Below are 288,358 nucleotides of genomic sequence, written 5' to 3'. Positions count from 1 at the left end.
TGACACAGAATTTACCTCAGAATAAAAGCGCTGTTTTCCTTTAGCAGATGCACTGAGCTGGGCGTAGTAAAGAGGAAATATGCCTCAGCGCTGTAACATGTTAAACAGGGTCTTAAGGAATCCATAAAGGGCACTTAATTAAAGGTCCTACACCACTTAAAATCAATGATCAATGCCACTGAAATATACAGTCCTCCAGTTAATGATCTCGTACTTCCAGCCCCTCAGTGCACCAGAAGCTAAAGGTTGTGCACACACACAGAAGAAAAGGGTTTTATTCACAGGTAAGTGATGGGGGCATGAAATACAGATGGGAAAAGCCTGTTTAATGTGGTCCAGCTTCAGTGTCTGATCCACATGACTCCAGGATGCCTCTCTATTGGGGTTTCCTTGGTTTTTCCAAGAAGTCGGAGACACAAGACTCAACCGACTGACAGTCTGTGGCAACAAGAAGAAGCTCAGGAGATTAAAAGAGAGTGGGCTGGTGTCATCTGGTGCAAACTGATGGATGGATGAAGAGGTGGATCTGTAAATGGATGGGTGCAAAGAGGGACCAAAGGATGAATGGATCAGTGAATGAAGAGTAGGGTTGGGTACCTTTCACATTTGAAATGATACGGTACCAATGGCCAGCACCAGGCAATCAGTATCGGTACTTAACGGTACCACTTTTCAGTACTTTTGTGTGTTAATGTGGTAATAAACGTAGATTTGATTAGTGATTAATTCTCAAAATTTTTCAATTTAACATATTTATTCTTCAATACATAAAATTGCAATGCTGTGTTCATGTTCAGCATGGAAAATCTCCTACTCTTCCACTCCCTCACAGTCACAAGGGTGTGTTTAGGTACCTAAACATGGAACCTTTAGATTTTACATGAATCAGTACCTGGTACTTTAAATAGAATTCGGTGTACCTAATTTGGTACCCATCCCTAAATTGACGCTTGGAGGGACTAAATGATGGGTGGACTAATGGATGAATCAAAGGTTGAATGGAGGGACCAATGGTTGAACGCACTGAACAAGGTTGATGGGTAGATTTATAGAGGGGATCAGTGGATGGGTGTATAGAGGAACCAAATGACGGGACAGATGGATGGAAATCAAAAAAAAAGGGATGGATTGGTTGATTTTTCTATAGATAGACTAAGGATAGGATGAATGAACAAAAAGGTGGATAAATTAATGTTTTACAGCAGGAAAGATCTAAAAAAAAAAAAACAATCTTAAACTGCATCATTATAAGAAAGCTCACAGTTTTTCAATTACTCCAGATCTCACAGGAGTCTGATTGACAGTAAATGTACCAAACCAACAATGGTATTGATGATTTTTATGCAAGTCTTTCCTCTTGACAGCTCATGTATTGACCGCCCATCATCACGTCAAGCTGAAGCCTTAAAAAGCTCAAAGTCCCCCAAAGCAGAGCAAACATGGGATGAATGCTCATTAACGACTCCTCCCCCGTTGAACATGAAACCTATCCTGAGGTTTAGGATTAAGCTCATCTTGAGAGGCTCATAAACAAAACCATATAGGGTTTCTGACTCTCAGCTAATTACGGGGCTGCTGGAGAATAACTGCAGAGGAGCAGTCAGCTGCTCACACACGCACTGCAAACACCTCATTATCCTACAGAGCCCCACCCAACCGTATCAAACGCCTCTTCATGAGCTGCCAGCGATGACTAGAGAAAACTAATTCATAATTTCCAATAGTTCTGATTGAGCAATTAGTGTCACAGTCCCTTTCATCCTCAAGAGATGAATCAATAATGGATTCCATCACACAAAGCTCTGCGTCACCTTGTGGACGCCCTTCGACATCTCCATCAGGTGTGAGGCTGTGCCGTCAAACTCAGTCTTTATGTTCTCCAGTAGCGTGTGTGAGGAGAAGCAGCATGTTCACAGCATACCAAAGCATTGTTTGTGATATGTGGACGATAAAGATGTCTCAGTGCTTTCTCACCAAACAGGAAGAAGGCGTTAAACACAGACACAAGGTTACGTATGTGAAGGGCTGCACTTCACGATATCCAACATTAGAGCTGTAAATCTTTATAATATCTGAGACCGGTCTGGACAAGGTTACAACACAAATCAAAGAGCAGTTCAGTATCACAGAATTTTATGTTTTATTGCTGCTTTTTCCAAAACAAAGGTTATAGATAAGACACTGTGTACATAAATACAAGGAAACTCTTTATTTAGATTCACTTTATCAGTTCTCTTAACCCTCAGGGGTAATCAGAGACATTGTTGTCTTTCAGGTCATTTTTTGCTTAATGTTTGGCCGTAACTGAGAGTGTGTTTTTCCACATAGAATGAGATTTTGTACGTTTTTTTTTTTTTCATGAAAAATCCTAAAATTCAATTCTAAGAAATTTCAATGTCCAAAAAGAGCAATAAAAAAAACTGATTAAATTTTTCTTTCTACTTCTTTTGCTCAAATTTTTCAGGCATTGAATAAACACAAAATTATTTTTATAATTTTAACCCTTTTAACGCCAATTTCATTATATGATGTCACTGTTATTTTTTAAAAAAAGACACATAGTATAACCTTTTTTATATACATATAAATGTTGGAGTGCTGAAAATTTTTCTTTGAGATGAGGCTTAAATATTTATTAGATGAGTAACAAAATTGATTTTGGTGCATTTTTTCAAATTATTATTATACAATAATGCATTTTTTTATTTAATTCAAATAAATCAATTTAAATATTTCTTTCTACTTTTTTTGCTCAAATTTTTTAGGCAACTTCAGTCCTAATTAAATAAACCCAATATTTGATTTTTTTTATTTTTTCAACCCTTTTAAAACCCATTTCATTACATGATGTCACTGTTATTTATTTTTTTTAAAAAACACATAAAAAGTTTTTATTTATTTATTTATTTATTTTTTTTCAATAAACGTACGAGGTCTGAAGATTTTTCTTTGAGGTTAGACTAAAATATACATAATAAATACCCATTTTGTTGCATTTTTCAAAATTAAACAATTTTTATTTTATTTTATTTTTTTATTTAATTTACCAGACAAAGAATATATATATATATATATATATATATATATATATATATATATATATATATATATATATATATATATATATAAACTTTATGATTATTATTTTATCTATTTATTTTTGATTATTTGTATATCTTGTTTTTTTTTTGTTTTTTTTTTACAATATATTTCCATTTTCATTATTTTCTTGTTCATTGTTAGCACCAACACACCAAGTCAAATTCCTTGTATGTGCAACAATAAAACCTGATTCCGATTCAGATTTTGAAAAACCCTCCTTGAGATTAAAAATCTCTTTTCCAAGAGTGTCCTGGCATAAATACACAATTTACACCCAACACAACTTGCAGACATGACAAAAATCTCCAAGAATAATAAAATATTAAGAAGTTGAGTGATTAAAGCTCCTGTGAGGCAGCTTTAACTCCAAATAAATCTGATAGGAATAAACGCTAAGGCTTCTTTATGACCTTTATAACACACAAGGCTAGATTGAGCAATATGTTTTTTTTAGGGCTGATACCAATGCCAATTATCAGTTGTTAAGGAGGTTAATAACATACATATTTGGCCGATATTCCTTTTTCAGTTAAAGTGAAAATGTTGACTTCAAAATTTGGGAAAATACTTAAATTTACTTTTAACACCTTTAAGCATTTGTTTGTCAAACAGCTCCCAGGGTCAGCAGCTGTCGTATAAAGTTAAATGAAAACTTAAAAAAATAAATAGCTCCCTAAAGTTTTCCACAGTGAGTCAAGTTTCCCAATAAATGGCTCTGTGTGTCACCAATCAGATGGCACTCTTCTTATCAGCTGCCAGATTACCAAAAAGGTTGATATTGATATGCCTAAAAATGAAGCCAAAACAACACTTCAGTTTACTGCTTTGTCCACATGGGGCGCCAAATCCACACTAAGTCGCTCACAGAAGCTTTAACGTCTTCCAGATTTGTCTGAGCTCTGTTTTGAAACCCACTTTCCCCCCAAATAACAAATCTGACCGCTGATTCTCGTAGTGGAGAGCCTGAACCAGCTGCTATGAAGGAGTCAAATGATAATCTTTAATAGCAGTTTCTGGAAGCCAAAGTGAGTTTCAGCGAGGATTAGCTGCAAATATCTGAAGCCGTTCCCTTGAAGTGGGATGACCAAGGTTATAGAGATCCTCTCTGTGCTGAAAATCCAACACACTCAGCAGAAGGTTGCAGTTCCTTCATAAACAAGACAGCAAAGGTTAAGAAACTGATCATTTAATTTCAGCAAAATAGAAAGAAGAAGTTGGAGTAGAAGCCTAGAAAGCAAACCCTTAAATCCTCACAAATTGCTTCGCCTTCGAACGCCGTACCTGCCGTGCAGCTTTGGTCGATAAAAAAGTAAAGTAAGCGGATTATCTGCAGCACATCATGGGTTCAGATCCAACAAAGAAAGAAGGCAGCACAAATGAAAAGGACACACAGTATATCCTTAACCATGTCCTCTCTACGCCGGGTCAATTCATAGCAATGATGATCCAATCTTTGGGAATCGTAGTTCAATGAATATCAATTACTCCACATTCTGCTTGTAGCAAACTGCTGTTCTGCTCCGTCAAACACAGAGTCCCCTTTTCTGCTCTATACAATACATCCCTGATCCTCATCTCCTGCATGTCGCTTCCCCATGTCGGCCCATGATTGCCACTCAATGAACATTAATATATAGAGCAGGGGACATGTGGGAGAGTAAATCTACAAAGGGAACAAAATCCAATTACCTCCCGCTGGGGGGAGTATCAGTGGAGGATCTTGAACTCACGCAGCCAGGTAATTGTCGGGGGACATTGAACCCTGCTGCATGGAAGCATGAAGTAATTCCCCAACAATGGGTGCCGTGTGTACGCGCTACTACCTCACTGCTTTCGATTTATTTAAGTTGGCTGATGTCCATTAAGAGGGAAGGTGAGTCTTGGCTCCGTCTAGAACAACCTCTCCTCCCTGGAGGGAGCCGGCGTCTGGCCTCCCGCCTCCCCGATTGATGATGCCGCCACATACGCTGCCGCAACCGAGGCTCGTAATGAAATCTAGACGTGTCACTGCTGATATCTGATCAGGCATGCAAAGAGCAAAATCTCACTTTATGAATGGTGTCTGGAATGGGTGTCATAGCAACACCACAGCCAGACAAAAACAGCAAGTTTGGGTCAGATTACATAAATGTTGAGCAGACTCCAGACCCTGGACGAGACGCTGAAGTCCTTTCGCTGCTCGGCGCGTCACTTAGCATCCAGAGAGGGAGAAGCTGTGGCCTGGAAAATTGGAAAACAGCAGCTGGGACTTTGGTGGCACCAATTAATATTCATGTACTACATAATCCCAAGTGACTAATTTAACACACCTGATCAAATCAATAATTCACAGGGGGGCTGGAAAGAAAAGACTGAGGAGAAAGAAATAAACCTACTTACAGTATCTGATCCCTGGCACACCTTCGACTTTAAAGCCAATAAATCTCTGTGATATTTGGAGCAGAACCAGCATAAATAACCAAACACTGGCATGCAGCTGTGACTTCCTCAGCCTCATTATCTGTGCTACCCAAATAGCAACCTCTGGAAAACTCTGCTTCAGGAACAGATGGGTGATGTCACAGAGACTACAGCCATGTGTTTTATGGTCTATGATCCGGCTTCCAGCTGCACCAAGTGATGGGGTTACCCACCTGGATTCAGAGACAGATTTGGAAATCCTCATCCTAACACATTACCAGCTGTACGTAGACCTGACAGACAGTTGAGGCCAAAATTATAAGCTCCTCTTATAAAATCAGACAGAACTCCTGATTTCTCCATGGAGACGACCATTAAAAGCAAGTGTTACAGTGTATCTTTCCAAAACAGCAAAGACATAATTTCCACTAGGTTTGATTTGGATATTTTATTGATGAGTTGAAACAAAAAATGGTTCACTTTCTTGTCTGGACTTCGCGCGAGATCTTTAGTCCTCTAATGTTTATTATTTTTAATAAGGTTACTTTTTTCTTTTCTTGAATTATTCTTACAATAGGATAGGGTTGTCAAAAGTATCGATACTTAAAAAAGTATCGATACTAAAATGTTGTATCCGGATACAATACTCACTTTCAAAAGTATCGATACTACTACTTTTCTAAATGATAAATTCATCCTGAGGTTCCCTGGGTCACATATTGTTCATGATGTGAGCAATCTTTTAAGGATCAAGCTTCAAATACAATCTACTAGTGCAGTGGTTCTCAACCTGTGGCTGGAGGCCCATAAGTGGGTCTCAGGGCTGTTTTTAGTGGACAGTGCATAAATGAGGCAAAATTTTGTAAAAATGTCTTTATTTTATTTATTTTTTGCACTACCTCAGGCCTGAAACTTTCTTTTTACACAACTGTTTGTTTTGTGTGTGGTACTGTTAATTGTTACATGTTGCAACAGAGGTTATATTTTTTTGTTAATAAAAATGTTTCTTTTAAATATTAGGTTCTTTCTTTTTCATCCTTGTGGTATCGAAAATAGTATCAAGTATCGAATATTTTCCTGAGTATCGGTATCGAGTTGAAAATTTTAGTATCGTGACAACCCTACAATAGGATGGGATGTGTCATATAAAATGGGATGACTTTGCACTTCAAGGATGAGTCTCTCGTCGTCCTTTGTTGTCGTCAAAATGAATGAGGAGATGCTGTGCTGCTCACTTTTGCAACCTCCTGTCACCGGGTGTGATGTAATGTTTACATTTACTACTAGCGCGACTGTGCTGTCAAAGAAGAGTCAAGTTACAACAGATCTTCATACCACCCAGCAATTCACTTCCTGTATAGCTTGTCATATTTCATTCAGCTTGACGCGTCCGGGAAAGACTTCTTGCGGATTCTTTCCGTTGTGCCGTACGGCTCCAGCAACCAGACTCGCACCGCGCGGGGCTAATGTGAGCCTACAACAGTGATTTTAATGATACGGATTATATACAATAGCCGCACCGGATTCAGTGTGAGACTGGGGCTAGAGTAGTTCTTTACTAGGTTGGCATCATAGACTGTAAAAAAAAAAATGGACGTCATCCTGCTCGGCTGACAGACATCATCATAATTTTTTTTCTTTTGAGAGTCTTATCACTTCTTGACTCTACATCAAAGAAATACACAAGAACGGCAGCTGTCAATCACTGTTTAACATGACGTAAAGCCTCATTTTCAACCTCTTATAACTAATGAAAACTAAACTTTTCAGAAAAAAGAGGATTTGAATACAAGACAGCCAAATGATATCTTCAAATCCCCACAACAATTGGATGTGAGAAACATTTCTACCAGATGTATTAATTTTTCAAAGTTTGACCACAGCCCATCTGGAATGACTGGGGAGTCTGACTTTTTGACCTATACTGCAGCCAGCCACCAGGGGGAGCAGTGTTTGTGGCGACCTTACTTCCAGCCGAGCAAAATAACGTCCATTTTTTTACAGTCTATGGTCAAATACTGATACCTTCATCTGAGAGTCACCAGTTAGCATGGTCGCTATTAACTCGTCGCTATTAACTCCAAAACACTGGTTGCTCTGTGAAACCTGGACAGAAGTTTCCTCTGTCGTATAGTAACATTTCCAAAACTGACCACAGAACAACCGCACATTTTCTTTGTGATGACGTTTCCAGGCTCTGTGCGGGCCACTCTTTTTCTTCGCCAAACATGGGCGACATCCTTGTGCCCAAACAATTCCAGTTCAGTCTCATCAGCATCAAACTACTAAATAGCACTGGTGAATGTTTGATTATATCAAGTTTTATCAATGCTGCAAATACTGGGCTGCATTTTAAGAAAATGTTCCAGAATTCCTGTGGGGCTAATAATTTTAGCATTAACTGAACGTTTGGCTAAGAAAAGGAGAGGCCTTCAAGAACACAGTTCCCACAACATGGTGATGGGAGCATCATGCTGGGTCTTCCAAAAAGAAAACAACCCAGAGCTTACATCAAAATTGGTCCAACAGTTCCTAAAGGACACCAGAAAACAAAAGGCATTGAGCCGCATCTTGGATTGGCCCCTTCCCACTGATAGCGATCCAGCTTTGAGGGGCACCAATACACCAATACCGCAATTGGTATCGGTGCATCCCTGGTCATTATATCGCTCATTGCCTGCAGAGCATTCTCTGACTTCATGGTTTCCATTACTTTTAGCACTTTCTGCACATACAGCATTGTATCACATTAATAGAGATGGTTAACAATGAGTCAAAATGTTTAAATTAGTTAAATTCATGTATCCCATGTACAGAGGCTCCAGCCCTCAAAGCAGGCAGCCAAGGTTTCATTCTGACCTGCAGCCCTGCAGCGCTCCTCATCGCCCACGCTCTCTCAGTAAAGATATCTACGCTGGGAATAACAACCTTCTTCCACCTTCCTGCACAATCAGCATGAAATAAATAGTTGCATTCATTATGTCAACGTAATGATTTTGACAATCTCCCATAATCCCCATCAGGCTCTTGAGTAAACAGATCTTTGAATGCGACATGAGAGCTGCAGGTCAGCTGATTCAGTTTTTATTGCAGGAGAGCAGATGAAATCCAGTCCGCCTCCACGTTAAATGAAGAATAATGTGCTCTGCATCAACTCAGACATCTATTTAGCATGCACTGTCGGCCTGCGCCTCCATCCCAGTCTGTCACAACTGTCAGAGCGAAGGGAAAAACCTTTACCTGCTCCAAATGTCAGCTCATCCAAAACTTCTGTCACACGCTGACATTTCAGAACAGCCTCAAAACGCTTCATATCACCACGAGTCTGACTCTGTCCTGACTTATACGCATGTATGTCTTCACCTTGAAGTGGAGCTGTGAGGTTTGCACATCAACATCATGTGGAAAATGCAGAGCGAAGCTGAAACAGGGAAAATGAGTCACAGTATCAAGTGCTCCATCAATCTTAATGCAGACTGCTGGGGTAATTCTACACAACCACCACGCATCAAAGCAGACAGCACAGACGCCTTGATGACGCTTTGAATCAATCCAGTTATGCTTTCTTTGACGCCAAGGTTGGTTTTCCTGATGAAGGTCAGGCTGCATCAACATGCAAAGAGAGAAGAGCTTTAAATCCTCTGCATGAGGATGTAAAAGCATGTTCACATTCAACTTTTTCTAGCCATTCAAAGTCACATCTTTCCACTTTTACGCTCCTGTGCATCCACTCAGCCTCCCTGTGCTCTCAAGTCTTCACACAACCCAGCGCAGACAGCTCGATAAAAAGAGGATTACTCCTTTACTCACCCTTTTCTGGTCCTCCAGGCAGTGCAGCACAGTTTTCCTCCTGGAGTGCTGTTGTGGACTAGCCTCTGCTCCTCCCTCCATCTTCCCATAAGTGAGGCACTCCCGCAGATTAATATATCCAACTTTCACAACAGGCTTCCAGGGAATGAAGGGAAATACCTGCTCAAAGTATCGAAGTCCCCTTCTTCACTCAGCTCCAAACCAATGTGCATGAACGTCTCTCCAGGAACAGGAAAAACTCTCTTTCCATCAACTCTGCTCCATGAGAAAGATGATCCCAAATCTCTGAGAGGACCCAACCTCAACCACAAGCCTCGTCTCAGTCATATCGTTACTCTGTGGTTTCTCTTTCCCGCCTTCAATCCTGAGAGGCTGAGCATCAAGGCTGAGAGCAGGAACCCGAGACATCCAGGAAGGCGCTCACTTCCAAAACCCTCATCCCCGCCATGGAGGTGATCTTCATGATCCTCTCAGCTGGAGGAGGAAGACTGGATCCGGTGTGCTGCTGGAAAATAAATGCAGGCAGATTTCACAGTGAAAGCAAAAACTGTAGTTGTCAGTTTTCCAGGGAGAATCCACCAGAGTACAAGAAAGGCAAAAAACAACAAGTCCAGAAAAATTGATGAGTAAGAGCTGGTGTCACTCACAGCTCAAAGGTCAAGAGGCATCCTCACAAGAACAAGTGCTTGTGTTGAGAAAGGAGACAGAGTTAGATTGAAGCATTGCAGCAGGCTGTAGTATCACATCACATAGTCAAGCTACATTTTTAGCATCCCACTGTAGTTATTAAAACATGCAAAGTGTTAAAACCCAATAATTTATACAATTCTTGTCTCTTAAATCTGTGTAGATCCTAATTTGGGGAAGTAATATCTCAGCAAACCTCTTGATTACTGCTGCAGGAGTCTCAAAACACTTAAAACTCAAACACCAAAACTTACTATCACTCCACTCTGACCAGTCCCTACAAGTTGTTGCACACACAGCTTTTCAGCATGCACCCTGCATCACACCAACATTAACTCAGGAGTTACAATCTGGAACAAATTGCAGCTTGCTGAAGGTTTGAGCTACTGCAGCATCCCTACAGCAAGAACCTGCGAGAGCTCCGAGGCTGGCTGACAGACCGGCTGCTGCTCCCAGCTCTCTGCAAACTGTCTGTAATTGCCTGAATTTAACGACCATGAATGAAAAGCGAGGAGGAATAAACGCTAAGGAGCTGAATGAGTGGTAGGAGAGGATGCTCACCTCGCACTTGTCTGTTTCTGTCGCTCCCGGTGAAGAAGGTCCCTGCCTCGTGCGCAACGCTGTCCGTTCCTGTGGCTGCGAGCGGAGCAGCCAGCTGCTGCGTTCAGGGACCGTCAGGACAATCCTATTTCAACACCGATCTCTGAGAAAAAGGACAGATTCCTCGGGGTTATTTTTCAAGATTTTATGGTAGAATTCTAAGGAAGAGGATTAGGGCCACTGAAAAATAAATATGTCCAATTTTTTTTCAATCACTATTTTTTTTCCCTGTGAGAAAAAGTCAGAATTCTTTAAAAAAAAAAAAAAAAAAAAAAAAAAAAAAAAAAGCAGGATTCTGAGATTTAAGCCGAAATTCTGACTTTTTTTCTCAAAAAAATAAAATAAAATAAAATAATAATAATATTTTTTTTTTGTGGTCCTAACCCTATTTCCCAGAATTAACTCATCCTGAAACATAATAAATAACCTCCAAAGACTTAAAACTTGAGGTTTTTCTTTATAGCAGCAATACTAGTACTTATCAATACAGTTGGGGAAAAAAAAATCATACTGCTCAAAAGAAAAAAAAACGTCTTTTTTTAAGCAATTAAAACAAATAAATGGAAATGTATAAACATTTTTATACTGATGATTTTTTTCCCCTTCTTTGATTATTTTCCCCACTTAGTGTCATTAAGCAGCGAAAAACTTTTTTAAATGTCTAACTCTTGCAGTTAAACCTAAGTTATGTTCTCGTTTTGACTTAGAATGTATCCTTAAACTTCTTATTATCTTTATTTAAGCAAAACCAAATTCCATTTGTCCTCAACAGGCCTAAACATTTTACCAAAAAAAATGAAATTACTTTTCCTACTTATATTTGTTTTAACTGTTGTTTTAGCTTTTTATAATGCTAACGACAAGAAAAAAGGCAAAAAGATGCCTCAAGTTAAAAATCCCACATAAAACTATTGCACTGGCTCAAAGATGATATTTCCACTATGATAACACATTGTCTTAGTGATTTCACAAACATTCTTTTGAAATGAATCCATATTTCATACTAAAATCTAAGCTAATTAGAAGGTTCGTGTGGGTGGTCAATTTTACGAGCAGCACCTGAAGGCAGCATGAGGGTCCCACTCGCTCTCTCTCGCAGCCGTATCATTACGTCACTGATTGCTGAAGCTCCGCTCTTCTCTCTGCATCCTTGAAGGCGCCTGTTGGTTTCCATGACGACTCTTGCTCTGGGGGGGTCTACTGCCATCTAGCGGCCAAAGAGGAGCATGACACAGACAAATGCAGAAATGCTTAAGTTATTACACCAGAGTCTAACGTGCAGCAGTTAATTAAAATGATTAAACATAAGATTAAAATACCCATGTCCGTATTATACCTCAGTGATTGCAGTTAGCTCTTAACGTGCCTGAATTTATCTTTAATATTTGCATTTGACTGACTTGATTAAGAGGCTATGAACTCATTAGCTTAACAAGGAACATACTGAGACATGCTATCTTTTCTTTTCTTTTCTTTTCTTTTCTTTTCTTTTCTTTTCTTTTCTTTTCTTTTCTTTTTGTCTTTATCCAAGTCTTTAAAAAAGGATTTGAGTGACAAATTGTTGTTCCAAAAAAAAGATAAAGAAAGAAAAGCCAAAGAAGGGAAATATTTGAATAGATCTCCTTCATACATTAAATCAGTGCAATACAAAAGAAAAAAGAAAAAAACAGGAGCTGTAAATAATTTATAGTATATATAGACTCCATTTTTACCATTGTTGCTCTTATCTATATTGTTTTACATTGATTAAATCTTATTGTATTCCATTTTATCTCATTATTTTCATTTCATTATCATTTACTTTTACTTTTTATTAGACTTTTTCTCATCTATTGCTATTATCTATTGTCTCGCTGTTCTCATGTAAGGCATTTTAGGCTGTATATTACAGGATATGAGTTGTTCAGCTGCATGCTTCAAAATCTTTCTTTCTTTAAAACTTAATCAGTGGATTGACTTTTTAAGTACATTTTTATCTTTTGTTCAAAAACTTTTTTTTTTTTACTTTGGTTTTTATGCTGGATTTCTTAAAAAAAAAAAATCTTTTTAAAATATTAAATGACCTTTTACATGTCCTTTTGGTGTCATGCTCATTTATAAAAGAGCATACTTACAGGTTGGTATCACACTAGTGCCATTTTTCATTCTTTTGTTCTTTTTTAATCCATTGTGTAATAAATGCAAATGTTATACAAAAAAAATGTGGTTGTTTAATTATTCACCCACAGACTCAGGAGCCAAAGTGCAAACTGAGCTGACAGCCTATCTCCTCTTTGTCTTGTCCACAAGAGTTTGACTCATTTTTCCTCCAAACAAGCATATAACACATGAACCACTTGTTTTGACACACTAAGGAATATTAAAGACAATCAAGCTTTAACTAAGACTGAAAGAGTTAGAAATATACACTTCATTTCTGACACTCTGGTCCTTTTGGTTTTCTGTAACATCTGTTCAATGTTCCAACTTTGAAAAATCTCCCTCCATTTATTTTCTTTTTTCTATCTACAACTGAACCGTTACAAAGTGTTTGGTAACCATTCTGAATAACGTCCCAAAACCAGCCAATGACACAATCATGCAAACTGGAGTAGAATGTAATTGTTCAGTTGCTCTAATTTGATCATTTGTTATCTGTTAGAAGTATTCATATATGTAAACATGACGCAAGATCCTCAACCTTCCACAGACATAGAGCTTTGTTTCCAGCACACACCGTATGTTGGCTGAATATAAACCTTATCGCTCTGAAAATTGGAACATGAACTTAAGAAAATGCACTGAACTGTCGTCCTCGAGCCAGTTTCATGGAAGAGTACTTCAGTACTTTTAAAAATATTCAAAAATAGGTCTATGTTTTTTACATATTCTTTCAAACCAACGGGGTTGATCATTTTAGGTTTTCTGTAAGCTCTTCAGAGTTTCAGTTACAAACATACATTAAACGGAAAGAAGTAAGCTAGGATATAGTTTCTCAGAATATGCCAATGTTTTAGTTTGGGTTTCTGAGAGCTGGATGGCCTGCTACGCTGCATTTTGAGTTGAAGCATCATTGGTTCACTTTTATTCAAAGTATGCTAAGCTGTAAGTATACTAGAGCAAATGTTACTGAACTTTTCACTAGTATAACTTGTTTTATATCAAGTCTAATCCAATCATTTGTTGGTATTTTTACAATAATGGTTGAAATAGAGAACTGTTTAAAGTTTTAGACACATAATTCAAGGAGTGGTGTGCACAGCACTATATACAGTGATCAGGACACACAGCATTTTGTTTGCCTGTTGAGGCTGATCAGAATTGGCGGCATGTGGGGAAGTGTGACTGAGTGCAGTGTGACTGGGAAGGTGGTCAGTGTTGCTCAACAGGGGCTAGGCAGTTCAGCCTTACCCTGGGCCTGTGAACCAAAGGTATGACAAAAGCAGCTACATTTAAAACGTTGAAGTATTAAATGGTTAAAAATGTGCTGTCATATATGTTTCACATTTTAATAACATAATAAAACCTGTATTTTCAAACTTGGGACATTTGTTGGAGTGAGCCTTGCTATAGGGAGGAAGTGAGGGGTGTTACTGTTAAGCTGACGTCAGCGCGCATGCTCGAACTGGGCGGGACAAATGGTAGTGGTGGTCACCACAACTGGGGCAACTTTTCACAACTGGAGTAAAGTTGACCAACAGGACCCTGTCCCTCCGGCCAGTAAAGAGAAGAATAAACTAAAAGCCTCCAGTTAACACTATTTAACTCCCGGTTTCCGACACTTCTACGTGGAAACGTGTGTCTAACGTCCACACTCATCTGTTGGGAATTACCTTACAGGAGTTCATTACAGATAACCGGGATTATGAGGAGTTTCTTATGAGCGACGCAGATTTGGCGGATTTGGGTAAGTCAACAACTATCGTTGTAATTTAAAACGACTGCGTTTTTATGGTTTTATTCTCGGGGTGAATTTTAATGGTGAAGCTATGGTTTCAGAGCTGCTATGTTACCGCCTCCTCTTACTAGACCGCTTTTCTTTCTTAAAACAAGAAAAAATGAATGAATGTAGCTGCAGTTTACCTCAGAACAACCCTATTTATGAATAAAACCTGATAATCGCCTATTATCTTGTATCGTTGTGAAATAAACGTTGATTAAACCTCACCAGACGACGCGCGCTAACTGCCGACGACGTGAAAACTTACATAAAACCTAGAACAGTGTGTGTTTTGTGAACTTTTTACAGTATAGTAGTGTGATACTTATTAAATTAGTGGCTTCTGACTGTCGTTAGTGTTTAAAGTATTAAGAAAGCTGCCGCCGGTGTGTTGAAAATGTTCCGCGCCAAGGATTTCAAAAACTGTTTACATGCGCGGGATACTCTTTCCACTTCCGCTTCACTGCATCGCGCGCCGCCTCCATTGGCTGCTTTCCACAGAAAGGGCGGGACCTCCGCGTCGGTTGGGCCCTGCGATTCGATAGGTAGAACGTCAGTTACCGCCAATATGAATCTGCTGTTTTGATTAGATTAAAACTGAATTTCTTATTAGTTTACCAAAAAATTAACCATTGTTTGGTGTTTTGACGCAGTTTTTTTCACTGCATGCTTAAAACGAAGGTACCCCGACAGATACTGAGCTCTCAAAAGGCGGTAAGATTGATTTGTAATGACTGCAATGACCTGAAAAAAGCCTAATTAAGGGAATAACGTTAGTAAATATTAAGATTCGGGTTGATAATGATCATGGAGTCAATGTTTTTTTTTTGTGTGTGTTTGTTTGTTTGAATAAACTAGGACTGATTACAGTGGACGAAGGCCAAACTAAGGGAATTGCCTTTTTTTGTGACTCATAGTAAAAGCTTTTCTCAACACCTTAAGATGCAGTTATTATATCCACAGTCCTGTTAGAAATAGTTCTGTAATTTGCAAGTCCATCTTTTTCTTAAACAAAGTAACCTCAAAGACTCTGGTTTGATTGTTAAGGCTGATAAAGTAATTAATATCCCTGTTTTTTGTCTTTGCCGATCAGGATGACGGCTTTGTAGCACCTCAGGTACCAGTAACTACAAACAATTAATCTCATCATCGGGCATTATCACTGGAGATCCATCCAATCATGGGTCCCCTCACCACCCCTAAAAAAGGAAGGGAACCCGGCTCTGTTGACCCCTGGACGCCAACTTCAAACCTCAAAATGCTCATCAGCGCAGCTAGTCCTGACATCAGGAACCGAGAGAAAGAGCTGTGCATGGACAATGAAGGACAGGATGGTCTGGAATCCACACAGGTATGATTTTTCAAAGCATTAACCACTTTCAGACCTGTTATGATAAGCTCAGGAGTTTCAAGAATAACATTTGTATCTGTTTTTTTGTTATTTCACCCCATAGGAAACTGAAAATGGAGAAGAGTCTGAGAAATTGATCAGCAGGAAAGAGAAGAGTCTGGGTTTGCTCTGTCATAAATTTCTTGCTCGGTATCCAGATTATCCAAACCCTGCCCTCAACAACGACATCTGCCTGGATGATGTGGCCACTGAGCTCAGTATGTGGTCTTTATCACCTCTTTCTTGTCTTTTTTGTGGATTCAGTCTAAGCTCAATGTGGTGTCTGCAAGTATTTTCATCTGCAGCGACAATAAGAAACTTTGCATCTGCACTTTATTTATTGCCGCATTTTGTTTCCCTTCCAGATGTCGAGCGCAGGAGGATCTACGACATCATGAACGTGCTGGAGAGCCTGCACATGGTGAGCCGCTCGGCCAAGAACCGCTACACGTGGCACGGCCGCACCAAGCTGGCCCAGACTCTGGCCATCCTGAAGCAGGTGGGCGAGGAACATAAGTACGGCCAGCAGATGCAGCAGATCAAGCAGCGTCTCCTGGAGCGGGAGTTTGACTTTGAGGGGGAGGAGAAGGAGAACGAGGAGGTGGTGGACCTGGAGAACGGTGAACAGGGACAGAAGGAGCTCTTCTTTGTGGAGCTTCCCGGAGTGGAGTTCAAAGCAGGTGAGAAGAGATACAGTTTGAGCTAACGTGTGTTACGTTTCCCTGAGTGACTGGATGGAGACTAAATAAATTATTATACATATGATCTAAATAAGACTAAAAAGCTGCAGTTCTTTGTATAAAAACCCATTCTTCATGTTTTTCTGGTGTATTAATCGTGTTTCTTATCCTTTGTATTTTCTGTGCAGCCTCCGTTAACAGCCGGAAAGACAAGTCTCTGAGAGTGATGAGCCAGAAGTTTGTTATGCTCTTCCTGGTCTCTAATCCTCGAGTGGTCAGTCTGGATGTTGCCGCCAAAATCCTGATCGGGGAGGACCAGGTTGCTGATCAGGACAAGAATAAGTTCAAGAGTGAGTGATCCCTACTGCTAACTGCATCAGCTTTGGCGTCAAATGACACTGCTGTGGGGCTTTGAGGCGGCTTGAAGACATTTTAATTGACATTTTATTGCAGATACAAGTTAAAAATGTTAGAAATCATTTGCACAGATGTCATAAAAGGCTTAAGTATATGTGTTAGACTTGAAACTAAGATGTTTTTAATTTTGTGTAAGGCTGAAGGCAAGATAAAGCATTTATTGGTTTGTCAATAACTGATCGCTCATCACCTGCATCAGAAAAGAACAAAAGGGGATTAGGCCACTGAAAAAAATATATCCAGTATCCTGGGATTAAAATGAGAATACTGAGATTTGAATCAGAATTATGAGATTTGACTCTAAATTCTGCTCTTTTCTCAGTATTCTGATCTTAGAGTTCTGCAAGTTTAGTCTGAAACCTGACTATTTTTCTCAGTATTACCCATTACTTTAATCTCAGAATTATGACATTTATCTAAGAATTCTGACTGTATTTTTTTTTTTTTTAAAGATACCAGTAGGAATGAATGTTGCTATGTGTATATTAAAGATAGAAAAATAGATAACGAAATACAAAATAAATAAAACATACATAAATAATAATTATAGATAAACTAATAAAAAATTATAGAAGTTAAAAAATAAATATTAAAGATAGATAAATAAATAACAAAATAAGAAAGAAAGAAATCCTACATAAATAAATACTGAAGATAAATTAAGAAAATAAAAAATAAATATTAAAGATAGATAAATAAATAACAAAATAAGAAATAAATAAATCCTACATAAATAAATACTGAAGATAAATTAAGAAAATAAAAAATAAATATTAAAGATAGATAAATAAAGAATAAAATATAAAATAAATATAACCTTAAAAAAAATGAATAAATAAAAATTAAATAAAATACAAAGTAAGAATTAAAGATAAATGAATAGATAAAAAAATGAAATAAAAAAATAGAGATTAAAGTCAAATTCTGAGGAAAAAGTTAGACTTTTGAGATAAAAGTCAGAAATTGAGATTTAAGTCTGAATTCTGACTTTTTTCTCAGAAACAAATAACAATTTAAATAAAAACGGGTGTTTTTTTCAGTGGCCCTTATCCTCTTCCGTGGAAAAGCCCCTGAGGAATGTATTACCTGCACTTTTTAGCTGTAAAATCTTTAGAAATACAAAAATCACTCCAATGATGTTAGATGTACAGGCTCATTTATTGAGAACTGCTCAGAGAGTATGTGCCTCTTAAAGGGGACAAAAGTACACAATACAGAGGCACAGATAAGCTCTAAATGCCTGTAAAATACAAAAAAGGATGTGTTTCCTCTGTCTCTAGGTTTTCAGTCAATGATGTAACTCTGTGTCTGTGTGTTTTCAGCTAAGGTACGACGGCTGTACGATATCGCTAATGTGCTGAGGAGCCTGAAGCTCATCGAGAAAGTCCACGTGACCGAAGAGAGAGGCAGGAAACCGGCCTTTGAATGGGTCGGTCCTGACGAATTCCCACAAGTCAAAGGTAGGGTAACGTCTGTATTTTGTTAATTCATGCTAAAGTGTTGTTTTGGTTTGGTTTATTTAGTTTGATTCTTCTTCCAGATGTGAAGAGCGTCTCATCAGAAAGCCAACCCAAGAAGAAAACAGTCCTGGGAGCCTCTGTGGACAACTGTGCCAAAAACCTGTTTTCATCACCCGGGGCTAAACGCGGCTTCACCCGGCACCCCTCCCTCATTAAACTAGCCAAGAGCATTCAGGATGACCGCCGCAAGATCAGCTCTGCCCCCACCAGCCCCGTGAAGAGTGGCCTTTGTGAGTAAAAACAGGTCCCAGCAGAGGCCTATTGTTGTGGCACGTGTGTGTCTGTGGGTCATAAAACCTTTTCTCCTCCTCTCTGAAGGTGATTCATCAAGCGCTGACTTCCCAAACAAAATGGCCCAGCTTGCTGCTATCTGTATGATTGAGCTCGATCAGAAGTCAGCGTAAGTTTTGAAATAAAATCTTTAGAAGAAATCTGCTGTGATTGAATGAAAGTTTGAGTGTTAAAGAGAGTCCTGCTCCTTCTTCAGGCCTAAAGCTGCAGATCCAAAACCTGCTGCTGTTGTGAGACCAGAGCCCACCTCCTCCAGTCCAATGAAACCCCCTCAGGCTCCGTTACTAACTCCAACCCACGAGCCTGGAGCCAACACTACTGTCCACCTCACCCCCAACACCCCGTTAGGAGCCCTCCCCGCCGGCTCTGTGGCGTACATCCCTGCTCAGTCCATGATCCCCGTCCTGTTACCTCAGCAGCGTGGGAGCGGGCCCTTCGCTGTGTATCTGCAAGCTCCTTCCCCAAGACCAAATCCCCTAGCTCGGCCACAGCCAACCAGTCTAGCTGTGCGCTCTATGACCTTTGAGGACAGAATCGGGCAGAGTCCTACGGGTCAGTGTGCAGGGAAGAGCCAACTAGCCTCGGGTAAAGCGGCGGATGTGAGCCCAATGGCGCTGAAACGGGCACGTTCTGATTCAGGTTTGGAGAACAGCCCGTCCAAAGCCAAGAGGACGGACCCCAACTTTAAGGTACAACTCAAAAAAATGACATTTACATCTGGTAGATTTTGACACAAGCTGAGATTCTAACGTAAAGTTTTTTCTTCTCTCTTGTTCCTCCACCCTCCCCCTTTTAGGACACCACTCCCAAGCTGTGTGAGATCCTGCAGGCTCGCCTGAAGGCTCACCGTGGCTCTCAGGTCTCAAGCCGACCCTCGCCCCGAGCCCTTCATCTAGATCCTGAGTTTGTCAACACCCCCGGTGCCCCTGCAGCCAGCCAGGCACTCGAGCAGAGCTTGGAAACTTTCCTGGACAGAGAGGACAAGACTGCTAACTCCGACAGCGAGGCGGGATTAACACCGGTCAGAGCTGTCCCCCTCACACCGGGACAACTTCACACTGAGGTAAATAAACACGCCACACCTTAGCTAAAGAGAGTTAATCAACAACAGGTCATCTGACGTTTGTTCTCCCCCCCTTTCCATCCAGACACTGGTACCAGCTGGATACCTGATCCCAATCTCCCAGCAGTCCCTCATCGGCTACAAAGAAATGCAGAGTTCAGGGAAAGAGGGCAACAAGGCTCAGACTCCAACGTACAACATCTTCCAAACTCCTACAGCAGGTAATAACCAAAATTCTTCCTGTGTCCAAAAGAGAAAACATTTTTTTATCTTTGGCTTTATTGAAGTCAAATTATTTGTGCATTCAGACATGCAAACACAAAAATATTCATTTTCTTTTTTTACATATTTTTATTAAAGCACATTTACAATATACAGTACTTTTGAAATACAGTCAACATTTTTTACCCAGAAGCATTTACAAACAGTACAGCCATAAATACACATTCATTTTATAAACAATCTTCCCAAATTAACAGACCTCTGAATTAAAAAATGTTTACAAAGATTAAAAAAAAAAAAAGAAAAACAATTACTTAAAAAAAAAAGAAATTAGAAATAATGGATGTTATGTGTTAACAATATGAATGCATTTAAAAAAAAGAGATTAATGAAAAAAATAAAAAATAAATAAATATTAAAGATAAATATGTAAAAAATGATTATCAAAGATAGAAGACAAATAAAATACAAAATAAAAAATAAAACCTAACTTAACAAAAATATTAGATAAACAAACAAAAATTAATTAAAATGGATTTTTTTAAGATGGATAAATAATAATAATTAATAATTTTAAGATGGATAAAATAAATAAGAAAATTAAAAAATAAGTAAAACCTTAATGAATAAATAAATATCAGAGATAGATAAAAAAATCGGAAAAAAATATTTTTGATAGATAAAAAAATAAATAAACCTTAATAAATATTGAAGATAAATAAAAAATTAAGAAAATGAATATTAAGAATAAATACATAAAAAATAAATAGTTAAGATAGATGAATAGATTACAAAATTAAAAAATAAATAAAACCTTAATGAATAAAAATAAATATTCAAGATAAAAAAATAAAAACAAAATAAATAGAAATAAATATTTATGATAGATAAATAAATAATTAAAAAAAATCTAAATGACTCTCCATAAAAATAAGAGCTCTTTCATTTTTCCCTCTCCAGGATCCAGACCCACTCTAGCCCAGGAGATGACCCCCACAAACCTCCGCCTCCACAAACCCGCTCCTGTTGCCTCACCTCAGGCCACCCAGCAGGCCCGCCGCCTCCAGAGCCCCAGCCCCGCCATCCTCAACTTCACCCTGCAGAACCTGGGTCTGATCTCAGGCTCCAGCCCGGGAAACATCTTAACTGACCCCCAGACTCCAGAGGGCGCCAACGGTCTGACCAGCCCGCTGAGTCTGCAGCAGAGAGGGATGGTTTTCATCAAACCGGTGTCGCCGGTGCCCGTTCAGCAGACGGTGTCAGGGCAGCCGCTGGCGCTGATCAGTCTGCAGCAGGTAAAAAAAATAACTCACACCAACAGTTTTAAATTGAAATGAGAAAAAAAAACTTTATTTTCAATCTCATACTAAAGTCTGAAAATGAAGACGTTCTGATTATCAATAACTTCTAACCGTCTGTTTCCTGTCGTCCAGCCTCTGATGACCACCCCTAAAGGCACCGGCCTCCCCCAGCCAAGCTTCTTCCACACCCCTGTCTCCCTCTCCCCCCTGGCTGCCATGGTAACCACTGGTGGACACCTGGCCGCCAAAACTGTTTACATCCCTCAGAGGAAGCTGGAGGTCACACCTGAGGACTCCTGTAACCCCTGACGGACCCTCGCTGACGTCTGAAGTGTGTGTGTGGGTGGTGTGTTTGTTCTGTGGGTGGGTGGCTCTGGTTTCCTGTTTAGTTTTTTTACAGTTACCTCTCAGAGTTTCACAGCAGGGGGCTTCACTGTCAGTCCTTTAATAGCTGCCATGCAGACTTTGACTGTGCCCAGTGGACACACGGAGATGAGATTTCAAACCAGACAAAATCTGCATAACCTCATTTACTTCATGAAATTACTTTCCTTTTCTTATTTTTACCATTTTTAGTCCCTTTTGTTAATTTGGGTGAGGTGAACACACATTTAGCTTCTTCAAAACGAAAACAAAAAGTCACGTCAGTGCTCTAAAGACGGGCGGAGCTGACTGAAAGACAAGCTGATTGGAAACATGGTGATTTGATCATTTTGTCTCTAAGTTAGAGACGACTTTTGCACAAATGTAAATGATTAACTGTTACCCATGAAAATGTTAAAAACATGTGGATATTTGTAACTCATTTTAAAAATAATCAGACGTATTTTCGTGTTAATTTATAAGAAAATTCATCGCTGATGTCCTGCTTAATGTAAAATGCTTCTTGAATTTTAATACATGTTTTTTAAGAACATTGAACTGACGTCTGTGTTTTGTTTCTTGTTTTCACATCCGTTAGACTGGGATTATTTTATCTCAGGGTCATGTGTTCATTACTTTAAATACTAACTGTGAAAGATTGTCTGCTCAAAATGTTGAATATGTTCACATGTAGATGGAAAGGTATATGCAGTGAATGTAAATTGCTGCTGATTTGTGACAAAGTTCTCAACTTTGAAAATTTCTGCAACTTCCTAAACGAATATGTTCCCATGGATCTGAAGAAGAAGAGCAAGAAAGTCTTTGACTGTCCAAAACCCCCAGATTCAGTCAGATATTATCTTCACAGGAAGTTTCATCTCATCTCCTCACAGCTTAGTGTTTACTATCAATCAATCAATCAGACTTTATTTAAAAAGCCCTTTTCATACACAGGAGTGAAAACAATAAAAGTGTGACAAAAAGAAAATAAGAAGTAATAAAAATCATAATAATAATCATGGAAATGAAACAAGTGGCCCGACAACCCCGCATAAACGCACATATTAACACACAACCCTCCATCTTTCACCCCCCAACACACCAACCCACTCCCCCTAATGCACATGATGAACACAACAACTCAGTTAAAATCTGTGCAGACGAACTGAGGAACTGTGGAAATGATATCTGTGGACCAGGGATCACCACGTTGTGCCCATGGGCACCTGGGTGCCCTCAAGAACCACTTAAGATGCCAACGAGGCATGTTCCAAAAGAGCACTGGTCACAATGGAGCTACTTCCTACCATCATTGTTCTGCAAATCATTAATAATAACTGTGAATTTTTTAACACTGACTTGTGAGCAGTCTCTTCACATAGTATTACCACTCATACAATGATTAATGTTATCAAAATGTGATGCAATTTTGTTGAGAAAGTTTTTATCAGACAAGTAGCCCTTTGTGCCACTCATTTGTCGTGAGGTAGCCCTCGGTCTCAAAAAGGTTGGTGACCCCTTCTGTAGACATCAATGAGGAAACGCTGAAGGTAAAATAAGATGTTAGACTCAAGATAAGAAAATAAAACAACCAAGTAAAAGAAAAAGACAAGATTAAAAAAAAGACTAAAAGAGAAAATGATGTAAGACTAAAAGTGCAAAAGTAAAAAGCTGATAGAAGCAGTGAATTAAATATCTTCACCTGTGTATTTATCCTTAGATCAGTTCCCTTCTTTACAAATTGCTTGCAACTTTTTTGCAAATTATTCTCTTAAACTTTTCCAAATGAGAACTCTTTTCTTACGTCTTGTAACTCTAAGAGCTTATGTCTGTAAATTTAGGTAACACTTTACTTTACTTTAGAGGTCCACAAATTTCATTGCACTTAGATAATAATTAGACAAAGTTTTTTCTTATTTCTTTGAAATTACCCCTGATATTTCCAGAGAATTTGGTGAAAATTGGCACACTTAGCACACTTCTGTCCAGATAGTGTTTTGCAGTGCGCCTGTACTCGCAGTTACTATCACAATCAGGTAAGGTCAGTTTCCAACCCCACTCTTCATGAATATCACATCTGAAGCCTTCAGTTGTATCATGTCAAACATTATAGACCTAATCATAAAGGTTTACCATTTTGCATGTGATCCCAATTATCCATATCATAAAACTTGGTACAAAAGAACTTGGGGAAATTAAATTATTATTATCTATCACCTGCTTCTCTGGAAATAGCAGAAACTTTGGGAAACTTCTAAAAACATTTTCTGATGGGTTGTGATTTAATTTCAAATCAATTATTTGCTAATCATCACCTTCTTACCTTGAAATTTGGAGTAAATTTCAAAGAAACTGGAAAAAAACAGTAGCCTACCAATTGTGACTTGCAACAATGAATCTGGAAATTATTTTAAAGAAGAATAAGAAAAAAAATTGTCTTATTATTACCTAAGTGTGATGAAATTTGCATACCTCTAAAGCAAAGTGTTACTTAAATTTCTGACTTCATTTTTTTCAAAATCTTGTTTTTTTCCCTCAGTATGAAGTGTTTATCCTTTGTAAAATTTTGTGCTAAAAATTTGTTTGAATTTTTTTCCTTGACAAATGAAAAACCCCCAAACACTTTTGAGACTTTTGTTTCAAAATAATACTGGACTGATTTAAACTCTCTTAAACTCAATCAGTGCTGGTGTTCCTCTGAGTTAAATCCTTTATGTGATGAGATATACTTAAAAATCTTAAAATATGGCATGAATTATCTGACAGCAGTTTTAAAACCTATCATCAGATTGTTGTTACCAGACTCTCATCAGGCTGGTTCCCCTCCTCCTGCTGTGGGGGGTGTTTTCCTCATGGTGGTTTGGTGCATTAACATTCAGCTCTGCAGTTGTCTGTGACATGCTTTGAGTTCCCATCATTTACAAACATAATCCAGAAACATACCCGGTCCATGCCTGTGTGTCTGCAGCTGCCTGATGGAGGAGTCAGTGATGGTTAGAGTTCCCTGAGTCCGTCTGTGAGGCCGCAGCACATGTGTGAGCGTCTGATGCTCAGGCCTCTTTGAGCCGGTGATGAAGGGTCAGAGGGCTCCGCGCCGTCACAAGTTATTTTAGGAGGATGGTTTCACTGAGGCGTCACTGATGGACCGCCGTGATGCAGGGATGGAGGGTATTTAAGCGGGCTGGGAGCGTCCAGAGCCACGTTTCATAACGGAGCTCAGAGGCCTGGGTTCAAGGTAAGAAGACACTCACTTTGTTTGAAAACTTCCTTTTAGTTTGTCAGGGAAATAACAGATTCAAGGTGTCATGTCATTGATTTTCACATATCTTAGTTTATCCACATTGAATTTATGAGACTGACAGAAGGAGTGAGTTCAACATCCATGTGAGGTTTCTGGTTTGTGTGGATGTAACTCAGACGTTCCCCTGTTGTCTGATGGATCAGCAGCTCAGCTTTTGTCCGTCTGATGTCCTGGTAAAGCCTCTATTCTTGGATCCATCACATGCCAGTCCTGTGAGGTGGCGTGCAGACTGATATGACAGGAAACAGGAATGTCAGGCAGAGCAGCTCAGTCACACATTCAGGCTTTTGGTGAAGCTGGCAGACGACGTGAGGACATCTGAGTCAAAGTCAGATGAAGAGGCTCTGAAAATCAACCTGTATGAGGTTTTATAGTCAGTTTTTAACTCTCCCCACCAGATTATACCACATATCCAATTTCAGAAATCTTCGGATAAACTTTTTTTTTTTCCAGTTTCTGAAGAAAAGCAGTTTGCTACTTGAATGACAGTGGCAAAAATACAAATAAGTGTTGCTGCAGATTTTTTTTGTTAATTGATGACCCCAATTCAACAAAAATGGGTATTTTTAGTGTAGTTAAAATCTTTTTTTAATGTATTTTTACACTGGATGTCAAATATTTTTTTTATTTTGACTCTGTTGAGACAAAAAAAGCCACAATCTCTGAATTTGGCTCATTGGTGCTGTAAAATCAGCGAGCTGTGTTCAGGGGAAAAAAATATTGATAAAGAAAGTAAAAATGTCTGCAACTGTGAATTATGTAAACAGTTTTGAGGTTAAAATGTATTTACATACACTGTTAAAGTAATAAATAAATAAAAAAAACCTAAAATAAATAAATTTTAAAAATAAATAAATAAAAATAACAACAATAAATAAATAAAAACGAATAAATGAAAATAATAATAAAATATACTTATTAATAAAAATGAATAAATAAAAATAAAAAATAAAATAAAATAAAAGAATAAATAAAATACAAAAATAACAAAAACAAATAAAAGTAGATAATCCAAAATGAAATTAAATAAAGAAAAAATTAAGAAAAAAAAAGAAATGGGCACTGGCAGCAAAGTTTACAGATGGATATCAAAAAATACAGTCAACCACTGCAATTCAAAACTACATGAAATGATTGTTAAAATACAGGATTAGATTTTGCAATCAAAATAAATTCAAATACAGTATTTTTCAGTTGATCAACATCCATAAATTTTTAAAATAACATCTCAATCCAGTCAAAACAGATTCATTTCACATTAATCTCTGTAATTACATGGTATACATTATTTATTTTAGGAAACAGTCATATGGATGTACAGTAATTTCCTGTTAAAATACTATTTTTTCCCATGTACAATAAACTTCCAATGTATAAAGACAAGCTCCTTACCTAAAACATAAAAAAATGTCTGCAAATTTACAGTATTAATAAGTTATTATTGGCATGGTACTTAAAAATCCAGCATTGCAGATATTTTCTGTAATTTTACAGTGTTATACACTGTTATTTGAAAAAAAAAATACTTAAAAAAATGGGGTCAATAACCATAAAATTTGGATTTTTTTTACAGTGCAAAATTACTGAAAAATCTGTTTAAAAATGGCAGAAAATTTCCTGTTAAATTGCATTTTCTTTCACAGTTGAAACATTTAAGTTTGTCTTTTTGTGTCCCACAGATGCCGAACTGGGGAGGAGGTGCGAAGTGTGCGGCCTGTGAGAAGACGGTGTATCACGCCGAGGAGATCCAGTGTAACGGGAGGAGCTTCCATAAGCCCTGTTTCATCTGCAGTGAGCTGCTTCCTGTTGCTTTAGTTCATCTACACTTTCATTTAGTCAGTTTTTTTTGTCATTTTCCACAGTTTTTAGTCTTTCTCCCATTTTTCCTTTTTTTTGTGCATATTCCTTTTCTTTTTTCCACTTTTTGCTTTTTAATATTTTCTGTCTCTCATCCTAAACTCTCCATTTTTTGTCATTTCATCATTATCTCTCTATGTATTCAACCCTCCTAGTATCACTTATATTTCTCCAGCTTTTTGTTGCCCCCTTTTTTTCCCTCTTCACTTTTCTTTCCACACTCAGCATAATTTAACCAAAAACAGTTTCCTCACTCCATAAAACTCTCCCCTCACCTTCTCTTTCCTGAGTGGCTCCTCTCTGCGTGCACCGCTCTGTCTTACTCCTCTCCTCTCCTCCTCTGTTTGCTCCTGCTGTCCTGACCTGAATGTGGGTTGTGGTCTTGTTGACAAACAGCCAGGGTTCATCAGGCCGTACCCGGCTCTCAGTGCCCCCTCCCTGGTCCAGGGACCCAGAGAGCGGACACCTCACACAGGCTGAATGTCCTCTGCACAAACACAAACACTTTCCAGCTGGATGAGCCGCTGATTGTTCCAGCGGGAGCTGTGAAAGGCCTCTGCGATAAGCTCATCCATCTGTAACTGCTCGTCTTTTCTCGAACGTTCAGCTCGCCCTCTCCTCTTTCCCTTAAATAGAAACACAAGACACAACACGGGACATCTGGCTGAGTGTAATGTCACTGCTGACTGATAAAACCAGCTAGTGGGAGCTGAAATTAACCTCCATTAGTCCAGTGTGGTGCTGCCAGTGCAAACCAGTGCAACCAGCGTCATGGTCTAACAAGTAGATCCAGAGTTCGGGGTTCAGCTTGAGCGCAAAAGTGACGTGGGCCTGTTTCTGTTACGTCATGACCAAAATGTTTCAGAGTTTATTCAGATTTAAACATTTAAAGATTGTTTAGGCATGTTGAACCAAGATAAACAGGGCACTTTTTCTGTTTCTGCCCGACAGTGACCTGCAGAAAAGCTCTGGACAGCACCACAGTTGCAGCACATGAGTCAGAGATTTACTGCAAGTCCTGCTACGGCAAGAAATATGGGCCAAAAGGCTACGGCTACGGGCAGGGAGCTGGAGCGCTGAGCTCTGATCCTCCAGGACACAATGTGGTCCAGCAGCAGCACCATGAGTACGTATCGTTCTGTGAGCTGATGTAAGGTCATTTAACAACCGCTAAGAAAGTCAAAAAGATGTTCTGAGCTGGATTTTTCTTTGTCTTGTTCCCAGATCCAAACCCCGTCAGGCGTCTTCAGGCTCTGGCAGCAGTAAGGTCTCGCAGAAGTTTGGGACTTCTGACCGCTGCCCTCGCTGCTCCAAAGCCGTGTATGCAGCAGAGAAGGTGATGGGAGCAGGAAAGGTGAGGACTGACCCACTTAGAAAAAATACTACTATTACCGCTGTTAATCTCTCTTCACTGGCTTCCAGTGGCAGCTCCAATCAAATTCAAAGCTCTTCTTCTGGATTAAAAAACACTGACACGATCATTACTCCTTCCCGCCCTCTACGCTCTGCTTGTGAAAGACGCCTGGTGCTCCCAGCCCAGTGTGGCTCCAAATCTCTAGCCAGACTCTTCTCCTCTGTTGTTCCCAAATAGTGCAATGAATTACCTAACTCTATACGATCTACAGAGTCCCTTTCTACTTTAAGAGATGTCTGAAGACTCATCTGTTCAGGGCCTCCTCCTTTTTGTCCTCAGGGGGAGAATGAGTCAGAAGGTCTCAGACCAAGCCCTTAAGGACTTTGCACACTGAGGGACCGTCAACACGACAATGGTTTCAGGGTGAAATACAAGTTTTGTTGCGTTTCAACTTTTAAAAACAGCCTCCAGAGTGGGATTTTTCTTCAACGCTGCCGACACTGTTGCCGTGCAAACAGTAAGCCGGTGTTTTCAGTGGAAACGCCGCACTACAATTCGCACGAGCACATGCAACAGGACAACAGTAACTACCGTGTTGCTCAATCTGCTGAATCTGTGACTGTCTTTAACAAAATATGCATCTGTTGCTCCACTTCTGCTCTTAACATTCACCAATACACCAACTCTACTTCAGTGGAGATCTACCAAAAGCGGCTTCTGAACAAGAAAGTTATAGCGCCAACTACAGGCCTGGCATGCTTACTACACCGTTTTCAGTCCCTTGTTGTTTCCGTGTAAACTCAGATTTTTTTTCACTGCATTTTAGCATTTTCAGGCGAAACATTGTCGTGTAAACGGGCCCTGAGTCTGTTTTTTTTGTCTGAAAAAAAAAAAAAAAAATTCGATCCCATTTTATGTCAATCACGTTTGTACACTCCTCCCGAAACTTTTGTGCATCGTTATTTCTTTCAGAAAAAGGTTTGATTTTTTAAAGTTTTTTTGCATCCGCCCTCCTCATTTCTTGGGTAGTTTGACTATTCAGAGACACCGTAGGCTACCTGCAACATCACATTTTCACATTTTCCGACTTACTTTCTCTACACATTTAAAGCGATGTTTAGATGATGAATGAAGACTTGTGAATACGTACCTCAAACATACTGACAGCAGCTGTTCAGGATCAATCGCTTGATGACTGCATTTTTTTTTGTACTGCGAATTTTTGAATTTATAAGAAATAAACACATCAGATTCAGTGTGCAAGGTGTGTATGCGTGGCTTTTTTTTTTTTTCTCGGACTGCAGATCCAAAAAAAAGCGTCCAAAAAAATGACTCAGTGTGCAAAGACCTTTATTCAGTATTTAGCACAGATTATTCAATGTTGTTGAAGGTTGAACTATATTGTTGCAGCAATTAACTGTAGTAAGTTTTAGACCCATTTTTCAAGCTGAAAAAAATGCATTTAATGGCAGCACCTGCAGCCAAATAACTTGTTGCATTGTGTCACACTAAGGGTTTTCCTGCTAAATGAAACTGTTGAGCTGTAGAACTAGGAGATCATGACTTTATCCATGTGTTTGATTATGTGTGTGTGTGTGTTTAGCCATGGCATAAGACCTGTTTCCGCTGCCTCCTGTGTGGTAAAGGCCTCGAGTCGACAACAGTGACAGACAAGGATGGAGAGCTTTACTGCAAAGGTGCGAACATGAACACACTCATCCCACAAAAACACAATTTCTTCTTAAAGCTACAGTACACCTTATTCTAACAGGAGTCTTTCAATCAAAGCCCAACGCCTCAAGTAAGAGACTGAGGAGTGACCAAAAACTTTTAAACAAGACTTTAATTCGTCCTGAGATAAGCATCCGTAGAAAGTCATAGATCAGAAACACACAGATCAGATTCAGATCCCTGTTTATCATCTTCTCAGCTCTGTTTCTACATTTCTCTCCAGTCTGCTACGCCAAGAACTTTGGGCCAAAAGGATTCGGGCTGGGAAACGAGGCCATGTTGGAGTAACCGCTGAAGCTGACTCAGCATTTTCTCTTAACACTGATGATGTTTGTTTCTTATGTAAATCCACATAAGGACGAACACCTTAACATTACTGCTTTGTTAGAAACTGGATGAAACGTCTCATGTTACAAAATAAAAGTATTTTATTATCCTAAAAGCTGTCTGGGCTGTGTTTATAATCCCATAATGAATGTATTCCCCTCTTCCTGTGGAGAGACTCAAGCTGTGACTCATCCCGTTAAAGCCAATTATAACTAAACCCCTATTTGCATTCATAAATAATTCATTGTTAATTAGTCTAATCAAGGTAACAGGTGATTAACAAACACAATGTGCTAATTCATCCCTAACAATTATGTGTGAGCTTTCATGCAGAGCGGGGCTGGATTAGATGTTTTTGTACGACTGAAGCTGGAGCTGTTATCTCACATTATTAAATTAGACAGAGATAAACACAGAGGGAGGAGAAGTCGCTGCAGAAGACGAGAGGTTGGACTTTTAATGCACCAATAACTATGTCTGCAGACTCTTTAATTAAGTGTTGAAGGATTTTTGTCGTTAGTTTTTGTCGAGGACAAACAGTATTTTATAACATTAAGTGTGCAGCGCAAGCAAAGACACTGAATCAACTTTGAGGTGACTGTTTTAACTTTTATTGATGAATTTCAGCTTTTGTAATGACATTAAATGATGCCAGTCTTTGCCACCTTTTCTTGGTGGCTTATATTTCTTGAGATGATTAGTTACAGTTGTCTAAAGCAGTTCTTCAAAGATGCTTTAGGGAGGATCTGTTTTGATTGAACTGCAGTGCCACCTTTTGGCCCGGAGTCTCTCATACACTGTCATGAAGACGTCACTTTGAACAAGGCGTGTTTGTTTAGTAGGGATGGGTATTAATAAGATTTTGTTCATACCAATGCCCTTTTCAATTATGCTCATTGATCCTACTCTTTATCAGTTCCTTTATCAATTCCTGTGTATTTTCTTTTGTAAAGAAAGTAGCTTTACAGGTTTTCTGGGTCAACAATATTAAATTGAATTTATAAGTAAGAGTTTTGATCTTTGGTTCATGTTTTCACCTTTTCCTCAAGTTTTAGCCTTATGCATGTGTTTTGGCTTTTGGCTTGTGTTTTAGCCTAAAGTCCGTGTTTTAGCTCCTAGCCTGTATTTTAACCTTTAGCTTGTGTTTTAGCCTTTTAGCTCATGTTTTAGCTTTTAACTTGTGTTTTAACTTTAAGCCTGACTTTTAGCCTTTGGCATGTGATTTAACCTCTGGTTCATGGTTTAGCCTTTAGCCTGTGTTTAAGTCTTTTGCCTGTGTTTTTGCCTTTTGCCTGTGTGTTAGCCTACGGTTCATGTTTTAGCTTCTAGTCTGTGTTTTAGCCTGTATTTTAGCCTTAAGCCTGTGTTTTAACCTATGATTCGTGTTTTTGCCTTTAGCCTGTGTGTTATCCTTTGGGTTATGATTTAGCCTTTAGCCTGTTTTTTAGCCTTTAGCTCATGTTTTAACCTTAAGCATGTTTTTTGCCTCTTGCCTGTGTTTTAGCCTACGGTTCATGTTTTAGCCTTCAGTCTGTGTTTTAGCCTGTATTTTAGCCTTTAGCCTGTGTTTTAACCTATGGTTCATGTTTTAGCCTTTAGCCCGTATTTTAGTCTTTTGCCTGTGTTTTAGCCTTTAGTCTGTGTTTTAGCCTGTGTTTTAGCCTCTGACTGGGGATTTAGCCTTTAGCCTGTTTTTTTTTTAGCCTTAAGCACATGCTTTAGCCTTTGGTATGTGCACTATTTCTCTTCTTTTTAGCTCATTTCGGCTCTTCTGTCCTTATTTCTGTTCTCTTACTCCTAAACATCATCAGCTGGCGTGATAGCTACAGTCACAATGACTTACATGTGTCATAAATCTATCTGGTCCTGCTCAACTTGATCAAGAAGCTAAGAGTTAGCGTTTAGGAATAACCTATATTGGCGCTGATAATCTCATTTTAAATTGTGGACTACGATCAGGGATATATCTAGAAGGGAGATCACCTAGAAACTCCACACAGCCCCTTACAAGAAACATTTCAACTTAACTTTAGAAGCTTCAGCTTTCTAACTTAAAACAATAGTAATATTTTTTTTACTAGTATTCATATTGTTTTCAGCCTTAAGATGACGGAAGTGTTGGTTTGACAAATATTTCTGAGTTTTAAACATCGTACAGTTTTCATAGCTCACAAAACTAAAATATGTTGTTTTTTTATGTAAAATTTATTATATAAAATCTGTTGAGCACCTCCAGTTCTCCCTCCATCATGTTCCTCGAGTTGTATATAAGTGATTAACATATTTGCTCCTGTGTAACTCAGAAGATTTGGTCGATGACGTAAATAATAAGTCTTCTTTCTAAGTGTTTTTCAGACTGGAAAGTATCAAGCTGCCACCTCTTTCCTTTTCTCTATGTCTTTGGGAAATCCAGCTCAGCTTTGCAGGAGGTGGAAGAAAGGAAGTGTCACTCCAGCACAGATTCACCCACATTTCACCCTGAAACCCGTCAGCCTCCAGCAGCTGAATGAGCAAAGATCCCAAGAGTACAGATGTCAAAACTGTGAACAGACATCTGCAGGCGTCCCTTTTAAGGAAACTAAAAAAGATCGTGCTTGTTTCATTTTGCGTCCAAGCTGCGAACCTGAATTGTTGTTCGATTGTGGGCAAGAGAAAGCTGAAAATCTGAGATGTTTGTGTTGCTGTGTTTTTATTTTCTGATGCGTCTGCCACATACGTCAGAAAACTGATGGCATCTGTGAATCCAGCCATGCAATAAACGGTCTTAATGATAAAAACAGAATATCAAATACACTTGTCTGTTTTTATCCTGCTCCCTGGGTGTAGTACCTCATGTGTCCACACAGAGTCCCCACAAAGACAGGCACAACATTGCTTTATTGACACATTATAGTGGTCATTCGTTATTAAACACATGCAGCTCTTACAAAAGTGGTAAACCAAGTGTGTACACATACAAAGACTTTTCCCAGAACAGATGATAAAAAATAGGCTTGTTGTGTTCATATAAAACATCTCAAAACTTCAGTTACAATTCAGGCCTTTCTGGGTTTATGAACCTCACCCAAATTAAAACATTTGTGATTTTTCATTCACTGACATTGGTCAAGTATAAGGCAGCAGCAGTCTGTACAAAGAGCAACCCATTCGAAGGATATCTACACATTCCTCTTTGTGTTTCCCTTTACTCTGACACCTCTCCTCACAAGAAGCCGTCCCTTTAAAAAAATAAATAAATACACTTTGTGCTTTTGGTCCAGAACACTATGAGAGTCCGACCTTTGACCCTGAGCGAGGGGTGGAGGGGAGGTCAAACCATGTCGGTGTGTCCAAACATGCTCTGGTCGCGGCCGGGTGGGAACTGCTGCGTCCAGTCGATGATGGCTGGTTTGAAGAGGCCGCAGCAACGCAGCTGGAAGAAGGAGACCAGGTTCCTCACCACGCCCAGACTGCACAGAGAGGATCAGAGGCAGGTCAGAGATCAGGTCTTTTAATGTAATAAAGTAATAACACAACTCTTGAGACGACTTGCATTGTTTCCCCAAATGTTTCCTCCAAAGAGAAAAAATCTGATCAAATTAGCTAAAATTTGAAAGACATATAAAGACTTGGACTCAGCAAAAGGAAAATGTTGCTTCAACACTTGTAAGTATTGAAGTAGACCAGAAATCTGCAACCTTTACTTTGAAAGCCATTTTGCCTCAGCTCACCTGAGGAAATTTAAGTCATTCAGGAGCCACAAAATCTACTTTATCTTCACAATAAAGACAAAAAAGTGTATAAAACTTTAAACAAAATTAAAATCTAGTGAATAATTACCCAAAAGATAAGTTTTTTTGTGTTTATAAAGGTGAACATATGGTGTCTCAGTTTTTTTATCTTTAAATTTTCCAAATATTTAAAAAACAATTTAAAAAATGTGCAATATAATACATTTTCAAAATTATATGATTTCAATAAAATGCCCATTCAAAAAATACTTTTTTTTAGACATTTTCAAAATTTTACAAAAAATGAAATTTAAAGAATGTGCCAAAAATTGCAAAAATGTCATAAAATGACATAAAAATTTTGTAAATTGTCAAAATGATGCTTAATTTTCAAAAGAAATGTAAATATTTCAAAAAATTTGCAAAAATAAAAAAAATATACTTAGCAAAAATAACATTAATTTTTAATTATTATTATTTTTTTAATTTGACAAAATTCATAAAATTAAAAAAAAAAAAAAGTATATACCTGCTCACATATCTGGGGGAAAAAACAACAACTGAAGCTAATGACACTTAAGTTGTTTAGAAGAAAAAGGAAATGTAAACAAACAGTTCCTTAATTAAAAAGTCATACTCTGGATTGATGAAAACTCACTTGTATGGATTTTGTCTTAAGGAGACGGATTTCCCGAGTTTCATCTGGTGGAGTGTCAGGTTGGTTCGCTCTGCTGTGGTCAGTCCCAGGAAGGCAATCTGCTCCGACACAAAGGAAAACCATCAGTCCCAAAAATCATAGAGGAAACACACTGAATAAATAAGGATAAACACCTCAGATCTAAAGAGCTCAGTGTAGGATCCTTCACCCCCCAAAGTCCTCCAAACTTTTTGAGCCCAGACCAGAATTCCTTTTTATTCCAGAGTCCAAACCCTGTCAATATGAAGAGTTAGAGACTGAGAAAGAAGTGCTCCACTGACCTGGTAGAGCTGCAGCACCAGGATCAATCCAGAGGAGCAGGTGTGATAGAAGGCCAGCACGAAGACACTGAGCACCCACGGGGAGCAGCCCACCAGGGCAGAGACCACCCCCCACAGACCCTGCTCCTCGTAATGAAGCACGCAGTGGGTGGACCAGTCTGAGAAACACACAGCACACATGTCTCATACCTATAACAGAGTTAATCTGTGTCAGATACTTTATTAAACTGTTTGTGGAGTCACTCACATCTGAGACAACCATAGAACATCCAGGCTCCCATCAGGAGGAGGGAGAACAGGAAGAGGATGAAGTAGTGATGGTTCCTCGCCCCTGAAGGAGAACACATGGATCTGATCAGAGTGTATCTTCTGATAAAGACTTAAAGGCAGATGTTCAGTTAGCTTATTTTCTCCTCAGAAATAAAAACGAGCGTGAAAAGTGTGGTACCGATGCAGCAGTTCGTCCAGACTGAGTGGTGATCCTGCTTGGCCACGCAGGCGTCGCAGGCGAAGCAGTGGTTCGTCCTCATCGGTTTCTTTGTCTGTGAACGAATTAAAAAAAAACAAAATAAGGTTTTCAGTGTGTGTTGATGGAACAATGTTTTTTTTTTTAACTATTTGGTTTTGTTTTTAAAATCTCACCATGCAGGATGTGCAGAATATTCTGGGCCCCAGACATCCAGCTTCAGCCAACACCAACACATTCTGAACACACAGGGAACAAAACTCAGATTACTTATAAAGAAAAATCATTAACATCACTCACTGGGTGTGTTTTCAGCCTCTCTTACCATTTTCTTCTCCTCCTCGGTGGCTCTGACGAAGCCGGGGTCGGTCCTGCAGGTGCGGAGGTAGTAGTAGAGCAGAGCAGTGGCATTCAGAGTGAATAAGACCTGAACTGTGGCGCTGGGGCCATGTGAGGTCAAAGGTCAGGAAAAACACATTCGTAAGCTTCTTACAGACACATTTATACAGAAGAGGATTAGGGCTAATGAAAAAAATAAGCTCCAATTTTTTTTAATATTTTTTTTTTTTTCAGAGAAAAAAAGTCAGAATTCTGAGATTAAAGTGAAAATTCTGAAATAAAAGTCATAATGTTTACATGAGGTCAGAATTCTGAGAAAAAAATAGAATTCTTAGATTAAAACAGAATTCTGAGTGCTAAGTCAACATTCTAAAATAAAAGTCAGAAATCTGAGATTAAGGTCATAATTCTCAGATTAGGTCAGATTTCAGAGATTAAAGACAGAGTTTTGAGAGCAGAATCAAAGTTTTGAGATGAAAGTCAGAATTCTAAGATTAAAATTAAAAATTCTGAGGTTAAAGACATAATTCCAGGAGTAAAGTCAGAAATTTGGGATTATAGTCAAAATTCTGATATATAAGTGAAAATTCTGAAACAAAAGTCAGAAATCTAAGATTCAAGACATAATGCTTAGATAAGGTCAGAATTTTGGGATTAAGGTCCTAGTTTTTAGATTCAGAAAAAGTCAGAATTCAGAATTTAATCTCAGAGTCTTATAAAGATTGTGAGTATTCTGAGAAAAAAAGTCAGAAAATCGCAGATTAAAAGTCAGAACTATGACTTAAATCTCAGAATTTTAGAAAAATAAAGTCAGAATTCTGCAATTATTTTCAAAATTTGACTTTTGTCTCAGAAAAAAATAAGTAATTTGAAAAAAAATTCTGGCATCTTTTTTTCATTGGTCCTAATCCTCTTCCATAACTTTCTTTGTTCTTTGAGTAATGCAAAACAAATTAAATGTTGGGGAACTTATCACACTATATTTCTGTGAAAAGAAATTTAAGCAACCAAACAGCAGATTACCAGGACAGAAAAATAAACCCAGATGTGAGCAGAACATCTCTAACAGCTCTTGTATAATAACTGCAGATATTTCCTCTGTGAAAGGATATCTGGGAGGAACCAGAGGCACCAGGTGACAATCATCCAGAAAACCGAGGCCATGAGAGCTGAAGCAGGAAGGAGCGACTGAAACTCCAGACCAGGAAAGTTCCTGTTCACACACAAACATTAATTATTAAATTACAATTTTTGGACAGAAAATGCAGGAAGTGGAGTGAAACAGCTCAGTAGAAACATGTCCTCACCTCAAAATCAGATTAACCACACCAATCACACAGGCCAGCAGGATCCCTTTGAGCAGCCAGGACTCGGAGTTCATGTCGATGATGGCGCCCACACATCCGAAAAAGGCAGTGCAGAGCAAAAACTGTATAAAAACCTGAGACACAGACACAGGACGGCGTCAGAGAGATTACATAATCCTTCAGTTGTGTTTGTAATCTGAGAGGTGCGTGGTCGTGGCTATGTGTTTACCCTGTATCTGTTGAGGATTCGGAGGCAGCGTGCGTTGGAGCGGATCCTCTCCTGCTTGACGTGGTTGAGCATGTGGATGAGCAGCGGGCTGTGCACCTGGTGGGCCAAGTCGATGGGAGTGTGACCCTGAGGAGCAGCATTGAAAACTACATTAAGACATGAGGCATCGTTCTCTGAACAGAGGGTCAAAATCTCTCCTGGAATGAGCGGGTGAAGATTTTCAACAACAGAAGTAAAACAGCTTTATTCCTGAGCCACGAACTGTCTGCAAAGTATGTGTGATGTTTGTTTAACCAAGGTGTGAACACAGAGCCTCAGTGAGGTGTGAGAACTCAAACTTTGCATAGAAAGGAGAATCCTCCTGAGTTCAACACTTTGCAATAACAACAGATTGAAAAAAGGATGTAAGCTTGATGAATGGAGGTCACACAAGACTGGCAACATCAGGTTTTCATCGATCATGCAGCCCAGAGAACAAACTTTCAGGTCGGCTTACGTTGATGTTTTCTGCGTCTACGCTGGCCCCGGCCTCCAGCAGGATGTGGGCAGCGTCTACGTTTCCTGCCAGCACGGCACAATGCAGCGGAGTGTTCCTGTTCACTTTGTCCACAGCACTCACAGAGGCGTTGTTCTTGATTAGGAAGTTTGTGGGTTCAGGCCTGAGACAAGACAACAACACGTACAGCTGCATTTAGCCGGGTCAGACTCTTCTTTCAAATCGAGCTGAAAATCCATCCTCCAAAGTATTAAATATTGATAATATCTTATCTTCAACCCATTTAGAGTTATTCAACATTTCTATGTCAGACTACGCTCCCTTTATAGCATCTATAGTAAGAAGAGCAGAAAATGTTGGTAACACAGCTGATGAACAGTTAATGTGCCCCATGTACAGACAATCATTCTGATGAAGTATTGATGAGGAGGAGCTGAAACATGACACACTTTCTTCAAGGTTCCCACCAGGATGGGACCTCAGCTGATTTGGGTCAGGTGACTTTGGAGCAAACCATTGCTGATTTATAGGGTTTTTTTCCAATGGGTAACACAGTTGATGCAGATTTCAGACTCACACAAAGTAAGTTTGTCTGTTGGTTTTGTCTATCTTTGTTGTGAGGATCTTTTCAATTATGTTTCTATTATCTATAAAGTTTTCTTTTTGTTTTAGAAGGCATTTTAAATAAAACACTATTTTTATTATTATTATTGTCATTATTATTATTATTATTATTATTATTATTTTTATTATTATTATTGTCATTATTATTATTATTATTATTATTATTATTATTATTAATTATTATTATTATTATTAATTATTATTATTATTATTGTTGTTATTATTATTATTATTAATAATATTATTATTATCATTATTATGTTATATTTTATTTTTATTATTCTTATTGTTATTATTACCATTATTTTTTAATAATATTGATAATTTTTTTTTTATTATTCTTATTGTTAGTTATAATAATAATTATTATTATTATCATCATTTCATCCATGAAAATTATTTAGTTTTTTAAACAACTTTGTCACATTTTAGTGATTATTTGGAACAAATAATGCTGAAAATAATAAACACAAACATGTATTCTAGCGTTAATTTTGAAGAGCAAACTTGATAATTGAAATCTCAGACAGCACAAAAACTGCAAATTCCAACACATGATTGTCCTTTTTTCTCTAAATAAATGATGAAACCTGTGAAATTTCTGTATTAAATGAAAGTGAAATTTCAGCCAAATGACCCACTGTAAAATTAATATTCAGTAAAATAGATTTGTTAATCCCATGGACATGAAATGTACGCCTATTTACAGAATCACTGATGAACTCTTACCCAATAATCTTCTGAGCAGCTAACATTAGTGGCGTCTGTCCGTTGCAGTCTGGACCATCAACTTCCTGCAACACAGAGAAAAATAAGTTAATAACTGCCAGGATATTTAAAACCAGTGATTGAAGATGATTCTGGTCTGAAAGAGTGAAATACAGCGTGTAAGCTGGGTCTGACCTGTCCCTTTGCCATCAGGTAAGCAGCTACAGCCATGTGCTGGAAGAGGACGGCGAGGTGCAGGGCTCGGTAACCTTCACCGTCCGCGATGGAGGGGTCTGCTCCGTATCTCATCAGCTGGATCACCATGGGGAGGTGGCCCTGCCTCATCATCGACAAGAAGCCACAGACAGCTTTCAGGAGGAGTGGTCAGGTGTGTTTCAGAGCCAGACAAAATAAAACGCTACAGAGAGTGCGCAGACAAAGCGCAGCTTTTCTGGTTCTGAGAAATCAGCAGGTTGAGTTTCAAGACCTTCTGTGAATTACGGGTGAAATTAGTGAGAGCAAGAATCCATTTGAGGTTTAGAGAATAGTTTACACATGCACTGCTGTCTACATCACTTTTAAAACATGGATCAGTTGTAAAAATAAAACCATCATGGATAAATATTTTTCTTTAACTAAGCTTACAACCACAGCATGTCATAACACACCTCTGAGGCTGAATATGAAATGATTTATGTGACTGATATTCAAACAACATGCAACCAAATCTGCAACAGAGAGCAGACCAGACCCGGTCCAGAAACCCTGTAATGTTAATCCAGTCACCTTATAGCCCAGTGAAGAGGAGTCGAGTTCAGGTCTCCTCCGAGCTGGTCAACGATCGCTCCCTTAGAAATGTAATACCTGTCAGAGGACAGGAAGGGAGATGCAGAGATAAAACTTCAGTGTGAGCTGCTCAGAACATCTGAAGTTGATGTTTGTTTCAGTTCTTCTCTAGAAGTTTTCTTTGAATCTGTAAAATCAATGAACTTGGTCTAAGACTCTTCTCAAACACATAAATACCCCAAGGGAAGACTTCACAGCACCAGACATGATGTTCAACCCTTGTTTGTTTTGTTTAATGAAGAGTAGAGATGTTAAAATTTCTATTAATCTATCAGAATGATGTTGTAAGTCAAGAATGTTTCAGAGCGAGCCAAATATTTTTTCCCCATCATTGGATACAAAGCTGTCAGGCTTCCAGAGAGATTTTCCTGTTTGTTTTCTACCCTCAGACAGATTCTGACCTGACTGACAAAGTTCAAAGACAGACTAAAGAATACACAATGCTTGCTCGTGGGGTGTGTGTTCTGCTGAATTTCTTGCAGTGAAACGTTTGTATGTTTACACAGAGATTCCTCTGCTGTGAGTCATTGGTAATGAGGTAAAGACCGTGTTTGCAGGTCTTACTTGACCAGCTCTGAGCGGTTGTTGATGGCCGCCCAGTGCAGCAGGGTGACGTTCTCTTTGTCCGGCTGTCTGACGTCATATCCTGCTTCGACCAGCTCTTTGCAGCGCTCCAGGATGCCAAACCTGGAAGAAGCACACAGGAAAGAGATTTTTTAAAAAGACACCAAAAATAAGAAAGATTTTAAAACAGAAAACCTTATGCAGTCAGTGAATCTGTGATGATAGAGAAGCGACAAACAATGGTAGACCTTTTCCCTGGATATCTTTTTAAATAATCATAATTAAATTACGATGGGCAGGAACTGGTACCAGTATTGGGTCAATACCAGCCTTTTTCAAGGTATCAGTACTTGTGACGGCTGAAAGTCGCTATTTCTCGAGAATCTGCTTAAGACCGAAGTCATGTACACACCCAGCCATAAAAACAGACTTTTACGGCATTAAAAACATATTTACAGCCTGGTTCAAAAAAACTTAGACTTTTCAGCAACAAATATCTCACAGCTACCTGTGAGCGTCTGTGTAACCTGCAGTCAGAGAGGATCTCATGTACCGTCTTTGGATCAAACCAACTCCAAGGAGAAGGGTGGATGCTTTTCCAGGTTTGAATGAACGGCACGAGTAGCTGACTTTAAAAAATATCAGAGATGACAGGACCAGGCTTCAAAATAAGGAGTTAATCTGGGGAAATTACAAATCGGCAGTGGAGGAGAGAGACAGGGTTAAAAAGCGGGAGAATCCCTCCTAAATCAGGAGAGTTGGCAGGTCTATCTGACCTGGATCACTCAGACAGAGACAGGACAGGAGCTGCAGATTTAATGTGAGCGAGTGCCGAGCGGTCTCTAGGGTTAAAACTGGCATCTTCAGGGTGGGAATAAACAGACACCACTTCAACGTCAGAGATGGAAAAGGCAAAAACAGACGTGAACAGAGGAAAACCTGCTCAAGAACTGAATTATTTTGCAAAATTAAAGGTTTTTCAAAAAAGTAACTTGATAATTATTTTTCCTGCTAACTTATTACATTATTAAAGGAGTAATTCAGTTACTTATTAAATTACTTTTTGGAGAAATGAACAGGTAACTATAACTAATTACTTTTTTATGTACTTTTCACTGAAATTAGTCTGAAAACTATTGGTATTGAATGTCCCTATAATTAAACAATAGTCTCAGGCTTTTGTTCACAGTGACAGATGCTGAGATAAAGAGCTGGGGAGAAGAGGAGTGGCTCTACAAATTCTTCACTTTTCCCCCAGTCGTACAAGAAAAGCGACCTTTGCTCTGCTGCACCTACACTCACTGATCAGGCAGTAAAAACAAGAAGAAGCAGTCAGCCACCGTGCACTGATCTCACATTGTTTCAAAGTGAACAGAAACAAATGAAATACAACTGACAGCTGATGAAACACAGAGCTCTGCATTCCTCAAGCTTTTTTGCGCAACTTTGTGTAATCACATCAACCGAGCGCTCGTCAATGCCAGAAAATTCTCCTGGGAGAAACAACTGTTTTAGTATCTTATAACTGTGCAACACTGGATGTCGCTCAATTGAGAAGCGTTAACTTGATGACATGAGGGCTCTTTCCCCTGAAAGGAAAAGTGAAACCCACAGAGAAGAATCAAGTTACAGCATGTTTAACAGAGAAGCTGACTGGAGTCAAAACTGCAGGCTTGTAAAGTCTGGAGTATGAAAATGAAATCTTTCTTCTTTCTGTTTAGAATTGAAGGAAAATCTTGATGCATTTGGGGAAATCAACTAATTCTTAAACAAATCAAACCATTAACTTTTTCCTAGGTTGGGTCATTGTTTCAATAAGCTTTACTACTGTACTTTAAATCTAACAGAGTGGTTAATGATAAAACTACTCCTGACGTTCTCTGTCGTAAACATCTGTTAGAGTTCAATTCAGTCCCACAGACCTAAGCTGACCTTTCACGTTCTCTGTGGTTCAACAGTTTATCCGTGCAATAAGGGATTGTTATTATTACACACAAACACACTCTAAAAAAAAAGAGAGAGCTCAGCGGCCTGTTTCCTGCCTGTATTCCTGCCTCACTGCTTGGTTTGCACACTTTAAGACATGGAGGTTGTGGTTTACCAGACATACAACCACGCCACAAAAAGCAGAACGCCACATTCAATGTTTTATCACTTACTGCGACGCCTTCACGATGTCCCAGGTGCTGCTGTCGTCCATGTGCGAGCGTTTCTTCGGCTGCTGGCTGAGGTTCAGCGTCTGCTCCGAGCTTTTGCCGAACTGCCCGTGAAAACCTGCCATGTAAGGGTGAGCAGCCCTCGGTCCGTGACTGTGAGAGTGACCTCCGTGTCCATGCTGACAGCTGTCATGCATGTGGCTGTGACCCTGCATCACACATACACACACAGAAAACACACAGATTTGATGAGAGCTTATATTGGGGGTGCGGTAGATTTTACTGACTGTACTCACGTCAGACAATCAGACTTCTGGGGATTTAAGGGATGAAAGCTGTTTTTATGTTTTGTGAGACTGATGAATTTCTTTGGGGGAGGAATTTTTATTTTCAGAGGCAGAGAGCTGAGGATAGCAATGCACCAAACGCAGCGACTTGTGACCTAAATCCCCCCATGACATTATGAAACTGTGCAACAGATCCACATGCATTTAAGCCTTAAAAGAGCCAAGATTTTGTTAATAAATATCCTGATTTATTCTCATAACTTAGCTGCTACCTGCAGTATTGCTGAGTTAGAGGTTGAATGTCACACTTTAGGGCTCTAATTTCGTAGACCAGTCGCAAGCGCAGGCGCAGGCGCATCTGCCCTGCGCCGGCCTTTGCCAAGCGGACAGTGCGTGACCAGCGCACTTCGCAAGTTTCCTGCAGTGCCAAGAGAGGCGCAGTCAAGGCGCAGAGGTGTGCGTCCATGCCTCCCTCCGTGCAAAAGGCAGAGAGGGAGGAGAAAAGCTGTGAGTGGGTTTAACACAGCCGAGCGCTGTCTTCACCAATCAAATGAGCGCCTCTCCTCACCTTTAAATGCCCTGCAACCGAGGCGCAGCGTCTGATTGGTCAAAATGATCCCCAGCAGCGCGGAAACAGTGTGCTGGAAAGACCCGGTAGCGGAGACGGTCAGAGCCGCTGTCCCTGCAGCAGCAGAATGGACAGCGGGGCGCATCGGAGGACACGAAGCGTGTCACCGTGTGGGCCAGCTCCCAGGACAGATTTAATCTGTTCCTTTGTCATTAACAGGAGTACAAAATGAAGAGACAGTTACACAGCTAGCTTATCCATTCAGAATACTTTTGATCCACCTGCACTCCTGGTTTGTCATCGCCAAATAGCAGAGCCTTTGGTGATATACTGTATACTCTCCCAGTGTCTCCACCTCATCCTCCTTACGATAATGTACTCCATCTTTTTAGATCACGTTAAAAATAAAGACTAAAACAGAGAAATATGGGAAATCACAGGTAAATCCTGAGTGACATACATTTATTTTGTCTCTTTTTTCTTCATCTTTTCTCTCCCTCTTTTCTTTGAATTAAATGAAATGAGAGAAGCCAGATATATACTCAGTATCAGATGTTAAGGCTGTTTATTGTTTAATTGTAAGATGTGCATCAAACTTCCAGCTGCCGTCAGGTTAACTTTCCATTACGACAAACGGCTTTAATCTGACATCAGATGTGACGGGACAGTTAATATAGATACAAATGTATATGCTGGTTCAGACAGTTACATTAAATAGTGATTACTGTGATTGTTTATTGCATTAAAATGTGCCTGACACTCTGGAAACCTGCCTCTGAGGCTTTGATGACATGTGGGCACATGTGCGCCTGTCACCAAATTACAGCTGCGGAGGGTGCGCTCCGCTTTGCACCGAGAATAGACCAGGTTGGAGCTGGCGAGCTTTCAGCGCACTTTTTTTGGCACGAAATTGTCACTGCGCCAACATGAATCTGCTGACACCTCCCCCTGGTGCGCCATCAACTCCCCCTGGCGCGCAGTCACACCCATCTCTGCGCAGACGGTCTACCAAATTGTCAAATTGGCAGCGCACGGTGGTGCGCCGCATGAAATTAGCACAGCGCAGGGTGCGCCACGCTTGCACCCCCTATGCTGCATCACGACCTTAGTCCTTCTGGGTGCTTGTATAGCCACTGTGTCCACATCAAGTGCATATTTTCATCATTACCTCCCGCACTAAAGTTGTCCAGCTGCTCAAATGAGAAATATTATACCTTTTATTTTTTTATTTTAAAACATCAATATTTTTATGAAGGAACATTTATCTAGTGTACAATAGATGCTAATGAGGAAAATAGTTAATATTCAAAACAGTACAGTCCTTCGAACCATTCAGATTTATATTTGCTGTAACATGTGAAACACCGATGCCAGAATTTGGTGTTGTTATTGCTTTGTTAGCAACACTAGCACTGTAATATTTGATTACAGAAAAAAATCACTGTATTATAAAAAAATAATATTAACACTGTGCCTCAGATTTATATAATGAAATATGCTGACTGTCAGAAAACTCATTGAGAACAAATTTGGTTAAGCCTTTAAGAAGTTTAAAGCGCAGGGAAGCAATGGCTCAGTTTGATCAGCCACAAATTAATAAATAACTTAAAACTGCTGATTTCTAAAACATTTCAAAGCTAATCCACACATCAAAATTAAAAGATCCTCCTGATATACTTTGTTTATTTCATCGGGGTTTGTGCTGTAAATGCTGGATTAGCATTATGATACGGGATGAGTTGCACCTTTAGCTGATCTCCACCCTCTGGGATGAATCTGCTGGATGCTATCACTGTCAGTAGATGTAACAATCTGAGCATGACAGACTGCTGGCATGACCCTGACAGATGGCTAACATTAAGCATATGGTACAAAGCTAACCGCTGCCTGGCTCTCTGTGAGTAACCAGCACATGTGGATACGACCTGTTATCAGGAAAAGGAACAGGGCAGTGACTCCGCTTGCGTTTTAAACATCAGGAAAAGAAATGTGTCCCCGCAGTGAAACGGTTAAACGCGTTGGCTGTCAATGCACCGTCGTGTCAATCACTTATCACTTTCCTGTAAGGTGGACGTCACAGAAGAAAACCTGATAAATCTGACCACGCTGGTTAAAACGAGATTAGCAGGTAGCAAGCAGTATGCTACCAACGCCCACTGGAGCTAACAGACTAACTGACAGATGATCCGTCTGTGTCGATCAGTGAGGACAGGTTAGTACCGACGACCTAACATTAAGCAGCAGAGCTAGCTACTAATGCTAACAGTGGGCTCAATTATGAGTATTATGTGTCAAACTAAGCCAGTAACGTCTCTTAGAGAAGAAACAGAAACACAACACTCCAGCTAATGGGAAATTAATGTGTATTAATGCGTCTTACGCTGTCGTCTTCAGTCCAGTCCATCTTGTTGTGAAGGAACGAAGAGAAAGTTCCTCCAACGGCTGCACGAGCCAGATTCGACGTAAAGCTTCCGCTGTTTCTCTTTCAAAATAAAAGCCCCAAGAAAAAAAAAAGGAAAAATAAAGAAAAAAAGAAAAGAAAATAGTTACACATTTTGAAGATTAATAAGAGGTGATTTTAAAACCCGCTGACCCATCCCTGTCCACACATGACATATAATATTAATAATACATTTCATTTATACAGTGCTTTTCAAAAACTCAAAGACGCTTTACAAGGTTGACAAAGATATGGTACAAGATTTCAAAAAATGGATACAAATACACAAAATTGTAGAATAAGAGTAAAATATATGCATAGAAAAAAAGACAAAACATTTATAAAGTGCATGGATACTATCAGGTGCATGTTTAACAAACTTACTCTCTACTGTAAATGAATAAATCAATAAATGAACTGATACAAAAAAAAAACATAAATAAAGTGGTGCAACAAAAAATATCAAATCAAAAATAAATTAAATACAGCATAGTCAGATTGTAAAACCAAAGTATGTTCAAGTTCTTTGAAAACAAATACATAACACAGAGACTCAAGTGGACAAGACATTTAACATAATAGAAATTGTATAAAAGTTCCAATATTTGTAATAATAATAACAACAAAGAACAGGGAAAATAAGTAATAGAAAATAAAAGTTTACATTTTCTAAGTGTCTAATCAAGAGGCTTTGTTTGCTTATAGATTTATATATAGTGTTATTTCTGTAGTGTTATTTATCTTCAAAAATGGAAAAGAAAATAGATATAAATATAGGAAATAAATGGAAAAAATAGTTTAATATTTCAAAAATAGAAAAAGCTTCCCAATCTACAAAATCAGACTTTAGTCAGGCTTTAGACTGGTGTGCCTGAATCTAACGCTGACAGATGCTTTTTTTTTTATTGTATTAGTTTATTTGACAAGGACCATGCAAAACAGAAAAAAACTGTCAAGCCAGAGTTAGCTTAAGAGCTAATTATCATCTTTTTGCATGACATTTTTTTACAATCATTTTAATTGCACAGAGAACAGGTGATGTTTTATTTTGAAGTCAGTTTTAAACCGGAAATTCACAATCTGCTCATTTTTGTTCTCCAGATCCATTTTATTTCACTCTTCCCCTCTTCCTGATAATTCGAAAGTGATTTCCATCAAAGGTTGCATCACTTCCTCCTACAGTCTTTTTTTCCCTCTGAGTTTACAGTAAAATAAATAACATAAATAATGCTTTAAAGGGCCCAGGGTCCTGATTGATATTTACAGGAAACAAGGGCCTCATCTCAAAGGGATTAAATAACACGTGAATTTTCAATAAAGAAAACTGATTCTCACATTGTTGCATTACTAGAGATGTTTGATCTAAAGCAAATAAAGAAATAAAATAAAAAGAAAATATTAAAAATGGAGGAACTGGCTATATACTGTTATTGATGCTTGAGTAAATTTGTGTGTATTCCTTTTATCTGTAAAAAAAAAATATATATATATATAATAATAATCATTTATTAAGAGCTTGATTAAAAAATGCTCTCAACCTGAGTTAATGTAAAAGAAATTGAAAAGCCTTAAAAAAAATGAGAAGAATGTTGAAAAACAAGATACACACAGGAGCAATGTGTGAAATGTATCCATAAGGACAGGAAGGAAACAGGTTTAGGCAGCTGTCTTTAGAGCCAATGAAACCAAAACATTGAGACAGAAACTGACATTTGCATTTCAATAGTAGAAAAAGTTTGCATGGTGGAGCAGTGGAGCAGGCGCTTTAAATGGACACAAGATACTATACTCACCAGTCACTCTATGTCAGTCAAATTTTGACTTTTTTCCCCAAGTGGATTAACATTCATAGTTTCATAGTTGCAGAAATCTCTGGCTGAATTGTAAAGGTAGGTTTCAGTGGTGTAAAACAGATCTTCCTAACCTGGTCTCCAGAGCAGAGTTGATCGTGGACCACAGCCTCAGAAATAATGCAGCTTAAGTGACTGTAGCCATGGAGCTGTTTGTGCGGAGACAGTGACCTGTAGATGAACTCAAGCATTAACATGGAAACATGAGAGGAGAGCAGGATGAGACAACACAGCAAATCTGCTTTGACTCAAGCTTACACAGTGTACAAACATTAGATCTTGCAGGAAGTGGATTTCATCTCAAAATGAAATCTTAAGTCCCAACACTACAAAAATAAACACAGATACTTTTAGGTGAAGATACATTGTGTTTTCAAAATTACTGAAGTAATATGATGTGGAGGTAGCGCCAAGGGTTTACTCAGAAAGGTCTTGCACTTCTACAGAAGCAGCAGCAGATGGCGCCACCATTCAAGGCATGAAGGTGACTTAATCCATTTAGGTGTCCTTGCACTGGGTTTCTCTTTGCACTATCTCTGTGTGTATGGGTTAGTTTAAATATTATTCAAGAGACCATTTATCTCCTTTGGCTCTCTGGGGTGAGAAAAAAATACAACACATTGTTCATCTGATCAAAAGTGAAGCTCAATGCATGTATTTCTCAGGCTGTAATTAACCTTAAACAACTGGTGGAAACTGCGTCTGCCTGGACTAATCTCTCCATGGTCTTGCCGTTGAACGAACAAGAACTACCCAACCCTTACTGCACCACCAGACCCCTCAGATCCTCCCTGTAAAGTTCACTGGCTTTGCCCAGGCAGAAACTTTCCTGCTGTAGGTCACACCTTGAGACTCACCTTTGCACCCTGGCTAGTATTCTTGTTGTGTCTCCATCATATTCCCACAGGTAAATATATTATTTTTTTGTGCTTGCTTGAGTGCATGTCTGTCCTTATGAAGAGAAAAGAAGATTTTTCCTTTTTTTCCTTATGTTATGTGGCAAAAACCACAGATGCCATAGTCCAAGAGTCTGCAACTTGCAGCTTTTTGACTTCTTTGCAGTGGCTCCTTGTAGCTTTAAAAAAATGTATTGTAATAAAGAATTTTATTTTTCTTACAAAGGGTATTGATGATTTTAATTCTGTGTGGATGGATTCATTTAACTCCCAACATGCCAGCTTTATATACATGCTAGATATGTAGCAAGACATTAGCAAACAACTGAAAACGATGAGTTAAGTGATAAAATCAACATATGTAATCAACTCAACTCAACTTTATTTATAGAGCACTTTAAAACAAATTCAAGTTCAAATCAAATTCAAGTATCCATTCAAAGATTTTGATTTTTTTTTTTGGAATTTGTTAAATTTCACTTGTCAAAATTCTGAATTTTTTGCAGATTTTTTAATTTTTTTAATTTTGTATTTTTTTTTTTAATTTTTTGCAGATTTTTGAATTTTTAAATTTTGCATTTTTTTTTAATTTTGCAGATTTTTGAATTTTGTAAATTTTCCAAATTTCAAGTATTTTTGAAACTTCTGCAAATTTTTGCAAATTTTACAATTTTTAAAAAACTTTTTTTTTTTTTTTTTTTTTTTTTTTTGAAAATTAAAGATAATAATAATAGAAACCCAAGAAATCACATGTACAGTGTCATAGATTCAAAAAACTTCTTGTTGAGATAACCATTCCCTGGATCTTAAATACTTACATAATTTCACACACTGTTTAGACTTTATTGTGAAGATTAAGTAGCTTTTGTGGCTCCTGAATGACTTCAATCCAGGTGAGCTGAGGAAAATGACTCCTATGAAAGTGAAGGTTTCAGACCCCTGCAGTAGTCCTTGAGCAGCTGGCCTCTTGGTCTCCTTATCACTCCACACTCTCTGACTCAGTGCTCAAACTTTTCACCATCTTGTCTTTTCCATATGAGAATCACAGCCCATGAATGCACTGAGGAGGATTAAGATTGAAAGTCTACATAACTATCCAGAACTTAACAGAAAACTGTCACATTCTGTTACCTCTTATGAAATCATTAGTTTTGGTTGTTGGATGATCTTGCTGCAAGGAGTGATGCCCTCTTGTTTCTAGGAGCATGCACCCAAACTCCTCTCTGCTGGTGCAGTCTGAGTTCAGGCCTTTGCTCGAGGATCCTCCAGGTTGAGGTCCCTCATCTGTATCTGGATTCAGTTTGCAGTAAGATGATAACATCCAGTTCGACATCAAATTACCAAAACAACTTCTCTCTGCTTCTGCTTGATGACTAATGCATCAAAACCGACAAGCTTTCACCAAAAATACATGAAATGAAGACATGATGTTTAAGCGACTCCAAGCATCAGAAGACTTCAGAGAAATATCCAAACATGAAACTTTATTCTTTTCTGGTGAGTTCAGAAGACTCACAAGTTTGTGTTAAGCTTTCTGCTATTTGTCTTCATTTTGTCATCATTTAATTATTCATCAGAGCCTGTCACACTGACTGCTGATATCTTACTTATTTCAAGTCTTCTGAGACTCATTCTTGAAGTGACGTCAGCTAAATTTTTAATAACTCAACTCAATGATGCTTGAATAACACACAGCTTATCTGTCAACACTGAGTTCTCATATCATTTATTTCAGATTTAGGAGATAAAACACAGATTGTGACACTAACGTCTATTTTTTCTCTTCACAGAGTGGGTATTTTGTATCCCAAGAGTGGATGCCAAGCAGAAGTAATAGAGCTGTCAGGAGGAAGTCATCAGAGTGAAGAGGACTAAGGGTCAACATGACCGTAATCTGCATGAAACAAAGACGGTAAACGCAGAATCAAGAGGTATCAAAGTGTTTCAAAGTAAGGAAGCGCTAAACTGTAAATCACTGTCGACAGGTTCAGGCTTTGTCTTGAGTTTGAGTCTGTTTCCTTCAAAAAGCAGACGCTGGGGTCGCTGCAGATGGAGTGATTCAGGAAGCTGGTCGCTCCAGTAAAAACATGTTCAGGATGTGTGTTTCACAGCTGATAGGGCCGCAGGGTGAGAGTGTGTGAGCCGAGGTAACTGCTCCTCTGCTTCGATGCTTCACTGCTTTCTCTGAGGATATTAAAACCACTGCCAGGTCTGATAACTACACACAGTGTGTGTTGTTTTTGGCAGATTTTAAACAGATTTTAATTTATCATTTGTAACATAAACAGAAATACAAATATCAGAGAAAAATGGAAAAGTTAAAAACCTGAAGAGCATCAGCTTTCACATTCACACCTCTGGAGGAGAAATAGACTGAAACAATCTGTTTCACAAATTTCAAAATTTACTACAAACTTTGCAGTTTCAATGGTGCGTGATGATTTAAATCCTCAGTTTTACTTCATGACATTTCTGTCACGTGTTGGTTTATAATAATGTTCCCACATTTTACGCTGTTCTTAGAAAATGTATGTATAAATCAATAGGTCGATTGATTTATTCAGAAAATAAAATAATGATGTGACTTACTCAGCTCAGAATGAGCGACACAAGGTTTACATCCCGTTACTGGAAACACTGGTGCTTTAATCGCTGTCAATATATGAACTGTGTTTTTCCTTTTTAATATCTTTTTATCCATTATTTGTTGTTTTGCTATGAATATATTTATGTAAACCTTAGGGTCTGAAATCAAGTCTAAAGTAAAGTTAAGTATGTTTTAAATAATGATATACTTATTTGCACTTTTAATGGCTCTTTGTGTGAAGAATGCCCTCATCAGCATCACTTGTCTTCAACAACCAATCAAAATTAAGAGGAGGCGGAGCCTCTAATGGGAGATCTGTTTACAGCAAAATCAGACATGTTTGGGTATTTTCTTATTTTTAGATACAGTAAAATCTACTGATCTGCATTCCAAAAAACAAAAATCTTATTAAGTGTTTTTGTCTTATTTTTAGTAGAAAATGTCTTTTTAGACTTAATATGAGCCCCATTCACCTGACCAGTCCAGAAAAATGTCTTATTTCAAGTTATTTAAAGACAAAATGAGGTCTGAATTGTTTGTAACAAGTTTTATAAAAATCTGCCAATGGAGCAAGAGAAAAGTTACTTGTATTACAGTTTTTCTCAGTCGCTTTGGTACAATTCTCAAATCATCCGCACCATTTACACAACAGTAAGTGCATTTCTCATAACAGTTCGTACAAATTGCAAAACACCATGGATCATTTGTAAAAGCCATTCTCTTTCTCAAAATCTTTAGTTCATCCCTCAAAAGTAAATTTCTGTCAGTACATCAGAATGACGAGTTCCTGTGTCAGTAGCCCCGTTTACATGGGTGGTTTTCCTTAATCTGATTGAAATCGATCAGATTAAGTGAATCTGATTTGATCTGTTTACATAAATCTTTGGTAAAGAGATCCACGTTCAATCCACGTGTACATGGCCGTAGCTGAATCTGTGTGTATTGGGTTTTTTTTTACCTGCACATTACGTCACTCTGCCACTACCTGTAAATGTGTAAGAGAAGAAGAGGTGCACTTCCTGCCTCCTGTTTTCGCTTGGCTGCATGTTACTCTTCATACGTCATTTATGTGCTTACGTGCTTCACTTACTTCACATTTTTATTTCAACTTGTAACAGCAATTCAGACCTCATTTTTGTCTTTACATAACTTCAAACAAGACATTTTTCTAGACTGATAAGTTGAATGTGGATCAAAGCAAGTATAATAAGACACTTGTTACTTAAAATAAGACAGAAACACTTGATAAGATTTCAGTTTTTTGCAGCTTAGAGCTGCTGCAGCATTTCAAACATGAGAAATGTAATTTGACTCCATCATGTTGTCCCCATATACTTCAGATTGGGGCAAATACCTCTAAATTAAGAGGTATAGTAATCGCAAGTAGTGGCATTCTCACCAAGAAATATATTTCAAGTCCTCAGAGTCCCAGCAGAGGGCGCTACAACATCACCACAGTGGGAATCTTCTAATCAAACCTTGAAACAAAAATGAGGCCCTCAGTGAAATGACTTCAGATTAAATCTACATCAGAAACACACCATGGAAATATAAAAAGTGTGTCTCTTTGAAATATATGTTTACTGCATATGAAACTGTTAATAGAGCCCATCTCATCCTAAACCCGACACCAAGACTGCTGAATTATTTAATAAACACACACGGCAGCAGCTTCCTGTGTTTGTAGCCAGATCTGCTCAGACTCTCCAGAGATCGTCTCAGAAATGAAAGTGAGAAGACCTCTGCTGATGGAAGTTAATTATGCTAATAAAGCGTGAGGTGACCAGAGGGACCCAGTGATTGATTCAGCTCTGTCTGTTGTGTCTGCTGCTTTTAGACGTAAGGGATGGAGATGTGTTGTTTGAGATTCTGAAGAAACTTTGCTTCTTGTTCTTAGATTTAACTAATGGGGGCAAATTTTTCATTCCTTACATGAAAATCTGATTCCAGGTTGTAAGAAACGACTACCATCGTGGATGAGGTGTGATATTTGAAGCATCCTTGATGAGGATTTAAAGGAGAAAGTTAAAAACAAAACGAGAAGCAGGAGACACAGCTACACCCACCCCCTCCTGCTCGCTATCCCCTCCTTTTCTAGTTCAACGGCTGGGTCACGGTCTGCGTTTGAACCCAGGGACCACTGGTATTCAGGGTCAGAGGTCGGCCCTGAACACTGCCGGCTCTAAGTGCGAGGGTCACCGACTAAAACCCAGCTTGACCTCTTTAGCACCCAGCGTGGTAACACACATAGAGCCGGGGTGTAGCGTCTGAAATGACTCTGTTTTAACGGACGCTTACAGACACACGCTGGAGTAAATCAGGGCGAATGTGGGCAGTTTATGTCTGCGAGGATCAGATGATTTACGAGGCGGGAGAGGATAAATGAAGCTGGAAAATCAACTGACACTGAGAGGAGGAGTGTGGGTCGTGACGGTCAGAGTTCAGGGCAGACGACAGCTTTGTTTTGCTGTTTTGTGCCACGAGTTCAGGGACAGAGTCAAGCTGCAGCGTGGCACGATGGATGTGATGGGATAGAGGAGGTCAGGGAGCAATATTCTGCAGAAATTCAGGCTGCGCCTTATTCAACAGCCACAGAGGATGATTGAGTGAAATGAAATACATTTCAACACATATGCAAAGATGCATTATGATGTCCGGTTAAATGGGATGCCGTCCTATGGTTCCCTGGTTGAATACAGCAAAGCCATGCTTCATAATGAGTGAGTTCAAGGTCACTCTATGAGTGAACAGATGCCAAAACATGCAGACTTAATGAAACACACACATACCTCAAGAAAAAAAGAGAAAGAAAGAAAAAGATCTCAACCTGTATCTTCTTTAGCTCAAAATGACCTGAAACAGAAAAAAGGTTCAGGTAGGAATGTTTTCTTCAGTCATTCTGAAGCCAGTTTGGAAAAACAAATTCCTGCACTAACTCTGATGGCCAGCAGGGAGCAAGTTGGTTATATGCTTGGATCGTCATCAGATAAAATAACCTGACAACTGAGTAAAGGTTAAGGTTAGATTAATTTCTTACATTTGTGTTGAAGCCAGTACAGAAAAAAATACTACCTGCATTCTCACTGATGACCAGCAGGGGGCCAGTCCATTGTATGCTCAAAGTAGAAGTCTAATTGTACAAAATTTAGCCAGATGGGAAATATACACACTTCTCACACGTTTGTTAAGCATGTTGAATGTTTGATTAGTACATCCATGACCTCAAAAGCTGAATTCTGGCTGTTTTAAACAAAATGTGACACTAATTTTACAAATAATGGTCCCTTTTCAATACATAATCAACAGCAAGAGTTTAGTTTTAGTACTGGTAACCAATGATTGGCAATAAGTTAATAACACCAAGAAATAACTTTAAGTGCTACAGAAAAAAATGTGAAAACTGCAGTTCCTTGAATGTCCACTAGAGGCTGGCCCCAAAAGCCAAGAAAACCCAATTGCAGCCCATAGTAAGGAGTCAGTCTTTGTGGCAGGATAAAACATGTTTACTGCCTGGTTTGGTCTGTTTTTTATTTATTTATTTATTTATTTATTTATTTATTTATTTATTTATTTATTTATTTTTAATTAATTAATTAATTATTTTTTTATTTATACTATTTATTTAATTATATTTTGTATTTATTTGTTTATTTTTTTATGTATTTATTTTTATTTATGTATTTATTTATGTATTTATTTATTTTTTTCATTCATTCATTCATTTATGTATTTGTTTTGTAGGACAGTTGCTATGAGTTGCTTATTGAAAGTTTTGTGTTTCCTTAGTGTTGTTATTTATATGAGTAAGTTACTTTATTTATAACAGTAAAATTACTTTTTTTCTGTAGCACTTTTTTTTTTATTTCATGGCTGTTGTCAAAGCACTTTGTAAACTTCTGTTTTAAAAAGTGCTACAGAAATACAATTATTTTACTGTTATAAATAACGTTACTTACTAATCTAGTAAGTAACTTTATTTATAACTTATTAAATAAAGTTATTCATAACTTTTTAACTTGATTTCTTAAAACAGAAGTTTACAGAGTGCTTTGACAACAGCTATGACATCAAAACAAGGAACAAAAGCTTCAACCTTTATGAACCCAGGCAATACAACAACCATGCAGTATAAAATGAAAGCATTAGGAACAAAATAAAAGCTAAAAACACAAGTCAGGAAGAAAAAGAAAAAAAAAAGATTATAAAAATGGGATGCGGGAGCAGAGAACAGGACAGCAGGTATAAAAAGACAACATTAAAAGTGTCAATAAAATGATAGAATAATAACAATAAAAGCTATGATAAAGTAATGAGCAATAGATACAAAAGCTAACAAGACAGTAAAATCAAAGTATGAATGGAATAAAAGAGAGGAAAGATAAAAAACAAAAAGACGGTATCACATAAAAGAAAGTTATCATTGTTTATCATTAATTTCCTATTTTATTTTGTAGTCCTTCACCCTGTGTGTCTGATTTAACTTCACTTCCTGTTTGCGTGTGAGTGTGTTTCCTTCCCCTCTGATTACCCTCATTAGTTCCACCTGTGTCCACACCTGCTGCTCGTTACCTGGTGTGTGTGTGTAGTCTCTGTGTTATGTGTCTGTTCCTGCATCTTCCTCATATCATTCTCTGTGCTCCATGTTTGGTTTTCATGGTTTAGATTGGTCCTTTTCGGATTTTTTTAATAGACATTTTTGGTAAGTTTTGTTTCATCTCCTCTTTTTTGTCACTTAGTCAAACCTCTTTTTCTCACTCTATCCACTCCTCTGTTTCTAGGATGAGATCAACTCATTGCTCTTTTTTTTTTGCTTATGTTTGATCCCGACCTAAAGCTGATGATTTAAGATGTTTCTCTTGCACCTCCATCTGGATTTTAAAGGTTCCCAGGCCAGTTAAGATACATGACCTCTCCACCATGACCTGGGTTATCGTGCAAAGGAAGCCAAAGTGCTTCCTGTGAACATATCTGAACCAGCTTAACTCACTCTTTTCGTGCCAAGGCGTCTCCACTCTTAGCTCTCTCCGGACGTCTGAGCTCCTTAACCTCCTTCTAAAGGTTAACCAAGACACCCTGCTGAGAAAAGTCCAGTTTATCTGCTTGTATCAGGGGTGATTTCAGTCCGAGTTCATACTAGGTGAGTTTAGAAACGATGTTCGACTTGTACCATCCAACATGAGTGCAACATGTTCACATCATGTAAAATGCAGCTGTATTCAGCAGCTCTCCAGCAGCTCTCTCATCATAAAGTTTCTGTTTCTCAGAGTTTAAAATGTCTGCATTTCTTTTCTACATCTGCATTTTAAGGCTTTTCTCCCCAATTTGAAGTGAGAGGACTCCATCTGCTGAGGAATATGCTGCGATATGACGACGACAGCTGCTAAACAGACCCAGTGGTGAGATATTTTGCTCATTCCCCAAAAATATTTGCATTCTGAGAGATATTTAGTGATAGTCCTACCATCTGTGAGCAGTCTGGGAAAAGAAAATATAAGAAAGCAGAATCTGCACTTCTCACTTCGCTAACAAGGTTATGTTCAGACTGTTTTTGTCTGTCGTCTAGTGGGAGGTTTTCTCAAACATCTGAAATTTCCTGAATGTTTGTAAGGCACGGTTGGCTCCTTCCGATAAACAACAGATTTCATATCTGTAGCTTTAGAAGAAGAAGAAGAAACATGAATGCTAATCCTCTGAGGAAATCTGCAGGTCTGAGGTATTAACTGTTTCTTATCGAAGAGAAAGGATTAACGTGTTGGTGCGTCACAGGATGAAACAGCATCAATTTATCATCACATCATCCATCATTAGCGAAGTGAGGAAAGATGCCTTCAGGAGAAACTTCTCAGTAATTTCAGGATTGAAGCATTTTTAGCCAAGTTGACAAACATGGCTTCCTGATAAGACTCAGTTCAGTGGTAAACAGGAAGTTAGTCAGAGGCCTCACGCTAACTTCAGCAGCAAGAAAGTGAAGGTTCCTATTAACTCTCAATTAACTGATGTTAAAAATGCTCAATCAACATAATTTGAAGCTTTAAGAAGGAAAAGTAAATCTAGGTCAGGTCTGTCTGAAAAGATTAAATGTTAAATGAAGGCCAAATTGATTTTTTCTGATGCATTCAAAGACCTCAGGAATTCTGAACACTCATTGGCTTTTTGACATTGTGTCAGGCTGATTTCTCATCTGACTAAGTTTGCATGCAAACGCCAGGTTAGAGATCGTGAGGATTTCTTAGGTTACTGTTCTGTTACCCACCTGCTTTTGCTCTCCATACAAACAGGTCGGTCTTTTCCTGATGTCTAATTGGCGGCTATCTGGACCACAAACCAGAACACTTCCTGCTGGAAGTCCAGGTTCCTGAGGCCTCCTCTGAGTACAGAACAAAGGTAACGTCAACATTTGTTGAGGTTTGTGGTTTTTACTTTGGCTGTATCCCTGTTATCATAACAAATCAAATGACCTTCAAAAGCACAAAAAAAAAAAAAAACATGGCGAGGAAGGCAAGTCTTCCACTGACACTTCCTTATAAGCTCAGGATCATGCATTTAAAGAAACAGTGTCATATTTTTCAGCTGATAAACTTTGGGGCCACTTTACATGGCGCCAAAACAGTCAAATTGGATAACATTTCGTTACGTTTTGTCGGAAAAACGGAAACTTTTGAAAACGCTCTCCAGAGTGGAGAGTTTTCAAAACGCTCCTCCATCCAGCCTCGTATAAACACAGAGCAGAGCGTTTTAGGGTGAAACGCTGACGTCACCGCATGCTCACTTGCAGTTTCCGGTGACGGTTCCGCGCGCAGCCACAACTTCCAGTTAAGCTATTCAGGTCCAGTTGGTGGCAGTAATGCGCCTCAAGGTTGGATTGCCAACCGTCTCACACAATAAAACGCAGCAAAAGAAAGAACAACCACAACAACGATGGCTGATTTCCGAGTAGCATATATCCACATCACCACCTACTGGCCTGGCATGGCCACTACATCGTTGTGACTTGTCCTCCTGGAGCATTGCTTTCACGCCGTCCTCATGTAAACGCGGGTGGCTTTTGGAAATGCAAAGGAAGAATCTTTGTGGAAGTCTCAGTGTAAACGTGGCCTGAGTGTGCTAGTTTGGTGGTGACACAAGTTCCTTGAAGTAGGTGCGTCCTCAAGGTCAACCTTAAGGTCAAGGTAACTTCACTTGTACCTGCAGGTAGATTTGGTTTCCAGTGAATGAATCAGCCTTTTAGCCCGATAACAAAGAACATACCATATTTGTTACACAAGTTTCAAAGACCTCTGTCTGATCAACGTGATAAATAATTTCCTTTAAAACCTGCCAAAGAAAAAAATAATAAAAGATGTCTCTGCCCCCTTGAGGGTTATCATAACACATCATAACATTATTTTAAGTGTTATTAAAAATCATTGCTAACTTACTCATTTTCAGTTACTCTTTTCTTTTTTTTAAAGAACTACCTCCCGCATTGAAAGAATGTATATTTACCACAGACTGTAAAAAAAAAATGGATGTCATCTTGCTTGGCTCGAAGTGAGGTTGCCACAAAAACTACTCCCCCTGGTGGCTGGCTGCAGTATAGGTCAAAAAATCCATCTATCCAGCCATTCCAGATGGGCTGTGGTCAAATTTTTAAAAATTAATAAACCTGGTAGAAATGTTTCCTACGTCTGATTGTTGTGGTGATTTGAAGATATCATTTGGCTGTTTTGTATAAAAGTCCTCTTTTTTTCAGAAAATTTTTGTTTTCATTAGTTATAAGAGGTTGAAAATGAGTTGTTACGTAACGTTTAAAGATGATTGACAGCTGCCTTGTGTATTTTTTAGGGGACGGTAAAACATGTCGGGAGGTAGAGTCAAGAAGTGATTAGACTCTTGAAAGAAAAACAAAATATGTTATTTTTGTCACTCGGCTCCACTCAAATTCTCCCAGAATCCCTCACAGTCTCTACTGCGCAGACTCTGGCTGCACAACTGTTACCAATGGCTGCGCCTCTGACGGGGGAATTTTAGCTTCAAAACTGTCCAATGGTAAACTAAAAAAAAACAGTGCCAACACTGCCCAGTTTATCATATGTGACACAAAAAATACATCATAAAAAATGCTACAGCAATACTTTTGGAGTGGATTTTGTCAAAAGGGTTAAACGTCTCACTTAAGTGAATAAATAAAATTTTTCTGGCTTTTTTTGTAATAATTTTGGGTTTACAGTGTTAAAAAAACAATTAACAATAAACACAGTTAACAAAAGTGACTAAGGGCTCAGAACTTGAAAGTGAACAATCATTAAAAACCAAGAAATACGCAATCAGTAAAGTAAATTAAACAAGGTGTTAAAGGATAAGGTTGACTGTTAGTTATTTAAAAAAGAAAAAGGATGGATATAAACTCAGTCATTGGTCAGTCATGGTGCCGTCAAGGAAAATGAGATAAAAAGATCCATAAGTTGATTATAAGTAAAACGGCTAAATGGCTAAATTTTACATAAGCTAATGCTAATGCCCTTGCATGGTTCATTCATGCCTCACAATTTCCAGTACAACCAGAGCCCAGCAGGGTGGTAGATGACTGACACTGGGAGGAGCTTCAGAAGCTGGAGGTGCTGTAGTTGAGTTTGTTGAGAGTTAAACGTCTGCAACTAGAAGGAGAGCTTTGATGTTTTTCCATCGAGTGAGCCAAAAACAATGGGTTTTGTTTTATGCGTGATGAATTACTTACTCTTAGATTGGTTTAGTTATATCAAACACTAAATTAATGGTAGTATTAATTGTGAAACTTGTCCTACTGACTTGTATTTTACATTCACTTGTCCAGCCGACTTAAAGATGCTGTGAGGAGGATTTGATTGCACTCTCTCGCTACCTTGTGGCCCGGAGTCTCCGCACACTGTCATAATTTACTTTTAGTGAGGTGTGTGTTTGTTTTGGAATTAAAAAGAGATCATATCAAAACAAATTTTCTTTGTTCAAGATTACTTTTTACTGGATACAACGCGCCGAGGGAAGGTATTTATCAGTTCAGTTGCGTAGCGCTGCAGTTTGAAACGTGACATCAAGCAAATGGAGCAGCTGGCTATTTGTAGTGCTATCGGCAGCTCGGTGCTCCAATGTATTTGTAGGCTAATGTGAAAACAAGTAAACACACAAGTCTCCTTTCTGTATCTAGAAGGGAGACTTTTCAAGATCACTCAGAAACTCCTCACAGCCCCTTCAACTCCCAGAGAAAACAGCCCTTCCAAAAAAACTGCTCGGAAAATACAACAGATGTAATACCTACTGCGCATGAAGTAGTGTTTTTATCAGTTTAGCTTTATCAGACTGAAACAGTACATGGTTGTTTTTTTGTTGACAATGCAGTGATCACAGTATACGCTGATGATGTTTTTCTCTCAAGAAACTTTGAAGCCGGTGCAGGTCTGCCAGTGTCAAACTGTATCTTTAAGGTTTTACTTCGATATATTCTCTTAATTTTGAATATATATCTGTACAGTTTGAGGTAAAACTTCTCTTGAACTATGAGGAACCTGCCTTTTTGAACCAGAACTCATCCACACCAACACCAGAAGCCTGAACGTGTCCGTCTGCACGGAGCATGAAAAATCTCCTCTCCCTCCATTTCTGAACATTTCATCTCGGTGATTACATTTTCGATTTAATAAAGGAAATCAATGAGCGATAATGGCTTTAACCTGGATTCACCTCATCATGTCCTTCATTAAAGGGAGAAAGCAGCCCCATTATCTGCTACAGTCCGTGTCTTGTTGGGTTTAATTTGCGTGAGAGTGTGTTTGCGTGTGGCTGTGAGACGGGGGCTTGCCAGTGGACGGCCTCTCTGTAGCTGTGCCAGGGCCGGACAGGCGGGTGAGGGGAGGGAGGGGATGCAGAGGGGGAGGGGCTGCTGGTTGTGTTGGCGAGGGAACGGCATTGGAACAACAAAGGGCAGCGGGGGCGATAATCCCACCTAATGCCCCCTGTCTGCCCTGTGTCTGCAGCCGCGCTCCGCTGAGTGGCAGATTGAGTGCACTCTTGCGAAAGGTTACTTGGGTGATCAAGTGCTCTCCTCAGGGGTGGGTTTTTGGAGGGGTGGGGGGGACAGGATGCCTGTCTTCGCTGGCCGCCGTGGGCCTGGGTTGGCTCGGAGCAGCAGTGGACAGCGGCGGTGCTCTGTCGCTGATTCAGCAGAGCCCTCTGTGCTGGCGGTAGGGTAGTCATGCATTATGTAACAGACTCTGTGATGTCTGGACAGCGAGCGCTCACAGACACGACACCGGGGTCAGTTAGGGATGAGGCTGGAGTCCAGTTCACAGGATTATCGATCCCTTTACTTAAGCGTTTAGCATCTCTGTGCTCGTCTTCGTTCCAGCTCTCATATAACGCTTAACATCCTCTCCTCCACGCGCTGGTGTCCTGTTTAACGCTCGGTACGGACTCATGAAGAGACGGCTCCTCAGGCCAAGTACAACACACCTCCCTGATGAAGCTGTACTTACAGAAATCTAAAATAAGAGAATTGGATTTCAGTGATTGGAGTTTGATAACAGTTTGATTGTAAGAGGTTTTACAGACGATTAGAGCGCTCCTGGTTCGATTTGACCCCAAACAAACAAACTGTTTAATCAGTTGTTTGTGACGGATTCTTCAGCAAACAAAGAAAGTATGTCTTACTGCAAGGTTCGTTTAAAACTGAAAGGTTTTTTTTAAAAGAATTTTTACAAAATAAAATTTCTGGATGTTTAAACCAGAAATGTACAGATTTATGAAACCTTCACATAATCAAACTTTCTGAAATTACAGAAAACTTATCTTCACATAAAGACCTCAGGTTTGTGACATGTTGGAAGGGTGGGCCCACCTCCAGAAGGCCGGCCAATCAGAGGGAAGAGGGTTTGTGGAGTAGGGTGTCTTAAAGAGACAGCAGCTAAAATTAAGTGTTTCAGACGGAGGTTAAAGGTCCCATATTCTGCTCCTTTTCTGCAGTTTAATCTGGATCATTGATGTCTTCATGAAATGGTAGTAACATGTTTTGGTCCGAAAAGCCAATAAATCAAGCACAGCAGCATTATTTCCAGGCTCTCATAGCCCCTCTGTTCAGAATGCTCTGATTTAGTGGGCGTGGCCTTCATATGTAAATGAGCCACCGCTGATACCGCCCCACTCTTCCACGTCACTGAGAGCGGCGCCACGAGCTCCGAGTGCACAATGTTTAGAAAACAGAGAAGCTCGTTTACCATAACATTACAGGCTAAAACAACAGGCTAACCGCAGCTAAAGTTAGCATCCTGAAGCTACCACAGAGACAGGGGGGACACTGAGGAAAAGCTCTTCCATCTGCTCCACAGCACACAGCATTTAAAATACTCACATTTCCAGGGTCCCAGGTTTGTTGGAGGATGGTTGGTAATGCGCCTGGATTCAGGACCAGTCTATTGGCTAGCCCTCTGTTGGACTGTCCAAAGTTGGAAAAGCAGTCGGCCGTGAAGTGACTAGCACACACATGCACAGTTTTACTGAGTGTAGCTGGAACATTTCCTTGATAAATGAACTCTTGGTTTAGTGTTGTCTTCTTCTGAGATAAGAAGCTTGTGCATGGAACTATGTGGCTGTTTACAGCCAAAAACAAAGCAGTGATGGCCCTACTTGGGTGGGGAGGGGGTGCGGGGGTATCTGCTCTGGTGGACCAATCAGGTCAGACTTGCTCCTGATTGGTCAAAAAAGGGAATCGCTGACGTCGGCAAATCCTCAAAACCCAAACAGCTCGTTTTAGGTCAGGATTTTACATTCACAAGCTCTACTAAGAACAGGTTTTATCATTAAATATCACATTTTGTGGGAGGAAAGCCAAAGACCCACAGATTTCATTAAAATACTTAAAGTGATTTTTGCATAATATGGGACCTTAAGGGAAAGGGCACTGAAAAACCAATAATAAATGTTAAAATAGTTATGATTCATATGACGTTATGTGCAGGAGGCCTGGGGTACATTGACAGAGACATCAGGAAATGCTCCGTTGACCAGACTGTCTCAATTCAGCTCGGTTCAGATCAGCCTTTGTGGTCTACACGGCCTTCGTGGGCTGCAGCCCCTGACTGGGACACATCGTCTTCTGCTAAAAAATTCTGAATCTCTTCGTGACTTTGCAATCCCATGCAACTGCTTCAAACATCAGCGTAGGCATGACACCACAAAGCTCCTTCCCTCCATGTTTGTTGCACTGCACACAATTTTAAATCAGTCGATTCTGCACAAAAAAGACAAAAGTAGACTCTGTATAGATTGTATAGGTTATTAGATGTCGACATGTTGGTTATGTTGTTAAATATCCAGTTGCAGTCTTTTTCATTCATTTCATTTGTCACAGGAGGTATCAAACGGGTTAACAGTCACGTAAGAAGGTCGTATTCCAACAAAAGCTCCAAAAACTTTTCATTTACAAAAATGAAAAAGCAACAATCTGACAGCTTGAGTCCTCACTGGCTTCGATTTCAGAAACTCATCCAACTGGTTTGTAGCAGGTGTTGAGGTCGCCATCGTCTCCTGTGCCCTCACATGTACACGGCAGGGTAAACAATGCTGCTGAGCTAAAATTTGGCCTGACTTCAAAATCAGTCGTTGTACTCAAAAACGAGGCCAGGACTGTCTTCAGCTCCCAGGGTGGGTGTGTGTGAGTGTGTGTGTGTGTCAGTGCTCAGAGAGCTCTGAACTGACTGCTGATGTAATTCTCCTTTAAAGCAGGAGATGAACCCTCTCGTAGCGTTGGTTCGTCAGCACAGCTGCATTAATAAAAACTCTGTTTGTGGATTAGTGAACTCTCTGTAGCACAGCTGACTGCGGCCGGCACATGAGGTGAGCTTAACTCCAACGCCTTCAGCCATTTGAAGGAATTTTTAGCTGCAGGATGTGAGTGAAGTGCTGGCAGTGGTCTCCACTGGACGGCATTCAAATGTTGTTTAAGCTGCTTGTGTGAACTCCGTCTCCGCGGCCATCTGCTCACAGCCACAAAAGCAGCGCACCAGTGCAGCTCGGTGAATTAATTCAATTTTTCACATCAATACCGGTTATTTCACTGAATGCTGGTGGATGTTTTCTGGCTTTGAGGGACTCCCTCGCCTACATGAACATGAAGGTTTTCTTTAAACATCTGAAGGAGCCAGAAAATGTATTTCTTTAATTAAACATAACCCTGAGATCCTGATGCTGAGAAACAAGTGGAGGAGACTTTTCATCTTCAGTTTCAGCAGGATTCATGTTGAATAATTAATTTGATATAATTAAGAAAAACTTTTGTGAAGCTTGAACTTTAAAAGGTTGTTATTATTTACACTGTTCTTTTAACTTATGCATCAAGTCCTGAGGGTTTCCTCTGAAAGTTTATATAAATTAATACCAAATAAGTTTCCATTAAACAACTTAAAGTCATGGACAAGGGTCTTCAACCTGTGGCTCTGGAGTCTCATGCGGCTCATTGACTCCTTTGCAGTTGCTCCTCAGAGCTTTACAAAAAAAAAAAAAAAAAAAATAGAATAAAGAAATTCCATTTTTCTTACAAAGGGAATTAATGATAAAGGACATAGACCCTAAACAAAATCTTGTGCAAACATTTCGCGAAACTAAATATGCATCAGCTCTTGCAATAAACTATCAAAAAGTTTTGATGTTTTTACAATTTTTTTTTAACTTTGTGATTTTTTTGGAATTGATTTTTATTTATTTATTTGTCACATTTTTTCAAATTAAGAAAAAAAATCAAATTGTTTCAAAATGTTCCAATTTCTAAAATTTTAGCAAATTTCAAAATTTTTTGAATTGCTGCAAATATTTGCAAAATATTTAAATTTCTTTTTTTTTTTAAGTTTTACATTTTTTTCTAAACTTTACAAATGTTTGAAATGGTGATTTTTTTTCTTTACATTTTTCTTGGAAATTTATTAAACACTTGGGAAATTTTTGAAATTACAAAAGTTGGGTAGTTTTTGCTAATTTTTGCAAACTTGTGAAATTCCATTTTGGGGATTTTTTTTGAAAGTGTCATTTCCAATTTTTCATTTTTTGAAATTGCAAACTTTTGAAATTGTGATTTTGATTTATTTATTTATTTATTTATTAATTTTTTTTTTTTTTTTTTTTGGGGGGGGGGGGGGGGGTATTTAACTTTGGGAAATTTTTGAAATTACAAAATTGTGGGAATTTTTGCACATTTTTTCAGATTTGTGAAATTCATTTCTCGAAATTTTTTGAAAGTTATGACATAATTTTTTTCATTTTCTCGAAAAAATATTCGCAAATATTTTGAAAATTCAAGAAAAAAAATGCATGCGGGCCAGATGGTGGCGAGGCAGTCCAATTAAACAGATCCTCCTCATTGCGTGTTTAAGCATATTGAAATTAGAAAAATCATCAATAAGGATAACTTCACGTCAAAATGTTCATACCCCATTGGCATATTTCTTTTTACACTCCTCAAGGAGCTCAGGTTTTTTAATTGTCTCTTTATATGCTTAAATAAGAATTTTTCTGGATTTGTCAGATTAATTTGAATTTTTTCAACCAAATTAGCAAAGACAAGGAGTATTGTTGTGAAAATTACATCAAATAAAGGCTAAGAGTGTCTGATTTAAATCAACGTATTATGGTAAATGATCTTGACCTTGTCAATTGTCTTTTTAGGACTGGTCCTCAATATTACAACCCATATGAGACATGCAAGATAAAAAAAAATGGGACTGTGTGGTAAGAAATGACTCGTAGATGATCAAAAGTAAACTGTGTTGTTATTGTAGCTTTCAGCAGCACATTTGTAGCTCTCTGGAATTAATCCACTAACAAAGAAAGAAAAAGGGCCTTTAACTCTAACATTAATGAAAGGTCCTCTGGTGCAGAAGCCTTCACAGCCTCTTTGAGCTCTCGTATCGTTCAGTGCAGGCTGCAGGCCGGCCGTCTTCCTCCAGAGCAGCAGTCAGCGACCTGGGGTGATAGGTTGGGACAGGGGAGCAGTAGATCCTCGCTCCGGCCACGACTCTGTGACTTTTGGGTCGTAACTCCAGAAAACGAAGCAGCCAGAACATTTCTGCCGTGTCCTTGATCGGTAGCTCATCTTCACCCAGCGAGCCGCACGCTGTGGCACTTTATGGCGGATCGAAGCTGCTGGAGTTTAATGTGTTTGTGGCTGTCGCTGCTCTGATAAAGGGTGCCATACATAACACAGGAGTAATAGAGGAGGACAAGCCAATCAATAGCCAGAGAGGCCGTTTGACCCAAGCTTTAAAATGACAAATCCAAAGCTCTGCATCATCCAGAGGCTCTGCAGCAGAAAAAAAAGGTAAACAGAAAGTCTGCCAAGCCTCTTTCACACATGGAGACCACACATTCAGAGAACATCAACACATTCAGGTCCTCAAACTTTCCACACTCACCTTTCACAAATGTTACTCACCAGCGTGGGGGGCAGAGTGTTTCCAGAGTCCTCGAAACCAAGGCTGGGCTGACTGCTCATGGAAAGAAAACATTTTCTTTTTCATTTGGTAAAGTTTAATAATATCCAAACTGGCACAAAAAATAACCCAACTGAAACAGGAGGAGGTTGTGATGAAGTGGAAATCATCTCCGGTTTTCAAGTGTGGTGAAAATATCACATTTTTTCAGGTAAGAAGGCTGAGAGACTAAAAAAAACAGCTGATGCTGAGCTTGTTTATATGTTCTGAATGTTAGAAACGATCCGCTGCATGAGTTTGTGCAGAAAAAAAGAGGCTACCAGCACAAAACGCTGTCAGTGGACACAGGCCCTAAGAGTTTGGGGCCAAGAGGAAACATTTACTGCTTTTGGGGGATTGCGAAGACTCTAAAGAGAATCGCTCTTTTCATCGCCCGGATGTTGATGGTGGATTAGAGTCACAGGACTCAATGTTTTTTGTTTTAAAGAGAGTAAAGCAGCTCAAATATCCTCATTGACGGAAGTCTGCAAACTTTATTTACATAAAAGCCATTTTGCCTCAGCTCATCTGGATTAAAGTCAATTGGGAGCCACAAAATCTACTTTATCATCATTAATCATCACGAAAAGAGGAAAAAAAGTGAATTAAACTCTAAAGATAGGTAAAAATGTAGTAAATGATTCTCTCACAGTTTTTTTGGTGTTTATAAAATTGTACATGTAATTCTTGGTTTTTAATTTTGAATAAATTGGAAATATTTTTTGTAAAGGTGAAAACTTTGAAATGTCATAAGTTTCATAAATTTGCTAAATTTAGAAAAAATTAAATACATTGCAAAATTAATAAAATTTGAAGTTCCAAAAATTTGCAAAAACAAATATCCCCAATATTTGAAATTTTAAAAATTTACCAAAATTCATAAATTTACATTTCAAAAATTTTTCAAATTTCAAATTTCAATAATTTGCAAAACTTTTTTCCAAAAAAATTAACAAGTGAGCCAATGATTTGCAAAAAAATCCCCAAATTTTGAAATTTTAAAAATTTGCCAAAATTCCTAAATTTTGCAAAAAATAAATTTTAAAAGTAATATAATTGAAAATTTTAAAATTTTCCATGTGTTTTCCAAGAGAGAAATTTTACAAATGTGCCAAAGATTTACAGAAAAAATCACCTAATTTTTAAATTTTTAAAATATGACCAAAGTCATAATTTTGCAAAAATTGAAATTTCAAAAATTTTCTAAATCTATCAAAAATTTGTAAAAAACAAAATGAAAAATAAAAAGGCAAAAGTTTTTAAAGAAATTGAGTTTAAATTATTTGCTAAAATTTTAAAGAATTTTTAAAAAAAAAAAATTTTTTTTTTCTTCTTAATCAAGAAAAAGTCAAAAATTTGAAATTCAACAAATTGCGCAAAGTTTAAGAAATTTACACAAGCCAAAAAATGGCAAAAATCTCAAAAAAGAAGAAGAAAAAATTAAAGTTTATTGCAACATGTGATGCATACTCAGTTCAACAAAATGATTTCATTTTTTGTCAATGTCTTAAATCATCAAAATTCTTTATTTCTATAATATTTTTTCAAGCTACAAGGAGCCACTGCAAAGGAGTCAAAGAGCCCCATGAGGCTTCAGAGCCACAGGTTGAAGACCCTTGCTCATTGAGGACCTGGTTTTCACCCTGACCCTCTTGATCCAGGTGAACCTTGCAGACTGCTTTCAAACCTCATCCCAATCCGACTTTACGCAGACTTTCTGCTCCGAGGCAGGTCGGAAAACTCAGCTTAAAGTTGGAGTAAGTTGAGGATTTGGACATTTGCATTTTCACATCCTTGTACAGACACAGAGTTGGGAAATTTTCAGCAGTGCAGAGGATGTATGAGCAGAGATTCAGTGAGAGGAGAGGGCTCTCTGTCTCTTTCTATATGTGTGTGTGTGAGTATGTGTGTGTGTGTGCACAAAATCTCCATTTCAGGTTCAATCTGAAAAAGTCCAAACTGGCAGTAAGAGTGTTGTAAGTAAAGACCGGGGCTTCACCTGTGAAAGGAGGCTTTTGTGGAAGCGGCCTCCTGTTTCGTGGCAGATAAAGCACATCTGCTCTAACAGGAGATAACAGCACGCACACTCTCACAGCCCCGCTCGCGCTCACATTCACCTTTTCTTTACCTCTCCCTGCCTCCCCGCCTCTCCTCTTCACTCATATCTATTTCTGTAATTCCCTCTCGATAAAATGCTCCCCTCCATCCCCGCTGCATAATTTTTCTCTCCCTCTTTCTCTCCACGTCTTCAGTCTTTTTTGGTATCTGCCAGAGAACCAGCTGCTCCAAGCTGACGCTGTCTACTCCGTCTACTCTGTCTACTCTGTCTACTCTGTAATGTGTGTGTGTTGTGTCTCCTGAAGTGGCCTAGAGATTACCCTGCCCTCTGTCTGGTTGCAGCCTCTGGGATTAGACTGCCAGCTCTGATAGTTGTTTGTGTGTGTGTGTGTGTGTGTGTGTGTTTGCCTGGGAGCATACGGAGCTACCTGCTGTTGTTTGCCTCGCTGAGTGAAAGGAGAGTATTTCCAGAGACGCCTTTTTCAATCTGTGATTAACGACTTTGGAGAAATTCATGTTCCTGTGGCTTCTTAACATTTTAAAAACAGATTTTTCACGCCCTACTCTCTGTAGGAAATATGTAAAAATCACAACCTAAACCTGACTTTGAGGATAAAACTTGAGGCGGCTCTGGATGCCTTGTTCAAAGTCGCACTTAAGCCAAACAAGATGTGCCTGAATCATGAAAGCAGTTGATGGATCTTCTAAAAAGTGTACATTTGTCATTTTAAGAAGAGGAACACAATTTTGTGTTATGGCAACAGTGAAGGAGGCTTCTAGAATGCATGGTTCTGGTAGGCACATGTCCTTGCTAAATCTTGTGATTTTTGCATTTTTGCTTGTTTTCAAATTTGTGTATCAGGTATATGTGACCAACAATTGAAGGAATGACAACAACACAAAATGCAAAAAAAAAAAATATATATATATATATTTCTGGGGAGTCCCAAAAAATGCCATGTTCAAAATCATTCATACCCTTATCCATTGTCTTTATTTAATAGTCAATAGCATAGCCTTTATTCTTTATGACTGCTTCCAGACAATTCTTGTACGTGTCCACAAGCTTCCTGTACGTCTCCTGTGGGATGTTGGTCCACTCTTCCTTGGCGAATGCCTCAAGCTGGGTCAGATTGGTTGGTTTCCTCGCCATCACTCTGGTCTTCAAGTAATGCCACAAGTTTCCAATGGGGTAATTTCTTGGTTTTTGGACATATTAAAAAATGAGAATGTTGTAATGTCTTTGGTTTCATAAATTTGCAAAATTTGACAAATTTCAATTAGATGCATAATTAATAAAATTTGAAATTTGAAAAAATTCGCAAAACGTTCCCAAGAGAAGAAATTTAACAAATGTTCCAAAAAATTGGCAAAAAAATCTCAAAATTTTAAAATTAAAAAAAATTACCAAAATTCATAAATTTGCAAAAAAAAGTAAGTTTCCAAAAATTAAAAAAATTGAAATTCAAAAATTCAGAAAATGTTTGCAAAAAATAAATTTAACAAACATTCCAAAAATATGCAAAAAAAAAAAAAAAAAATCCCCAATTTTTAAAATTTTAAAATTTGCTTAAATGTATAAATTTGCAAAAAGTTGAATTTCAATTTTTTTTTAAATCAATCAAAAATTGTAAAAATAAAAACAATTAAAAATTGCAATATTTATTTAAAATATATATATTGTGTAGGGTGGGAGGCCAGCTTTATGCAGGCGTCGATGTTGTGGTTCACGGCACAGTTTTATCTAGAGATGACTCAGAGTTGCATGTACCTTATGAAGACAGTTTGACCATTTTTAAACCCACAAAATTCCTAAAACTGAGCAAAAAAACGGATATCCTGCAAAACAATTTGAGGAACATCCACGCACAGAAGGTCCAAGTGTATGGGAATGGCTATATGCACCGTGATTGGCTCGTTGTTTTAGAGGGCGGGACTTTCCTACACAGAGACAACTAGGTGCAAAACTGTTGTAAAGCTGCACAGAGCTGCAGAACTAAATGAGCATTTTTGAACTAGAATATCAGTAGAGCAGTTTTGTAAGGAATCAGGCCTTAAGACGGAGCTCACAGCCAGATAAATGCAAACCTTGTTGCGTGAGTCTGTTACAGTGATCGGTGAGAGGAGCAGGTACCGAGTGTTTCACCAACACATGCTGACGTGACTCATCCAAACAGGCGGAAACTCCTTAAAGTCATCACGGAGAGATCTCACAGGCTGTGTTGAGTTTTATCATCAAGATATCAGAGAAGTGAATTCCTCTCTGCTCTCTGTGTAACTTCAGAGAAAGCTGAGTAAACAAGAAGAACATGATAATAAATCCTCCTGAGCTGCTCGTCTCTGAAAGACACTGAGTGCTTTTACCAAAACACATCCTCAGGTGTTATGATCTACCTTCAGCAGCGATATACGTCCTCTGTTTCCTGCTCCTCCTCTGGCTTTGTGCTCTGTTTGAATTGGAGAAGAGAAATCAATGAGCTTTTACCTGGATTCACAGATTTTGTATGTTTTCAACAAAAGCTTCAGGGTTTTATCCTCTTTCGTGGAACGCTGGGCCGACGAGCAGGAAAAGGTGCAGATTAATCAGAGAGCAGAGATTTTGGTTTGGTTTTGACAGTAAAAAGAGGCTGTTGTAGAGCTCTGTGGTGGGCAGAAGGCTTCACAGATTGCTCTTTCTAAATTCAGAAGACGAGGTGACACCACAGTATGTCTGCTCTCAGCGCACAGCCGGCGTCAACAAACTGATTTCAGAAGTGTTTTGAAATATAAGCTGACCTTTTCTGCTAATGCTGTAACTTCAGTGTGTGCCATGTTTTTCTGATTTTCTTGTTTCTTCAACTGTAAAACGAGTTTTAGCATGTTTGGAGTGAAGCTCCCTCCGGGTTGGATTAATAATGTTTTGGTGGTGAATTTTTTCAGAGCATGTTTACACAGAAAGGCACAGAAGCTCCCGCTAACAAGTGCTTTTACACCCAGCACAGTTGTTGGGTAAAAAGAATGTGCTAATATAGATTCTCTGATCTTTTATCTTGAGGTTACAGAAAGTATTTGTGACCATAGACCAAGGGTCTTCAACCTGCAGCTCTTTGACTCTTTTGCTGTAGCTTTAAAAAATATTATTGACATAAAGATTTTTTATTTTTCTTACAGAGGGTATTGATGATTAAAGACACTGACACTAAATAAAATCCTGTGTTAACATTTTTTGAACCAAATCTTCATCCCATCTGTCAATAAAGCCTGCCACCGCTCTACTTCACCTCCTACAACATCAACAGCCCACCAACTTTCCATGCACCTGTGGCTAACCTCAAGTTTTACAGCCCTGGGAAGATAACTACATCTACAAAAAGACTAATCTGGAAGAAAATACTGGTTTTAATTCTGTGTGGATGGATTCATTTAACTGACAGCGTGCCAGATTAATATACATGGTAGCAAAACATTAGCAAACAACAAACAGTAATGGGTTGAGCTATATTATCAATATACGTTATCAAATTTGAGTATTCTTTTTGAAAAAAACAAAAAACAAATAGATAAATAAATTGAAAAATAATAATAATAATATTTTTTATAAATTAAATAAAAAAAAACATTTGCAATTTTTTTAAATGTCAAATAAATTTCATAATTTTTTAATTTAATTTTAAAATAAAAAAAAACTTTTTTTTTAATTTTCGCAAATTTTTCTTACATTAAAAAAAAAGTCTTGGCAGCAGATTTTGTACAATTAAATTTCTCTATTTATTTCATTTTTTTTTGCCAAATTTATGAAATGTGTGCAGGTGGTTGCTGGGCTAGTGAGTGTGTTCACGTAGCTTCAGCTAGAGGTAGTGGGTGTGTGCTGCTGCTGGCCCTGATCCAAGGAGGAGGAGCCCAATTTGAATGTTGCATTTATGAACAAGTAACTGAAATTCCTGCAGACCCTACCTTTAAGATAGTTTACATAGTTTGTTTCATACACTGCAAAAAGCTGAAATCATGCAAAGTGTTTTTGTCTTATTTTCAGTAGAAAATGTCTTTTTAGACTTAACATGAGCCACATTCAACTGACCAGTCCAGAAAAAAAGTCTTGTTTCAAGCTATTAAAAGCAAAAATGAGGTCTGAATTGCTTGTAACAAGTTACAAAACAATTGCCAATGAAACAAGAAAGAAGTTATTTGTATAAAGACATTATTTTAGCAAGCAATTCAGACCTCATTTTGTCTTTAGACAACTTGAAACAAGACATTTTTCTGGACTGATGAGTTAAATGTGGCTCATATAAAGCATAATGAGGCAACTTTAACTTGAAATAAGACAAAAACACTTGGTAAGATTTCAGTTTTTTGCAGTGTTTATTCTTATTTCTGCACGGACTTTGAGAAGCACGTTCCCTTTGTTAGTCTGGAGCTAACAGTAGAGCAGGGACACGAGGGGACATGTCAGATAAAATAAAAGCAGCATTAGAGCAAAACATTGATTTGACAAACAAGACAGAGCCACAGCCATTGATCAGAAAATCCACTATTAATGACTTTGTGGTGCAGAGTCAGGAGAGGAGCCACGTCAGACAGAAGCTAGCACGGCTCAGCTTGTGTGTGTGTGTGTTTTAGGATGTAAAGAGTGTGAATGTAGATGGTATGGAGGATGGAGACGGGGTGTGTGTGTGTGAGGGTGGCATATGGATGAGGGTGAGGAGGGTGAGGAGGGTGAGGGGGCTGGTTAGAGAAGCTCATTCATCAAGTCATTACGGGAGGTGGCTTCTGTGGTATTTCAGCCTGTCCATCAGCGAGGAGGACGAGGAGGAGGACGGGGAGTGAATCCCAGAGGAGCGCCGCTGCTTCCTCTATCTTCCTGACCCCCCTCTTCCTCCTGCGTCGTCTCTGCCCTGCGTCTCCTCTGACAGCTCACCTCCTGACTGCTATTACTCCCCCTTCTCCCTCTCCTCCATCACACCGTTTTCCACTTTACCCCCCCTCCCCCTCACACACTCATCGTCCTCGCCGCTCTCAGTACTTCCCCTGCTCTCTTCCTTTTCTACATTTCTCCCGGGAGGCAGCCCTTGACTCTCAGATGTCCCTGGCATGCCAAAAATTACTATTGACATTTCAATTCAGCGCGGTTTTTCTCTGGCTGCTCTCTGCTGATGCCTTATAGCAGGAGGACATTTACATGTCAATGGGCCAGACAAAAGAGAGGCAGAGTGTGCCCGCTCCTGTGTCCTTAACACACTCAAACTGTGGCCACAGAGAAGCTTTGAGCTGGATCTCTGCGTAAGTAACTGGAATATAAATCCAGTACCACGGTGCTGGATTAGGATTGGAGAAGAACAGCGACTCTCTGCTCTTCCTGATGCAGAATTTACACTTTCTCTGGGTTTATATTTCTGCAGACTTTTCTGTGGGACTCGCTACGACTCGTTAACTTCAAACTCAGTGATTGGACAACGTAGGAAACAATCACATCCTGTTTTTAGGCAGCCTCTGATGTCACTTCTACACCTTTGAATCATTGCCGAGCAGATTAAAGTGATACTCCGGGATTGAACAAATTGGGTCCTATCACAAGGTTTAGGGCAGAAATTACCCCTACAGCAGTGTTTTTGTGCAGCAGAAGCCCAGGGTGCTCGCACTAAACACCCCCTCCCTGCTCCTCTGCCTGTTTCCTCTGCACTCAGACGGGGCCATATTTTACTTGACCAAAAACACAAATACTCCCACTGGAAAAATCCAATATCAGTCTGCATTCAAGCTTTTTTTAGAGAATTTTCAGCGCGTTACTTTCACACAAAAACACCGCTAAATAAGGCTCTAGTTCTCATCGTGTTGTAAAATGGCGCTACCTTTCTCCTTTCCTTTCGTAAAGGATGGTCCAGTGTTTCCTAAGCTAAAGGAGCTAATAAAGGAAGCAACGACCTTCCATTCTATAACGTTTAGAGAATTCGAACAGCCTCTATTATGGCTGATGCTGAAATACTTCCGGGTCATTCCTTCAGTAAGGAAGGTTCCTTACCAAAAAGGAGTTTTGAACGCACCTCTTGTGGGAAGACATCTGGCCTAGCACCAGTTAGCATTGACATGCTACAGGCTGCTAACAGCTGAGTTCACGTGTAAACAATGCAGCCATGGTTACATGTAGGATCTCCAGACAAACACAGGAGAAAAAGTAGTAAACATATCACTGAAGACACAAAAAGTTTGGTGTCTATTACCAACACATGATCCACTCCAAATACAAAGATTACGAAAAAGAGACGAAAAAATTACAAGAAACGGAGAAAGAAGAGAGAGCTGTTGCAAAAGGCAGCCTTAGCCAACAGGGCGGCGCCTAGCAATTTGTTGAATGTTGAATTTAATGCAAAGTTTCATCACTTTGGGATAACTCCTTCCTGGTCAGGCTATAAACTTTTCAGCTCTCCCTCGTACTGTGTCTGTGTGTTTGTATCAATCTGCAGTACCCCTCCGAAACACAGGAGGGCATCGTCATCTGAATGATTGTTAGATTATCTGTTTCTAGCTGCACTGTGTCCTACACTTGCTTATTTACATCATTTTAACTGTTTTATGATATATTGAAACACAAGATAAGTATTTGAGAATCTGAGCTGAAAATGAGTTGGGGATTTTTTTCAGTCACATTGAGAACTACCCATCATGCCTTTCTGCTGGAAGGTAAACAAAGGTATCTGAAGACTCTGTGTGTACAAAGGTTGTTTATGGCTGCGTCCTGTCTCCTCTGAGGTTACAGCTCAGGGTGATTAATACCAAATAATTCCACAAACGGAGAAAATGAAAAAAGCAGCATAAACCCACCTCACCCACAGCTTTCTGTGTGTTATGTAGGCCAAGACGGGGATTAAAAATATTGATTGTTGAAGAGGAGTGGGGGGAGGGGAGCTGTGCTCCTGCACCTTAAACATGAGAGGGGCTGTAGTGTTTCTGGCCTCATGACGTGTGACTTCAATTGGCTCCGTTGCGTCTCTTTACCATAGAAATAGCCTGAAATGAGCTCTGCTCATGCATGCAGGAGCGTCTATTTGCATGTTTCTGCGTTTGCATACATGCTCCAGTATATTCCGCTCACAAGAGGCTTTTTCAGACATGCATCTTCATTTCTGAAACCCTGTAAGGTATCGCCACCTGACGGGTCCCGAGGCGGCGCGGCCCCCGCCTGCCTCTGATTATCTTAAAGGAGATGCATTGCATATGTAAATGTCGTGTTTGGAGAGAGCTGACTGCCGCTCAAGAGAAAGAAAAAACCCCTCAGCATCGATCTGCCCCGCTGCATTTAGTCTGGGTTAAGTGTTCGGCTTCCATTAGGACAAAATTCATGCAGGGGTTTGTATAATTACGCCAGAGTCAATCCCCATTACTCCTTAGCGCTATCGAGCAGCTGCTTGCTTTAATAAAAACACATGTCAAATCCGGGGAGAAGAGCCGCGTCCTCATGTGTGTGTGTGTGCATATTCCTGTGTTTGCACATAATTTGAATCAATACTCGGAGGACGGAGGCATTAGACGCTGCGAGCAGAGGAGGGAAACAGAAATATTCTGTCAACTCCACAATCCTTTCAATCAGAGCAACAAACAACTCTTTCAACATTTGTCTCTTTCTCCCCCAGGACATGCTTCCTCTTCTGCGGCGGCTTACTGGAGACCATCAATCTGCAGCTTCTCCCTGTTGCCCTTCTTTCATCATTCCACTTTTTTTCTCTTCCAATGAGAGCTTTCAAGCCTGACCTTTGTGCACTCGGAAAAGGACCGCTGCGGGTAACAAAGAGCGTCCACCAATCAGAGAGGGGTCTGAGTGGCCTTGGGTATGTGAGGCTCATTCTTGATGCCACTAGAAAGCCTGAAATGGATTTCTTTGGATTTTATCTGAGGACTCTGCACAAATGTACTCCAGCGTGCTTGAATGCAGCTGGTGTTGTTCTTTATTTTCTCATTTCATGCACACATTTTGCTTTTTAGTGCAGCCTGCGGTGTTTGGGTAAAACTCTCCCGCAGATGTGAATGCGAAACAGGCCGGAGAGTGAAAACAGGTTTGCAGGTGAAGTGAATGCAGAGTAGGAGGTGTTCGCTGAAGCGCCGGCGTGTCAGACCGAGCTGTGATGACTTCCCGCCCGTCTGCCACCAGAGACAGGAGTGAAACTGATCGCATTAGAAGAGAGGAGCCGAGCTGTCCCGCTCGTCTGTCTGTCTGTCGCAGGTTTTCATCCCGCCGCTCCTCCTCCTCCTCCTCCCGTCCCTCTCGACACTTTTCCTTCATCGCAGGTTTGAAGCCGCCGCGGGCCGTCTCCGGTGATGATTCTGTTTCCTCTGACGCTCCTGAGAGGTTTAACTGCAGATTATGCAGGATGAAGATAAATGGAGCCAGAGTCTTGGAGGTGAACAGTGTTTATCCTGATGAAGTTAATGCAATAAATCTGAAGTATTTGTCATCTTCAGGTTGGAGCTACCGCAGGATTACTGCCAAACATTTCAACATCTTTAAGTTCTTATTTCAATCAGAGGATGTAAGTTTGTCAGGAGTCATTCATGATCTCTTTAATCGGTGTTATAAGAATTCTTTATAGCAGACAGAAGCAGAAAACAACCTCATTAAGTTTCTATCAGTGAGTGTTTACACTGAAACGGCTCAGGGCTGATAGAAAAAAGTAGAAACTATGAACAGGAACTCACAGGACAGAACAACAAGGATGGGGACCTCAATCACTAAGGCAGGAAACACATCAAGTCAGGGTTATTAGTTTTCTGGAACAAGAGGAGCGACAATACTACAAAATCAAACAAAAGACAAAACTGAATTAAAAATCGAACTAACAAAATCAGCCACTTTCAACTTATCAATCCAGAAAAATGTCTTGTTTTAAGTTATCAGAGTACAAAAATGAGGTTTGAATCGCTTGTAACCAGTAAAAAAATCTGCCAATGGAACAAAAAAAAATGCTTGAAAATTTCCTTCAGACTGGAACAATGTCTTAATACAAGTAACTTTTCTCTTGTTCCATTGGCAGATTTTTTTTACTGGTTACAAGCAATTCAGACCTCATTGTTGTCTTTAAATAACTTTAAACGAGACATTTTTCTGGATTGGTCAGGTGAATTTGGCTCATATTGAGTCTAAAAAGGAATTTTCTACTGAAAATAAGACAAAAACACTTGATAAGGTTTCAGTTTTTGCAGTGTAGGCTTCCGACTGTGTCTCCCTGGGTATCTTGTAGGGGTTGCTCCGATGGCTCGTTGTTTCAAGCTGTTCAGTCTCTGTATTTCCGGAGTTTTCTGGTATTTCCTCTGCTTTTTACGGATGATGTGGTCCTGTTGGCCCCATTGAACACCGACCTCCAGCTCACACTGGGGCAGTTTGCAGCCCGGTGTGAAGATCAGCACCTCTAAGGATGGGTACCTTTCACATTTGAAATGATACAGTACCGACGCCCGGTACCGATACTCAACGGTACCAATTTTCGGTACTTTTTTGTGTTTATGTGGTACAAAATATTACTTTGTTTAATAATTTAATATTTTTTTCCATTTAACATATTTATTCCTTGATATATAACCTTGCAATGCTGTGTTCATGTCCAGCATAGAAAATTGCCTACTCACAGTCTCAAGGATGCATTTAGGTACCTAAACATGGTATCTTTTGATTTTACATGAGTCTGTACCCGGTACTTTTGACAGAATTCGGTCGGTACCTATAAAAGTACCTAGTTCAGTACCCATCCCTACCTCTAATGCTGCAGCCATACCAAACGCAAACTCACAAATTTATTCGCGCGAATAGCCTGCAACACGCTGTGAATGCCCGAGTCTGCGCATGTGGAGTAGAAAGCCCGTTCATTTAAAGACTGAAAGCCCAAAAGAGCATCTGAAAAACAATGAGCTGTGATTTCCAAAGCATGACAGGAGAGTGTGTGAAACTTTGGAGATCACAACCAAGGCCTGCTGCCTCTCCCTGGTAATCCACCTCCACTGGCCCTGCCTGGCTGTTCCCTGCGATCTCATCCTCGACCACCCAAACCTCCGACCCCCCGACCCATGTTCCTGGAGGTCTCCCTGGGGATAATGAAGGGGTCAAGGAAGAGAGGAGCACAGAGAACTTCTATCTTTTCCCTGGCTCTGCCCCTGCCCCGCTCCTCCCTCCTCTCTATCAGGCTCAAAACTCCGCTGAGGAAAACACAGTCAGACTCAGTGATGACCCGTGCAGGCAAATCCAGCTGGAAACGAATATTTACAGAACTTACCTTCAAAACCTGTCTCCTCAGAGACTTTCACCCAAGCCAGCTCCTGTTTTTTCCGGTCTCTGTAGAGTACACACGTCGTATGGTATAACTCTGGATGATGACACACCGCACAGATTGTTTTCTCCTCCAACCCCCCCCCCCCCCCCCCCCCCCAACGTCATCAAATCAAAGACGTCGTGGGGGAATGTCATTGCTGATTGGCTGCCGCAATATTTTCAACTCGAGCGAATTCGCGTTTGCTGCCCAAACGCTAAACGCTCCAAATGCTCTAAAAGTGCAAACACGCCGTCCGAGGCGAATAGGCGTCTAAACGCGTCTTTGCATTGACTTTGTATCTAACCGCGCCGCAAATTTGCATTTGGTGTTGCCGCACCATTAGTCTGAGGCCATGGTTCTCAGTTGGAAAAAGAGTGGACCACCCACTCCAAGTTGGGAGAGAGTCTTTGCCCCAGGTGGAGGACTTCAAGTATCTCAAGGTTTTGCTCACGAGTGAGGGGAAAATGGAGGAAGAGACTGATAGATGGATCGGGGCGGCGTCGGCAGTGATGCGGACAATATACCAGTCTGTTGTGGTTAAACGAGAGCTGAGCCAGAAGGCAAGGCTCTAAATTTACCGGTCAATCTACGTTCCAACTCTCACCTATGGCCACGAACTGTAGGTAGCGACCGAAAGAACAAGATCACGAATACAAGCAGATGAAATGAGCTTTCTCAGCAGGGTGTCTGGGCTCGGAGTAGAGCCGCTGCTCCTCCGATGAGGTGGTTTGTGCATCTGGTGAGTATGCCTCCTGGACACCTCTCTCGGGGAGGTGTTTCGGGCATGTCCTGCTAGAAGGAGACCCCGGGGTAGACCCAGGACACATGGTGGACAGATTTTGTCTCTTAACTGGCCTGGTAACACCTTGGTATCCCCTCAGAGGAGATGGTGGAAGTGAACGGTTACAGAGGTAATTGGTCTTCGCTGATGGCACTGCTGCCCTCGTGACCTGGACCCAGATAAGCGGTGTAAAATTAAAATCTCAATATTTTTTAAATTTTTCTATTTTAAGGAATTAAAACAAACCAAGAGTGAGTTGAGAAACTGGATCTGGGCTGAGTTTGAGAACATGATAATCTGATCTGTTAACAAACTCAGGTTAAAGAGAAAATCTAACAAATTACTAACTCTGACGTTTGATTTGTCCTTAAGCAGTCGAGGAACTTCTCACCGTGCTCGAGAGCAAGAGGAGCGATGACTTCTCCACCTCTCCTCCACTCCTACTCCCAACAACCTGCTCCCCTTTGTTTCTCAGGTTAGCTAGCTGGGGCTAATTAGCGAGTCGCATAGCAACAGGAACAGTGATGAACGCTCCTCTAGCCCTCTGAGCCCCTTCTCTCTGTCTGTTGCTATGAACCTCAGCGAGGTCGGTCGGTCGGTCGGTCGAACCGTGGCCGTCGTGACGGTCATTACATCGTCTGGCGGTAACCCTGCCCCTCTGTGAAGTGTGTGATGAATGCCGTCTGCACTCACATGAATCCATCGCGCTCCTCATCCTGAATCATCCGTTCTCCTGACGTCTCTGCCGCGCTGTAATTACTGCAGATTTAATTAGTCAGAGAACAAAGGCAGTTTGACCTTCTCTGCAGGATCAGGCGGCGAGCAGATGCTCCGTATTTTTCTGTTTTTTTTTCCAACTCGGCTCATAATTCAACACAGTGCGTAATCCAGAGCACACGTACGGATTAGGAACCTTCACATAAACTCTCTGTGGGGGGAAAAAAATCTGGATCTGTGTTTCTGAGAATCACAGGTGTGCTCACCTCCGCAGAAAAGGCAGCAGGGGTCTCCTCGCTATCTCCCTCCTGCTCACAAAGACAGTAATTACCCAGAAGGCCATTCAATTAAAGAAGGCCATGCACCTACATGGCTTGTCACACACACAAAAAAAAGGATTGTGGCTAATTAAATGATTCAACCCTGGCCTCGAGGCTGCAGCGCGGGGAAGCAGACGTACACAGAGGAGGAGGAGGAGGAGGAGGAGGAGGAGGAGGGAGGCTGAGATGCTGCAGGTGAGAGCAGACCTTCAGTCACACTGTTCACAGAAAGCGAGGAAAAACAGCCAAAATACTCCAGACGTTTGCTCCAGCTCCAGTTAAAGCACAGATCAGATAGGTTTCCATTCAAAGCGATGTGTCAACTCACACTGGATCCACGGCGTGGCGTCTAGCTGCTTCCCTGCTCCGACAGGTTGCAGCAGATACTCAGCCTTAAAATCAAAATCTACTCGGAAAAAATCAAATTAACCGCAAAATACAAACTATCTTGAGTTTTGTTGAAATGTTTAAGTGATTTATAAAGAGAAAAATCTTTTTCTCTACCAGTTAAAGGGACTGTGAGGAGGATGCGTTTACATTGCTTTGTGGCGCCACCTTTTGGCCAGGAGTCCCAAGCACACTGTCGTGAAGACGTACGTTTGTAAGATCAGGTCTTCTTTTTAATTCTATTTTTCTTTATTCAAGACAACTTCATACTGTTCACCACATTTTGCCATTGTACAGTTTTTAAGCCAAAAATACCCCACTGGAGGCGATGAGGTACTTTCTTAGTTTCTTTCTTTCATTTTTCCTCTCTACTTTCTTTCTTTCTATCTGTCTTTCTTTTTTTCTTTCTTTCTTTCTTTCTTTCTTTCTTTCTTTCTTTCTTTCTTTCTTTCGTTCTTTCTTTCTTAATTTTTATTCTTTCTTTCTTTCTTTCTTTCTTTCTTTCTTTCTTCTTTTTTGTTCCCTTTTTTTCTTTCTGTCTTTAATTTATTTCTTTGTTTTTTCTTTCTTTCTTTCTTTTTTCTTTATTTTCTTTCTGTTTTTCTTCTTTTTTCGTTCTTTTTTCTTTATTTTTTCTAGGTTTTTTCTTTAACTTTTTTCTTTCTTTTTTGTTTTCTTATGTCCTTTCTTTGCTTTCTTTCTTTCATTCCATCTTTTTTTCTTTTTCTGTCTTTTTTTTTATTTAATTTTTTTGTTTTTGCTGTCTTTACTTTTTTCTTTTTTCTTTCTCTACTTTCTGTCTTTCTTTCTTTCTTTCTTTACTTTTTTCTTTCTTTACCTTTTTCTTATTGTCTGTCTTTCTTTTTTCTTTCTTTTTTCTTCTTTTTTGTTCTTCTTTTTTTCTTTCTTTACTTTTTCTTTTCTTTTCTTTCTGTCTTTCTTTCTTTCTGTTTTTCTTTCTGTCTTTTTTCTTTCTTTCTTTCTTTCTTTCTTTCTTTCTTTCTTTCTTTCTTTCTTTCTTATATAGATATTTAAATAACCATTGAATCGAATAGTATATGTGAATTATATTTCTTCTTGAATTTCTTGTTTTATTGTTATTATTTTTGAAGCGCCCCTTGATATACCGTATTTTTTCCAAGTGTCCAACACGGATATGTGACAAACAACAAGGCAGTCCAGTTCATTGATGAAGACAGAAAAGAATAAATAAATAAATAAATAAATAAGTAAATAAATAATGCCAACCAAACAAACAAACACAAGGAAGAAGGGAGGACGACCTAATGATGTGGTAAAGGAAGATCACTTTACAAACACAATGGACAAACCACACAAACAACTTTCTCTTCCTAATACTCCCCACTTCACTAAACATAATTCAATGAACAGATTTGACTTTATATTCAAGGTATTTGTGAGACTGACATAATTCTTTTTTTGTTTCTTTTTCTTGACTTTTTTTATTCACTCTATCATGTTTGATTGATTTTTTTGGTTCAATCACATTTTGAAACGTCTACACAGAAGTGTTTTTTTATAAGAAATACATTCAGAAATGTTTGAGTTTTCGGAGTGCACTGACCTCACAGGCCTCTGAGACCAGGTTTTACTATTTAATGTTGAATCTTTGAACAGAATTAAGTCCGTATTGAAATGCTTGTTTGTTTGTTATCGTGGTGACTGACTCCAGGTTTCAGACTTGGTGAAAGACGTTAAAAAGAAATGAGTGATCAGAGCGTTTCTCACTCCTCTCTCTGCTCTGGAGTCAAGTTTCTCATTTAATCAATACCGTGAGCGTGAGCTGTGGACGCCGCGCTCATCTTTCATATCCTGCTTTTTGTGTGTTTATAATTTAATGCACCGAGCGCCGAGCGGCCTCATTCACTCCATCCTGACTTCAGATACTTCCCCGTCCTCTGCTCAGATGTTTTCAAATTCAGCGTGCGCGCTGGAAGAAGGAGAGCGGCTGGATAAACAACCGTGACACCGAGGTTATCATACTCAATTAAGCCGCCATCGCAGAGATAGAAACCGATCCTTTGTCATGTGAGGCAGCGGGGCCGAGGGCAAGCGGCGTCTCATGTCGAGTGGCTGCTGTTAACTCTCAGGGCAAACACAATCAACACGGCGTGCCAGCTACAACAGCTGTAGCCTGTCAGAGTGAGTGTGTGTGTGTGTGTTTGTGTGTGTGCCAGGGGTTTGCGTCATGGGGTAAAGGAAGAAACGCCGGCGCCAGCTGACTGTTTGATGAAACAGAGGGAGAAATTCTTCAGGGTTAAAGGCAGAGTATCTGAACACGGCTTTAGGCCGGTGTGTGTGGAGTGTGTGGAGCCAGAAGTGTGTTTTTCTGTTTCACAGCAGCTGCTGAGCTGCAGCAGATCGAACGTGTGGGCAGAGGTTTTAATACTTTAGAGGATCCTAGGTTTGTTTCCTTTTCTTAGTTAACATGGATGTGTTAGGATCTGGTTTTGGCCTAGTGATGAGGTATTACACACCATGTCCCTGTCTTTTGGGGTTTCCTCTTTCTTCCTGTTTCCTGCTCTGTCCGTCCAAACAGGTAAATGACTCAACTTTACTAAAACCTCCAAGGAAGTCCTCAGTTCCTCTGGTTTCAGATTCTGGCTGTCATTTTTGAAAGCAGACTTCAGGAAACTTTGGGTCAATCCAGAAACCAGCAAAGTGAAGGAGTTGGTCAGGTTAGTCATTGTCCTTCCTCAGCCTGATACCGATAACTGTCCCTAAAGTTGGCATCAGGTTTCTATCTCAAAAGCCTTGTTTCCACTAGTTTGGTTTACCTTGGTACAGCACGCATTTTATGGTGTTTCCACAGATTAATCCAGGGACAGATCCCCAAAAAAACCAAGACCAGCCATCCCACTTTTTGGGACCCTTTTTTGGGAGTGCCAGACCAAATGGATCCATTCCAAGAAGGTGGAGCTTAGGGATCGGTACTGAATTAGGTACTTTTATAGGTACCAACCAAATTCTGTCAAAAGTAAAATCTAGTACCTAAAATCTAAAGGTAGAAGAATAGATATGTTTGTTTAAAAAAAAAAAAAAAGTTTTATCATTCAGCGAATTGATATTTTTTACCGCACAAACACAAAAAAGTACTAAAATTTGGTATGGTTGAGTACCAGTACCGATTGCCAGGTACCAGGCATTGGTATCATATCATTTAAAATGTGAAAGGTTGATAGGTTGAAAGATCGTCATTTACCGTGCGATAATGAAACAAAGCTTGTACGTTCTTTGTAACAATCACAAAGAAGACAAATTGATGGATGTCTTTCATCGTTGTTCTTTGTTTACTGAGTCGCATTTTTCTTCTTCGTTGGATTTATTAGCGGGGTAGACTGTATCGTGCTGCTACGGCATCACGCTATCGTGAAACTGATGCAGCTATCAGCAAGGGCTGCACGATATGGCCAAAATCCAATATCTCGATATTTGGAGGCTATATCTCGATACACGATATATATCTCGACATCCTGATTTCAGAGTGCGCAGAAAAGTGAAAGTTAAAAACATGTCACGATTGTTTCTCGTTGTGGAGAGTTGGTTGGAGCCAGAGTCTGCTCAGGAAAGACTGTGAGGGATTCTGGGAGAATCTGAGTGGAGTAGGGTGACAAAATAATAATTATTTTTCCTTTTGAGAGTCTAAACACTTCTTGACTCTACCTCCCAACATATTTTACAATCCCTAAAGGAAATGCCCAAGAACGGCAGCTGTCAATCAGCATTAAACGTGACATAAAACCTCGTTTTTGACCTATTATAACCAACGAAAACAAAACCTTTCTGAATAAAAAGGACTTGAATACAAAGCAGCCAAATGATATCTTCAAATCACCACAACAATCAGACGTGAGAAACATTTCTACCAGGTGTATTAATTTTTTAAAGTTTGACCACAGCCCATCTGGAATGACTGGGGAGATGGATGTTTTGACCTTTACTGCAGCCAGCCACCAGGGGGAGCAGTTTTTGTGGCGACATCACTTCAAGCTGAGTGAGATGACATCCTCTTTTTTTTTTTTTTACAGTCTATGGTGGAAGTCCAGTCCAGTATGTTTTCCCCCGAATGGATTCCAGGGACCTTCTCAGACCACAGACCAAGTGACAGGGTTCAGGTTTTACCCCGTGATGTCAGACGTATTGGTACAAGGTACTTTTTCCTTCTTCCATCACTTCTCTTTGGTGTTAAACCTTACAACACCACCTTCAGATCCCACAGGAAACCTTTGGTGAAACACTTTTTTAAGAGTCTTAAGGTGCCATCCCAGAATGAGTTTGGTTGCCCAGCAGTGCACTTACACTTCCACTTAAATTCCCTCCATACATTTGAATTGTGGCTTATTTCCTGTCCTTCCTTAAGTTAAATTGCTATGCTAACTGCGCCCTCAGTGGAAAAACAGTGTGAAGCAAGATGTTTTCCATGCATCGCTGTTTTGATCAGGACACCATGTAAATAGAAAATACTCTGTATGCTCAGGTATGCAAACGAGTTATTTTGAATGTCTCAGAAACCAAAACAAAGACTGCATGTAAACAAAGCCAGAGTCACTTTTCTGACTGACCAATCAGAACCAAGAAAAGGCGGGACTTCTAACCTCAACCTTGTCAACAACAACAATCGCAGAAGTCAGAAAAACTTAGAAGAAAGAAAAACTAACAAGATTTGTTTTTAGTGATCAGTAGACCATTAAAGTTTGGGAAATTTTTTACTTCTTCTTTCTTAAACTTCCTCTGATAACAGGCCGACATGAAGCATTCAGTGCGTTTTATAAAGACTGAACAGATGCTGCTAGAGGAAGCAGCAGGGCTGAAATTCTGCTCATGGCTGCTGCACCGTCAGTGGAAACAGGCCCTTATTTCCTAGCATCTGGACGTTGGACCAGCAACCAGCCGGCTCTCTGTGACAGATCCATGATGCAGCCTGGCAGATCTTTGTTTCCAGAAACCAAGTCCTCTGCCAAAGCGCGGTCCCTCCAGCGCGCCCCCTGACCCTCCCTGGCTGTGGTTTCTGGCTGCTCCCTCCCTCTAAACGCAGCCGTGATGCTCCCCCATATGGCAGCATCATCTCCTGCTGAGGGACTCCGTCCCCTCCATTAACACACACGGAGTAATAAAGGGCTCAATTGAATTAATCAGCTTGAAGACATTAATCAGACATTAATGAAGTATTGACCTCTGCTCTGCGCTGCTGTCCGCCGTGTCTGACGGCCTGTTTACGTCTGCACGCGTATCGACCTGCTGCTCGGCTTCCTCAGAGGTTTTTCTCTGATTGTTGAACTTCTTCTTTTTTCTCTTTAAGCTGAGCTGAAGCTGGAGCTGTGGCAGATTTCTCTGTTTGATGACAGTAAGAAAACAAAGGCTTTCAGAGGAGAGTCCAATCAGAAAATAGAGATTTTAAACACAAATAGAGACCGTTATCAGGCTGCGTTCACACTGACGTCCAAATCCCTTTTAAACTGTATTTTTGTTGGTAGATGCAGGCTGGTTTATGTTTTTCTGGAGAACAAAAAGTCATTTAAAATGAGTCTTTTTTTTTCTTAGAATAGCTGTGATGGTTAGAAAAAGCCAATCAGAGCAAACTTCTGGGAATAAGACAGGGGCTGCTCTACAGGGGGGCAAAGGGGGAAAATAAGTATTGAACGCGTCAACTTTTCTTATCACATTTATTTCCAAAGATGCAATTCAAACAAAGTTTCTCCCAGACATTGGTTTTAACTCAAATAATCCACACATGAAAAGAAATCACAACGTTCAGGTCCATAAATAATGATTATGGTGAATTAAGTACGATAACACAGGAAAAAAGTATTGAACACGCTAACTGAGACTCATCTAATACTTAGTGGAGAAGCCTTTGTTTGCAATGACAGCTTCCAGAAGCTTCTTGTATGTTTGAACTAATGGCCCACACTGCTCAGGTGTGATTTTGGCCCATTCCTCTGCACAGATTGTCTTTAAATCTGGAATATTCTTTGGTGCCCTCTGGTGAACCCTTTTCTTTACTTCTTTCCACAAATGTTCAATTGAAGTCAGGTGATTGACTAGGCCGGTCTAACAGATTGATTTTCTTTTTTTAAAACCATTTGAGGGTCAACTTTGCCGTGTGCTTTGGATGGTTGTCCTGCTGGAAGGTCCAGCCATGTCTCATCTTCATCATCCTGGTGGATGGCAGCAGATTCAGATCAAGAATTTCCCCATACATGGCTCCATTCATTGCTCCGTCAGTTATATGAAGTTTGCCAACACCATGAGATGAGAAACAACCCCATGCCATGATGCTTCCACCTCCAAACTTCACTGTTGGTGTAGTGTTTTTTGGCTGATGTGCAGAGCCATTTCTCCTCCAAACATGGTCTGTAGTATCACAGCCCAAAAGTTCAGTTTTGGTCTCATCTGACCAGACAACATTCTCCCAGTATTCTACAGGCTTGTCAAGATGCTGTTTAGCAAACTTTAAACCAGCTTCAACATGCCTTTTTCTTGAGAAATGGAGTCTTGCAGGCTGAGCATCCATAGAGGCCATGGCGGTGGAGTGCATTGCCTATTGTTTTCTCTGTAACAATTGTACCTGCTGCCTCCAAGTCTTTCTGGAGCACTTTCAGGGTGGTCCTTGGCTGGTTGAGTACTCTTCTGATGATCTTTCTGACTCCCTGGTCAGAAATCTTCAAGGAGCTCCTGTGCGTGGCCTGTTGATGGTAAGGTGGTGCTTCTTCCACTTGTGAATAATGGCCCCAACGGTGCTGACTGGAATATTCAGGTGCTTTGATATAAGTCTGTAACCAGTTCCATTCTGATGCTGAGCAACAATCAGGTTGTGAATGTCTTCAGAGAGCTCTTTGCCTTTACCCATCATGAGGTGTGTGGTATTTAACTGCTTGGTGAAAAAACAACCTTTTTTATAGGACCATCAATTTGCTCTAGATTAGCTGATGTTGGTTTTCACTAATTGGAAGTTCAAGTAATAATTACTGACAGATTTCAGGTGGTATGGTGCATTTCCTTGCCAAAGTATACAGCCTTTCCATGGTGTGTTCAATACTTTTTTCTTTTTTTCTTACAGTCTATTGTTCTGATTCATTTGAAATTCCAGTGTTTGAAGATGATCCTCAATAAAATAATGTGGTTTAAGAAAGATCCTGTTTTGAGGTTGGATGTGTAAATCTTAACAACTGATCTCATTTTATCACTTTAATTAAAACGAACCTCATCCTGTTGTAGAGAAACAGCATACAGCTGCATCTGCTGAATTAATTGTTTTAAAAAAATAAAAGTGTTTTCGTTTAAAGCAGATTTGCACAGAAACAATTCTTCGTATAAACCTGGTTCAGCTCCGTCAGCTCAAGCCACAGGTTGTTTTACAGGTTTCTCTTTGTTGACGTGAACGTTTTGTGACAAATCTGCTTATTGAGGTTTTTAATCCAGTTGTTTTCGAATCAATGAATAATGGCACAATGTGGCCCAGTCGCTGCAATTACAGTCATTTTCTAAAGCGATCAATGAGGCGTTTAACAAAAGGAGAGCAAGAAAAGAGCCGCGGCGCTGAGCGAGAATCAGGAAGGAGGTAAATTACATACGATTAGACCAACGCGGCTTCGTCCGCGCCGATGTAAAGAAACAGCCGAGGTACTAATCTTCTCCCGCCGTTCAGCGGATCCACTTGTGATAATCACGTATTGTTAGCGAGGTCTGAGGGTCAAACTCTGGGTTCAGTCAGAGTCTCTCTGTGAGATCCTGACGGCGCCTTTCAAACCTGTGGGGAAAACTTCATAAATAATCAGGAAAGCTCTGCAAACCTTTCATTTAATCAAGTTTAACATTAACATCTCAGTAGATTAAAATCACATCAGTGACTTTCTCTGAGAAAATGCTCAGATTTAATGTTTATTTCCACTTCTCTGGAGATCTCAGGAGCTTTTATCTCCACTTTACAAATATTTCCCTCGAAGAAACTTATAAAAAAAGCTTTTTTAAATCAAATATTTAGTCTAAAAAGATGTTAAATGAGGTCACATGGGAGAGATGAGTGCATGGAAAGCTCGACTCTGATCCGCTGAATAATTTCACTCCAACTCCTCCGCTGCCAAACGAGCTCCAGATTACAATAATACCACCGATGGGCAATTAAGTCCATATAAACAGAGCATGCAGAGCGCTGGCACCAGAGTAAGCCACACACACACACACACACACACACACACACACACACACACACACACACACACACACACACTCACAGGTTCTGTCAGCCTTCACCGCGTCTCGCCCCGTATCCATCACCAGCAGACGAAGGCTGACCTGACAAACACCCAACACCACCCGCAGCTGCCTGAGACCAGAATGGATGCAGCCGCTGATGCGACGGAGCTAAAACTGTCCTAACACACAGGACGGGAGGTGGAGAGAGCATCACAGACACAGGGTGTGTGTGTGTGTGTGTGTGTGTGTGTGTGTGTGTGTAGTAAATCAATCACAGAAACTGAAACATGTTGTTGTTGTTTTGGATAATCTTAAAGCTCCTGTGAGGAGTTCTTCAGCTTAAACCAGAACGTACCGTACACCTGAATGAGCTACCAAAGTAAAAACAAGGTCATCACCAACAGCACGGATCAGATTCTGTCACGTTAATCTAAAGGCCTGTTCTCCATCGTCACAGGGTCGGCACCAGATGAAGAGGTTTTCCAGCAGAAACTCTCAGCTTTCACATTTTCTCTGCAAAAATTCACAACATATTTGGGACAGATTTAAAGGATAAGTTTGGTTAATACAGCTTTTACATTGTTTATAGCATGAAGTAGAACAAAATACTCACCCAGAAGACTTTCCTGATCCAAGCAGTGCTTCGGGAGATATTTAGATCCAAAATCGTGCAGCGGACGTCCGTATAATGGGATCCATTGGGGCGTAGACAGCGCCGCTCCTAAAACTGCATTAATCGTCCAAAAACTCGTGTTTTTCACCAATATTCCATCATGGTCCGCTCCGGGTTAGTCCTCTTGTAGTCTGTGTCACTCCAGACAGCGCTGTGTGGCTGTACTGACCTCTGAACTGACGAAGACTTTGTTTACGTTTGCCCCTCCGCGCATGTGCAGTACTCTCTGGAGAGCTGACTCCACTTCCTCCTTTCTTTGAGCTGTTCATTTGTTAACTCTGGCTCAAAACTGTAATGACACCCATCATATTTAAAGTTCTCCTCCACAACATCTTCATCTGATAGATATTCGTCCACATTACACAAAACTGGAAGAAGAAAGTCGTCATGTAGCCTGCTGTCTTCTCCTGAAGCAATGAGCCGCACTGCGCATGCGCGGAGAGGCAAAGGTAACATAGTCTTCGTCAGTTCAGAGGTCAGTACAGCCACACAGTGCTGTCTGGAGTGACACAGACTGCAGCAGAGGACTAACCTGGAGCGGACCATGATGGAATATTGGTGAAAAACACGAGTTTTTGGACGATTAATGCAGTTTTAGGAGCGGCGCTGTCTATGCCCCGATGGATCCCATAATACGGACGTCCGCTGCAAGATTTTGGATCTAAATATCTCCCGAAGCACTGCTTGGATCAGGAAGGCCTTCTGGGTGAGTATTTTCTTCTACTTCATTCTATACACAATGCAAAAGCTGTATAAACCGAACTTATCCTTTAAAGTGGGTTGGAATCAACATTATCACAAACAGTTTAGCCCTTTTAGCCTTTAGCTTGTGCTCTATCTCTCTCCTGTTTCTCTTTTCTGCTCTTCTGTCCTTTTTCTGTCTGACAGTTAGGCTCCAGTGTCCACCATCACTACAAAATTAATCACAGAAATCATTTTCAGCAGAGAAAAACACAGATCTCTCTTCTCACTACTAAACTTTGTCAGCAAATTTATGAAATTTACAACTTTTTCTTTGTTTTTCAATTGTTTGCAAATTTATTTGAAAATGTAAAAGCAAGAAATCACATCACATGAAATCACAAAGCTTGCCCTGTTTGCTGCATGGCTTCCAACGACGACTTGCTTCAAAACTCTGATTCAGAAACAGATGGGTGATGTCACAGAGTCTACTCCCATTTTTTTCTGCAGTGGCTTCATTTAGCAGCAGTAGAGGATGATTGATTTCAATTTTTCTTTTAAATCCTGATGATGCAGCATCACGCCTTTTCTTCTTGTTGCCTTTGTGAAGAATGGATTTTTAGGAATGGTTAAAGATGAAGATATCGATGTTTTCTCTTTGTGTCGCTGCTGCTGAGCCATCAGTCAATGATCAGATTTATTGATCATCATTGATGTTTCTCCACACTCTGAACAGAAAGGTGATTAGCATTCAGTTTTAGCGTGTTAGCTGCTGTGTTAGAGCACTGATGACTGCAGAGACACAACATGTGCAGCAGCATCGAAGCGCCGCTCACATTCACACCCACACTAAGAGGTGGATGAACGCAGCGGAGCAGCCGTGTCTCCTCCTGCTCATCTGCGGCCCGTGTTAATATGATTAGACTGGATTATGGTAATGTGCGGGGGGATCTGGTGGGTGTGGGGCGATGCTTTGCCGCTCTCGTTTCGGGGAATACTTAATTGGTTGGGTTGCTTTGATGTCGTGGTGATGAGAAGAGGGGGTTGGTGGGAACGGCTGGCGAAGGCGCCCGACAACTCAAGCCCATTTTATTTTTGGCCTGGGAGGGATCTGAGCTGGCGAGAGTGAAAAGGAAGGAAACCTGATGAAACCAAAGAGAAAGGACGCAGATCTGGAGCTGCAGAGGTGTTTGGATGCTCAGATTCAGGAGGCATCAGCTGTTACTCTCTGAGTTTTGTTTATTTGTTTGCTCTGTTCCCAACTTTTAAATCCTCTCAGCTGTTTGAGATGTTTCTCAAACATTAATTTACGAACCAGCCTTTATCTGTTTTCCTCTCTGTGGTCACTCAGGTCAGAGCTGCTTCTCTACTGGAGCCGTGACGTCTGAGCGCGTTGATTGTGTGACCTGACCACAATCTGAGCCAGCAGGTGTTCTGCCTTTAGAAGTAAAACACCTGCTGTGATATAGGGCTTTACATGAAGGGCTACATGTATTGACTTGGTAAATAAGCAAGTAGGCCAACACTGTTAGCAGCTGTGTCCGAACAATAACTCCTTTATGTTCCTTTTGCTGCACGTAAAAAGAGATATTTGTATGTAAAAAAGGTAAAACTTGAAAAGTCTCACTCTGATATTTTTATCTGTTCATAATCTACGATTTAAAACGAGATTATTAGTAACAAAAACGGATAAGATCTGGAGCTGGACTGTCAAAATGAAAAAGGAGGTCAGAGCAGAAGAAAGGTAAACAGGAGAGAGATAGAGCTCGAGCTAAAGGCTAACACACGGGTCAAGCTGTTTGTGATAATGTTCATTCCCATCCACATGCAGCAGGTCGACCACGCGCCAACACCACGCCAGCTGATGAAGTTTAGTAGAGAGGAGAAAGATCTGTGTTTTTCTCTGCTGAAAATGATTTCTGTGATTAATTTTGTAGTGATAGTGGACACTAGAGCCAAAATACCTCCATCACAGACGCCGCCATTAGTTGCCAGAGTCTGCGCAGTAGAGGCTACGAGGGATTCTGGGAGAATCTGAGTGGAGCCAGGCGACAAAAATAATAACTATTGTCTTTCACGAGTCTTATCTCTTCTTGACCATCTCCCGACATATTTTACAGTCCTCGGAAACAACAGGCTAACTGCAGCTAAAGTTAGCATCCTGAAGCTAACACAGAGACAGGGGGGACACTGAGGAAAAGCTCTTCCATCTGCTCCACAGCACACAGCATTTAAAATACTCACATTTCCAGGGTCCCAGGTTTGTTGGAGGATGGTTGGTAATGCGCCTGGATTCAGGACCAGTCTATTGGCTAGCCCTCTGTTGGACTGTCCAAAGTTGGAAAAGCAGTCGGCCGTGAAGTGACTAGCACACACATGCACAGTTTTACTGAGTGTAGCTGGAACTTTTCCTGATAAATGAACTCTAGACACTTAGTCTGTCTTCTTCTGAGATGGGAAGCTTGTGCATGGAACTATGTGGCTGTTTGCAGCCAAAAACAGAGCAGTGATGGCTCTTCAACTTTGGCATTCTCTTCCCAGGGAGAGGAGTGGGCGGGGAGGAAGTTGGGGGTATCTGCTCCGGTGGACCAATCAGGTCAGACTTGCTCCTGATTGGTCTAAAAAGGGAATCGCTGACGTCGGCAAATCCCCAAAATCCAAACAGCTCGTTTTAGGTCAGGATTTTACATTCACAAGCTCTACTAAGAACAGGTTTAGTCATTTAATATCACATTTTGTGGGCTGGGAGGAAAGACAAAGACCCACAAATTTCACTAAAAGATTTAAGAAAGGGATTTTTGCACAATATGGGACCTTTAAAGTTTGACCACAGCCCATCTGGAATGACTGGGGAGATGGATTTTTTTTTTTTTTTTTAAGAACTAATTTACTCATAAAAAGCTTAATGGGAAGGGATGAAGTGTGAACTTAAAGTGGAAGAGATGATTTAAAACATCTATTAGGGATATGTTACAAAGTTTTTCATTAAATGTTGAATTCCAAATGTAAGCTGACACATAAAACAACAGGACAAAGTTACAAAACATAACTTTTCATCACTTGTCTGCCGAAAACACATCATTTATTTTCATTTCATCCTAGAACCGTTTGCGTGTGACTGCTCTCTTTGTGGGTGATGGTGGTCATGGGAAATTGAGTTTTCATCCCATGACAAAACAAGAGACAGAGCCGGAGCTCGATAAGTAAAAATCTTGCAATTTTATTTGCATATAAAGGCAGCTAAATATATCACAATGAACTGAAAGAGAGAACTAACATTTCCATGAAGAGGGTACAATCAGAGAAAGAGCGCGAGAGAGGAACAGAGCACAGAAAGAGCATTTACAGCGGCAGAGTTCAGACGACTATTGGCAACATTTTTTTTGTGCTAGCAAGATTGCATTTACACACAGTGCAAAATTAGAAAAGAAAAGCAACAAAACACAAATACTATCAGAGTTACACTTCAAAGGACAACTTATCCATGTTTAGGCAGGCGTGTTGTTGGGAACAAGCAGCACCTGTTGGATTGTGACTCTGACTAAATTTCCTCTCTCTTCAAAAATGAACGTTTACCCAAAAAACATGAAAGAAGCGCCTGGTGGAGAAAGATGTCCATCGTACAGACAGAAAGAAACGCACCAGACTTTGAGTACAGATGTTTTACAACATGAATATATAATATATATTTATATATTTTATACATACATTTTCCAAATTAGATCAGAGATCAGTATTGAGATGTCAGAGTGAATTTCGGGGCTGTAATTTAATCGCTTCCTGTCCCGGCGTCAGTCAGGTGTTGATCTGCGGGGATGATGGGTAATAAATAAGGACTTTTCTCTGAGCTCGCAGAGAGTGGGGGCTCTAGCTGAGAACATTAAAGCTAGTTTAAGGCAGCGTCCCTGTCAGCCAATAAGAAAAGAGGAACTGACGAGAAAAACAAAACAAAAAATAAAGAGCTAAACACAAAATATCAGATGATACAACATAAACAATGGCAACCATTGTCCGGCCAATGCAAAAAAAACAAACATAAAGAAATTGTACAAATTCACAAAGCATCATTTATCTTACAGATCTGACCAATATTTATCAAGAGCAAGATTGTTTAACCACAAAATCCCTCAGAAAGAAAGGAGAACACCGGTGTCACTCATAGCTCGTTTTCACAGTCTACCCAGAATTCCTTTTTTCATCACACAGGATGCAGACGGAAACTTTTAATTATGCATTCACATAAAAAACTGCTAAAAATACGACTAACACTATTTTTGAGATATTTATTCTGAAAACTTGGGTTTATTATATTTTAATTCTATCTTTAATAAATAATTGTTTAACTTTAAAGCTCCTGTGAGGACTTTCCAGATGGTCGTCTAATAGGCTGAAGTTTATACAGGTGCCTCTAAATGAGCGACTAAAGCAAACTGGACCTACTACCTGGATGTAAACAAGCACAGATAACTGACACTATCTTGCAGCACAGCCTATTTTATCAGTTTTTGTGATGTAAAAAAACAGAGATAAAGTTTTTTGCAGGCTGTCAGGTTAAGTTAAAGGCTGCTAATGCTAGCATGCTAACACTAGCCACCAAGGACAACCAGTTTAATATCATTCATAGTGTTTCTGAGTGTTTCCTTCTGTTAGACGAGTCAGCTAATTTAACGTTATTTGTTTGGGAAGATTTCAGCTGCTTTGTTTATGTTTTTCATGGCACAGATTGTCAGAGAGTTGTGAATTTAAGTTTTTTTGTTGATTTAGGTAATAAGTTGAACCGCTTCGTCCAGAGGGGGCGCCAGAATCAAGACCAACTGAAACCTCCTCACAGGAGCTTTAACTTCTGCAGTTCCTGTTTTGTATTCTAATGACAGTTATGACACAACTTAAAGTCGAAACAAGTTTTTTGAGCCATTGTTGAAAAACCTTCCTTCTGCGACGTCATTTACAGACTTAGTCGAACTCTGGGTGAAGAACCTGTTGGCACAAAAAGGACAAATAAAACACCGGTATTCTCCTTTAACCCTCCCAGACAAACTCCCCCCCCCCACCCCAAAAGTCTCCAAATCTTCTCCACCTCAACGACAGCTTAGAGAAGATCAAAAGTTTGCAAAGAAACACTTAGAATTTTTTTTTTTAACTTGACATATTTATAGAAAAAATGTAGTTTATTCTGCTCCCTGTGACCCCGCCCTCCCCTCCCGGTCCCTCTGCCCCCCCCTCTTCTGGTCTCAGGAGCTGGAAGGGTTCGGCAGGTCGAACACGATGGGGGGGTTTGTGGGCTGGAAGCTGACGGTGCAGGTCGACGCGTTGATGAACGTCGTGTAGCCGTCAGTCATGATCCCGTAACCTGAGGACGAGAAGGGAAATTAAGAAACTTTGTTTTTCTCTTACCGAGACAAAATTCAACACTTAACGCATCTTTTGATTACGTAAAACTTCACCCTAATCATCTGCAGTTGTCAACAGAAACCTGGAAAGTGTGTTGATTAAATTCATCACTGTTTGTGAGGGTAAACTATACACATTTTATTGGTTTTTATCACTTTCACACAATCTTAAATGATTTTTCACCATCATTTCAAGTGTTTATGGCTAAAACAGACTGTTTTAAGGAGATATTATGATGTTAATTCACAAAAGTTTTCATAAAGTCGCTCTTTTGGGAGAGGAAACTACATTTCTTTCCAAATTAAGAGCTAAGGTTATGCCAAAATATTTAAAATTTTCATAATGCAAGAAAATTTCACTGAGCTGGAAAAATGTTTTATTAAAGATTTAATGACACACAAAAAAAGCCCTTCCCACAAAAAAATTTACAAAATAAATACAAAAAAAGATTTTAAAAGCACAAAATATTCAACAAAACTCTACTTTGAATTTTCTTTTTAATGTTATTGAGGCTCACGTGCTCTTTTTGCATTTTATGATTTCATATTTTGGTATTTTCCAGAGTGTTTTAAGAGTTTAGTGAAATAGTCTGCAGTTAACTCCTCAGGGTTCCCGTAACTTAATTTTCACTCTCTAATCAAAAAGCTGAAAAATGTTCCTTTAAAACTTCAGTCCCAACTTAAACTGATTTTCTTTGCTGAATCAGAGAGTTGAGGTAAGTCTTACCTTCATGAATTCCTCCAAAGGCGTGAAGTTTGGGTCTCACTCTCTTCTGCACCGTGTTGAGCAGCTCGACGCAGCCGACCCGCTGCAGCTCCTTCGGGACCCAGTCTCTGAAACCTGCAGACGTAAAACACCGACTTAGAAATGTCAGATTTAACCCTCTTCTTGCAAAATCTCACATTTTATTGGACCCTACCGAATCTGCAGAGTTGGCTGGCTCAGAAAAAGTGACTGACCAACACCTGCCACAGCGTTTAATGTAACGAAAGGCTCCAAAACGAAACACATCTCCTGGTTTATTATTCATAATCCAGAGGAAGCAGTCATTGTGCTGCAAAGCGCCCAGCAGGTCAGACAAACAGAGAGCCAAACGGGACAAGGTGACACTCCCGTCTCACACTCTCCTCTGCATCAGACGTAAATGTTACATAAACGTGTTCACTGAATGCCAACAGTACCAGACTGACCTGGGCCCTGTTCTACGAAGCAGGATTACTGCCTAGCGAGGTAGCTTTGAGGGTAGGTTCCAGATGCCCTGTTCTACAACACGGGATCACTCCTCAGCGAGGTGAGTCTCCATGGCAACGTACGCTGAACGGCTAACCTGCTCCGGGGCAGGTTAGGTTCCAGATTGAACTCACGGACTATAAAAACCCCGCCCACTGACCAATGAGCCCTCACGAAAAAATGGCTTGTCCGTTCTTAGAGGATCCCGTGGACATCGGCGCCCGACCCACTCACTTTTTCTGATGACCACCTTTATGAAAGTTACTGGTTTTCCAGGGAGGGGTTGGTAGTACATGACACTTTCTACAGGTAGTTAAAGGGAATGAAGAACTCGCATTGCCGTAATAAGATCTTCAATGCCAACACTTCTGTTCCATGACAATATTTTATTGCCCGTCTTAAAATTGTGACAGGAATTCATGTAGGGCTCATGTGGGCTACATATCACACAAAAAATGTAAACACGATAGAAATGAACAAATGAATAAATTCATCTAAGAAATAAATTAGGTATGTTGCATGTTACAGTAAAAGTGCTATTTCAGGATGATAATGGCACAAAAGATTTTTTTTTGCACTACACTTACGCATTTAGACTGTCAGCAATTTTCTGCCAGCACTCCTTCCGTGCTTTAGCAGCGGCGACGGTGTTGCTTTTAAAGTTAATTACATGTTTCAGCTCGTCATACTTCCTCATGATCACCTCCTGCTCCTCCTGTGTGAAGAATGCGGTCCTTCTCTCTCCAGCCTGCTCTGACGCTCCAGACTGCTCCATGTTCACAATTGGTCAGATGCAGCGGGCTCCGCCTTATATGTGTGCACGCGCTCATTGCCTAGCTGGATCCACTTATGAGGTTGATAACCAGCGTCGTAAAACCGTGTAGCGAGACCCCCGGCTACCGCGCTCAGTTCAGCGTAGTAGCTCCAAGGCTATCTCGCTAGGCTGAACTTGCTTCATAGAACAGGGCCCTGGTAAACCAGGTAGCGATTATCCTGCTTGTTCTCAAGCAGCACATGGCTTATTGAATATTTATGAGATAAACATAAAGTAGTAGCTGGTCAGCATGTGCAGGCTCACAGCACTGAGGACATAACTTCACCTGACGGAGGGATAAACAACCAAAGGACAGCAGGTAACTATCGGCAAATGGAGGTCAGCGTTTAACTTTTCCTGAACCAGATGACCTTATTTTCTTTCGGTGGCGAGGAAACCGTGATGGCTGGATGTTAAAGTTTAAGGTGAACAGCGGTTACAGCTGGATTCATCTGCTCATGAGGACTTAAGTCGTCAATGGGTGAGCAACATAGCTCATTTAAAAAGCAGCTACTAAAACGTTATGATGTTTTCTATCCAACCTGTAAGCTAACAGGTGGAGTTATGACTTTTTTCAGTCATTTTTAAGATCCAGTTATGTAATCTGTGTTAAAGACAGGCTGTAATGACAGGATCATCAGCTCAGGCTGAGGTTGGGTTCAGGTTTTTATTGTCTTTAATAGGGATGCACCATTTATCGGTATCAATTTCGGTATCGGCTGATGTTGGTCTTTTTTTTTTAACATCGGCCGATATGAACTCATTAGCTGCCAGCTATTTTCAGAACGATCTTTCAAAATTGTTTTCTCTGACTAGGTTAACACCAAAACTACCTCAGAAGAGTGGACTCTCTTCTTTTATGTCTCTCTTTCTGTTTTTGATTCAAAAACCAGACAAAACGAACGTTTTCTGATCCTTTTCATCTGGGTCATCTCTTCTCATGATTGCGTCGCTCTTTCTCTCTGAACTACCGTGACTCATCAGCTCAGATTGTTTTTATTTTTATTTTTCAACCAATATCAAATATCGGCCAAAATTTTCACATTGGTGCATCCCTCGTCTTAAACCTCTTAAGACCCAAGCTTTTGTCTGGTTTGCAATTTTTAATTCACCTTGCTATTTGGGATAAGTAAGACCTAATAAGTATAATAACTGAACTTGGTCATTGTACCCGACTTTTGATTATTTGTGCTCTGAGTTCTCTGTTAGTTGTTTAATAGTGGTGTTATTGTACTTATTTACGTTGTTTTTTTTTCACCAAAATGTTGTGGTCACCAAAAGATGATGTTAGCAGTGTCCCTCAATGTAGCTAATAAGTCAAAGTTTAAAAAAATAAAGTGTCATGGGTCTGAGAAGCAGAAATGTAACGTCCCCATATGTGGATGCTGGGTCTTAAGAGGTTAACTCAGGCGAAGTTTTGTACTGAAATATGTGACTCCAGCCTTGCACTTGTGAGACATGGTACTGGATCAGTATTTGTGTTTTTGGCTGTTTTGTTGCTGTTAAATGCTCATTATAACCATACATGGTATATACGGATGGGACAAAAAAAAAAAAAAATCAACGTATCCCAATTTGTATTTGTTTGAAAATATCAAAATCAGGATTCAAAAAATAGTTTTTTTTCTATTTGAAATTTCAGTCTTTGTTTATAGACCAGCAGAGGGTGAAATGTTTATTTTCATTTCACAGGAAAATATGGCTCTCGATATAGTCATGTAGATATCATCATCATTTAACTTTTTCCCATGTCAAAAAAGCAAACTAAAAGTCGCAAAAATTGTAAATACGGAAGAATAGTAATTTAAATCGATAATACATTTTTTTTTTGAATAGATATTTGACATGGGTAATATCCTTCATCTTTGAAATGGAAGCCTTAGAGCCCTTTGATTTCATTACGAACATCGCTCTCACAGCCAGCAGGGGGTAGTAGACACTGCTGTTCCACTGCAGTAATGGCGGCCAGTCACGATGGTAGTGCCCACAAATCAGCCGTAGGATTAGTCTTAAATGGTGGGGAAATTCTTTCACTCTTGTCACTACACGAAATTTGTATTTGTACAAACAAAGGTGAGGTTTTGGTGCACTTTGAGGCAGGTCGACGTGAAAATTAGAGTATAATTCAATGTAGTTTTGGCTACTTTATAACAAAATCTGAATTCAGAAAACCTCATCCCCTCTTTGACCACATCTTCAGTCTCTTATTGTCATGATTTCGTCTCTTCCGGTTCAGGAGACGCTTCAGAGCCCCCCCTCTCCACTCCTCTGCTCTCTTTCCAATCGTTTGCAGCGTCTGTCACACTGGAGCAAAATCGAGTTTCCATGCAATCAAACAGCCACAGCGCCTGCCGCCACAGCAACAGCAGCAACCCTCCGTAGGCGAGAGGGAGGAAATCACTCAATAAAGCCAGATGGAGAGCGGGGATGAGGAAAAAAAACACGCTGGGAAAAACAAGCGAGGCTCAAACAACTGGAGGGAAAACTGAATCAGACTGGAATAAAACAAACAATACACATTTCTTTTTCATGAAGTCAAACACAAATATTGAATCACAGAGTGTGTTCTGGTGTTCCTTTAAGATAAAAACAGTGTGCACACACACCTGCACACACTGCCTGCTGCGACGCCTCCAGTGGTTTCTTACAGATTCGGTTTAATGAGGAACAAGCTCATTAGCTATGGTGATGAGGGCGCTGTGATTGGTTAATTGGACTCACCGAGTGGAGGTCCGTGGGTCATCAGGATGTCGATGCCTTCAGGGACCAGGTTCCACTTATCCAGCAGAGACTGACCCCGGGGCAGGTTGAACCCCCAGCCGTTGAACCACGGAGTCCTGCAGAGACAGAGATGACATAAAGCTCAGGGGACGAGTTTCAACACGATGTCGGTTTAAAGGATCGATGTCAGGAGACTAAACGCCTCCTTTAATTGCTTTCAACGCAGGGTCTCTAATTATAACAAGAGTTTCAACTGTTTAAACTGAAAGAATGTGGGAAAACTAGTTTCTTTAACACCAAGAGTCTCATGTTTGGGAAAGAAAAGGATTCAACAATTTAAGGTGAATGTAGACCGCACGAGAAAATTTCAAGGTTATGCATCGCTCAAAAATAACACTTCAAATTATCAGAAAGCTGCATGTTTAAAATACCAACACTTCTTCATTTCTGAGCCAGTTATTCCACTTCTTTGTCAGTTTGAGTGTAAAAGCTACAAAAGCAAAAAAAATGGGCTGAATCAAAGAAAGTTGTGATCATAAAGTTTCCTGATTTTGTGACCTCAAGGAAAGTTATGGAGCGTTTTTATTTAGAGGATCTCTCCAGAAATTGGATGCTTGTGCCAAGTTTTTAATAAAAACCTGAATGAATGACATTATTAAAGGGATAGATCATTGTTTGCTTTGATTTCATCTTTTTTTTCCCCAGCCCAGACAGAAAATCATTTCAGCGAGTCCAAAATGCAGCAGCGAGAATTTCAGTAAGCGCTTAACAAAAACATGATTTCACTCCTGGTTCAGTTTACCTGCTCAGGTTACCTGCAAGTTTCAGGGTATATTTTTAGATTTTACTGATTGTTTTTAAGGTTTAAAGGCATTAAACCAGTCAGAGACCAAGAGACATGAGTGGTCTTACAAACACTTCCTCTCACACATAAACGAAATGACAAAAGATAAAAAACAATACATTTCCAATTTCAAAGCAAGATTTAGGCCCCATTTGCACGACAACGTTCCATCTAAAAACGCAGTGAAATAATCTGTGTTTACATGGAGACACTGAGGGACTGAAAGCATTGTAGTAAGCACGCCAGGCCTGTAGGTGGTGCTACAACTGTCTTGTCCAGAAGCTGCTTTTGTTAGATCTCCACTGAAGTAGAGTTGGGCTGATCATCTGGTGTGTTGGTGAATGCTAAGAGCAGAAGTGGAGCAACAGATGCACATTTTGTTAAAGACAGTCACAGATTCAGCAGATTGAGCAGCACAAGCACAACACAGAAGTTTGCGACGATCGTAACAACAGGACTGTAGTCCGTTACAGAAATATCCCACTCTGGAGGCCGTTTTCAAAAGTCTGCATTTTAGGTCGGCTGAAATGCAGTTTCGGTGTAAACGGGAGGTTGAAACACAACAAAACTTTTGTGTTTCACCCTAAAACTGTTGTCGCATAAATGGCCCCTTAGTGTGTTTAAATTCGTACTTGAAGCCCTGTCAAATATAAATTTCTTTTTTTTTTGTTTTTACTGAAGAAGAGGCAAATTTCCATCTATCTATCTATCTATCTATCTATCTATCTATCTATCTATCTATCTATCTATCTATCTATCTATCTATCTATCTATCTATCTATCTAGATAGATAGTTAGATAGTTAAGAGCACATGAGCGATTGAAAGGAGCACATGTAGAGAAAAGAAACTGAAACTTAAGTATCAATCTCATCACCCAAGTATTGATCAATACTGATCTTAACATTGGCATCAATATATCAATGTTTTAGATTTTATATACATATTTATATCTAAAAGGTGTCCCAGTCCGATATTGATATCGGATATCGGTCCGATATCAAAAAAAAAACAAGTATCGGTATCGTATTAGAATGGATCTAAAATCTCTGATATAAGCAGTTTCTTTTACCCCATACCTACTGTTGCTGACTACTGTTCTTTGTTTGAATAATATCACTTAATCAAGCCTTTTCTAACATGACAGACATACTACAAAATAAGTGATAAAAGAATGAATGTTTAATGCTGATATCGTATCAAATTAATATTGGTATCGACCAATACTCAATGCTGCAGTATCGGTATCGTATCGGAAGTGAAAATGTAATATCAGGACATCCCTAGCTTATATCTATATATGAATGGATCAAAGAGATGCACACTAAAAGGCAAAGAGCCACAAGCCGCGGGTTAACCACCCCTGTATTAAGGTAGACCAGCCAACATTAGACTCTGACAAAGCAGGAGAAACAGGTTGTGTTGCCAGGTCTGACGACACGTTTCCTGCGTGAGCCTTCAAATGAAATCAATGTGGAAAAACTGGGGGGAACTCTGGAGCAATTACAAATTCGGGGTTCAGCAGGAGAAAAAAAAGATGACTTAAAAGTGGGAGACTCCAGCAGAGATTGGGAGTGTTGGCTGGTATGTTTGGTTGGGCTGAACAAATAGTTAAATTTAGACTGAATGCAATTTTCAAATTGCACAGGCTGCAATTAAAAAAAACAACAAAAAGTTTTATGTACACAAACCTGGAGGTAATATAGTAACTTGTACCTGTTCTTCCTTAAAACCAGCAAAAGTCAATATGCTGGCTTTTCTGTCAGGAATATTACGTGTCTACACGCCTTCGAGGCTTGAGGTTCAATCAATCAGTCATCATTCTGCTGTGATTATACCAGTTATATAAAGATATGTTGTTTGCATCAATTCATGCATTAATCTCATTTCATCTTGTAGGTCTGGCCTACAGGATAGATTTGTTTATATGTTGATGGTATCTTTTGCCATGTTGGTCTGTACTGTAGAATGATTTATTGGTGTGTTAAGAGAATAATGCAGAAGACAAAAGTCCCCCACAAAAAAAAAAATTGCAGTTAGATTATTTTCCAAAACTGTTCAGCCCTCATGTTAGGGGGGACCAGGATTGGATCGGTGCCTGGGGATGCACCGATCCAATCCTGGTATCAGTCCGATACAGACTCACAAAGTTAGATCAGATATCCTTGACAAAGAGGTGATCCATAGTTCTGATCTATTTTACTCAGATCTGTGCTCTTCTGTGACAAGCAGCTCAGAGGAGGTAAAACCATCGATGGCGTTGGAGGGCGTTTGATTTTAGCTTCAAAAAGCATCCTCCTCCAAAGAACAGAAGGTCTGTTATTTTTTTTTTTTTAATTCTATTAAACCTTTATTTAACCCGATAAAACTAATTGATACCTGAATCTTTTTTAAAGGGGTGACCTGGCCAAAAAGTCTACAGCACATGTCATAAAAAGGTACAATGCGGTCATTAAAAGAACGATTAAAACAATATTTTAAAAATAAATTAAAGAAAATAAATTACGCTAAGGTAAGGTATGGAAGTCTCACACTCACACACACTGATTCGTGAGGTATAATAAGAAACCTGTGTCACAGCCACACAGGAAACAATCTCCTCTTTGTGTGACCACCGTGTCATTAATCTCTGCAGAGGTTAACAAATGCACTTGCATGGAAGGTATATTTCATAGGCAGACAGCCGACAATGGGGCCATTGTGGCACCGAGTCTCGGCGCTGGCGCTCTGCGTTCAGTCAGGACCTTTACGGCTGGCTCTGGATCCGTGCTGCATGTCCGGGGTCATGTTTCATCTGCGTGGACAAATGTGTTTATACGGGAGGAAACATGTGAAACACAGAGCTGAATCAACGCTCCGGCTGTTTATTTATTTCTGCTGCGAGAAAGCGCCATTTGTTTTTCTGAATGGGGAGAAATAAATGCATTCAGCCATTTTTCAAAAGTTGGCCTCTTGCTATTAGTCAAAACTAGAACTAGACAAATAACCTGCTGGTGTTTTTCATGTGCAGGCGGCTGACCGGAGCAGCTCGGCTCTGATTCACTGCTCTCCACGTTTCTCCAGCAGCACTGAGGCCATTTCCATCCGAGGAGTCTTCCCAGTAATCCATTAGACTTCCATTAGCTCCGATTTGTGTGATTAGTTCTAATTAATCAGTTCAGTCTGTGGCCTTCACTCCCCCGCACGCTCCTCACATTTCATTTTTAACCTCATTTCTCAGCTCTCCACCGAGCGAGAGCACGAGGCAACGACTCAGCGAGCAAATCAAAGAGCGCGCTCCAGGTCTGTCGAGTTCTCATCCAAACGCAGAAACACTCGATACGGCTCGGGCACAGCGCACCCAAACAGACTCTGGATGCTCAGATATGATTCCTGGTGTCTGCGCAGCGGCGGCGGCGGCTTTGGAGCGAACCAGGAGGGATTGGGATCTCATGTTTTACACATCCTGAGTTAGCCCCTCTTGGCCCTGCTGTCGAACAGGAAGTATCGATCAGCGCAGGAGCATCCATCCCTCACTGTAACAAAGCTTATTGATGCGTGTGGAGCCCCAAAACGCCAAACGCTGCAGCATCAGGAAACGACCGCTGCTGCTCCAAACTGAGCGAGGAGCGAAGAATCCTCTTTTCATTTCCCCGCTGCTAAAGTCTGAATTAAAAGCTTATTTTCTGTCTTGTTGCAGCAGGTCGGCTTATATACCGAGGTATTATGTGGTGATAATCTGTCTTCTTTCCCCTGTTGTCAGCCTTCTTCTGCCATTACCACTATTGTGATAAATGAAGGCTCAATTTATCAACCGGCCTCGACTCGATTTCGTTTTCTCCCCTCGGTTTCCCCCGCCCCCGCTCCTACGTCTAACCTCTGTATGCTTTGCTTTACTTCTCCATCTGTTTTCATCCGTCCGTCCATCCATCCATCCCTCGTTCCCACTTCCTTTGTGTCTGCAGGAGAAGGCTGAGACGCTGCCTGTCACCCCGGAGCTGCAGACTCCCATCCAGGCTGCCGGAGGTGGCCCGTCTGCTGTCAATCAATCAGGAGCGGGTGTAGCAGAGGGGGCGGGGGGGTTGACACATGATGTGGCCCCCCTGCTGTTAGAAATTCACTTTTTATTTTCGCAGACCTGCACAGTCAGTGGGAGAGTTTCTGGCTCCCGAAGTTAAATGTGGCTCTGAGTGCGTGTGCACGTTTATCAACCGTTGCGGGGGAGTTAACCACCAAAATCCCATTTTTTAGACTTATACTATCACTTTGACGGATGGTAAAGAGCTCCCAGGTTTGTGAAAAAGCAGGGAGTGGATAGAAGAGACCAAGTGGACAGATACAAGTGAGCATGACATATATCCAGTTAAAAATGCGGTGGCCTGTAAACTTCCTGTAAGCGTAGAGCACCATGCTACCGAATGATAAAACTAAATGTTTGTTGTTGAATCATCCAAAACGGTGCATTAACGTCGTTACTGTATGGTTAATATTAATAGTTAGGAGGAGTTATGTCCATTTGTTGGTGTGTTCAGAGGTTAAAGCTGATATTCTGCTGGAAAAAGTTTTATTGATGTATGCTAACTGCGAGTATATTAATGGAATTCGATGTATGTTAGCATCAAGCTAACGCCATGTGCTCTATATCATTTTTGGTAGATTTAGAGCTATATAACATGTTGAATGGATTATAAATGAATCTCTTTTGAAAGACCATTACACTTTTTTTTGTGTTCATTGATAAAAGTTGCTATTTTGCTGGAAAAACGAATTAGCATATATCTTGTCTGAGAGTTGTGTATCAGTGGCTCTCAAGGAGATCTCTTTGCCCCGTTTTTACCTTATGCTTTCATAAAAGTACAAACACATGAAGTAAGAGGTAGATATACATGATTAAACTTGCTTTAAAGTGATTAACTCAAAGCTCTCAACTTTAAACATGAAAGCAAGTCTTCTAGCTCAGGCTAGCTGGTGTTAGCAAATTACCTTCAAAGCTCCAAACAAAAACACATACACTTTAAAGCCTTTATACGACTTGTTACATGGTGTCATACTAAATACCCGCACAAATCTCTATATATCATTGACAGACACTTTACTCTAGCAAACACTGTATTTATTTAACAGCTGCCATCATAACATCCTCTACTGTCACTTTCTACTGCTTCTTTCGGTAACTGGAAATGCCGAAGCCACCGCACACCGACTGTCACTCGATGCTCATGACTGCATTATCCGTGGACACTCACCAGAATGTGACAGACCAGGACGTAAACATGAGTCAATAAATCAGAAACCCTCCCAGAACAAAAAAGCACACAGACTGCTGAGTCTGAGACCAGGTTCATGATAAAAGAACCAGAAAACTGCACCAAATCAGAATATTAATGGTTGAGTATTTCAGGGTTAATAGACTGGCACGTTTAATCACAGACCCACAGTCGATGTGGTGTTTCAATGTAAAGCGTGACCCTGCTAACTGGAGACTCTTGGACGTTAATCACTGATACCTTAAGCTGAGAATCACCAGTTAGCATGGTCGCTATAAACTCTAAAACACTGTTTGCTCCGTAACCTTCCACCGCTCCAACTTTTCGGATCCTAATACCGAAACCTGGGCTTTGGGTATCAACCGATATCAATATCAATAATGATACTAGGATTGGATAGGTGTATTCTAGGGGTGTAACGGTACATGTATCTGTGCCGAACCGCTCCATAAGGCCGTTCAGTTCGGTACAGTGCTGTATTCGATTGAGTACGGTAAGTTTACGTCAGCCGCTGCACATGGCTCTTTAATATTCACATGAGAACTCGTCTATGATTGGCTGAGCAGGGAAGGCGTTTTAATATTCATGAGGAAAGTGGTCTGTGACTCGTGCTTTGCGATCATGAGCATATCATGTGGACGTGACGTCTCACGGTGAGCCAATCAGAAGATGAATATCAAAGAGCTTCCGTAGCCACACGAGCTTGTGTCTGAATTGTGCATCATGGCTGCTGCTAACGACCAACCGGGGCTTGAAGAGCCGCCCGACTCGCTGTATAATGGCAAGTTTTTGGTTTAAGAAAAATGCTAAACAAGCTAATGGTTTTCCTAGTGTATTCCTTGTCCAAATTTGATAGACGTTGCCTCTGTTGTTTAGTATTGGTTCTGACAACTGACCACAGAACAACCGTACATTTTGATGCTGCTAACAGGTTGAATTTAGTGTTTAAAAAATGCTAACTTGTCTGAATGAACGTAGCTTAACGCTGCTTCTGCAGTCAAAATGCGCGTGTATCTTTATGATGATGTAGAATGATAACCCCTCTTTCAATGAGGCGTTAAAGCTGACCCTGTATGCAGCAGCTGACAGCGCATGTGTGACCGAGAGCAGAGCAGACACACACACACACAGCGTGTAGCATGAAAAGCAAACACACAATCCTGCAGCTTTTTCTGCAGATTTGTGCAGAAGTGTTGTTCTTAGTCTGATACTTAGAGTTTTACAGCTTTGGAACAATCTGAAAATAACAAATTACTTTGTTTCACTGCTTTGGTTTCATTAGCTGAGCTCGCTCGCTTCACTTGCTCCCTGTGCATTTAATTAAAGCTGCTCTTTTTTGGCGATTTCTGGCAACGTTAGGGCGGAAAATGTGAGTTTAGATCTGTTATAGCTCCACATTCCTATATTATTAAACATATTAACAGATATTGTGTGGTTTAAAACAAAGTCAGGTCTGTGTTGGTGTGTGTGTACGGTTTGCATGTGTGTGTTTAGGACAAAGTGTACGTCCTGCAGCGCCTGAGTAGGATGTGAGAGTTGAACAGAATGTACGCTGCCAGTCTGTTCTCAATGTGTATATGTATGTAAACCTATTGTGTGTGTGTGTGTATGTGTGTGAGTGTGAGCCCAGTCTTTGCCATGACATTCGCCATCTGGAAGGCGTCGCTGTGGCAACAAAGGAGAGCGTCTGGAGGCAGGCACAGTGGGAAGTAAAGCGCAGTCACAGAAATAGAAGCAGGAGGAAAAAAAGGAGGAAGGAGGTGACGTTTGGAGAGAAGAAAGAAAAGAAGTACGACGTTTTTTTTTTTTTTTGAAGGAGGAGGAGGAAGACGATGAACAAGGTAAGACGAAGAAAATGCTTGAATTTGCCAACCTGATTTTACGCATCGATACACGAGGAGGAGACTTCGAGGAGCGCAGGAGAACGCTACCGAACCCACCTTTGGCTCGACATTTTCACACAAACTAAACAAAAAGCTGCACCAAAGAGGCAGCAGCCATGGTAACAGGAAGCTTTAATGATCCTCCTCCTCCTCCTTGGGGAATCAAACAGAGACAGGTTAAAAAATCTGCAGCTCAGGCCGCCGGAGGAGGTGAAGCAGACAGAAGCCATTTAGCCCTCGTGTGCAGAACGTCAATATTCAATTAGGCTGGTGGACATCATTAGGACGATGGTGCAGCGTCTCTCAGTGCCTCTTAACCCCCTTTGCTCCGGTGAATGGCGGTGTCTGGGTCCCTGAGTGGGCTATGATACCCTGACACCCCCCAAAAACTCTGGCTTTGTTGTGTGTTTGGAGAAGGAGAGAAAAAGATGCAATGTGAGGGGAATCGATAGCAAACATGAGATTCATTTCACGGCGTAGAAATCATCTTTCTTCAGTCTCTCTTCAGTCCCCGTCTGCTCCACAGCCTGAACCTCTCTGTTGTCTGTTTCTGACCTCCCTGCAGAAACACAGGTACCTCTATTTACCCTGTCCAGAGCAGACTGTTTACCAAACACACAGCAGACCTTCAGTCACCTCTGGTTGTGTCTCCCTCAACATACAGCAGAGACACGGCCGCTCTGACCTCACTGCAAACAATCAGCCCGGAGAGAAACGCTCCTTTTCAACTCAACTTTTTTTTACTCAGACTCCTCCTTTAAACAACCACAGACAAGCTGCAGAATAAAGCCACTTAGAGTCATGCATGATAACACTCCTGTTTGTCTTCAATCTATTTTATGCTAATGCCACTGAGAGTCAAGCTGTTTTTTTTTGATGCAGCTTCAAGTTTGATTAAATTTCAGGATGTTATTTGTGTCCTAATAGTTATTTTTTCTCTACCAAACATTTTTAAATAGTTTTGTTTTTTCTTAAAGAGCCTATTTTAACATCTAGCCAGGTACAAAACATGAAAAATAACCTGTAGATTAATATTATTATTTTTGTTTTTCATACTATATGAGCTCTATTTTCTCTACTTTTGTAATACTAAGTGTTTTTTATTCACAATAATTGTACTGAGAGTGTGGTTTAAACTGGAGTCAAGTTCCTTATATTCTTGAAGATATGTAGCAAATAATGGCTATTCTGATCTTGATACTGCTTATAATGCAAATCACAAAAATAGAAAATAGACAAACCTAGCTTCTTCCTAAGGGTCAGAGGTTTGCAGCCCCAAGTTGTAGAAGAAAGATGGATAAAAACAGCTCTTTTCCTGCTTCAAAAGATTAATATAATATAGTATACCACTAGCTTTCAAGGTTCAAGCTAATCTTTGTTTTCCCCAACTTTGGTTTGAGTTGCGGCGAGCACCAACACACACAAAAGAGTTAAAACAACATATCACACCTTACAGTCTGATAAAAATGTGTTGTTATGCAGTGTTTCCACCAGGGGGCAATGTTTGTAAGTAGCGATGCACCAATCCTGATTCTGATCCAGGTATCATTCAAATCCAGTTCCCCAAAGCTGGATCAGGTATCAGCAGGAAGGGGCCAGTCCATGGTGCTGATCTAGACAACCAGCTCTATGACGTTTTTTACTGAAAACTCTCAGCTGCTTGGTTTAAAATGTTTCCTCTGAAGCACTTTGTTTTTTTGCTGCATCACCAGTCTACAGGAAATAAAATTTACAATTAAATGTTAACTTCTTTAAGTTCTGAAGCTTTGTTATTACCAAACTGCTGGTAAATACAGTTTATTAATCTCTTATTTATTGTCTATCTGTTAGGGGTGCATTGATCATAATTCTCTGGCTGATGACCAATCTTTGAAAAGCCTGACCTGCCGATACCAATTTTTCATTTTTTACTGTTTATAACTGACAGCATATACCTTCAATGTTCCAACCTTATTTCATTGAAAATCATTCAACAATACCTGTGAAACACTAAAATCTTTGTGTTTTAACTCAAATAACTAATTAAGTGTCCTGAGTTTTAAGTCTCAGAGCAAAAAGCAATAATGTCTGGCTGTCAGACCTTCCAGGAGGTATAAAAGATCAGTTTCATATGTAAGGATGGGCCGATCACTGGTCACCAATTATCGATCCCCCAAAATTAAGGAAATAGGCACAGATCGATCAGTGCATGTCTAGTATCTATCAATTATTTTCTTTCACGACCCTTTAACATCATCATTTCCCAACTGCTGTACTATGGGAAGAGCAATGGTAACACCAATTTTTTAAAGAAGTATTTCTGATTCTTAATATTTGAGTATTTTATAGTTTGAATAAATATCAACGTCATTGATTTCATACACTCATTGTTTTCCTTTCACCCAAAACCCAAAACCCGGTCGATACCCAAAGCCCAGGTTTCGGTAACGTACTGGGACCTGTAAAGTTGGATCAGTGAATCCCTGATTTTAAAGTGTAAAATGCTTCAATTATTTTGAACCATCTATTAAAAATGAGAATAACCTGTTTGAAAAAAGCCACCAATGGAGACGTGCTGTAAATGTGTATTCTTTGAAATTGCCAGCAGGGGGCGACTCCACTGGAGGCTTTTTATCTTGGTTTTATTTCTTTATTTATTTATTGGAGCTGTTTATATTCATTTATAAATGGGCATTTTTGTGGCTGTAACACTTTAATTTAATGCTCAAGTGTTTGTTCAAGGGTCTCACGTCAGCATTGTTTCATATTCTGATTTCAAACTTGACGTTATCATCTTACTGCAAATCAAATCTACTGACAGGTGAAAATGGAGTTAGCGAGACATGGACCTGATCTGATAAAGTGATTTTATATTTAGTCATGATTAATCACAGTCAGTAACAACAGCCTGGTTAGAAATGAGTGCTTCTTAGCGTAAGACAGTCTGAGGTCGGACTCTGTCTTTAAAGACGACAAACATTATTATATGAGGTTTATAGCTAAGAAGTGTTCTTCACTTTACCGCTAAGTTAGGGGCCATATCGTCCGTGTGTGCGCTAAAGAGCTGGAGCGTTTTCTCTTACAGCTCAGTGTTTTTCTGTGTCAAGATCTATCTTTAAAAACTAAACTCCAGAATACAGAATAAAGTCAGATTTGGAGTAACTTCCTCTCCTCTATGAGCAGATTCACAGACAGAGACGTCCCTGCTGGGAGAAACAGAGCTCTGTGTGTGTGTTTGTGCAAGTGTGTGTGTGTGTGTTTTGGTTGTGTTAAGAGCTGAGATAAGATCGAAACATGTCTCAGGTAAAGTATGATCCTGCACCTAAAAGCCTGAGAACAAGTGCACCCTGGGATATCAGCCTGCTGCTGAACACACGGCGGGGAGAACAAGCTGCACCGTGACCAGCACAGAGATAACACTCCAAGACAGAGAGTGTGTGTGTGTGTGTGAGTGTGTGTGTGTAAGTCCAGCGATCCATCGTGTCTGACCTCTGAGTCAGAGCGGCCCCGGGGTCAGTGGGGGGAGGGGCCTCATTGATCAACCTGTCAGAACCAATGAGGAGGGCCATGTTAATGGGACTTTTATAAGCCCCGCGGGACACACCACCTGACACTCAGGGCTGTATGAGTATGTGCAAAGCAGAGAGCATACCCTGACTCTCTCTCTATGTGTGTGTGTATGTGTGTGTGTGTGTGTGTGTGTGTAATCCCAGGGCCCAGGTAGCCTTATTAAAAGGAGCCAAGTGGAGACTCTGGCTGGGTTTTGACAAATGGCCTCTCAACACCAAGGCCACCTTTGCAAACTTTGGGGACGAGGTAGAAGGCGAAGTCATGAGGGTGAAGGGGCCGTGTGTGTGCGTTTGTGTGTGTGTGTGTGTGTGTGTGTGTGTGTGTGCTCTACTCTGGCCCAGCACTAATAACCTGTGCCTAGTGACTGATGGAGTGTGGAATGGATTAATCTCGCTGCCGTCATGTTGCCAAGCTCAGAGGCGCTAAGGGTTAGCCACCAGACTTAGCCCGCTTAGGAAAGGCTACTACCATGGGGACAGGGTCGGTTCACACACAAACACATAAATACACACACTCACATACTGTATACACACACACACACACTCCCCAGGGTTTGTCTCCACGCTAAGATGCAGCCAGCTGCAGTTTGACCTGCCGGCTGCTAATGTAAAACAACCGCTGCATCAGCCAGAAGACACCTCGCAGCAAACACAGCTGCTCGCAGAGACGGGGCAGCTTCCAACCGTCCACACACACACACACACACACACTCTCACACACACTGGAAGACAGAGAGGAATGAGAGAAAGAGGAAGGAGAACAAAGAAAAAGAGGTCAAGTGACCTAATGTGGTGGCAGGAAATCAAATGAGAGGAGGAGAGGTTTGGAGAGTATCACTGCTACACTCGGACTCTCACACAGACTCGACAGCTGCAGATACACTGGATTAGCGAGGGCATCAAAGGCTACACAAACTCAAACTGTCAGTCTAGAGGAGTCGGACTTCATGAGTTTCTGCAGAGATGGAAATTAATGTATAAGGAGTGAAAACTTAAAAACGTCTGACGCTGAGAAAGAGCGTACCATAAGGATCACATTATTAACCTCTCTATTTACAACCCTCCGTCATCAGAAGGATGCACACACATCTCGACAACAGAGGCTAGGTTTAGCTTCATTCATTCAAATGAGTTAACGTTCTTTAAACTCTGAATTAAAACTGTAAACAAATAGCTCCATTATTCGACTAACATTTTGTTATTCACGCACCTGTGCAAGTGCTGCTTTGGGTGACATAAGAGTTGTTAACAGGATGGAAACTTACGACTTCATCCCACCGAGCCAGATTTCAGCAGAAACAATTGTTTTCCGGCAGCTACGGCAACCCCCTAGGAACATGTTATTACACCAAAAGCAAAAGCATAACACACGCAGAACTGTGTGCTACAGCTGAGACATATGTCAGTCAAGAAAAGTGACGTCAGGAAGTGCTTCGACAAAAACGATGAAGTTAATGTGCAGTGACAGATATCAGGTAAGCGCTCAAAGTACAAGGAGGAAACAGCCGAGACAGGAAGTCTCACATCACGTCAATTGCTAGCCCTGTTAGCATGTCGTCAGAGAGCTGATGGCGTTTGTATAAGCCACAGCCACGGGGAACAACATCTACAAGAGTGAAAAAGATGTTCGAAAAGATTTTAATTACGGTCCGGGAGGTCCGTGTCCAATGGATCCTTACTTACTTAAATAAGTATAAAAATAATCTGCGAGTATTTGAAAATTTGTTTTTAATAGATATTTAGAATGTCCACATACAGGAATTACTGTAAATTTCCATCCCTAACGAGGACTGATTTAAAGCAACCAGTGTTGTGGAGTTAAAAGTGACCGTGTTAACTGGAGACATTCAGCTGAAAGTGTCAATCATTATCAACAGTCTGGGCTCTTGCTCCTGTTTCTAGTCGCTCCTTCATTTTTAAATACTTGTCCCATTTTCAGCATCTTATTAGCTGTTAAGCTGTTTGCTTTGATGATGTCATTTAATGCATTTTTTATCATAAACTCTTTTGTAGCCAATGCAAACTGAGCATGTGCGAATGTACTGTCAACTGTAAATGGACTCTTCAGGGTTCCTGAAGAGTCAAGAGGCAAGTTAAATTCAAAGCGTTTTAAGACTTTTTAGTGACACTTGAAATTAAATTTGAGACCAACTTCACAATAAACACAAATGGAAAAAAACACATCATCAATTACGTAGTGTTAGGACAATATATATATAAACTTGTAGTCAAGACTGCCTCAGATGAGACCAAGACACTACCAAGGCCAGAGAGGACCAAGACCAAGACAAGACCAAGACTTACGCCACGGCCACACCGGACGTGAATTCGCAAAGACGCAGGTCGAGATTACATACAAAGTCAATGCAAAGATGTGTTTGGACGCAGATTCGCCCCAGGCGGCGCATTGGACGCATTTGGCGTGGTGTGTATGGAGCGTCTGGCATGTTTGGGGGGTCAAACGCCTCTACGCCACCTCTGCTAGTCGCTGAGGAGACAGGTTTTGAAGGTAAGTTCTGTAAATATTCGTTTCCAGCTGGATTTGCCTGCACAGGTCATCACTGAGTCTGACTGTGTTTTCCTTAGTGGAGTTTTGTTGTAAAAGATGAAAGAGCCTCAGGGTCACCTACCAGAAAGAGAGGAGGAAGGAGCAGGAAAAAAGGAGCGGGGCAGTGGAAAGTACTCTGTGGTCCTATCTTTCCTCGACCCCTTCATTATCCCCAGGGAGACCTCTGGGAACATGGGTCGCCCCTCAGCTTGTCAAAATAGTCCAGCATCCAGCCTCGGGCGTGATGCGCGTTTAAATTTGCCAATTTGCGTCTGGTGTGGACGTGGCATAAGACAGAGACAGGCCAAGTCAAGACCAAGACCTAGTCAAAACAGTACGTAATAACAATGATGTGGTGTTTGCTCCTGCAATGCCAGCAGTGTCCAGGGGATATCTTAGGCTTCAAATCCCTCCGAGACTGATCTGTCAGTTCGAGACCCATCAAGACCAAGATAAGACCCAGAACAAAGACTATCGAAGCTGTGACAAGTCCGAAACCATGTAAAAGTAGTCTCAAGACCGGTCTTGAGAACTATAAGTTGATTGATAGAGTCCCAGCTGCAACCACATCAATGTTTGTTGGTTCTGCTATCGTGATTGCGTCATGTTACCACGAGAGATTTGGGACTATTTAACATCATACTGACGTGTTAACATTTTTTTAAGACTTTTAAAAATTATTTAAGACATTTTAAGGCCATCTAAGGCCCTAATTTTAGATTTGTGAATTCAATGCCTTTTAAGACTTTTCAAGGATCTGTGGGAACGCTGCTCTTTCACTCAGCGATCAGTCAGGAAAACGAGATAAAGCAACAAACCAGCACTGATGTGTGATTTTTTTGTTTGAAACCAGAATAATCAACATGTAGAGGTTTCTTTAAGGCTCACATTTCTAATCTGTATTATTCAAGCAGCAGATTTACAAGTTTTCTCCCGTACGCGATCAAACAAAAAGCAGGAGCTGATTTATGAGTCTGGGTGTCTTCAAACTGCAGGTCTGGATGAATAACCGTCTTTGGAGCGAGCGCTCTGCTGCCTGCGGCTCTAACAGGTGGGGTTTGGGAGGAGCAGCGCTGCGTTGTGGGAACACGGATGTGTCTACATGTGAACATGGAGTCCAAACACTTTGAAATATGGATCTGGAAGCTGTGAGGGAAACTGGAGCTCAGACCCATAATGAGCCGGGGAATCAGGGTCCTATTCAGAGAGCCTGTAAGGGGGATGGGGGCAGGGGCCGAGACCCATTCAACCCACCCCGAGACACAGGGACAAGGGTCTCATTACCCTCCTCCAGCCCCGACCTCGCTGAACTTGATCCTGGAGAACAATGTAAGAGGGGGGAGGGCAGCGGGAGGAGGGGGGAGGATAACATCTCTGGGAAAAAAGGTGAGCTTTCCTCTCTGACAATAACTGACAGGCAGGGTTTCATTTCCCAGCTCTGCTCCAAGGACCAGAGCAGCTGCCTTTTCTCTTCTCCTCTGGGTTTCAGACGGGACAAGGTGATCTGAAAATCCAATGATCACAAACGGTTGCACAGGTGTGTCTTTCAAAGCTGGACCGCTTTAATATCCCGGCACAAAGGCCACAGCTCCCGGTCTGCAAGTTAATTAAAAAATATTTGAAAAAGCAGTTTGACAATCTCAAACTTTCATTTATGACACACAATACCAGACACAGCAGAGCAGAAAAGAGATGAAAGGAAATTATTTTAAAAAAAGAGGCTATTGTGTGTCGCAGTCTCTGCTCGTCTTTGTGGGAGCTCGGGCTCAGCGCTGAAGGTCTGCTCCTCTTCACACTCAAACACAACTTTTAGAGAAAGAAAGCAAAACTCAAAACAAATTGAGGTGGTTTGAGATAAATTAGCCCGGAGCTGTGACATTAAAAGTTTTCAAACTTCAAATATTTGTGGCTTGAATAAAAAGTCTGACAGGGAGCAGAGTCCAATCTATTTCACAACGCTGAGTCCACATTTCTCCGTCTCTAACTGCAGAAAAAGAAACTTCACGGTTAAGAAAACCCTCATGCAACAAAGGACACTTCACTGATTCTTTAATGTTGTAGATTGAAGGTTTAAACACTTAGAAAAATAAATGAAACCCAAGCTGAGATATTTCTGTCCTTTTCTTGAAAACCTGTAGCTTGTTCTGAGATCACTCATATTGTTGTTGAGTGGTCTTTCTTAAAACATCGAGTGCTACCAAAGTTTTGGAAGAGTTACAAATTCAGAACCTGAAGTAGCTCAGTGCAGGTTGTAGATACTTAAACCTCCAACCTTTTCCTGTGTAGGAAGGAGAATAACAGGGTGTGGAGGACGTCTTTAAGGATGTCTCCCTTTATTGCCTCTCTTATTTCCTGGGCTACTTGAGAGATATTACAGCGAGCGCTAAAAGAGGGAGATGCTGGTGATGCAGCCTGTTGCTTTAATGTGGAGGGAAAAAAATGCATCTTTCATTAAGCTAAATGTAACAAAAAGTTTCATTAATATCAGTATTTTTTGAGATGCATAACTTATGATTCACACCAAGGCTTCATCTATCTGGAATCAAGATTTTAGAGCTGGGACAATATGCTATTCTCATTACTTTGTATGGCTCATTTGTTGGTCATGGACACCAAACTGGTTTTGTCTCCAGTGATATTTGTACTATTTTTTCTCCTGTGTTTGTCTGGAGATCCCACATGCAACCATGGCTGCATTTTTTACATGTGAAATCAGCTGTTAGCAGCCTGTAGCATGTCAGCGCTAGCTGGTGCTAGGCCAGATGTTTCCTACAAAGTGAGGAGAAGGAGGTGAGACATCCACCTGGCCTTCCATCCATCGGTATTGGGAATGTAAGATCTATCTCCAATAAGGTGGACAAGCTAGCTGTGCTAACACCAGACACCAACGCCACATTGGAAAAGCTTCACCTGCTGTGAGCAGACAGGATCCAGGAGACAGAGACTGAACAGACTGCTAAAGAAGCTCAGTCCTGGACCCTGTGGAGGTGGAGGCTGGCTGACTGGACAATGATGGACAAGCTGTCAGCATCTATTTTCTTATGGAGCTTTTTGCACTTTCTATACACTTTCTTACTTTTGTTTTCTTGTTTGCTGCTGTGACTCCTCCTGCATTTCCCCTCAGGGAAATACAGACTATATCAGGAGCAATATTTTTTCCCATAAAATGCACATCACATGGGTCATAGAGAAACATTTCACCCCCTTCTGGAGAAAAGTGGAAACTTTTTTCCAATCCAGTTTACAAAACAAAGACTGAAATGAAGAGTTGGACAAAGAATCCTGTTTGGACATTGCCAAAGAAGAAAATCTGGGTAAATTGTTTAACCATTTTTTCTCCCACCGCTACAAGATATTTTTCCATGTAGCTGCATTCACACATGCACCGTTCTCCTGAAAATGTCATTAAATTATAGAGGACTTTGGCTGCATGTGTGAACACAAAGAGCATGAATTTTCACCGTGTCGTGAGCATAATCTTTCCCGCCAGCCATGAAGAAAAATGTCTGTGAAATATGAGCATAAGATGTAAAAAATGCAGTAGGGGAGATCCAAAAATTGTCTAACTAGAGTCATGAAAGGCTGATGTTTGCATCGTACAATCAGTGAAAAACTGACCCATTTGGGCTTCTTGAGAAAAAATTACACGCCTAAAACCCTAATAGAGTGGCTTTTACGCTATGAGGACATGCAACTTTAATAAATTTCTATTGAAAAGCTTCTGGAAATTTCTAGAAACTTAAAAAGTACATATATGGGAAATATAAACTGCTGCAGAAAGATTTCTTGATATCATTTTTTTGCATATCTTGCAGCTCGTGCTGTGTCTTGGTTGCATTCTGAGGCAAAATATTTCTTATTAGGCTCTTATTTAAAAAAAAATCTAACATAGCTAAAACTAAAACCAAATATGGGTGAGAAATGTGGCTACTGCAAATGAAAACTCTTTTTAAGACAAATTATGTGTTAACTCCTCAGACAGCAAAGAGTAAATTACTTTCAAGCTTTTTTGAAAAAATCTTTAATTTGAAATCTTTTTATTTTTTAATTCAGGAAAAAAACGAAACAATGGCTGGCATCTTTTCCCGATATAAGAGTTTCCTGACATCCTTTTTCACAGCTTTGAGCCAGTTTCCTTTCCTCTTTGTTTGAGGAAACTCACATCATTAATAAATCTCACTACAAGCTGTTAAATGACACCCCAGCTTTGATCATATTCCTGTTTGTCTGCTCGGCGGGCTGGAGAAAACTCCTCCAGAGGATTATTAGAAAGAAAGCAGCAGGCGCTCACACTCTCCTGTCAAAAGACCTGCAGCACTCCCTGCCTTGTTCCTGCATGACAGCCCATCCAGTCTTTACTGCAGGGGTCGAAGGTCAGGGGGGAGGACGAGGAGGGGGTGTGAAAGGCAACAGGAAGGGCTGCAGGGTCAAGCCGGAGCAGATACATGGCACTCTACCCGTGGTCATTGTCTCGACCTTACAACGAGTGGATGCTGGCGGGGGCAGAGAGACGCAGCAGCAACAATAGGCACAGGAAAACACACAAGCTGGCTTTGTTAGTTTCATGGGTTTGTATACAAAGAGCCGGAACAGGGACCAAACAAAAAACACAGAGCTGAAGAGGGCGGTGCGTTCGGAGGAGCTCGGGAGACGTTTGGACACAAACCACAACGAAGACAAACAACAGATCCAGAAATTTAATAATTCACCAGAAACCTGATCAACTTTGCTGATCCTGAAACTGGACTGTAATCCTGAATTTTGAATCCTGATTCACTACTGTCGAAAAATAAACTCCTGGGCACCCATAGTTGGGTAGCTTTCTGAGACAGTGAACAGCGTGGCTCCACCTTTTACCATTGTACGGTTTTAAAGCCAAAATTGTAGAGCAGGATGACAAAAGTATGTATTTTTTTTGTCTTTGGAGAGTCTAATCTCTTCTTGACTCTACTTCCTGACATATTTTGCAATCCCTGAAAAAATACACAAGAAGGCAAACGTCGATCATCGTTAAACGGGACTTAAAGCCCTGTGTTGAATAACAGATAAAAACGAAACTTTTCAGATAAAGAGGACTTCAATTTCTAAAAACCTTCTTAAGACTTTTTTAAAAACCTTTCAAAAAGTCTCAAGACTTTATCGCGACTTTAAGCTGTTGTTAGCAACCGATCTTTGACAGGTGTAGTTTGCAGTTTAACATAAATGAGGTAAATTGAGAAGGAATAAAGCTTGAAAGAATAAATGAAACTAAAGTAGGTTAATTGACATTACCATTCCCACAAAAAGTAGCAGCAGTTATTTAAGGCCAACTTGCAGAAAAAGAACAAGAATTTTTTTTCATCACTGTCAAAATTAAGGACATGTACTTGAGATTGTGATATTTGCTTTCTATCAGCATTACATATGGACGGCCTCACAAAATTACAACTTTGCTTATTGTAACGTCTCAAACAAAAGCACAACATAACTGTATTGATAAATACCTTGTCTCATGTTGTATCTAGTAAAAAGGTGATTTATACAAAGAAAATTTGTTCCAGACAAATGAGATCAGAAGAAGCTTTCTCTAAATCGTAAGAATCGAAGATCTCAGGTCATCATAAGTCCAAGAAATTTTCTCAGGAGGCTTGAGAAACATGATCTAGACTGTAGGTTCAGACCCCGAAAACATTTTTGAATCAGATGGACTGTTGCCGTGTCGTATATAACTGTCTGTCTGGCGAGTCAGGTTAGTTTGTAACAGTCGCAAGGAGGAAAATAAAAATCCATGGATACGTTTGGAGCATAGACTGTATAAAACATGGATGTCGTCTCGCCGACGTCACCTGTCTGTTTCTGAAACGGAAAATGAAGCAGATCAGCTATAGCGGCCATATTGGTAGTGGCAAGGGCTTCGCCTACAGCCATAGGGCGCCTGTCGGTCACATGACCCTCAGCTGTGCCTTTCATTGGGGGAGCTCGCAATCTTAATATCCTCTGAACGGCCGCGTTAGAAAAAAATTCAACCCCCCGTACAGTGTGTGCTGGTAGTAAAATTAGCGATTCAGACAGGAGACATTTTTTGAACCAGGCTGTAAATAGGTTAATTTCTGCTTTGGAAACAGCTTTTTTTGGCTTGGTGTGTTTGTGACTTCCTGTACTTCTAGAGACAGCCTCAAGCGAACACTTGAGAAACAGCAGATTTTAGCACTTCAGCATTGTCTCATATTACTAGACCAGGTTGCCACTTGGTTTATAGTCAAAGCTTGAATACTAATAAAATTGAATACCTCATAACATTAAGATTAAGACTGTTTAATACTTTTTAAGGGCCTTAATTTTCCCAAAACTGATTTATCAACTTTTAATACTTTTTAATACTTTTTAAGACCCTGCGGACACCCTGATTATTTTTTAAAAGTTCGACCACAGCCCATCTGGAATGACTGGGGAGTTGGATTTATTGACCTATACTGCAGCCAGCCACCAGGGGGAGCAGTTTACTTTAAGCTAAGCAAGATGACGTCAATTTGTTTAAACAGTCTGTAGTCAACAGTTGAGAGTGCAGGGCTAAAAAAAATCGTAGATGTCAGTGACTTTGCTACTTTCTACACTTGTCTTTGTCTTTTTGCAACATTCGTAAATATTTGCTTCTTTAGGATCCTTGACAAAATGTTGGTACGAGCAAAAGTGTGCTGTGTAGATATTACATGAGTTACTGTGTGACAGAGAGCAGAGCAGAGTGTGGAGACACACACAACCTGAGGATGATGAGTGCAAAAAAATCATTCACATTATGAGTTTTTTGGGCTGAAAAAACCTTTAAACAATCAAAAACTATCCGCTTAATTTCCCTTTCCTTTTGCTTTAACTAAAAACCTTTGCTCTCAATACTTAATGGTAGTTTGTGCTCATTTCAAGGCAGCTGGTACTGAAGATTTTCACAACTTCAAAACTGAATTTTCAGCAACAAAGCTCAGCCGTGCTTAGAGCGGATTTGTTATTTATCAAACCAGAAAAATGTCTGAATTTTACAGCATTAAGACCTGAGAAATGAATAATTTTAGTTGCTGAATTACAATGTATAGATTTGTTTATCAAACTGGAATAAGATCTGTGCTCTAAATAAGCCAATAAATAATTTTAGGCGACAGATTCTGAATCAGGAGAGGAAGATTTTTGGGAATACCAATGGAGGATCAGCGGGTTCAGTTTAAGAAAATGAGAAAATGTGCCACACAGTTTCACGATTTTAGACAGTTTTTGATCTGTATATATATATATATATATGCACAAGAGCTTCCAGTTTGCCATAAATTGAGGACATCTCTTAGAAAAACGCTCTCCCATATAAACCTGAGTTTGACTCCATTGTTTACGACTTGACTGACACTGATCACCGAAAAGGTCACGGTTTTCCCACCTTTTTATTTACGACACTACATCCCCGCTGACACCTGGGTGTTTCTACCCCCCACACTGGGTGTCTAAATCCAGCCTGCAGAGATAAGCAGAGTCCCGTCCTTGCTACTGAAGCTGTGCAGAGGTCAGCAGGAAGGAAGGGGAGCACCACGGGGCGATGTGAATGCTATCACCGCCGAGCAGAAACGAATAGGTAGGCTGCCCTTCTGTTTATGAAGCTGTCGCTGCCGCGGTGATTGATAGCTCGCTACAGACACTTCACGTCTCCCTCAACGTGTGGAGAGAACAGACGAGAGAGGTAAAATAAGAGAGTGTTTCTGTAAGGAGTGTTGCGCAGAATAACAACAACTTAAGCTGCTTTCTCATACCATCCTGATATGATCTCAGGACTCTGCTGAGTTGCTGTTTCACACACACAAAAGGAGATTTCCTGTGTCAGAAATATTCAGGTGAAAGTTACAGCATGCAGGGGACGGTTTCTTCATGATGTTGGCTGTATGAGCAGAGATAAAAACAAAGGTTGTATTAACTTAACCAGCCAGCATTGTTTGCTAACGGTTAGACCATTGGCTACTTCCCCTGAAAACTTAGAGGTTTTCCAGATTTCCAGGGACTCTGTCTGTGTTAGAAATGATTTTCTTTGAGCCTGATAGTGTGAACGTGTCTCTGTCTGCTCCTAGTGTTCCAGTTTAAAGGTAGAGTCTGCAGGATTTTCCTAAAAATAAAACTTTACAGGAATAATCCTGCTCTGTCTTGTGTGTCAGTGTCTGTGTCTGCCTCAACCCCCTCCTTAACTGGTTGTGATATTTTGGTTATATTGGGACATTTCTTGGTCCAGAGTAAGCATGGTTACCTCAGTCAATCATAGAGCGCCCAGTGCACAAGTCACTTTGCGTGTTTATGATCATTAGTGGAAGCTAATCAAAGTAGCTACGATAGCAGACGTAGCGCGGAGGTAAAAAACACCCAAGGTAAAACGAAACACTAAACAGATAAAGGTTTTTCCTAAATGAGGGTGAAGCTTGGCTCGACTTTTGCTTGCTTTCATGAAGTTGGAGAGCAGCATGGGACAAAGAGCAATGCTAGTTAGCTTTCTGCTAACCACGTATGTGTCAAATACCTGTGATTAGCTTGTGCTAACATGCTAAGTCAAGTGCACGGCTCTTAAGTCTCTACCACATAGAAACATGATGCTACAGGTGTTTTCTGCGCTAATGAGTGTGTTCAAGTAGTCACAGTCTGAGGTTATGGGTGTGTGCTGCTGCTGGCACTGAGCCAAGGAGGAGGAGCCTAGTTTGAATATTGTGTTTGCTAACAAGTAGAGATGCACCAATATGAAAATTCTGGCCGATACCGATATTAATATTGTTGTTATGGCTGATAACTGATAATTACTGATATCAATATTGATATCGAGAAAGTTAGGGGTAGAAAGAGTGAAGCAATAGATGAACACAATCAAAAAAAAGTAAATTTTGTCTGTTTTGTGGATCAAAAACAGGAATAGAGACATAAAAGAAGACAGTCCACTCTTCTTAGGTAGTTTTGGTAAGATTATTTGGGTCTTGAAAGATCGTTCAAGATGCTCTGAAGTTGCCGGCACAAATTACTCAATACCAGCCGATACTGATTTGTAAAAAAAAAATGACCAACATCAGCCAATACCGGTATTGATACCAATATATCGTGCATCCCTACTAACCAGTAACAAAAATCCTGTAGACCCTACAAACTCAAGACCTTCAGCTCTCAGTGGATATCCAGTTTACAACAGCTGATGAAACAGAAGAAGTCTTCAGGAATGCATCCCAGTTTTGTTTGATATAAGCTTGAAAATGTTCTCAACATTTAGTGCTAACCAAAAACTGTTGAGAAGACTGCATCTCACTGAAAGACGCCAGTCAACTGGCTAATTTTGTAAAGTGAAACATAGGTCAATTTCAAGCCTGTAAAAACTGTTTCCTGATATTTAAAGAAGCTTTTTGACTGGTGACAGCCATAGACTGTACATAAAGTGGACAGCATGGCTCCACCGTTTACCATTGTACGGTTTTGAAGCCAAATTCCCCCATCACAGGCAGGGATTCTGGCAAAATCTGAGTGAATGGCAGCTGTCAATTCACTACATGTAATAAACGACACAAAGTCTTGTTTTTAACCTCTTATAACTAATGAAAATGAATCTTTTCAGAAAAAAAGGACTTGAATACAAGGCAGCTAAATGATATCTTCAAATCACCACAGCAATCAGACGTGAAAAACATTTCTACCAGGTGGGTTCATTTTATGAAGTTTGACCACAGCCCATCTGGAACGACTGGATTGACAGATTTTTTGACCTACATTGCAGCCAGCCACAAGGGGGAGCAGTTTTGTGGAGACCTCACTTTGTGCAGAGCAAGATGACATCCATTTTTTTTACAGTCTATGGTGACAGCTTTGTCTTTCTTTGTCTTTGTCTTACTGCCCTCTACTGGTCTGGAGTTGTGCTGCAATTCTTTTTTTCTCTCTCTTCATCCGTCATTGGTCTGATTTAGATAAACCACTCGGGTCATCGGCTCGTGGTGGAAATGTGGACAAAGAATGACCCACAGGAAACGTTTAGCTCCTGGGACCTAAAAGTTCCTGGACTGTATGATCAAAAAAAACGCCTTACATCTTGGTACCTCCCTTCAAAAACAAGAAACAATAGGTTTGGTTGGGTTGGGCTGCTAAAACCTTTCTTTACTGAGCTGATTTTTTGTTTTGGGGCATTGTGATGATGAAGCAGGAAGGGGCCTTACCCAAACTGGTGCCACAGAGTCAGAAAAACACTATTGTCTAAAATACTGAGTCTCCCTGAGAGGCACCAACCATAAAAGTGGCGTCCACACATAACAAATTCATGGAGAACACAACGATGTCATCTTCACCGCTCTGAAATATACAGTAAACAGAGCAGCAGGCTTTAAGTGTGGGCTGCTTTTAGAGGATCCAAGCCATCTGCAGAAAAATAACACCTTGAACAGTCTGATTGAGCTTTTAGCTCCTCGTTTTCCATTTCTCTCCTTTATCTTAAATCATTAATGTTTCTTCTTGTGAAAACTTGTGAGAAAATCCAAAGCGCTCGCACCTCTTTTCTCTCTATCAAAGACCTTCCGGCACTTAGCATCTCTACAGTCGTCTGCAGACGTGTTGTCATTGATGGCATTACTAATTCATCTGAGCTTCAGCTGTGCCAGCACTTAGGTTGGTGACCTTTCACACCGAGCTCTGTAGAGAATAATGGCAAGGACAGCAAGGTAGGCTTTGAGCTGGAATCTATGTTTAGGCAGAGAAAAAAGAGTCACTTGTGGTAAAAGGTGCTGCTAAAGTAGGGCTGCTACACCTCAGGCCACAGCAGCTGGGGACACAGGGCTTCCTCTGCCTTTCAAATATTTATCCCCTCGTAGCGTGGGACTCAGCATGGGACGGAAAACAAGATGAAGTCCTGCTGGGCTCGGGATCTGCCAGTTTACACACCAGCACAAACAGAGAAGAGTCAAAACAAACAGATTGGCAGATTCAGATGTCAGGGCGAACGTGCAGCTCCCAGGACCGCAGTGTGAAAGGGAAGGAAACCTGCAGTTTAAAGCGTCGTTTCTGTTGAGTGAGCAGGTAGCCTCAGGTCGGGTTCAGGGGAGCGAAGGGGACCGTCTGCTGACAGCTCGCCTTTACTCCCCGGCTGGTAGCTGAGCCGTCGCGGGCTCCCTTCCAGGGGATTGTGATTGCATTTTATAGCCTTGAGCAGCCTCCTCATGTCATGTATCCCTCCTCGTGTCGCAGACATCTGGTTAGCTCTGGGCTCTTCTGGACTCCCCTGTGCCCCCCGCTGTGCTGGATCGTTTGATTAAGCTTGCATCGCTCGCAATCAGACTCAAAGCTCCTTCCTTCCTTCCCACATTTCTGCAGACCTGCTTTCCAATTGCCACAGTTCATACAGTTTGGCGAGGATGCAACAGCAGAGTTGCAGCAAGAGGGAAGAGCGTTTTTTATGGAGAAAACTTGATCGTTTTTCTATCTAAGGTAACTTTTAGTAGCAGATTCTGCTTTCCAAGGAACCTCAGCGTCATCTTGACGTTTATTTCCAGTGTTTTAAGCAATCTTAGCTCTTCAAACATCCAAAAAGACTAGAGGAATCAGTCTCCTGCTCCATTTTCAAACAACATTTTAGCATGCTACAACACTTCCTGACTTTGTTTTCAGCTCATCAGTTAAAAATCATCCCTACTTCTGCTTTTTTCAATTTTTAAAACCAATAACAGAAAAATAAATGCAAGAATTTGTCCAATCAGCAATATTAAGCATTGCAACCCACACCCCAAATCTACTTAACATCTGCAAATGCCTGACTCCTAATTATAAATATTTGAAATGATAAAAAATATCACTCACTTTTCAAAATGAAATGTAGAAAAAAGCCTTTTTGGAGACCACATCTTATTGAATCAATCAAATCAATCATCAAAGACAGTAATTAAACAAGGTAAGTTTGTTAATATCTTTATTATCTAGAAGCTTTTTTTTAGTTTTCTAATTACCTGTTGTAATATTTTATCCTAATATATTCGTATTGTAATTTTGTTTGCACTATAAGCAGTTTTTTGCTACTTGTTTCAAGTAAAGTCCCCCATTTTGGCACGAATTGGAGGATTATCTTGTCTGATTTGATCTGATCTTTAAATAAAAACATACTTTTAATAGCATTTTTAATTTAGCTGGGCACATTTGAAAACAATAAGACTGAAATAAATAGTGTGTGTGTTTTAAAGAAGAACTGATGGTATTTAAGTGACAAAAGACTTTAAAATAATCCCTTTTTCAGTAATGTACTTATGCAAGTTCCATAATAGTCTTTACATGGTCATCACATTCAAACGTTACTGATTTCTTGTATGTTTTCTAGTTATTTAATTTCTCTTCCGTAGTTTCTTTAAATCTGCAACATAACTGTCTCAGTTGTCGGTCAACTAAGCCAAAATTTCAGCACTTTGTTCCGGACGATCACTGTGTCTCTCCAGCTTTCATCCCTCTGGGGCAGAATGATGATCAGTGTTCAGTGCATAGACTCTATAAAACATAGACGTAGTCTCTCCCCGACGTCACCGTCTGTTCCTGAAACGGAAAGTGAAGCAGATTGGCTATAGCGGCCATATTGGTAATGGCAAGGGCTTCCCATACAGCTATAGGGCGCCTGTCGGTCACGTGACCCTGAGCTGAGCCTGTACTTTATATCCTCTGAACGGCTGAGTTAGAGAAAAAAATTCACCCCCCGTACAGTGGGAGCTGATAGTAAAATTAGCAACTCAGACAGGAAACGTTTCTTGAACCAGGCTGTAAATAGGTTCATTTCTGCTTTGTAAACTGCTTTTTTTGGCTTGGTGTGTATGTGACTTCAGCAGCAGATTTTAGCCACTTGGTTCAGTGCCCAAAAGTTCATCTCAATTTTTGGGATGCATTCAAGTAATATAGAAAAAAAACAAAGGACCAATTTGTTGTTTTTCCTTTTCCTTTTATTACCCCAAAATACAAAATAATAAATCTGATTAAAAAAAAAAAGATATTAAAGAGATAGGGGAGAGTGGGGCCCCAGTAAAACTATCTCATGCCCAAACGCTAAAAAGATGGCATTAAAGTATGTTTCCAGTGACATGCCTAGGGATGGGTCCCAAAGTAGGTACAAATTCCATCTTTAGTAAAATCAAATCGAGTTGTAAAATCAAAAGGTATCATTAGGTACCTAAACACATCCTTGTGACTGTGAGGGAGTGGAAGAATAGGCGGTTTTCCATGCTGGACATGAACACATCATTACAAGTGTATCTATTGAAAATAAATGTGCCAAATTGAAAAACTTTGAGATTTTATTATTAAAGAAATTAATAAGGGTCTGACGAGATCTTGTGCCACGAGATCTTGCGAGATTAAACCATGGCAATATTTTTCGTATGAGTAAAACCTGTGGGGGGCAGTTATGCATCTTTGCAACCGTTAGTCTGCCAGAAACTGAGAAGAAGAAGAAGAAGAAGAAGGAGCAGCACATCAAGCTCAGCAGGACTGATGTCTGAGTCTTAAAATATCCTCATTGAAGACGCCCCCGCCACTTTTAAATCTTTTGTGTGGCAGCATTTTAGTTATCCTGTGGAAATAATAAACGGCAACCGAGTGACGGACAAGACCAGGACAATATGTAAGCAGTGTAAAAGAGGAGTGCCATACACTGAGGCTAATACGAGCATAGCTTAGGCTGACAGAGTAGAACTTTGGTTATAGTTTTGCACATATTGCTTGCACTTAAAAAAGAATATTTATTTCATTTTTGGAAAGAAGGTTAAGTTAAGTTAAAAGCTCATCCTTGGGTCATGCATGGGTGTAAGTTATAAAAGAAAATCAAAATGCAAATGCAACGTTTTGTGACTGTGCTCGATAAAAAAAAAACGTTTGTCCAGTCATAGATATTTTCATTTTTGTATCCTAAAAGTAGTGTGAAAATATCGTCTTGTCTCGTCTTCTGAGCCAAGTGTATCGTGACATCCCTAGAAATTAATATATATTTCCTCATAAACACACAAAAGTAGCAAGAATTGGTACTGTTGAGTACTGATATAGATTGCCAGGTGCCGGGAATCGATACAGTACCGTTTCAAATGTGAAAGGTACCCATCCCAAGACGTACCTTTGGGTTTCTGCAGCAGTTTCTGGAAATTGGTGGAAAATCCTGTTGTTGAAATTTAATGATTTGAGACGAGTAAAATTCCTAAAGGCTGGATGATTTCCACACAAATTTTATTGCTATGGAGAGTTAATGTTAGAGTGATTTTCAACTAATTTGTGCAGAAGTGAAAAAACAAATGTCCGTTCCTGTGCCTCATGCATAAATTGACGGCATGTCACCGAACAGTCTGAGCAGCATGAACCTACTTATTACCTCTGCTCACCTGCCCCATCGCTAAGCTATTCATTATCAAGGTGACCAACCTGCACAGCCATTAGCTACAATGCTATTCATACCCTGTTAGTTAGCGCTGGTATGCCGTTAACGGGCAACGTGCCATTAATTCTGCAGGTACAAAGAAAGACGTGACCCCGTTTCAGAGAGCCGTGCCGAGGCGGTGCACCCCCAACACACAGCCGGCGGTGTTTAACGGGCCTCATAGGGGAAAGAGACTTACAGTGTGTTTACACAGAGGCATCTCTGAGCTGGTATTAATAATAGAGCCACTTAGCATTCAGAGGCACCGGTCTCAGCCACGCTGTTTGTTTCACAGGTCATTAAATTTATGCCGCAGCCCTAATGTTCATTACAGCAGCAAACTGGCCAGGGGTCTGTAACAGTCGCTCACTGTCTTTAATCCCCCGCTGTATTCTTCACACCGGCTCTCTTTTCATCCCGCGCTCTCACATCTCAGTCCATTTGCTCCACAACAATCTTTTCCTGCTTTAATTAAAAGGATTGCAGCAGTGTGTCCAGGTTTCTTCTTTTCCCCTGTCGTTGAGACTTTTCAACATCGGCCCACGGGCGAGGAGCATCATTTTAAATGCACGCTTGGATAAACATTTAGCGGCGGTGGAAACGCTTTCGAAAAAAAAGAGCATCACCCTTCAAAGGTGAAGCCGGCTGCTCGAAGCCGCCGCTGCTGCGAGGGAAGTTTGGCCAGTTTCACCTTCGTAGAGCGGGGCTGGAAAGAGAAAGCTGATCTCTGCTCAGGCTTAGCAGCTGGTAATTCCTCTTCCACACTGTGAACAAACCAAAGTCACTGTGCTGCAAGCTAACAGAGGCTGGAGGTCAAAATGATAGACAAAAGACACACAATGTGAAAACTCATTACAGGGTTTTAGAAAAGGCGAGCAGGGGTTTTATGTAAGCTACAAGGAAGCATACAGAAATAAATGTATGATGCTTCTAAAATCCTTTTTTATTTCTCTACATCTTCTTTTCGAGTTCCTTGATTTTGCTTCAGCCGAAAAAAACTCACAAATGAAAGCGCTGCAAACTGCAAAACAAGCGGCTCATATTGGGGAGCAAATTTAATACAGGGACGAGGTAGGGGGCACGTTTAACATGCAAACACACAGTAAATCAACACCGCACTGATTCACAGTGCAGCCACAAACAGCAGCTCGGTCCCACGGGCTCCAGCCGCCCACCAATCCCTTCATTATTCCTTAATGCGACTGATTATTCTCTTTAGAAAGAAAAAAGAAAACACTGCTGCGCAGTCCTGCAGGAGGAAACACAAACACTTTGAGGAGCGAGCAAACACTCTGTTTAATCTAATTAATCCTCTCGGAAATGTAGCACACTTTGAAGGCCGACTGTACGGCCGCTGGAGGGAACAAACAGCAATTGGACTGCGGAGGAAGACTAAAACAGTTCTTTAGAGGAAGAAGTTTTACGGGTCAGATAATAACACGTCCTCTCTGTAGCTTCAGACCCACAGGAGCAAGGTTTCCAAACTAACTTTATATCAAGACGGCCGTTTACATCAAGGCACAAACTCCTATCAGTGATGCTCAATCTAACTCATTCTGAGGAGAGAAAATAACAAATAATTTAAGCAAACCGAGCAGAAACCCTTTCTGAAATAGCTACTCAGACATGCCTTTACTTGGTGCCTCCAAAGCAAGGACTCTACCATCTCTCTCCATGAATATAAGACCAAAGCTTTAAATCAGAATTACAGAAAGAAAATCTGACCTGCTTATAATCTCACTACCAAAAAACCTTGAAGCAACAAACAGCAATAAATCAACTCACAAGTTCGTCTGAGGTGAAAAAGACGTCGCACAGTGAAGAAGAATCATCTCTGTTTTAATTACCTTGCAATTGTAAATCTCAAGGACTCTTCATTATCTTTGTTTATCCTCAAAATTTTTGTCTGACAATCAAAAACAGGTTCGCTGAAATGCAACAAGCTGCATCATCCAAACAGGAAACATCCAGATTATTTCAAAAGCAACAATACTTGGAGCTTATTTAGTTATGATTACATGGCGTGCACTGGCAGCCTGGTCCTTAAAAGCTGCCTCATACTTATAATACAACAACTTTCTAATAAAACTATTGGGCTTTTCTTGCCTTTCTGAAGACAACAGCACAGTAGATTAGTGATGGGTATTGACACGACTTCAGTGATTCCCTTTTCAGTTCGTCCTGTGAATTTTCTCTGTATGAAAAGTAGCTTTACAGGTTTTCTGGGTTGACAACATTAAATTGAGTTTATAAGTGAATAAATATGTGATTGGTCACTGAATCTGAGATGTCTCTGGGTGTTAATATACAGAAATAAGTAAAAATTGCATGTGATATCGTGTAATGTTGATGTACTGTTTTGTAATATATTATTGACTCAATCAGGCCATCTAGTGTCTTTAAGTGGTTGTAGCAGTATTTTAAGTTGTTTGGAACCTTGCAGTAGTTATGAAGCAGAGCCATGAGCCTGCACCTAGCTTTTCTTTTATTTAGACATTAGGGGTGGGTACCAAGTTCCGTAATTTTATAGGTACCAACTAAATTCAGTCAAAAGTTCCAGGAACTGATTAATGTAAAATCCAAAGGTACCATGTTTAGGTACCTAAACACATCCTTGTGACTGTGAGGGAGTGGAAGAGTAGGAGATTTTCCATGCTGGACACGAACACAGCATTGCACGGTTATATATTGAAGAATAATTATGTTAAATTGAAAATACTGAGATTTTATTATTTACCAAATTTCTATATTTTTTAACACATTAACACAAAAAAGTTCCCAAAATTGGTTCCGTTGAGTGAAAGGTACCCATCTCTATTAGACATTTTGGAGTTGTCAGTATTTTTTAACAAAGACTAACTTTGAAATGTTTCTGTGATAAGAGTTAAAATTATATTCTGAAGCCAAAGTTATACCAATGTATGCTAACTGCCACCATATCAATGCAATTTCCCATATATGTTAGCATCAAGCTAGCGCTATTCTATTTACATGGTTTTTTGGTAAATGAGGAGATTAATAACGAACCTCTTCTGAGAGAGTGATGTACATTTCTTTGTGAGTTCAGTTATTCAGTAAAACTTTAAGCTGAAAATCCTGAATCAGAGTTTTTTTGGAAAACGTTATCTCGCTGCTAAGCTAAGATAGCTGAGGCAGACTAGTGACGTAAGCTCCAGGAGCTATGGCACAATGTGAAGAATTGATAAGGGAATCATTAAGCACATAGGCTAACGATATCGATGGATTGAAACACTCTTTATCCAGTCTCAACAGGAACTGGTTTTGGATTCCCATCCCTCCAGGTGAATAGCCAGAAACAGGCGTAAGATAGCATTGAGTTAGCATATGTGAGCCATCAGCTTCCAAAGAGCGGTTATGAAGCTCAAAGATCGGGGTAATTACGCCAAGACAGTTTTTTAATTAGGCAGCCAACACTTTATTCCTGTTGTCAAATTGGAAGGATAATCTGGCAAAAATGGCAGTTTTGCAGCCAGCCTCAAGTGGACAATCAAGGAACTGCAATTACCCATTGGCTTCACTGGAATTTGACCCAGGGGATTAGCCACTACAAATTTTACACAATCCCTGGCAAAATGCATCCAAGTCTGATAAGTTAGCAATTTTTAAATGCGTAAGAAACTCCTTTCTAGCATACCAAGCTGTTGATCTCCTAGAAATCACATTATGCCATGTCCTCCGAATATTTTCAGCCTCTAAATCATTTTCTAATAAGAGCTAAAAATTATGAAAAGAGCCTGTGTAAAACAAAAAAACTTCAAAGCATAAATAAAATCTTTCTCATGGTTTTCCATTTTATCAAAATCACCAAACATTTTGTGCATTTTTTAGTCAACTTTTGGTTTCCATGAGCTTCAAAAACACAGGAAGACTTTAAAACACAATAAAAAAAAAAGTGTGGATGACGCCCCGTCCCTCTCTGGAAAGGAGCTGTCCTCCCTGCTCCTGAGTGTGTGTGCTCGTGTGTTTCTGTCATCACATACATCTGTCGTCCCTTCTGCCGGTCCGGCCTGATTCGGAGTGTTTTCAGTGAAGGATCAGAGGCTCTGCAGAGCGTCCAGTCGTGTGGCTCTCTAATTAAAGCTGACGCTGCCACTGAAGCCCGCCAGCCCCGGGGTTAAAGGTCACCGCACAGCCACTGACACAAGCAGGTAGCCAGCCACTGTGAAATAAGCTGAAAGGCAAACCGCCACCACCTCCAGCCTTCCTCTGCCTACTTAACCGGCTCCTGCCTCCCTCCCCTCGTCCTCCAACTCCCTCTTCTCTCCAAGTTCTGCCCTGGCGGGGAAAAAAAGCCCGCCTCGGCGCATTTATCCACTCAATGGCGTGGAGGTAAGAATAGAGACGGAGAAGAAAAGAAGAATAGAGGGAAGGGAGGAAGAGGAAAGGCTTTCAAACACAAGCAGCAGCAGAACATCTATAGGAAACTCGCACTTCAGAGTCCTTTTCAGCGTGATGAAAGAGCGGGAGCGCCGTAGCGAAGGCCGAGGCCGTCATCGAGGGCCCGGCATGTCACTGGAGAAAAGAAATACAGTTGGTGGAGAAATTAACTTCCTTGTATGCCTCTCTTATGAATGATTCTTTCTGTACAAAAGCGCACTGTTGACCTTTGCATGTCCATCCTTTAAGACCAAAGTGGAGCCGGACCTTGGTGGTTTTTTCTCCGAGATAAAGGGGAAGAAAAAAGGGTCTTTGAGGACGCTGGTGTTGAGGTAGCGAGAGAAACGGTGCTGAAGAAAACCATTTATCATGATCACAAGAAAAAGAGAGAAAAGAGAAAAAAGAAAGGTCTCAACCCGAGTGAAAAAGAGTCCCTCGATGTATCTCGGTCAAGTGCGAGTGAACCAGAGCTTGTAAACAGACGTCATATGGAGGCTGAGGTCTCTTGTTTACAGGTCAGAGCTGTAGCAGCACGTCGACCTCGAGGTCAGGCTGTGAAGGCTGCAGAGGAGGCGAATCAACAGCACACACTGCAACTGCTTCTGTAGTGTTTTCCTCCTCGGTCTGGGGCTGCTGAGACTTCTGCACACGAAGAGGAGCTGGCTGTCAGACGTCAAACATCCTCTTCCTCCTCCTGCCCAAACGCCCCAACATTGGGTTCGCTTCCTTCAGCTCATAGCAGAAATAACTCCTTCCTAAAAACACTCCTGCTGTTTGTTTTCAGGGTTTTTTGACATGAACATGCACAAACAGGAGTCTCTTTTGGACAGAGCTGCACGTATGAACGCAAACAATCAGATCTTTACCCGGACTTCATCGAGATGCTCTCCTGCCAACCCTACGGTAGAGTTTCTGCGAGGACTTGGTGAGCTGATGTGTACCTTGGCTGCAGTGCAAGCACGTCAGTAATGCACAGATGAGATGGGATTATTTCCCATGCTGCCCCTGGTAGAAATGTACAAGTCCAAAACAAATACACGCAAACAGAATCAGGTCATGGACGTACAGGACGAATGTGTGCTAAACCTGGGGCTGATGCATCAAGGGGTTTGTCTCTGCAAATGGGGCTCAATCCTGAGATTAACCAGTGAGATATTCTGTGTTTCCTGACAGGATTAAGCTCCAAGTGTTTGTTTGGTTAGTTTTACAGCCAAGAAACTCATTTCAAGGCATGTCCTCAGCTTTAATCATAACTTTCTGTAGTTCAAGGAAAAACAGACAAACCATCAGCTAAGACCCAATAATGTTTTTACGTAATAAAGACTCAGTTTCCCATGAGCACCATCACCCACTGTTGTAAAGATGTGACTCTTGTCAGGATTAGAAAACAGCTTTTTAACTCTACTTTTCATTATTTGAGACAAATTTTTCCAGAGTGCAAAGCGAAGAGGTAATGTATTTACTTATAGTTGTGTAGTGCTATCGTTTAAAACATGACAACAATCAAACTTTGTAAACTAGAGAAGATGGATTGATTTACGTCACGTCCAAGTCTATGACAACCACACGCCAGCTGACGAAGTTTAGTAGAGAGAAGAGAGATCTGTGTTTTTCTCTGCTTAAAATGATTTCTGTGATTAAGCAGAAGAAAGAGAAACAGGAGAGAGATAGAGCACGAGCTAAAGGCTAAAAGGGCTAATCTGTTTGTGCTAATGTTGACTCCAACCCAAAGTCAGCAGTTATTCTGCAGTGGTCTGTTCAAACTTGAGAGTCTATCAATAAAATGAAGAGTGAGGTTACGTTAGCTCTGATTGGTAGATGACTGGCTGGACAGAACCAGGATTCACTAACGTTACACATTACAGACACATCCCAGAGGATCAGGCTGCCCTGCCCTGATAACACTACATACAGCCGGCTACTACAATTTTTGCTTGTTGACATGTTTAAAACCGTATCGCTACGTAACTGTACTGATTAAAACCTTGCCTCGTTGCGTTGCATCCAGTTAAACGTTGACTTGAACAAAGACTATCTGTTCCAAAACAAACACTTCTAGCCTGGCTAAAAGTCACATTTTTATGACAATGTGAGTGCGAATGTGGAAAGGCAGTCTGATTAAATCCGATCCTCCTGAAAGCATCTTTGAACAGGGTCTGGTCTGGACACAGTTTGTTTTATTTTTTTATTTATTTTTTGTTAAATTGTCATTAATCAATTTATAAATTTATTTATTTTGATCAAATTTGTATTTATTTTTTTAATCAAATTTTTATTCATTTATTTATTTTTTAATCAAATTTCTATTTATGTATTTATTTTTAATCAACATTTTATGTATTTACTTTTTTTTATCACATTTTTATTTTTTTACTTATTTATTTTTTTTTTTATCAAATTTTTATTTATTTATTTCTGTATCAAAATTTGTATTTATTTATTTATTCATTGTTTATCAATTTTTTTTCCTCTCAACAGGTGCAATAAAAAAGATAGATTTGCAACATTTTAAAGTCATTTTATCATAATTTTAAACTTTTTTTTGAAGTCAATGATGATTTGAATATTCAAAAATCATTACCCGTCCTAGTGTCTGTAACCTGTCACGTCAGTGAATCCTGGTCATGTCCTGCCAGTCATCTACCAATCAGAGCTAACGTAACCTCACTCTTCATTTTATTGATAGACTCTCAAGTTTGAACAAACTTACTGATTTGGTGCTTTTGATCTCATTTCGAGAAAGCTCTGCAGGAGAAGTTTTGCTTTCTTCTGCAGAAACTCTCGTAATGATAGTCTGATCTTAGAAAATTATCTGCAAGACTTGAACGTCATCAAAGTGTTTTGGCGTCTGTCCAGCATTAGCGCCTACACATCCTGTTATCTTTAGACGTCTGGAGAAACATTAAGAGTTCTTATGCAGATTTTACATCCATTACTTTCCATAAGTTTGGTTATGTAAGCATGAGGAGTTAAGAGGCCAGGCTTTGCATTTATCTATCAAAAGGATGAGGCCATCAGCATCTCAGACGAGCGCTCACACTCACTAAAACACACACACAAGCTCAGACGTGGAGGACGACAGGAACAATTACCTCTCAGCCGGAGGCCGTGTGTGTGTACTGTAACCACGGTCTGTCCACGCCGTCAGGGACAAACACAGATCTGACCTCAGAGCAGCGCCAACAGTCTGCTGCACTACTCGAGAGCAGAAACACACCCCCGGCTGAAACACAGCTGTCTCTCTTCATTACCTCACATTATTACATTTATCCACAGAGCGGCTCTCACACTTAAAGAAGGAGCTCTCACAGGAGACTGGACCGGCATTAGCTGATTAAAGATTGAAGATTATTCACCTTTTAATAACTCCCAAAGAGAGGCAGAGACAGAGGTCAGAGGTGATGTTACGTCTTTCTTTTTAAAGATTCAAAGATCAACAAAGTGCGGTGAAAAATAACTGATTACAGCAGAGGACACGTCGCAGTCTCCCAATCGATACAGACCGAAATCCTGACAACTTGTTATGTTTCCAAATCAATAGCCAGCTAAATGACTAATCTTCCTCGTATTGGATCTGCCGCAAGTGTCAAAAAGATGTCAACACAATTCTCAGAGCGTTTTGATTTTGAATGAGGCAAAAAGAGATTCAGATAGAGGAGGAACAAAGTGGAGAGAAAAGAGCAGCTGGGACAGAAAGTCTCCTTGAAGAGAGATGTTTCTACATTCTCTGAAAGCTGAAGCAAATTATCTTCATCTGCAGCAAAATGACGACACCTTAACCGAGCAAAAATCTCCATCTTCAAAACAAAACCCTCATTTTTCATTCATGCAATAAACTCCAGCCGCCACCTGACGGAGGGTGTTGACAGTTATCCATCTGTCAGAAGGTTTGTTTGCATGCGCGGTAACGCTAAGCCGGTTAAACAGAGCTTGTTGTGCAAACATTTCTTCCAGAGAAGCAAACGTGAATAATGCTGATGCTCTCTTGTGCATGCTGTGCAGGATTAGAGTCGACTAACCTGCTGCCGTTTCAGTTTGGAGCACAGAGACAAAAACTGCATCAGAGCAAGTCGTGGGGAGACGATCTGTGGGTCCAGGTTGAAACTAATAAGCTGCAGAGCCAGAGCATTAATGGTTTGTTCAAAATGTGATAAGGAAGAAGTGATTAAATTTTGGAGGTGATCTGGATCCAGGATCTTCACCATATGTGTACATAACTCCACCATAAATGGTCGGATTGTTTTGCAAAACAACACAAGACAAGGTCACCATAATTTCTGACAGATGTAAAAGTATGATCTAGATCCTTGCAATATTCTGGATACTAAGATCCAGAATATGAAATAGGTACTGTGTCATCATCATTTTCAACAGTGTCAGGAAACAAATTATTGTACAAACCTGCAACTAACACCAAATTGTAGCAGACAGTCTGCTGAAAGGGAGTATAACATTAAAGTAAGACTTAAGTGTTGGTGACAATCACAATATGCTTGGTGAAAGTCTGCGCTCTCTGAGTGCTTTTCTAGTCTAATGATGTGATTGTATTTCTAAAAACATTGAAGATTTTGTTTTACTACAGAAAATGTGTTTGGGCTCCTTTTAAGTAACATATTGAGGAAAAACAGTCTTTATAAATCTTCTGTTTATGGAAAAATTCTCTGGAAAAAAAACTTTTTTTTCACAAGGAATTCAAAACAATACATTCAATCAATTGAGTTTTCTAAAAATAAGTAAATAAAAGTATAACGGCTCGCATTTTATACATTGTTTTTATCATTATTTTTTGATCTAACATCCCCCTTGCACTCATTCAAATGTTAAAAATGTGTGTTGTTGCTTAATTCTTACATGTACATTTATGGATGGGTAGCTTTCACATTTGAAACGATACGGTAACGATTCCCAGTACCTGGCAATCGGTATCGGTACTCAAAGGTACCAGTTTTTGCTACTTTTGTGTGAAGATTATCAATTTGTTCAAAAATAAAATGTACAGTCTTTAACATATTTATTCTTTAGTATATAACCTTGTAATGCTGGGTTCATGTCCAGGATGGAAAATCACAATCACAAGGATACATTTAGGCACCTAAACATGGTACCTTTTGATTTTACATGAATCGGTACCTGGTACTTTTGACAGAATTCAGTCATTACCTAATTCTGTATCCATCCCTATGTACTTTGTGGTTCTATACTCTATCTATAAAGAAAATATTAATAAAAAAGAAAATATTTATAATATTTCTAGTAAAAAAACATCCTGTTTTAAACGTAAAGTTATGGTTTACACGTGTTTGAAAAATAATATAAGCCTGGTCTGCAGACCCTGAATTGGAACACAGCTTTTGTATAAGTCCTGAGAGTATCCGACATCTTTCCTCATGTCTCAGCAAGAAGCGCTGCAACAGCTGTATCTCTTTTCAACACAGCGTCTGATGTATCGCTTTAGATTTGTATCTTTATTAGATGCTGATGTAGAAGGTCAAGTTTGTGAAAGAAATATTTTAATCGCTATCAAACTAAATTGTGAATTTTTAGCCCCTGCATCCATACTTGTATAACACAGGTCTGGATGACAACATATTGGCAAATCCACCACTGAACACACTGCAATGAAGCAGTGAAAGAGTTAAGAAACTTCACTGAGGCAGCTCAAACGTTACGGCTTCTTACTGCAGCTTTTGTGATGTGCATAAAGACTGCACCTCATCGTCTTTTCCCTTCATCAATGTGCAGCTCCTTTTCCACCTCTCCCTCCAATGTGCTCCAGAAAACATGGCTGATTCAGTTAATCCAAAACTGCACATTCTGCATCACCGACATATTCTGAGTGACTGGATTGTTTATAATCTGTTATCAACAGCAAATCACCTGAATCTCCAGTAACAAACGTGTGTGTGTTTCCTTTCTGCTGCAGCTCGTTGCTTTTTCGGCTGTGTCAGCTGGTTCTGCAGCCTTGTGGTGTTTGATGGAGCGGCCGGTCGTCGTCTGGCAGACCTCTGGCTGCCCGGCCGGTGACTGATGCACGAGGCCACGGAGGAGAGCTTTATTAAACGACGGCTGCAGCCAATCACTCTCCTCCTGACATATTGGGGACTCACCTTGGGGTGACGGGGAAGGGTTGGAGAGGTTCAGTGAGACGTTTAGTCAGTGTGGAGTAACCTCACGACGAACAGGGGAAGGTTAGTTTTTACTTTTTAACATGCTGCAAATTTAGGTATGAAGGTGTTTCAGGTTTCTGCTGCAGAGTGGAAGTTTCTGAACTGTGTGTTTCTTTATTTATATATGTCAGTGTGTGTGTGTGTGTGTGTGTGTGTGCGCGGGGTGAGTCATTTAGCAGGGAACTCTGCGAGCCGTCATGCTGCAGAGCGCCAGGGCGCGATGATAAATCCATCACTTTACCCTCTCATTCACTCCTCTGACACACACTGGAGCAAACTTCACACACAAACACACACTCACACACACACACACATACAGTATAAACTACAGCTGCAGACTTGAAAACACACCTCCCCCTCTCCTCCTCCTCCAGCCTTCATCACCAGCTGCAGGAGGCTCCATACAGTCTGAACCGCCCCGCATCTGTAACCTGACGACCACCTGCAGATGCACCAGCACCCTTGGGTGCACCAGGCCAGGCCAAGAATAACAACAACAGGAGCAACACACGGTCACACACACGCAGCGGGAGCGTTCATCACAACCAGACCCCGTTAACAGATGCTTGACGACTTCTATTTGATGCCTCATTAAGTAAAGGTGTCACATTTGAGCGTGGATAAATCATTATCTCATTAATTCAGAAACATTACTGCCATTAATTTCAACTCGCTGACGTCGGAAAATGTTTCATTTGGAAACAAGTTTCTTTAGGAAAACCAAAAAAGAAAAATAACTCAGCTACAAGTCGACAACCGCTTCATAATTCATCTGATTAATAACTTAAAAAGTCTCTACTTAAAGTAAAGGCAGTAAAATTTAGAAGCCTGAATGAGGAATCAAAAAACTTCATTTACAGATGGATTTACAAATGCAAATAAAAACCTTTTCTTCTCGAGTTATTAGGGTATTCTCTACACTTATACAAATTTTAATTCTGCATGGATGAATTCATTTACCTGACAACTTTATAAACATGTTTAACGTGGTAAGAAATAATCCAAAAACAAAAATGATTAGTTGAGCAGAACGATCATCTTGTTATCAAGTTAAATTGAAAAATGTATGAGATTTCTTTTTCTTTCTTTGAAGTATTAGCGATGTCTGAAAATTCCTAATTATTGGAAATGTGAGCATACTTTGTGCATTTTTTTTTTCTAATTTATGATTTTTTTGCAAATATTTGAAATAGAAAACAAAAGGAATTTTTTCAAATCATTTACATCTATTGATTCATATTTCATCAATTTATATGTAAAAAATTTGGCAAACTTTGAAATTTCAATTTTTTTGAACATTTTTTCAAATATAAAAAAAAATCAATTTTTAAGTTTTTTTTGTTCAAAAAGTTTGAAATTCAAACAATTTTTTGAAATTTTGGCTAATTTTTTTTTTTTTTAAAAAACAACATCATGTGCAATTTTTTTTTATATTAAAAAATGTTTTAAATAAAAAGAGAGAAAATTTTGCATATCAAGGTAATCTATTTCTTAATATTTTACTGATTTAATTTAAAAAATATATTTTTGCAGAGTTTTGAAATCTCAGTTTTAAAATTCTTTCACAGCATTTTTGCAAATAAAAAAAAAATGTTTTTAATTTTTTCCAAATTTTGAAATTTTAACAATTTTGTGAAGTTTGGCTAATTTATTTAAAAAAACAAAAACACAACATGGGCATAATTTTTTATATTTAAAAAATGTTTTAAATAACAAGAGAGAAAATTTTGCATATCAAAGTAATCTATTTCTTAAATATTTACCAATTTAATTTAAAAAAATATTTTTGCAAAGTTTTGAAATTTCAGTCTTAAATTCTTTTGGAGCATTTTTGCAAATTTAAAAAAAAAATAATTATAATTTTTACAACCTTTTGTAATTGTAATTTTTTTTAAAAAAATTGCTAATTTTTCTAAATAAAAAAACAACACATCTTATGTACAGTTTTTTTTATATTTTAGAAAAACTTTTTGCTTAGAAAATTATTTACTATATTTTAACCATGCATAGAAATGTATAGACTGTTTTGAATTTATTGAGAAGATAAAGTAGATTTAGTTGCTTTGAAATGAGTTTAATCCAGTTGTGCTGAGTCACAATGACTCCTATGAAAGTAAAGGTTGCAGACCCCTGTCTTTGATTACATAAAAAAGATGCAAATTTTTAAGATCTGCAAAGTAAGACTGAACAAATGATCTACAATTTTGTTGAAAACTTCAAAATTTAAATGATTTCTGGAACGTCTTTGGCAAGAGGATGGACTTTTTCTGTGTTATTTTAGATTTTCTTTAAAAAGTTTTAATTGCAACATTCTGTTTGTAAGGATACATGCATAAAAGGTACCACACAGAGCGTTTTTGTGTGTGATAATGAACCAAAAATTGATTAAAAACATTACGAAGCAAAGCAGATTTTTCTCCACATACAACTAACTTTGTCTTTGTAAGAGCTTCTCATTTTTTGTTTTTGATTATGACGTGATGTCTAAACGGTCTGGAAACTTCCAGAAAACAGACTCTCTGCAGTGTGAAAAACGAGGGCACAGCGGCCATGAAGCCCTTGACTTCTTGGTGACGGACATTTGTCAGGACCCATTACCTCATCGGAGGTACCGCTGCCATGTGCTCACACTCTGACAGAGAAAGCAGTGTGTGTGTGTGTGTGTGTGTGTGTGTGTGTGTGTGTGTGTGTGTGTGTGTGTGTGTGTGTGTGTGTGTGTGTGTGTGTGTGTGTGTGTGTAGCAGGCAGACAGCCAACACAAACTGACAGAGGCTGGCGCCGGCCAAGAGGTGACTTAGGGGTGATTAAGCTAAAAGCAGCTGAGACAAATGTCAGATCTCAGTGACAGAGACAAATGTAAACAACACGGTGCGGCTGAAAGTCCTCAATATTCACTTTATAATTCCACCGTCCAATTATAACAAACTGTTTTCATAAAAAGACAGAAAATCCTTCAAAGTCAGAGCTCAACTCTTATTTAATTGTCCCTTTTTTATTTAGAGGATCATAAATGTAAGAATAACTCTGAGACACGTGTATGGTGGCTGACGGGAGCCAAAGAGCTGCAATAGCTCAAACAATTTCCATCCCCAGGAATAGTTTACATATAAAACAAATGATGTAAATTCAAGAGCATGTGCACTGAATCTGCTGCAGGCCTGAAACACTTCTGCTATGTTTTTTCTTTAATTTTTCATGTCTTGCGTTGTTTGGTGAGTTTCCGTATCTTTTCTGCTGTTTTTGACTGTTGCACAAGTTTTTTACACGAGCACAGTTCCTGGAGTCGCAGCCAGTGGAAATTATTGTAGCTAAATATGTAAATAACTAAATGTCTATGCTGGGATTGTGGAGCTACAGAAATATCTCACAGATATCTTTGATTATTAACACTTCAAACCTATTGGACCACCGATGCTCCCATTTTACAAGTGCTCTTCAAATTACCGTAACTCCTCAACTATCTGGGCCAGGGGTGGCCAACCAGTCAGAGACCAAGAGCCACAAAAATTACTGTGGTACTACAGAGAGCCACATCACACACATGGTCTTACAAACACACTTCCTCTCACAGATAAATGAAATGACATGAAATGAAAATCAATACATTTCCAGTTTTCAAAGCGAGATTTATTGTGTTTGTGTGTTTCAATTCATACTAGTGAAGAGAAACTGAAACTTAAGCATCAATCCCAACGTTGGCATCCATATATCGGCACACCACTACTCATAACTATAAATATTTTTTTATGAATGGATCAAAGAGCCACACACCAAAAGGCAAAGAGCCACATGTGGCTCGCGAGCCACAGGTTGGCCACCCCTGATCTGGGCTATCAACCAAATTCAGACAGCTCTGCAAAGATGAAAACACGAGCCTTACAGTAATATCCAGGGTATTAAGGTACTGCATGGGAAACTATAGCTGCGTTTCCACCAAGCAGTACGGGTCGGTTCAGTACGGTTTGGGACGGTTTGGGACAGTAAAGTCTCATCCCGTTTGCGTTTCCACAGCAAACTGTGCCCTCTCGTGGTGGGCGGCGTGTAAGCCGCATGCCGGAAGCCACAGCTGGTAAACAATAGCGTGACGCCGTAGCAGCTTACCCCGCGATTAAATCCAACAAAGAAGAAAACGCGACACAGTAAACAAAGAGCACGGATGGAAGACATGCAGCATTTCGTCCTCTCTGTGATTTTCATGTAACTCTCTGTTACAAAGTGCAATCAAGCTTCGTTTCAGAGAAGTCTGTGAGCTGCAAGGAGAAATGCAGCCGCTGTCGGGGTGAGTGACGATTCTTTTGACCAATCAACGGTCTGCAGTATGTTGCTCCACCTCCCGAGAGCGGATCGGTTCAGTCTGGCACCCATACGAAAGGGTCCCAAAAAAGTGGGACGGCTCGTCTCGGTTTTTAGGGATCCGTCCCGGGATGAGTCTGTGGAAACGCCGCTAAAAGCGCACCGTACCGAGACGAACCGACCCGGACTGCTTGGTGGAAACGCGGCTTATGTTCAACAAGGTTTGAATCACAGGCGATGATTGGTACAATCTGTTCTTATTACCGTAACTCTTCAACAACTTGGGCAAGCGAAAAATTTAGACGGCTCTCTAAATATGGCAAGATGAGCTTTCTGGGCATGACTTTTTTTTCAGGACAGAATAACAAAAAACATCCAGTTGTCCTGTTTGATTCTTTGGTGATAAAAAAATTATTAAGAAGATAATTTAAAAATAAATAAAAATAAATAAAAAAATAAAATTTGATTTAAAAAAAAAGATTAAAAAAAAGAATAAAAATTTGATTGAAAAAAAATATATATAAAAAAAATAAATAAATAATAAATTATAAAAATAAATAAATAAATAAATAAAATTAAATAAACTGTGTCCAAATTGGACAGCAGCGCCACCTTCTGGCCCAGAGTCTCACTAACACGTCGTAAAAATGTGACTTTTAACCTTTTACGTAGTGCTACGGTTTGAAACGTGACATCAAGCAAACGTTGTAGTAGCCGGCTATATTTAGTGCTATCAGCAGCCTGGGGCTCTGAGATGTGTCTGTAATGTGTAACGTTAGTAAATCCTGATTATGTCCTGCCAGTCATCTACCAATCAGAGCTAACGTAACCTCACTCTTCATTTTATTGATAGACTCTCAAGTTTGAACAGACCACTGCAGAATAACTGCTGACTGTGGGTTGGAGTCAACATAACACAAACAGATTAGCCCTTTTAACCTTTAACTCGTGCTCTATCTCTCTCCTGTTTATCTTTCTCTGCTCTTCTGTCCTTTTTCTGTCTTGATGTTGAAGTGACTTGATGTCACCATGTTTGCCTGTTGGTTTAATTAATGTCTTTTGTGTCTATCTTTTTAATTGTGTTTTTAAGACCTTGAGTGTCGAGAAAGGCGCTTTTAATGTATTTTTATTATTATCATAAAGTATAACCTGGAGAAAAACAAACCTTAGAGATGTCTGCCCTCTGTGTAATGAACACAAGTGAAGCTTAAGACGCTGATATTCAAACATCTGCAGTCTCACTTCCTCTCTCCTTACTCCCTCTGTCTCCTTTGCTCAAACACACACGGCTGACCTTTACAGTGAAAAATGAATACATGAATAAAATAAAAATCTGCAAATGACAAATCTGCATTTGGCCCTCGAGGTTCCCCCCCGAGGTGAGCTTCACAGAGTCAAATGAGGGCAGTCGGATTTAATCTGCCGCCTCTGGGACACACACACCCAGACACACAAACACACACACACACACACACACAGAAAAGCCAGCAGACTTATTCGCTGCTGCAGAAGTCAACAAACACTGATTGCAGTTTCCTTCTTGGATGTAGAAGAGAAACAGGAAGGAAAAGTGGACAAATTAAAAGAAGAAGAGAGAAGGAGACAAACAAAGAGAGAAAAATGGGATAAGAAATCAGAAAGATAATGTATAAAAACGGGAGAAACTGAGCAGTGGCAGAATAAAAATGAGGCAGGGGAAGAGGAGAGTCCCCAGAGTACGAGGAAGACGGGGAGACGGGGGGGAGGGAGCAGAGGGAGCAGCAACAGTTTGACCTCCGACCGGGGAGTTAAGTTGTGGTCAAGTCCAGAATCACAAAACAGGTTAATCTCTCCAGAGAGGGAAGAGAAAGAGCGCGGCTCCCCCTTAGTCTCCCCCTGCTTGTCTCCCTGGTCTGAATCAGTCAGCAGAGCTTATCAGAGTCTGTTAAAGCAGCGGGATTCCTCACATTTCTACGAGCAGCCGGCCGTCACTCCCTCCGTATAGACGTCTCACCTCAGAGTGTGAGAGCTGCTTTTATTCAGATGTCTCTCTAATGATTCCTAATGTGCTCATCCTTTGGCTCTGAATCCTGTTTTCAGGCTGTTTTTGAGTCTGGAAAGCAGCCTGCAGATCCAAAGATCAAAAGAGCACTTGAGAAATGGATTGAAATGAGTTTGAGCATTTCTAAAATGAAAGATGAGTCACATCAGCATTTACAACAAGTCCAGTCAGTACGTTTTTACTGTTTTTTTCTCTGATCAGCTGATTCTCACACCAGAGCAAAAGGAAACCTGCAAGTTTTTGTGACAGTGGCTTTGAAAAAAATGTAGTTGAAATTAAGGATTGTTATTTTTCTTACAGAGGGTATTGATTAAAGACTTTTACTCTAAAAATAAAATCCTGTGTTAACATTTAGTTGAACTTAATCTTCATCCCATCTGTCAATAAAGCCTGCCACCGCTCTACTTCACCTCCTACAACATCAACAGCCCACCAACTTTCCATGCACCTGTGGCTTACCTCAAGTTTTACAGCCCTGGGAAGATAACTACATCTACAAAAAGACTAATCTGGAAGAAAATACTGATTTTAATTCTGTGTGGATGAATTCATTTAGTTTCCAATTTGGTGGCTTGATATACATGCTTGATATGTAGCAAGACAATAGCAAACAACAACAACAAAAATAAACAATTCAAGTAATATACTCGATATATGGTATCAAATTCAAGTATTATTTCAAAAGTTTGAGTTTTTACTTTTGCAAATTTTTAAAATTTCAAAATTGTTAGAAATTTTTGGATATTTTTCAAATTTTAATGTGTTTGTTTTTATTTTGATATTTGCAATTTTTTGCGAAAACAAAAAAATTAAAAAATCTTTTTAAATTCCTTAAATTTCAATTTTTTTTGAAAATTTGGCAATTGCTTCATTTTAAAAATCTAAAAATATTGTTAAGTATTAAAAATATTTTTGAATTGTTTTTTTTTTTTTTTGCTGGTTGGAACATTTTCATTTCTAATATTTTTTTTAACATTTTCAAATTCCAGAATTTTTTTTAACATTTTCTAAAATCAAAAATTTCATTTTTGTGAATTTTTTTGCAATTCTTTAAAACTTTTGCAACTCCTTGATATTTTCAACTGAAACTTTTGAAAATTCATTACAATTTATTTTTTTATATTTCCCCTTTTTTATTTTGAAATAAAAATATATTTTTCAAAATTTCCCAAAATTTTGAATTTTTACAAATTTTTGACTTTAAATTTTTTTTTTTCAAATTTCTGAAAAATATATAACTGTATGTCACATGTTCAATTATATAGATAAAAAAAGCTTTTTCTTAAAATAACTTTTTACTAGATTTCATATATGTATACCATATTATTCACTTAGGAGGTTTTATTGTGAAAATAAGTTAGATTTTTTGGCTCCTGAATGACTTTAATCCAGGTGAGCTGAGGAAAAATGGCTCCTATGAAAGTAAAGCCTGCAGACTCCTGGTCTAGACAATGCAAGGGGAAAATAGGCGGTATCAATTTAAATCAGAGACAGTGTTTTTATAATGTAGAACATCAGTTACGAGATGAATAAACTTCTTTCAGAGACCAAATGTTCAAACATCTCAGGATAGATCTGGTGTGTTTTTGGTTCACTGCAAAAGTTATAAAGGGAGTGAGATAACTTTTAAGATTCACAAAGGGCAGAGAAACTGAGATTAATATCTTAAATTACAGCCACATATTAAAGACAGAAAGTTTAAGACGGAGAATTAAGTTCAGAGAAGAAATAATGAAAAGTTTTTCTTCTCCTGGAGTTCGTTTCCTTGAGCAGAGAACGTTAACGACGTGAATAAAACTCAAAGTGCTCCGAGAGACCTTCAGCTCAGACTGGAGGGCTCTGATTGACACGACGCAGGAGCCTGCTCTCTGTCAGCGGGAGTGTGTGTAGCAGAGTGTGTGTTTTTGAGAGAGTGAGAGGAGGAGGAGGTTCAGGTATTTGGTCTGCTGAGCATCTGTCATTAAACTGTGTGTGTTGTGTGTCTTTCATGGTGCGCTGCCCTCGGTCCACACAGGAGGCAAACAATCAGAGAGGAGTTTAACTCACAGCGTTAAAAATATCTGGAGGGTTAGAAAGATTTTAAGTTACTCTAAAATTTGCTTGAAACTAGAATAATGTCTTAATACAAGTAACTTTTCTCTTGTTCCATTGACAGATTTTTTTTTACTTTTAATGGATTGAGGCGCATAATTTCTACTGGATGTTTTTGCCATTGCCAAGATGATGTGAGCATAAAAATCTGACGCTATCAAAAACAAAAACTTCGGATTTTAATTAAAAAAAAAAATTCAGACTGCCAAATATTGATGAAATATTAGCACCAAAAAGCCTAGAATGTGCAGAATTAAGAGCCACAAAAAGTTCCCTAGAAACACCTGAAAGCTAAGGCTATTATTGAAATAGTTTCTGGATTCAAAGCACTTCCTGTTGAAGTGTCTATTGTGCAGGTGTCTTCCTACCTCCTACTACAACGCCAAAGACAAGTTTCATGATGGTCCAACAGCTGAATGAACACTTCAACTTATGTTTCAGGTATTGTAGAAACTTTGCGCTGCCCAGGAGCGCTTTAGTTCAAGGAAAAAATAAATGAAAATCTAAGAGTGGGATCAGATTTTCTTCTTTGTGCATTTTCATTTAGGATGGAAGAATAGAGCATTAAAATATTCCACTTTAACTCCCTACATCTTGGCCTTTCTTACCCCCAGGAGTTCCTAAACTACACACTTCAAAACACAACAAAGAAAAAGAAGAAAATCAGTTGAGAAAGGAATCCATATCAGACATACCAAGATAAAACTCAGAGGATAACTGTGGGAAAAAGACGAATAAAACTGGATAGCTCATCTCTTTCATTTGGGTGATGAAGTATTAAAAATATTTCAATAATTTATGACACTTTAAAGAAACCTTTTGGGCAAATAACTCAAACTTTCTGTGCTTTCAGGGTCTCACATTCGAGTATTTACTGCCTCTCTGTATTAGATATCATATAAATGAAACACTGGGTTTAAATATTCACCAACACTGGAATAATTAGCAGGAAAAATGCAGCAGCCTTGGATTGGTAGAAATGGAGAAAGTGGTAATTACTCCGACTTCTAATCAGAAAATAATCAGCAGCTTAATTAATTATGGAACAGTCTTTAGCTGCAGCCTTGGAAACTTTAAAATCCGCTTCCCTGCCGACCATTCATATCATCTATTTATTCTGATAATAAGAGCTCAAGGATATTTTATTTCACGAGTTCTTCATTTATTCAACGTGTTTACGTTGGAGCTCGAGCCGCTGCAGCTTTTGGTTTGTAAGAGTCGGACTGTGGTTTCTGCATCCTGACTCACCTGGAGACAAAAAGACTTTGGATAACAGAGCAGCAGTTATTTCATTAGGGCCCAATGCGGCGAAGGCCCTCTTTAAATGATTATTAAAAGTGATTATTATTATTATCATTATTATAATGCGCATTTAACCCCAAATTGTGTGCCTTCAAATTTACTTACACGTGAACTCACCTAGACAAATCCAGCTCCGTGTGATATTTTATGACTGCATTTTTTTCAACCTGACACGTGCTCCACAGCGCCCTCTAGCCACTGAAAAATCTGCTTGGAGCTACAGGTCTGAATTTTTTGTGCAAAACCATTGTGCCTAGACCTACAAAAAAGTCTCTAATGACCATAGTCAGTTCTGAACAGAAACTTTTGAAATTTCACTTTAAGGTCGAATTTTGACGATTTTTGGGTTCGTGTTTCAATGAACTACTTCTAGGTTTTTCATCTGATCAACTCAAAACTTGGCATGTGTATACTAGAAACATTGATGATTGAAACCTATTTAAGGACCTTTGGTAACTGAATGGGTGTGGCCACAAGCGGCCGCCAAAGTTCACGATTTTTTCGGCAAAATGCACTAAAGATAGACCGATATGGATTTTTCCGTGCCAATACCGATACTGATTATTCGTAGACAAGGATAACCGATATTTGAATTTTCAGTCAAAGTCCAACACTTAAATTCATTCAAATACCTTTAAGTATGAGTTTATCAACCAGCTCCCAGGCTAAGCAGAAATTTTTTATAAAGCGAAACGAAAAGTCAAAAAAATAAATAGCTAAAGTTTCCTACAGTAAATAAAGTTTTCGAAAATTTCAATAACTGCAATAACTGTAATGACTGCTCTGCTGATTGGCTGTTACCCAAGCCATGGTTCTGTTGTAACCAATCAGATGAAAGTGTGGGTGGGACAGTGCTGGGGACTGAACAGTGACTGCAGACAGTAGAGCAGCTGCATCAGAGCAGCAACAACGCAGTTTTACATTTGTTTCTTATCGGCTGTCGTATTAAAAAAAGGCAGATGCTGATATGCTTCAAAATGCCAAATATCGGCCCCGATAATCTTCCAAGTCACTGAAAGCAGCGCCACGAGCTCCAAGTGCACAATGTTTAGAAAACAGAGAAGCTGGTTTACTGTAACATTACAGGCTAAAACAACAGGCTAACAGCAGCTAAAGTTAGCATCCTGAAGCCAACACAGAGACAGGGGGGTCACTGAGGAAAAACTCTTCCATCTGCTCCACAGCACACAGCATTTAAAATACTCACATTTCCAGGGTCCCAGGTTTGTTGGAGGATGGTTGGTAATGCACCTGGATTCAGGACCAGTCTATTCCCTAGCCCTGTTGGACTGTCCAAGGTTGGAAAAGCAGTCGGCCATGAAGTGACAAGCTCACTCATGCACAGTTTTACTGAGTGTAGCTGGAATATTTCCTTGATAAATGAACTCTAGCCACTTAGTCTTGTCTTCTTCCAAGATGGGAAGCTTGTGCATGGAACTATGTGGCTGTTTACATCCAAAAACAGAGCAGTGATGGCTGCTGGGAGGAAAGCCAAAGACCCACAAATTTCACTAAAACACTTAATAAAGTGATTTTTGCATAAAATGGGACATTTAATCTGTCATCAAAAACTCATTTTTTTTAACCACTTTTTGGTTTAAACTGTGCACAGAAATGTCTTTCAGGCCTCCATAAAGCATTGTCACGTCATGTCCTCTACTTAAACAGTGTAGCTATGACGCGCCTCAAACTCTGCGCCATTAACCACTAAGTTGTTGAAACTCCTTCATGTAACTCTTTGTATGCTTCAAATTTCACAAACATGATCAACATCCAACTCCTAACACATCTATAAGCTAAAAAGTCTGCTACTGCAAAAGTGCCACCCTATGGACATGCATGGTACGGTATTTCTCACACATTCTCCAATCTTTTCCTAATTTACAAACACATGATCACAGTCTAACTCTGGTCTCATATTCATTTATGAAATTGTAAAAGTGCCAACAGCCTTTTCTACTTTAATGTCTTAGCAAAGGCGTAAAACTTTATTATAAAACGACACCACAAAGGTATCAAAACTGAGCTGTGAAATTCAGGCCTGGATTTCCAGCATCTGGGGCAACTGCACCCAAAACACTCCAGTTTTTCTCTGAGGAAACTCTTTTACTAGTGAGATTAATTAACTGAGGCAACTTGTTGGCACAATTTCAACGTGAGCACATGTTTAAGCAACCAAAAAGTGTGTGTGAGCGTGTGTGTGTGTGTGAAACAGAGGGAGCCCGGCCTTGTTCAAATCCACCTCGATCCCTGAAGAGACGAGCTCAGAGCAAGCTTTACTTTCTCAGTTTTTGAAGATGGAAAGTTGAAACTTTTGGCGTGGGAAAGAGCAGATTTTCCATCTTCGATAGGACCCGTTTGCATGTGCATCCTCTGACCCGCAGATATAAAATGTGCTCTCGCTCCTCAGTGAGAAACCAAAACATTTCATCACGCTGCAGCGCCAACCTGCTGCAGATAATTATGTTTGAAAAGCGCCGCAGTGAAGCCTCTTTTTTCATAATTAAAACCTTTAAAACAGGCGTTTGAATGATGGATGGATAAAGACGAGTGCTGTGCGGCTCTTGTGTTGGAGCGCAGCGGGTCTTTCCTTCCAGTTTGTGCAGATAAAAACCTGCAGAGTCATTGATGAAGCGATAAACCTGCTGCTTTGACCGGCTTCTGTGACGGGAAACCTGACTGATCCAGGAGCGTTTTACAAAAGAGGAGTAAATACTTTGGTTTATTTTATTAAACTCAACAGAGCGGCTGTAAAGAGAAGGATTCAGACTCATTTTGTGCAGAGAAATGAGCACTTTTGACTCAGTAGGAACCAAATCTTGGAGATCTGTTTGTTTCCTGAGAAGAAATAGCTTCGCTTATTGTAGATCTGCTAAAGACAGATGGATATGGTTTATCAAGGCTGATACCGAGACCCATTCTTAGTAGACCTATTCATTCTTGTGGCATGGAGGAGCTTGTCATCCTGTGATTAAATTACTGAACGAATAAAAACTGCACGATGCTCGGTGACAGAAAAACAGCTTGTTTGATTTTTAAAAAGAAGCCATCACATCTTTCTATTAAGAGTAATACATAACGAGCTCTTAATGATGTTTTGCAGCATTAACAGAGGGGACTGCATTAAACATTTGAGTGATTACTGACTGAAAAAGCTTTTTTAAAACTCTACCTAACGTCTGCCAGAGTTTTGCTGACAGGATTTCACCTCCACAGTTTCACCACAGCTTAGAAAATCAGACTGTTTCCACTTTCAGCAGTTTGCAGAAATATATGACAAAAAAATATATGATCTGAATCTTTTTCTAACTCGGCAGTTTAGAGGATATTAAGATTGTGAGTTCGCCCAATCAGAGGCACAGCTTAGCTCACGTGACTGACGTGCACCTTTCCCACAAGTCCCTCCCTGCTTTCGCCTATTTCCTGCTTTACCTGCTGTCCTATCTTTTCAAAATAAAGGCTACACAAAACCACGACTCTTCCTCATAAACGTCCAGCTGCTCTTCATGGCACAGTTCCTGATGCTTTTCAGTCTAATTATGTGATACTTGTACATGTAAACTAGAGGTGGAAGAAAAAACTGATGTATAGTAACAAAAGCGGTCCGAAAGAGTCGACAAGTCATAGCCTGAAATTCAGCGCAAGTTTGATTTTTACCCTAAATACCTCCTAAGTCTCTAAACAACTATCCAAATACATGTAATATACTTAATTCATGGGAAAACAGTTCAGACAATTAAATTAGACATTTCAATAAAAACGAATCTACACTATTACGCGACTCGATACAAAGTGGAAGATGCTGATGACCGCGTAGCACTGTGTAGCTGTGTATTCATACGCACACCGTCAAAAACTTGTACGTGTCGTGGGAGCTTACAAACAGAGTGGCGTAACTTCAAAACCTTTTCTATTTTCTTACGTAGGTATATTTATTGTCAAAACGACGTAAGTCAAGAACCATGTAAGTCAAGGACCTTCTGTATGAGGATTTTTTGTTAAACAATTTTATTATTATATTTATTATTTTTGTTAAAAAAATTGTTTAAATTTTTCTTTTATTTAAGTCCTTCATTTTAAATAATGTGTATAAGCTGTGTTGCAAAAAATTGAGATGTGAGATCCCCTGAATAAATCCAAAAAACTGACTCAAGTTGTGTTCCTTTTTGAAGGAAAATATCCTGATATAGTCTGTTATCATCATCATCATTCAACTTTTTTCACATGGCTTGGTGTTAATAAAGTGAACCAAAAATCGTGTTTTTATTGTTTTTAATTTGATCTGCCACTCAAAATAAAAACATCCCCCACCCTAATGACTTTTAAATCGCGTTACTCACTTTTATTCTTTGGCTTTTAATTCAGCATGAGAGTTGTTTGATCTGTGTCCTTTTATGTCTTCAATTGTCTTAACCCCTTTGTTTTTTTTATGACTTTTATTTGTTTCTATATGTAATTTCTTTTATTAATGCTCTTGTATGTGTGTGTGTGTTATTTTAACTGTGCAGCACTTTGGTAAACTTAAATGTTTTTTAAAATGTGCTCTATATATAAACTGGATTGGATTGGAAATGGTACCCCAAAAATCATAAGAGAATCAAATTGGAAAAAACACATTTTTTCCAGTCCAAGCTTTTACCCTGTTTCCTGCTTTAGCCACTGTCCTGTACTTTCAAAATAAGAGCAGAAACAACTTAAAAAAAGAAGAAGAAATCCATCCTGACCAGACTTCACAATACAACTACAACTCCTCATAAACATCCAGATGCTCTGCACAAACACAGTTCCTGATGCTTTTCAGTCCAATATCTGACACTTTTAAAAGTGAACCAGTGGTTGGAGAAAAAAATGTAGTATAATAATATAAGAATTTTTTGTTGAAAGATATTAAATCATGATTTTTTTGTTCCAAAAATTATTATTATTATATTTTTTTCAAATTTAAATCCTTCATTTTAGACTTTTATAAGGGTGGTTAAAAAATTGAGATGTCAGATCCACTAAATAAATCTTCAAAAACTGACTCACGAGATGTTCCTTTTTGGGTAAAATATCCTGATATAGTCTGTAGACATCATCACCATCATCATCCAACTTTTTTCAAGAGGCTTGATGTTAAAAAAGTGAACTAGAAATCGCAAAAAATAATATCAAAGAATTGCAATTTAAACCAAATCAACACCCCAAAAATCATCAAAGAATCGAATCAGGGACAAAAGCCTTAGCGTTTAATCTATTTCCTGCTTTAGCCAATTTCCTGTCCTTTCAAAATAAGAGCAGAAACATCCCAAAAACAACTTTAAAAAGAAAAATAAATTCATACTGACCAGACTTCACAATACAACTACTACTCCTCATAAACATCCAGCTGCTCTTAATGACACAAACACAGTTCCTGATGATTTTCTGCCAAATTTCTTTGATATTTTTACATTCGAACATGATATTTAAGTAGCAGCTGTACAGAAATCTAAATGCATGATGAAATATAACCAGTAGAGCAGCATGAAGTGAAGTCCACAAACACACTCTATAACATCATTTCATTGAGTGGTTAGCTCAGCAGCAGCGTTTATCAGGTGGTCGTTACACGCTACGTTTCCTGAGTGATGCTGTCCGTCCCGACCTGCAGCAGCAGCAGGAGCAGCAGGAGCAGCAGGAGCAGAGGAGGAGCGCTGAGGGCTCACAGGAGCCCGGCCACCCAGGCGGTGAGCTGGTGAGCTGCTGATGAAGTGAGGGGTCACTGCAGGGCTAAGTGAGACCTCACAATGGACACGCAGGCCAGACCCCGGGCCACGCTGCCATATGGGCTGTGAAGGAGCGGACAGGGGGGGCCGCCAAGCTGTCCCCTCGCCTCTCATGAGACCCCCAGCTGTCACAACAGACACTTACCAGCCCTCACACTAAACAGCCACCAGGGAGGGGGGGCAGCATCCTTCCTCCCTCAGACAGAGGGATGGAGGAGAGGAAGGATGGAGGAGAGGAAGGATGGAGGAGAGGAGACACTAATCTCTCCTTCCAGCTGCTGTGATGTCTGAGGAATCTACCCGGGATCTGCCCCCGCCCCCCATGGCCCAGCTCTGTCCTCTGCCACTTCTGGAGCTCGGCTGCTAATTATAGCTGCCAGAGGATGAAGGTGTGACCTAAATAGTTATTTTAAGTCTGAGGCAGAGTTATGAGAAGCAGAGAGCACAGAGAGACGGAGAGTCACAGCAGGACGCAGGAAGTCTCAGCCTCGACGGTCGCACAACAAAACACACACACACACAGACACACACACACACACACTCACAGCAGCAGAGTGGGGCAGGGGAGGTCAGGCTGTTCAAACACTGAGAGAGGACAGAAGTTCAGCCGGAGAAAAGATGCTTTAGACACACTGAAAACTACCAGCACCAGTCTGAGATCACTTCAACTACGACTGCTGAGGTTTTAACCAGAGTGAACTCAGAGTTTCATCTTTTTCTGTATGTTTCTCACTCATAAAACTTTTTAAATATGTGGTTTAAATGAAGCCAACCCATCACCAAGTATCTACCAGACCAGGCTTGTTCAACTTTTTTTTCTCTGCTATGGATGGAAACAGTCAGTGCCTTTACTTACACAAAACAAAGTCAACAAAGTCGTATTTAAGGTGAAAAACGTGCTGAACAAAAACTAAAAACTTAAACATTCATTCATGGTCTTCAATATCTGATTTTTACCTCATCAGTAATCATGAAACTAATAATCTAAATGTTTTGGATTCAGTGACTCCAAAAAGAAAAAAAAAAGATTTAACTAATTATAGTTTTTGAGATACAGACGTTTCTGTGTCCTACAATATTTGGTAAATAGACTCAAGGGTTTACATTTTATGTTATTTATCTATTTATTCATTTTTTCATGTTTCTGTGTTTCCAACTGACTTCAAAAACCTGCTTCTGCTGCACTATTCAGCACACTAAAGAGAAAAAGTGTCATTAAAGCATCTTGTTGGCGCCTCATTTGGCAAACAAAGTGAAGTAAAGGCAAAAACAAAAACTAAGAAGATACCGTTTCCTAAAGCCATAGAAATCCCTGAATGGAAAGCGTAACTTTCTCTTTTCATTTTCCAATAACTTTTTTTAAATTGTACAATTTAACTTGTAAAAGCTCCATTTATTGTGACCGTTTTTGTGCCTGACCCTGATTTTTCCCACAACATTTCAAAGTCTATTTTAAACCCAATAATTTCAGGATTGTAAGGACAAGGACTCAGGGTCTTGTGTCTAAAACTTTTGTCATACTGCTCTGACATCCATGAATGTCTGGATTAAATATCTCAAACTACTTCGACATTCATTTTAATATCTGCTCACTGTACTTTGGAAACATGGCACTGCATACCCAATCATCAGCAGATAATTATCTAATCATTAAATGAAGGTATTATTGATAGGAGGGTGGAAAGCCGTTACAAGGAAGTGGTTACAACCCAACGCACCAACACTGGAAGCTGGCGAGAAATTATTCATGAAATCTATATTATAGAAAGAGTGACTTTTGCTTTCAAACTACTATGTGATAAATTTAAGAAGTTGTAAAGTAAAGAGGCCTGAATTACTATGAATGTCCCTATTACATGGCTTTAAAGGGGCTGTAGGCAGGATTTAGCTCGTCAATGCTAATTTTTTTGTGTTTTCTTTGGATTTAATGTTAGAGTATCCATTGATAACCCTTTATGAGTGTAGTATAATTGCACTACCATGAGGTCGAAGCATTTCCATCTGTCTCTGTTATGAGCTGACAAGGATTCTCGACCGCTTCAGGTATCTTTGACCAATCAGAAGAACCCCTGAGGCTCTATCGACGCTTCGTCCTTCATCAAGATTAGTTGTAAAGCTCTTTGTTGAGGAAGTCCTGGCTCGCATATTTACCTGCCTTGTCGGACTTCCAACCCCCAAAAACACAAAGGAGTTAAACAAGGACAGCACGAAGAAGAGGAAGAAGAAGAAGAAAAAGAAGAGCAAAAAGAAGAACCATAAACTCATGTGTTAACTTCTTGTGGGAGGGGCTAAATTTGCGTATGGGTGTGATGTCAGAGAACACAGGACGGGAGGGGCTGTGCTGGTTTTCAAATCGCCATCTTACCTGGGTAACCCTGCCTACGGCACCTTTAAGTACCAGAAAATTGTTGTGGGTCATATTTCATGGAAAACAAGGAAATGTAATATCCGTTGTTCAGTTTTTGTTAACTTGTATATTGTAAAATAAAAGGGAGTGTAATAGAAACAAGGATATATTTTGGTGTTTTTGTATGTTGCTGTCTTGAAAGGATTTTGTGCGCTCCTCCATGGTAAAAAAAAAAAAAAGACTCAGAGTCTGAAAATGCTGATGCTTCGAAAAATAAAACATGAACTGGAAATAATTTACATCACTTATTTTACGTGGATAGTGGGAAAACAATAATAGTAGAACATAGTTCCAACTGAACTTGAATGTAATCCAAACTGTTATTGTGACACAGTCTGTTCAGACCTGTGAATACTAGGCATTGATCAGGAACCGGGAACCAGATTCTGATTCTCCAGGAACCACTCAGAAAACCAACAAAGAAGAGGAAGCTGCCAACCACCAACAAAGAAGAAGTGGAAGCCGCCGATCGCCTTCAAAGAAACCTTAAGTAGTGTGTGCAGTGCAACTATGGAAAGTTTGCAGCAGTGCTTAAAAGTTTGGCTGAACTTCAGTAATAAACATTTTAAAAAAGCAAATATTCAGCTAACATTAGCTTGTCTACTTTAGCGCTACATTAGCTGGGCAGTTAACCAGACACCGCCCCGTACTACTCCACCGTAGTATCCAAAGTAAAGATGCCAGCGCAAAAAAACTGAAGTGTGCCACAGAAAGTTTACAGCATTTATTGTGAAAAGGCTGAATCCCCTTTCAGATGTAGAAATCCCCAACACTAAGTTTAATTACAAAAAGATAGATTGCTAATCTGTAGCCCACCCTTACAGTAACAGTGTCATATACACTTTTTGCAATACCTGTTTACCTCTGCAAACTCATGCATCAAATTTTGATCTGAAACCGTTAATTATCATCTGTTTAATTCTGTGTAAGTTGCACAGTGAGGGTAAGAAAACCAACCTCGTATCAAAAAATAAAAACTACCTTTTAAAAAAGTTGAGACCACAGCCTGGTTTCCTGCAGATGAACGGCTCAAAAATCAGACAAAATCCCTCGAGACAACTTCGCTTTTGTTGCTTTAAGGTAAAAAAATCCAGTTTACACTGAACATAAATGTCTTTAAAACCCTCAATCACGACCTCAGGTTACAATTTTTAACAAAACTGTCTGATTTTTTTATTTTAGTATAAAATGAGAAAAGTGTGAGCTCATAGCAGGACACACAGTAAATCTGAGCACTCTTTCTGCACACACACTTCTCACTTTAACAACTCTCCCACTGTCCTCTGAGGAAAAAGCTCCACGTTTTCCACAAACACTCTCTCCTGCTTGCTTTCTTTCCACACCTGAGAGCCTATTGACAGAGCGTCCCGGTTACACGCGTATCACTTAACCCCGTGTCAAAACAGCGCTGTAACGTAAGCCCGGGGAGCAGGCGAAGGGCTCCGGCTCATAAAGGAGACGGCGAGCTGGGAATAGCGCCCTGCGTGAAGGAGGCCGAGAGGCCCCTTTGAGTGACTGCAGGGTGGGAGCTGGAGAGGAGCCAGACTCTGACAGAGGAGAGGAGAGGACGCACCTTCACCTCAGGGATCCACAACAAAACCAGACTAATGTGACTCAGCGGGTCTGACAGGCGGAGTTTAGAAAGGACAGACTGTGCTCTTACCACGGGGCGCCGTATATCCGGAATCCCTTTATGGTGACGTCTGAGTCCTGCAGGTACACACAGTTTGTGAGCAGCGACTGGACATTGTCAAAGTCCTCGGGTTTGAGTTTGGACACTGAGGGGAATCGGTAGTAATCCTGCTTGACCAGCTCGGCCATAAAGTCCTTATCGAAGGTCAGCTCGTGGTTGCCGGCGATCACCACCTTAAACTCGTACGGGAGGCCGCCTGGACGAGGAAAACAGAAAACACAAGGAAGGCTTGTTAGTTTGTGCGTCAAATCTTCCTGTAAAACATCAATTTATCAGCAGAGGGTTTGCTTGAAATAAACAAAAAACAAAAAGTCAGGAAATGTGTAAATAATCAGTTATTTCTTTGCAGTAATGACGCTTCCTGGAAATAAATCTTTCACCGCTGTAAAACCTTTTTGTTCCACTCTTAAATATTTGTAAGGAACGTGTGTTTGTGGGATGAGCAGCAGAGTTCAGTGTGTGTGCACCCATGAAACATTTGCCAAATCTTCTCTGCCAACGTCAAACAGACGATCGTACAACAGGAGACGTCAAACAAAAGCCGTGAAGCTTGTGTCCCATGAAAACACCAATCATCCAACAACAAACACATTTTTCGGTTCCTGAACAATACTTTTTTCCGCACCAATTTTACAACTTCAGTTTTAACAAAAAGAAAATGGCATCACACATTACTGTAGAAATCTCGAGTCTAATTTTTCAGCTGTAGTATTTTCCACTCTGAAAAGTTTTCCTATAAGAAATAAACAACAAATAATCGCCTGTGCAAAATAAAAGTTGCAAACGAGTGACAGGTCAGCTTATACTGAGTGCACCTTAAATGTGTGTATAACTGTAAATTAACTTTATTCAGTTTTTTTTTTTTTTTTTTTTTTTTTTCAATGTCAAAATAATCCTTCTCCTTTATCGGGGGTTGGAACCACCAAAAATGACCAAAGCAATTCATTTGCATGCAGACATCTTCTCAGGCTGCAGCATATGTCATGAATCATACACGCTGGTTGTGCACGTGAATGACGTGTAGCACGCTGAAAAGCTCACGTCTCTGAAGCCAAAGCAGAGAAGTGAACTAGAAGAAGTGATCTAGACTTTAGGGTTGAAACTAGACATGCACCAATCGATTGGCCAGCTGATTGATCGGGACCTTAAACTCCGTACACTTTATTGGTTATTTAAGTTAAAACACAAAGATCGTATTGTTTCACAGGTATTGGTCAATGATTTTTAATGAAATAAGACTGGAACATTGAAGGTATATGCTGCCAGTTATAAAAGATAAAAAATAAAAATCGGTATCGGCCCAAATTCGTATCGACAGGTCAGGCTTTTTAAAAATTGGTGATTGGCCAGAAAATTGTGAACGGTGCACCCCTGGTTGAAACCATATGGATGGCCAGTGTGACCCGCTAGGGGAGGGCCTCAGCACTGAGCTCAGCGCAGCTCAATGAAAAGCAGCACGTGAGGGAGATCAGTAAATGCTTTCACGTCAGTCTCCAAACTCCAGAAAAGTCGACAGATTTGTCAGTCGTCCTTTTTTCTTACAACCAAGACACTCAAAGGGTCTAAAATGTAACGTCACAGCTTGGGATGGGTACCTTTCACATTTGAAACGGTACAGCACAGGTACTCAAAGGTAGCAATTTTGGGTAGTTTTGTGTGTTTATGTGGTAAAAAATGACAATTTGTTAAATGATATATATATATTTCATTTTAACATATTATTAACAAACATTATTCTTCAGTATTTAACCTGTTAATGCTGTGTTCATGTCCAGCATGAAAAATCACCTACCCTTGCACTTTCTCACAGTCACAAGGATGGGTTTAGATACCTAAACATGGTACCTTTTGTTTTTTTGTGAATCGGTACTCGGTACTTTTGACAAAATTCAGACGGCAGCTATTAGTGTACCTAATTCAGTACCCATCCCTACCCTCTGGATACCAAAACTTGAGACGTGTTTTGATACTTGGTACAACCAAAGTGTTATGGTCAGCGCCATAAAAGAACCGTAGTTCGGTACCCAGCCCTAAACAAACATGAGTCAATGAGAGGAGAAACTGTTCAGCATTTGCAGAGAAGATTTAGCGAACATTTCGTGGGTGTAACGTAAATACTGCTCATCCCACAAATGGAGGAACCTTACAAATGTGGCTCCATTTATAAGTGAAATAAACAAACAATAAATAAAAAGCCCTTTTCTTTTTTGCAGCTCTTAAATAAGAACAAGTAAACCAGAGGAAGCTTCTTTAGATCTGATGTTTTCATGTTGTAGAAATAAAGCAGTGACAGAAAAGCAAAGCAAAGCAAGTAAAAGTCATTTATACGTCTCATTTGAGCAACAAGGCAATTCAGAGAGCTTCAAATGAGACACAAAGCGTGGTGACAAAGAGTAAAAGAAAACAGTAAAAGACACAAACAGGGATGAAAACTCACCAACAGAAGCTTAAAAAGAGGAAGGACTGCTTTAGAGTATGAGAATAATAGTTTGGTTTTATGGTTATAACCAAATACTTGGTGTGAAACGTGTTTTTCCTTCCTCCAGGTCAGCCTTTCCATAAAGAAACAGCGGGTTGTCCCTTTATTTTGGACCTAAAACGAACACTCCTGCCTAGGCTCAGACAAAGAAAAGACTCAGGTAAGTGAAAAGAGAAAAAAATACCCTCAATTCAGAGCGGCCCAGAGGTTACAACCACACCTGACTGCTCAGTTTGACCCCGGCAGGCCCCGCTCCATCTCTGCAGCCGGGAGAAGCATGAACCTGAACTAAACGGAGAAGAACATCTATTACTATTCTCATCCCCTCATCTTTCAACTTGTGCTGCGCCCTTTTCTCTCCCCTCTGTCCGGGTGATTTGTCCCGGTTCCCCTTTGCCATCAAGAAACAGACTTTCTGCTTTATTCCAGGCGATTGAGCGCTCAGCCAGAGGCTCCGGCCTTCATCACCCTCCAGTCCGTTCCTATATGTGTCTCTTATTTCAGGCTCCCTGTGATCCTGCTCCAGTCCTCTTTTGGCTCTTCTGTGAGCTCTGTATGGACTTATCTTACAGGATGGTTCAGGTGTATAGTTAAAAGGAGCAGGGCCAGGGAGGACTGGACTCTGAGAGCTTTGTCTTTGGTTTATAGGTCTTCAGTTAAAGTGGGCTCCAGCTGACGGTAAGTTTCCGTATCAATCCACCAGCGGCTCTGACATATTCGTTAACTGTGAAAGGAACATATGAATTCTCTCTTTGTAAAGTATTTTTTTTAGTGGTTTCTGTAAAAATCAGTCTCTCGATCCATCATCACAGACTGATGATCAGTGGTCAGTTTTCTGCAGTGTTACGTGCCACATAAACATCAGCAAAGTCTGCAGGATCAGGATCTGGATTTGATTAGTCTTGTTTTCTATACAGACAATTTTGACCTGAATGCAACATTTTTAGCATCAATTCTTTTCTTTTTTTAACTCTCACAAAGACGTCAGCTGGAAGAGTTATTGAGTCTCTGTACGGAGCTTCGGCTTTAAACAAGTCGACTATTCACAGTCCAGCTGTAGTTTAGTGAGACCTTACGAGACAGACTTTGGTTTCGTCTGAGTAATGAAAATATATTCTTTAAAACTATCCATCCCAAAAGATTTTTCCCTCGGATTGAGGTTCACAGTTTGCTCTGTTTGTCGAACACAGCGCTAAGATACTCCAGACCAGGGGCGGCGTTATGGGTGGGCCCAGTGGTCCTAAGCCCAGCCCAAACTTTTCTTTTAAAATACATTTTCTAAATTTGATTTTAAAGAGGAATATTACAAAATTTTGTCGAGCTGCCCCCCTGGAAGTCTAGCTAATTTTATTTTCATGTAGCACCAGATCACAGCAGAAGTGATTAAAGGTTCCCTCTCTCATTAATCAGGTCTAATTGAACAGACTAAATAGCCTTATATTATTCATCACTTTACATGGCAAGATGACATTTGTACATCGCCACGTTCACATTTCTCCTCGCGCTGTTTTGCGCTCAGCGAAGTTCCACCCCAACACATGCTCACATTAACACACACAGACAACCACACTCGATATAGAGGGATTACTTGTTGATCAACAACGCCAGATGCGCGCGCAACTCAGGTGCAGAAGCACTGCAGAGTATAATGATTTGTCAACTGACATGGAGGAGTTAACCACCAAAAAACACATTTTTTAACTAAATATCATCACTTATTCGGATGGTAAACGCTCCCAGGTTTGTGAAACAGTAGTGAGTGGACAGAAGAGATCTGGCGTGTACCCAGAGAGCAATTTAAACACACAACTGTCACTCAATGCTCATGACTGCATTATCTGTGGACAGTAATCAATATATTTTGTCAAATTCAAAAATTGAAGTTTTTGCACATTTTTTAATTTTTTTTGATCGATTGAATTTTTTTACAATTTTCAAAATTTCAATTTTTTGGAAATGTTAAAATTTTTTAAATTTCAAATTTTTGAAATTTAAAATTGTAGGATTTTTTTTTTAAATTTTTAAAATTTAAAAAATCTTGGTCGTTATTTACTGATGCTGTCAGCTCAGAGTCACCGGTTAGCATGGATGCTCTTAACTCCAAAACACCAGTTGCTCTGTGACTGTCAAAACTTGATGGATGTTGCTTCTGTTGTAAAGTATTGTTCCTAAAAACTGACCACAGAACAATCGTACATTTTGATGCAAATAACAGGTTGAATTTAGTGGTTAAAAAAAAGCTAACTCGTCTGAATGAACGGAGCTAAACGCTGCGTCTGCGGTCAAAATGTGTGCGCATCTTCTCTCTATAGTGGACAGAGAGCTGGAAAACTACCACAAGAACCATTTCCCAGCGCCTTCTCTATGAAGATGCAACACTTGCCATTGCTACGAAGATCAACATCTAGGAAAGCAGAAAAGATGGATGTAAAATCTTAACTGTCTGTCGGCGTCCAACGGATCCTATTTTTGTTTATGATCAAATAAAAATGATCTGCGAGTACTCGAGTATTTGTTCATTAGATACTTAGAGTAATCAAATACAGAAATTACTGTAACATAGATTCTCCAAATGGTCATGGTTGGTTGAAATAAACATGGCGAAAGAGGAGAAGAAGTGAATCCATTCCCTCACACTCCAGGATCACTGCACAGCCATAAAGGTGAGACCACTACATCCACCTACGACTCCATTCAGCTTTTGTCCGTTTGCTCCTTTTGCACTCGGCTGTGACCAGCAGCAGCAGCAGAGGGTTATGATACACGGCGAGAGGGCAAATTGAATAAAGCGTTGAATAAAGAGCTCTATATCAGGTATTAGAAGAATAAAAAAGGCGACAGTAGTTGAAAGAAAAGATGTAAGCTCTCTGCTCAGGTTTGCAGCGGTCCACTTCACAACTGGAAATAAAACCAATAGAAACTGAAAAGAGTATAAATTCAGTCAAGATACGGCAGCGCGATGCAGATAATAAAAAACTCATGGTTTCTGTCGAGTCTGTGTGTGTGTTAGTGTGTGTGTGTAAGTGTGTGTGTGTGTGTGTTCTCTAATGCTGAAAATGAAAGAATCATGGTTCCCCGGTCTACAGGTTTCATTCCCGCTCCTCTAAATTAGCTCATGTCGCATCTCAGGATCATAAATTTCAGTCTAACCTTATATGAGAGCGCCGTCTCTCAGTCCCATAGCACTCTAACTGGATCACACATCCATTTACACACACACTGATACACACACACACACACTCAACCTAAAGCGAATCATCCTCTCCACCACCGGCAGGCAGGGAAAAGGTGGAGAAAACATAATTACCATCAAACAACTCCACCTCCATTACTCTACTGGGGATTTCTTCTGCTTTTTATTGCTGCTGTGATACATCTTACAGAGAGCTGCTGGAGCCGTACGCCACATTTATACCCCCATTCTTCGCCAACAAACAGGCGGCGTCAAAGACGAAACTCTGAAGAACAAGAGCGATGAGAGACGAGGAATGTTTTGTCATTCCTCTCAAGAAGTCAGGCGTGTGTTTGTTAAAGTTTTAAAACAAAAACCTCTGTACGAGCGTCAGAAAATTAAAAATATACTCCTTCCAACTGGGGGAAACATCCTCGATATGTCATCCTTTAAATTAAGAAGCAGGAAATCAAGAATATAAATAAATTTCCACCCCACTACGTCTATCCTCATCTAACAAATCCTTGAGGAAATACGATGAAAACACATCGTCCAATTAGAGAAGACGCTGGGGGAGGAAACTAGTTCAGAAATATTCAGGTACACAGGTGATTGAATAAACACCTGGAGGGAAAATATTCACCTGGAACGATCAGTCCACACGGCAAACTTTTAGAGGAAGTTTGCAAAGTTTGAAAACAAAAATGTGAGGAAGCTAAAAGAGTCGCTTTTGTCAAGTCTTTCAGGTGCGTGCAATGACATTCATTCACTCATTTTCTTAACCACTTACAGAGGTGGCGCTTAGAAAAACAATGGAACTGAAACTTTTGGCATTGCACCTTTAAAGAAACTGCAAATAAAAAAGTGCATTGGAAATACCGTCTCAAAAACATGAAGTAAGCAAAACCGTCAAATGTTTTCGCTTCTGCAGACCCTCAACCGTCTCTACTGGTCTACACACGTTGCACATCTCAGCATCCACACACACACACGCTGCAAAGGCTTCTGGGAGCAGTTTAAAGACGCAGATCAGAGCCCGTGTTTCTCATCAGACAGGCTGGGTCAGGGGAAACTCGTCCCCCTGCATCGATCTCCAATGATCTCCATCAACAGGCCAAAACCTCAGTCGATAAACTGACGCACTGCTGCCTCCTCCAGAGTCCGGAGGAGCAGACGGAGGAGGAGGAGGAGAGAGGAAGAGGAGGCAGAGAGGAGCGCCCCTGCCTCGCATGTTGGAGGGTCAGAAGATTTAACAGTTAACTGTAGAATCCAAACTCTTGGATCTTTAACTTTTATCAATCCTGACAGCATCATCCATCCTCCTCCACGAGCTGAATCTCCATCCATACTTTCCTGTCCCTTCAACAGAGCTGGTGCCGCTTTCATCGATGATGGTTTATTTACTGACCTGACCTTCAACACAGCGTAATAGAAGGTCATGTTGGTTTAATCAATTAGCTAACTAGCTTATCACCTGATGGAATGGATCAGCTTTTGACGAAATATGGCAAATGAAAAAATATGGGTATTGATGATTTAAGACACTGACACTAAATAAAATCCTCTGTTAACATTTAGTTGAACTAAATCTTCATCCCATCTGTCAATAAAGCCTGCCACCGCTCTACTTCACCTCCTACAACATCAACAGCCCACCAACTTTCCATGCATCTGTGGCTAACCTCAAGTTTTACAGCCCTGGGAAGATAACTACATCTACCAAAAGACTAATCTGGAAGAAAATACTGATTTTAATTCTGTGTGGACGGATCCAGCTTTACATACATGCTTAATATGCAGGAAATCATTAGCAAACAACAAAGAAATGACAAGTGAAGCAATACTATCAATAAAAGTTGTCAAATTCAAGAATTCTTTCAAAAACAATATTTTTGTTGTACAATTTAAATTTTTAATTTCTTTGCTTTTTTTTTTTTTTTTTAATTTAAAAATTGTTTAAAATTTTGGTACATTTTTGATTTTTCTTAAATTTTCAACTTTCCAAATATTTTTTTTTTGAAAATTCAAAATTGTCAAAAAATTAAATCTTTTAAAATTTTAAAATTGTTTGAAATTTTTGCAAATTTTTGAATATTTAAAAAAAATTCAACTTCCAAACTTTAAATTTTTTGGAAAATTCAAAATTGTTTAAAAATTCAATTTTTTGAAATCTTAAAACTTTTGAAATTTAAAAAAACTTGACTTTTCAAAAAAAATTCTTTTATCTGAACTTTCTTGAAATTAAAATATTTGTTAGTTTGAATTTTTTCATTTTTTTATATTTTGTAATATTTTAACTTTTTTAATCATTTTTTAAAAAATAATTTTGAAAATATTTGAAATTTCTGTAAACTTGTTTGTTAAACTAAGACTAAAACATCACATGAACAATTTCACAAATTAATCAAAAACTTCCTAGATTATTACTTACAATATTTTAACTCTTGATATAATTTTACACACTATATAGAATATAAAGTAAACTTTGTGGCTCCTGAATGACTTCAATCCAGGTGAATTTAGGCAAAATGTCTCCTATGAGAGTTGCTTTCTTTTCATCGTGGTCAAATGTAGCCAAATGTCAAACCTCTTCTCAACAATTTTTGCTGCACACATTTTTTGGCTTCCTTTTTAATTCAAAGTACTTCAAATTGTTAACGTTTTCCCCTGTGGGAGGAAGCAAATTTTTATTTTTCTACACTTGTGCAGAGGTTTTGTGTTTTCAAACTTAAACAAATGAGTGCCTTCGCTCTTGACAGGAAAGACATTTTAAAAGATGACTGATTTACATTTGTGCATCAATGGTTTAAGTCTAGAAACGTCACTCAGCAAGAGATGTGACGCTACATCACAGGAACTACAAAAGTCATGGAAAATGAATAAAATCCAACATAAGAGAATTTGGAGTTTTGGAAATCCCATCCATATTCAGAGTCAGTTTGAATAAGTGGACTGGATCTTCTGTCGGGATACAGCACGAAAAATGTTAATCTGAATCTAAAATCTGAGTTCAGTGATTGCACATGGGAAACATTTTCACACACTGCACTTGTAACTCTAATTGTTTATGGGTTTTATTAGCTTCATCCATCATTATCTTTTTTTCTCTGATCCAAAAAGTTTGAGGCATAAGATTCTGATTTCTGCGAGGCCTGAACTTTGCGCATTTCGGGAAAAACTTTACGGACGTTTAAAGATGTGAACCAGCAGGAGAAGCAAATTTAGATTCAGTTTGAAATGTGACTCTTTGAACGCGGGACAGTCGGAGAGGTTTGTGAAGTTTCTGACTCCTCCACCAGAGCAGCTCTGTCTGTTTTCTGCTCTAAAAACTGGGTCAATGTTTGAAATCAGTGTAACTGCTGTGACTGTCTGCAGCCACTACAGCCTTTAAACTCCACAGGGGGGAGAGTGATCGCTGAAACATGGACTCTGAGAGGAGTATCGCTGAAAGCTAACGGGCTTAAACACAACTCTGACTTTAAAGGGTAACAGCAGACATGATTTTTAACACTTTATGACTTTAATTATTCACTATTGAGGCTGAAACTTTGAATGGAAAAGTCTTGATTGAAATGTTTATTTCTCTCCCTGCAGAGATTTTTAACTCTAACAGCTAAAGAGCCACACAGGATAATTGCTCTGGGGTTTGCTGGCCTCGATGAATATTTTGCACTCTCCAACATTTAAATTAGAAATTTACAGGTCTCATATGTAATAGACTCGACTGACTGTGCATTTTTCTGCTTTTATTTAAATCATATATTAAGTATAAACACACAGACCTGCACCTCTCCTCTCTTCACCTGATCACTGTGCTTTTTCTCCGTGTCCTCTCACCTGTATGTGTCTGCACCAGTGACTCAGTTCATTAGCAGAACGTCTCGATAAGTCGCCTAAGATCACAGCGTGACCTTTAATTTCTTCACCTGACATCTATTTTTACAGCAGCAGAGTCGTACAGGAGGCAGAAACAGCTACAGGAGGGACGGAGCTGGAGGAGCTGGAGCAGACACACACGACTTGCTGAACTGAATTCATTAATATATCTTGTGTTTATGTTATTTCATTAGTTCAGGTGACACAGGTGAGGAAGGCTGTTATTTTGCCTTTTTTCAATTGATTTAAAGGTCATTTCCCAAACGCAACTGTGGCCACTAAATTTAAAGTCTGATGCCCTCAGACTCGAGTGCTGCATTCAAACTCAGAAGATAGAGAAAAAGGCTTGAGCTCTTCCCCTTATAGACACTATTTTATTGTTGTTGATGCGTCTTTAAATCAGGGGCTTGTAATAGGTTTGTTTTTACAGCAGCTGCAAGCAAGAGCAGTACAATATGTAAAATAAAAGAAAAGACCATCATGGAGCAGGCTGGGACAAACTCAAACTTTAAAACACATGGGTCTACATCAGGGGTCTGCAGCCTTGACTTTCATAAGAGCTTTTCAACCTCAACTCACCTGGATTAAAGTGAGTCTGGAGCCAGACAATATACTTTATCTTCTGAATAAAAACAAAAAAGTGGCTGAAATCTAATCATAGTAAAAAAATCTAGTGAAGTTAGTCAAATATAATGTTTTTTTGTGTTTTTAAAATTATACATGTGATGTCTCAGTTTTTTATCTTCAATAAATTTACAAAAATTCTAAAAATTTGTGATACCACAAAATTTCAAAATTAATGAAATTTTCAATTTTTTTTTTTTTACATTTTTCAAAATTGTTGAAACTTTCCAAATAAAAACAAATAAAAAAATAGATTTAAAAGAATTTGCAAAAATTTGCAAAAATTAAAAAAAATGCCAATTTTGCCTTAACTGCCAAAAAATAAAAATAAAAAGTGACTTCAAACTTTTTCTTAATTTTTCAGAAATTGTAAATAATTCAAAAATATTCCAAAAATGTTTGTTTTTTTATTTGACAAATATGCAAAAATAAAAATAAATAAATAAATAAAAAAGTTGCAAAAATCTTTAAAATAATTAATATTTTTTTTTAAGATGTGATGCATATTTATCTTTTAAAAAAAGTTAATGTTATAAAGGAAAATGCCGACATTTGTCATTGTTGTCACATTAGGATTTCTCCACAACTTTTTTTTTTTTTTTTTACATATTTGTAATTTTTAGAATGAAGCAAAAAATCCCCATAAGGTATGTTTTTTTTGTGCACTGCAGTACACTTTATTTAATAAACACAGGTTTATTTTGCCCATGTTTCATTTTTTTTGTTTTGAAAATTCCTTGTTTTAGTTGAGTTTTCTTTTTTTTAAGTTGTTTTAACCTATTGAGTGATAATAATAATCTGTAGTAAAAAAAAACCCTGCAAACATCGCCACTGTTTATCGGAGTGTGAAAACAATAACCTTTCCTCTTCCTGTTTACTACAAATATATTTTGCTCGGTTATTTTAAATCACTTTTAGATTTACATCCTGCTCTCAGGGTAAAGTTTCAGGAGGCAGTTTGTCCTGAATCACAGACCTTATAACTCAAACATGTTAATGGTTGGAGCTAGTGTGGTGGGTGGCACTTATTGATTTATAGACTTGGAGGGAAGGTGCGTCAGATCGTGTGTGAAACACGACCACATTAAGGCTCAAACTGCTCCAGAGTCCCTGCAGCCCCCGCCTGGAGGGTCTCCACATGAAACACTTGCTGCTGAGCCAGACGCGCCCTACTCACACAGGAGCAAGTGCTCTCACCCACAGCGTGGGGCCAGAGGCAGAGGTCAAAGGTTAACTGAGCCAGGGTGTTGGGTCACGGAGGTTAAACTGGACACTTTAGAGCAGCAGTTGTGAGGTCAGGGGGGAGGGAGGGGGAGTCATTGTGTGGTCTCGTTAATGGTTATGCGTGCGACGTGTCTCGTGCCTTAGTCCGACCCTCTGCTCTCCAGACCCTGTTGCCTCGCAGCTTTTGTGTGAGGGTGAAAACAATGCGTGCGTCCAGCGGTGTGTGTGTGTGTGTGTTTGAGTGTGTGTCTTCAGCAGCTTTAGTACCTAGCCAGTCGTTGAACTTCTTAACCTCGGAGGGCAGCCCCAGCTCGGTGAAGTCGCCCATGTGCAGCAGCACGTCCCCGTAGGGCATCTGGATGCCGTCTGTACGCGAGTGTGTGTCCGATACACACACAAACCTGGTGTGTCCTGCTGGCTTGGGAGTGTCATAAGGAATGGGGTCCACCCTGAAAACACAGAGAGACAAACAAACTCAAATTAAGCTCAAAAGGAAGAACGACAAAGTTTTTATTTATCAGCGTTTGGTAACTGAGTCAGACATAATCAATACAGTGACTCTTAAACCCTGATTCAAACTTTGATATTCTGTCAGAAGGATTTGTGGTAAATGCTCCAAGACAGATGCTGCTACCTGTCCAGGATACTACCGTTAAGTTTTTTTAGATGAGAATGATCTATTTCATATTAAATATGTAAACAAAAGTCCTTGTATTAGTCTTTTGCTGAGAACAGACAACATTCAAATCACAAATGTTCATAGTTGAAACCTGCCAAAGATGTATTTCCTGTTTTAAGGCTGGCACACTTTACAGGATTCTTCAAACCTTCACACACTTGATGATAACAAAAGACAGATTGCACAAGATTTTTCTCTTCTGATCTTATAGGTTGGCGTGCACTCTGGAGCAAACCACACACTGATTTTTCAGCACAGCTTCAGCTTCCTCACGTTCAATATGCCAAATCTCGCGTAGTAAGATGTGACTTCAGTGTAAACAAACATGACGAACGAACGGGAAACGCAATGATGGTTGTTTTCAGCCTCTTTAATTTGGAAGAAAAAAAACACAAAAAAGTGAAAATGTGATGGAGACGGCGGGGATGTGAGCTGTATGAATAACAATGTGAGTTGGAGGTGAGTAAAGTCGTCACAAGTATTACAGATAGATTTTTTAACTTCCTCTTTGGTAAGTCAGCTCGCGTCTTTATTGGCTTTGGTCCGGCACATGTAACACTCAGAGAGCCCCTCACACTCAGGATTGCTAGTTACAAATATTGAGGATGTTCATTACCTATGATCTCTCATTCGGGGGCCTTTCGAGCAGCTCCATCCTGACAAAAACACCCTTAACACACCCCACACCACAGGAAAGTCTTTTGCCAACATCAGACTATCAGGCCTTTGCTGGGTTTGATCGTAAGGGGGAGGTCAGGATAAAAATCAGCCCCATTATGCTCAACTCAACTTCAACTTTACTTTATTTACACCCGAGGGTAGATTTGTCTTGCAGACAGAGTGATCACATTTCAACACACAAACAATTAAAGCCTCAAACCTTGGTCGGAGTGACAAAGCATGCTCCGTGTTTCACCATAAATATAGCAGCATGGATCAGTAAAATAAATAAATAAGATAAATAAAACAAAACACAATATTACACAATAAATCCTAAAGAAGATAACTATTAAAAAATAAAAGTAATCATAAAAGATAGATCAAATAAATAGGATGAAATGACATCATTAAATAAAGTGCTATGTAGGGATGGGTACTGAATTAGTTACTTTTCTAGGTACCAACCGAATTCTGTTAAAAGTACCGGGTACTGATTCATGTAAAGTCAAAAGTAGAGGTAGACCGATATATCGTCCGGCCGATATATCGGGCCGATATTTGGACATTTGTCTCTATCGGCCATCGGCCGTCTTTTCTTTTAAAAAGCTGATTTTTGATCCGTTGTAAAAAATGACGCAATTTTTGATCAGGCACAAAAAAGATGAGCACCTCAAACTTGTGGAACCACTTGGATACATTACATACTTTTGTTCAAATTATATTAATAAGTTTAAATTTCTTTTTTGACATTTTAAGAAGAGTGTGAATGTTTACTACTGCTTGTTACATTGTGTGTTTACTCAGACAAAATATTTCATTGTTTTTAAAGCTGAATAAATGTTCAGAGGACTGGACACGACTTGTTGTAATAGATTTCTTTTAGTTGCTCAGAAATTGCTGCGTTTCACAAAAATGTGATAAATATATATTTATTTAACAATCGGCCTGAATATCAAGTTGGAAAAATCAGCTATGCATATCGGCATCGGCTGCCCAAATTTGGAAAGCATCGGCATCAGCCCCCAAAAAACCCATATCGGTCGACCTCTAGTCAAAAGGTACCATGTTTAGGTACCTAAATGTGTCCTCGTGACTGTGAGGGAGAGGAAGAGTAGGGGATTTCCCATGCTGGACATGAGCACAGCATTACAAGGTTATACAGTGAAGAATAAAAAGGTTAAATTGAAAAATAATCTATATTTTATTATTAAAAAAATTGATATTTTTTACCACATAAACACACAAAAGTACCGAAAATTGGTACTGTTGAGTATCAATACCAACTGCCAGCAACAGGGGAATCAGTACCGTATTATTTCAAATATGAAAGGTACCCATCCCTAGTGCTATGTCACTGTATCTCATTGAGCTCAGTGATGGTGACAGGAACAAAGCTGTTTTTATAACGCTGTGTCCTGCACCTTGGGACTAAAAATCTCTGGTCAGAGGAGGAGCTTAAATTCATCCTGTAGAGGATGGGAATCATTGTTAAGGATTGTTTAGTATACAGGAAAGTGAGACAAGACTGGGGTTCACCTATCAGGCGACTAGACCATCTGACTATTTAATTCAATGAACTTTTGCTGTAGCGTGTCCCCGCCTTAAGACTCCAAACCAATGACTGTTGATGGTGTGCAGTTGCTTTAAACTAAAGGAGACACAGCTTTAAATTTTTAAGATGTTTGTTGGGCTTTTAAGCTTTTAATGGTAGAGGCGGTGACTGTGGATAAAGCAGGACATAGGGTGAGAGTGGGCGGTGACATGCAGAGGCCACACGCTGGATTTCAACCCACTTGTGCAAGGGTGAACTTATTGGAGCAATCTTAGACTACTTTACGGAAACAGCTTTAAATGCAAAAATATCATGACTTAAAAAAAAATAAGTATTTGTATCAGTCATCATTTAGTGATAGATGTGTAGTTTGATGTCAGGTGGGGGGTTTTCCTCTACACCAACATGTGGAGTCTCTAAGTTTTCAGTTATTAGTTTACGAGCGTGCACCTTTTGGTTCTCAGTTAAAAAGATAAAAGCAGCCATGTCCTGATTATCAGACTGTTTTTTTCATGAAACTACATCAGAGAAATGCAGACACCATCTTAAATTCAGGGCTTAGAAATTTCATACTAATATTTGTTACAACAGCAAACAGCTCCTCTCGTCTTGCTACAGCGACTGGGAGAAGTTGCACAAAAGAACAAGAAAAGAAGCGACAACTAAAGCCGAGTCAGAAAGTTGTTTGATAAGAAAACAGTTCACAATGCAGCTGAGACATTAGTTTTCAAACAGACAGAAACATGAGGTCACTGAGGGTTATTTTTCAAAGTGTGGAAAAGAAATGCGGTTTAACTTTCTGAAAAACTGATCTAAAGTTTGCCCATGCCCTGACATCCATCCAAAGGACTGGATGTTATTTTAATTTGCTGGTATTTTAACGCAGATACTGATACTTTTATTTTGAAAGGTATTAAAACAGGGTTTTGTTTTAATTTGCTTTATTATCATTAATTTTTATAATCCTCACAAAACTGAGTCTTGAAAAAGAGGGTTTGTCTTAAATTTGGATCCACATCTGTCCACATTCACATTCAGGATTCTGACCCTGATATCCTGAATTTGATGAGAGCATTTAAAGCAGATACAGATCAAAGGGTTTTGCCTCCAAACTCCTGCATACAGTAGATTTTACAGTTTCATTTAAAGGGCAGTAGGAGCTGCAGGCTTTACCCAGGACTTCAAAAGTTGTCGTCACAGTTTTGTGAGCAGTTTCAGTCCTTGGGGTTGTTTGCACTTGGCTCTGACTTTGCAATGAATCTCACAACTCGCCTACTTCTGCAGAGCTTCATGGTGTAGATGTATAAACGGATTTCTTTACCCCTGAAATGACCCGGCCTTTTGGCAAACATGGTTCAAATTCAGGTCAAAGTGAGGAGTTTGAATCCCTCATTTTTACAAAACAGCTGTCCTCACATTTCATTCAGAAATTCTAAAATTTAACGAATGTGCTTTTCCTCGCCTTGAAGAAAGGCGTATTTTTAGGAAATTAATGCTAATTTCATACCAGAAAGCAGACGGAGCACGGCTGAAAAGTCGAATCCTTAAAAAGATCATTTGTTGTGCAAAATGAAAAACGGCGTCTGCAGAATAATGCATGCAGAGCAGCAAAATGCCTCCGAAAGAAAAGAGACGACATTACAGCAGAGCAAAAATGTGTCGTCGGGTTGATTTGTGCTCACGAGGAGGGCAGCGGCTGTGTTGAGACATCAGATTGGCTAAAGAGACGCTGAATTAAAGCATGCCATGTCCTTTCCATCCATTATCCAAAGAAAAAAACACTTAGACCCGAGTCTGGCGGGAAGAAGCCTTTTCTTCAGCCTTTCTGTTCGATGTAAGGACGTCGGTTAAAAGGGAAGAAAAACTGTACTTCCCTCCGACTGAAAGGAAAGAGGAGGAAAAAAATCATCTCGTCTGTAATTGAAGTCTAGAAATGTGCAATCTTCCAGCACTCTGCCACTACACCATTATTTCATTAGAAGGGATGTCACTCTGTCGACAACATCAGACACATAATCAACGCTGCAATCTCCAACCTGACAAACACACACACACTTAACTTGCACGTGTGCACAAACATGGCATGAAAACAGCCACAGAGGCCGATGAAATCAAAGGTTTCTGACTGGAGGAGACGTCATTAACGGAGAGAGGGAGAAAACAGGCGCCTCCAACAAAAGACGATCTGGTTTTTAGGGAGGAGGCATGGTTTCAGGTCTCATTTGGGAAGCAGCTTTCTGTTTCTCTTTCTCTGTGACAGAAAGTAGGACGTGAAAAGGCTCCAAAAACAGAAGCTGGGATCTGCTGTTGTTCTGTTTTGCAGATGAACAGTCATCTGGAAGGTCTTGTTAGTGGTAGCTAAACTGTGGACAAGCTGGTAGCCATCTGTAGCGTGTAGCCTCTGTACGCACACAGCCATCTGCAGTCACCGCCTGTGGTCACAAGGCTCCAGCAGGGGTGGGCGGGTGAATACATTTTCTGTCGTGGTGGACAAATGGGTGAATAAAAATGATAAAAACAAAGAGAGCTGGTGAAATTCACAGCAGAAAAAGTCATCAGTACGTGACGCTCTTCCTCTTATCGCCACCTGACTCGGTCTCTAAAATGAAACTCAACTCATACTGCTTCTTTTACTTAAAAAACCCTTCTTTTTATTTATTTATACGTACAAATTTGTAAACATGCACCAACCTGATCCAAAAAGTAAGACTGGATGTGGATGTCGGCAACCATGTGCACGTACTACGTCATCAATAAGTAGTAGGTCTACACATTTTAGCTTGGCAGAGCTGTGATATTGTGAAGGAAGTATCATATAGAGCAGGGGTCTTCAACTGATGATTAAAGACACTGACACTAAATAAAATCCTGCGTTAACATTTAGTTGAACTAAATCTTCATCCCATCTGTCAATAAATCCTGCCACCGCTCTACTTCACCTCCTACAACATCAACAGCCCACCAACGTTCCATGCACCTGTGGCTAACCTCAAGTTTGACGGCCCTGGTTGGGTAATTAAGTTTCATTTTCTTTCTGAAAATTTTTTGAAATTCTTCCAATTTTGAAAATTTCACAATTATTTTGAAAATCTTGCATTTTTTAAACTTTGTCTAATTTTGTGAATGTGAAATTTTTTCTAAAGTCTTTGCACATTTTTCAAATTTCAAGTTTTTCCAAATTTTTTTAAATTTCAAGTTTTTCCAAATTTTTTTAAATTTCCATTTTTTTAAATTATTCCAATTTAAAAAAATTCAAAATTATTTAGAAATTCTTGCAATTTTTTTTAACTATATATTTTTTTATTTTTACTAATATCTTAAATGTGATTTTCCCTTAAGTTTTTGCACATTTTTGAAATTTCAAGTTTTTGCAAACCTACTTATTTTTTAACTTTTGCAAATTTTTGATTTTTGTAAAAAATGCAACTTAATGGAATGTTTTGCCAGTTAGTGATTTTTTTATATATATTTTTTTCACAAAGATTAAAGCCTTTACATTTTGTTACACTGCATCAAGACACAAATAAGTTACATTAGCCTATAGTTATGGCTGTAGACTTCACTTCATGGAGAAACATGAGGCCACAGTGAGTTAAAATGTGACAGAAGCAAAAAAACAAAAAAAAACGCTCAGATTGTGATTGGGATCCTGAGGCTTAAGGAAAGAGAAAGTCAAATTAAGACTTGTATCAGATCAGACCAAAGCACAGGTATTGATATTGGCACCTAGACTTCGATAGTTGGATCTGTGCATCCCTATAAATTTGCTCTAATGTTTTGTTTTTGGAGAGGAGAAAGAAAACAAGCTGCGAAGGAGAGAAAAAGATAAAGAGTAACAGGGTGAAGATTTTATAGTGCAGGGCTGAAAATGTGAACTCACACACCGAGGCTCTGACTTTGGACTGTTTGGCTGAAAATCAGCATGCTGTCCCTTCATGCATTACTTCAGAGCTCCCATTAAGAGCTAGATCCTGTTTGCAGATTCTGCAGGAAGCTTTTTGCTTTGCAGCAATGGCTCCTACACTCCCATGGTTTAGAGATTTTATGATGCGATGGTGTTGCATCGATTGCTGCCAGGTTGCTACGTTTTGCAAACTCTTGTTGCTGTTTTCACTCGGCAGAGATCATGAAGAAACAAGATGATTTACTCCCAAATAAAATTCTGTGAAACCCTGAAGCAGAGCGGGGCAGGACTCAACATTCATCGCATAAGACAAAAATGAAATACTAGCTCCAGAGATAATGATATTTACTATTGACTGTGTCCAGTAAATAAGCCTCCGTGCCCCTATACAGACAGAGAAATACACATTAGCTTAAGCCAGCGGAGCAGCACATACATTACAGCGAGGCTGCTGATTAGATTTGGTGCTCTGTGGTGCCTGGACGTCATGCAGCTTTACAGGAGTCGACAGTTCTCGTCATGGAGGAAGGACGAAGGCAGAACCACATGGGATGACAAAACACACACACACACAGATATACAGAAATATATATATGCACGCACATGCACACACAGGCGTGCATATTAAAACAAAGCCTGGAGAAAAACAACCTCCATCTCCTCCCCTTTCCTTTGAGATTTAATCCACCCTGAGAATGTAAGTAAATACCAGCAGCCCCTATCAATTAGAGCAGGCCCGGGCCAAGAAACCTTCATGATAGTGCTGCATAAGTCTTACACACACGCAGAAAGAGCCAGGGCCCCTGTCTTTCCTGTTAACATACGACTGTGTAACAATCCAGAGGTTTATTAGTAATGTATACAGGGGTTCAGGAGTTCAGCAGCGCAGCACAGGCCTCTGATCTATTGTAAACGGAGACGGTGAAAATGAAAAAGTCTCTCTGTGCTCCAGCAGCAGGTAAAAGAATATTCTCCAGCGACGGAGTGAACCGTGTTAGCATGAAGGTTCGTGTTAACATGTCTGAGCTTCGGCGTGACATCAGAGGGAAGACTGCGGAGGGGAAGGAGTGGAAGGCGAGGGGGGAGAGGAGAAATGCTAATGCGCTGGAGGAGGGCAGCAGCACACTCTCAAATCCGCCATGACATTGAAGCTGACACAAAACCGAGGTCTGCGGCTGCGAGAGTATCTGCTGGATGAAGAGACGGCTGTGATCCCTCAGAAACCTCGCCACATTAAGCACTCTTCACCTACGGCAGCGAAAATCACAGCGATTAGACTCTCAGAAGAAGCTGTGAGATTTCTGCTCAGAAACCAGCACATTTTATGCGTCTCCATTTTAGGAAACAAATTACATTGATGCACTCCTGCAAGCCAACACTCATTTTCTCTGTAATCACTTAACACCAGTCAGACAGCCATATCTCGCTGTCATGCTTGTGTTGTTTTCTTAATTATAAAATTCACAGCTGACAGAAGTCAGATGTTCCACATTTAGGAACAGAAACTGTTTTCTTCTTTGAGAATCAGTTTGTCCTTTTTCATTTTATCCCTCCTAGATTTTTTAAGTCAGTCCCAACTACAGCTGGGTGACGAAGTATTCATGTTAGAGACAATTAAAGATCAGTTTGAGAACAGGGCTAAAGCTCTTTCCTTAGCTTCTGTAATTGTTGCTTTATTACATTAATTTTGGGGAGGGGTCATGACTGAGCACATACTCCAACTGTATGATCCCCGCTCCTGTTTTTTTATAGTAAAGCTAAGGTTTTCTCCTAAAGTTTAATGTGAACATGTGGACTAAGGTAAGGAATAACCCGGTAACTTATGACACTTCATGCTTTATTACCATTAAATTACATCACCCTATGTTGCATTACATTTTGTTATAATACCTCACGTAACACTGTATAAAGTTAAGCTAAGTTACATTATGCTAAATAATTTAGCATTACAGATTGTGTTACGTAACATTACGTAATGTTTTAAAACATTTTATTCAGTTACATTATACCATGTTCTGTTATATTAAGTTACATAAAGTGACATTATGCTAATATATGTTAGGTTATGTTTAGGGGTGAAGAACTGACTTCATAAAGAAATGTACATCACTCACTCTCAGGAGATTCATATTCAGTACATTCAAAATGGTATAAATCACCTTATTTACCAAAATAACAAAATAGCGCAAGCTTTATGCTGACGTATATGGGAAACTGCATTGATATGCTAGCAGTTAGCATACATCAGTATAACTTCCGCTTCAGGGTAGAATTTCAACTTTCCTCACATACTTATAGTCTGTTTTTGGATCAAAAACAGGAAGAGAGACATGAAAGGAGAAAATCCATTCTTTCTAGGTAGTTTTGGTGTTTACACAGTCAGAAAAAACAAGATTATTTGGGTCTTGAAAGATCGTTCAAGATGCTCTGAAAATGGCTGGCAGCCAATGAGTAAATACTGGCCCACTTTTACATGTCAGCCGATCAAATATGTTAAAAAAATGACCAACATCGGCCAATACCGATATTGATATCGCTTCATCGTGCATCCCTGGTTAAATTTAGTTATATTACTACACATTATGTAACATTACATTCTGATACACAACATTTCATTACAATAACCCTTGATTGTGTATGGAGCTAAGTTAAGCTATGCATCATTATGAACAATTATGCTAAGTAACATAGCATTACAGATTATGTTACGTAGCAGTACACAACGTATCGTTGCATTTTATTAAGTCACATTATACCATGCTCTGTTACAATCAGTTACATAAAGTTACATTACTCTACTATATCTGTTAGCTTACATTAAGTTTTGTATTACTCTACATCAGTGGTCCCCAACCTTTTTTGCGCCACAGACCAGTTTAATGTCAGATAATGTTTTCACAGACCAGCTATTCTTCGGTCTCCTCACTGGTTCTATTATCCTACCCAAAGAAACTTTCCAAAGATTTTTGTTTTTTCTCCATTTTGCTCACTTGGGGGTTTGGCGTCAAGAATGAGTAATAGATGGGTATGACAGAGAGGATCCGGTCATTTTTCAAAATAATTGTGCAGCCCGGTACCAATTGACCCTCGGACTGGTACCATTCCAGGGCCAGAGGGTTTGGGACCACTGCCCTATATTATGTAAAATTACATTAAATGACATTGCCTTAAGTTACATTGTGTTGTGTTACATTAAGTAACATTACCCTGTGTTGTGTTATTGAACAATACACAAAGTTATGTTACCTGGTATTACTTTACATAACATTATTTTCAGCAATGTTCAATTAAGTTAGATTACTACACACTATGTGACATTACATTACTATATGTAACAATATGTTATGGTACGTTAAGCTACATTTCCCTACCTTGCTATTCACCGATACATAAAATCACCCTTCATTGAGTTAGATTTTAATAATAATAAAATAATAACACATTTTATTTTTAAAGCCCTATTCATCAAAGATCCAAAAGTGCTAAAGTTTTTAAAAAAAACTATTTAAAGTTATATTACCTTACATTTCATTATGTTACTTTACATTAAATTGAATTACCCAGCGTTATATGACATTTTGTTACACTACAGTCTGCCTGATACATGACCCGTTACAGATGATGCAGCGATTCTGGCTTATTACCAAACTACAAATCGGTCACACAATGATACATCACATTCTGACTGTATTGGATGCCATTTGGATATTTGTCCTTCCCTTCCATGCACGACAACTAAAAAGTCTTTCATCCCCTCAAAGTGTTTCTGATTTGCTGCATCTGACTTCATAAACCACTGTCCATGGAAAAGTTTCCATCCTAGTCAAATGAAGGGATGTGGCTCTGCAGTTCGCACAAGACGGCTGAGAACTGAAAACGTCTGGCGGAAAGCAGCTTCAAACTGATGAAAGCTTGGGTAAGAAATTAATAAATCAAACCTGTATCCACAGATGTCCCAAGCTTTTCAAAAGTCAAATCAATAGTTGAATCTAAAATGAAGGAATGATCGGGTAACAACTTAAAATCAGCTCTTTAGCTTCAAAGTTGCACAATCAATCACAGTTTTTGAACTTAAACTGAAGTGAGAGTCTCTATGTTGGCTTTCTAATCTCAAACTAAGGATATCAATGATGGTTTACTTCCCATGGAGTGTTTCAGATTAGAAATCTACAGCAGCACAGTGTGAGACTGGACCAAATGTTGGAGATCTGTATAGCGCCTTTGCTCAGTTATTGGTTTCATGTGTGGTATACAAGAGCAGAACAGAGGGAGAAGTATAAATCAGCGTGGGAGAGACAGAGGGAGGGGAGGAGGAGTGCTCTCCCATGTCTGGAGGAGGATATTCACTTTGACTGAGAACACTTGGCTCCGTGGCCTTTTGGAAAAACACACAAGTAAACAGGGTCAAAGGTCAGGCTGAGCTGGCTTCTTCAAACGAGACACTTCACCCGCAGCAGATAAGGAGGTCGCCAGCGAAGTCACTCTCTGGCTCGCACAGCTCTTTAAGGAGGCCACATAATCATTGTGATTGATTACAACACTTCCTTTAGTCTTTTTCTGAAAACCTCCCAACTTTTTACCGCCTCCAGAGCAAACCAGAGCTGCAGCTGTGCATCCAAAAAACTGTCCTGCTGATACATAATGGTATTAGTTCCATTTAACCTTTGCTTCCCATCATCCAAAAGATAACTGGGCTATTATTTACAGTTCATGAATGAGGTCTGATGAAAGAAAATACAACAACAAGAGGGCAGAAGGAGAAGAAAGAGGAATCAGGAGGAACTATTAATCCAGGATTCTGTTATCTCAATGCAAACATTTCATTTCTTTCCTTTCTGGCTTTTCAGGCATCTACATTAAATCACTGCAGTTTTTATCCAAAGGGCGAGTATGTAACCTGTCTGTGTTCATTCATTACTTCAAGGAGAAAATAAACTTCAGTCATTTAATTTTTAAAATTTTGGTTACATAAGATTAAAAAAAAGAACATTCACACCAAAGGCCCATCACTTCAGAGTGAAATGCTAATTATTTTTTGCTGTTATACTGATGTTTTAAAAGCAGTTTCCTCTCGTTGACTTTTTCTACCGTAGCAGGTGGGTGTCAGACGATTTGCAAAAGCCACAACATGAATGAAAAAGCAAAAACACAAATACAAAAGTCACAGAACTACAGAAGAGCAGCCACAATGAAAGTTAAAAGAGGTTAGTTACACCAACGGACACAGAAAGGTTGCGAAAGTAAGTAAATTAATTACTTTTTTAATTTCACCTCTAGGGATGGGTACCGAGTTTGATACTTTTATAGGTACCAACTCAATAAAGTCAAAAGTTCCAGGAACTGATTCATGTAAAACCAAAAGGTACCATGTTTAGGTACCTAAATGGATCCTTGTGACTGTGAGGGAGTGAAAGAGTAGGCGAATTTCCATGCTGGACATGAACACAGCATTGCAAGGTTAGATACTGAAGAATAAATATGTTGAGTTGAAAAATTGTATTATTTTATTATTAAACAAATTGATATTTTTTAACACATAAACACAAAAAAGTACCAAAAATTGGTACTGTTAAGTATTAGAGGTAGACCGATATATCGGCTGGCCGATATATCCGGCAGATATTTGGACATTTGTCTCTATCGGCCATCGGCCGTATTTTCTTTTAAAAAGACGATTTTTGATCCTTTGTATAAAATGACACAATTTTTGATCAGGCACAAAAAAGATGAGCACCTCAAACTTGTAGATCCACTTGGATACATTACATACTTATGTTCAAATTATATTAATAAGTTTAAATTTCTTTTTTGACATTTTAAGAAGAGTGTGAATGTTTACTTCTGCTTGTTACATTGTGTGTTTACTCAGACAAAATATTTCATTGTTTTGAAAGCTGAATAAATGTTTAGAGGACTGGACACGACTTGTAATAGATTTCTTTTAGTTGCTCAGAAATTGCTTTGTTCACAAAAATGTGATAAATATATATTTATTTAACAATCGGCCTGAATATCAAATTGGAAAAATCGGCTATGCATATCGGCATCGGCTGCCCAAATTTGGAAAGCATCGGCATCGGCCCCCAAAAAACCCATATCGGTCGACCTCTATTAAGTACCCGTACTGATTGCCAGGTATCGGTGCATCGGTGCCGTATCGTTTCAAATGTGAAGGTACCCATCCCTATTCATCTATGATAAATAAAGCTTCATAGGGGTTTCATCTTGTAATATCCTCCATAGTGCTTATATTTCTTTCTTTACCGGAAAAATACTTCATCTTTTATTTAGCTTTATGAGTCAATAACATTAGCATCTGTGTCCGTTAGAATAACTGTTGTGGCCTTTGCATTCTTGTCGTTGCTTTTGCAAATTGGCTGGCTCCTACAGGCCACCGTACTTTTCCAACGTGGAAACCTACTCACACAGCCAGACGTGCATCTCCTCCTAATTCTTACATTTAGGTTTCCAAAACTCGCAGCCATACGTGTAACCTCCTTTAGCATCTCTTCTGTGCTCTCCTCTCCTTTGTAGTAGCTGCTTTATGAGAAGCAGCAACATGAATCAACTCTGATCCAAAAATGCTTGAGATAGTCCAGAAAACGCAAGTAAAAATGTAGCAGGATCGGAAACAGTGGATCTGATAAGCAGACAGACCAACTATGTGGCGCTCACAAATTGGCCGTACAATTGATGCAGCATATGCACCAGGCTTCAACAAGTTAGGAACTTTAGGTACCAACTGAATGCTGTCTGTAGTACCAAGTTCTGATTCCCATAAAACAAACGGTACCATGTTAAGGTACCTTAACACATCCTTGTGACTGTGAAAGAGTGTAAGAGTAGGGGATTTTCCATGCTGGACATGAACTCAGCATTGTAAGGATATATCAATGGCTGAAACTCAAAACCTCCTCTTTGCAAAATTCACTTTTTAGAGAAAACTAAAACACATATGCTGTTTTATTGCTGAATGTTATTTGTTAAGGATACTCAATGCATGACAAACTGGTGTCAGACTATGTTACAATGTTAATTGCAAACTGAATGTGAGCAGCAGTCCTTCTTCTCATCACCCAGAGTCAAATCAGCAAATCAGACAATTTTGAAGATAAGAGGTTTTGCGTTTCCGCCATGTATTGAAGAAACTAATATTTATTATCACATGAACACACATAAAAGTACCGCAAAATACTGATTGCCAGGATGGGTACCTTTCACATTTCAAACAATACCCGTTACCTGTGCTCAAAGGTACTAATTTTTGGTGCTTTTTTTTGTTAATGTGATAAAAAAATATCAATTTGTTTAGTAATACACAACATTTTTTTCCAATTTAACATATTTATTTTTCAATATATAACCTTGCAATGCTGTGTTAATGTCCAGTAGGAAAATCACCAACCCTTCCTCTCCCTCACAGTCACAAGGATGCATTTAGGTACCTAAACATGGTAATATCAGCAAAAAATACTCTAAATTATGAACTTAAAAAAAATGAAACAGTTTGAACAGTTTTTGTAGAATTTTACTAAACATTTTGTTTTAATATTAACTTTTAAAGGGTTCATTGTTGATGGTGTGGGTTTTTTTAAATAACATTATCCATAACGAGGTCACAATGAGCAGGTAATATAGATTCAGTTCACCTTTCGTAGGCAGTGGGAGCAAGAGGGTGATACTCTATTTTTCATTAAGATGATAATTTTTACTCTGAGTTAATGCACAAAATCGTTGGTTGATTTTTTTTAATAATTAGAAAAAGCATGAAGACGTTTTTCCAGGTTTTAGTGATTTTTTAAGTGTCAAACTTCAGCTTCTCAGCTGCTCATTCACTCAGTAAAGTTTCTATCTCAGGTGTTAAAAAGTTATGACGCCTAAAGACTAAATGACGTAAACACCTGACCGTGCAGGTACAGGTGCACTTTGTAACACTGCAAGGCCAGAAGTATGTGAACAATCGATAGCAGGATGCAAACTCATGAACACAACACCCACATATTATTCAAAAATTCATTACAGCAGCCTCAACTCTTCAGAGAGATATTGACCCTCGCTGCAGGGATTTACTCTCTCATAGCCAGAGGTCATTTGTCAGGTCCTGTTCTGACTTCTGCAAACTGGAAAGTTAGCTGCACACAAATAACTGAATGTCTAACGTTGACTTATCCAGTGTGCAGACACGTTTGTGTTCTGGTCATCTCCTTGTCGTGCAAGGGTTAATGAGGTCAACGACCCCTGAGCTGCCCACTTGCCTGAGATAGAAACACATGTCAGTCAAAGTCCGGAGATGGTTTCTGTCCATTTTTCCATCTGCTGCCACCTGCAGCTGCAGGATCAGCCTCCTCCTCCTCCTTCCTCCTTCCTGCTCCTTCACAGTTAATGAAGTCGTCCCGCTAACGACTTTTCATCAATACAGGTACCAGCAGGGACGAGACACCTCAAGCCACCAGGGTCAGAGGTGAAATGACGACATAGACTGCTAATCAACTAAAGCTGCCCTGTCCATGCATCACGAACGAGATTAAAACTTAAAGACACTGATTGAGACGACCAGGGACAACAGATTGTTTTTATCGCTCCTAAAGCTACTAAACAAAAACTGAATCTCATGAACATTAGAGACCAGGGCTTGAGAAAACTGGCTCCATGTCCCAGTCTCTAAATATTTTACAGAAGCTCTTAAACTGAAAGGGTTTTTGTGTTTGTGAACTTTAAGATCAACCTGAACACACTTTCCTAAATGAATTCAGAATTTAGAGAAAAATAAATCACAGCTCATTGCAAACTGTGCAGTGTTATTATGGATAATTTCTACATCACAGTGATTTCTCTGCTTCAAGTGTAAAAGAGTAGTCAGAGGAAATGACTCCAAAAATCAGCTCTGCAAATAATGAATCGATCCCATCAATGAAAGCGGTAACATGTGCATAAAACGGCTCAATTTAGATCCACTTTAATTTGTTGTACGCTAAAAAGAAGGAAGAAGAAATGTATCTGTGTCTAATGAAAGACGTTAACCAGGTTTATTATTTTCTATTTATTATTTTAGGGTAGCAAAAGTAAAAAAAGAAGGTCCTATTCTCGTTTGTTTTTGCAATGAAGGAAAAGATAGTTTAAAATCAGATTCATGCTTTAGATAGAAACTGTTTGTAAATGTAACATTTGGGGTAAAGACATTGAAAAACTTACTTCGGTAACTTGAAGGTAAGAAAACAGACACTGGTTGAAATTTAAGGATATTTTCTTGCACACAAATATGGATCTGGGGAGGCAGGATAATGGACTTTTTGCTGATTTTCCAATATGCCATTATCTTATGGCTGAGTAAGTCAATTATCGATACCAGTAATTTTTTCTACACAACTAATTGCAGAGATCATCAACTCTCTTCTGTATTGAAAGTAGCGTATGGTATTATGGTCCATACTCTTATCACATTTGTTTTGTAATATTCATTACTCTTGCAAAATGGTAAAATACTTCATGCTTAAAAATGCATAATTATTTATGACAAGTGCTTCAAAACAAAACAATACAAAAAATGCATCCTACTCAAAATTTGGCGAATATTCCCCCTGAGACAATCATAACAACACCCACAATCAGGGCAAATCTGGTCAATTCAGTGAGAAGAGCAACTGTGCAGCAATTAAACCTTAAATATAACATATACCTTACAGACTGCTGCCTAAATTCAAATTTAGCATAAAACAGGAGCCAAATGTGTGAACTGTGCAAACAAAACCACAAAAAGTACAAAAAATTGTCTGCAGCTTCAGTCCCTGATCAGAACTTACATAAATAGGTGGGCTCCATCAACACTGTAACACTCTGTGAGCTACGATGGAGCTGCAACAGGGAGGTGATATGAAAACAATAAATCGCACTGATGTTTGGCATTTATGAAGTAAGCAGAAGCTCATTATTTTAACAGTTTATTATACTGGCGCATATCAGCGTCTTGACTGATTTCCAGTAAATTTAAGCTTATAACAAACAATAATGTGTGGACAATATCGTGCTTCCCTTACAGGAGTAACATCAAATTCTTTTGCTGAGTGTGGCTAACAATAGCAGAGCTAGCACTTCCAATGTAATATATTACACGTTACTAGAAGGACAACCAACGTTCACATAACTTCCAGTGTCTTATGATCAGTGTTGAGAATACCTGTGTTAAAACTAGTGTTAGTAATGGCATCACTAACACTGTTATGTTTTTAAGTAAATGGTAATTAATCAATTACTCTTTCAAATGTTATAACACTGGTACGGACAGTGAAATGAGGCGTGTAACTGGCTCACTCAGCCAGACACAAGACAGGTTGGGTTAATTTAATATGAGCGGGTACCAAGCGGTCTGTGGGATTTAAACTGGCATTTTCAGGTTGGGAGTAAACAGACACCACTTCAACGTTAGAGATGGAAAAGGCCAAACAGACATGAACATTATGTCCTAAAAAAAAAAAAAACAGCTAAAAACTGACTTCTTAAGCAAAAAGTTTTGTCAAAAAAAGTAACACAACAGTTAGTTTTCCTGGTAACTAATTGTATTTATGAATGAGTGATTTAGTTAATAATTTAATTACTTTTTTGGGAAAGTAACAAGTAACTATAACTAAATATTTTTTTTAAGTATTTGCCCAACACTGCTGATGACACACACCATCCAGACTTTCATGTGCAGCATATATTACTTCAAATTAAAACAGGCTAAAAAAGGAAGCTTTGATTCTTATTTGTTTTTCTCGCGCAGAAAATGATAGGAGTTGTTTGTTTTACAGTCGAATTCTTGGTATAAATAAAAAATGATAAATAAATCAGTTATTTGGGGTTAAAACTGGTCAGAAAAATGGAAATATATTACATTGGAAGGTCAGAAAAAACTAAGTCGCCAGTCCAAATATAGGATGATTTGTGTTTAAGTAGCGTCAAATTTTAGCTAGCTGAGTGTGGCTAACGCTAGAAGAGCTAGCATCTTCAGTCCCCTGTTTACTAGTTCGCAAATTTTGCCAGTCACAGCCTTCAAAGAACTTCATTGACACTTTTAAGTTAAATTACAAATGCTAACTGCATCATGCTACGGGACTCGATGTTTTGCCTGCCTGTTTACATCCAGGTAGTAGAGCATTGTAGCATTATGGCTGGAAACATTCATCTGAGCTAAAACCCCAGCTAGTCTTTGGTGCCTGCGGTCATAAAAGTATCAATAATGAATTTACCTGACGAGTGATTTTGGTGCCAGGACGACAACGTTCGATCAATTAGTCGACTAAACCCAAACTTCCCTGATGAAGTCTAGAGTTTATCTTTTGACCTTTTGGTTCTGGTTTTGATTAACCTTTAACCCACCAAATTTTTTTTATTATGCTGCTACTAATAAAGATTTTTCCTGTTTTTGTCTGGAGGAAACTGTTTTATTTAACATCAAAGTTGAATTTAGAAACGCTGTGACTTTGATCTCTTCTCTCCTGAGTATGTGCGGCTAAAAACATAAAACCTGAAATCACAGCAGCTTTAAACGGAGCTCTCCTCTTTTTGTGTAACTTCATAACAAAGACCGTCAGGACAAATTTGACGTCAGCGTGTCCACTTCGCCAAAAGATGGTGCGTTTAGGAGATAATCACGGCTGAGCTGGAGACAAAAAAAGCTGCTGCTCTTCCGCTGAGCTCACACCGTCTTTATCGCTCTTTCAGGAAAAACATCAAAACACAATGCTCCCCATTTCCTCTGTCTATAACCTCTGCATCAGCTCCCCTCCCCCTCACACACACACACACTCACACACACACACACACAGCTCACTCATCCACGGTGCAATACCATTTCTCAGAGAGGAGCAGAGAAAGCGCCTCTCTTATCTTCTGCATTTCAGCTGTCTGCGCTAATTCAATAAACTTCAGAGGAACAAAATGAACACAGGGCTAACGGGGAGGAGGACGGCGGGCGGGTGGGTGGCGTGGGGTGGGGGTTGTGGTGGCACTGGTGGGGTTGTTAAGGACGATGGCGGAGAGGGGAATGCAGAATGAGTTAAAGGTGGGATTTGAGAAAAACAAACGAACAGAACGGCAGAAAAAAAGCAGCTGTGAGGAGTAAAAATATTTAAATGAGAAGTGATTTTAAAGAAAAGGGAGCAGTGGCTCTTTCCTTGATGCACCCCTCCCTCCTCTCCCCTTTGCTCCATTTGTTCAGGCAGGATGCGTCCTCCTCATGCCTCCCATAATGGCAGAATAAGGCACACAAAGCCTGCGTTGGAATATCAGCGGCAGAGGAACCTTCCGGCGCTGCGCTGGGAAATAAATTGCTTCTGCTAATGCCCCTTTCATTACGGCACAGCCCTTAATTGTGCTGCTGACAGTCCGCCTGGCTGCGGGGCTGATGGGAGGAAGGCTGAGGAGACAGGCACGACGCGGCCCCCGGGGCCAGACACCGACCGGCAGACTGCTGAGAGAATAAACCGGAGGAGTGTGGTTCACCTGGACTGACAGCAGAAATCACAAAGGAGGGGAAGAAAGCCCGACGGCCTCGCTTCGCTTACAGCGTAAAGTTACCAGACGAGCTCTTTAAAGTGGCACTCAGACGGTTTCTCAGACGGTTTCTCAAGTTATTTCCAGTCTTATTTTTTTAGTATAATCAGCTTCGAATAGATAAACACGCTGCTGGACACAATATCAACTGTTCAGTGTGTAACTCAGCTTCTGGGTCACAATCCTGGATGTTTAAAGTACAAAACACAAAACAAAGATATTATACTAACCTATTTGTAATTTTTGAATAGAAAACCAAGTTTGTAGGCAACTGTCACTGAAAGAGACCAAAAAGTTTTGCTTTTTAAGGACAGAAATTTGTAATATTTGAGATAAATTCAGTGTTTTCTAAAGTAGTGGTTCTCAAAGTGGGGTCCAAGGACCCTCAGGGGTCTGTGAACTATAGCTTAGGGGTCCACAGAATGATTAAAAAACAATTGTGAGTAGAAGTACCTTTAAGCATGAGTTTATCAAACAGTTCCCAGGTTTAGCAGCATGTTTTGCAAAGTTAAATGAAAACTTTAAAAAAAATAAAAATAAAAAGTTTTCTACAGTAAATTAAGTTTTCCAAAATTTCAATGTAACTGGAATAACTGTAGTAACTGCACTGCTGATTGGCTGTTTTCTAAGCCAGAGCTGCAACAACTCAGTTTTAAATTTGTTCGGATTTAAAAAAAAAAGCAGATGCCGATATGCTTCAAAATGCCAAATATCGGCCCCGATAATCGGTCCGGCCAACGATCGGTCTAACCCTAATTGTACGAGCATGCTGTATCAATGAAAAAGTATGGGATCTCTTTCACCAATAAAATAATGACTATTTTTTCCAATACTCTGGCCTTATCTAGTTTCATGCCATGAAATCAATTCCAACATTTTCTAAAAGTTTACAAAATGAATTACTTGGAAAGTATAAATGTTAGGGATGCACCGATATCTGATATTAATACTGCTGTTAGGGCCGATAGCCGGTATTTACCGTTATTACGTAGTAAAAAAAAAAAAAAAAACAATCGAGATGATGTTTTGAGGTAGTTCAGAGAGAAAAAGCAGTGCAATCATGAGAAAAGACGACCATGGAGAGGATCAAAGGATGGAGCGCCTTAAAAAACACAGTATGTTTTGTCTATTTTTCAGATCAAAAACAGGAAGAGAGACATAAAAGAAAAGAGTTAACTCTTCTTAGGTAGTTTTGGTGTTTACATAGTCATAGAAAACAAGATTATTTGAGTCTTGAAAGATCGTTTAGGATGCCAGCAGCTGATGAGTAAATATCAGTCGATACCTCTATGTTAAAAAATGACCAACATCAGATACCGATTTATCGTGTATCCCTAATCGTTACTGAAATAGACCAAAACGTTTCAAACAGAGACTTGGGGTGAGTATTGGCAGGAACCTCTGGATACAATACGCATCACAATTATGGGTGGGTAAAAATACCGATAAATAGAAATATTGTCTCCCCCAATTCAATATCGATAATATCGATTCAGAAAATCCTCTGAATCAATTCACCTCCTGGCAAATAGGGGGTGTGTGCGTGTTATTCCCATTCTGTGGACGAGGGCAACAAGAGACCAAACGACAAAAAAATGTCAGCCAAAGCAGCAGCAGAAGCAAAAAGCCAGATCCTTCAGTTTTTAAGTCTGACGTTTGGGCTGTTTTATTCCTCCAAAAGGTGAGGTGGCATACCACATATGTTCACATGAGGCATGAAAATTGATAAACAAAGCATTTAGATCAATATCGAATCGCAACCTAAAGAATCCTGACGTTCTTAGCAATGCCCAGCCCTAATCACAATACTTATGTCACAATAGTATCACAAAATCACAGTATTGTGTTATTGTGATATATTGCGCTAATCTACACAGTTAACTAAGAAAACATAGAGGCATTAATGTTAATCAAAGTATCACTCAAAATTTTAAAGGACCAAGTAAAACATTGACATCTCTGACAGACTGACTTGCTTAGTAAAACAAAAACACACATCATCAAGTTTAGAAATTAAAAATCTTGTATATCCTTTGAGATGTTATTTGTCATAAAATCTATTGGTAGAATGCTGGGTAGGAGCTCTTTAGCGCCATCTACTGCAGTGGAGGTGCAAAAGTCATAATTTACTTCCAACTCGACTAAAATAAGAATTTTCATTTTTACAAAAATATCGATATTAAGAGTTGAAATATTGACAATGAACCAGTGGTCAAAGTCTCACAATATATTGCGGTATCAATATTTTTTCACACCTCTAATAGAGACAAATTTTACGTTTATAAAGAAATATGACTGTAATATTTGGGATAAATTCAGATGTGAGCTCCTGAAGCCTGTGACTGTGATTGCATTTGTTTTTTGGGAAAGTCAACCAAAGTTTTTGGCGAATAAATCTTTCATTTACTGCAGCCGATATCTTTGAGCGTGCTTTAGTGAAAGCGTGTGTCTGTTGTCCAATAATAACCTCAGGTGGATAAATAAATAAGGATGGATTAACCTGAACAGCCTCAAGCATATCTGAATTGTACAAAAGGAAAAAGGAAGAAAAAACAAGGTCAGGTTGAAATTCTCAGAGTCCTTCGCGGAGAAACTTTTTAAAAAATTCACAAAAGACTTTTTTTTTTAATTACTGAAACATGTCACGGTACCAGCATGGTCGAATTAGCCTTTAAATCAATATCAGAGCTTTTCAAGGAACTTAAGACCTACTCTTAAATTTTTCTTCAGTGTCACAGAAACAAAACACTCGTGGTCATGAACTGTTTCTGGAAAGCTGCACTCAGAATAGTTAGACCAAACCAAAACAGAGACATACTTTAAAAGATAATCTTCACACATACTGCATTTGATTGTTCAGATCAATAACTGTGTGCAAAACACAGAATTTAAAGTTTGGTTTAGCAGGATTCATCCACAACAAAAAAAGTCTTGGTGTTGTAAATTAAGAAAAAAAAATGCTTAGTGAGAAATGCAATGTTCAACAAGCGTTTCAGACTTTGAAAATGAAACGTTGAACTCACCAGTGGAAAAGAAAACTTCTGAAATCCATCCAAGTGTGTTTAAAAACCCTTTTTGGTTCATGTTTTACATCTTTTAAATGGATGATGACAGGAACTTGAACACGCTCTGTTCCTTCAATCATCTCTCGGCATAGTGGATGACTTATCTCCGTTCCTGAAGTTAGATACTTTTTCATTTCAACAATAAAAAACATCAGCTCCAAAGCTTCATGAAATGAGATAACTGCTGCAAATGAGCCGTGAGAATATAAAATAAAACACTGATTGCTTGTAAAAGCAAACCGAACACTCTTAAAACTGCACAAACGCAGGACATGTCAGGTTGAGAACTTGCAGGCTTTGGCAGCTTTCCCTCTGCTCTGAGTCTCACAGGAAGTGACATCATGAGGAGATCATGCCCTGTGATGCCAGGCTAAAATCATCAGAAAGGCCAAAAAAAACACAGCAGACCTGTCCAGTGTCAACCGTCACTTAACCCCCTCCACAACCACAACCAGCCCCAGCAGCAGCGTCCCGCCGGGCTCCAGCAGCAGGTCAGGGGTGGAGAGGAACTTAATCAAGGGTTCTCCTGTTACAAAGCCCCTCCACTCCAGCCGACGAGCCGCAGCAGGCCGGCAGAAACAAAAGGCCACAAAATGGGACCGGCTCTTTGTTCTCAGGAGAGCTGAGGCCTGAGTGACGGCTGCTCCTCGATAAACTGTTTAGGAAGGAGACGCAACGAGGGTCGACGAGGTGAGAGGTAAACACGAGGCTGCGCTCCGAGCTGGAGACTGTTCATCTAGTTTAGACCATCGTCTGATATCTGAGCATTTCTCTGGTTTCTCTGGAAAAAAAAAGTCCTGTTGTTTTACATTAACAGCCTAATAATTGCACTTCACTTAAATTTGTTTCAGCTTTATCACTCTGTGTAACAGAGCATCAATGCACACAGTTATCTGAGTCAGTGGTTAAAGCAGCAGCTGCAAGGGAGCTTCTCCCTTTTGCAACAACCTACTCGTGCGAGTCTGGCTTTTGTTTGTTAATAACTTCTTGTTCTAAACAAATGTAATAATGATTGAAAAGTGAATAAAAGTTTGAAAAATACTTCCTAAAGTGGACATTTCTTAAAATATTTTGAAATGTTGTCGGTTTCCAAAGGGGGTCCCCTGGCCAGAAGCAAATACCGTTTAGGGGCCATAGTGTAGTGTTTCCTCAGATAAAGTGACTGTCCCAATGATGTCATTTTCAGCCCAAAATGACAGCTGTCACTGTGTCATCAAATTTAGTAATATCAGTAAATGGAACATGTAAAACTTACTGTGCGTTCACACCAAAAGAGGCAAAGAGGCAAGCACGCCCGAGAAAACGGACAGCGGCCAAAGCAGCAAAATATTTTAGCCGCTTTGGCCGCTCGTAACTAGACTAGACTACGACTTTGCCACAGCCTACACTTTTGAACTCACCAGAGTATCCAAACAGCTATATTGCTGGTAGGGATTAGGTCTTGGACGATATACTCTCTCATGGTTCTGTTCTATTATGATTTTGGGGGTGCGAATTCGATCTAAATTGCGATTCTTCAACATTTCCGATTTTTGTGATTTTTAGTTTGTTTTTTTAACACCAGACCCTGTGAAAAAAAGTTCAATAATAATGTCCACAGACTATATCAGTAGGCATATTTTCCCATGAAATGCACATCACATGAGTCGCCATCTGCTGGAGAAAAGTGGTAACTTTTTTCCAATCCAGTTTATAAACAAAGACTGAAATGAAAAATATAAGTTTGAAAAATAATCTATTTTTTGACAAAGAATCCTGATTTTGATATTGTCAAAAAATCCTGATACATCGATTTTCAATTTTTTCTCCCATCCTCTGTCCTGTCAGTTTGAGCCTCTAAGGTCTGGGAGGCGCTATGGGGTCCCTTTGGCCAAAGGTCTTTTTAAAAAATCTTTTATACCCAACGCTACCACCATCTTAAATAGGACTAAGTGACAAATCCACAAAATGACTGGAACTGTTTTAATAATTTGCTTTATTTATTTATCTAACTTGTTTTTACCTCTACTTTAGCATTGTGTCTCATATATGTTTTTATGTATGAAATTCTTTGTATTTTAGTGCTGTCTGTCTCTTGGGTTGGAAAGCCAATTTTCCACCTTGGTGGACAATAAAGACATTTCTATTCTATTCTATTCTATTCTATTCTATTCTATTCTAGGGATGGATACCGAATTAGGTTCTTTTATAGGTACCGACCAAATTCTGTCTTTATTATTGATTCACATGAAATCAAACAGTACCATGTGTAGGTAGTGGAAGAGTAGGGGATTTTCCATGCTGGACATGAACACAGCATTGTAAGTTAAGGAATTAAATATGTTAAATTGAAAAAAATTAGATTTTATTATGAAAAAAAGAATTATCACCACATAAAACACACAAAAGTACCAAAAAATGTGTACCATTGAGCACTGATACCGATTGCCAGGTACCAGGTATTGTATCGTTTCTAATGTGAAAGGTACCCATCCCTATCGAACATGGTTAAAGGTTATATTAATTACATTTGCAGCTCTTTAATGACTTGCATCAATAAAGCTATCAGGTATTTAGATCCCAGGTTTGAATAAAACAGAGACCACGTGCACAGATACTGGTAAACCCATTGAATCCTGACTCAAAAGTAGTCTATCTTGTTTGTTTTTCTAACATATCCAACACATGCACACTAAAGATAATCTGAGAGGTGTGAGTACAGACTTAAACTCCAGAAACAGAGATACATCAGCACGTCTGTCTCTACGACTGACTGGATAAAACAGGAGGCAGAGAAACCTCAGTGAGTATCTGCAGAAAATCAGGGTAACGAGAAAACACAAAAATAAAAGAGGAGAAATGAAACCGATCAGACCGAGGTCAGAAAATCAAACCCTGAACATGTTTTAGCTCCTTAAAGTGGATCCTCATCTGTCATCTGGAGACATTTTGGTTTTCAACCAGACGACCACAAACAAGAACAGACCCGGGACAGAGTTTACCTCCAGGTTACAGCTGCACCACAAACTAATAAAAACAGCGTAGTGTAACAGTTTGAGCAAAAACAGAAACAGAGGAAACCTTTTGACTTACAGCAAGTGTTTGAGCTTTGATATCAGGCACAAAAGCTTCTTCAGAACCAAGAAAAACAAGCTTCCATTAAAGCTGTGATGACAAAATTTAGCAAATTGAGAAATGAAGTTGAAGGAATGGAAACACAGCCGAGCCTTGTGATTCCAAAAAAAACATGAAACATGAAGAAAAAACGGATGAACTGGAGAGAAAAAGGGACATTTTCCCTGTTTGTGTTCATATTTGAGATCTATTAGCTGCAGGGTGAACACACAGCGACCCGTCTGATGTTTCCAACAATAAATAAGACAACACAGGGAGCTCGTTTCTATCTGAAAGTCACAAATTTTCCACAATTAAATTGGCAATTTTCTGAGCTTTCTCATCTTCAAAGCAGCCCCTGCTGCTGAAGGGTTTCAGTAAACAAGGTTTGACTTGTTTACGACACAACATGATACAAAAACAGGCTCCAGCTCCTTTTTTGGACGCTCCATTTTGAGCAGAGACGGAGTCACATGTGCAGGAGAGCTACGATTTCCAGCACAGAGATAGAAATGTCCTGTTTAATTATCATCCCAGCACCTCAACTGGCGAACGCTGTCACATGACCAAACACCCCGAGCATCCTCTGCCTCCCTGTAAAACCAACACATTAAGAGAAACTGCATAAAATGATCCGTACGAAACACTTTGTATAAAACCAAAACTCCAACTGCTCCTCGACCACGCTCACAGCACACAAAGGAGAGGAAACGTGACACATAAAAAAAGAGGAAGTTCATTAATAAAAACCAGGACGGTATGAAAACGAGTGTGAGAGCCGTGTTCCCTCACCAGCTTGTGTCAGAATAAAAACGCGTACGGATGCAGGCGGCGGCGTCATTAAATGATTCATACTTACGAGCTCCTCAATTATTCAGAAGGCGGGAATAATTAACAAGGCATCTGGAGGAGAAGGAGTTTGTTAAATGAGGGTTTTTTTCTTTTTAATAGGAGTATGAGGGGAGCTGTTTAAGAGTTTCCGTTTTCCAGGCGTTACAAATGGACGCAGCGAGCTCAGGTGTGTGGAGTAAATGGAGTTTTGAGAGGAGAGTAAACAAGAAAAGGAGACGAGTGATTCAAGTGAAACCTATGAGAAAAAAAACAAAATACTCATTTCCAACTGGCTGCAAACTCCTGTTTTTATGTGAATTCATTCAGTTTTTCCTAAATTCAAGAGACAAAGAAGAAAAAGCAGCTCTTAAATCTACTTTGCAACATGTTAGGGCAGTAAAATTTGACTTTCCTGAAATCATACAGGTTGCAAATGTAATTTAAAACACTTGATTTAAGGCTGTACATGTGTCTGTTTCTGTTTTCTGTCAATTGCACAAACAAAACCACAAGATATCTCATAACGTTTCACTAAACTGTGAAATGTGAGACTTGAAAAAAACACGTTACAGGACAATAATGAGATTAAAGGGAAAAAAGGAAAAATTTGGGGCCAAAAATGTTGTTTTCAGGTCAAAACAGTCGGAATTTGAAAATTAAACCTGATCAAATCCAGATCCTGATCCTGCCATAAAACATCCAGACATATTTTCCTCATATCGCCCCCTAGTGGAGAACATGTTCCTTGTTTTGAAGCAGAGTTTGCTGATGTTTACGCAGCACGGAACACTGCAGGGAACTGACGACTGACAATCATCTGCGTGAATGTGACACAACATGTTCAGGAGATTTTTCCACTATTTTTCTTTTAGCTGATTTCTTTTCCCTGCCAAGAGTGGCTGCAATTTCACGCCATGAATCATTTACTACTCGGTTATTGCAGTGATCTCTGTGTGCAGAGTCACACTGATGCCTGTATTTCTGCACTTCCACCACTAGGACATCCTGTTCTTTCGCCATCTTGTCCATGCATTTCTTTCTGGCAGGTAAGAAATTTTCTGCGTGAAAGGGACCTCTCCACTGGAGCGTAGGTGCGAAAATGACGCCATTGATTCGCATGAAACTGCGCCGACCCCACAGACTCGTCAAGTATAAATCAGCGTCAGAGGTGCAAAAGAAAATCATTACATCAAAAAAATAAAAATTAAATAAAAAAATTAAAAAAATATATGGCTACTTAAAAAAAAAGAAGAAAAGAAAATTGACACCGCACAAAAAAAAAGAATATCAATACGGCAAAAATAAAAAGAATTTTAATACAGAAAAAAAAAAGGAACATCGATACAGCAACAAAAAAAAAGGATTATGGATACAGCAATATATCGCATTATCTTGACCTGTCATAAAATACTGATATTTCAACTCTTAATATTAATGTTTCTGTTAAAAAAAAATCATATTTTAGCAGAGTTGGAAGAATAATATGTCCTCCACACCTCCACTGCAGTAGATGGCGCTGAAGAGTTACTTCACTGTATGTTGCCCAAAAACTGTATAATAAATATAATCTCAAAGTCTTTTCAAAATATTTTATTCCTAAACTTGATGATGTGGATTTTAATGCTGTAAACATCAATGTTTTCTCTCTGTTCTTGGCTCAGTTTGTTTAAAATTATTTGAAGTTTAATTTTTTACAGTGTAGTAGACTGATCCAATAATAATCAGAGATGTTTTGTGCAATATTAGATTTTTTATAAGTAACACTGGTTACACCAAGTGACATTTATCAGTTTCACCGACAGACCACGTCTTTCACCCGATTATTTCATTGCAACATTGGTTTAAAGTTACAGCAGTTTAAAGGCCTTTGCACACTGAGTCTGTTCTTTTCGTCCGAAACTTACGCACGTTAAAAAAAAAAAATGTCAATCATGTTTGCACACTCGCTCCGAAACGTTCATCCATCATTATTTTCTTACAGAACAGGTTCATTTTTTTGTTTTTTTTCCATCCACACATACCTCAAAAATACTGAAAGCTGCTGCTCAGGATCAATTACTTGATGAATCATTTTTCTTGTGAATTTTCACAATTAATACAAAATACACGCAGCAGATTCAGTGAGCAAGGTGTCTGTGTGTTTTTTTTTTACGGATTACGGATCCAAAAAACACATCCGAAAAAAACAAACTTAGTGTGCAAAGACCTTCAGTGACAAACTTGATGCACTTACTGTTTATAAGTTCAGTGTTTGTATCAAACACTGCATCTGACTTTCATTATTTCAACCACAATAAAACAGAAAAAATGTTTTAAATCAAATATTTAACTGTGTAGAATATCACAATATAACACAAGGAGTTTTGACCGCGCTTAGAGACCGATTTTTACAGAAAAGTAAACTAACTGTCGTGTTTTAAAATTCACAGAGTAAACTTCAGGTTATGACTCTTAAACTGTCTGCAGCGAGAAATGAGAATCCTGAAGGACTTGTTAGTCAGATTATCAATTTCTGACTATTTGTGTTTGGTGTTTTTCATTTTGGAGGAAAATTATTGCCCGTGCATTTCATATTCGAGGGGTTTGAGGAGTAACAGGACTAATTTCAGAGCTCAAAATTGATTCAATTAACACTCCCTGGGTCAGTTTATCTGCACAGGATTTGTTTGTTTATTACAGAACCGTACAGCTTCAAAAGCCCCATAAAGAAAACTTAAGATTTATTTTAAAGTCTGAACTTTAAAAAGCTGAAAACGGATGATTTAAAGAAGAAACTTCCTCGCGGTGGCGTCCTCCTCTGACTCGGCTCTGCCGCTCCCAGCATGCAGCGCCTGTCCGGCGGGAATTAAATAAATTAACACTCTTAAAGGCGTTAATGGAGTAATGCGGTTAAGTCATCGAGTGACAAACGCCAACACATCTGCGATCAAGATTAGCCACAAACAACATCATCCTTGCACGAGCTGGTGCGGTGCATCTGATTAGCTCTGTGTTATTTAGGGTTTGGATTAGCTTTCGCGCTCTGATCCTCCTGCTGCCATTTCACCCTCCTCTTCCTCCTCCTCCTCTTCATCTGCAAGGGTACGGACGAGTCTTGCAGACTCCAGAAACATCTGATGCTGTTGTTGAACGACTTTTGCACAGTTTACGATTAAGATTAAGGAATTGTAATGTGAAAATATTGAGAAAAGAAATTAAAAAGGGGAATAATCCCTCAAACTTTCTATAAATTAATTCCAGCCTCACGTCGAGGAGGATAAAACAGCATGAAATTAGACGTTAGGAGCACTTAGTCTAAGTGTGTTTGGAAATTATTTGCTGCTAACCTTTTCCTCGAGAGCAGCAACAGGATTAGTCACATTTTAAGATGTCTTTGCTCCTCAAGTCTCAGACTTTTCAGGCTCACAGAAATCCTGAAAAAACAGCCTCGGATCAGCAGTCGACAGTGTTTTCAGTTTCAACTCTCTGTCTGTTTGTCCGTCTGTGTCTGTGCGTCGGGCTTTCCCTGCAGTCTGGCCCAGATCCTGCTGCTCAAATTGGATTTGAAGCCATTAGTGTCCCAACTCGAAGCATATGTTCCAAGTTGCTGAGCATTTCATTTCAGGAGACGACGAAGAAGAGGAGGAGGAGGAGGAGGAGGAGGAACGAAAGAGAGGCAGACAGAAAAATAAACCAGACACAAACACGGCTGGAGTGAGTGTGTCGCTCCCTGACGAGGAGGAACAGAGAGACGTCCCATGCTCTGGAGAAAACACACTCTGACTTCAGGGTCACGTTCCTAAGCATTAGCCCGCCACTGCACATGTGTGTGTGTGTGTGTGTGTGTGTGTGTGTGTGCCTGTCAGTCTGAGTGTGTACACGCTCTACACATGTTTTCATATGTGGTTCAGAGAGCGATACCTTCCCCGCCACACAAAAGGCGCTGCTGTACTCCATCACAGAAATCTAAATATTCTGTCTGAAGGGGGAGGCGGGACATTAGAGCCCGGATTATATTTCAAACGCCACACAACCGCTCTGATTTTTCCCTCCTCTTTCTGCTTTCAGAGCGGCAACAACTTCATTTCTGCCAAAAAACAGCGCGAGGAAGAGAAACCCCAAAGCAAGTCGGATCATTATCTCTCAAACCCAAACAAGCCTTTACTTTCCCAGAACAGAGCGTGTATTCTATACGCACTTAAACATAGCAGGGGGGATGGGCTTATAACAGCCAGTGTGTGTGTGTGTGTGTGTGTGTGTGTGTGTGTGTGTGTGTGTGTGTGTGTGTGTGTGTGTGATCCCGGGGTTCCCAGTCTGAGTTTAAGAATGGCAGAGTAAAACACTGCAGGCTCTGTAGAAGCCAGGAAACAGCTTAATGTATTTATCCAAACACATATCTGCGGAGAGGCCCCACAGCTTCAGCACATCTCCTTCGAACACACGCTTCACCTCCACAAACGACCAAACTAAAGGTGGAAAAATTAAAAAAAGTACAAAAAGAATTCAGTTATTTTTTCTCGTCAAGTTTCAGGGAGAAATTTTCTGCAGTTTCTCACAACCTGAAGCTCATAAACGCTTCTCTACGAGGTGAACATCGACTTCAATCTGCGCCTGTTTGACACAATCACAAGTGAGAATAAACCGTCTCCAGATGACTGATAAATAAAGATCCACTGTTCACAACAAAGTGCTTTCTCTCTGTAACAACAATCAGATCAATTAGCTTCATCTTATTTGTCTGTGAACAACATTAACTCAAAAAGTAACAAACAGATCTTGATGAAATTTTCAGGAAATGTTCAAAATGTGATAAGGAAGAAGTGATTAAATTTTGGAGCGGATCTGGATCACCGTCTGGATCCAGATAGGGCCATTTTCACCATATGTGTTTATAACTCCACCATAAATGGTCGGATTGTTTTGCAAAACAATACATGACAAGGTCACCATAATTTCTGACAGATGTAAAATCACGATCCAGATCCTGCCAATATTCTGGGTATGATGTGAAAATTTTGGCCGATACAATATCCCATATTAATATTAATATGGCTGATAACCGATATTTACCGATATCGATAAAGGTAAGGAAAAAAATCAAAAACAATCTGAGATGATGTGTCGCAGTAGTTCAGAGAGAAAGAGCAGCGCCATCATGAGAAAAGACGACCATGGAGAAGATCAAAGGATAGTGCGCCTGTGATTAACGGGACCAAAAAAAAGTACATTTATCAGTTTTTGGATCAAAAAGAGGAAGAAAAGAAGAGAGTCCACTCTTCCAAGATAGTTTTGGTGTTTTGGTTTAATTTAGGTCTTGAAATTTCGTTCAAGATGCTCTGAAAATGCTGGCAGCTAATGAGTTAATATCGACCGATATTGATACCGATATATCACGCACCCCTAGATACTAAGATCCAGAATATGAAATATGTGCTGGGTCATCATAATTTTCAACACTGTCAGGAAACAAATTATCGTACAAACCTGCAACGAGCACCAAATTGTAGCAGACAGTCTGCTGAAAGGAAGTATAACATTAAAGTCGGACTAAAGTGTTGGTGACAATTACAATATGCTTGGTGGAGGTCTGAGCTCTCTGAGTGCTTTTCTTGCACTGATATGAAAATTTTGGCCGATAACCGATATTTACCGATATCAATATTGAAAAAAAAAGAAAAAAAAAACATACTCCACACAGATGATGTGTCGAGTTAGTTCAGAAAAAAAAAAGAGCGGCGCAATCGTGAGAAAAGACGACCATGGACAGGATCATAGGATGGAGCGCCCAACATGAATGCCACCAAAAGAAAAGTACATTCTGTCTGTTATTTGGATCAAAACCAGGAAAAGAGACTTGAAAAAAGCGAGTCCACTCTTCTTAGGTAGTTTGGTGTTTACATAGTCAGAGAAAACAAGATTATTTTGGTCTTGAAAGATCGCTCAAGATGCTCTGAATATGCCGGCAGCTAATGAGTAAATATCGGCCGATACTGATATTGATACCGATATATCGTGCATCCCTTGATACTAAGATCTGGAATATGAAATATGCACTGGGTCATCATCATTTTCAACACTAGCCGTGTTTCCATTACACCAAGAATTGCTCAAAATGTAAATATCACAATTAAAAAAGGTAATGGAAACACCACACCTTCGAAAAACCTCTCAAATTTTGATAAAAAGTTTCTACGCTCTCATGAGGTGTTTTTTTGTTAGAAATTTCGATATTGAAGTTTCTCACAAAAGTGCAATGGAAACGCCTTTTCCTCAAAAACGTCACGTTGTCATAACAATGCACCTCCCTCACCTCCTTGTACGTGTCCACTGCCACACAGTGTATGGACCAACATTATGTTTTACTTTACTCAAGTCATGCGCATTTCTGGTTGTTATGGAAACACCGGCAAGGCAAAATTGTTCTTTATCGAAACTTGAGAAGTATCAATTTTATTTTGCGAAAAAGTGTAATGGAAACGCAGCTAGTGTCAGGAAACAAATCATCGTACAAACCAGCGACTAACACCAAATTGTAGCAGACAGTCTGCAGAAAGGGAGTATAACATTAAAGTCGGCCTAAGGGTTGATGACAATCACAATATGCTTGGCAGAGGTCTGCACTCTCTTTTCTAGTTAAAATAAGCTTCTTTGAATAACTCGAGTAACTCGATTACAAAAAATGATTGAGGAGTTTCCACCGCCTCGAGGAATCGTTTAATTTTAAAAAGATCAGAGAAAGGTTTTTCTACTTTTGATGTGGCACTTGAGCTGGTGCTATGTTTACCTATATTTCAGGCCCCTCCAGTGCCTTATTTTCCAAAAAGCAACAAGCAACAAATCTGGCTTCTTTTCTGGAGTTTGAAGACTGACGCGATGTGACTTGTCATACATGACTTACAAATTAGGCGATTGCGTCATTTAACGACTTATTCAATCTATAAAACACAGTGATGAAGAGTGAAGAAGATAAAATGCAAAAACATGACTTAGCTAACTGGGCAGTTGTCATATTTATCTCACAGGTCAATGACGGATAAAAATATCAAGTCGTGCTGAAGCCTCATTTAAGTCTGAACTCTGCAAAGACTCAAAATCTTATCAAAAATGTCTTATTCCTGATTAAAATGTCTAATATCTCATCAGATCGCATTGAACTTAAAATAAATCACCTGTTTTTCCTCTTGTTTGTAACAAAGTTTCATTTTAAAAAATTACTCTTTAACGAAACAAATTTTTGTTTTATCCGATTACTCGATTAATCAATAGAGTTTTCAGTAGAATACTCGAATACTAAAATATCCAATAGCTGCAGCTCTACTTTCCAGGTAACTAAAACAAAACTTGTGACACATAACACCATGCAATCATGATTAAAAAAAAAACGTTGCTGCCTCAACTTTGGCTCCAGGATTTAAAGAAAAAAACACTCACAGGTTTTAAGTGTTAACATATTGTGTCAAATAAAATCGATGTAGCGTCTTCAAACATGACTCCAGCTCCTGTTGAAGTGAGTTTTCTGTCATCTGAGCTGACGTAACACAAACTGCGATGTTGTCAGTGCTGGCAGCTCCGCTCGCAGCTGAGGAATCCCAAAACAAAACCGGTGACACAATAAAGTGAACGCTGCCAACAACACAGAGAGAGGTAAGAGTCCAATCAGGCTGTTTCTAAGAATCCACCATTCAACAAATAATCCTCCTTCTATGAATACGATTAAACACACTGAAAAGTGGGTGTTTTCTTTTCTTTTTCTTCAGGAAACAAATTTAAACACTGCTTCATGGCGTGAGGAAGGGGGATGACGCAGGTCGACTTTCGCTTTTTGCAAAAGACTCGATCTACTCTGACTGATTCATCTGGAGTTTATCAAAGCAAAGAAGGAGGAAAGTACAATTTATAGTTTATGGAAAACGTGCATGTGTTGAGGTTTGCAGAACTCATGAGAAATAAAGGATAAAAAATGTGCAAAAATTGAACACAAACTACTTTAATTCTTTGTGTTAAAATAGTAATAAATTAAAAACAGCAACTTTCAAATGTAATATGAAGGTTGGAAACAGCAGGCACTGTGTATGGTCATGTATTCATATTGAAGATTTTTGGGATAAAATTGTTGAAAAATTCACAATTTTTAAAGTCCACCTTGGTACTGAGCCTCAGACTCTTTTACTAGGTCTACCAAGTCCTCAAATTAAAGACTGACAGATATTCTCTTAAAGGTAACGATTGATTGCAACCCCTACAGTGGGCAAAATGACGCTCCTTGGTCATAGGTCTGCAAGGTTTCCTTTTTTCTCTTTTCTTTTCTTTTTATTTATTTTGGTAAATTTGACTTATACATTTTTGTTTTGTTTGGTTTTTAAGTATGCTTAGTTTTTTTTTTGCTCCAAAGTTGATCTAAGTTGATGTCCTTCTGTCACAGTCTCATTGCTGGCAGCAACTAATGCAGTGAACTGAGGGAAATCAGTACATGCACATATTTGAGATATATAAGACTTTGATACAGACATTTAAGATGTTTTTGAAAGTAAGGCCAAAGATTTCTTGCTTCATTGTTTGTGTGTTTGTCTAACATTAAAAAATTAATACAAAATACTAGGGATAGACCGATTATCGCCGGGCCGATATTTGGCATTTTGAAGCATATCGGCATCTGCCTTTTTTATAATCCGACAGCCGATAAGACACAAATTTAAAACTGCGTTGTTGCAGCTCTGATGCAGCCGCTCCACTGTCTGCAGTCACTACTCAGTCCCCAGCACTGTCCCACCCACAGTATCATCTGATTGGTTACAAGCAGAGCCATGGCTTGGGGAAACAGCCAATCAGCAGTGCAGGTATCACAGTTATTGCAGTTATATTGACATTTTGAAAAACTTGATTTACTGTAGAAAACTTTAGCTATTTATTTTTTTTAAGTTTTAATTTAACTTTATAAAACATGCTGCTGAGCCTGGGAGCTATTTAATAAACTCATGCTTGAAGGTGTTTAGATGGTATTGATATCAGCTTCAAATATCGGTTATCGGCCTCCTTGACTACAAATATAACAAAAAAAGAAAAATCCAAATCGGTCTTTCTCTACAAAATACTGTTAAAAAAATAGCAGTTTTCATCATCTTAGATCAAATTATTGAATAAGAAGAGACAGAAAAACAGCTGAAACAGCCAAACTGACCTAAACACACTTGAATTCTTGTCCACTTTAGAAAAGAGACAGAAATTCCTCCTGCAGATTTTTCTTTTTCCACATATAAGATCATGCCAACGGAAATGTGGGAGTTTCTGGGTAAACAAAACACAGAGTCGTGCAGGTAGCTGGCTGATTTTTGCAGATTCATCCAGAATAGAAACGATGCAAAGGCAAATTGCAAGGAGGAAGGAAATAGGGTTTGCACTTCTTGCCCGGTGTCTGCATCCATCCTTTCTTTTGTCTCACAGGCTGTTCGGCGTGTGATCACGAGTGATATTAAAAGCATCAAATTAACACTTACATACTTTACTGTGTGTTGTGAGCATGCTCAGTGACTTAAATCAAGACAAGACAAAAATGGAAAAGAAGATCTACTTAGGATAACTGAATGCAGACGTGAATCATCTCCCTCCTGCTTCTGTGGAGAGGATTTTACAAACCGTGGGATTATATCAGGTAAAAAAGAGCGAACAGGTAGATTTCAAACCACAGTCTTCGTTTTCCTGCAGATTTAAGTTTGTAGATGTCTTGCATTTTCTTTTCTCTAGTAAATGAAAAGTGACATCAAATCTATGTCTGTGGAAACCAGAAAGTGCAAAAAAAAAGCACAGACTCCACTAATTTTACATTAATTCGGCAAAATGTTGAATTCACCCCTATAAATACAACTTTTTATGCAGTAAAAGTTTGATAATCAATCAATGTGGGCAGCGTCAGGGATTATTTTTGGTCAGCTTTAACAAAAAAGATCCACCTTGAAAAATCAGATTGTGCAGACAGATTCGTGGAGAAACAAAAATTTAAAGTGCACATTTTTTCCTGCAGCTGTAATTCTCCTAAAATTGAATGCATGTCTTGCAAGAAAGCGACAAAGTTTGAGCATGTCTCTAAAAACTTTTACCGGCTTTCAAGAGTTTGTGCCTCCGTCCTTTTTCTCATATTGCTGTCCGGCTGATTTGTGTGCAAGAATAAATCGGTTTAAACTTATTTAAATTACAAACATGCTTCATAATTAATTATTCCTGCAGAATATTTTATCTACGCTGGATTTTTTTGCAACTTTAAAACAGAAGCTGAAAAAATGCATGAGAAATCTGTGTCAAAAAATAGAAAATAGTACTGTGGTTGACAAAAGGACAAACTGTAATACAACAAAGCAACCAGAAAGTCAACTTCAGCCACAATGAAAACAGTCAACAGCCTGTTGTCTGTTGCTCTTCTTCCACAACATCCTGCAGGTGATCTTTTCACACAACGCTCTCACTGATTCAAAAACATCTCGAGCACGTTGTTCACATAACTACATCCACTAACCGCTCACAACCCTTTCAGAGAAACTCAAAAACTGCTGGACACAAAGCATGCAAACGCTCAGCTGTGTGTTCATCTCTGTTCACAGATAAAACACACACACACACAAAGCTCTGATGAGTGTGTGCGAGGCGAGGGCTGACGGGTCACAGCGCTCTGACCCACTAATGAGAGGCAGAGAGTAACCACATCAGACAAGAGCAACGCTAAGTAACTGGTCTGATAAATAAATGAAGAGAGAGTCCTAATGTGAACAAAGTGTGCATGCACCGCAGTGGCAACATGGCACAAACGATAACGGTCTCACGGAGCGGGCGCAGCAAAAAAGGCGCATACGTCAGGGAGGGGGAGAAACTCCTGAGTCAGATCTGTGGGAAACATAGAAAGCGTTCAGCTCCTCTGCAGAAATTCACCTGCTGCAACGACTTTTCTATCATAAGTTGCTCCAATTTTGTCCTTACAGGCCACTGTACTTCCTCTGAGCTTGAGCCAATTAAATCAAAGAATAAACAAAGACTTCTGCATCAAACAAGCTCATGATTGGCTCCCTAAAACATTTCAAATTGTCAACATTTGTGCTTTTTTATGGATCAATTTGATAAACTATTTAGTTTTCTTTTGAAATCTGGCAAAACTTATTTAAAACTGAGTTAAAAAGTGACATTTTTAAATAAATCAAAACAGAAAACAGCAGGATAAGTGTGTAATTAAAGTTGCACATGTATTTGTTTTCTCTTCCTGTGCAGGATTTCTGCTTAAAATCGAGAAACACCGTGTGTTTAAACAGCTGATGCTGATGACAGAGGATCCATCGCTGTGTGTGTGTAACACTGGTACTCACATGTGGACGTGTGGAGGTTGGAAGCGGCTCTGGTTGATGTTGTAGTGTGTGAAGGCCTGTGTGGGGTTGGAGCTGTACTCGTCCACCGTGATGGTCGTTTTGCCATGAGCCATCCTTCCACCGTTTGGACATGAGATGCCGTTCGTTCACCGGGATTCAGCAGCGAGCCGTGCAGCGGTCATCCTTCAGAGCCGCTCTAAGAAGCCCAGGAAGTCTCCCAGCAGCAGCAGCAGCGACGGGAGCAGGAGGAGCAGCGACCCAGCCGACCGACTCGACCCTGACACACTGCAGTCTGCACCGACAGAAGCAGGAAAGACGTCAGCTGCTTTCAGCAGGAGTAAAAACCTCTTTAAATCAATTTAAACACGCTTTGAGGCTCCAAATAAAACAAGCACAGGCAAACACAGGTGGCTTAAAGAGCTCAAACGTCTCAGGCATCAAGTAAATGTTCATACACGCTCAGAATTGCATTTTTAACACAGGTTTCCAACAATAATCAATAATAAATTCCTTCAACAGCTCATAAACCACTTTAAAAAATCATAACTTTACGATAATGAGCAACTTGACTCAACCTTGTCGAATAATATCCCATTCTGTGAAATTTCTTTCCAAAAAACGAAACGTTTGACTGTTAAAGCAACAATTTACAATCTGGGAAGCTCTTTTTTTTTAATTGCGGCTCTGCTGCTTGAATTCCAGTTGGTTATAATTCAAACTCATTTATGCAAAATGCAGAAATTGCTGCAGGCACAGCCTCAAAGGCATCAGCCTTTTGGAATTAAACTAGGCAATAAAAATTAAAAAGCTGCAGGTGTAATCTCAGCTGGTGAAACTGTGGCAATAAAACCAGAAATCTCCCACAACGCCTGCACAAAACAGGACGAGTCCCCGCTGACGTAACACACAAATATAAGTCAGAAATCTGCTTTTGTAATTTCAGGCCCTGGTGCTCTAATCCTGAAACAAACCAGTAACAATTAATCTTTGCAAAAACAAAAAAACACACACACTCCTACGTTTTAAATTCTGCACAACAAGTGTGAGGTTTGCATCTCCAGAGTCACTCACCGGGCTCGAGCTTCCCTCCAGTCTGACCTCCCTGACTGATAGTAAAGTGGCCACTGTGGGCACTGACGGGCTTTTTATACCAGACCTCCTGATGCAGCCACGAGCACCAGGAGAAAAAAAAAAGAGAAAAAAAAAAAAAAAAAGCAGCTCCAATTTTACAAGCCTGACATCTTTTTTTTTATGTACGATTATGATCAGCAGCTCCAGAGTTCACTTGATGGTTAAATCCTGTGATGATGTAAAAACCCAGTTGTGCATCTTTGACCAAACAACCTCAAAATTGAAGTCGTCCTATTTTCTACAAGAGCATTGATTTATGTTTTCTGGGTCAGCACCCTTTGATATATGCATTGAATTTAAGTCTGTTTATGCTGCTGGAGACAGAAAAAGTGGGTAAACTCATTTTGTGCAGCTTGAACTGCAGCAAGTTTCGATTATAGAGTAAAAATTCAGTGAACACTGCTGTTTCTTGCTGCACAAGTTTGCAGTTTTTTCCCCCCTCAAAATAAATAAAATAAAAAATCTCTTTAATTAAAAGCTTCCCTGCCTTGCACACACTTCACCTCTGCTTTCATTCCCCTGAGGCAAAATGTTTAATCTGAAGTACTACTCCTCCTGCTACTTCCCTGAAAATTGTGCAAATGTAGGCCGAAAAACTGTGGACTTGTGTGCAGCATGCTTCACGGTCTCCTCGCCGTGTGCAGTCGGTGTGTGTGTGAAGGAGAGTGTGTGTGTGTGTGTGTGTCGGGCTGTCTGTGTCTACCTTGTGGCTACAGTAGCAGCAACTAGCTCTGTAGCTTAGCCTGCTAAACCTGCCCTGGTAGTGGATTTTTATTATTATGCCGCACTGAGCTGCTTTTCTGGAGCCGCTGTGCACACACACACACACGCGTTTGTCAGTGCTGTGTTCGAGCCCGGATGCACACCGTGTAGCTAACTTCACGGGAAGAAATCACTCCGGTAAGCGAAGAGGGGCGAATAAATTGACCCTTTCTGATACCATGCATGTACACGGTGTGTGCTATGTTAAGGCTGCCGCTTGCAGAAATATACACAGAAAGAAAAAGCCAGGTCCGTGCGATCCTGAACTCTGCTCCGGGAATAATAAAAAACACCCAAAGGTGGTGAGTGTCAGCACCGCCGCGCTAACCTCTTGCTCGTCCTCGTAAATGACAAGCCACCTTTCAACCGTCGGCTTTGTGTCAGGAATTTCTCCTTTTCCTCCCCTCTCTCCCCTCCCGCCCTCTCCGGTTCTCAAAGCGAAGCAGAAAGGTTGCTCTACCTTCGTCGTGTGGGGCTTTTTTGTGCGTTTTTTATCTTGGCCGGAGGAAGAGTGTCGGGTCGGGGTCGCCCTCTACGCGGCGGCGGCAGAAGCAGCAGCAGCAGCGGCGGCGGCGGCAGCGAAGAGACGCGGGTCCATGCGGCAGCAACAGGGGAGCAGGCGGGCAGGTTCGAACGCGGCCGTCCGGGGGTTGCAGTAGTCTTGGCGGATAGGGCAGAACCTTCGACCCGGCGGGACCTCGGCTGGCTCCTGTGGAAAGAAACCAGACAAGAGAGCGAAGGGGGGGAGAGCCGGAGAGGAGGCACTGACAGACAACAGGCAGAGAGGGAGTGCAGCCTCGGTGTGACGGAGGGGGAGCCGGAGTGCAGTGAGTCGGAGCTGCCACTGGGGTCAGAGAGCAGAGAGAGCAGGAGCGAGCACAACCCCCCGCCACCTCCCGTGCGCGCGCCCTCATCGGCGGGCACACGCATGGTGAGGCGCGAGAGGGAGGAGGAGGAGGAGGGGGAGGAGGAGGATGGAGCTCGCGCAGTCCTGCGCTACCCCCGTGATGCATTCGAATGCTGTCGGAAATGATGCTTTCATGTTTACAAAACACTCAAAACTTAACAATTTAAGCAAAAAACTAAAAACAAAATCATCTTCAGAAACACATTTTAATTTTTAATATTTTTTTCCATCAAGTTTTTGCACAGCTTCCCAATTATATATAAGTAAAACAAGTAAGTGATGTATGGTTGGTGGGTGGTTATGCAAAATAGAATTACAACAGGGTGAGATGACTACGGTGGCATGCTGAAAAAAATAATTCGTAAAAAAAACCTCCTGTTTTTACAACATATCTATGTCATAAAACAGGATATTTTTTATTTATTTTTGAATTTCCTTTTTTTTTCACATACTTTCTCGTAAAGACAGGGATTTATTTATTTTGGATTTTCCTGTTTTATGAGGTACTATCTTGTAATTTTTTTTTATTTTATTTTATTATTTTTTTTATTGATTTATTCTACTGTTTTTTAAAGATACTATCTCATAAACAGGAATCTGAAAAGTGAATGAATTCCTAAAAATCATTAACTGTTATCTCAATGAAGAAATATTTAACATGTAACGGTTGATCTCTGTTGGAAAGCCTGTTTGTTTCACTTTCTCATGATGCCACCTTTGTGAGGAGTCTATGTCTGTGTGTGTTAAAGAAAGGAGTTACTTCAGCCATGAGGTTTTATATGAGAGCATCATCATATGAGGGTTATAATTTCATCCCATGATATTTAACGCAGAATTCAATATGGATGTGGCTGCACCTTGAACTCAGTGCAGACCGCCTCATTTGCAAACCATCACATATGCTGAACCAATCGATTATCTAAGAGATGATGGACACTAGCAGTGAAATGTGGACACAGTAGACGCCTAATTGTATTAAATGACACAGATCTGAGCTAACATTTTACATGAGAATAGACTAACAGTCCTGTTTCCATACTAAAACATTGTATATAATTTTTCTGCAAATACTGCCCTGAAATATTCCTTTATGAGATCACAGATGTGTGTGAAAACAGCGCCAGACTCTAGAAGGTGTTGTAAAAAATCCATGATTAGAAGACAACACGGCTCCTTTGGGCTCAAACGTAAACAATACTAATGAGTACCTGTGGGAGACGTTCACACAACCTGAAATGGGGCAGCACAGTTTCCAAAGTGAGGAAACGCTGTGAGTTTGAGGACACAGAGTGAAACAGCTCCCTCATCATCACCATCAAGGTTTAACGTGTTCTTTATCAAGTCTCTTTTTTTATACCAAACCTGACAGAAAGGTGGCCTTGATTACTCTGCATATGTGTTAAAAAGTCTATATTTAATAAATTTATTCAAAGTTATCTGAAGATAATATTTGATTTCCAAGTCTTTTTGAATACCTCATTTTAGTAGTTGTGCCATAAATCTGTAGCTGTTAACAGCTGTTTGTATAATGAGGTACATTTCTTTTTTTTTCTGTAACAGTAACAGAGTAACAAGAACATTTAAAACTCTGCTCCTGAATAGCTTTAGTCTGAACTCCTCTGCAACCCATTTCAGACACAGACTGTGATTTTGTTTGGACTGCTGAGTTGCAACAGAAGTAGATTTTGGAAACAGCTGTCCGCGTTTGAGTTTTGTTCTGTTTGTGTAACTGAGGTCAAAATGCAAAATTGGTTAGCATTATTAGCGACCAGGTCACAAGCAAAGCATTGTCCTCTACCTACAGCAAAAAGGGCTCTCAATATAGTCAGTTTATGTAACCAGGCACACATTGAATTAAAAATAAAGGAATTTTAAAAATGTGCGAAAAAATCCAAAAACTTTACAAATTAAAAAAATTCATAGATTTAAAAAAAATGTATTAAAATTTTAAAAATTTGCACCATTTCAAACAATAATATCATTAAAAAATTGCATAAAAATTGGCATTTAAAAATGTAATTATAATAGTTTGCAAAAAAATGCAGGAATTAAAAAAATTATAATTATCAAAAATTTCAAAAATTTGCGAAGTTCTCAAAAACTTTAAACTTTTTTTTCTAGAATTGAAAAAAAAAATAAAAAGGAAAAAAAAGTGCAATATTTCAAAAAAAATAAAATTTCAGAAATTTGCCAAAGTTTCATGAGTTTACAAAAAAAGTGGAAAAAACCATTAGAAATAAAAATAAAAAAAATAATTTAAAATATGGATTTTAAATAATTTAAAAAAATGAAAAAATTAAATTTGCAATAATTTAAAAAATGGATATTTTTTCTTAATCTTAAAAAAGTTAAAAAAAAAATTAAAGAATTAAATAAATAAAATGTGCAAAAATTTAAAATATGAAAGCCTTATTGCAAGAGGTTATGCATTCTAAGATTAAAAAAAATGTTAACACATGGTTTTATTAAGTATCAACGTCATTCATCATCAATATCCTTGATGTGAAAAAAAATCTTATTTCAGATAATGTTTTTTTCTATTGCAAAAGAGTCAAAGAGCTACACGAGGCTCCAGAGCTACTGGTTGAAGACCCTTACCCCAGATTCTTAAAAGAAGATACAAGCTTAATTTCTTGACCATCAATGTTGACAATATTCTCGGACAGTGTCTCTTTGTTGCTCTTGAAGATGAAAACAACATGAGTTTAATTTTCTCTACATAAAAAACAAGTGAAGGTGCACTTCACACACACATAACAGTATCCCCAGCATAGAAGGGAAAATTAGAACATTCTGACCCATATTGATATAGATAGTAAATAAGAGTGGTCCCAGAACTGAGCCCTGAGGTACACCTTTGTGTATTTTTTGTACCTCAGATGGAACAAGTAATGGGTAATCTGCTGTGGCGCCCCCTAAAAAATGGATAAGCAGGAATAACAACAAGAAGAAAATTGCTTTACTATGGTTATGAACGTTGCGTCTGATACCACATGCCCTTATCTTTCTCACATTATGTGTGGCCTTGCATTGAGTGCACATTCTTTGAACGCACGCTTATGTATTTTATGTATGAGTGAAATACCTTAGTACTTGCTTGACTGGGGCAAATTTTGAAGTATGAGAGCTCTCAAGTCATACTCAACACCACACCACATACCAGGCAGCGTACTTGTGTAACTGATAGGTTTTCTTTGTGGTTGAAAAATAGATTCAACAATTTATTTGCATATTGAACAAGAGTTCAAACACTGTTGGTTGAATTCTTTATCCGGTTTGAAAGACGACAAGCTCAGTCATCTAAGCTTGTTCCAGAAATCTTTGATTGATGGAGAGGATTTGAAACCCAACCAGAAAGCTTTTCTACAGAGCGGTGTCACATCAACCCTGAAAAGATACACTGGACTCTGCTGCATTGGTCTGTGCATAGATGTTAGTATCTTTTAGCTTTTTTTAAGGTGTACTACATCATCCATTGTGTGATAGAAATCTGCGTTACAATCTGCTCCACGCTGTTGCTGAATTAATAGGCTCTCCTGTGGCTCATTCTCTCCTCTTCCACCAAGTTTCATTAAAGGTCAGTTGTTTCTCTAATCCCTGATGAGAAACAAACTTCTCCCCCATCGCCGGGTCAATGACGTTCTCATGCGAGCTCTACATTATCGTGCAAACTGGATCCGATCCAGTGATTCCATAATCGTTCGTGATGCATCCTATGTAGCGTACGACTATACTCCACATGTGCATCACACATGCTGGGTTGGAGCTTGGGAGAGCGTCTGGAGGGTGATGACAGAGCTAATATCAGCTGGTTTATGGTTTATACAGGTACAGCTCTCAGGAAGGCTGTGCTGCTTTTTTTAATCTAACTTCCAGGAGCTTCATGTTGTAAATATCTGAGTGTCTGTTCCCTGTATTGTTTTTCAGGTTAATGCTGAATCAGCTTCTCTCAGTTCTGATTCCTGACAGTTGGGTGCAAAAGTGAAAGTGTGACTGCTTCTGTGAAGGATGAAGCCTAATAAAAGCAGACTATCCTGGGGTCAAAGAGGGGACTAACGACTCTCTGTGTTGCATCAAAGATCGGCTGGAGGAGATTTTTTTGTTTGTTTGTTTTTTGAAGTTGAGCGCAGAAAATTCAGGGTGTAGAACAGGCATGGGCAAACTACGGCCCGGGGGCCACATGCGGCCTGTTAAACGTTTTAATCCGGCCTGCCGAACTTGAAAAACTTAAATGAATAAACCTTGTTCATGTTTTATTTTCCCTGCAATTTCTGATGTTTTCCCACTAGACGGCGCACTGTAGATACATTGGCTTTGTTGAGGTGAAGCGTAGGCCTATTACTCCATGTTTCCACTTTACCCTCTAACCCATCAGCCGTTCTGTAAAGATGAACATGTCTGTGTAAACCTTCAATGTGAGTTATTTGTCTAATTTTTATATAGAGATGTTCACATTTATTATCAAAATATCTCACAAACAGTTTTGACACAATCTTTTATTTATTTATTTATTTTTTCATTTTTAAAACCAGGACAGAAAAACCGCGTTTTTCTGTTTTTCTGTAATTCTGTTTTTCCGTTTTGGTTTTAGAACAGAATAACAAAAAAACAAGTCAGTTTTTTCATTTTTTTTTTTTTTTTAATTTTGTTTTAAAACAGAATGATGAAAGAACGAACCATACACAAATTAAAAATCTCGTTATAATTCCATTCTCTCATATTCTAATTTTAATTTCATACAAAATCAAAACAGCGAAAAATAGACCATTGGGTCTATTTGTTTTCTGATTTTTGATTTGAAATCGAAAAATTGACAAGTCATTATCTGTTTTCTGATTTTAGATTCTAAAACAGATATGGAATGAACGAATGATACCCTGATAGTTACCAAAGCACTCCATCCATCTGCTCCTGGTCCGGCCCTTTGTCAAATGTTAGAACCTATTGTGGCCCACGAATCAAAAAGTTTCCCCACCCCTGGTGTAGAAGGTCAGCAGATCCACATTTCTCTTGATACTTTTGATGCATAGAGTTTTAATTAAAGGTAACAGATCATTTTGAACAAAGACAGCTCAGTCACTTTGCCATTAAGTGCAATATAAAACTAATAACTGAGTTTTAGAAGGTTTTTTTTTTATTTCAAATAAACTGAAGTGCAAAATGAAAGAGTTTAATTGTTCAACTCTCCCTGGTTCATTCACACACAGCAAAAAAAAATGAAATCATATCAAGTGTTTTTGTCTTATGTTAAGTAAAAAATGTCTGGTTATACTCAATATGAGCCACATTCACCTGAACAGTCCAGAAAAAATGTCTGATTTCAAGTTATTTAAAGACGAAAATGTGTCTCCATGACTTTTTCCACATTTGTTTTCTTTTTGAAATTTTATAGTCCGAAAACAACCATCATTTCTTTTTCCTGTTCTTTCATCAGAGTGCACACAACAGACTTTACAATAAGAAGAGAGAGATCTTATGTGATCTGTCTTTTGTTATCAACAAGTGTGTGGTCTCTAGATGTGTGAAGGTTTGAAGAATCCTGTAATAGAATACAATAGAGTAGAATAGAATACAACTTTGTTATTGTAACGAGTTCAACGAAATTGAAGTCACAACAGCAATCAAGAAAACAAAAGTAAGAAAGTGTATAGAAAGTGCAAAAAGCTCCATAAGAAAATAGATGCTTACAGCTTGTCCATCATTCTCCAGTTCAGCCAGCCTCCACCTCCACAGGGTCCAGGACTGAGCTTCTTCAGCAGTCTGTTCAGTCTCTGTCTCCTGGATCCTGTCTGCTCACAGCAGGTGAAGCTCTTCCAATGTGGCCTTGGTGTCTGGTGTTAGCTCTTAGCCATGTCTGTGAATAGCATGATGCTACTCTGCCTTCTGGTATTCCCTCTGTTGCTGGGTTAGCACAGCTAGCTCGTCCATCTTATTGGAGATAGATCTTACGTTCCCAATAACGATGGATGGAAGGACAGGTCGATGTCGTCACTTCTTAGCTCACACCTGAGAACCAGCACGTCGTCCTCACCTCCTTCTCCTCACCTTGTGGGGAAACATCAGGCCTTACACCAGTTAGCATTGACATGCTACAGGCTGCTAACAGCTGAGTTCACATGTAAACAATGCAGCCATGGTTACATGTAGGATCTCCAGACAAACACAGGAGCAAAAATAGCAGTAATATCACTGAAGCCACAAAAAGTTTGGTGTCCATGACCAACAAATGAGCCATACAAAGTAATGATCCACTCCAAATACAAAGATGACGAAAAACATTATAAAAATGGACAAAGAATAGAGAGCTGGTGAAAAAGAGCGCTGGTGCCTTGAGTATCGGCTGCTGGTATCGGCAGCCTTCACGAGTATCGTTACCTTGAAATAAGGCTGGTATCAGCCTGATACTGATACCTGGTTATATACATTCATTGATATGTTTGTCCCTCTACAAACAAATGTATAAAGAACCAACTTAATGATAAACAATTACATATTTGAAAAAGAATTTAATTCTATAAACATAGTTGAAATTATGTTTGATGGTGTCTAATTTTATCCTTGCAGTGTGATGTTATATAGAAAATAATCAACACATCTCCTTATAGCTCGTTTATATTAATATAAAAAATTATTAAAGGGTTCATATCATGCTTGTTTATCCTTTTCACTATGCCAGACTAGGATGCCTGTAAAACATTTCTGCCCTCAGTACAAGTCATTTAGTTCCTTCATTGCCCCACAATAGCGTTCTCAATATCCTCATTTTAGGCCATTCTGAAGATCTCGTTGAAGCGCTCCGTTTGGAGAATGACCTCCAGTAACCTCGCAACGTCACAGCCCTTTGTGTTCTTATTGGTCAGTTCTATCAGAGGGGCGGAGGGGGTAGAGCCAGGGGGTGGTTTTTGCAGCATGGCAGTATTTACAAAATCGCCACATTGGATGGGGCAGACCGAGCGAGTTTGCTGTTAGCCAAAACTTCACTGTAAGGCATTGATAGCACTAATAAAACGGCAGAGTGTAGGATACGTCCTTTTGTATTGGACCCCGAGTCAGACCCGGACGGTTCTGCAGCTCAGGAGGAAGAAAATCCACCTCGACACAGATCATCTCAGGACGCTTCAGTGTGGTGAGTCAAACCGGTACTGTAACATGTATAGTTTATACGTTTATACTCGGCTCTTGGTGGGTGTATCCCTCGGTGGTGGTTGTGTGACTAACTGACATCACAGAGGAGGAGCTGCTTTATCAGATTACTCCAATAAAAAGAAAGGATCCTTATGTCGTCACGACGGTCGAAATCTCGCGGCCAAATGGCAATGACCTCGTTCAAGGATATCAGAAAAAATACAATATCTCTTTTTTTTTTAAATTCAGGGGGTGAAAGGTCTTGTTTTCGAATTTATTATATTATATGTAAGTATTAAATCAGGGATCAGCATGATATGTCCCCTTTGAGGTTAATGGTTCACAAGCACACATTACACTTTCTACTCTCTGCTGACAAAGAGGACAAACCGTCAGATACTATGGATCAGATTATTACAAACACGTCAGCCTACATGTGGTGGTATAAACCCTCAATAAGCACCACATAAAAGACTGCTGCTACTTAATGTCACATATGGGCTTATCTGGAGAGTGCTTTAAAGAAGCTTTAAAATCATCTGCTCCTGGTCAGTTCAGTGCCACATCACGAAACAAGCATAAAAAATGATTATTTTACAGCTGATTTATTCAAAATTCTCTCAACGCCACTGATTTAGAAAACACAATTCTATTACAATAAACAATTTATTCCTGTTTGATATTTCTCTGTGGAAAAAAAGATGAGTGATAATATTGAACTGCTGCCCATCACTGAGTTCAGCAGCGATGCGAATCAGAGGAAAAAACACCAAAGAAAGAATTAATTTGTCAGTGCCAAGGCCATACCTTTAATACACTGATGGGATTTCTGATGAGAAAAGGCTGCGTGGGACGGTCCATAATGGACTCATCTGAGGGGCTCTGCCACATTTACATGTCTGCCAGCAGAGGCAGAGCTGCCGCTTTCTAATTTTACTGACATGCTTCAATTTCCCGCTCCCATCAGCCCGCTCCCCGCCGCCACAACAGCCCTGCGAGTCATTTCCATTTGACTTTTCTCTTATCTGCACAAAAAAAGCATTTCCATCTACTAGCCAGCGGGTGTTAATGTGAAAGCAGGGGTTTGAATTTTATGTGGAGAGGCCACGTTTAAACATTTGACCGGCGTTTGTTCTCCGGGCTGCATATAGAAAACTGATGATAGATAGGAGACCAAATGTCACAGAAGAAATGGCTTTTGCCATGAATGTTTTATTCAGCTCCGTGTCGCTGCGATCACATTTATACAATAGAAAATGTAAATGTTATGCAGAGGGTTAAAAAACACTATATATTTTATGACCTTCTATAAAAGAGGGTAAAATGACTTTCCATCCAAATAAGGCCGAAATGAAACACATATTTAATGGAGGTGGGAAATAAGAGTTTCAGGAGGCAGAGGGTGATATTCACTTAACCTGCCGGCCGAGGAGGTTCAGCGGCTCTAACCTGCCCAGATTTATGCCTGTCTGCAGCCGAGCCTGTCCATCCCGGATAAATAAACGGAGGCCTGTCTGTCTGAGAGGTCCATCCGCAGACAGGCAGGAGTTAGGGTTTTTTAAATGTTAATGTCATTCAGATTTATGGGCAGCAGATACATGGTGGCTGAGGGTATGCTGGGCTAGATACTGTTTATGTCATTGAAATGCACACGGAGAGAAAACGTGTGTCCCTGAAGCCTCGGCAGCTGCTGCAGCAAAACAAATAAAGAAAGAAACACAAAACAAGATTCATCCACTTTTTTTTGCTCAATCTGGTTGTTCTCGAAAAAAAAAGAAGCAATATACAAGTTAATTTTATTAGCACACAGAGTGCTTTTGTCCAGCGGAGCTTGAAGAGAAGGAGGGCAGGAGAGAAGAAAGGGAAGAAGGGAGGGAGGAAGGGAGGAAGGGAGGGAGGGAGCACACTGGCATGAAAGCCAAGTGTATTAATTCTCCTCCCATTCTCCTGCTGTGTTGTGATAGACTGAGTAATATGCAGGCTCACTTTCTATGCCAAAGGCGAGATGAAGGCTCACAGGAGAGGACGCTCTGAGTCAGTCTGTCTCTGCCTCGCTTCCTCTCCGCCTCTTTCTTTCCAGCTCTTTAAACTTCAGTAATGTTCAACTGTAAAAAATAAAACAATCACTTTATTTTCCCCTGAGATCCACATTTACCCACAACCATTCCACACAATCTGCCCTCCCTGCCTCTCCGTCTCTCTGCCTCTGCATGTGTGTGTGTGTGTGAGTGTGTGTGGAGGGTCGATACAGTATAAATTAGGAGTACACTGAGCCTCGCAGGCCTCCATGTGGAGTGACTGTGTATTAAATCACGTTAATTGATTATCTGGAGTTCAGGAGAGGACAACATGAGATTGCACTCGGCCTTCGGCTGCTCTGTTGAAGGAGCTCCTGCTTGTTCAGGTGACAGCCTGGACACCTCTGCTCAGTGTGAGCGCACTGGTGCTGTTTATTGCTGTGATCATGTGCAAAACAGTTTCTCCAAGCTGTTTTATTTCATTCCCCATCAGTATGTTTGAACACATTTTTCTGTCGCTGATAGGGATGCACAATATATTGGTATCAATATTGGTACCGGCCAATGTTAATCATTTTTTACAAGTCCCATATTATGCAAAAATCACTTTATTAAGTCTTTTAGTGAAATTTGTGGGTCTTTGTCTTTCCTCCCAGCCCACAAAATGTGATATTTAATGATAAAACCTGAACTTAGTAGAGCTTGTGAATGTTAAATCCTGACCTAAAACGAGCTGTTTGCATTTTGGGGATTTGCGGATGTCAGTGATTCTCTTTTTTGACCAATCAGGAGCAAATCTAACCTGATTGGTCCACCGGGGCAAATACCCCCAGAAATGCCAAAGTTGAAGAGCCATCACTGCTCTGTTTTTGGCTGTAAACAGCCACATAGTTCCATGCACAAGCTTCCCATCTCAGAAGAAGACAGACTAAGTGTCTAGAGTTCATTTATCAAGGAAATGTTCCAGCTACACTCAGTAAAACTGTGCATGTGTGTGCTAGTCACTTCACGGCCGACTGCTTTTCCAACTTTGGACAGTCCAACAGAGGGCTAGCCAATAGACTGGTCCTGAATCCAGGCGCATTACCAACCGTCCTCCAACAAACCTGGGACCCTGGAAATGTGAGTATTTTAAATGCTGTGTGCTGTGGAGCAGATGGAAGAGCTTTTCCTCAGTGTCCCCCTGTCTCTGTGTTAGCTTCAGGATGCTAACTTTAGCTGCAGTTAGCCTGTTGTTTTAGCCTGTAATGTTACGGTAAACTTCGCTGTTTTCTCTGAGCTTGTGGCGCCGCTTTCAGTGACGTGGAAGAGCGGGGCGGTATCAGCGGTGGCTCATTTACATATGAAGGCCACGCCCACTAAATCCGAGCGTTCTGAACAGAGGGGCTATGAGAGCCTGGAAACAATGCTGCTGTGCTTGATTTATTGGCTTTTTGGACCAAAACATGTTACTACCATTTCATGAAGACATCAATGATCCATATTAAACTGCAGAAAAGGAGCAGAATATGGAACTTTTAACATATCCGTATCAGCTGATATCTACTCATTAGCTTCCGGCATTTTCAGAGCATCTTGAACGATCTTTCAAGACCCAAATAATCTTGTTTTTCTATAACTATGTAAACAAAAACACTACCTTTGAAGATTGGACTCTCTTCTTCTATGTCTCTCTTTCTGTTTTTAATCCAAAAAAACAGACAAAATTTACTTTTTTGATTGCGTTTATCTCGGGCGCTCTATCCTTTGATCCTCTCCATGGTGGTCTTTTCTCTCTGAACTACTGCGACACATCATCTCAGATTGTTTTTTTTTTTATGATAACTGATATTAGTAAATATCAGTTATCATAACAACAATATTTTAATTGGATATCGGCCAAAAATTTGCATATCGGTGCATCCCTAGTCACTAAGTGTGCTGTTGTTGGTCAGTGGTGTTTACAAAAGGGGAAAAAAATAGAGGAGGATCCAAGACCAACTAGTTCAGTGCCTCCAAAGTAGTCCACTTAAGGATTCCTTTTCCAAGTCTTTACAAGCTTTGGTTCCTGAGATATGAGCCAAAACATCCCTGGACCTCATGAAGACTTAGAATGGATCTCAGGAAGGGAAGGTCATAGAGACTTGGGACCAAGACCACTCTTTATCTAATACTGAGACTAAAACTGAACCCTCATGATAGTAAAAATATATCTAAAAAGCGAGTTAGATGCTCTAATAAAATATTTTAATGTTTTTTAAATAGTGTAATGATCAATGTGTGAAAGCTGCTTCTAAAAAAACCTTAATGTGCGAATAAATGAGGTAAACAAAGTGTTTAAAGATGTGTTTGTACCTGTGACCCAGTGTGTGTGTGTGTGTGTGTTTTACCATCGCACTTGTCTCACACTTGATAGTCAGACATGAGGAGAGGAAGAGGAAGAGGAGGGAGACAATAACAGGGGGATAAAAGCATGTCAGCAGGTCAGCCGGTCGAGCAGCGAGGGATCAACTTCCAAACACTGAGGCTGAAAACAGAGCGACAGAAAGAGGGCAGAGACATCGGACGGAGCACAACGGAGGAACTGAACAAGAGCAGAGAAGATGAGATGAAACAGACACACTTCTGTTTCCACAGGGTGGTACGCACAGTTTACAGTGTTTTTAACATCAATTAAAAACACCAGGCTTTTCTTTATGCGTCAAATTTCAGTCCAGCATAATGAGAAATAAAAACAACATTTCAGACGCTTATAAACCGTCATTAACAGATGTAGCTTCACAAAGCTGCGTTGGATTCAGCCCAGAAATCTGTATTTTAAGGGTTGTGTTTGGTGCATTAGCGGCAGACAAAGAGGTGACACTGAAATAAATTGCAGCATAATAAATTTAGTGCTCTGGATGGAAAATAAAGACTGATTTAATCCTCCACATCATGTGTCAGTGAGTGACAAAGCCCAGTGTCTCCTAAAAATGATGTTTTTATGGAACCAATTTACACCAGCAAACACACTCTGAATAAAACTTAGAGCTGCGTGGATTAGGTTTTCTATTAAAATAATGAGAAAGAGTTGATAATTAAAATATGTTGACCCTGGACAAACATATTAATAAAATGCTCCCTGACAAAGAGTGTTATTGTTTCCAGTGAAAAATCTCATCTGTTAAACTTTCTATGGTTTCAGCGCTCAGCGGTTTAATCTGAGGAAAAGATTGTGCTCTTGGCTGAATTCAGAGAAAAAGGAAAAACAAGGCGTTTGTTGTCTGTTGTTTGTCATTTTGTCTCTAAAACGGAAACTTCTTTTGGAGTTTTTCTGTGGGGGTTACTTGAGAAGACAGTTTCTGAAAGCTTTAATTTCTGTTAAATTCATTTTCTACAGCGCTGCCATTTTCACATCACCTGACAGGGATACCGCTCCGTGGCAGCACACATCTAAGGTGGGAAATGTGTGAACAATCAGAGCAGGCCAATATGTGAAAAATGATCATATAAGAAGGTGTTTGGAGGTCATGAGAGCTGGTTCTTGCTGAACCAAATGATTCAGATTGCTTAAAAGAGCCAGAATTTCCTTCTCTATGATTATCTGCTGCAGGGGCAACACCAAACTCTTTTCAAAGAGGGAAACATTTGATTTTGTTTAAATGAATTAAATGAATTAAATGAGACAACAGCTAGTCCTACGACAGGGGACTGCAACCATTACTTTCAAAGGAGCCATTTTTGCCTCAGCTCACCTGGATTTAAGTCATTCAGGAGCCACAAAATCTACTTTATCTTCACAATAAAGACTATGAAGTATATAAAATTCTATACATACTTCATATCAAGAGAGTAGTAACCTAAATGATTTTTTTATTTCATTTTATTTTATTTTATTTTTTTTTTAATTTTTGAAATGGTTTGTATGATGGCTTAGTTTTTTTTTTTTACACAAACTTGTTAAAATTTAAAACACTAGGAATTTTCTTTTTTAGATATAAAACTTTGAAAAAAAAGCAAAAGTTTGCTAAAACGACAAAAATTAAAAAATTTGCAAAATTTGCAAAAATTCAAATTTGCAAAACTTTTGAAACTTAATAACAGAATGATTTGCAAACATTCCAAAATGTCAAAAAAAGAAAAATTGCAAAATTATCAAAAAAAAAATTCCAGAAATTTCCAAATTCAAATCTAGAAAAATATAAAGATTTTAATTATTTGTGGATGGATTTATTTAACTACTAATGTTTTACTGAATACATATGCTTGATATTTGGCAAGCTTTTAGCAAACAACAAAAAAAATGTCTATGTCAAAATGTCAAATATCATTAATATGTTTCCAAAATCAAGTATCATTTTAAATATTATTATATCTTTATTTTAAATATTTTAAATTTTGCAAATTTCTGAAATTTCAAAATTGTTTGATTTTTTAAATTTTTTTTTTTTAATTTAACTTTTAGAACATTTTTGGATTTTTTTCGCTAATTTTTGAAATCTTAATTTAAAAAAAAATAGCAAATTTTTGAAATCTCAGTTATTTAAAAAAATTGCATAATTGTTGAAATTTAAGATTTTTTGCACATTTTTTTTTAATTTTTGCAAATGACTTTAAAATGAGAAACTAAGAAATCACAAGGCAAATTTCATGAAAGCAAAAACTTCTCATTTAGATCATTATTCACTAGATATTAAGTATGCATTGCATTTTATAAACTTAGTAGTCTTTATAATAGACAAAGTAGATTTTGTGGCTCCTGAATGACTTTAATCCAGGTGAGCTGAGGCAAATTGGCTCCTATGAAAGTAAAGGTTGCAAACCACTGATCTGGAACAAAGTAAATGCTAAAGTATACGCAATAACATGTGTTCTCAATTTAAAAAGCATGCATTTAATACAATAGGAATTATCCTTAATTTAGAAGTAACAATAACATTCTTTGTAGATGTAGTCTGATGACCTTTATAGTGTTGTATGCAGTTCTTATACCCAGGTTGGTCACTGTGCCAAAGTGGGAGAAACAGATTCCTGAAGCTGCATCCGTCCAGTGTTTGGACTGAGAAGAAGTGCTCCACACTGATTTCTATACTAGAAACTACCACTGTCTGCCGCGTTAGGGGAAACCATGTGTCCTCTTCTCTGAATGAGCAGCTTTTCCAAGAACTCTGCTCGGTATCAGCCTTTCCTCTTAAAAGTGGTTCCATTTAACATGTTTCATTCATTTGTGGTTTCTACAGGATGCAGGAAATAAATCCTGGGGAACAAACACCATTATCGGACATTGATACGGCTGCTCGGAAAAGAGCTCATTCCTAAAACAAACTGAACATCACAGCATGTTGTGAGTGCATTTATTTCACAGCGCATTAACAGGAAGTGTTGATCCAGGAGCTGCTATCAGAGGTGATCAAGACGAGCGTTACCAGAGGGAGACGTTTGGCTCTCCTTGTTCCAGAGCTCAGAAAACAGGAGCTTTAGCCGCCCGCAGCATGCTACAGCCCTGTGTGGCGTGCATGAGTGTGGCCACCATGTTGGGCTCTGATAACCCATCTCTATCTCTCTGAGTAAATGTATCTGCAGTGTGTGTTTGTGTGTGTGTGTGAGGCAGGTTCACCAGCCCGGGATGTGTTTCATTGCTCTGATCCCTGCTGTGAAAGTTGATGGGGTTTCCCACAGAGGACGTGCAAAATGATCCCGGCAAGTGATTTGAGCGTGTGTATGTGTGTGTGAAAGGAAAGCAGAGGTAGACTTTGCTGTGTAGTGTGACACTCAGTGTGCCAGTGTGTGTGTGTGTTACGATTATGCTTGAACAGGTGAGATAGGAAGCGAGTCTGATTGAAAAACACGGGCGATGTGAGCTCACGCTGCGGCTCTCATTTTACCTCACAACTGCTGCTTGATTGTTGCTGTGTGACTTATTTCAATGTCTACCAATCTTCCCTTCGGCTTCTACGTGCCTCATCTCTCTGTCAGAAGGTGGTCGGGACAGTTGTGCACGGTGCGGCATGAGCAAACTTATGCAAATGAGCCAAACATAAATTGATGGAGGAAGCCACCTTTGATGGAAAATAGTGAGCTTCATTATCAAAGAGATAGAAGATGGACCCAAATTGTTAGAAATTATATCAGCGATCAATTTCTTCCAGAGATACCAACAATGGCGTGTAGATGAGCTGATAAGAGGAAGTCTGGGACGGAAAATCAAAGATAGGTTTGATGTTATTTAGGGGTCAAAACAAAGTTTACCAAACAAAGTTTTGTACAGGATAATGTGACGTTTTGCCAAAGAGAATCGGGGTAGATTGATGGGATGATGAGATGAGGAGCCAGCCTCCACCTCCACAGGGTCCAGGACTGAGCTTCTTCAGCAGTCTGTTCAGTCTCTGTCTCCTGGATCCTGTCTGCTCACAGCAGGTGAAGCTCTTCCAATGTGGCGTTCACATGTGGCTCCATTAGCCATGTCTGCGAATAGCAAGATGCTTCTCTGCCTCTGTTGGAGACAGATGGAGTCGTCCTCACCCTCTTCTCCTCACCTTGTGGGGAAACATCTGGCCTAGCACCAGTTAGCATTCACATGCTACAGGCTGCTAACAGCTGATTTCACATGTAAACAATGCAGCCACGATTACATACAGTATCTCCAGACAAACACAGGAGAAAAAGTAGTAAAAATATCACAGAAGACAAAACCAGTTTGGTGTCCATGAACAACAAATGACCCACTCCAAATGCAAAAATGACGAAAAAGAGATGAAAAATTACAAGAAGGGGACAAAGATGAAACCTAGTTTGATATGCAATAATATATATGTATATGTATGACATACTTAACCCTTTGATGCACGAAATATGGAAACTAGTGTCGAGATTTTTTCATTCTTCTTAGGGTATGAAAGGAGATGCTTTCAATATTTTTCAAACATTATATTTTTTCAGAAAGTTACAGTCATGTCTACTCCAGTGGACTTATTGTCCTTGAGCTTTCAGCATAAAACATTATAGTGATTAGTGGAAAAATAATAATAAAATCCTATTGTTTTTTAAACTTTTTAAAAAAATATTATTATTATTTTAATATATTTTTCTGTTAATTCCATAGTTATTTGTTTCTATGCATAAAAAAATTACACATTTAAGACATTTTTAATTTCTATATTTACAGTTGATATTATATTTGAATTTTTTTGTTAGTTCTTTATTTTTATTTTTATTTATTTATTTTTTTTATGCCCCCATGAAGAATAAAAACACTCATGGAAAAAAAAAAAAAAAACTTGACACAGGTTTGTGAGTAGTTCCACCATATAAACCACTGCATTTGGAGAAAATGACTTTTAAATTGCTAACCACTGCAGTGATTACTATGCACCAGAGGGTTAATATGTACACAGATCCCCATCGTAAGTCCTGAGGTGGCTTCCACAAAGGACAGAAGCAAAACTCATGGTCAGGAATAGGGTTGCAAAATTCTCAGTCAGAAACTTTCTGTGGGAGTTGATAACGAGGAACTTTCTGGTATGATTTCTGACCAATGAGAGAAAAAATCGATTGCACGTGGCATTTGTTTACAACTCTGGACCGCAAGACACTTTTGCCTTGTGAAGTCCAACATCTGCTACAATTGTATCATTTTTGACCCTAAATCAGAACAAAGCAAACAAGCTACAGAAGTGAATACATCCTTAAAAAGAAGTTCCTGGAACCAAAAGGTTCTGGTGTTTCTGGTTGAAAAGCGCCTCCTGTCTTTAAATTTCAGCATGTGTGACGTGAGCTTGGACTCCTCATTGGGTAGTCCTCGTGGAAACAGCCATCGACCAGCAGACCCCAGTTATAGATCAGAACCTTATCTTGGCTGAACACAGCTTGGAGCCAGCCAGACTCTGGGTCCAGGTCAGGTCTTGAATAAGGGATGTAGTAAAACCCACTCCACCTCCCATAAACCTGCACGTCTTCCCCACATCCCTCTGTTTTGAGCCGTCTGTCTGCGCTGATGAATGTGTGAATGAAACTGTCTCCTCTCTGAGTCTCTCCCCCCGTGGAGTGGACGCTGCTTCCTGGAGGAGGTGTGCAGAGAGTCGGCCTGCCGCTGCATGTTTTATCTTCTGTCACCGAGCTTTCAGCGCCGCGCTCCGCCTCTCAATGATTTACTGTCTCGCAGCAGCCTCGCCGCTGCACCAAGGAAGTGTATGAATCTGTGTGTGTGTGTCACAGCAGCAATGGAAATTGATGGTGTGAGAGATATATGAGAAAATATGATGCAAGGAATATCTGTTGAGAGACAAATCACATCTCGAGGAGCTGATATAATTGACACCTTTGTGATATTAATGACGGAGACTTCAGCTGCAGACACAGGCACATAACTCGATCAGATTGTTTATCTGAGGCGTAAACAGTTTAATCTCAAACATTCACCGTGGTGAAGAAGATTTGTTTGGTTTCTCTTTGGTTTGGGACTGATCCTTTGTTCAACTGAAGGACAGAGAGATGAGCAATGAAGTCACCCAGAGACAAAAACCTGGCAGCTCGTCCGTGTTCAGTGAATAATGAAAGAACAGGAAGGACACGGTGACAGCAGCCGCGGTGGTTTTACTGCACTGTAAGACCCAACAGTAAAAGCTTGATAAAAAAGTTGTGTTCCATCAACTCATATTTTCAAAAAGGCTATTTGACCTCTATTTGTTTGAGTTGCTAGAACGAGATTTTAGTTTTGAGTAAATATTACTTAATCACTTTAAGTATTTTTGGTCAATGTACTCAAATTATTTAATTAATCTAACTTTCACTTTCGGTGACGTCACGGTCACGCACGAACGTGCTCTCAGTGAACCGTCTGAGAAATCCGCCATCTTTGCTCCTCGCATCAGAGAGCTAGGTCGTTAGAAACTCGCGGAGAGAACTTGAGAACGGTGTTGGTAGATAAATTATTATATTTTTCTTTCGCCGTTGTAGTTTTTGTCGTGTGTTGGACCTCACAAAGGCTGCGAGTTAGATTTCCTGCGCAGGTATGAGAGATAATTCTCGTTATCCGTCTCTGCTGTGCTGGCACACTGGCCGCTGCTGCCTTAATTTTGTCCAAAGGCGGGCTTTTCTGGTAAGTGAAATCTTCTTTTTCAACAATTCAACACTATTTTATGTATTTCCTGCATTGAGTACATCTCATATGCCTGAAGTTACTTCGTGTGTGAACAAAAAAAAACATTTTCATACCAATTTGATTACTTCACTCTCTTAATGTTTGCCCCATACATGTCAGAACATTTTAAACAGCTGCTCGGGGAATTGAGATTTAATATTTTTTTTGACACATAAAGGGGTAAATCTTTACTTAGTTTTAAAATGTTAGGTTTGAATCAGGCCACTAATTCATTTCCAGACACTTAAGGGTTAATGACCGGCGCTACCGTTGTCCTTAGCGTGTCTCTCAGGACAGGTTCTGAAGCAGACAACATCAACGGTTATCACAAGGTTTTTCCAGGGGTTTGTCTCCTTGTTGTATTTGTGCTGCATTTTCAGATGGTGAGTAAAATTAAGCAGACTGTGTGGCAATATATCCGCCATGACACTGTGCGCAGTGAGACTTACCAAATCAGGTATTAATGAACAGTTTAAAAAATAACTAGTATGTTAAAATGTGCCTGGTTTAGAAGCAACAGTTTTTAAGCCCAGAGTTTAAAGAGCCCCTCAGTATATATTTTAGTTGTTCATTCAATGAATTTAAACAGTTAAGATTTTAAAAAGAGCAAGCTGGGACATTTTTCTGCCCCGGGAGATGGTTTTCTCCAAACATACTTCAGGTTTTTTGACTTATTTTTAACTCTCATTTGCAATGAACACCTTCTCTGAAAACACATTTTATTGGATTTTTTTTATTTTATTTTTTTTTTATTTTTTCAAATTTAACTGCTTTCTAATTTTACAATTCTTTTGTTGTATAGTTTCAAATGGAAGCAACGGACTGATGCAAGGAGTCTCCAGTCAGGTATTGAGTTCATTATGTCTGTAGAGTGTGTAAAATATCGCTTTTTGCACAGTGGCTGTCATTTGAAATCTAATGTGCTGCAGCGAATTTAATCCAAATCATGTTTACTGACATGTAATTCCAAACTTTGTAAGTCAGAATAGCTATTCCCCTGTGTTTAGAGTTCTAATAGCAAGCGCCACAACACAACGTAAGTGCAGCCACAAATGAAGTTAAAAGAGATCAGTTTTTCCAATGGACTTAGAACAATAAGTAAAGCATTGTTTTCTTTTTTAACCTCAGCTAATAAATGTAGCCTGTAGGGGTCCCACCTTGTGATCTACTTCGTGGCACTTTTATTTCTATATTAACCAGTAGTGTGTCATCTTATATCTAGCATTATGAATCTGTTGTCATGATTTTAGCCTTATAGCTACATTTATCATAGCTGGAGTTAAAAAGAAAACAATCATTTACTTACTTTCACAGCTTCTGTGTCTGTTGGGATAACTGACCTCTCCTTTACTTCTGTTGTGGCTGTACTTCCGTTGTGTTGTGGCGCTTGAATTCATGTTGTTCTGTGGGCAGTCATGTTGTGGAGTTTGCAAATTGACACCTACTGGCCACAGTACATGTCAGTGACTAAATTTGTTGAAAACTTATGAAACAAATTTACACACCGAAATAGTTGTGTCTAGTGAAAATGAGTAAAAAGTAAAAAGTCAAAATTGTATCCAGTAATTTAAGAATACATTAAAAACAACATGAGATGATGGAATGTCCATTTTATGTCACATTGTGCTTTTTACATTGTAAGTTATCCTTTCTTTACAGCTACATGTGTTTTCTTTTTCTATTTATTTTGATTTAGTCAGCGTGTCACAGAATCACAAACATCAACCTGAAGACTGCAGCTCTTCGTTTTCAGAGTTAGTGGGGGAAGAAAGCTGCTTGCACAGAGAAGAGGCAGGAGTCTTAGATAGGCTCTCCAGCTCCTATGACCTCCAGGTGAGGGTTTTTTTATACTTTATGCATGTTGACAGTGGAACTTTGAGTTTTGATGAACCTCTGTTGGAGATCCTATGACTTTATACTACAGCAGGGCTGAATGATGACACAATTATTGACCAACATTGTTTTATTACTCTTCACTTTGTCATGTGAAAATTGGTAAGCATCACCCAGCCGGACTGCAACCATTGTGAGGTATTTCCTTTGATCAGTAGCTGTATGCCTTCCCTATCAAGAATCTAAACCTAAGGATGCTTTCTCATTGCCCCAGAACAAGTTGATGTTAATGCTCAACATGTTGCTGTCCCCCATGCCCTTCCTACATAGCTGTATTAAGAGTACTCTGGATTTTTGTTTCTGGATTCAATGTTTGTTAGGGGTACACTTTCGCTCTCAGGCAACCATGTTATGTTTCTTTGGTGTTCATTTTATAACAGTTCTGTTATTTTCTCTAGGTGTCACAGCCAGATGGACCACAGGTCGATGACATACCAGTGAGGCTCCTCTCAGTCACTTCCAGTTCAACAGATACTGAGGTCTTCTGCCTTGATAAGGTTGCTGCTGTGCTTGAGAACATAGCTGCCACTTTCCGAGACTGGCTGAAGGGTACGTTGTGCTTTTTGGACTGATATATGTACTGCTCTGAGATACACAACGGACTTCACCCATACATCTGACTTGGAACAAATTCTTGATGGACCTGGATGGAGAGTCAAAGCCCGGGGTCTTGAGCCCTAATAGTGACCTTTTGTCAACTAATTGATTTCAATTTGAACCACGAAAGTTCAACAAATTTGACTGATACTCCCCAGAAGACTGTGTACTAAATCTTTATTATGTGGTTTGAAATATTGCTGTTCAATTTTAAGTTGAACTCCTTACTGTTTTAGGCGTGTTTGTTGAGTCAAGATATGAAGCAACATGAGCTCAATGATTTTGCAGAAGTTGCTACTTCTTTAGTGTTAAAAGTGCCCATGGGTCATTATGCAGTTCTATTTTTTGATCAACTGTGTGTCTCTGTAATTACTGGACTAGCGTTTTTTAAGGTAAAATGTTTGTTTTTTTGCCTGTAAGTGTAAGAGTAAGTGAGGTTGTGTGATTTTAAAAAAATCTTGAAGTTTTGAAGTAACTGACTGGTTTGCTGAACATTTTTTTTCAGAAGTGTTGGTTGGTAATGTTTCAGTCATTTAATAAAGTGACTTGCATTTGAGCTTTTTGTGTTCACTCACAGTTTGTGTAAATGAGGTGTGTTTTGAGTTACAGCAACTTAAAAATTTTTATGTAATCAGTTTCAAAGAAATTTTTAAGTACTGCACATGCTTTTTTGATTTTAACTGACTGAAATCTTTCAACTATAGGTGAGTTAGCATAGGTTAACTAAAATAAAAAAAAATAAGTTGGATTTACATAAACACGTGTGGTGAAGCTAAACAAAACATTTCAGTTGATAGTACTTAAACCCTCTTTGTTATCTAAACTTAAATAAAACATACAAAGTTACTCAAAAAAAAATGTTATCCCTACTTGTTAAAGTAAGTTAGTGTCACTCAGAATAGCCTTGTTACTTTAACTTACAAACCTGAGTTAGCATAACTTAAAAATTTTTATGTAATCAGTTTCAACAAAATTTTTTAGTTCAGTTAACTTATCGGGTTTTACAGTGTGGGATGAGCTCTCCGTTCAAATAAAACTCACTTGGATGGAATAATGGGGAGAGACGTGTGTGGGAGACTCTTCCCAGACAGCGACAGGAAGTAACCAGAGATTTATCCTTTTCATTACACTGAAGTATTTTAACAACACTGAGGCTAATCTGTGTACAGTGTTATTGAAACGTCTCTAACGCCGTTATCTCCAGATCACAACTTAATTATTTTGTTATCTCACCCAAACAAGATAATCAACCTGTTTGAAGGAAGAAAGAAAAGGTTGTTTCATGTCGTTAATTATGTTTATCAGGAGATCAGGAGCGCAGCGCCAACTTTCATGGATCGTAATTTACAGCAGATGATTTAAGCTCAGAGTTTCAGATCGAGGATTCACTCATCAAACTGTTTTTATGAGCTGTAACATTTTTATTAAAGCTTTTTTACAGTTGGTTTGGGATTAACTCAGAGACTTTGGGTTTTTGCACATTTCATTTAAAGGAGGAATATCTGCATCTGGTGTTATGGCTGCAGGAAGCAAAGGTTTTTCCACTTGTAACCTAACCTTAACGCCTCAAATACACCAGATACGTCTGCAGTCTGACTCCATTCTGTTGCGTTTTTGTTATGGGTGACCGCAATAACACAGTAGCCATGTTTCTTTTTGAGTTTGTTGTGCTAAAGGTCCCATATTATGCAAAAATCACTTTATTAAGTCTTTTAGTGAAATTGTGGGTCTTTGGCTTTCCTCCCAGTCCACAAAGGAGTCCACACTCCCAGTTTTCTTTTTTTGACCAATCAGGAGCGAGTCTGACCTGATTGGTCCACCGGAGCAGAAACCCCTGAAAATGCCAAAGTTGAAGAGCCATCACTGCTCTGTTTTTGGCTGTAAACAGCCACATAGTTCCATGCACAAGCTTCCCATCTCAGAAGAAGACAGACCAAGTGTCTAGAGTTCATTTATCAGGAAATGTTCCAGCTACACTCAGTAAAACTGTGCATGTGTGTGCTAGTCACTTCACAGCCGACTGCTTTTCCAACTTTGGACAGTCCAACAGAGGGCTAGCCAATAGACTGGTCCTGAATCCAGGCGCATTACCAACCATCCTCCAACAAACCTGGGACCCTGGAAATGTGAGTATTTTAAATGCTGTGTGCTGTGGAGCAGATGGAGGAGCTTTTCCTCAGTGTCCCCCCTGTCTCTGTGTTAGCTTCAGGATGCTAACTTTAGCTGCAGTTAGCCTGTTGTTTTAGCCTGTAATGTTATGGTAAACGAGCTTCTCTGTTTTCTAAACATTGTGCACTCGGAGCTCGTGGCGCCGCTCTCAGTGACGCTGAAGAGCAGGGCGGTATCAGCGGTGGCTCATTTACATATGAAGGCCACGCCCACTTGCTATCTAGCGTTCTGAACAGAGGGGCTATGAGAGCCTGGAAACAATGCTGCTGTGCTTGATTTATTGGCTTTTTGGACCAAAACATGTTACTACCATTTCATGAAGACATCAATGATCCAGATTAAACTGCAGAAAAGGAGCAGAACATGGGACTTTTAAACTTGTGACTCTGTGCTGCCCCCCCTGGTGGATATATATTGGTTAACAACAATGCGAATGTAAAGGACGTATGGAGCTATGTGAGCAGTGCGAGAAGTAAATGGAGGATAAATGGACCTTACTCCACACACCTGATTTAAACCATCCAGTGTGCCAGCTCAAGGCAAGAAGTCCCCGCTTTCCAGTAATATAAGTTGTTTTAATGGCTTATTGACTTTACCAAACACTCAAAAATAAGTTTTATTTCACACAGAGCAGGATCCTGAAGTGAACAAAGCTCCACATGGTTTGCATCCTGTATTTAGACCTGCAGGAACGGTATGTGGCTGCTCACTCACACATGTTGCGTGTAAAACATGTTGCATGTGATACTGTAACTAACTGTGTTCAGGTTTCTGCTTCTGCACAACATGCAACACTCACACACACACACACACACACACACACACACACACACACACACACACACCACTAACTCCTCCACTCTGCTTCTCAGTGAGTGCATCAGATAGCCCGCCCAGCCCCCATGAAGGAGATTACACAAATTTATGCAAAGCCTGTAAATGATTTATACTGCGGAGCACAACAAAGGGCTTTTTTTACAACGCCACGGACAAGACGGCGAGAAAGAGAGGGCCAGAGACACTGACACCTGCAGTAATCCCCACACACACACATACACACCGCCGTGCACTCTGTCTCTGTGTGTCACTGCAAATAAAACATGATGGAATTTGTGCATTTTCATTTTAATGAAACCAAAAGGCTGCACGCGGGGTGGAGATACACACAGCTGTTACTGATATCTGAAAATGCACGCTAGCACAAACTAGCGCCCCTCTTTCCTGCATGCAGAAGCAGCTTTCGTGGCTAATTCTGCTGCTACACGGGCATCAGAGTGTAGCCATGGCGGAGCTCCATTCAGGACCACAGGGTTCACTGTTGGCCTTGGGTCTATGTTTAGACAAAGCTTTTAAGCACTCTGATGTCTTGCAGAAAAACTGTATACTAGTGTGTGTTTGTTGTATGTGTGTGTGTGTAAGAGGGAGTTCTTTATCAGGGAGGATAAAAGGCAGAAATATGTTTGAGCTCCTCTCTTCTCCCATGGCAGTGTCACCCCTCCTCGTCCGGCCCCCTCCCCCAAGGATCCAACGCGTGGCCGGGTTTATACACTATTCATAAAGACCTCTGTGTGGGAGAAAAATGGGCCCATTATTTCCCAGCAGTAATGGGATATATTTGTTTTGCGGCCCTGAGTGTAGTGAGGAGTTTGTGAGTTTGTATCCGTGTGTGTGTGTGTGCGTGTGAGTGTGTGTCACGTACATAGCATGTTTGCATGTTGAGGCTTTTGTTGTATGCATTATGCAGTCAACTGAAGGCCATATGGGAAGAGTGTGTGAACTGCTCATATAGGCTTAATTGTGCAGATTTAATGGTCTGAATGCAGAGAAGGAAAAACACACTAATGTGTGTGTTGTGTTGGTTCGAAGAGATCTAAATCTTTGCTTTTAGTGAAGTTGATAAAAAAGACAAAAACTGCAAAATCTCAAAACTATACAAACCCTGTGATCAGTGTTAAAATCAAGTCTCCACACAGAAAAAAGCTGAAATCTTATCAAGTGTTTTTGTCTTATATTTAGTAGAAAATGTCTTTTTAGACTTAATATGAGCCTCATTCACCTGACTTGTCTGGAAAAATGCCTTGTTTCAAGTTATTTTAAGACAAAAATGGGGTCTGAATTTTTTATAACAAGTTAAAAAATTCTGCCAATGGAACGAGAAAGAGAAAAGTTTCATGTATTAAGACACTATTTCAGTTTCAAGCAAATTTCCTTGCAATTTTTTCTTGTTCCATTAGTTCCATTCATTTTTGTTACAAGCAATTCAGACCTCATTTTTGTACTTAACCCTTTAACTTGCTGCTTAAATACTTGGTGGAGTATTTTTTAATTTAAATATCCCATGGAAAGTATTTTGAACTAAGTAATTTTTTTTCCCTGAATTTTGTGTTTTTTGTTTAAAATGCTCAAACAACAGCAATAATACAAAAATATTTATTTACTTATTTATTTATTTATTAAAAAACATCCCCCACCCTAATGACTTTTAAATCACGTCTTAAAACTCACTTTTAATTTTTGGCTTTTAACTCAGCATGAGAGTTGTGTGATCCGTGTCCTTTTATGTCTTTTATGGTCTTAAACCCTTTTTTTTATGACTCTTGTTTTTATGTGTCATTTAAATTGATTTTATTTCTTGTATGTTATTTTAACTGTGCAGCACCTTGGTGAATTTAAATGTTTTTAAAAATGTGCTATATAAATAAAGTAAATTGGATTGGGTTATAATTATTATTATTAATATTATTATTATTATTATTATTATTATTATTATTATTATTATTATTATTATTATTATTATTATTATTGTTATTATTATTATTATTATTGTTATTATTATTATTATTATTATTATTATTATTATTATCTATTTTATATTGTTATTTTTTATTTTTGGCCAGTTGTTTTTTTATTTATTTATTTTATTTTATTTTATTTTATTTTTTAACAGTGGACATAACTTATAACTCAATGTACAAGACTGTACTCTGTGCTTTTTTTGTTTGTTTCATCTTTGTCTACAGTTGTTAACATTGTTTGCTGCTCTATGTGCCTTTCATTGCCCCTCAGGGATAAAGAAAGGTTTTTGAGTTCAAATTTATAATTACAATATACATAATATCCCTTCGCATGTAAAAAAAAAATTAAAGTTAAAGGGTAAAATAAGTTTAAAAAACACATCTTTCTGGACTGATAAGTTAAATGTGGCTCATATTGAGTATAATAAGTCAATTTTGACTCAAAAGAAGACAAAAACACTTGATAAGATTTCAGTTTTTGTGGTAAAGACAACTAAAAAAAGCAATCTGGGTCCAACCTGTTGCATGTTGATTGTGTACATCGACTTACACTGGTTGCATGTTTGGTCCGGCACCTTGCAGGACATACAGCTGCCATACAGCTGACGCCGCAAAACCAAGGAGTTTCCCACTCACTCCCGGTCTGGCTCCACTCATGTTTCCTTTTTTTGTTGTTGTCAAGTTAAAGCAGGATCTGGTTTCGTTATGGTTTCTTTTATTTTGAAAGTCACTGGGCATTTTTAGGTGGTTTCTGGTGCTGAAATATACCAGATGCGTCTGCAGTGCGTCTCCGTTTTCGCAACAGATCAAAAAAGCTTCCATTCAAAAGTTTCCATTTGCATAAATTCAGTGTTGGGAAGATTGAGCGGGACAGGCAGTTGTGATCAGAAACTACCAAAAAACACTCAGAGACTTTTTAAATAAAACAAACTCAGTTCATATTTTGCTTGATAACGATGTCAAATGGAGATAATGAGTGGAGCCAGACCAGCAGTCGACAGGTTTGAGGTTTTACAGCTCAACATGAATGAAGAGAGACTTCTCAAAGTGTAGGAACTCCTTGGTCTGTGACTCCAGCTGTCTGTCAGTCATACAGTCAACGCAGAACGTAACGGAGTCGCACTGCTGGCTTATCTGGTGTATTTCAGGGTTACTGTCCTGCTTGATCTGCTTTTTGTTAAACTGACACATCACTGCTCAGGCAGCCTGCAAAGCTTGGATGGTATCTGTGTATCTGCTGTGATCTGCCGGAGCAGGGAAGCAGCTGTGACCACAACAGAGCAGGCCGATTGACAGAGACAGAGACACATCTGATGTATTTTGCCGTCATTTGTCAACTCACAACAGCTGCATTTTCAGTCTGGCAGGTAGCCAGACCACCAAGCTGCTGCCGTCAGAAGACCGAGGAGTTCCAGCACTTCCCACCTTATTGCGCCCAGAGTTAGCATCTCCACCGAAACACCCTCTTGTGGTAGGTTATCGCCAAAGATTTTCTTCAAAGCTGATGGCATGTGATCAAACGAAGACTGGGTTCAACTGTGTCCAGATGTATGTTGAACTTTCTGAGTCTGTTGTACCAACGTCAAAGCTTCATTTTCCCTCATTGTCAGTTCAAACTCTTTCTATGCCTCTTACTGGCCATAACTCCTCTGTTTTAACCCTGTAAAGCCCAAACCATTAAATAATTGACAGAAAATTCCAGTTCTTTGAACTTGGAGCCTTGATTGGTCCCTCTGAATAACCCCCCCCCCCAAAATTTTTCAAATATCCCTTTCCATATTTGAGTTTCAATTTGTATCATATTTGATGCATCAGGTCACAATGCTGAAAAAACCTCCAAACATAAACAGGGCTACCATCATGCAGTAGTGAGAAAGCCACCAATGAAACTGCCTGGGTGGAAGCCTGGAAAAAAAATAACATTTTGATATTTTACTCATTTTGCGGTTCACAACCTTTTATTTTTGCATGGTGGAAGGCCTGAAAACAGTTTCTCTCCTTGTTTAAGCAAAGATGCTCTCTGCATTTCTGACAGTACACATGGGTAAAGTGGCCTGTGCACTGCTTGCATCTCTGTCAGGTTTCCCATGTTGGGAAACGATCCAGGCCATCCTTTCATACAGCAGTACAGCAAGTTACATACCTAGTTTTTAACTCTAAATGTACCAAATTATGTCATTTAAAAATAAAAAGACTGTATGTTGCTTGATTTTAGATATAATGCATGAAATACAAGTAAATGGTGATTGACTGTTTTAGAGTTACATGACCTTATATACCCGCTGTATCAAATTTGATACGCCATCTTCAACAAGGTTTACTCAAACATATATTGTGAATTTTTTAGTATTTTTACTTTGCATGAACCCAGTAACTGTTCCTATTGATGTGCCAGTAAATATTGTAATGTTTTTCTTACATTAACCTTTTTAAACTTGGCAAAGTTCGTCTTGAAAAACCACCTGTGTCCAATTCCTGAGTCATGGCAGTCTTAGAGTGTCACTGGAAGGGCGGCTAATGAGTGACTTACTACCCAGTGTTGGTTTATCTGTGCAATGCATGTATCTGATTGTACACATCAGGTTTTCAGGATAAAAAATACCACACTGCTCATGTGGAGGGCTGAAAAAGTCATGATACGCTTGGCATTATAGGGTTAAGCACCAAGCCAAGATTTTCACCAGTTTAGTCGCTCTGTCTTTCGCATCCAACAGGCATTGACGACTCCCAGTACCTGCTTCCTCTGGTCCAAGTTGGTAACTAACCTCAAATTTCAACCTTTATTCTTCCAGTTTTTGTACAACTTCTTTTCGCCAAACCGTGGTGGAACTTAACTTACTTAACAGCCTGTCGCAATCCTCTGCTACCAATTTTACCAATTTTAGTTCAATAACAACAAAGACAACCTGAAAATGAAGTTTCTTTGAGGTACTGATATCTTTTTATCCTTTAAGGGTGAAACATTGTGTTTGATTTTGAGTAAACTTAAGTCTTTCTAAGTCTTTCTGAGCCTGTCAAAGTGTGTTCATCTACCCCCGGATCATCTTTTTTGCATTTTTTCTTTCAAAATCTGATTACTGATATAATGGATGATGGAAATAAAGCTTTTAAAACCAGTGGCATCACCTGTTTTCTTTCTAGTCCAACCCATTCTCAGATCCTGGACCTGAGTCAACACACAGATGCTCCCTCTGTTTTTGTCTTTTTCATTTCCTTCCTACCTACTGTGGTTTTGACTACGCCCTCCAGAGTCCCTCCCAAGGCCCCCTGCTGGGTCCCGGACCCCAGCTTGGGAACGCCTGCCTCAGGTCAGCGGTCCTGTCTGACATCAGTGCTGCATGTTCTCCCTCCACGCCTAAACACCGCCATAGCTGACCAATGGACTGTGACCACGCAGCCCCCCCACACACTTCCACCTCCCATCCATACACTGTTACCAGGTGCTGAGACCCCCACGGTCCTTCCTGCCCGCTCCGCCTCCTCCCCCCTCCTCCCCTCTCCTCCCCTTTAACCCTGCCCTTCAGACAGTATTGTCTGCTCGAACAATGGCCTCTTTGTTACCTCAAGGTGGCGAATTGTGAGGGGTGTTCATGAGGGGCTGCAGAGGTGACCCTGACAGTGTAACTCAGCACCCATCTCACCTCCTCTTACACACACACACACATATACACACACACATGGACAGACACACAGTCTATAGTTCTCAAATTTTGCCGCTCCTTCAGGTCATGGGGACATTGAAGGTGGGGAGGAGCAAGTCTCCCTCATCGCACAGTGAGTTTCTTTAAAGCGCCACCATGAAATCAAACTTTTGGGACATCTCTAACGGTTTAGAAGGAAAAAATCATCACAGCGTAGGTTTGCAATATAGAATTTATTAAAATAGATGTGATTGCAATACTTTTTTGCACTGGTTGCACCATTTAAAATACCTGCTGTAGCATAGAAGTGTCCGCACATTAGGTTTAACTAACACTTGACTGTACAAACACTGATTCCAGGTCTGATGTTTAGGAAAAAGTGTCAGGTGCGTGTATTAATCTGTATTAATCTTTTCTTGGCTCACTTTGGGCCCCTTAGTACCAACTGAGCATGGTTTAAAGTCCACAGCCTACCTGAGTATTGTTGCTGACCATGTCCATCCCTTTATGAGCACAGTGTACCCATCTTCTGATGGCTACTTCCAGCAGGATAACGCTCCATGTCATAAAGCTGGAATCATCTCAGACTGCTTTCTTCAACATGACAATGAGTTCCCTGTACTCAAATGTCCTCCACAGTCCCCAGATCTCAGTCCAATAGAGCACCTTTGGGATGTGGTGGAACGGGAGATTCTCATCATGGATGTTCAGACGACAAATCTGCAGCAACTGTGTGATGCTATCATGTCCATATGGACCAAACTCTCTGAAGAATGTTTAGTGTCCAGGAGGTGAGCAGACTGTTTAATGTTCCTCACAGCGTGATGCTCTGAGATGTGTCTGTAACGTGTAACGTTAGTGAATCCTGGTTCTGTCCTACCAGAGCTCATCTACCAACTCCAACCTCACCAATCAGAGCTAACGTAACCTCACTCTTCATTTTATTGATAGACTCTCAAGTTTGAACAGACCACTGCAGAATAACTGCTGACTGTGGGTTGGAGTCAACATTAGCACAAACTGATTAACCCGTGTTTTAGCTATTTAAGCCTTATGCCTGTATAAACACCTTAAGGATGTGTTTTAGCCTTTAGCTTGTGTTTTAGCCTTTAGCATGTGTTACAGCCTATAGTCTATGTTTAAGCCTTTAGCTCATGTTTTAGACTTCAGCATGTGTTTCAGCATTTAGCCCGTGTTTTAGCCTTTAGCTAATGTTTTAGCATTTGGCACGTGTTTCACCATTTAGCATGTCTTTTAGCCTTCAGCTCATGTTTTAGCCTTTAGCCTGTATTTTAGCCTTTAACTGTGTTTCACCATTAAGCCTGTGTTTCCAGCTTTTAGCTCGTGTCTTAGCCTCCCGCATGTGATTCAGCATTTAGCCTGTGTTTTAGCTTTAGCATGTATTTTAGCAATTAAGTCATTTTTTAGCCTGTAGCCCATGTGTTTGTTAGTTAGCCTTTAGCAAGTTTTTCAGCATTTAGCCTGTGTTTAAGCCTTTAGCTCAGGCTTTTGCCTATAGCATGTATTTCAGCATTTAGCTTGTGTTTTGGCTTGTAGCCTGTGTTTTAGCCTTAACATGCATTTCAGCCTTTAGTCTATGTTTAGCTTTCAGCTCGTGTTTTAGCAATTAGCTCATTTTTTAGCCTGTAGCCCATGTGTTAGCTTGTTTATTAGCCTTCAGCTTGTGCTATAGCCTTTAGCCTGTATTTCAGTCTGTAGCCCATGTTTTAGCCTATATTTTAGCCTTTTACTTGTGATTTAGCCATTAGCTCATGTCGTAGCCTTCAGCCCATGTTTTAGTGTGTAGCTCAGCACTAACAGCTTATCATTTTTAGCTTTTAGCTTGTTTGGCTTTCTTCTGATCTTTCTATTTCACTTTTGGTCTACGTGCTGTAAATGGGATCTAGTTTGAGATAATAAGAAATATGATTTTCACTGAAATCTCACTTTGAATCCTGGATTATGAACAGACAAATATATAAAAGTGAGACATCAGGCTTGATAATGGAGTTATGTGATGAGTAGATTGTAAAAGTTTCATGTAGAGTCACTTCAGTCTCTCCCTTAGTCTAATCCAATGTTTCCCCCCGTGTTTATCTGTAATGTCAGGGTGTGGATGGACGACCCATCTGTCCATCTCCTCTCTCTGAATACCAGACTATCGTCTTACATACACGCAGCAAACTGTCTGACGGGGTCCAGGGGAAAACAGACGAGCTTTTGTTGAGTCATATCTGTGGCCTGGAAGGAAGGGGGGTCTCAAACTGACTTCCTGTGCTCAGACTTTGGGAAACAAGTGTTCAACACTCAGCGGTGACCACACTGTGAGCTGACTTCAGAAAAACGTTTTTATCATTTGTTTGTTCGAAGAGTCAAAACTCAAACGTCCTGCTAAAAAAACAAATATTTTTAACTTTCTTCTCGTGAGATGTAGGATTTCTCATTCTGTCTGTTTCTCTTGCTTTTGATGGGAAATAGAGCTTGTGTATTTTAAATTTGATCAGTCGGTCTCAAAGTTATTCTAAAGTTCATAGTTTTCAAAGTTTAGAGGAAGCCTTTATCATCTTTGATGAGCATTTGGCAAACCTTGATCCTATGAATCTTAAGATTTTAATGAAATCAAACCCAAACTTTTTAAAAGTAAGAGAAATTTTGACCAACCCAAAGATATAGAGCAGAATAAAAAAAAATCTTCTCCTTTCATCTGTTCCTCAGAGACTTTTCAAAGAGTTAAAAACAAGAGTGATGATTGCTGATGTCAACAGGCATGTGACCTCACCGCCGGGGTCAGCGGGGTCACGCTGGGTGTAAAGGGTGACGTGGGAGGAGACAAGGTCAATAGCTAATTAGAGCTTTAAAACAGTGAGCAGGTCAGGAGGTCACATGACATCACCAGAGAGCTTCAGTGTGCTGTAAAGAGACCACTATTGAACCGGGCTCCAGCAGAACCCTGTGACCTTTGACCTCAGGCCAAACAGGTGATTAGTTAGATCATGAATGTCTTTCTACTTAATGCTGTTGTTTCTGATCTCCATCTGTGCTGCTCCGTCTGAATGCTGTGCTGGTTTAATGGACTTATTTAGATCTCATCGCTGTCAGCTGCTTTTTGAATCAGGCCTCTGGTCATTTTAGCTGCTGTAAATATGATTCAGGTCTTCTTCTACTTCCTTCTTCTTCTTCTTTGCTAATACAATTTTTTCCAATCTTTACTGTTCAAATTTTGAGTTGTTCATCTTTTTTTAGGAGCAAATTGCCATGAATTGAAATTAGTTTTTCTTCGAGCAGCTACAGGGCGCCCGGCGGTCACATGACCCGAGCTCTGTCTCTGATGGGACAATCAAACGACCTGAATAACTTCTAAACTGCAAAGAGAAAACCCTACAGTGTGCCAATTGTGAAATCAGAGTCTTAGACCCAAGCTGTTTTTTAACCAGGCTGTAATGTTTTTTTAATGGTGTAAAAGTCAGTTTTTGTGGCTGGGTGTGTACGTGACTTCTGGTCTTTCTGCAGCGAGTCTCAAGCGGATTCTCGACTAACAGCGACTTTTAGCGCTTCTACATAGGTTTCATTTTTACTAACCAGATGTTGCCCCTTGGTTAATCACTGATACCTTCAGCTGAGAGTCACCAGTTAGCATGGTTGCTATTAACTCCCAAACACCAGTTGCTCTGTGACGGTCCAAACTTGACAGACGTTTCCTCTGTTGTATAGTATCATTTCTAAAAACTGACCACAGAACAACCGTACATTTTTATGCTGACAACACGTTGGGTTTAGTGTTTAAAAAACGCTACATCGTCCAAATGAACGTAGCTTAATGCTGCTTCTGTGGTAAAATGCGTGCACCTCTTTATGATAACATAGACTGATAATCCCTCTATACATCTGTATTTTGAACTAATAAAACTCAAACTAATTTTCTTTCTTCTACCACTTTAACCTATATTTCTGCTCCTTTTACTATTTCTAATTTCTCTTTCTGTCTTCATCCTTTCTTTCTTGATTCTTCACTCCATCTTCACTCCTCTTTTCCTGCTTCTAACACTTCCTTTCTAATTTGCTCCCTCTTTCCTGCTGCTTTTTAACTCTGATTTCACTTCTTCTTTCCTGCTTCTTCCCTCCGTCCTAGCTCTGTTTGTACTCTTTGTTGATGTCTAATTCCCTCCATCTTTTCTCCATTTTTACTCCCCCTTTTCTTCTTCTTTTATCTCTTTTAACTTTTTATTCCCTTCTTCTAGGTCATTTTCACTTTCTTCCCTGCATCTTTTATCCTTCTTTCCTGCTTCTTCTTTTCTACCTTTTCACTCCTTATTCCCCTTTTCTCCCCAATTTTACTCCTTCTTCTTTTCTCCATTTTCAATTGGTCTTCCTTTCTTCTTTTACCCATTTTTCACCCTTTATCTCTTTCTATACTTCATTTTCACTCTTTCTTCCCTGCTTCTTCTTTTCTCCATCCTTGTCTCTTTTCTTCTTCCTTGTTCTCTTTTAACACCTTCTTCCCTTCTTCTTTTCTACCTTTTCACACTTTGTTCCCCTCTTTTCTCCACATTTTTACTCCTTCTTTTCTACATTCTTAATTATTCTTCCTTTCCTCTTATATCCATTTCCCCCTTTATTCTCTTCTTCTATACGTCATTTTCACACTTTCTTCCTTTCTTCTTTTCTACATCTTCACTCCTACTTCCCGGCCTTTTCTCTCCTCCTTACCAGCTTCTTCAATCTTTTCTCCACTTCATCTTCACACTCTTTTCACTACCTCTTTTCCTCTTCATACCTTCTTCTATTCTCCATTTTCATTTTCCTTCTCCCCCTTTCCTCCATTTTCACTCTAGTAACTGCTTTTTCCTTTACTCTTGACACCTTTATTCCTCCTATCTCCTTGTGTCTTTCCTTATTCTTCACTTTGTCTTTCCTGCTTCCTTACTGTAATTTTTACTTCTTCTTCCCTCTTTCCTTACCCTTTTTTTTTACTTTCGTTCTCTAATTTCTCCTCCCAACCTGCTTTATTACTACTTCTTCCCCTGTTTTTTAGTCAATTTTACTGCTTCTTCTCTCCTCCTTAACTCCCTTTTCTCTGCTTCTTTTCTCCATTTGCTTTCCTCCACTCCGACTTCATTACATTTTTGTCACATACTTTAACTACTTCGAGGTTTATTTCACATTTCCACATTTTCAGCTTTGTCCCACTTTCTTCAGCTTCAGTATTTCAACACATTAGCTGCAAGGAAATGCAGCTTCTTGAGTTATTCATCATACTTTGTTAACATATTTACTCCGAGTGTGTGATCTGTTCTAATGCTGTCAGTGAGCGCCGAGTTTACAGAGTCTCTGAGAAAGAAGCTGAAGTTTGTTTGACCAGAGAAGAAGACTATTTTTTGTACCAAAGTTTTAGCATTTTTTCATGATTAATATGATCTGTTTAAAAAGATTTATCGACTATAAGGCTTCAAATACCACGAGCAGAACAAGCAGAGACTCATTGCATCCACACTGGAGTTATTTGATTGGAGATCCCCACATGAAGAGGGTTAATTTTTAAATCCAATAATCAGCCGTAAATCTTTCTATCTCCATGTGGTCGGATCAGATTCCCCCCTCCTCCTCTTGGTCTCTTTATGATGACCTCATGGCTGTCAGAGCCACACTATTAAACAGCCTGTTGCCTTTTTTACAAGAGCAGTCAGCTCTGAGCTGGGTTCATGTGTTCGCCATCAGGCTGAAAATAGATTTACACCATCCACACCCTCTTTCCTCACCTCTGTCTGCTGCTAACACGCTTCACTTTCCCTTATCTGTGCCCTGAAAACGAGACACTTTTACCGGGCTCATCAACATGCTTCAGGTAGTTACAAGTCCTCAGAAATCTTCCTGAGGGATTAAAAAAACTTCTGTTCAGGCAAAGAAAATCTTAAAGTAGACAAACACCGGCCTGCACTCTGTTTCTGAAAGTCTGTGTTTTTTCCCCAGAGACTGAGGTTTTGGTGCTGGAGCAGGTCTCTCTCTGTCTGCCTCCCTCAGTGTGTGAAGGGAAAATGTCACCGGGCTGTCACGCTATCAAAGGAAATAAAAGGTCCACTGTAATCCTAGTTGCAGTGATAAAATGTCAATGTACTGCCGAGCACTGCGGCTGATGCAGCTCCTGACAGCTCCGTCCGTCCGTCCGTCCGTGGACAGAGGTGGAGATCAGGCCGGATGGCAGCAGCACAGGAAGCAGAAACGCAGGCTGTCGTTTTCATTTTTGTCATTTCCAACTGAAACCTCCAAATCTTCAGAGACACGGTGTTCACAGCAGATTTTTACTCCTGTTTTCCTCTTCTACAATCACAGGTTTCTACAGCACTCAGGCTGTAAGCATCAATCCACATCGCAGGGAGACGAATCTACAGTTAAGATGTTGGTGGGTGGTTCCTGAACGAGTGTTTGTGTCAGTTTTATGATAAACTCGGGTAATACTGACTGTATAGCCGTGCAGAGGAAATATTTCCTGAAGGAATGAAATGAATCCTGTGACTAACTCGCCCTAAATAATGTTAGTTTGACCTATTGACCTTTTCGTTATACTATTGACTTGTATTTCTGTTTGTGCTCTTTGTGTTTTCAAAATCCTGTAATAGTCAATGAAAACGCAGTTTTAAAGAAAGACAGGAAGAACAGAGAGTTTTGTAAAATCACTTTTAAAGGGCTGTGAAGATTTTCTAAGTGATCCTGATATCAGCATCTGTGATTATTTCAAAATGCTACTTCTTTGCCTCCCTGATCAGATCAGGCAGGACCAGACTGAGTTATGGCACATCCAAGTCTCTATGCCAACACCACGCCAGCTGATGAAGTTTTTCTCTGCTGAAAACAATTTCTGTGATTAATTTTGTAGTGATGGTGGACACTGGAGCCTAAATGTCAGACAGAAAAAGGACAGAAGAGCAGAAGAAAGAGAAACAGGAGAGAGGTAGAGCACAAGCTAGAGACTAAAACATGAGCTAAAGGCTAATATGAAGGCTGAAAAATTGGCTAAAGTCTAAATCACAAGCCTTAGGCTAAAATACAGGCTAAAGGCTACAACACAAGCTAAAGACTAAAACAAGGGCTTAAAGGCTAAAAACACAGGCTAAAGGCTAATATACACAAGCTAAAGGCTGAAATTTGAGCTAAAGGCTACAATACAGACTAAAGGGTAACACAAAAGCTAAAGGCTAAAACTTTATCCTAAGACTAAAACAAGGGCTAATAATTAAGGACTTAAGAATAAAACACAAGTTATAGGCTAAGATATATCCTAAACACTCCCACACAAGCCCAAGGCTGAAACATTAGCAAATAGTCGCAATACAGGCTGAAGGGTATAATACAGGCTAAAAGCAAAAACACAGGCTAAAGGCTAAAGTACAGGCTTAAGGCTAAAACATTAGCTTAAGACTAAAACAAGGCCTAAAGGCTGCAATACGGGCTTAAGACTAAAACACAAGCTATAGGCTAAAAAACATCCTAAATACTAGCGCATAAGCTCAAGGCTACAACACAAGCTTAAGAATAAAACAAGGGCTAAAGGCTAAGACACTGGCTGAAGGCTAACATACAATCTAAAGGCGACAATACAGGCTAAGGCCAAGATATAGGCTAAAGGCTAAAACATTAGCTTAAGACTAAGACAAGGGCTAAAGGCTGAAATACATCCTAAACACTAGCACATAAGCTCAAGGCTACAACACAAGCTAAAGGCTAAAACATTCGCAAAGGGCCACAATACAGGCTAAAAGCAAAAACTCAGGCTAAAGGCTTAAACAAGACCAAAACACTATAAAACGGGCTAAAGGATAAAAAACAGGCTAAACTGTTTGTGCTAATGTTGAGTCCAACCCACAGTCAGCAGTTATTCTGCAGTGGTCTGTTCAAACTTGAGAGCCTATCAATAAAATGAAGAGTGAGGTTACGTTAGCTCTGATTGGTAGATGACTGGCAGGACAGAACCAGGATTCACTAATGTTACACGTTATGGACACGTCTCAGAGCGCCAGGCTGTCAGCTGAGCTAAATATAGCCGGCTACTAAACTACGGCACAAACTGACAAAGTTAGCGTGTTGTCACATTTCAAAGTTGTTAAAGTTGAACAAAGAAAAGTAAAGTTAAAGGGAACAAAACACACGCCTCCGAACGAGACGCAAGCATGAAAACCTTAGTCTGCAGCAGGTTTTACCTACAAGCAGCAAACAGGCATCTCTCCTCTCATCAAACACACACACACTCCTACAGACACACACACACACACACACACACACACACACACATGCATCGAACAAAGCGAGCCGCTGTGATTGGTTTTTCAGAACAAGCTATTTTAGCAGCGGGGCTGTTTGACATCACAGTCATGTGTGGGCTGTGGCCTTCGTACAATAGCCGGGCCCCCCTGGGGGAATCTGGATCCCATCTTTAGTTTGAGGCTCATTAAGCCGATTATTCCCATAATCTCTCTGATGGCGGCCAGAATAAAGAAACACTCGCTAATAATTGCCCGCTTACATTTTTGGTGTTTTGCCCTGTTGACTGCTTAAACAAGAGGCTGAAGGATACACACTGTTCTCTGCTGTGGCATGTGTGTGTGTGTGTGAATCTGTGTGATTGCTTTAGATTGAGAATGCAGAAAAAAAGCATGAATAAGACGTCAAAAGTAAAAGCTAAGTGATCATGAAAATTCAAAAGGCCGAGCATTCAACAGAAAGGAGATTTAATTATGCAAATGACTTTGTTTCTTCATGTCATTTCAAACAATGAGAGGCGCTGTATTACCTTTTACACACACACACACACACACTCACACACTCACACATGCCTTTGTCTGTCTGCTGTCAAAAGGTTGGTGACATGACTGACAGCTCTGACACCACCAATCAGCTGCAGCCCAGCAAGGTCACCCACCGATGCTCCGCTCTGATTGGCCGATGTGCCTCTACCTGTCGTCCCTGTCGGCTTTGATCACCGTGTGTTTGGTTGGCATCTGTGTGTGTGTGTGTGTGTTTTCTGCAGGATGGTCCTATCTCATCCCCCCAGTTGGTAGGTCCCCTGCTGTGTGTGTGTGTGTGTGTGAGTGTGAGTGCGTGTGTGTGTGTGTGTGTTTTGAAGTGGGAAATGTAATGGGGTTAAGATGGGATGGGAAGGTGGGTGGTGTAAATTCAAACTGAGACAGGTTGTTACGGAAGGTAATTAAATCACTGCAAAGTCAATTAAAAGTGCGTGTGTGTGTGTGTGTGTGTGTGTGTGTGTGTGTGTGTGTGTGTGTGTGTGTGTGTGTGTGTGTGTGTGTGTGTGTGTGTGTGTGTGTAAGGCTGAGCGACTGAACACAGCATCATTAGGACTCATGTTTTGCTTTCACTGTTTACGTTCCCTGCAGGTCTGAAGCCTCTGAGTGAAAATGTCAATTAATATTTCTGCAAATTTAATTACTCATTACTTCAATGAGCAATTTGGCCTTGTTACTTTACAGAGACTGAAAATAAGATACAAACAATACCACGAATGTGCTCGAAAACTGTGTTTTAAACCTGGAGAAAGTCTTTCCTGTCAGAGGGATCTGAAGTCACAGAGTCTAACTTTCACTAAAGTCAAAGGGGGATACTGCGCCTTCCATAGGCCTTATTTTGTCCCTCTGGTGCCTCCGTAGTAGCCTTACATGATTTACAACAAAAATATAATAGACTATTATTTGTGTTGGGAATAACAGCGTTAAAACAAATAATGTTACTAACTTTTTCCAGTACAACATATGTATGTGTAGTGGTTTGAAAATCTGCTTTAAAGCCATGTTCAAGAAGACAGAAAAGTTTTACACTCCCTCTTTAAAGGACTAAAACTACTGTAAAATATGTCATTTAAGGGATAATGTATAAGGAACAGGTGGAAATGCAAATTAGGATCCAAACACAGTGAGCAGGACTTTGATAGGAGAGATCTTGGCTCCATCACCTGATCTCTTTACATCTCTATACATTGTCACCGTTCCTACCTGGCACCAAGTCAAGTTACAAACATGTTAACACAATATTTTTTAGTTTTTTAGTCAACACAGCTTTGAAACTAGTCTGTCCTAATCTGTGTAACTTTAACAGTAACTGTTTATTTTCAGCCTCCCTGAAAGTTAAATAAGCATTGAGCTTAAACCTTTATACCCCAGTCAAGTTAAAGCCTCAGCCTGCTAATTTAGTGTAACTTAGATTAAACTGAAGATTTCTGTTAAAGAAAACTTTCATTAAGGTGGACAGGAACATTTTGAAATGATCTTTTATTTTTAGTTTGGAAAACTTGAATGATGATGTGAGACAGACTGATGACATGAAGTAAACCTGCCTCATGTCATCACCTCACAGCAAACTGTATAACGAGCATCAGTAATTTAGTATTTCATTATAAATAACGAGTTATAGGATATTTTACATCATGGAGCTGGTTTTTTCTCGTGCTGATAAAATGTACAGCAGCAGACCCAAGAAGATCAAAAGAAGCTTTTTCTTTCACAGTAATTCTCCTCACCCATCAAAGTTTCATTTTCTGCACAGATACACCCACCACCTGCTTTGAATTACCCATCAGGCCTTGCAGGGCTGGCTGCAGTCAGTGATCAAATCCCAGTTGGCCGGCACTAATCACGTCTGGTTAGTGAGCAGCAGATCTGCTGCCAGATTCCTCCTGTGCTCTGCTACTGCCTTGACCTGTGTGACCCCCAGAGCCGACCTTTGACCCCTCACCACATGATAAGTGTCTGTGACCTTTGACCTGTTTGGATAATTAAAGAGGCGTGACCTCGAGGAGATTGCATTGGAAATCTGTCGATGAAGATTAGTGACTCAGGATGAGGTAAGAGGGCATGGATGAAGGCGTCGCCAATTTTGAAGAAAAGTTCATACGGGGCATAGTGTGTGTATGAGTGTGTGAGTGTGTGTGTGTGACTGCACACTTTTTTTTCAGTCAGTCTTTTTTCTCTGTGACAGGAAGAAGTTCAATCCAAATCTGATCCATCTGTGTCACTTTTCTATCACCTTCTTTTCATCTTTTCCTCACAGTTTGCAATTTTTAAAGTCTGTTCAAATGAACTACAACCTCTTTCACTCCCAGATCACATCATCCATTGTTTGTTTCCTCATATTTTGGTGTGTTTTGCACAGAGTGCACAGACCAAAGTGGTTCTTGTAGCCTATGTCTTTCAGTATAAGACTGTACATGTGATGGGTATATTATCAAAACTGTTTTAGTGTTTCATTATCTCCAGAATCATCAATTGACAAGACTTATTTATTCATACGAATATGGACTGCAAAAAAAAAAAAAAAAAAAAAAAAACTGCAGTCCTTAAGTGGTCCAGCAGGAGGCGACAGTACTGGCAGCAGTGCTGCAGCTTCTTTCAGAGCTCAAACACATTTTTAAAAGACAACTTTCCCCATTTCTGGACCTGAATGGAAACAGTTAATAATATTGTGGCTTCTTATAGTCAGATATTATGGATTAATTAATCAAGGTATAAATGAAGGATGTGTAAATTGAATGTTTAAAACTGCTGTATTTTATTTAAACGCTCCTGAATCACTGCAGTGATTTCTTTGCAGGTGAGTTTTTTCTGATTGGCTCTACTACCAGCATACTCCTGTAAAGCGTCCCTCCATGTCGTAAAATCAGTGGGTTCGGTCAGATGAACTTTGAATATTTAGGGGCGTGCGCGAGAGCTTTATTCCTCTAATGTTTATCATTTTTAATAGCGTTACTATTTTCTTTTCTTGTATTATCTTTATAATGGTATGGGATGTGTCATATAAAATTGAATGACTTCCCACTTCAAGGATGAGTCTCTCGTCGTCCTTTGTTGTCAAAATGCGACCTTGTGTCACCGGGTGTGATGTAATATTTACATTTACTACTAGCACGACTGTGCTGTCAAAGAAGAGTCAAGTTACATTTGTTTGTTCACTGATTTTATTTTAAAAAACAACAGATCTTCATGCCACCCGGCAGTTCACTTCCTGTATAGCTCGTCATATTTCATTCAGCTTGACGCGGACCCTCTCCGGCGTCCGGAAAAGGCGAGCTGTGTCTCAATTCAGGGGTTGCAGCCAACTGAGGCTGGATTTGAAGACCGATAATGGCCTCACATATCCCAAGATTCATTGCACATGAATGCCGAACATGATGGACACGGCCGAGCTCCAAAAGGAGTCCTGTTTTATCCAGATATGAAGGATTTCTGGCAACAACTATGTGATTGTGTTTCTAAAACGTGAAAGAATATTTTGTTTTTCTGTGTGAAATGTGTTGTTTGGGCTCTTTTCAAGTAATATACTGATGAAAAACAGTTCTTTAGAAATCTTCTCATTGTTATATAAAAATATGTTCATTATTTTTTTTTTTTTTCAGGGAATTCAAAAAAGACATTAAATCATTTCAGCAGCTTGTATTTTATACTTTTTTATTTATCATCCCCCCAGCACCTCATCAAATGTTGAAAATGAACGTTGTTGCCTAACTCTCATGTAAATGCTGGTTCTATACTATATCAATAGGGGTAATAATAATAATAATGATGATAATAATAATAATAATGATAAGAAGAAGAAGAAGAAGAAGAAGAAGACGAAGAACAACGCAAAGTAATAAAAAGATAGTAAATACGGCTCCCGCAACCGGACTTGCACCACGTTGGGCTAATGTGAGCCTACAACAGTGATTTTAATGATACGGATTACATGCGAAAGCCGCACTGGACCCGCACAGGATTCATTGTGAGCCTGGGGTAAGACTGCAAGGGAAGCTCAGCTTCCCCTAAAATGCCCCCCAAAAAAGTGTTGATATGTTCTGCTGTGTGAACATTTCATTGATAAAATCTGAGCTAGAATTCCTTCATCTTTTGTTCAGAATCAGCTCCTATCACAGGTAACTGGCTCACAGGTAAAAGCGTAGAGTGGAGACTGGACGGTCATTGGATAAACGCTGGGCTTTGTCCCGCCCATCGGACGCTCAGCGTCTCTGGGGGTCTATGAGGCAGTGGGCTGGCCTGGACGCTGGGCTTCTGCATGATGATTGGATGATCTGTCTGAGGCCGAATCTCTTTTTGATTGACAGTGAAATGAGCCAGTCAGGGATCTTGAAGTATAACCCTCCACCGGAGCATCTTCTGAGTTTTACAGTCAGTTGTTCTGAACTGATCTAGAGGTTTTATCGATCCCCAGTGAGTTTACACAACGCTCGTCGTTTTCTTAAAAACGACGAGCGTTGTGTTTAAAGATTCTCTCTCTTTTCACCTTTCAGCTACAGCTGCTAGCAAGCTGGCACGAAGGGTAGAAATTATGTTTAAATAAATAAACAAATTTATGATGTAGGCCGGTAAAAATGAGCTTCCCCTCCTCGACTGACCAGCAGCCGCCACTGGTACGCACGTTTCATAAATCACACGTGAACGTTGCTGTAAGTTCATCTTTACACCCAGATCTGTGCCAACTCCCACGCAAGATTAAAAAATAAGGGCCGTTGTGATTTCATAACTTACTGTTCTGCAGGTTTAGCAAGGTTTGATGGTTAAAAGAATGGTTTTATCTGAGTTTATAAACTTTACATGTTGGATTCATGTGTATGTTCAAAAGACAGAGAGCCTGCTTGAAGAAAAGAAAAAATTTGATGTGTATTAATTTCTTAGTTTGACCCATGTAGGAAGTAAGCTTCATAGACCAGGAGCTTTAATATCACTTTTGGGGAGCTGTAATGTCATCCCTTTTTCATACAGTCCCTGCTTTCTCCACCAGGGGCGCCAAACTATCATATAAAAAGGAGATGTGTCTTGTTTCCCGTCCTTCACTAAGTGAGTTTTTAAAGTTTCCTCCGCTGTGTGTTTCCTCTCTTCAGGTGTGTGTGGGAAGACGAGCAGACGATGTGGTTGTGGCGGGTTGTGTGATCAAAGTGGGTGACGGTGACTGCGTGTCACCAGGTCCACCTCAGCAGGCTGTAATTCACCTGACATTTTCACATGCGCTTAATTGCCATTCATTTTATAATGGAGCACATTGTGCTCATAATGGCAGGAAATGTCAAGTCAGCTTTTAAAGGGGAGGATCTCTGCAAATTGCTTTCCTTTTAGATGAAAATACACACCTCGCTCCACGGATGAGACACTGTTGACATGCGTGATTTTCTCCCTGATTCGTCGTAGCAGAGGTTGTGCTACCGTAGCTTTATTCATGGCATTTAACTCCAACCCCCGTCAGCTCCAAACACATAATTTAGCTCTCCGTCTGATTTAAAGGTGAGGGCTGCTGACACGCTGTTAGATCGACTCGGTTTGATTATTTTTCGTGATGGATTTTCACGTTGTTTGGCGTTTCGTGCTCCCGCAGAGCTTTCTGTCACCTTTTTGAAGTATTTCTCAAACTTTCTGACACTTTGATTAACATGAGCGATGACGCCGAAGGAGGAAAAGGACAAAGAAATTACGATAATAAACACTTAGAGGACTAACTTGTGAAAGATGTAATTAAAGTCTGTCCTCTTTGTGTGTTTGGTTACTCATGTTTCTGATAAAAGTTCACGTCGAGCCAGCTTAATGTGTTTCTCTATTGTTCGCAGAGCTGCATTCAGTCCCCGCAGCTTGAAGCTTTGGTGTAAATGCTTCTTTTTTGAGCTTAAGATTTCTCCTCTTTTCCATCTTTCCGCCGAGGAATGAAGAGTAACATTATGTTAGGAAGTATAAAGACCATTTACGGCTGCGGATGCAATCTTTATTTTGATCAAAACCGCTCAGAAACGCCGCTGAAGTCATTTGGAGATAACCTTGACAGTTGAGAAGCCGCAGAAGAAGCGAGACACAAAAGGCGAGGCGAGAAAAGGGGGAGGAAAAAGGGAGAGTGAAGAAGGAAGCAAGGGAGGGGGGAGGTGAGAATAAATGACATTCGCTCTGAGGTCCACCTTGGCCACCTGATTGCTCCAAAATGAGAGCAGTGCCCGACCAAAGGAGGAGAAGAAAGAAAGAGGGAAAAATCAATACAGCGCAATTAAACACAAAGCATGGCGGCGTGGAGCTGAGGGGAATTTGTTATTTATTAAATTCACTCCTCCACCTTCTTCGCCCCCAAACCCCATAACTCGCCTCGGTCTTTAATGCATGAGCTGCCTCTCTCTCCGCCGTCCTCTCCTCAGGTAATCTGACCTTTGTGGTTCGGACAGGACTGAAACGATTGCCAGAGAAGAGCGGGGAAGTCAGGAGTGTTCCCGTTTATTGATCCCAGCCCGCCGTCAGCTCTGCAGCGGGAGGAGAGGCGGTGCTTCGGTTTGGGAGAGGAAGTGACACGGTGAGGAGTTGGATTTTTACACCTTTATGGTCCCACTGCGGAGATTTTACAACAAACACCGCTCAAGGATTTCAAACAAGGGCTCAGTCGATTTGACATTTCATCCATGGTACAACAAAAGTTCAGCTAATTTATCGTCTGAGAATCAGTCCATGTTTGTCTTGTTGATGGCTTTCCAAAGATGGTTTTTGTTGGTTTGTGTTCTTACCGTTGGTGCAAAAAAAAAAAAACATCTTTAGCTCTTCAGAGGGATTAAAGAAACTTTAGGAATATCTTCCAGGTTGTTGGACCACTTGAACGGAAACTGTTGCTTTTGCCACAGTGTCAACAGGCAGAGATGAAATCTGTTGCTTCTTGTTTGTTTTTAGCTCAAAAATAATAACACCCAAAAGCGGGTATGGGGGAGGGGTAATACCTATACATATATTTTTTGATATAAAAGATTATACATGAAATGTCAAGGTCTTTGATTTTTAATACATTTCCAAATATTTTTTTTGGATTTTTTTGTTTGAATTAAATTTCAAAAATAAAAAAATTAAGAATTTCAAAAAATTGCAAATATCTTTTTAAAACATTAAAATGTTACATATCAGAATTTTTGTTTAAAGTAAATTAAAAAAAAAAATAAACAATAGGAATTTAAAAAGGTTGCAAATATTTTTAAAAAATGAAATGTAAAAAAATTGTTTTTTTTTGTTTAAATTTAATTTTAAACACTAAAAAAGGGAATTTCAAAAAGTTGCATATATAAAAAAAAGTAAAAAAAAAATAGATTTTTGGTTCAAATTAAATTTAAAAAAATAGGAATTTCAAAAAGTTGTGAAATTAAAAAAATAAAATGTAAAAAAAATATATTTCATGTTTACATTAAATTTCAAAAATAAAAAAGTAGGAATTTCAAAAAGTTTCAAATATTAAAAAAAATAAATTGTAAAAAAAATGGATTTTTGTTTAAACTAAATTTCAAAAATAAAAAATAGGAATTTCAAAAAGTTGCAAATATTTTTAAAACAATTGAAATGTAAAAAAATGGATTTTTTTTGTTAAAATTTAATTTCACAAATAAAAAAATAGGAATATAAAAAAGTTGCAAAAAAAAAAAAAAATCTTAAAAAAAAGAAATAATAAAATTGAAATGGTTAAAAAAAAAGTCAAAAATTCAAACAATTTTGAAATTTTGCAGCACAAAAAGTTTCAAGGACTGAACAAATGACCATAACAAGGCAACATTTACATCAGTAAATAAATAAGCTGCATTCAGCTGATCTGATGATCCTGAGTCTTTGTTTGAAAAGAAGCCAAACTGATTAAAATCCATTTTAAAGGAACTTAGTGGCTCAGACCAGGATGCAGAGTCAAAAGCACAGAAAGTACTTTAACCAAAGACAGAGCGAGCCTGAGAAATGTCCAACAGAATTTGTCTGTGGGACGTAACTTGTTCATTCTTAAGTGCAACTGTGAACGAACGCATCAGGTCGATCGGGGTCTCTAAACTGTGGCAAGGTCAGTTCTGGGTCAAAGAGACTCAGAGACAGTTTTTACAACAAAACTGTCAATAAACTCAAACATTTGACACAATCCTGTGTCCTTCAACCTCGGGTTGGGTGCAGTTAGCAATAAACAAGAAATATGTGCAACAATTGTCTAAAATGGATGAGCTGCTTGATACCAAAGTGTCTGTTCATAGTCTTTGTTTATAGTGCTGGTACGTACAGAGTTGTTTAGTTATTCATACTCTTATTTGTCTATTTTATTTGTTATTTATCTGATCTTTTTGCACAAAGAGGAGAGCTGTGCACCAAATTCGTTGTACTTGCGTACTCTATACTAATGTTCAATGACAATCAAGACTCCAATCATTGACTAGATTTACTTCTCGACTTCAAGACCAGGCGGCGATGGACACCGTGATGTGTGGTCTCAATGTCTCCTCTGTGGCTTTGGTCACCCTTGACATCAGGTTTCGACCAATCAGAATCCAGCGTAGATAATACAGCGAGGTTATAAAAACAACGTAATCCGTCTAAACAAACTGCTGATGTTCGTTTTGCTGCCAGCACGACCTCGCATTCAGAAATAATCAATGCTCGTTGATCAGCTGTTCCAGGAGCATCAGACTCGTCTGGTTCGAATCCTTCAGAAAACAAACTGCTGCGACCACTCGACGTTTTATTACGCTCAGGCCGGCGCTGAAGAGGACTTTTCTACAGAAACAGGAAGTAAAGAAGTTACAGGGACACAGAAATCATCCTCCGCTTCAGTCTGAGACTCTTGTTCTTCACAATCTGCGATAAAATAAAAGAGGGAACTGCTTCGGGAACTTTCCAAGGTTTGAAGAGCTTTTAGAGAAGAAGGTCTTCTAACCTTTTTATATAACGTTTAATCAAATCAGTGAAAAAAAAAACACAAGGATTGGCTCGGAAATTCATGCACAAGGACAAAAAACGCTGGAGTGTTTTTCCAGCGAGCGCCTGAGTCTTTTTTCCCCTTTTCTCTGATTTTTCTGTGAGATTGACGACCTTGTGAGCATCTCTATACATTCACACACAAACATACACCTGACCTCCACACGCACCATCTCCAGAGCCTGTGCTTCCTCCTCCTCCTCCTCCTCCTCCTCCTCCTCCACCCAAAGCCCAGAGGAAATTAGAGGCCTTGTGTCGTTGTTTTCAATGGACCTTGTTTCTTTTCTTTTCTCTTTCCTTCCCTCTCTTTCGCTCCCTCCGTCCGCCGTCCGCCTCTCTTGGTGAATTTGATCCAGGCCCGGGATGGCAAAGCGGGCCGAGTAAATGAAATATTGATCCGCTGCTCTGTGGCCTTGCCTTCACCTTGTCCTGTGCGCTGAGTTACCGACTCTTCCGTTCTGCTTGTAATAGGAATTATTACAGGAGGCCGGGGCGAGTAATTACTTGGCATGGCGGAGAGGGCGCAGAGGAGGGGCCGCTGTATATTTCCTCTAAAGAAGTTATTTACCGCACTTGCTACCTTGCCCCCACCCTCCCCTCTGACCGCCCCTCCATGTCTTTCTTAACCTTAATTCAATTCTGTTAACCGTCATTAATCATACGCGGCGTCAAGGGAAGTTTATCAAACGCTGCAGCAGCGAGGGGCTAACTGAGGGAACACAAGGACTGTGTTTGCAGAAATGTCAGAGATACTGCTGTTTACGGCCCCCTGTGTCTCTGTGTGTGTGTGTATTTGTCTTTATTTCTTTAACAGTACCTGCTTGTCATTAGCCGATTGCTCTCTCCAACCATGTTTTGGAGTGCTTGGTAAATGCATACTAGAAAAAATGTCTCCATGAAGCACTCTTTAAAATGCCAGCCTGCAAGGCCCTCTCCTCTCCTCAGGCGGTGAGTGTGGTGTTGATGGACACTTTTGTTTGGAGGGGTACTTCACCGGCAGAAAATAAAGTTGGAAAAAAAAAAGTGCACGCTGGGTTTGTAGACTCTGAAAAACCAAAAATACTCCAGGTTTTATTTTTGTGCTCTGTGTTTTCTCATTTTTAGACAATTCTTCACATTTTTTTCAGTAAAGGCAGCTCGGTTAATGCTCGCAACATCTTGTGCAACATTTGTCTAATACTATGACTAACACTGCACAACCAGCACTTAAGAGAATCTGCAATATTTCACCACAAGGGTCTGATATTTCTTGACAACAAGCAGGTACAATGAAGTGTTAGCAGGAAGGCTACACACTGCAAAAACTGAAATCTAATCAAGTGTTTTCGTCTTGTTTTCAGTAGAAAATGTCTTTTTAGACTTAATATGAGAACAATCAACTGAGTTAAGTGTGTGAAGACATTTTTCTAGTTTCAAGCAAATTTTGAAACAAGACATTTTTCTGGACTGGTCAGCTGAATGTGGCTCATATCAAGTATACAAAGACATTTTCTACTGAAAATAAGACAAAATCACTTAATAAGATTTCATTTTTTTTAATTTTTTGCAGTGCACAGATAGAAACATCCAAGTCCTTTGCAAAAGGAAAAAAATCCCAGGAGAGACAAAAACCTTGACAAACACACCAGCTTTGATATCATTCTCAATATGAGTAACCAGGATTTTGCTTTAGCCCCGTTTCCATCAAGCGGTTTGGTTCAGTTCGTCTCGGTACAGAACACATTTTGTGGTGTTTTCACTGACTAATCCTGAGACAGACCCCAAAATCACCGACCCATACCGTTCACTTTTTGGGACCCTTCTGTTGGAGTGCCAAAATAAACTGATCTGACCCCAGAAGGTGGAGCTACAACACTGCAGACTGTTTATTGGTTGAAAGAATGGTCACTTCCTGTACTATGTAGCGTTTTTCTTCTTCATTGAATTTATTAGCGTGGCACACTGTGTCATGCTGTTGTGGCGTCACGCTGTTACGTAATTGGCATTACAATCGGCATCCGGCTTACACACCGCCAACCAAGAAGGGACACAGTTGGCTGTGGAAACATAAACAAGATCAGACTTTACTGATCTAACCCGTACCAAAGCGTACTGATCTAAACCAGACCACTTGGTGGAAACGGGGCGTTAACTCAATATGTTTTTTCAGCTGCTGAAACAAGGGTCTAGATTTAGTTCTTGGGTAATAAATTTAGCTTGGGAGGTAGCAATAAAGCACAGTCTGTTCTATTCTATTATTTCCAGATGTCCAGGAACTTTAGGGGCGGGGCCAGCTAGATAAATGTTTCTGATTGGTGGAGCATTTTTATTATTTTCCCTTCGTCCACACCCAGCTGTGATGGACTTGGTTAAGTACCTCCTAAACATTGTCTTCTTTGAGCCTGATAGTGTGAATGTATCTCTGTCAGCTCCCACTGTTCCAGTTTAAGGAGTGACCCTGTAAAGTGGAGACCTTCAGCTGAATGTGTCAGTGGGGATCCAGGTTACAGCAGCTGTTCAAACACAGAAGAAGTCCTCAGGAACGCATCCTGGTTTAGTTTTATATGGGTGTCAAAATGTCTTTATTACAGAAGTGTTTAATGACAACCTGAAACTGTTTTGGAAAGCTGCATCCCGCTGAAAGTTGCCAACAAACTGGCTCGTTTTGTGAACCAGAAAACGGGTCAATCTTTGCTGTCAACTGCTTTAATTTTAGAGTTTGTTTCCTTTAAGTGTCAACAAATCCATCTGCAGTAAAATAAAACAGAATCAAAACCAGCACAGGCTAAAGATCCTCCATGCCAACATGCTAACATGTCAACAACATGGTGGATTAACTGTCTCCTTCTACTGTGTGATTTCTGCTGAATGGGCTTGGTCATTGTCTTACTGCCCTCTACTGGTCTGGCAGCGAGTTGCAACTAAGTTTATTTTTTCATTCTACATTGTCAAACAACGAGCCACAGGAATCTGGAACTGTTTTACCAGGCTCTAAAAGTTCCTGGAACTTATGGTTGTCAAACATCTTAAGTTACACGCTCGGTTAAAAGCTCATTTGTAGGATGGAAAATTGGAGATTTGTTCACTGCATTAAGCAACAAACTGAGTATTTTGGGAATGTTTCATGGGAAAATGTTAAAGATTTTTTTATTATATTTTCCATCCTTTACTGCCGACCCTGCTCTGTCTGCTTGTGATCTCTTCACTTCTCCAAATCTTAGCGTAGCACCCTGACATTTCCAAAGTTTCCCACGTCTTTAAATCACCCAGCCTTCCTTCCTGCGCGATAAGAGACTCGTTGGCTGGAACACCTGCAGCCGTGACCTGCTGTTGTGTTGGAGTTTGATGTATCCCCGCGTCGCTCTTGGAGGAAGCGGCCGTTTGTTTGGGTGATAGATCCTCAGCGGTGGCGTCCTTGCCTTAGCGGTGGCCCGTCTGGTGCTGCCAGGCTGGGTGATGTCCCACTGCATCAGAGCCCTGCTGAAGGTCACCGCTGATGGGACGGAGGAACCAGCAGCGATCCATCCTGAGAAGGGACACGAGCGTAACAAGGCTACAAGGCTGAGGAGGAAGAGGGAGGATGAGGAACCAGAGCTTTTCTTTCCATGAGACAGGCGGCGGTTAATCCGTTTTTCTCTCCTCAACAAGTTTGTTTCATCAAAAACAGCCTTGAGAACTTTTCCCTTTCTTTCTTTCCTTTCTGACCTTTTCTGACCTTCTTTCTGTTTCTTAAAGAAAACTTTAATTTGATTTTAAGGAATGTTCTGTGAAGAAAATAAAGCTGAGAATATATGTATACCATCAGTCATGTTTAGACTTTACATTTTTTTCTACAACATAAATAAAAGTTGTGTGAGATGCTTTGCTAAGGAGAATTCTTCAGTTTCTGTGACTGAGACATTCTCATGGTGCCATTGTGTCTGAAAAACATTCAGTTTGATGAATGAGAAGAAAGACAGGAGGTACAGAATCGACACAATGAGTCCAGGGTTAAATGTTCAAAAAAAAAAAAAAGAAAAGTAAATTGAAAGCCGTCATTGTATTCAGGAGGACTCACCTTAACTCTTCTCGAGGGTCAGAGAAATAAAGAGCCGACAGAAAGCTGCAGGAGGAGCCGGTGAGGTGAAAACAAAGTTTTTGTTCGGTATTGTTGGCAGCAGAGGAAGAGGAAGAGGAAGAGGATTGTGTCTGCGGCTCTGAGGTCTCTCTGTGTGACTGTGGTTGTTTTTAAAAACAGAGAAGTTGCATTCTTTGCATTTTGCAGCCATGCAGCCAATCACATGTGAGGATATAGGATCATACCATCATGTGACAGTAGAGACGGGGAAGGAGGAGTGTCGCCAAACAAAGCAACATCTGGACCAGTGTCTCTTGTTCATTTGTTTTGGATTTTTTTTTTTTTTTTTTTTTTTTTGTGCAAAAAAAAAAAAAAAAAAAAAAGAGAAAAATTTGATTGAATGACAATTAAATCCAATAACACAGGAAAAAAGTATTGAACACACCATGGAAAGGCTGTATACTTTGGCAAGGAAATGTACCATACCACCTGAAATCTGTCAGTAATTATTACTTGAACTTCCAATTAGTGCAAACCAACATCAGCTGGGCTAGAGCAAATTGATGGTTCTATAAAAAAGGTGTTTTTTTCACCAAGCAGTTAAATACGACACACCTCATGATGGGTAAAGGCAAAGAGCTCTCTGAAGACATTCACTACCTGATTGTTGCTCAGCATCAGAATGGAACTGGTTACAGACTAATATCAAAGCACCTGAATATTCCAGTCAGCACCGTTGGGGCCATTATTCACAAGTGGAAGAAGCACCACCTTACCATCAACAGGCCACGCACAGGAGCTCCTTGAAGATTTCTGACCAGGGAGTCAGAAAGATAGTCAGAAGAGTACTCAACCAGCCAAGGACCACCCTGAAAGTGCTCCAGAAAGACTTGGAGGCAGCAGGTACAATTGTTACAGAGAAAACAATAGGCAATGCACTCCACCGCCATGGCCTCTATGGACACTCAGCCTGCAAGACTCCATTCCTCAAGAAAAGACATGTTGAAGCTGGTTTAAAGTTTGATAAACAGCATCTTGACAAGCCTGTAGAATACTGGGAGAATGTTGTCTGGTCAGATGAGACCAAAACTGAACTTTTGGGCTGTCATACTACAGACCATGTTTGGAGGAGAAATGGCTCTGCACATCAGCCAAAAAACACTACACCAACAGTGAAGTTTGGAGGTGGAAGCATCATGGCATGGGGTTGTTTCTCATCTCATGGTGTTGGCAAACTTCATATAACTGACGGAGCAATGAATGGAGCCATGTATGGGGAAATTCTTGATCTGAATCTGCTGCCATCCACTAGGATGATGAAGATGAGACGTGGCTGGACCTTCCAGCAGGACAACCATCCAAAGCACACGGCAAAGTTGACTCTCAAATGGTTTCAAGAAAAGAAAATCAATCTGTTAGAATGGCCTAGTCAATCACCTGACTTCAATCCAACTGAACATTTGTGGAAAGAAGTAAAGAAAAGGGTTCACCAGAGGGCACCAAAGAATATTCCAGATTTAAAGACAATCTGTGCAGAGGAATGGGCCAAAATCACACCTGAGCAGTGTGGGCCATTAGTTCAAACATGAGAAAAAAGTTGAAGTGTTCAATATTTATTTTCCCCACGGTACTTTGTCCACATGATTCATTTTCAGCCAGAAGTTACAAAAAATAAAAACAGATTTTTAGACCTGAATATGTTTCTTTTTGCTCTCGGTGTAAAAGTTTTCCACCCAGCCTCTGTTCAGGCCGCTGATGCTTCAGGATCCCGATGGAGCCGCTCCAAGACCGCCCCCTCTAACAAGATCAGACCCAGCCCTCATAGATTCTATTACCCAACCACTCTATTACATTACATCTCCATTTACCAACCTTAAGCAGCTCGGAGCACGGCTGGGGCTTCGACCTTGTCAAAGAGGAGAAACTCTGACCAGATTCAGTAAGAGAGTGAAAGAGAGAAGAGACAGGATCAAAAAAAAAAACCTCAGAGAGAAGGAGAGACGGCTGAACTGCAGGAAGTGTGTTTGAGAAGATGGAGAGGAGTGGGGGAGAGGAGGGGAAAATAGAAAATCGATAAGCCGGGGGGAGCAGGGGATGAAGATTGAAGGGTGATGTGGATGGGATTTGGGGGCAGGGGGAGGAGGAGGAGGAGGAGGAGGAGGTGGCGTTTGGGAGATTGCGGAGTAGCTCAGGGCTCTGACGCTGATGGCCATCGTTGAAAATATATCGATGGAGGCGATGTGAGACTCTGGACTGGGCGGCAGCTCGTCTCCTGAGACATTTGAGGGTCACGGCTTCCAGACTTTACTCGGTCGTCTTCTGTTATTGAGAGCTGTCCATTTCCTCCCTGCTCTGATCAGAAAACACGTCCAGAGAAGCAGAGATCGTGACAATCCATCCGCCTCACTGTCCATGAAAAAGAAGGGGACAATCGCTCTGTCAGTGATTTATTTTTCCAAGGTGATGCTGGACTACAAAGAAAAACAGGCTGATCCGTGAGTCGTCACTCAGAGCCCGGCGTCCTTGGCTATTGTGCTGAAGTCACTGCTTTAAAAGCCATTTGTTCATCGGGGGGAAGAAGCATGATTGATTTGTTTTACCCGCCCGTTTGATTTCGTTTAGTCTGCAGCTGAAACGCCGTCACGCCAAGAAATGTCAAACAAGTAGAGAGAAACACAAACAATGATCTGCAAACATTTCAGCACTTACAATCAAAGCTGCTTCAGTGGAAGTTTAACTTTTTATCCGTCAGGTCTGACTCCACAAAAGAAGAAAGGAGTTTATAGGTTTTGACATTTGGACTGAAGTACTGTTTCATAACAGAACAATGAAGATTCAGTGTCTGTCAAAGTTTTGGTGTAAAAGGCACTTCAGAAGTTTTTCTGAGGATTTTTGATTCTAGGATGTTATGTTACTCAGAAGTTGGTGCTTAAAGTGGGTCTGTCTGTATCTCATAGCTCTCAACGCCACCATATGTTGAGCTAAGCTACTGCACAGGTGGTGCTAGGGCTACACATCTGCAGAGGAACCGCACATTGATGAATGCCAACATATTTAGCGAAATGATCAGAAATGAGTATGATACACTGTAAAAAAAGGAAAATGGATGTCATCTTGCTTGGCTCAAAGTGAGGTCGCCACAAAAAATGCTCCCCCTGGTGGCTGTCTGCAGTATAGGTCAAAAAATCCATCTCTCCAGTCATTCCAGATGGGCTGTGGTCAAACTTTAAAAAAATTAATAATAAATAAATTATGTCACTTTCATCAACTAATGAACTGAAACAAAATGTGCACTCAGAAAGTGCAGACCTCCACCAAGCATATTGTGATTGTCACCAACTCTATAGTCCGACTTTAATGTTATACTTCCTTTCAGCAGACTGTCTGCTACAATTTGGTGTTAGTTGCAGGTTTGTACGATAATTCGTTTCCTGACAGTGTTGAAAATTATGATGACCCAGTACATATTTCATATTCCAGATCTTAGTATCCAGAATATTTCCAGGATCTGGATCGTACTTTTACATCTGTCAGAAATTATGGTGACCTTGTCTTGTATTGTTTTGCAAAGCAATCCAACCATTTATGGTGGAATTACATATGGTGAAAATGGCCCTATCTCACAATGATAAAGAATCCTTTAAAAAAGTCCTGGATCCAGACGGTGATCTGGATCACCTCCAAAATTCAATCACTTCTTCCTTATCCCATTCTGAAAGTTTCCTGAAAATTTCATCAAGATACATTTGTAACTTTTTGAGTTATGTTGTTCACAGACAAACATAGACATAACCTCCCTGGTGGAGGTAACAAAAGTCCTGGAACACAACAAATTAATTGAAAAGTAAAATCCAGCAATCAAACAGTGCAATACCAAAACCTATGAAGGGTACAACCTCAAAATGTACAGAAAATACAAAAATAAATAAAAAATAAATTTATTAAAAAAACGTCAGGAGAAGAGAAACAAGGCAGAACAACAACTTACAACATAGTCTGAGACCATGAAGACCAGAGATTAAGACCAGAGAATCCTGCAAACTTCTCAGTAAGGAAAGTGGCTATTGGCTGTCCCTAGAAGTTGCCTAATTTTCATAACGATCCATTTGCATGTTATTTTCATGGACATTGTAGAAAAGAGGAACAACATCCTGGGAGAAACAAAAAGTGATTAAAAAACACAGTAAATGTGTTTATAGAACTATAAATGAACTATTTTATTGATTCTCATTTTTTTTCATGCCAAATTATCAACACTGCTCTTTTATCTCGGCTTTGTGAGCAAGAAGGACTCGTCTGCATGTGAGTGTTTTGGATTGCTTACGTCAGCACCCTCTGCTTCACTGTAAGAAAAAAACCCATAAAAAATAGGTAAATGACTGGCAGCTACATCTGACGAACAAAAACCTTTAAATTAAAGTAAAATATCCTAATTCAAATGAAGAGCAAATAAGTTACACTTACAGAAACTTTCATGAGGAGTTCCACAGAAAAACATCAATATTTAACAGATTTTTCCTAAATTATTACAATCAAACACCTTCAGTGTAGTGACAATGCAAAAAATTCTACAAAAAAATACTGTTATTTTACAGCAAAATACTTTTTGTTGCAATGATGTTTTGTGACCATGAGTGAGGAGGGAACACAGTGGATATAAGACCCTGCTGTACATTAAGGTATTGTATGGGGGAACAGGCTGTCTGTGCTTCACTGCATGGACCGGCTGTGTAATCTGTATAACACTGCATTTTCAAATGATGGCACATCCCATCAGCACATTTCATTTATTAATACAAAACACAGTAAAAATCACTGGATCCATGGACCATGCCATGTGGAGCGCAGACAGCCGGTCTGCGCCGTGGAGCACAGACATGTTGTGTCCCCTGTACAGTAAGGTCTCATCCTCTTCACTCACTGTTCATGCGCTGTCACAACAAAAATGACTTTGCAGTGAAATAACAGGAAAATAGAAAATTTAGGACACAAACTGATAGAGGACAAAGTGACCAGTGACGCATAAGAGGAAAGTGCTTCCAGGAGAGGAGCGGTGTGCTCTGTTTTCATTGCAAACTAATAAGATTTTTCTGCAAAATCCAGTTAAAAACATTAGATTATTAGGGAACTTAATAATCTAATGAACCCTTATAAAACAAGATACAAATATAGTAACAGATAATCGTTGTCATTTTACACCAATTTGACTGTGATTTAAGGGAGCAGAAGAGAAGCTTAAAACTTGATGATACTTCATGTAATTTTGCAGCTTTTTCTTAGTATTTTTGAAAAACAGAAAAACTACTTTTAAACCATAAAAATTAGGATTTTTCTTTTTACAGTGTAAGATCGACTGAAGCTGTCACGTCAAAGTCTACATCTCCAGAAAAAGTTGTTAGATTTTTTCATTACAGTTTTTGAAAAAGAGTCAGTTGAGTGTTCTGAAAAGTTGATGAAAATAGCAACAAATTTTTTAAAAGAGGAGATAATTTAAGCACAGATGGGAGCTAATTTTCATTCTTTTTTTTAAACTTAAAACTGGTTTAAAAATGTAGAATAATGCAGCTTTTAATAGGTCGTTTAACATTTGATGAATCAGGGCTCTAATTTCGTGGCGCAGTGCAGGGGGCGCAAGCCTGGCGCAACTTGGGCTGTGTTAATTTTGTGTTGCACACCGCCGTGCGCTGCCATTTTTACAATTTGGTAGACCGTCTGCGCAGAGATGGGTGTGGAGGCGCGCCAGGGGGAGGTGTCAGCAGATTCATGTTGCTGCAGTGACAATTTCGTGCCAAAAAAGTGCACTGAAAGCTCGCCAGCTCCAACCTGGTCTATTCTCGGCGCAAAGCAGAGCCCACCCTCCACAGCTGTAAATTGGTGACAGGCGCACATGTGCGCACATGTCAACAAAGCCTCAGAGGCAGGTTTCCAGAGTGTCAGGCACATTTTAATGCAGTAAACAATCACATTAATCACTATTTAATGTAACCGTCTGAACCAGCAAATACATTTATATCTATATTAACTGTCCCGTCACATCTGATGTCAGATTAAAGCCATTTGTCGTAATGGAAAGTTAACCTGACGGCAGCTGGAGGTTTGATGCACATCTTACAATTAAACAATAAACAGCCTTAACATCTGATACTGAGTATATATCTGGCTTCTCTCATTTCATTTAATTCAAAGAAAAGAGGGAGAGAAAAGACGAAGAAAAAAGAGACAAAATAAATGTTTGTCACTCAGGATTTACCCGTGATTTCCCATAATTCTCTGTTTTAGTCTTTATTTTTAACGTGATCTAAAAAGATGGAGTACATTATTGTAAGGAGGATGAGGCGGAGACACTGGGAGAGTATACAGTATATCACCAAAGGTTCTGCTATTTGGCGATGACAAACCAGGAGTGCAGGTGGATCAAAGTATTCTGAATGGATAAGCCAGCTGTGTAACTGTCTCTTCATTTTGTTCTCCTATTAATGACACAGGAACAGATTAAATCTGTCCCGGGAGCTGGCCCACACGGTGACGCGCTTCGTGTCCTCCGATGCATCCCGCTGTCCATTCTCAGCGGCTCTGACCGTCTCCGCTCCCGAGTCTTTTCAGCACACACTTTCCGCGGTGCTGGGGATCACTCAGACCAATCAGACGCAGCGCATTTAAAGGCGAGGAGAGGCGCTCATTTGATTGGTGAAAACAGCGCTCAGCACCTCTGCGCTCCTCTGCGCCTTGAGTGCACCTCTCTTGGCCCTATTCGCGCAGGGCAGGTGCGCCTGCGCTTGCGCCTGGTCTACGAAATTAGAGCCCTCAGGGTTAACTTGAAACTTGCCAATGATTTTTTTTTTTCATGACTCTTGAGTGAGGTAATAAGCAATAAACAGGGTAGTGGTCCAGGCCCAGAAAAACCCACTGGTCAGACTGGAACCTATGGGCTTAATGTGGCTTTAGATACTGGCAGTGACTGCGAGCAGCTAATTGAACACAGAGGCTACATGAGTGACTCTGAAAAGAAGAGACATCTCCCTCCACATCTGCAGGAATCAAACCGTCTGTTTCTGAATCACAAAGTCACCACCTAACCAGCTCCATCCAGACGTTTTTTTTTTCTGTGCCCTATAATCCACTCCTCCTCCTCCTCCTCCTTCTCCTCTAGGGAGAATAAGTCACACGGCCTCCTTTGGGTAGAGAACAGCGTGTGACTTATAAATTATTCTCCATTTGTCAGAGTGAGCGATCGTGAATGGGAGGCACCCATCGGTGATGGTGATGCATTTCCTCTCCCTGGGTCCGCGCAGTGATTATAACTCTCATTTGGTCTCATATTACATCACTGGAAAGCGAGCCAGAGCTCAGGCCGTGCATTACTTACAAACTAATGTACCCGGATACACTATCGCCAGGCCCTGATGTTGCCTGCTGCTTCATATTACGGGCTTTATTTGCCAGCATACTGATGCTCTCTCATTGTGTTTGGTACGAGGGGAATGTGCAGACAAACAAACAGAAACTGCATCCTCCTCTCCTCCTTCTCGTCTCTCTCAGCCGCTCCATTTCTGAGGAAGACCTAATGAATATTTCCCTTTGAGTGTGAGAGTGTAAAACAAACACGGGCCTGCTGGATCTCTGTTCCCTTTTTTTTGTGTGTGTAGTTCCTGAGAGGGGAAAATGTGAGATGCATGAAAAGGCAGAAGATCACATGCAGTATTTTGGCATTAGCGCTGCCTCCTCTCCTCTCCTCTCACCAAATCCTCTCCAGTCCTCTGATCATCTCCAGAAACATGCAGAGGCTGATGACGGCAGAGAGCGGGGACGGGACTGATGAGAGAGTCGCTGCTGCTGAATTCAGCGTCTGATGACTCTGACGGGAACTTTGCCATAGAATAAGAAAGTGAAGGAGGAGTTAATGGAAAAAGGAAGCAGCTGATGATGAGGAAAAAATGCAGCAGAGAGAAAAGGGAGGGAAATATTCCCCTTCAGCATCCTGAACATTTTAGGAATTTTAAACTTTGGTACAAAACCTGTAAATGACAGCCTGATTTAAAGTTAGCATTAATGCTTTGTAAAAGGCACCATAAGCTAACGTCCTTTGAAAGTCTTGTGCGCCATTTTTGTTTTGCTCAAAACACTGGGGTTGATTTTATCTTATCTTTTTAACAGGTGCTTAATGATGGATTTGCCCCTTTTAAGAAATAGAAAGTAACTGGCAGGAAAGACCCAAATGCACAGTTCTCGGGATATGAAACAAAAATAAAATCTTTATTTTTAAGAGTAATAAAAAGAGTTTTAACACAAATCACAGCTCAAACGCTATGAATTAAAAAAACAAAGTCTTAAAAACGACACATCTCCGTATCCAACTGGAAAAAAAAAAAAAACTAGCAATGATCGTGTGTTTCTTATGCTGTTGATAGTTGTGTTAAATTATAGGATGACTGATGTCGACTTCAAAATTTGTATTTACAACTTTTTTCAGGACTAAATACATGCCATTCTTTTCTTGTACTGTATCTTAAAAGGTAGGGTCTTCAGGTTTTTCCTTAAATAGAAAATAAAAAGTCAACTTCCACAGGAATAATCCTGCTCAATCTTCACTTCTGGGCCTCTATACATGTGTGTCAGTGTCTGTGTCTGCCTCAACCCCCTCCTCTGCCTGTATGTTGATGTTTTGGTTGTTTTCAGGATGTTTCTGGGTGTGGTTACATCAGCCAATCACAGACCGTGTTGTGCACTGACCATTGTGAGTGGAAGCTAATCAGAGTGGCTACGATAAAAGATGTAACATGGAGGAAGAAAAACAACCAAAGTGAAACAAAACTCTAAACAGATAAAGTTGTATCCTAACTGAGGGTGAAGCTTGGCTCGACTTTCAGGAACTTGGAGAGCAGCACAGGAGTTAGCTTCCTGCTAACCAGGTATGTGTCAAATACCTGTGATTAGCTTGCGCTAACATGCTAAGTCAGGTGCACGGCTCTTGAGTTTCTCCCATGTAGAAACACAATGCTGCAGGTGGTTGCTGGGCCAGTGAGTGTGTTCATGTAGTCACGGTTGGAGGCAGTGGGTGTGTGCTGCTGCTGGCACTGAGCCCAGAAGGAGGAGCCCAGTTTGAAAGTTGCATTTACTAACAAGTAATAAAAATTCCTGCAGACCCTACCTTTTAACACCACATGCAGATCAGACATTAGAAATGCAAGTTCCTTTATATATATATATATTTTTTTTCTGCCAGAGCTGTGACGCGTGACTTTACGAAAAGCAGCTCAAGAAGGACAGGGAGTTGTACACAGTAACCACCTAAAACCACCCAGGGACTTTCAAAAAAAAAAAAAACAGTGTCAAAACTAGATGGTGTTTTTCTCAACTACAACAACAAACCAACAAATGAGTGGAGCCAAGTTTACAGTTTTACAGCCCAACATGAATTGGAATCAAGGAAAGTCCCAGGTCGCTGAATCTGGTTGTCTGCCAAAAAAGCCAAGAAAGGTTTGTTTTGAAACCTTAAAGCAGACCTTTGAACTTTGAGTTTGCAACATTAGCAACGATTGCTAGGATTTTAAGGATTCATTGGATTATGTGAAAGTTACAGTTCTGAATTATAAATTGTCCTGAAAACACGGCCCTCTATTTTATGTCATCACCCTCTGTCTCAGGAAGAAGGATATGACTTCAAAATTGAAAATTACTCTCTTCCTCCTCAGCCTTCAACAGCTTTATTCATCCTGTTACGTGTCAGTCTTCTTGGTAAGCAATTAGTGGATGCCGTGTTCTCGCATTGGGGTACCCAAACCTCATACACAAACATCATTAGGAGACTGAAAAGCCAAGATCTATTTTATGTAGCCATTGTGGCTACATTCAAGACTCTTTCAAAGGTTTTGCATTGTCCAAGAGATCACTGAAAACCAGACTTAAGGAAAGTTGTAGCTCTGAGACCAGCTTCCAGCAGCTGATAAAAACTGCGATAAACACGAATTATCCACCGTCTGAATCTTCAGGGATCCTGTTCTTTCCTCTGAGAGAAATTGATGACCCATCTTTATTAAATACCTGCAGGTTATGAGTGATACAGATCAGGAACCTTAAAGACAAAGACCAGCAACAACAACTAACGGTCAATTGGTCAACAATCATCTTCAGGGGTGTAATTTAAGGGAGTAATATCCCCTCTCATATCCTCCTGACTGGGAGTGTTGTAGCAACAAAACGGTGTCAGAAAACTCATAAAATTGCAGGAAATGTGTGTCGGACGATAGGTCCACAGATAAGGTCGGAGTCGGTGATTGATTTCTTAAACGGGGATCACATGGTCGGCAGGAGGAGTGAGGAGTGAGGGGAAAAAAGCAGCAAATTCTGATGTAATTCTGCAGTTTTTATGTGCAGCGATTCAAAGATGGTGATCGTGTTTCAGACAGCGAGTCTAATATCACCTCCATGTTGGATATTTTCCTTGTTCATTTCTTGTAATTTTTCCATCACTTTTTCATCATCTTTGTATTTTGAGTGGGTTATTACTTTGTCCGGCTCATTTGTTGATCATGGACACCAAACTGGTTTTGTCTTCAGTGATATTTTTACTATTTTTTCCCCTGTGTTTGTCTGGCGATCCTACATGTAACCATTGATGCATTGTTTACATGTGAAATCAGCCGTTAGCAGCCTGTAGCATGTCAATGCTAACCGGTGCTAGGCCAGATGTCTCCCCACAAGATGAGCAGAAGGAGGTGAGGACGACATACTGGTTCTCAGGTGTGAGCTGAGAAGTGACGACATCGACCTGGGGTGACCGTCCTTCCATTCATCATTATTGGGAACGTAAGATCTATCTCCAACAGAAGGGATATCAGAGGGCAGAGTAGCATCATGCTATTCACAGACATGGCTAACAGAGCTAACACCAGACACCAACGCCACATGGGAAGAACTTCACCTGGTGTGTACCTTTGTTTTCTTGATTGCTGCTGTGACTCCTGAATTTGCCCTCTTGGATGAATAAAGTATTTTCTATTCTATTCTATTCTATTCTATTTTATTCTAAGTGAACTCAGCCTTTGGTACTCAGCTCCTAACCGTCTCGTTGGTTTTCCAGGGTGGCTGCACGGTGCCTCGCCTGGTGCACCGGCTCTGATCAAAGAGGCTCCAGCGGGAAGATTACCCAGAGACGGAGCGCTCCAGCTCGGGTTTCCGTCAGGCACAGATGGCACTCAGCGAGCCTGGAGGCCCGGGGCTGGAGCTGCTGAAGAAAATCAGAGAGATGTGGGCACGACGCTGGGTCCGTGGAGGGAGAAGAGCCCCCTGGCCGCTGACAGTCAATCCAAATGGAGGCAATCTTACTCTCCCTCAAGGGAATGGCTTGCAAATGTACCCATTCCCTGCATCCTAAGAGCGTGCCTCCATCTCTCCCATCTGATGTATGAATGAAGCCGAGCAGGAGGGGCAGGGGGGGTGATGTGGTGGAGGAGAGGCAGGCAATCTCTGTGTGTCCTTTGAAGCTTGTCTTATGGCTTTTCTCTGTCAGGTCTCTCTCCAGGGACACTCGGGGAATCTGGCTCTGGAAGGCATCTGCACTCTCAAAAATCCAGGGCTGAGTTCAAGCATCCAGCCTGGAAAGTGTCAGCACACAGTAAACAGCTCGCAACACAACCCGTGACATTCAGAGCTGCACTTCCAGAGAGACAGGAGCATGTAAATAAAGAGACGGGAACACGCAGAGCTGCTGTTTACGTCTGGGTTAAAAATGCAGGGTTGGGGTTTGATCATGACAGGAATAAAGAGACTGTGAAGCTTTAAGACCAACTCACCACGGGGTCAGGAAACGAAACAGGAGTGCAAAGAAAAGGATTGGCAGTCCTCTGTTTGAGACATTCAGGGCCCAAAAAATTAATTTAACACTTCAGGATAATCTATAAACAAAGTTTTGCTCATGACATGAAAACACACCAGGAAACATTCACAAAATACCATCACAATCAAGAAGGCAAAGTTTATAAAGGCCGTTGATTGTAAAGTTGTACACACTACGAACAACATTTCTCCACGTTTAGCTCTAAAACATCACTTTTAATGCAGATTCAGAAAAAAAATTGTAAATTGTATTTGTCAAATATCAAATATAAATGTTAACTGTTTAATCTAAATGTTAAAAGTTATACATAAATGTTGAATATTATTTATGTTCTGAATTAAAATATTTAGCAACGTTTCTAATCATTTAGTTTCATTCTAGGTATTAAGCTATGACTAAATATTTATCAAAGATTTATAAATCTTTTGCAAAGATTTCTATATTTGAATATTTATAATCGCTTCCTCTAACTTTTATTTTGGTACTATCCAGTGGGCTTCAGAGTGAATTTGCATATTGGTAAGGTATTTAGAAATCTTGACTTTATATTAAGAAATCTTTGCTCAAGATTTAGAAATCTTGACTGAATATTTTGAAACCTTGGTAAATGTTTAGAAGTCTTTGATAAATATTTCTTCTTAGCTAAATATTGAGAATGAAAACTGATTGTGTAGAAATTAAGCTAAATTAGGGGGGTAATCGTGCTTAAGCACGGCAAGGTTTGGATGGCCAGTGTTAACCACGCCCTAAGTGACAAAATGAAACAAATGGTGAATCATAACTAGCCTAAACAGCTCAAGCTAACGGTTTGTTTTAGCTGACAGCTGAAACAAAAAACTCTAACAACTGTCCCAATGCTGCAGTTAGTTAACATGAAAATGAGCCCAAAGAGCAGCAGCCAGATCCTGTATGTAGCCATTAAAGTTCAGTATAATAAAATCAATGCAGCATTAATGCAACACCCTGTCAGAAAACCGGCTCTGAAAGTTGTTTTTCTGACCTAGTTTAGTTTTACTTTCTAAGTTGCTTAAATTAGTTAATTATTGCTAGAGTTCATTGTGCTAGACACTTCAATATTATTAATCATCTAAAAATTGAACTGCTTCCTAAACATCCACTCAACCAATGTAAAGGTTTATGGCTCATGGTAGCACCACTTCTAAATGGCTTTCCTTCCTCAAGTATCATAAGTAAGCTGTCATGACCCTCTGTCATGTATTTATTTTTTTAGTAATTGTTTTGTTGTTAGTTGTATCTTTCCTGTGTGTGTGAGTGGGTGCAAAGAACTGCACAGGTGGAGATGGAGGATTGGCTCTACGGTTGTGTTTTGATTGGTGCTCGACTGGAGGACGGGATTTGAGGGAGAGCTGCGATTGGAGGGACCAGACATCTCCATCTTAAGAAGCCGGTGGAAGCCCCGCTCTCTCTCTCTGACTTGCCTCTCCAAACAGAGGCTGTTTCCCAAAGCCAAGGTACCTTGCCTTGCCTTGGTCTGATGTGGGCGTGGGGTGGGCGTGGGCAGGCATCCACATCATCAGTCGCTGCCCAAGTGCTGTTCCAATGTTCATGTCCTCCAGAGGCATATGTCCTCCGTTTGGTTAGCATGTGGCTAATTGACCAAGGATACACAGGTGTATCCTTCGCTGCCTTGCCATGGCTTTAAATACCCAACATGCAATGCGTGAATCAACAAAAAAGGGAAAAAAATGGAAGGAAAAGACGCACCAGCTGAGGCGCGTGGTAAATTCCAATTTAAATGTAAGTAACAAAATACACCTCTGAAAATAACAACTTATGCCATGTCCAACACTTGACTCTTTTGTGTGTCACTCACATAACTATAATTACTGAGAAGCTGCACCTGCAGAGTGTCAATGATGTGACAATAAAAAAGCAAAAAGTGTAGAAAAGTGGCAAGCTATGACAATATTTGTAGCCGTCTGAGCTCCTCCCAAAATATGCCTTTGTAGGCTGTTCCATTAGCATCTCCTTTAAGCAGAGGCAGGACACTTGCCTTGGATTGGAAGGAAGTGGCTTCGGAGGCACTGCCTTCAAAGGCAAGGCAAGGCAAGGTACCTTGGCTTTGGGAAACAGCCAAAGAGCCGTGGGCCGCCTGAATGTATCTCTGTGAAGCCGTAGAGCCAATGTAACTTGTGTGTAGCCGTGTAACTTTGCGTGAAGCCAAAGAGGCAGATTTGCAGAAGGGAGAAGCCCCTTTTCTTTTATTGACTCTTTTCTCTTGTTTTTCGTATTTATAGTTAGGTAAGAAACCTGTCATTTGTTTTTCATTGTTTTCTTTCCCACAGGTAAGATTAGATGTATAAGACCGCTTTGTTTGTTATTTTGGGCATTGCTCTCAGTCTGTTAATAAAACTGATGTTCTGAATTGAAAACTGTTTTTTTTTTTGGCCTTTGTTGGGATTGGGCAAGCAGAGAGGGCTCTGCATGTTGTGTTCTGGGCACCCCTAGACCAGGGACATAACAAAGCATTTAGGAAAACAGCAGTTTAACATAAGATGCAATAAAAAAAATGACCAGAAGTTAAGCAGCCATCAGTGCAGTCTGTGTGTAGCATTAGTTGAAGTGCTTTTCAACCCGGAAATTTCCAGCTGGACAATAGCCTCTTGACACTAGTAACAAGGGTCTCAGTTGAGTTCGCAGTAATAAATTTACCCCACAATATGTTTCTGGTTGGTGGAGCACCCACAGTGTTTGTATTTCGCCATTTGTCCACAAAAACATCACACCTAGCTGTGATGGACCGGGTTTAATAACTGCTGAACAACAGTCTTCCTTACTTGTTTTTGAAAATACGCGGCTATGTGTGGACATGGCCTAAGCCTGTCTCTGTCAGCTCCCGGTGTTCCAGTTCAAAGGGTGACTCTCTACTGCCCTCTACTGGTCTGGTGATGTGTTGTAATTACTTTTTTTTCTTTTTTCAATGGTATGATTTACATCATCCATCTTGGTCCTTGGTTCCTGGTGTAAACACAGGCAAACTATGAGAACCATGCAGTTCCTTGGAGTGCTTCACTGGGAACTAAAGTCTGGTTGAAAAACACTTTTTGTATGGGATATGGAGTTTTTAGCTTTGACCATGTGACTTTGTAAGATGGTTCAAGAAATATGTCAATAAATGGATTCTACAGCCTTTTGTTTTTCTGGATATTTTAGATAAAGTTTGATTGAATCCTGTGTTTTTTATAAAGAGAAATGGAAGCTAAGAGCTGGTCTTTAAAACCACGAGTTCCCCTCTAACCCGTCCTGTGTGTTGGTGTGTGAGCTGCAGTGTTTTCTGCAGAGGTCTCCAGTCAAAAGCCTATCTTTAGCCCGCTGCGTGATTGTGGCAGAGCTCTGTAGGCCTCGTTTAGTCCCCCAGTGCAGAACTAATGTGCTTCAGATCAATAGTAGCTCAGAGGCAGGGCTGAGATAAAGTCTGAACCGCAGCCACAGAAACACGGCCTCTGTGCTCTCACACCACGCCGTCCCCTCCTCCTCTCGCCATCAGACAAACGCAGCGAGTTTATCTGACGCTTTCCATACCTGAGGAGTGTGAAACAGGTTCTTCAAGCCTGAAATAAAAGTTTCTGCACAGAAAAACACATTTGTTGTGTTTTCATTTGATGGTTTTCAGGGAGCAATATTTTCTCTCACATGTCCACATTGATTGTCTTTTCTTCTTTTTCTTCTTTCAATTTCGGCGAGGCGATTCATGTACGGCATTCTTGGAGCGTGGTTGGACTAAATAGCCTTATCTGCGGCTTTGTGCGCGGCGTGTCAAAGACGATTGTTTTCGGAGGACATCACAGGCAGATGGACAGATACTGCCACGTGCCGACTCCTTGTCAATTCTGCGAGCTGTGGCGTGTGCGCTCGCTCTGCTTTATCAGGCGGGAGATTGATTTCTGTGTCCATCTTGTTTGCCCTTCCCTTTGTGTTTCAAAGCTCAATTTAGAGAGGCCTATGATGTATTGACGCGCGCGCCGTGAATTACCCTGCTAAAAGATGCAAGCGCACAAAACATCTCGCACAAACGGATAGGTTCTGTCCTTCCATTTGCGACGGCGGGTTTTTGCCGTTCAGGGCACGTCCTCGTTGTGAGGCGGCGTGTGATGTGTCGCACAGATGAGGCTAATGTTTGGCAGGCGAGCATCTCACTGCGGCAGCTCTAACTAGATCAAGCCGCTCTAAAATAGGATGTCAATGGTGACTAATATGAAGAAACTATTTGCCTCGTGGCGTCGCTTTTTTTTTCCTTCTCCTCCGTCTCTATTCGCCTTGCAAACGCATTCATCACTGAGAAACACAATAAGTGAACAAACACCATCACTCTCTGCAGCAGCAAGCCGCCAGCCCCCTTCTCCTTCACACACACACACACACACACACACACACACACACACACACACACACACACACACACACACACACACACACACACATACACACACTCTTTATCCACTCTCCCTCCATAAACCTGGGCCTTTACTTCATTACCTCGACGGGCCCTGAATGCAGCACATCTCATTAAGAAACTTGCTTAATTAAAAAAGGGGCAATAAGCCTTTAATGGAGACCAAAAATAATGACCGTGTCAGAGACAGACCCAGTAATGACCAAATGAAATACTCACTGTATGCTCGCTCAAACATACACCGAGCTTTACATCCACCTGGACCTGCTAACGCCGCATCCAGACGCTTTGTTGTTTGGTCAGGAGGACAAATGAGATAGTTAGAGGTTTTAATAGATGTGGCTGTAAAAGCCGCCGCAGAATCAGCCGCTGAAGGCCTTAAGGAGAGGAGGAGAGGAGGCACGTCCGCAGCATACAGAGGAGCAGACAGCCAAATGCCAGCGGGCCTCCCTCGTTTATCTCGCCATAATGTTTCATGACTATTATGATGCTCATTTATTCCCCGCGCCGGGCAGATTTTAGAGTTCAGCTGGGTCAGATGGCTGTAATATTGTCAAGTGTTGAGTTTTTGGTGCTAATCGTCAAACATTTAACCCGGTTCCCCCAAAAGACAGGAAGTAAATGGACGAAATCCCTGGAAAGAGTCACGAGTTAAAGACTGAGAATGAACGTTACAGCCTCCACGTGATGACACACGTTCCTTATGTACAGAGTCCTTAAAGCAACTGGTCAAGGTTGGAAATTCGACTCCAAGTCATCCAACGCTTTTTGTTGTTATCCATATCAGTTGTGTTAAAGTGTCATGATTAAGTTTTGGGTTTGTGTTTTGTGTATTTCTGGGTTTTGGATTTTCTTGTGTCTCTTTTGTGAATTCCAAAAGAATTTCAACAACTGGACACATCTGTAGTCCGTAACTTGTAATATTAAAAATGTCATAAATTTACAAAAATATGGAACTGAAATTATTAAATTTATCAAAAAATAAAATTTTGAAAATGTGTAAGAATTAAGAAAAATAAACAAAAAATAGTCAAAATTTCAAAAAATTGTTGAAGAAAATAAAAAAAGAAATTAATAATAAAAATGTGCATTTTTTAATCGTAGACATTTCAACGGTTTGCATAAAAAAAAGGAATTTATGATGCAAGAATTAACAGAAAGTTAGTCATTTTTTTTATTTCCCAAAAAGTAAACATTTGCGAAAATGTAAAAAAATATTTTCATTAAATTTGCAATTATTACAAAAAATTTAAAATTTGTAATGTTATAAATTTCATAAATTTGCAAAATTTTTCAAAAATATGGAACTGAAATAATTTGCAAAATTTCTTAAAAATAAATATATTTTAAAAATGTGCAAGAATTTAGAAAAAAGCCTGATAGCTTTTTTTTCCCTTTTTTTTAAATATGGAATTTAAATTGCAGGAATTTACAGAAAGTACGTTTTTTTTTAATTTGCAAAAAAATGTAAACATTTGTGAAATTGCAAAAATATTTTGATATTTTTTCCAAATTTGAAAAAAATGTCAAAACATTGAAATTGAAAACATTTGCAAAAAGTTAAAAGAATTGTAAAAAATCACAGGTTGCAGACCCTTGCTCATGATGAATATGATCACAAAGATTCTCTTAATGGTGTAACGTGATCCACAGCTGTTGAGATGTCACGTCAGTGTCAACTAACTTTTAGGAATTACTTAGGATACTGAAGCAGGTTTGTTTCTCTTCTGGAGTCAAAAACTGAAAAGTTGTGCAGTATTTTCTTGGCAAAGTTAAAGTTCTTCACTCAGGGAAAGCTTCATTAATAAGTCTTAATCCTTGGTCATACTGTTGGAGACTCTTTGGTGAACTGTCCCTTTAAGAAGCACCATCAGAACTTTAGAGAACGCCATAACTTTGCTGCGTGTGATGCTCGGTATAAATACCAGCAGCAGCGTGGCGTCTGAATGCATGTAAATACCTTCATGAATGCTAATGGCACATTTACAATACAAAGCAGCGTCTTCCAGAAGGTGAAGGAGCTCGAGCATCATGCGCTTGCTACATAACAGATGGTTACATCAGGCTGTAAATTTCCTTACACAAGGCCAGCGACTCCGCCATGATGTGACCCAGCCGGTGAGGAGGATGAGCGGGGAGGGAGGATGGAGGAGGATGGAAGAGAACAGAGTCAAGTGGGCTCTGGTTCAGCAGCTCTGTGTGTCGCTTCAGTGAAATGATAATCAGAGCTTTTCTATCAGCGAGAGGGCGACGGATTCAGAGGGCTGAATGTGCTGGAGGGGGCAGTGGTCAGGGTGGTGTTATTCAGGAAACAACGGCTGAGAAAAGGAAGCCGAGTTTCTGATGCCATGATTACAAACTGGGAACCAGAAAAAACAAAAGAGGCTGTGTGAGTGTGTGGAGTAAAATCAACAGAAAACAGCTCGAGTCAATAAATAACTAAAAAGTAAAAGGGGAGGGGCACGTTTTGGCAATGGAAAAGAGTTTTGCTGCTTCATACCTGCTGAAATTACACAGAAAAGGAGGGGGATTTTCTGAATTGTTGGGAAATTTACACGTCCTCAACCACAGGACCCAAGACCAGTAGTTCCCAATGGGGGTCAGGCCCCCAATGGGGTTTTTCTGAAAGATTAACTATTTATGGTTTCAGATTCCAACCATCATTGTAAAAATATAAACAAAAAAGGTGTTATGGTTAATATAATCCATTAAAACAGGAAATATTTTAACCGTTTGCACACTTTTTGATTCCAAAAGACCCCCAAGGGGACTACTCCAGGGTTTAATTTGGGAAACGGCAATATTTGCACAAAGGTTGTCATGTCATCAATCAGCTTAATTTAGTATCTCAGTCTACTTTCTTTGTTTGTTCTTGTTCTGGCCTATTAGTGTATTTACACAGCAGGAGGTCACTGGTCTCTGGTATGACAGTTTTTAATAAGTTTGGGACCCCTGCCCTAAACTACTGGTTAATATGTTACTTTAACAAGTGTGTGAAGAAAATTACCTGAAATGTCTCTTGTTTCAAGGCTCAGCTTAAAAAAGAATGAAAGAATAAAAACAGAATAAATGGCTGCATGGTGACGTAGTAGATGGCGCAAAGGTCTGCAACCTGCGGCTCTGAAGCCTCATCATCTTTTAACTGTCAACATGCTAGATTAATACACATGCTTGATATGTGGCAAGACATAAGCAAATATTACATATACTGAACATTTTAGAAAATATCAATATATGTTATCTAACTCAAGGTTTATTTAAGAAAAAAAAAAAGTTATTTTTTACATTTAGAACCAATAAAGTTTTTGGAATTTTTTAATTGTTTGAAAGTTTTGCTCACTATGAATACACTTTTTACACTCTCTTCCTTTCCTTTCTTTTTTTTATTTTTATTTTTTGCAAATCTAAAAAAGATAAAAAGAGGAAATTTCCACAGTTTTAATGAATTTCATTTTTTGGAACATTTCCAAAATTTTTAAAAATTTTGTCTTTTTGCAAATAAAAAAAAAAATAAAAAAGGAGAAATTTTTGTAGTTTTATTAAATTTCATTTTTTTGGATCATTTCCAAAATTTCATCTTTTTTTCAAATAAAAAAAAAATACTGAACTTTCTTGAAATTTCAAAAACTTGAATTTTTTAATTTTATTTTTTCAATTTTTTAAATTTCAAAAGTTTTTAAAATATTTGCAAAATTAAAAAAAAAAACAAAAAAAACTAAGACATCACAAACATAATATATAAATATATATAAATCAACTTCTTATATAGATAATTATTCAGCAGATTGCAAGGCAAGGCAAGTTTACTTCCAGAGCACAATTTATACAAAGGGCAACTTAAAGTGCTCTACAGCTAACATAAAATAAAATGAAATACCAATATGCAAAATAAATAAATGAAATGTAACTATGTATAGAATTTCCTACACTATTTTATCTTAATTGTAAAGATAAAGTAGATTTTGTGGCTCCTAAATGACTTTAATCTAAGTAAGCTGAGGTAAAATCCTTGGAAAGTGAAGGTTGCAAACATTTTGGTTGGTGTCGATGTGAAAGGGAGAAGAAAACATGAGAAATTTGAAGGTGAGTGCAGTGAAGAGGAGGGCTCCCAGCCAGATCTGGAGTTTTGGCAGGTCTGCGCAGCGAGCTTTCAGCACAGAAACAAAGGTGTTATCTGTCTCAGTACGTCTGTTTTTAATGCGGTTGGTTTAGGATCTTGATGGTAAATTTAGTATAAAGTTGATGTTGGCTTTGAAACATGATGAAAAACCACAAGGCAAACATTTCGTCAACAATTAACCGTTTTTTTACAACTTTAGTTTATGAGCAAGAAACGACTGGATGAACTTTTGAGGACACACGAGTATAACTAAAGTGTTTGATGGTTTTCTTCATCATTTGTATTTCACACGTCGCTGTTTACCGCGCCTTTCTTCTTCTGGACGACCAGAGTTTTCCACACGCCGCTCTCCTCGTTGGAGCGTCTGATGAGCCCACGGACAATGTAGCGTTAATGGGTTTGTGAGTGCTGTTTTAATTTCCCATGTGGAGGCCGCAGGAGCCCGTCCTCCTGACCCTGGCGTGTGTCGGAGAGCCCTTCCAGAGCTCAGCGGAGAAAAACGGCCTTATTAGCCCAGTTCATTAAAATCATTAATAGTCATGAAATGAGAGGCACCAGAGTCCAAAAGGCTTAATGCTCCATCCATATTAATTAGACACCCACAAATCTGAAGTGAGGGAAACCGGGGCTGCAGCCGCTCCTGGCACACACTCACACAAACACACACACACGTACACACACTTAAACAACCTGCCTGCTGTGGCGTAACCTCCTCACACCCCTCAGCCTCCCCTCCCCCATCTGTCACAGCCGCTACCCTCCTGTTACTACCACGATTAAATTCCGTTTTAATTAAAACTGATCACATTAAGAAACTGATGTGGTTAATTAACTGGACTCTGGTGAAAGCGCCTTCCTCTACATCTGACGGCTGCATTGTAAAACACTTCCTTCATGGGGAGGGGTGCTGCATGTAAAACCAGCAGCACCAGCACCCTGCTGTCGTCTGCCCGCACTGGTTTCCTCCTCTTCACACAAACTGGTTTCCCTTTAGATCCTCTGACACACTCCAACAAGTCCTTCAGACAAATCTTATTCAACTAAACTCGCTTTTTAAAGTTATGTTTTAACATTTTTTTTTTGTTGTTAGATAGGAACAGCCAAATATGTGCCCTTCTTGGTAGGTGGCGTTTAAGCCAGATGCAGGTAGCCACATCAGCTGCTTGATAGCATGACAGCATAGCAGTACGATGGTGTACCCGCTAATAAATCCAACAAAGAAGAAAAACACAACTCAGTAAACAAAGAGCAATGACGGAAGACATCCAGCAAGTCGTCTTCTTTGTGATTTTCATGTGTCTCTTTGTTACAAAGAAAAATCAAGCTTTGTTTCAGAGAAGACTGTGAGAAATACAGCAGCCGCTGTCACACAGGAAGTGAGGATTATTTCAACCAATCAACAGCCTGCAGTGTTTCTAGCTCCACCTAGCTCAACCTCAACATTTCATCTCTTAATTTTGATATTTTTTAAGAACGAAAATTCATATTTTAGCCAAGTTGGAAGTAAAATGTGACTTCTGAACTTCCACTGCAGTAGATGGCGCCGAAGAGCTACTTCACTGTATGTTACCAGTAGATTGTATAATAAATGATATTTCAAAGTATATCTAAATTTGTATTTAGTTTATCTTGCCCTGTATACCTCCTTATGTAAATACATATTCTGGTTTCTTACTGATATTTAAATGCTTATTTATTTTTTTATACCTACTACTTATTTCAACCAATTGTATTATGTAAAGAGCAATAGTACTACAAAAATTTCCCCCTGGGATGAATAAATTATTCCTGATTCCTGAAAATATTTAATTTCTAAACTTGATAATGTGGGTTTTTGTTGCATTAAGCAAGTCAGTCTGCCATAGATATCAATATATATATTTTTCCTTTCAATTTTGAGTAATATTTCGATTGGCATAAACATCACCTCTATTTTTTCATCTTAGTTATTTGTGTAGGACACTGCAATATATCACAATATTGAGATACACTGAAATACATCGTAATACTGTTGTGACATAACCTAAGTATCATGATGTGTAATGCACAGAGAGGCTCTTGCTGCCAAGGTTTGGTACCCAAAGGGTTAATCACATGACCAAGATCTGTTAATCCCACCGGTGGTTGGCTGTAACATTCCATGTGGTTGTGGCATACAGATTTTTCCCAACTTCATCGCTGTCTTTAGTGACATTTCAGACCCCTCTACCTTTCTTTTTATGTGGAAAAAAGCGTCAATTTATAGAGGGGTCATCTGAAATCCAGGGTGTACCCAGGGAGGAGTTTAAACACACGACTGTCACTCGACGCTCATGACTGCATTATCCGTGGACACTTACCAGACTGTGACAGACCAGGACGTAAACGTGTGTCAATAAATCAGAAACCCTCCCAGACCAAAAAGAGCACACAGACTGCTGAGTCTGAGACCCGGTTCATAATAAAAGAACCAGAAACTACGTCCAGAGTTAATTATTCACCCACAGATGTTGCTGGTGTTTCAGTGTAAAGTGTAACCCTGTTAACTGGTGACTCTCTGCTGTTAATCACTGATACTGTCAACTGAGAGTCACCAGTTAGCATGGTTGCTATTAACTCCAAAACACCGGTTGCTCTGTGACAGTCCAAACTTGATAAATGTTGTCTCTGTTGTATAGTATCGTTTCTAAAAACTGACCACAGAACAACTGTACATTTTGATGCTGCTAACAGGTTGAATTCAGTGTTTAAAAAACGCTTACTTGTCTGAATGAATGGAGCTAAACGCTGCTTCTGCAGTCAAGATGCATGTGCATATTTATGATGACCTGGGCTGACAATCCCTCGATAAAAACGGTGACTTTTCTGGAGTTTGGAGACAGATGTGAAAGCACGTATAGATTTCAACCCAAGTCCACTTCATTCTGCCAGTGTGAACACAAGTGTGCCGTGCTCTGGCACAATTCAGCTCTCTGCTTTGGCACACATCAGAGAGGTGAGGTTTAGTGCGGTACACTTCATGCACGAGCACATGAAGGCTGACAGCGCCTATGATTCATGACGTATGCTGCAGTCTGAGAAGGCGTCTGCATGCAAATGACTCGTGCGGACACTTATCTCTTTGTCTCTTTTGGTCATTTTTGACGATCCCAACCCTGTATAAAGTTTATTACTGTTATAAACACATTTAAGATGTGCTCAGTATTTTCTGACTTGTCAAGTATTTGCAGCTGCTCTTTTGCACAGTTGATCATTGTTGTTTATTTTTAATAAGAAAATTGCTCAGAATGGCAAAATACAACAGTTGAAAAATAAGGCTCAGGATTTGTACCGTAACGTATGATGTAGATTTTTTTTTGTCAAAGTTTACGTTATAAAATTGGTACCGAAAGAAGTATCATTCAGGAACCGGTACTGAACGAAACCCAGCCCAAGGTATGCCAGGCACCTGGCAACAGAAGGGTACGAAAAAATAGGACGGTACGGTTTGGTTATTTGGGGACAAGATGTGTGCCGTACCGAGACAAACCAAACTGAACCACTTGGTGGAAGCGGCGCTGTAGGAAGTCTTGAAACCAGGAGCTTGTGTTGGATGTGTGGATTATTTGGAGGAATAATGGAAATCTAAACAAGTCAAAAACCTTTCTTGTGGGTATTTAAAGACTTTATTTCAGTTTCTGTGGCCCGGAAAACATGGACAATATCCAAAAATCTCACAGACCTCCTGGTTGGTTTAATAGTTGTGAAAAGGTGACATTTTCCCAGCAAATGACTCAGATCTAGAGCGACCTAGACCTTACACATCAAATACACAGCTTGAGAGGAGCTGGGAAGACCGGTGGGTACAAATGTCTTTCCTCCTTTCCTTTCCTTTCTCCTTTGTTCCCTCCTTGTGTCTTCCCTCCTCGCCGGCTTCCTCTGACCACATGGAGCTCTTGCTAGCAGTCAGAAGTTATGGTTTGTGGCCGGTGAGCTGACAGCGCTACAGCAGAGGGCGAGATAAGGCTGTGACCTCTCTGGCCGGAGAGGATGAGATGAATACATTTACTCGCCGCGTGATGGAGGGCGAGGAGGAGGGGGAGGAGAGGGGGTCGTCCCTGGGCGCCCGGCCCCCCAACTAAATCTGCTGGATCTGTAACAAGGGTTTCAGACAGCGAGGGTGGAGAGGGGGGAGTGGGAAGTGGATGGGAGGAGGATGGAGGAAGGTGTGTGTGTGTGTGTGTGTGTTTATATATTTATATATATGAGTGAGTATCGTCTCTTCTTTTTCCCCAAGGCCTGATATTGGATGATGTCCTGAAATCAAGGCCTCCTGCCACACGGCCGTGATTCATCACCTTACAGAGACTCTGTGTGTGTGTGTGTGTGTGTGTGTGTGTATGAAGAGAGTGAGAGTATCTGTGCATACAGTTTACATCTCATCTTTTCTTCTGTTTTAACAGACGGAAACTTTCCCTTTATGATGAGAATTTAAGGTTCACGCACTTTACCTCTTTCCTCTCACAGACTTACTTCTCATTCCTAAAGGAAGTAAACTCTTGCTTTAACCAACAATTTCTGCTCCACGGGCAGCACTGAGGTTTAGCGACTGAGCTGAGATACAGCACGAAAACATGACCAAGAACTGGATTCCTGGAGTCGACGCTACTGTTCCTGATGCAGAGTCGTGAAGCTGATAATTGGCGGGTCTGTACTTGATACGGAGCGCACTTTGAGCTTCTTTATTTAACAAGAGCGTCTGATTGGACAAACTCATGATCCTGATATCTTCAAAACTGCCAAGTTAGTACTCTTCTGGCAACAAAAGAGTACTACAAAGTGGGACGATACCATAGACTGTATAAAACATGGACGTAGTCTCGCCGACATCACCCGTCTGTTTCTGAAACGGAAAATGAAGCAGATCTGCTATCGCGGCCATATTGGTAGTGGCAAGGGCTTCACCTACAGCTATAGGCGCCTGTTCGTCACGTGACCCTCAGCTGTGCCTCTGATTGGGGGAGCTTGTGATCTTCATATCCTCTTAACGGTCGAGAAAAAAATTCACCCCCCGTACAGTGTGTGCTGATAGTAAAACTAGCGACTCAGACAGGAGATGTTTTTTGAACCAGGCTGTAAAAAGGTTAATTTCTGCTTTAACAACAGCTTTTTTTGGCTTGGTGTGTTTGTGACTTCCGCTACTTCCGGAGCCAGCCTCAAGCGAACACTCCAGGAACAGCAGATCTTAGCACTTCAGCATTGTCTTATATTCCCAGACCGGAGGTTGCCACTTGGACGATACGGTTTGGGTATTTGGGGGATCTGTTCTGGTTTTAGTCAAAGAAAACACCACAAAATGCGTGCCGTATTGAGACGAACCAAAACGAACCGCTAGGGGAAAAAGGGCTGTAG

General features: G+C 39.8%; 4 protein-coding genes and 2 long non-coding RNA genes across 7 annotated transcripts; 4 read left to right on the top strand and 2 right to left on the bottom strand.

Annotated features, from left to right (window-relative positions):
* The first annotated feature begins 14,219 nt into the window (after window positions 1-14,219).
* e2f8 (E2F transcription factor 8) lies at window positions 14,220-22,267 on the top strand. Its single transcript, XM_074665684.1, has 13 exons — window positions 14,220-14,485; window positions 15,612-15,869; window positions 15,973-16,126; window positions 16,274-16,588; window positions 16,777-16,938; window positions 18,328-18,465; window positions 18,546-18,755; window positions 18,844-18,925; window positions 19,013-19,505; window positions 19,613-19,879; window positions 19,965-20,100; window positions 21,062-21,396; window positions 21,535-22,267. Exons 2-13 carry the CDS (start codon window positions 15,699-15,701, stop codon window positions 21,709-21,711), a joined length of 2,640 nt encoding a protein of 879 aa, XP_074521785.1. The 5' UTR covers window positions 14,220-14,485; window positions 15,612-15,698; the 3' UTR covers window positions 21,712-22,267.
* Window positions 22,268-26,745: 4,478 nt separating this feature from the next.
* csrp3 (cysteine and glycine-rich protein 3 (cardiac LIM protein)) lies at window positions 26,746-30,355 on the top strand. Its single transcript, XM_074666754.1, has 5 exons — window positions 26,746-26,857; window positions 27,875-28,049; window positions 28,148-28,277; window positions 29,881-29,974; window positions 30,232-30,355. Exons 1-5 carry the CDS (start codon window positions 26,746-26,748, stop codon window positions 30,294-30,296), a joined length of 576 nt encoding a protein of 191 aa, XP_074522855.1. The 3' UTR covers window positions 30,297-30,355.
* A 2,642-nt stretch (window positions 30,356-32,997) lies between these two features.
* zdhhc13 (zDHHC palmitoyltransferase 13) lies at window positions 32,998-46,073 on the bottom strand. The gene is made up of 17 exons (XM_074666419.1): window positions 45,994-46,073; window positions 42,762-42,967; window positions 40,603-40,725; window positions 39,979-40,056; window positions 39,388-39,532; window positions 39,214-39,278; window positions 37,861-38,023; window positions 37,365-37,490; window positions 37,136-37,269; window positions 36,941-37,041; window positions 35,815-35,939; window positions 35,666-35,728; window positions 35,472-35,565; window positions 35,271-35,354; window positions 35,024-35,181; window positions 34,704-34,801; window positions 32,998-33,784 (listed from the first exon to the last, which is right to left on the bottom strand). Exons 1-17 carry the CDS (start codon window positions 46,015-46,017, stop codon window positions 33,646-33,648), a joined length of 1,926 nt encoding a protein of 641 aa, XP_074522520.1. The 5' UTR covers window positions 46,018-46,073; the 3' UTR covers window positions 32,998-33,645.
* A 10,117-nt stretch (window positions 46,074-56,190) lies between these two features.
* LOC141788286 (uncharacterized) lies at window positions 56,191-57,711 on the top strand. Its single transcript, XR_012598125.1, has 3 exons — window positions 56,191-56,523; window positions 56,694-56,782; window positions 57,665-57,711. It is a non-coding gene; the product is annotated as an uncharacterized LOC141788286 (long non-coding RNA).
* Window positions 57,712-94,333: 36,622 nt separating this feature from the next.
* mpped2a (metallophosphoesterase domain containing 2a) lies at window positions 94,334-211,219 on the bottom strand. 2 transcript variants are annotated; one of them, XM_074667039.1, is made up of 7 exons: window positions 211,081-211,219; window positions 208,728-209,019; window positions 171,356-171,537; window positions 159,684-159,909; window positions 101,115-101,230; window positions 97,076-97,189; window positions 94,334-96,308 (listed from the first exon to the last, which is right to left on the bottom strand). In XM_074667039.1, the coding sequence occupies exons 2-7, from the start codon at window positions 208,838-208,840 to the stop codon at window positions 96,190-96,192; spliced, it is 870 nt and encodes a 289-aa protein (XP_074523140.1). In that variant the 5' UTR covers window positions 208,841-209,019; window positions 211,081-211,219; the 3' UTR covers window positions 94,334-96,189. The 2 variants fall into 2 exon arrangements, with proteins under 2 accessions (XP_074523140.1, XP_074523141.1); XM_074667040.1 differs by lacking the exon at window positions 211,081-211,219 and adding an exon at window positions 209,799-209,916.
* A 19,088-nt stretch (window positions 211,220-230,307) lies between these two features.
* LOC141788314 (uncharacterized) lies at window positions 230,308-232,282 on the top strand. Its single transcript, XR_012598129.1, has 3 exons — window positions 230,308-230,613; window positions 231,468-231,600; window positions 232,059-232,282. It is a non-coding gene; the product is annotated as an uncharacterized LOC141788314 (long non-coding RNA).
* The last annotated feature ends 56,076 nt before the right edge of the window (window positions 232,283-288,358 follow it).

Source organism: Halichoeres trimaculatus, unplaced genomic scaffold (genome assembly GCF_033239565.1).
Source record: "Halichoeres trimaculatus isolate MK-OKI-2021-1 unplaced genomic scaffold, fHalTri1.1 fHalTri1_scaffold_3, whole genome shotgun sequence".
Lineage (NCBI taxonomy): Eukaryota > Metazoa > Chordata > Actinopteri > Labriformes > Labridae > Halichoeres > Halichoeres trimaculatus.
This window is presented reverse-complemented; position numbering and strand designations above follow the sequence as displayed.

Excerpts from the sequence above, each read along its gene's own strand:
- zdhhc13 (XM_074666419.1), bottom strand. The coding sequence starts at position 46,017 with ATGGACTGGACTGAAGACGACAGC. Across the intron at positions 35,729-35,814 it reads CCGAGGAGGAGAAGAAAATG|AATGTGTTGGTGTTGGCTGA; the intron begins GTAAGAGAGGCT and ends CTGTGTGTTCAG. Across the intron at positions 33,785-34,703 it reads TTAAGACAAAATCCATACAA|TCTGGGCGTGGTGAGGAACC; the intron begins GTGAGTTTTCAT and ends CTCTCTGTGCAG.
- mpped2a (XM_074667039.1), bottom strand. The coding sequence starts at position 208,840 with ATGGCTCATGGCAAAACGACCATCACGGTGGACGAGTACAGCTCCAAC. Across the intron at positions 171,538-208,727 it reads CAACCTCCACACGTCCACAT|GGTGGACCCCATTCCTTATG; the intron begins GTGAGTACCAGT and ends CTGTGTTTTCAG. Across the intron at positions 97,190-101,114 it reads GACCCACGGACCTCCACTCG|GTTTCAGAGACTGGGTCCCG; the intron begins GTGAGTCCAATT and ends TTACGTCTGCAG.
- csrp3 (XM_074666754.1), top strand. The coding sequence starts at position 26,746 with ATGCCGAACTGGGGAGGAGGTGCGAAGTGTGCGGCCTGTGAGAAGACG. Across the intron at positions 26,858-27,874 it reads TAAGCCCTGTTTCATCTGCA|TGACCTGCAGAAAAGCTCTG; the intron begins GTGAGCTGCTTC and ends TCTGCCCGACAG. Across the intron at positions 29,975-30,231 it reads TGGAGAGCTTTACTGCAAAG|TCTGCTACGCCAAGAACTTT; the intron begins GTGCGAACATGA and ends ATTTCTCTCCAG.
- e2f8 (XM_074665684.1), top strand. The coding sequence starts at position 15,699 with ATGGGTCCCCTCACCACCCCTAAAAAAGGAAGGGAACCCGGCTCTGTT. Across the intron at positions 16,939-18,327 it reads GGACAAGAATAAGTTCAAGA|CTAAGGTACGACGGCTGTAC; the intron begins GTGAGTGATCCC and ends GTGTGTTTTCAG. Across the intron at positions 18,926-19,012 it reads GAGCTCGATCAGAAGTCAGC|GCCTAAAGCTGCAGATCCAA; the intron begins GTAAGTTTTGAA and ends CTCCTTCTTCAG.